Source organism: Calonectris borealis, chromosome 13 (assembly GCF_964195595.1).
Source record: "Calonectris borealis chromosome 13, bCalBor7.hap1.2, whole genome shotgun sequence".
Classification (NCBI taxonomy): Eukaryota; Metazoa; Chordata; class Aves; order Procellariiformes; family Procellariidae; genus Calonectris; species Calonectris borealis.
The window spans coordinates 21,640,521-21,928,878 of record NC_134324.1 but is presented as its reverse complement, the minus strand read 5'-3'; the positions used below and the strand labels follow the sequence as shown (position 1 = coordinate 21,928,878).

The 288,358-nt window shown below is 41.8% G+C and overlaps 4 protein-coding genes and 1 pseudogene across 17 annotated transcripts; 2 read left to right on the top strand and 3 right to left on the bottom strand.

The window, feature by feature from the left end:
• Positions 1-80,534: 80,534 nt before the first annotated feature.
• On the bottom strand, positions 80,535-122,748 carry ABCB7 (ATP binding cassette subfamily B member 7). 5 transcript variants are annotated; one of them, XM_075162478.1, is made up of 16 exons: positions 122,553-122,748; positions 114,933-115,010; positions 113,215-113,301; positions 106,554-106,673; positions 98,540-98,672; positions 97,821-98,089; positions 96,485-96,573; positions 96,314-96,401; positions 95,140-95,314; positions 93,492-93,649; positions 92,784-92,947; positions 92,484-92,613; positions 91,793-91,964; positions 86,134-86,237; positions 84,423-84,530; positions 80,535-81,618 (listed from the first exon to the last, which is right to left on the bottom strand). In XM_075162478.1, exons 1-16 carry the CDS (start codon positions 122,718-122,720, stop codon positions 81,400-81,402), a joined length of 2,262 nt encoding a protein of 753 aa, XP_075018579.1. In that variant the 5' UTR covers positions 122,721-122,748; the 3' UTR covers positions 80,535-81,399. The 5 variants fall into 5 exon arrangements, with proteins under 5 accessions (XP_075018579.1, XP_075018582.1, XP_075018580.1 ...); XM_075162481.1 differs by lacking the exon at positions 122,553-122,748 and adding an exon at positions 118,989-119,007; XM_075162479.1 differs by lacking the exon at positions 106,554-106,673.
• A 3,009-nt stretch (positions 122,749-125,757) lies between these two features.
• On the bottom strand, positions 125,758-131,285 carry LOC142087822 (uracil phosphoribosyltransferase homolog). The gene is made up of 3 exons (XM_075162484.1): positions 130,996-131,285; positions 130,486-130,673; positions 125,758-129,792 (listed from the first exon to the last, which is right to left on the bottom strand). Exons 1-2 carry the CDS (start codon positions 131,268-131,270, stop codon positions 130,625-130,627), a joined length of 324 nt encoding a protein of 107 aa, XP_075018585.1. The 5' UTR covers positions 131,271-131,285; the 3' UTR covers positions 125,758-129,792; positions 130,486-130,624.
• Positions 128,468-129,334, top strand: LOC142087821 (ankyrin repeat and SOCS box protein 12 pseudogene; annotated as a pseudogene).
• Positions 131,286-141,155: 9,870 nt separating the features above from the next.
• Positions 141,156-159,682, top strand: UPRT (uracil phosphoribosyltransferase homolog). Its single transcript, XM_075162476.1, has 7 exons — positions 141,156-141,455; positions 148,066-148,108; positions 154,221-154,290; positions 156,572-156,634; positions 157,385-157,546; positions 158,280-158,378; positions 159,260-159,682. Exons 1-7 carry the CDS (start codon positions 141,172-141,174, stop codon positions 159,364-159,366), a joined length of 828 nt encoding a protein of 275 aa, XP_075018577.1. The 5' UTR covers positions 141,156-141,171; the 3' UTR covers positions 159,367-159,682.
• A 968-nt stretch (positions 159,683-160,650) lies between these two features.
• Positions 160,651-195,727, bottom strand: ZDHHC15 (zDHHC palmitoyltransferase 15). 10 transcript variants are annotated; one of them, XR_012675627.1, is made up of 13 exons: positions 195,567-195,727; positions 191,864-191,890; positions 189,585-189,679; positions 189,046-189,166; positions 181,316-181,385; positions 180,972-181,004; positions 179,757-179,877; positions 178,331-178,463; positions 177,034-177,160; positions 175,480-175,589; positions 169,431-169,513; positions 163,340-168,195; positions 160,651-162,085 (listed from the first exon to the last, which is right to left on the bottom strand). XR_012675627.1 is itself a non-coding variant. In XM_075162470.1 (12 exons), the coding sequence occupies exons 1-11, from the start codon at positions 195,682-195,684 to the stop codon at positions 169,470-169,472; spliced, it is 999 nt and encodes a 332-aa protein (XP_075018571.1). In that variant the 5' UTR covers positions 195,685-195,727; the 3' UTR covers positions 160,651-168,195; positions 169,431-169,469. The 10 variants fall into 10 exon arrangements, 6 of the variants coding, with proteins under 6 accessions (XP_075018571.1, XP_075018576.1, XP_075018570.1 ...); XR_012675628.1 differs by having other exon boundaries at positions 160,651-162,078; positions 167,986-168,195; XR_012675629.1 differs by having other exon boundaries at positions 160,651-168,195; positions 175,475-175,589.
• Positions 195,728-288,358: the final 92,631 nt, after the last annotated feature.

The window sequence follows — 288,358 nt, the reverse complement described above, 5'->3', positions numbered from 1 at the left end:
GATGTCTCATCCTATTTACATAATAAATGACCTAATTTTGTGTTCACTGAGTATTTAATTACAGCCGATTGAATACAAAAATGACTCAAAATACTCTCAGCACTAATAATTAATGTTTTAATTGTGGTTTTTTTGCGGGGTTGGTTTTTTTCCCCACGTGCAACGTTTAAATATTTTGAGCGCACACCCAAAAAAAGAAGAAAAAAATGAAAATACATCGTTCCTTCTGGAGCCAGCTCTGAAGGGACAAGTGCTTGCTCAACATGGTGGCCTCCTCTTTCTCCACAGAAATAGGAATTCTGTATTTCACACTCCCACTACCAGAATTAATAATTCCAGGCCATTTTGTGAACTAGAACCTCTGTCAGTTGTGGAGACCAGTGACGAATGACGTTCCTCAGGGGTCGGTATTGGGACCAGCACTGTTCAACATCTTTGTCGGTGATATGGACAGTGGGATTGAGCACACCCCTCAGCAAGTTTGCCGACGACACCAAGCTGTGTGGTGCAGTCGACACGCTGGAGGGAAGGGATGCCACCCAGAGGGACTAGGGACCTCGACAGGCTTGAGAACCTCATGAAGTTCAACAAGGCCTGCACATGGGTCGGGGCAATCCCAAGCACAAATACAGGCTGGGCAGAGAATGGATTGAGAGCAGCCCTGAGGAGAAGGACTTGGGGATGTTGGTTGATGAGAAGCTCAGCATGAACCAGCAATGTGTGCTTGCAGCCCAGAAGGCCAACCGTATCCTGAACTGCGTCAAAAGAAGTGTGGCCAGCAGGTCAAGGGAGGTGATTCTTCCCCTCTACTCGCCCTCATGAGACCCCACCTGCAGTACTGCGTTCAGCTCTGGGGCCCCCAACATAAGAAGGACATGGACCTGTTGGAGCAGGTCCAGAGGAGGGCCATGAAGATGATCAGAGTGCTGGAGCACCTCTCCTATGAAGACAGGCTGAGAGAGTTGGGGTTGTTCAGCCTGGAGAAGAGAAGGCTCTGGGGAGACCTTCTAGCAGCCTGAAGGGGGCCTACAAGAAAGCTGGCGAGGGACTTTTTACAAGGGCATGTAGTGATAGGACAAAGGGTAATGGCTTTAAACTGAAAGAGATTTAGATTAGATATTAGGAAGAAATTCTTCACTATGAGGGTGGTGAGGCACTGGAACAGGTTGCTCAGAGAAGTTGTGAATGCATGATGGACACATCCCTGGAAGTGTTCAAGGCCAGGTTGGACGGGGCTTTGAGCAACCTGGTCTAGTGGAAGGTGTCCCTGCCCAGGGCAGGAGGGTTGGAACTAGATGATCTTTAAGGTCCCTTCCAAGCCAAACCATTCTATGATTTAGTTCACTCACCCAACTCCATCCCTCCGGGACAGGGCTTGTCAAGCTGTGGAGCATCATCCACTCGCCTCCAGCAGAGCTGAGACACAACTGTGTTGAAAGGAACATCGAGCACAGCTGCTCGACGATTGCTCTCCCAGCACAAGACAAAGTGTCTCTGTGAGTAGCATCAAACTATTCATCAGTATCTGTAAGATACTTAACGGGAACCTCCTTAATAAGTGTGTATTTCCATCCCACGCGGGGCTACATCGCCAAACTGTTCACGGACAATTCAACCCTGAACTTTTCTTACGGCAGAGTGGGAATAGCTTTGTACTATTGTATTTCAGCTAATCAAAAGACTTTGTAAAGGAAAGACCATTTAATCAAGCCAGTTCAAAACGCTTCCAAAACCGGTTTGCATTTCAGAGATAGCGAGAGATATTAAAAAAAAAAAAAAGAATAAAAAATTAGCAAAAGGTCTAATAACCATAGAACTGTTCACATACCTTAAATTGAAAGGGCTTATGTGTTCTTAACATATCAGGAACAAACCCTTCAAGGTATCGCTACCACAGTGCAACAGAGAAGTATCAGTCTTCCTGCAGCATAGCTAACAGAAGTACTCTCCACATTTTCTTCCCTAGGAGTGACTCAGGTAATGACAGCAAGTGGCAAATTAAATCATACCAGTGCTACCTGAAAGCTGCAATCCTTTATAATTAGGGGGTTTTGGTTGGGGGGGGGATGTCATATTTATAAAGAGCTTATCTCAAGGATAAGGGTGATTATTTTCAGTCTTTTTTTTTTTTAACGTCAGCTTTTTTTTTTTAAAAAAAGAACAAATTCTGAAAGGTCTTCTAAGCAGAGGTTTACCATAAATAAAACTAAGCATTAGCCTGTAAAAACACTGTTCCTGCAGAGCCAATGAGTGCTCGAAACATATGCAATGTGTTAATCCCACCCAAAGCTATCCACCTTTTGTTTTCACCTTAAACCAAAGAACTGGAAGAAATTAACTATTATTTCAGGAATTAGTTTTACTAAAATGATAATCTCCTCCTCCCAATTCTTCTGCTGAAAAGATAACTGCACTGTTATATGGACATAAATGAGTAATCAGACACCAAAAAAGCAGAAAGTTGTAGAAAGGTCTTTTAGCTTTTGAGATCAATAAAAATTATTATGCTCAGCATTTCTCTCTCAAGATATTTATACCATGCTCATCACCTTGGTATCCAAGTTCAATACAAGAAAAGCAAAAACTTGTTCACATGCAGCATATTTAATCTTCAAATGCTTGACAAGCATCAGGCAATATTCAGAACTCCCTTGTGACTTCTCTGAAAGAACAACTTAAGCACTTAGGTTAAGAGGCTGTACAGAGCGGGACTTACTGCCTAGAACTGCTTGGGCAGATCTTAGGCATTCGACTCAAAAAACCTGATCCAAGAAGCCCACATGTGTAGTAGCCCCCTAAATCTGCAGGTACCGAGGCTCACGGCCACCTTCCCTGTGCTGCTGAGCCCGAAGCTTCCCTCCACATCTCTCCAACTCTCTCTGTTGCTCACCCCTCTGGAGAAAAAAAAAATCTGTCCCCTCGGTCCCCTCCTGCCTGGGCATGTTCTCCAACTCTGGAAGGTGCTCCAGGCTCAGGCTCACAGTCCCAAGTGGTCAGAGACCAACAGGGTTTCACATTCGGCAGTGTTGGTTTCATGGATTTTTTTTTTTTTTAATTATTGTTATTATTTTTTATTATTTTTAAAGTAATCACCTTGTCCAGTGTTAAACTCCTCTGTGCACTCTGTATTTAACTCAGATTTTGGGGCTCCATTCATGGATCCAAGCACTTAGAAATACGATGCTGCAGCAGCCAAGTCTTTTATTAAATTTAATCCTGAGTGACCTCTGACACCAGAGCCACGGTGACTAATCAAGCAATCATCAGTGAATGTCAGTACAATCATGGGGAAAAAAAGATCGGAAACAATCTCAGGATTTCGGTTTTGTGGAAACCTGGCCCAGTGCGCGTTACCACGCTGATCCCTGGGAGGGATGGCAGAGTGATGACTATGTAATCACCTAGTGCCTTTTGTTCGAATACAGGAAAAACAGTGGTTAGAGAAGACTACCTTAAAGGTAAGGTTGTCATGAACAGAGAGTCCATGTCAGCAAAGACATACAGATCTGCTTCTGCCATCATTTGACGAGGTCTGAGGCAGGTCCCCCTGACCTGGAGGCCTGGGAGACTTCAATGCTTTCTTTCTGATCAACACTGCCTATAAATACCCTTTAACGGATCGTTCTTATTGCTTCTAATTCCTCAGATTAGATTTGGTTTCATTTTTAAATGGAAATTAGATCTTCATCAACCTTGAATGCTCATTCGCCGTCTACCAGTTATACATATTATCTATTCATTCTTGCTGGGCTTTAGCGAGGATTGCTTGAATACCTCTTGGAAATGAACAGCACTTTGTAATTACTAGTCTTGATTAATAAACACAGCCTCAACCAATATCTAATTTGACTTCTAACTATAGAGACCCTAAATAATCTTACATTTTGTAAGAGTCCAGAACATGGGGGGCGGAATCTGGAAGAATTACTCTAAAGACTTGCTTTATTTTTTTATTTACTATCTAGTATAATTCAATTTCTTAATCAGCCATTTTTTGTAAAGGTTTTATTAATTTTAATAGCAAATACACAATGCAACTCCATATATTCATGTGTTTTAGCCGCTAATTAACCTCTGTTGAACACATAACATCTGACTGGAGCTTGAACATAGTTTTTTCTCAATAGAGCAGCTATGAAGCATCCCAGCCTCTTGCATTTACGAGGTCCACAAACATTTCCAGGAAAGGAATACATGCAATATTATCTGAGTCATTATACCCACAAGTTAATCTACAAAGGACGATTCAGAAGAGATTGGTTAATAAGTAAGGAGGAATTTCTAATCTCCAACAGTGTCTTTGCAAGGAAAACAAGGGCTCTCATCACCTCACCGTCACTATCACTGGGCAGTTTTCAAAAGCAAAGTCCTAAGGAAGGTTGCGGTTTTTGACAAATTACCACGGTCAGACAAGCCCGAGGGTCCCTATCATCTGCCAGCACATCTGAAAACACGTTCCTTGGTCTTCCCTAGAAGTGCAGCTCATGGCGGTGATGACCACGAGTCCCGGCTACTGGTGCTGTGCAGGCGCAGAGCAGGGAGGTGATTTCAAACAGCTCACAGTCCAACTTTATATCGCTGCTAAAGAGAGGGGGGAATAGAAACAAGGAGACTACACTGGTCAATATGACAGTCATTTGTCACCAGTTTAACTGTTGTCAGGTTTGGGCATTCCATTTTTTTCGCCTCTTCAGCATGACGGTGAAGGAGATGATTAAGAAAGATACTGCAGTATCTGTGCAGATATGGAGAGAAGTCTCCCCAGGAGAGAAAGCAAGATGCTTATTTGAGTATTTAGGAAAGGAGCAATGGAAGTTGACAGCACAAGCTCAAGGAGGGCTCGTGTTAGAAAGACGACTGGCAAGATGAGAACTGGCCACAGAAGTGGAGGCGAGCGAGTCGTGCCTCGCCTAAGGGAAGAGAGGGGCCAAGATGGTTGTGCTGGATGTTCAGGCGCTGCACCTCACCCAGGCCAAGTAAGGAGTGTTTGTGTTCTCCTGGAGAAGTACACCTGAGGGATCCTGCAGTGTGCCAACGACGGGATCTCAGAGGGGACCGAGCAACCTCTTGGGTTTCTGTAGGCTCCTTTCTGTTCCGCTTTGTTAAGTAAACTAGGATGTATTAGCAGTTGGAAAGAGGGGAAGTGGAGCGGATGGAGGCCAAACCAGGCATCCCCTGATAGGGAGATAAGAGCAGTAAAAGGCTCTGAAAGGTTACTTATGCAGAGCATTGAGGAGGACTCCAACAGGGATTCCATACAAAGCCGATGTATTTGTTTCTGTGAACTCCTACCTCCTAGAAGAAAAGGAGGAATGAGACAGTGGGAGAGGAGGGTGTGGTTACAAAAGAAAGAGCAAAAGGTAAAAAAGAAAAGAATTCCTAGTCCCCTCGAAAGGCATTGTTTAGTTTAACTAATATTTTCTCCTGCTGTACATGTATCTATCTAAATGCCTAAATAATCATTTGCTGAAAAATACGCTGCTATTATTTCTTGAACATTAGATACAATGTAAAATTGGACCCTGAGAGTAATTACGAGGTTCAGGATAATGCTACTATTATTTCTGGTGCTCCGTTTCTGTAAATAGTGTCTAATGCATTTCAGAAGCTCACTATTAATCACAAAAAAATAATGCCTCTCTACCTAATTCATAAACTGTGAATACTAATACTTTCAGACTGGGTTTTGTTTGTTGTTTTTTTTTTTTTTTTTAACGAACTCAAATTTTCCAAAACATCTAGAGGGCTCCTAAGGAACAGCATAAAACAAATACTTTGCATTTTCAAAATTAAAATTCTGGAAGAGGCTCTAAACCTAACACCAAACACTTACGCAACTTGAATTTTAACCATCTTAACATCCTTAATCTTCATCATGTTTAGTACATTACATTTCTTTGACAACTAATCAATCAAAGGCATCATACCTTCTGTAAAGCTGCCAATTTAGTGTCATTTTGCCCTCTCTCAACAATGATTTATTTTCTACAGAAACTTCCTTGTTTATTTTATATAAGTATATTTTTAATTTATAAAAATATAGCAGAACAGATAGGGAAATAAGAAAAGCAAAGCAGCCAACACAATATTGCATTACTCAGGATTGTCAAGAAGAAATCCATGGCTTCCATGAATCGACAGCCTCTAGTCAACAAATCACCGAGGACATCCCAACGACTCAGTGTCCAACAAGGGAAAGCAAAGAAACGGCTCTAAAAGGGCTAAGAAGCTCTGGAAAGAGGCCATCAAAGACCCAACAGCAGTATAAGCTCTTCTGAATGAACAGAGAGGAGCAGTTAACAGTTCTGGCAGAGGAAAAGCAGGAGACAATTTTGAAATACAGTCTGCTAGTTACGCTCAGTGAGGATAGCACTACCCAAAATAAAACCATGGAGTACATAACTATTTGTCCATGACCTGACATAAATGTCATAAAAGATAAAGGAAGAGTGGAAAGAGATCAACATTAAAAACTAACAAAAGCAACAGCATAAAACTACTCAAGGAAATGCCAATTCCAAAATCACAGCAAATCTCCCCCAAACAGGAAAGCAAACATCAAGGGATGCCCACCAAGAGCAGACGTCTCCAGGGGAATTCTGCCTAGCAGAAAGGTAGATCCTTCTGTCAAGTTCTGCTCTTCTCAAAAGCACAGGGGTTTTCAAAACAAGATTGATTTCCTTAATGGGAACAACAGCACAGACTAATTCCATTATTTTCAACGGAGCTGAATTTGAAAGGTCTATTCACGTGTAATGGTACCCTCTGGGGAAAAGGCAGCAAGGAATCAATTTTACAAACCACGGTGATTGAGGCCATTTAAAAAACAACAAAAACAATCAAACCTTTCACAACATCAAAGAACCCTCCTCTAAAGCAACAAGATAGCCACAAGACCAGACCATCCTTGCTGCAGCACATCTGGCACCTCGCTGCCGCATTTCCCACCCCTGTATGCCCACCGATACCCTGGATCGACAGCTCCTGCCTACGAGGTTTTACGTTACTGCTGGAAGCACATTTTTCTCCAGACCACTTCAGGGCAAGGAATGCAGTCCCAGGACCTACTCTGGCTAAGTGGCCTGAGTTAATGGGGCAGGGCCACCATCCCTACAGGGGCCTTGGGAAAGGGCAGGGAGGGGGAGAGGGAAAGGCTGAAATAATGCCTGGAAGCAAGTTATGCCAACACTGACTGGTAGCTGATATAAAGATATATCCAGCCTACAAACCTCCCCCTCAGTGTAAAAGCAAAACCATCCCACACCACAGCAGCATTGCTCTCAACCATCTTTAAGAAGAATCCAAGTATTTCAAATCTGAGATTCTGAATGACTAAGAGAGGAGGGGAGGGCGTAGAGAAGGAAAGCTTCCAGCTGCTCTTAAACTCATTAACAGAAATCTGCACTGAAAGATAATAAAACTCTAAATTCAAACACATGGTAGGGAGGGCATCTAGGCACACAGCAACCTCTCAGCTCTTACAATTTTCTTTTAAAGGCTATTCATAAATTTTACCAAAACTTTCAGGTTACCTTGGCAGTAGCCCCGCCAAGCTGTTAAGCAGTGCTCTCAGATTTGGGTGGGTTACAGAGTGACCTTTTCACACCACATTAGTGGCCATAATTTGCTGAACTAACATTTCCTCCTGCTGCTTTTGAATATATCAAATGACGTTTGAGCTATCGCTCAAGTCTTAAAAGCTTGTAACAATCCACCCTAGAGTCGGCTTCAATTTAGTGTGCTGGCCACAGAAATCCTACAACACCCCATGAGCCTTTGAGATAAAAAGTTCTGCCTAGGTTTTACATTTTACTGCATTAGCACAGAGAAAATAAAATTAAGTGGTCCAAGGTCCTAGTAGGTCCTAAAAGGACCATAGGTACCTCCCATCTCATTTCTAGAAGTTACACCGAATACCTCTTCTTCAGAAATTCTTGTAGCTCTATTTCATCTCTCTATGAGACTTCAGTAAAACAATTATACTCTTACACTGCACGATTTGAGACACCAAACTTTGCTCAAAAGCTATAAAGTACGTACTTTCTCTGCAATAAAACATATCAGAGTCCAGATTTAAATGTTTTCCTCGGTTCCAACCATGTTTCAGGGGTTCTTGCAAACATCACAAAGAAACAGCAATTCCCCCACCCCAAAAGTCAACCCAACAAGACACTGTAGCTGGCAACTGTGCCCTGCCTGCCTCTCCCACATCAGGAAGGTTAGTCAAGCCTAGAAGGAATTGTTATTAGAACTCACTGTGCAAGGATCAGTGAGTAACATCCTAGAGCTGGACATCAATGAGGGGAAGAAGGACAAAGAGAAACTATCAGATACTAATCTTCTAATACAGAACTACACAAATATTTATAAACTCTTACTTACCCCCCACATACAATCTCTATTTTACGTAGCTCAGGAAGCACCTGACAGAAGCAGACTTGTCATCCATTAAAAGGTGTAAGACAACGGCGCTCTGACTTCTGAGGTCCTGGACCACTGCTCTGGCAGGTGACATGTCTCCACAGTTATTCCTCCTTCCTCTTATTCTAATGAATCTTGTTTACTCCGGTCCTGTGCACCTCCAGACAAAAATTGCCCTTCAGCTACTGCACATCTTATTTGTCCTCGCTTCTGCAATAAGCGCTTACATCAATGAGTGTTTAAAACAGTGCAAAATTCAAAAGAAACTCCCCTAGGTGGTCTATGCATACAAATAAGTATATATTTTGCTTTTTTCATAAAAAGACACCCTGCAGGTTTCAAGCTTCTCTCACTGCAAGAGATATGCTCAGGCAACAATGCTGATTTGGTGTAAGCTGATCCGTATCGCTGGATGCTGCCTTTGTTTTTGGCAGTCCCCTTTCAAGGTGACTAAATTAAAGTGAAAGTACAGTTCCAGGCAGCCCAACATGGGGGGCAAGGCTGTTTTGCAAAATCTAAAAGGCTAAATAAGATGAAGCAGACCTTCAAGCTAAAGAATTAGCTTATTAAAAAAAAAAAACATAAACAAAAAACAAACCAAAAAAAACCAACAACAACAACATCCATATTGCTCCGAGAATGTCCCTGGTCATATCGGAACTGGGAAGATTACACCAGCCAGGAGAAACCAACACCAAACCTCCTGAATCAGATTCATTCAAAACACCTCACATTTAATGGTCAAGGGCGTGGGTAGAGTTTAAGAAGCTGCTTCCCAGACTCGGTGACTGTAAGGAAAGCACCTCAGTGAACCTGATTTATGTGAACACAACTGGTTCAGATCATGTCAAGCAATACAACGGGTCAGCCCAAAACACATGGCTTGCCACTGGCCCAGCACTTCCAAAAACAGTATGCACAGCGCATATAAACAAGCAAATGAAAAACATCTCTACATTCGTTTTAAGTGTATGAGCCTGAAATTGCTAAGAAAAAATATTTTCTGTCTCACCTGTGTGTGAAATTGAGATTGCGGCTGTAAGTGCTCCCAACACCATGCGTGCTATGGCACCAATCTACTAATCACTGAAGGATGTTCAACAGTTCTGTTAAAACACAACAGCAAAGAGCAAATTTCCTAATCTAACACGACTCCAAAGATTATGTGATGCATCCTTCCTTTGCAGCAAAACAAGGGCTCGTCAATACGGGGACCTATGTACACCCTAAGCTAAGATTTTAGTAAATTAGCCCACGCCCCGTGTGAACACTGGCGTAATGTGTGGATGCACGCTATTCTAGAGGTGCTAAAGCATATTTTTAGTTTTTTCATGTGGTAAATCACCCCAGATAGAGGCGTTCTTCACATACATCAAGGCTGCCCTTGACACCCTGGCTCACCGCACATGAGCTTTTCAGTTTGTCTAAAAAGCGCATCCTTAAAATGACGTGGCAAGTGAAAGATTTAAGGTAGCCTTGGCAAGTCATGGGCGGATCTTCACACCACTCTAATCCCAGCAGGAGATCTGGAAAGCAAAATCTCCAGGTATGGCATCTCCTCCTCCTGCCAAAACAGACTCCTCGTGTTGGAGATGTCTCAGCAGCTTCTGGCTCAATCCCCTCTTCAGCTCAGCCTTCACACGTGCCAGTTGTCCTCCTCACCTGCAAGATCTCTTCCAGTCTTGAGGAAGCTGGAGAGTAAAACCACATGCATGACCACATCCACAGCCCAGAAGTAGGTAAATCAGGCCATGCCACCAGAACGTTAGTTAGAGAGCTGAGCACCAACAAAGGCAGAGGAGGAACTATCTGGGTCACGGGACGCTAACAAAGCACGGCAAAGCTTCAGAGTCAGCGGCAGGACCACAGGGAGAGGCCCATGGAGGTATGTTGCCTGCTCTGCAACGAGCACGCCTTACAGACTCAAGGCCAGACTGCTGCAAACTAAAATAGCTGCTGCATAAAAGGCACAGCCAGCTCTGCATATTCAAGATCAGAGCAGAGATAAATGATGAGATTCTCTGTGCTACGCACAAAAGCCAAAAATCACCAGTGCATTTACAGTTCAATATTCTCCTAATCCCATCTTTATTTCTAGTGCATAAATAAAGCTCATTACAAATTACTTTCTTCAGAAACCTACCAGCAACCCAAAATAATTCATGAATGTGCTGTTTGCATTTATACATCCTTGACACCCACAGTAAACATCAAAACAAGGAATTCAGTCAGTCACATTGGTTGTAATACATAATTTCTCTTTTCTCTGTGGATTCTGTCACAGCTACACCCAGCAAACTCCTTCAGCAGCATCTTTTATGTTATTAGGTATACGTATATACAGGCACACACGTCCACTTTATGGGGACTCTTCTCAGTCCACCTTGCTTTCCCGCATGAGCAAAGGCATTTTGTGACGACACACATACACATGTATCGAATGATTTATTTGTACCAAAAAAAAAAAAAAATAATAGAGCAAATGTTTTCTTTCTTAGTCTTGACCAACACAAAGCTACCTGCTTTCTTTGTTCCAGTACCGCACGGTGCCTCCTCTCCTCACTCACGGCACACTACACCATTTGCCCACCAGCTGCAGTAAATTGTGCAGCTCTGATGTGCGTGCATGCGCCGGGGATGGCGGCGGAGGTGCTGCTGGTGGAGGAGTCAAACGGCACCGCAGGCTCTCCCACACGGCGAGACCTGGAGCATCTGCCAGCCCAGGCAGGCTGGTACAGGGTGCTACCGTCCCATCCACCGGCTGGGTAACCCCCTCCCTGCACCCAGGGGGCAAAGTTGAGAGAGCAGGACTTGCTTTGCTTTCAGCATTTCCTTCCTTGAGCGCTGAAACTGGATAGAGACTTTAACAAACACATTTAGAGACAGAATTCCCCTTTTTTTAAAATATTATTAGAAGACAACGGGTGCGCACACACCCCCCCAGGAACACATCACCACACAGACCAAGCGCAGAATGAGCGGCACAGCCAGACGTGTGCAGTGGCTGCACACCTTGCACAGAAATACAAACGAAAGGTAGCCAGGTGTCTCTGCTTGGTGCACGGGCCGTTGCGGGGAAGCACGTTAACCAGCCTCGGCGTCTCTACTACCGACTGATGACAACTAGGCATAGCGGATATGTATAAACTCTGAAGCGTTTTTAGTCACAGTACATCTTTAGCACAGAACACAATGCAAGTATTAAGCAGTGAAGCCGTGGCAGGTGACAGCTGATCAGACACGGGAGACGCTGGGGAGGAGGAAAGGATGCGCAGCAGCGCCCGAGAAGCCCCGTGCACCTCCCTCCCCTCGGGGCTGCACCGGAGGAGAGACTGTGGTTGTGTCTAGCCACAGCGGGGCCGACGGGGGACCGCTTCCAGCGCTGCTCCATTTGGCCCCTTCATGAAGATTACCAGCATAAAAGCAAAAAAGACCCACACAGCTCCCAACAGCTCTCATGGGCGCCCAAATATGTAGAAACCAGATCTCCTGCTTTCCCCACATCCAAGAACATCCAAGTTAGCAGCTCTGCAGGATCTGATCCGGCCACCTTAGAGAAAGCAACCATCGCAGCCTGAGCCACACCACAACTCCCTTTCTGACGACTCTGTGTATTGCAAGAATCGGACACAAAGAGGAACTCTTATGACCTGCTCTGCACTGAATTAGACATACACAGTCCTCCTGCACACACATGGTAAAATTAAGCACCATCAATTTCCTTCAGAAGAAAATGTACGTGTCAACCTTACTCCATCAACCAGTAGGACTCTCCTGCTTAGTTCTTGAATGCCGGTTATTATATGCAAAATTCAATGTTTGGACTGCATAGTATGGCAATTTATGAAAAAAAAAGAAAAAAAACAGAGAGAATATTACATTTAACACATTTGGAAATACAATTAATCAAATACAACTTCACAAATAAGCAGTCCCTCTGCCCTCAAAATAAAAAAAGAAAAACTAGAGTGCAAATTTAGGAAACCAAGAATGAAGCTTGGAAATCTGCCACTAATGGAAAAGAACGGATACAGCTTATGAAATAACCCCACCGTTTCTGTGTATAATCATTATTTCCAGTTTGGCCTCCCTAAATTAAATCGGTTTTAATCTTCGCTGCTGAACTGGCACAACGTTAACTTCAGCTTTTTGGTGTCCATTTGTTCTACCACATGACATCACGAGATGCCTGCCAATAACAGAGAGATGCCTAAAAACCTTGAAATTCTTGGCTTTGGGACTCCAGGTTTTCTGAGAACTGTTAATTTACTTTGGCTTAAATCCTAGATTGTGGCTCCGCTTGAGAAAAGTATTTCTCACACAGTAATTAAACTTGTAGTGGACAACACCGAAGCAATAGGATACGAGCTCCAAAAAGAATATGTTGTCTAAGTCACATCTTCCTGAGGTTTCTCTTCTTGCAGCCACGCAAAGAAAGCAGTGAAGGAGCTGTGCACCAGTAGTGCAGTTTAAGTTCTAATTAGACAATTAAGGAAGAAGAAATGTCATTTGTTAGACAAAACTTTATATATTATTCAAAAATCGGAGAAAGCCTAGCTGTCAATTAACAAACAACTTAAACTCAGTCCACGTAAAATTCAGAACAAGCCATTCAACTTTACAGCAGCAGCGAAATTACCTTTCCCAAAGCAACACTTCACGGGGTCTTAGCAGCATCCTTTTGGTGGTGCAAAGCAGGAGACGCCTCACCTCTCCCACCCGCGCGGGGACTCTCCTTCAAAATATGATAAAACTGGAGGACAGCACAAAGACAGTGCCTTGACCTCAGAACCACCGGGGATACAGACCCTTGGCCTGCTCCTTCCCCAGAGCTTAACGGGAATCTGGCAGTTTTTCCCTGCACTGCTCGGGGAGCAGGAGAACAGAAATGGCACAAGACTGCAAGTTCAAATACATTACAAAATAGTCTGCAAAAATAGCTGGGCCTTGTAAGAAATATACTTCTCCATGGAAACCACCAGACGCTCTGAATTCTGGCAGACTAGAGAAAACGGGTTTGTATTATTAAAGGAAATGTCTATGTACTTGGGCTTTTATAATTCTAACCTTCAGAAAGAGAGTAGCAATTGCTGGTCTCCAGAACAGGTCAGCTGAACTCCCGACCTCCTTCCCTCTTCTGCCTCTCCTCATCCAGCGACACCGCGATTCCCAGGGGACAGAAGGATGGGCGGGGGGGTGTACTTTGCAGGTCTCTGCAGTGCTTTTAATTACAGATACAGAATGGAAAGAAGCAAGAAAAAAAAGACACCCTGGGGTTTTAAAACACCTGTCCATACAAATAAGACACCTCCACATATTTAGATGTGGAATGAGGCAAAGCAACGCTCCTGTAATACATTAACGAACATGACGTATATATTTCAACATCTGTGTATTCCAAACCTCTCACACTCGAGCAAGTGCAAGATAAGCCATTACTATTCCCTTCCTCACCCAAAACAGTTTCCACTTTGGATGCCAGGTGGGGAACTATGGATTAATTAACTCCCAACTGGCATTGATGGGATAATTATACTCGCCTGTCTCTGGATTTCACTATTTCCAGCTGAACTGCCACACCAGAAAGCAAATTCTAACCATGAACCTCCACTTCTCCGCTGTATCCCAACAAGGCGCTGACCTCTCACCTGCGGAGGCTGGGATACACAATTCAGAAGAAGTTAATAGAATATTTTTAAAGAAATAAAAGTGCTGCAGCCTCAAAACATGAAAGGGATGGGCTACAAAGGAGCACTCATATAGAGAGCAATTATATTTTTGATATCTAATGGTTCTGCCTCAGGAAGCAAGAGCTGGCTAGCATCAAACTGTATAAAAGAAAGGATTATGGGCTCAGAAAAAAAGAATGCCATTTTGATTTAAAACCCAGCAAAGCATAGTGCAGATTTGTTATTTTAACTCACAGCGCTTAATTCCTGTAACGAGCCAGAATGCCATTAAGGATGAAAAATACACTAAATACTTATGGTACAAGAAATTAAAAGTAACCTCACTTTTTATCAATGGCTGTTCACTGAATAGGCATTCTTTTGCTTTTCAAAACCATCTTATGCTTGCACATACATCTCTGCTACACAAGATTTCAGCAGGAAAAAAAAAAAAACAAAAAAAGTTTAAATTCAGTTCTGAGAACCTGCTACTCCACAGCATTTCCCATTTACGGTAACTCCCAGCCAAAGGAAGTCCTCGTGACTTCCCAACCAGCACCAAAAGCAGCTCTCACCTGCATTTCTGTGATTTCGTACAGTGCCATGTACACTGGTACCACAGGTACCGCAGTCAAGTTTTTAAAATAAATGCTCAGCATTTAATCCCCAGTCCTAGCAATCATCATCATCATCATGGGTGAAATACAGAGCTTGCACAAAAAGAAAAAGATTTAGTTCTTCCTCAATTCAAGAAATTAAAGGATAATCCCCAATTATTCAGAATACTTTTGTAGTCTAGTATCTCAATTTGCCATTTTACTTTTATAGTAGGGTTTTTGGTGGGTTTGTTGTGTTTTGGTTTTTTTTAAGTGACTCGTGTCCAAGACGATTTAGAAATTATGCAAAACTGACTGCTGCTCCCTATTTTAAAGAAGGGGTATGTTCAGCGTGCCTAGTTCAAAAGAAGGCACATGCAATATGATCAACTAAGAATATATAAATACGTTCCTTCTGCGTTAGTCCATTAAAAAGTAAAAAAAAAAAACAAAACAGTTCTAACAAGCAGACGTGGAAGTGGTTTCTACAGCACCTGCACCAACATCACAGCAACACGTGACATCGGTCAAACGGAACACAACAGGCCAAGGCACAACATAGGACTGGAGCACTAAATCTGTGCTAAAATGTGGTGCTTCGGAGAGCAGCGGCACAGGTTGGGTGCAGGTATTTGGGGAACTGTCGCTGCAGAGAGCTCCGGGGGGATGCCTGCCTCGCAGCGGTCCTCCCCAGCACCACCTGCACGGTCCCACCCAGAGCAAGCTTCCTCCTGGGGATGCTCCCGGCCGCAGGAGCCGTGCAAAAGGCTTCTGGAGGCAGCGAGGGACTGCCGGCCGCTGCACCCGGAGAGCGATTCCTTCCAGCTGAGCGCTTCTGCCCGCCCTGAAGGGGCCAAAGCACAGCGCGGGGCATCACCCTGCACCGCGCACAAAGCACCGCCCGCGGTGGAAAAGTGTAAGGAAAAGGGACATCCGCAACTGAAGTCCTACCAAAAAAATTTAAAAAAAAATTTCAGACCCTACATTTGACCCAAATCTCCCTGACAAGTTTTTGTGCTGTCACAATCACACACACCCCCACCCCCCCCCCGCAATGGTCGCATGTGAATGTCCTCCAGGAACAGAAGGAAAAACTTAATTACCCTGGCAGGGCACTGGAAACCCGGCAGTGTGGAGACATTCACCTCCTTAAGAGACTGTAGCAATTAATGGTTACAGTGGTTAAAAATAAAAATCAGAATTATATTTTTTTTAATTGGTGGCTTTTTTTTTTTTAAAATCTAAATGAGTCACTGTCTACACAATTTCCTAAGGCCCCAACCCCTGCTAATATTCCTGAGACGTGAAAGGGGTTTTGATGTTTGAGTGGCTTTATGCTTGTTTAGGTAAGCTCAGTCTAAAGGATAGCACAGCCTTCTTCCCCTGTCCTCGCCTCCCATTCACATAAATCCTTTTTTCTTCTTTTCCAGCTGCAGTTCCTGAGCCACAAGACACAGAGATGTGTGCCCTCCCGCTCAGAGACAAGCCAAAGACTGGCATTTTCAAGCTTTTTAACACAAACAATTCCAACATCAAATCACCAGACTTCAGGTACTCAAGACTTTCTCCAAGACATCTCTTCAACCACCCCACGCAACCGCCAAGCAGCGTGGGGTTTGACTCCCAGAGACGACCACCCCAGCCTGCCTCTTCCCAAGAGCAAAGCCCTGATCAGGTGTACGTTTTGGAGGCTCTATTTAGCATACTTGAAGTCATGCTCGGTCAACAGAGACCTGAGCAGACACGCAAAGCCTGCTAGCAAAGGGTATACTTGTCCTCTACAACAGCAAGGCCATGCAAAGATACTTGCCTTGGGTCCAAGGCTATACAAGGATGGTTGGATAGCCAACTCAGCTTGGCTATCTCCATCCTGGGCTGTACGTAGCCCAGATATAATAAATGGAATTTCTTTGATACGACATGTTCATGAAAACCTAAGCAGAACTGGCGCCCCAGCCACCTCACAGTTGGGGGCTCAATTTAAGCAGTTTTGGTTATTTGAACACTGGCTAGCGGTAAAGCCCAGCAGATCACCCATTCCCCCTCATGTCTGCAGCCCCGGGACCAGGGGAAGGGCATGAGCTGCAAACAAAGCTTCGGGCCAGCAGAGCCCACCATGGCCCCAGGTGGCACCCGCGAGCTTGGCTGTTGTTAGCAGGCCCTTAAACACATGGTTGAAAGTAAGGGGCCCTCTGAGCCTAACAAAATCGATGATCCCTGCCTTGCAGCACACAGGCATGAGGGAGCGTGATAAATCCCAGCTGCCAAAGACTTCACTACTCAACAAGTTGGTGACATTCTCTCGATGCATTATCCAGTTTCTTCACCTAAAGGAGCAAGCTCTACACTGCAAAATTTTGCCCAGCTTTTCAACGCCAGATCAGGAAAAAAACCCAAACCAAACCAAAACACAAAAGCAAAACATTTCTTCCTGTGCAGGACCTCCTGACTTGGCCGTAGCGGTGCAAACAGAAGCGGTACGGCTTGTGGGCTCTCCTCCAGCAGGACCCCCAGCACGAGCTGATGCCCCCGTGGTCAGCACCCACCTGTCCTGTGGCACTGATCCAGCCTGGGACCCCTGCATCACAGAGAGATCTGCAGAGATTGCACAAGGATACTAATTTCTGCTGGTTTATTATAATTGTGTGCATGATAAGCAGAGCTTACTGCACATTATAAAACTAATGCTTTTTCCACTCTATGAAATAATGTTGTGCTAGAGCTGACTTGCAAATAGGGCTAAGATGAAACACAGGAACAGGATTTTTTTTTTTTTGCTCCAACAATAACTCCCAATTGTGTTTGAAGCTTCACATTTTTGTTAGGTAAGCTCTAGAAAAATACACTGTAGGTAAATAAATACACTGGTAATGGTTAACAAGCCACCTTTCGACAAGATTGATAATCCATTTATACAAGTTCCTCTGTGTGTCAAAAAAACCAATCCCATAATGTGCACATGTTATTCTTCAGGAAGAAGAAAGATCACCTCCTGTCGCACCCTATCTATATCCCAACCCACTCCATTCCCCCCAAAACGCCATCTTCATCTGTCCACTCACAGGCTTTCTACAAAAATCTCATCTCCTCCACGCTTAATAAAAGCAGTATAGAAAAACTCATGAAAAAGATTTCTGTGAAAAACTCAGGAATGGTGTCAATGACAGAACCAAAAATGTTCTCGTGAGAGATATAATACAAAACGCTGCTTATTTTCTGTTATGAAATGATAGCTACATTTCCATAGGTGACATCTCTTTCCGACAATCTCTGTGGCCATCACTTTCTCTTTCTTATAAACCCTGCTGAAAACCCAATCTCTGAAACTTCACGTTAAATTATCCAAAGGAATGAAGCAAGGGAACATCAAATCATTATGTTAAAAAAAAATAAAATAAAATTTAACCTATCTGAAAACCAAGAGCCATTCAAATAACTCCACTCCCTTTTCCCTTCTTCTCGCCCTTTCCTTATCCCATGTCTCAGAGCCTGAACCCAGAGCCCGCTGGAGCAGGAACCTGCCCACGGCACGACGACACTGCTGGTCCTGAAGGGCTTCTGGGCACCATCACAGCTCATGCAATGCACCACTGCAGCACCACAGATTTTGATGCATTTGTATATTTTGAGGTTGCAGGCTGCACTGTTTTGACTAATTCAGGCTGGATCGGCAGAACAGAGCGAGCAGCTAAGTAAGATTCGGGTGTTTCAATCTGGCTCCTTTAAGAATGCTCCCCTAAAAAAAAAAAAAAAAACCAAAACCAATAACAAAACAAAAAACCAAACACTGAAACTACTTCCCAAGATTACCTTTTAAGTAAAAATCCTGGGTTTATTTTTCTTGAATCCATTAAAAAAAAAGTATAAGGGTTTTTATGACTCTCTTGATTTTTATAAGACCCCTTTAGAAGGGAAAAAACTACTGGCTATCCAGAAAAATAAAAATTTTATACAAAAAAGAGCTGTCAAAAGCATTGACTAGTTAAAAAAACTTGTTAATTTCTTTAAATCACAGTAAGCTTAGATTTTGGGTCTCTTTGATGTCTTTAAAACAATCAGATAAAGGAGACAAGAAGAAGAAGAAGAAAGAAAATTCACTGGTTTAAATTGATGGAGTATGTTTCTGAACAGCTACGAGTTACTATAAAAACAGTATTTAAAGATGGAATTTGAAGAAAAAGGGCTGACAGACAGCAAGCGTATGACTATCTGTCTGTAGCACACCAGAGCATCACGGGTCAAAACAAAGTAAGATGTTTGCTTCTGACCCATTTGCTTCCAACCTTTCGGAAGGCTGGAAGGGGGAAGATCATTTTGCACCATTTTGTGTGTAAAGGCACCTCCAAATGCTTAATTATAGAAGTTTAATCCTGAGGAAAATACTCAAAGATGCAATTAAGCTTCTGCCTGGTTCCAGCTTGGATTGACAGATCAAAACCAACCCCAGCCAGTGGGAAGAAACTTCACCGCAGTTAACACGGAGTGAAACTCCGGCACAGCAAGCAGCTTCTCCGTTGACTTGTGTTTTACCAACACAAAGTTCAGGTTTTTCTTGTTTGTGTTTCTAAAAGGTCCCAGGAGGGCAGAAGATAACTGAAACACAGCCTACCTTTCCACAAGGCTCTCCCAGGCATTGCACCAGCCAAATTAAGATTTTTAGCATCGGAACACTTCACGCAAATTCACCCCACCTCTTCAAACACCTCTACAGTTTCAAACAGTGAAGAAACACCGGCGAAGTACAAAGACCCACACAAATACGTGTGCTGCAGGCAGGGGGCACCTCTGCCCGCTGGGGTCAGGCCGCCCGTGCTCTGGGATGGCCCCAACCTGGCTCAGCCACGTGGCCTCGGAGCAGAAGCTTGGCCAGGATGAGCTCCATGAAAGCTTGTCCAGGACCCATTGCCCTCCCACAGGAGATGCATTTAAGCTGGGACGACACACGCTCAATGGACTCATCTGCAGACAAACCACCTTTTTGGCTTTTACACCTTAGGAAGCTTTACAACTCATTTAAAGGCAACATCTTGGATTTTTCTATACTGTTTAAAGCTCCATTTTTATAGGCTCACAGCATACAACAGTATCACAGCTCAAAATCTGTTGTGTCACGCATATGAAAGGCTTGTCAGAATAGGTACACCGCGTCAGCACCTGCCCATCCTCACAAAACAAACACCATCCAGTTTGTTTCGTGCTGGGGGGGAAGAGGGGAGACTCTTCAGAAACACATTTCAGTAGTCACCAATATTCGTCATGTGAGGATTTAGCCATAGAGCTGGCAACGCGCCTTTCACTGACCTGTATTTGCAAACTTGTACCGAAAACATTCTTTTTTTTCCTCACTTTAATTTAATTTAATCGAGAAGCAGGTGCCTGCTGCCATCCCGCAGGGCACATTTATATACTCATGCTGACGTTACAGAGGTTCCCTACCATTACTGCTGCACGAGCCAAATCCAGCAGGGCCAGAGCCGGGCAGGGCTTGCCAGCCACGCAAGGGGAGCCATCATCTCGCCCCAGCCTCTGCGGGGGAGCAAAAAATTGGTGCAGCCTTGTGTCCTGCTGAAGGACCCAGAGCTGGGCACTTGGGTGCCAACCCCACCGGAGGGACGGATGGACGGTCGGCCGCCTCCTTGCTCTGGAGGACAGATGGCAGCTCCCAGCGGCAAAGGCTTATCCAGGGTAATTCACGCTGCCACGGCTGCCCGCAGCAGAGCTGCGCTGCAGGGCGGTGGCTGCAGGACGCTGGGGTTTGGTTCAGCTGCAGTAACTGCAGTTTTCTTTACAACCAGTCCCCTTGCAGGAATAATTCAAAGCATTAGCTGATCATACATGATTTGCATATTTGCAATGTACAGAATTAAAACCACAATGGCCAAAATAAAACCTCACTGGGGGTGACACACAATTCTGGAGGACCAGAAACAGAAAGCTGGAGCGGCTCAGTTACCTGGGAGATACACCCCTCTCCAGGCGATACGATCTATTATTTTTCTCAGGCTAATACAATGTCAAATCCCAAAACCAAAGCATGAAGGTTACTCAGTTGAAGGGTCTGCTTCCAGAGATCAAGAGATCTCAGCATCTACTGAACTCGGCATGAGCCATATTCACATGCACAGCTCATTGATAAAAATAATGCCCAGCTCCTCAGCTGGTGCTTTTCATCTGTCGGTCCAGAAGCACGGCAGGACCGGGGAGGATGGCATCATTAGCTCCATTTTACTAACTGCAGAGTTAAGACAGTGAGATAACATGACTTGTCCAAAATTCATCCTTGCAGAGGCAAGGAAAGACAACCCAACAGGCCAGGGCTCTTTTTCACCATTTTATGCTCTGGGCTACACCCCTCGATGCCCAGAACAAGGCACAGTTCACTAAATGGACACACTGCCGGGAGCTCAGACCATTTCATAGCCAATTTTTAATAGATTTAAAACCCTCTGAAGTCAAAGCGAGTACTTCCCTGAAACCACATAACTGCACGTTTTTTTCTTTTTTCTTTTTCTTTTTTAGAAGTATTGAAGTCAAGAATATTCATCATCATTCTGTCCACTCCTTGGGAGGGTGGGTAGGTGTTCAGCGCCAAAGGTATAATCAAGCACTCAGATAGGCTTAGGAGTTTTAAAGCGAGACATCTGTAATAAAAGCAATCACAGTCAACAAACTACTAAGAAGAGCAGTAATGGGATTATCTGTCAACACAAACAAAAGGATAAATACAAGCAAAACCACCAGTCCCTGAAACCTAATTCTCATGTATTTAATCTGAGACTATGGCAGGGAGATTAAAGAACCTCAGGATCAAATAATAAGTTATTGATTGTAAAATTCTTGCTTTAAACACAGTATTTGTTTATGGTTTAAGCTAACCGGCGTAAGAAGTATATGGCAGCAGCTAATTTAACCACAGATGCCAAAGAAACTGCACCATCCCCATCGAGCAGCCGGACACAGGGGTACAAGTCAGGCGCTAGTGCTGAAGCTCCTGTTCACCCTCACCTTCTTCCAGAGGGAAACTTCTCTGCCTTCGCCACATTCAGACAGCAGGGAAAAAACCCAACCCACCTCTAAATCACAATGTAGCTGAAGTCAAACACACAGTTGCATTCAAATCCCCCTTTCATTTTGCCAGCTTTACTTGTGCGAACAAGGCCAAAGCTGAAACACTCTCCTTCGGAGCCTCAGGACCGGGAAGCCAGCACAGCCCTGAAACTGCGATCTGTAACAACCTCCGCTGCATTAGAGGAGCGCTGAGCAAAGAGCGACCGATCCTCGAACCGTCTCTGCCGCCTGACGCTCTCCTGAAGTCTGCATTTTAAAGCACAGCATCACTCGCCTTTGCCTCTTAAAGGTGGTAACCGCTGGACGTGGTGTTTGGCAGAAAAAGCACCCCTCGGCGTTTGCACGTGCTGGCAGGTGAGCCGAGACAGGCACACACACGCATGCACACGCGTGCACATGCATGCACGGGCACCGCCCTCGCAGGCAGCAGTGGAGCGCAGAGAGGGAAGGCAGGCATGTTTTTATTCCTCCCACTCTTTCACAGCAAACCTTGCCAGCTGCCCTTTTGCCTTTCATATGTTCAGCACAGCTGCCAAGGCTCAATCCAGATGAAAGGTTTGAAGCATGACACAGAAGCATCTACCCCGCTTCCCTTTCAATCGCATTACCGGATTCACCTGAGCACACGTAGGAGGGAAGAGAGGGGGGCCGGGAGCGTGAAGAGGCTATGGCAGCTCCCAGTTAATTTGATGGGACCCAACTTCTGACTCAATTAAAACCCAGCATTCGGGGACCGGCAGAGCTATTTTCACCACTGCCGACCCTACCTACCCGGATGACTGATCCCGAGAGCTCGCAGCGCCGTGCTCATTTCTTAGGGCCGGCACCCTCGTATGCTTCGATCAATTAAGAGATCCTCATTTACTTAATGGGATGGGATCAGGCCCTTATTGCACAAAAAGCCTCAGTGATGCCTACAAAACCAGCAGTGCAGCCACTGGGAAGGCTGCCTCGGATAGGGATACCTGCCCGTGCCTCATATAAACAGGAGACTTATTTCCCTACCCTGCTCCGCCCCAGAGTAAGAGACACCCCAACGCTACCTCCCCTTGCCAGGATTTCGGCTCCCCCCCCATCTTTTTAGGAAACTGTTCCCTCTCTTCATTTTACACAAATGCCTGAAGTCCGCTCTAACCTCTCCTTGTGTGACAGACGCAGCTACAAGCTCCCAAAGAAGAGTATATAATAGACGAGAAGGCTCCATATGCATTTTTCATCTTCTTACGCAACCATGCCCCTCCGCACATGACTGAGGAGATTTTCTGCAAACAGTTCAGCTATCCACCTAATGTGTACTTAATGGAAGTGTTTTCAGAAAAACACTACAAGAATTTTCAAATAGAAACAATTAGCATTCACAGTAATTTGCATCTACTTTTCCCCATTTCTAAAGCAGCGTGCTTTGCTTTAACATTAACCCCTGCTTGTTCATCAAAGCCCAGTGCAGGGGAGTTAGCCACACAACTCCCATTAGAGACCACAGGAGCAATTCAATTCAACAGTGAAAAGATTACATGGCGATGCTTGAAACTTGGGGGGGCTACCCTTTGTTTTTAAGTGTCCTGCATGTCAGCAAAATGAGCGGCTGCCATCACGCTGCAGCTATTTTCACCAGCGCTCTTTTATTTCCTAATCCGTTCTCCTATGCATCCACAAACCTCGGCAAGGGACTAGCGATGGGATTTACAAGTGCGGTATTCATCAAATCGCTCCCCCCAACACCTAAGGTGCCCTGAACGCCCAGACCAGAGCAGCCAAGCTCCTCTGGAGGCTGGAAGGAGCCTGGTTCCTGGGGCGGGGAGGAGGATGCAAAGGTTTCATTAGCCTGAAATTTTGATCCAGGCTCATTTGAAAGCCAGCTATCTCATGAACATTTACATCTCGGAAATCATGGTAAATACCTTTATGCTGGGAAGCCTGGGTTTTCCAAAACATGAAACAGCACGTCCTACCTTCGAGATTTTGCAAAATAACAGAACGTTAATATCTCGCTCGCTATGTGGATCGCATCTCTGAAGACACATCGTGTCTTGTACTTGCAAGGTAGTTTGTGGGCCACGCGGGTCGGCCCCTGGGGTAGGCACCATTTCTTATGCCTACATCATGTAGAAGAAGGTGAGCGCATAGGGACGAGAGGAAACACAGAGTTATTCCCGCGAAACAAGACTGTATTTGCAAAGGTGCCCAAGAGAGTTACAGCTCAATCAACACAAGATGAGCACACTCTATGAGGCAAAAAAGGGAGCAGCTTCTTATTAAAACACAGCATCTTTTTTGCTGTCTAGTACAGAGCTCCACAAGATAGGGGGTTTTTTCCCCTCCTTTTCTAAAACCCTGAAGAATTCCATGAAAAAAAAGTCCAAGTTTAAAGACTCCACATCTGACGGCATCTAAGCAGAGACCACTTGTGCAATGCAGTGCTGTCCCCTGTGTACACACACTGCTATTCAGTCTTTAAGAGATCACATACTTCTTTCCCTGCAGGACCCCTGCCTCCTTCAGCTCGCTGGTTTGACGGGAAGCAGCAAGTGATGCAAAACAAACGGGAAAAGTCTTGTCAATCTCTGCCCAATTCGGTACCAAGTTCTGTCGGCAGTGTCGGCAGGGCAGATTTGGATTTATACTCATGTTACTGAAATACCTGAATTTTGTAAACAAGATGGCTGGCATGCAGTGAGTAGACAGAAATAGAAGGAGGATCTGGATCGTTCAGACGATGGTCTGGATTATTCATGATGAGCTCAGTGGCTAGGTATAAACACCTAACCATTTACTGAACGCTACCCAAACAGAAGGACACACATAATCAACAAAATACTAGGTTGTTTAAACCATTACAATACAAACTGTACAACTGAAGGATTTCTGAGAGATTCTCTTTGCAAAACATATTATTTTAATGTAGGTGTTGAAGGGCTTTTTGGATAAGAAGGTTTTTGTTTGTTTTTTAAGGATAAAGAAGTCCAGATAGCATTATATTACTAAATTACTGAGACGTGTCTGGCATCAATAAGATGCATAACAGACTGAAGAACAGAGTTCCCATGTCAACATCTCCTGAACAAGGTAAATGCAACAGGTCTGAGCTAGTGAAAAATGAATTCCAGTGCAAGGGTTGTTGACAGCACACCAAAAGACCCCCCTTGCCTTCTGCTCCCTAAGATCGTTTCAAAGCCTGCAGGCAAGTAGTAACTCCAGCAATCTCAAATGATGCAACTGTGCACAAGGGAAAGCATATATTTTATCATGATCCAAGCAGCTAACCACAGGAACTTAGTAACATATCCATATACGCACTTCTGCTGCAGAGGAGCCCGCAGAGCACGAACACTTCTTACATATTTTGACTTGACTGTTTCCTCCACACAAAAATAAATACAGTTAAAGATAAACCTCAGGAAGAGGTAAAACCAAGTATCACACCTGGGTTTGCAAACACCTTTCTTTGCCTACTGCTTGGTATAAGTCGTATCCTGTAGTTACTACAACACCAGAAAGACGAGGGTGCTAACTATGTTTCTATTTTCCACAGACACAAAGCTCAGAATAAAGATACCCTCTGAAAGTCGTTACCATGCTCTCCTTTTTTTCCTGTGAGCTCAATTAAAGATCTGCTCAACCTGCCTACATACAAAATTCAGTAGCCTGTAGGACTTTGAAATGCGTTACAATCCGGTGTGGAACAGCCACTGGATCGTTAATACTCTACTTCAACGTAAATGTTTAAAAACTATGCAAGAATTGAAAATTAGATCCGCCTCCGCCAGTTTGGTTTGTACACTGTATAAAGTTGCACCTTAAATGCTTCAAACTGCCACCGGCAGCTACATAAGGCGCGGTGCAGTGCCACCTTGCTAACAGCATCGGGGCGGCTGATGCACCAGCAATGAAATAGCAGAAAGCCTTTGCTGAACCCAGAAGACCGCCAGGCCCAGGGCAGGCTCCAGGATGAAATTCAGAGGGGAAGGATTTCTGTAAGAACAGAAGATTATTACTCCCCAAAAAGCTTCCTTTGGAAACTAGCTTCCACTCCTTAAATTCAGCTGCTTATACTTGCTTTTTTCTGCCTGGTGCAATGCTGATGGCACCTCTCACACTAAGAGCTGACACATTCTGAACTGCAGAAAACACAAAGGAAGCAGAGATCTTGTCCATCACCTGGCGAATAACCACAAGTCATCCTGAGCTTGCCTGCTTAGACTCTGGCTCACTGCAGCACGTAAGCAGATGTTTAAAGTGCTTGCTAAATAAATCACAAAATACATACATCCAGAATGATTTTCCTGACTCCAAAGTTTTGGCAACAGGAAGATCCCGTGCAGCTAAAGCACTTCCAAAAACATTTTTCAAATAACAATTTATTCTCATTATATTCCTTTAACTTATGCCTGAATTATTTACCTTTTTTTCGCAGATGAGAAGCTATAAGGAAAGGCTAAGGAATACTTTTCTGGGAACCCAATCACCTGCTGCAAGCTGTTCAGACTGTTCAAGCACCTCCAAAATTCTAAGGGGAGGGGGAGAGAAAAAAAAACAGAAAAAACAGAAAAAAAAAAAAGAAAAAAAAATCTGAACTGGATTAAATTTCTGGAGTTCCTATTACACGTATCTGTGGGAGTGCCTAAAGACCAAACAGTAACAAGACCCCACAGTGCAAAGTTATATGCAGAAGTAGTTTGCAGTCCTTGTCAAAATAGCTTGGAGTCTAAAGAGACATTAGGAGAGAAAAAGGTGTTTAGCAAACCGAAACAGCACCTCCAGTGAGCTGGCCAGAAACGACTGTCTACTCATACGATTCTACTGATGGGCATAGCTGGAAGGCAAAGGATTAGGAAAGAAAAATGAGGTACCAGGCAAAGGAAAAGAAGAAAAGATCTGGAGTGAAGATGAGGAGAAGAGCAAGAGGGATAGCCAGTGATCCCAGCTTCCTCCTCCCCATCACCGCTCCTGGCTGCCCAGAACAAAGCAACACCCACTTTTTGCCTGCGTCCCAGAACACCCCTTTTTTCTCTTCTAAATCTGTGTGGACCATGAATTCCCAAAGCACCCAGAGTGCCCTCGGTATTCACTAATGGTTGAGACGAGGACGCTGTCAGAGCCCGCACGTCCATGGCTCGCGGTCTCCCGTTTGGGAAGCTGTCCGCCCCCGGAGCAACAGTCTTCCACAGATCCGTGGGCTGGATGCTTGTGATGGATTAACTGTGTAAACGATGAATTCAAAACTCATTTCCTTCTTCCTCTCTTTCTACAAGAGGTCTCAGCAAGGTAACTGCAGGCCTAAGAATATTTGGGGTTTATTTGGGACGTCCCTATTTACTTTTGGAGGCGGGGGAGAAGATGGGTTTACCCTCCTACCTCAGCCTTGTTTTTAAGATCTGAACTAGGAGAGACAAGGCAGCTAATATCTGTGCTAATTTCATAAGGACTAATTGGAAGGAAACAACAGTGCATTTTTTAAAGGTCAAAGCCTGTGCAATCATACATTTTGCATGGGTGAAAGTCAATTCTGTGACAGAGTGACAAAAGAGTGACAAGAAGGTAGAACAGTGGTGGTAAAATTTCAGTATCCCAGGTAAAAAGGAAAATTGCTACTCTCTGATTTGCACGTTTTTGGGAAGGTGGTTTCAAAAGCAACTTTTACATTTTCACAGATTAATACCTAATTTTCTTTTTTAATACATTTGTTTAGAAAAATCTCCTGAAAGCATATTCTAGATGTCAAATATTGTATCAGCAATAATGGAAAATAAAGGCTTAGGCAAAAATATATACTGAAAACATCACCTTTTTCGATTGGTTGAAGTCATTTACTCTAGTAACACTGTCATGCTGAGAAAATGATCTTTGTCTATAACCGCTACATAGCTATTAAGCATTTTAGCATCTAAGTATGATATTTTTCTTTTTTAGTGTGTAGCTCTGCTTAGGCAGAAATAAGGCAGAAATCAGCATTTAAGCTTGGATAGGAAGTTCAAAAAACAAACACACAGTCAAAAATGAGACGGTGTTTACACTGCAGAGAGAGAGAATTAATAAAGCATTTAAGTAGAAGCACCAATGGCTGCCCCATTACAAAATCAATGATAATGCCACATCTACGGCATGTACCTTGGGTCACTCACTAAATAAAAGGTGCTACTTAATAAACACGAAACAAGAATTTGCCCCAGCAATCCATACCTGGGGATGCTGATGAAGTAATAGGTATCAAAAGAAGGATTTCTTAATTTGCAAATTGTCCTTACCAAGCAGAACAACTCTCTGCTTTTTTTTTCTTTAAAAAATAATTTTAAAAAACCTTGAAGAATCTGAACAAAAAGAAAGTGGACGCCCACAGCCACGCTCAGCAGCCAGAGCAGGGGAGGGAGAAGGGAAGGGAGGAGGAGCGAGAGAGACATCCTTCCCTTTACTATTCTAAGGTGTAAAGACTTCTCCATCATGACAGATTTTTTTAAGAAGCTATCACACATTCATAACACTAATTGATTTTCATAGAGAAGAGAGCAGATGAGGTCTCTTTGGGAACTGCCTGCTACATTTCTGCTTGAAAGGAGATCACTGCTGGTGTGCCTCAGCTCCTTCATAAAAAATTTAATTAACAATATCTCCAAGAACGAACCCACAGTTAGGTCTCCAGCTATCATGTGACTACCAGCACTCTGATGCACCATGGCAAATTAAACCTAAGCAAACGATACCTGTCGCACGTCAAGGAGCCGGCACGCTATCGTCTGGGCAGATTCTCGGGGAGGAGCAGGGATGTGATGGGAAGCAAGAGAGCACACAAAGGGACCGTGAGATGCCTGCATCCAGCCTGGCAGTGACAACTTGTTTTCCTAGCTGCCACTTTTGACGGCTACACATTTCTATCCGTAATCCGGTGGCGATGCCAGAAAGCAAAATGCTTAACAAACCACAATTCCATCTGATGATCTTCACAAAACTACATTTCAGGAACAGCGGAAACTGTGCTCATTAGCCCTTTGCTCTCGGATACAGAGGGACGACCGTGTAAACGGAGACTCGCGTGTCCCGCGGGAAAGGCGCTGCACCGTCATCCCCAAACGGGGCCAGGAATAGAAAGCCACCATGTGCCGGTCTGGAAGTCCCATCTGGCACAGCAATGGAGGAGAGGAGACAAGACTGGATTTCTCTTCTCTTCATCACCACTGCCACCCTCGCTGCCTTACCCTGTAGGAGCTCTCATCCTTGGAGGATTTGTTCCTTCCACAAACTGAAAGCAGGGGGGGAGAGATCTGAAAATAGCAAGAAGTCCGACGCTATAAACAGATTACCAAAATCACTTCTTGTTTCTGCATATGGACTCCGGGCTAGCACGCAGTGCAAGGAAGCGCACATTTTAAAATTCTCCCAACTGCACAGCAATTAGCGCTGATTTACAAGACGACGGGCAGTGCATACTGCCCATGCTGTATTTTTAGCCCCTGTTTTGTTATCCTTTAAAAACTTTTACCGTTGCAGATGCGATACCAATACGCTTGATTTATTATCTATAATGTCAAAATTGAAAAGGTTAATCACCGTTATTAGTCAGTGAAAACGAGGCAAGATTATCACTTGAATGCCGAAGCTGACACAGGGAGCAGCGTAAGGGAGGAAGGGCAGGCACGCTCGGGCACCGTCGGCATTCGACCTGCCTGAACCTCTGGTCCTCCGGCCGCAGCCGCAGGAAGCTTAGAGAGTGCACAGTGCCTCCACCAAACAAAGATTGTACCAAAAACACAAAACAGGCTTTTAAAAAGTACTACTTCACGCAGCCTCAGAAGTATCAGCAAGGTGCTCTGGAGTTATTTGTTATGGCAATTTTTAGTTATTTAGTTAGCTTTAGTTTCACACCCCCGACAACGTTCAGCTGGCGATGCTGCGCCAAGGGCCACAAACCTGGCAGAGGTGGGTCTGCCAAGGGGAGGGTTTTGGAAGCGGAGTCACACAAGGATGGCGGAGCAGCCGCCCCTGACACAACCTGCCACGCTTGCGTGACCTGGCCACGTCCCGCACGCGCGTCGCCCCGTCCACATCTGCAGGGCTTCCCGTAATTTCAGAGGTTACGCTCTTCAGCCTCGGTACTGAACTGAGCTGTAACAACCGCTTTGATTCATCTCGGAGGGAACTGCGTTTCAGTCTCGGGTAAATTTATCCTTAAGAATGAGCTGCAGACTCCAGCGATGCTAAAGCTCTTTTGAAAGGAAGGCCCGGGGAGGGAAAAGAACGTTACAAATATACCATCTATCTATCTACCTAGCTCGTCTCCATGACAGTGGGCAGCATTCTCTTTTTCTTCAGTAGTTCAAAAAAAACAACCACCAAACCACCACCACTAATGGGATGCAAGAAGAACTATTTTTACATATGTTGCGTTAACATAAACACCATGGCTTTATTCAAAAAGCCCTGTCAAACCAGCAATCTGGAAAAGAAGAGCTCCTGAGCACCCTGCTGCACTACTGCCTGCTCTGCAACCACCAGAAAAGGGGCAAAAATCACCATTGGCAAAGGCCAACACCATCCCGTTTCCAATGAAAAGGACTGGACCTATGCATACCGGCAGTATGTTTAGCTTGATGCACCTGCCACAGGTTTCGATGTGAAAAATCCCACAGGTTCCAGCAGTTCTGGAATATGAAAATATTACCTTGGAATAACAAACAGTAAAACACATTTGCAGAAATAAACAAAACTGAGAAAAGGCGACAAGAAATTATTGAATATTTGAAAATTAGACAGAGATGTTTTTGGCAGGAAGGTCAAAAAATAAAATTAAACCATAGCATTTAATTGCTGTGATAGATGTACCATAAACAAGATACTCACCGACATATGTATTTCCATATGACTACAAACTTGCTTATCCTTGTTTTGGAGGTCCTAACCTGAAACATGGCATCGAAAAACCAAAGCCCTGGATCTACTTCACACTACTTTCCAAAACAAACAAAAGTGTTAATAATACACAGGTTTTAATGCTTATGTAAAAACAAAAATGAGATTATGCCTTGCAGTAGTTGATTACTGATCCCATATGTGTTTGTAGGGTCGGAGACACTTTAAGTGACTTCAAACAAAAAAAAAACCCCCAAGTGTTCATAAACTTGTCTACTGATTATTTTCAAGGTACAGGAACATTTCAAAAAACCTATTTATTGTGCAGATTATATGCCATTTTATGCTCTTAAGAACAGGCGTTAATTTCACCATTTTCACGTAATCAACACTGTCTTGGTGATTTTTTTTTAAAAACAGATTTAAACTTGAAAAGACCTGTATTTACATTAGTCATTAAAATTTGAGTTCTGTGTAACAAGCAACTATTTTTCTGTCTTTTTATTTAAGTATAGCAGTCTAATGGTAAGGAAGACATGCAAATATAACATGAAATATTTATGCTCAGTGCAATATCTCCAAGAATAAAAAAACAGAAATGAAACTTTGTTCTGAAAGGTACAGGGAAGGTAGAGGTGAGCGAGGAAAATACTGCTCAAGATCAGACAGGTAGCACTAGTGATGGGGTAAAAAAAAATCCTCCAATGCATGCAGAAAGGTCAGAGACTGGCCTGCACTTAATTCATCATTCGAGAGGCTCATCATTCAAAATGGGGGCAAAAGCTTAGCAAAGATAAAATAACGTCATTCCCAAAAGGCCACACGACCAATAATCAGAGGTGGTATCACGTATTTTCCCTCTGTCTTGCTCGGGGGGGGCGGGGGGAACCCACAGTAAAAAATCCAAACAAAAAACCCCAACCACACACACAAAACAAAACAGAGAAAAAACCTGCAACATAAAAAACCAACCACAACACCGGGTGGGGGATGAACCATATGTTTTCATGCAATGCTGCGGGATGGAAATTCAGCGATTAAAGAGTTAAGAGACGCTCTAAAAGTATCTCACCCTGATATGCTGAGAATTTGCTGGGATCTCACGGAGAAACGGGTGATTCTTACATACCATATGTTCTGCAAACGCTTGCAACAACACAGAGGGGAGCCGGGGATGGAAATCCACCTTGGCTGCCGAATTTCCCCGCTTTCTCTAAAGCAATGGAGTCCAACGGACAAAACTGGTGTAAATGCAGCAAACCTCACGCCATCGCAGCAGCCTCAGGGTACCTGCCCCAGCTTTACCCGAGCCCCATCAGGAGCGAAGGCGGGGAGGAGAGCTGGGACGGGTGGGGGGACCAAGGGTTCTTCCCCAGGCTTTGCCACCCACCCCACCACCCTGCTGCCAGAGCTGCATCGTCCTCGGTGTCACCTCCCCTGGGCTCGGTTTCTCCATCCCAAGGTGGGGCAGGGCAATAGAGCTGTAAAAACTTTGAGGAAAAACTGGAAACAGGCAGTCACACTTCAGTCCATGTGAAAGATTGCAGCGCTCTCAGAGGACGCAAGACTGGACCTGAAGACACCACTGGAGATGTTTTGTTCTGGTTTGTTCCCCCCTCCCCAACTGGTACCTAGCATGTTGTAACCAACCCCAGATTAGATGCCAATGAAGGCAAGGCATTCGTTGTCAAGGTACATCTAGAAATCTCGATCGTTGCAAACCTCCACTGGCTACAGATATGATGCCTGGCCATCCCTTGGATTTCCTTAATTAGCTGACCCTGGTGAGCATGTAACGCAGGCGTTCCTACAGCACGGAGACGGGACAGAGCTCTCGCCCCACTCTGTGGAACATGACTGTCATAAAGTTACTTATTTTACATCTACAAAGTAAGTTTCTAGGTAAGCAGCAGGCTTAACATTACTTCTTGTCCACCCTATTTTTCTGTAAGGGAAAACTCACTATTGCACTAATTTCACTGTTGCACTAATAAATGCAGACAAAAATATCCTGGAGCAAAAAAAAGAGAACAAAAGCACAAACTAGAATTAGTAAATAACACATCATGGCATCGCAGTGTACATCTAAGCCCTTGTGAAGTTATCTCTTCAAGAGTTTCCACATCAAGAATTCATTATAGATGAAAAACACATAGAGAATATAATAATTTAATTTTATTGTTTATATTGCATGACAGTATCTGGACAAGATTATAAAATAGAAGGCCAATCACCTTTTTAAATCTATTAAAATTTACAGGTCTTAGAAGTTAATTTACATACCTCGTCTGTCCCATTTCCCCCTAAAATTGACAAATAATACTTTTTTCCCCAATATGAAACCTTTGTTCTCTACTGCAGCTATGTGAAAAATCTATACAAAATAGGAAAAACTCTTTAAATGTACTTGTACCGATATCTTCACAAAAACAGCCTGGAAAAATACAAGAACTCTGATGATCTTTTCTCAGTATTGCTTATTTTAAATGCTACTCGCAACACAGGGAGGTAAAAAAGCGTTCTAACAAACAACAAATTTTGAAGGTGATGACATCCCTTTGCAAACAGTAGCTGCTGCCAACAAACTAGCCACACGGTTTTTTCCTTCTCTTTACCATATCTACATTGTTAAGGAATACTCCTTTTCATTAGGGCAAGAACACATGAAATGCGAGGCCACAGGATTGTCACGTGCACAGTAGATAAATGGGGCATTTTTGCTAACCAGAAAGCCGATTCTTTCACTGACCCAAAAACCAACCCCACCATAGCACCCAAATCCAAACCAAAACCAACCGAACAAAACAAACCCCAAATCCTTCTACCAGTTCTCCCCCAACATTGAGAAAGTAATGGGGGGAGAGGAGGGAAGCGGGAAGGAAGACAGGAACATAATAAACTCCAGCTCCAAATTCAACCTCTACCTGTACTTCTCAGCCAGAGTAACTGGATGCCCATGCTGAAATCATTAGCTGAGAATTAATTAACAGCATTTAAAACATTTTTTGATAATTTCAGATACAAAAATTCTGTAATGCATTTCTTGGAGAGGTATACAGGAATATGGAAAATGTGAAAGCAAACATCCACTTGAATGTCAAAATGTTCATTCCAGGGTGCTCAAAGTGCCTTTCATGCTAAATTATCACATACGAATATAGGCAATATGACATTTTTTGAAGTGAAAGAGCGGGGGGGCGGGGGGTAGAAGAGGTCGGTTACTTACAATTGGGCTTTTCTTCCCAAATTTGATGCATTTGATTTTTAGAGTTAACATATCCTCTGAGATGAATCTCTAAAGCTAATGTCTCAATATGCTGCATATTCAGTACAAAATGAATTAAGAGATTACACGTTGAAAGTCATATAAATATCTATAAGGACCGGAAACAATTTTATACTGGGAAAGAAAAAGCTTAAACCTAAAAGAAAATAAAATGTGCCACGGGAATATTGCTGCTGAAGAGTGAACCAATGCCCTACAAGAGCTACTCTAATTTTCGATACCGTGCTCTGCCAGATACCCATCGCAGCCTAAACATCATCATCCCCAGCTGCAAATCAACCTGACAAAAGGCTTCCTTTGAACTATTACCTACAAACTACTCGTGTGTGCTCACACACACGGCAACATAAAGTGCAAAACACGGAAAGTTTGGAAGTTAGAGCATTCCCGAGCAAACCAGCTGGTTTTGGCTAACATTTGGAAAATTGCCCTCGGAGAGGAAGGAGGGCAGCCTGAGAATATCCCCCCCACCCCGAACCGCAGTCCTGAGCGGCTGCAGCATTTCATGGAGACAAAGATAGTGGACGCTAAATGCCAGAACGCAGAACGTAACAGAGAGATAATACATGCACACAGCATGCACTCCACACTCGAACTGTTTATCAGATTGTAACAGCACTGCGGCATCCAGGAGCGTGGATGTGCTGTTTTGTTCACATTTTAATGTGCCATCTTGCAGTAGATGCTTGCACAGCAGAGTAAATACAATCTCTATATATACCCTGCGTGGGCGTCAGAGGTTATTTCTGACTGTCTTCATTACACTTCATTGCCAATTTAAATGTAAAAAAATAAAACCCTCAACAATTCTCAAAGTGATTTCAGTCTGATTTTTATAATTATTTCCAGAACCTTTTCATTATGCAATTTCAAATACTTACTGAAAGCTCTCTCGTACAAAGTTATCCTTGATGCAAGTCAAGCAAACCAGACAAGCTAAACCTTCTCCCTCTTCCTTCTTTATTAATAAACACAGATATGAATAACATTCACAATGTTTAGCCCCGAGAACAGTTTAATAATAATGCTGCATCTTGCTTTATAGGGAGGGAGCGAAAAAAGAAACTCAAAGGCTAATAGGTACAAATATTGTGCTTCAACTGCAATGAATAAATAGTGCTGAACTGTAGAAATGTAACTGATAGAAGCAATCTGAAAGATGTGGATTCTGGTAACCCTCAAGCTAAAGCCGATTAGGTTTTGTTACATAGGTCCTTTGTGTATTTTTGTGCTGCTGTACCAGTTAAATTGACCTCTACAGGCATGTGTGTTGCTTTTATCGTTTAATGGCTTCACATTTTAAACCTAACGTAGGCTAGCAAAAACAAATAAATAAAAAAATTCCCCCTCCAACCTGGCATGTGTTAAACCCACCTGTGAAAAGGGAGATCTCTGCACGTGAATACCATGCACTAAAACCCAGGGAACGCCAAGCAATTAGCACGATGGCAGGAGGACGCACGAGCTGTCAGGCGGGATGCTGGGGCTCAAAAATGGAATTACAGCTATACGTGCCGGGCAGAAATGCCAGGCCGCAGCCAGTTCAGCCGCCCCGCCGAACCGCGCTGGATAAGCCAGGCAAATGCTTTTTGCCTTCCCCACCCTGCAGCGGTCAATGATGTTTCGGAGAGGACACAGAACTTGCAAAACACACCACCACCACCACACAAAGCTCAACACAAGGAAAAATTTTTTCCCAGTGTCTTCCTATTTTGACAATTGCCTGCCTGTAATCAGCTCTACTACAAATAAAAACCAGCAACTATAAATGAGGTCCTTTGTAAATCCAGCCACTTCATTTTGATTCACCCATTCCAGCACAGCGACTGAGCCCAGAGTTGGTCCGTATGTCCTCTCTGCGGCGACAGGGCAACCAGCTGGCACTGGTGGCACAACCAGCACTCTTTTGCTCTGTGTGATGATTTTTAAAAAAAGCAGAGACCTGAGCAGTTTATTTATGACAGGTCTTTTGCATTCGAGGATGTGAAGGAGCCCAACCAGCATGTTCACGCAAAACAAGCCCCCTCGGCTGGAACAGGGTTCGGCTGCCACCAAAGACGGGCTCAAAAAAGGAGGAGAAAGACAGCCGGGAAAACTTGGTTTGAAATTTTCTTATGTTGAAACACCTTTATTTGCCCACTTAGAACAGCCTGACCTTACGGAAACGTCATTGAGTAGCTAAAAGGAAGTTTTAGCCAAGTTCTAAATATGTATATTTTTCTGGAGCTTCGAGGAAGCAGAATCAGTCAATCTGGCTACAGGCCACAAAACATAATTACTTATGTGAAGTATGTTTAAATATGTAACTACAGTTGCTAATAGGAGTGCCCAGCCCCGTAAATACGCAGCGATGCAATGGGCTAGCAGCTCGGGCAAAGGCAAAACACCGGAGACGATTCCCAAAGGAATAACCACCTTTTCAGAAAGCGAATTCAAAAATTAAAAACTAATTAATAGATATACAACACTGAAATGCAGTCGGGCACTGGTAAGGAAGGAGGGCAAAATGGTGCATTTTTAGAACATGTGGCACATCAAAAAAAGATAGTTTGGTTACTGTGAAAAGAAAAGCAGGAGGAATCCATTCATAGAGTAACAGCCCATCTCCTGACTTCAGCGGTCAGTGGAAAACAAACTTCCACTGGAGACGTGAGAAAGCCGCTAGCCGAAACCACCAGAAAGCTTCACAGACATCGCTGAGCAGTAACAAACCTTCAAGATATTAACGTAAAAGAATGGTGTATTAAGCGATGTGGTAAATGCAGTTTGTCATTTAGCACTGTGAATCTATGGATTTTAATGACAGGGTCTCATTAACATTTAACAATCAGTGTACTAGAACATTTCTTGGAAACTGGGGATATTTTCTTGTCTCAGTAGGAATATATAGAACTTTCTTCTTGATTAACAACAGAGTAAAGGAGTTCTGCCCTGAAATCTCAGTCCCTTGGTTTCTCTCTATAGCTGGATGAATATCAACATACCAAACTGCAATCCTGACAAGAAAGCTCTCCAAAATTCAGCTGTTTGTACTAATTATGTATTTAACAATTCTTCCACAAGAATAACATTATAAAGCACCTTACATTTTATTGTTCATTTATACCACACATCTGCTTTAAAAACATCAGCAGCATATCTTGTTCTTAATGACACATTTTGGATGTGACTTTCAAAAGCACTTACAGCAACTTAGGAGCATAAATCCCACTGATACTCAATGGTATTTGTGCCCTTAATGCCTGTAGCCATTACTGAAAATCTCATTCTTTTCCAGAGCTTTGGAGTTATTCCAGAGGTCATACACGTAGAAAGAAATGGCAAGTGTCACAAGGTATTTTATATTTTACAGAAATGCCATGCAGCTTTAGGACAGACATCAAGAATACTGAATACATGTATTTAAAACCGTAATGGGGAGTGTAGGAAGAAGGGAAAAGGCTTGAGTCAAATTTAGCCAGTGAATTTGGGGATAAGGTCAATCCCTCTTGCATCCAAGCCGGCAAAAGTGGGATTCTCACTCTTTTTCATTCCACTAGCTCATGGGGTAAGCTGCAATGTAACTACCCATTTCCGAAAAATACCACCACCAGTGGCACTGACCACTGCATACCAGAAACGTCTTTTCCCACTTTGACAAGAATAATCAAAACTTTAGGCTTTAGTTACAGGCCGTTTGAAATGCATATTTTTTGGCAAGTCCTAATTAGCTTTCATCAAGTAGAGGAAACCCCAGCCTTGATTAACGACCACCTCATTTACTCTGAGACACTCCTGCAATCCTTGGCTCAAGCACTAGCCGAGTTTCCTTGGTGCTTTCCATGGACACGCTGGTGTACGGCAGGTTGGCCACGTCACCTACTCCATCGAGCACAATCGCAGCTGCCAGGAGCCCCCGTGAACATTAGTTGCACTGACCAGTGGAGCTCAGAAGTTGGCATGCAACTGCAGAAAATTTTGAGGAAGTTGCAAGTGTACATGCAATTTTAAACGGACCAGACAAACCAGTTTGCAGTGGCTGTTGTAGCCACCGCTGCTTCAGGTTTTCCCAGATCATGGAAAGTACAAGAAACAAAATCACTTCAACACTAATTCATGGACGAACATCCACCAGGTTCTATTCCAAGGAACAGGTTAATCTCCAAGCAGCTGTATAGGGAACCTGGCTGAATTACATGATTCGCTATGAGCACACGAGCTTTTTTTGCTAAATTAACTAACCTCTGCAGCCTGATTCTCATCATCCTCACTGCCATCCTTGGGAGCTGAGCACCTGCAGCACCTTTACACAACTGGGCCATTAACTTCCTTCTCTCAGTTTTACCTTTTGCGAAAAAAGGATTAAGAGATTTGTTAAAGAACGTCACTAGCACATAACAGGGCCACAGCCATTGCTCTTGCAGAGAAACTGGCTAAAACTGACGGATACCAAGAGCATCTAGCACTTGTACAGAATTACACAGACATCTAATGTTTCTGTGTCAAATTTCTACATATTGCAAAAAGAATTTCTATGAAGCAAAGCATACGGGAGTTTGTTCATAACAGACTTAGAAGTTGTATTGTTATTTTGTCATTAACCGGGAAGTAAGAGTAAACCAGAAACTTTCCAGAGAACACAAAGAAAAACTTATGCTCTAAACATCTGCTTATAAATTGCTTACAATCAAGCTTTTTACAAAGCCTTATCTTTTTATTCCCTCCTCCCCCCTTCCATACCATCACTTTTGGCTTGCTAATTTAATTTCTTGAACATTTGTGCGCACTTACTGGTTTGACTGCGTTATTTGCTGAAACCAACAACAAACTCCGGGTAGCTGTGTAACGGAAGAGCCAGACCGTAATGAATTTTATGGTACGCCAACATTACGGGCTACTATATTCTGTAAAAGGGCATGGCGAGCAGTAAAACAGTCCTGCAAGAGCTGCGTGTGAATGACTTCGCTCTGCTCCTCAGCCCCCGTGGCTGCCAGCGCGTGGTCACTTCCAGCACCTCGCCAGCTCATGCATCCCTGCTCCCTATTACCATCTGCAGTTTGAGACACAGCCTCCGTGCCAGAAATGCAAAGGATACAAGGCAGGGGAAGCCAGGGAGACAAATCAAACAGACAGGCAGTGCCCAAGCTTCCCTGCCAGGACCATTATAGGCCAGCGTGATCATCCAACCCCGAACAGATACCCATGCTCTTCCGGTAATGGGACAAACGTTTGAGCTGGACCTGTGTTTACCAAGCTGCGCAATGAGCCTTTGATAATCACAACCACTAGCTTCGCTTCTCCTTAAAAGCAGCACTGCTGCCTGTGCAGCACCTGACTTGCTAGATGCCTAAACCTATACCGTGATACTCAAGAGACATCAAAGAGCATCCCAGAGTAGAGCTGCATTTCCTAGAGATGGCGGTGTGATGTCCCCTGCATCTCCAGCTCTCCCTTCAGGCACAGCGTATCATTCAAAATTTTTTTGCTGGGCTACCTCTTTGCCCGGGAGGGATGGAAAGAAGAAAGGCATAGCAGTACAGCTGCAGAAGATGAGCGGTTATTCCTCCCGCCCCGGCACAAACACTAGCTGCAACCTCACAGCAGGCCTTCGAGTCCGAGGGCTGCACTCTCACCCAGAAACCCAGCACGTGCTCCCAAACCCCGACCGTCTGGGTCAAACGCATACATCTGGCAAGTGACTTCTAACTCTTGATTAGAATTGCTGATCCGGTATTAAATGAGCTGTGTACAATTTCCATATGCCCTTGATTCCTTCTCTTACAGTCATGTTCCTGGACATACTTCAGATATGTTTTGAGACTCTCGAGAGAATGCACCTGAGTTGTCGAATCAAGACCTTGAATAGACTCGCTGCAAATACACTGTTCAACCCACTTAATCCTTAATTAGGGTTTCATTTTTTAATGTAAGGCTTCAATAATCAGCTCAGTAGAAACTGTAAAAGCAGATGCCAGGCCACCAAGGACTTTTTCCATACGCATCTCCACCGGTGCAGCTACACCATTACCACGCTGCTTTTGCAGTCACATCACCCTACCTACCACTCAGCACGAACGTGGTTGCACCAGTTTGACGGCAGTTATACAAACACAGCCTATTCTTGTGCAATAGATAATAGTGTACCCCTGTAAATAAACTGCGCTATTCACTGAAACCAGAAGGGAGTGGAGGAGGAGCCACCCTTCATCAAAATACTTACCTACCACGAAACTTGGATACCAAGCCAAGTACAGGGAGGGTAACTGACATCTGCTGTGAGCTAGAAAAATAATCACCATGTCTCCTTGATATCTCACGTTGTTACCCTGCAAGTCTGGTATCTTTACGCAGGAGAGACCCAAGAGCAACCTATCTCTTGGAGTACTGTTGGAGATAAGAGGGAATTGCAGAAGGGAACTGGCTCAAGCAGGGCTCTCCCAGCTTTGCAGTCAAACCTACAAATGAGGTCTTTATAGTTTTCCTAATATATACTGTTTACACACACAGTTTCAGAAAACTCACCAGTAAGAGCTCATCTCCACAATTACTAATTGAGGAAGGTGGAAACCAGAGTAAGGATTAGTGAGAGGTTTCATCAGCTTAACCTGTTCAGCCAAAGGTGTCTGCAGTAAGCCATTACACCTTCCATGTGCTGCTGCTGTCCTTTTCTGCCACGGGGAAGAGAGCACTTTGCGTTTTGGCACTTCCAGTTTGTTCTCTGTCTGCACGTGGACAAAACATCCACTTGTGGGAATCAGCAAAGGTTTGAGTTTTAACTCAAAATCTGAGCTTTAAATAGTAATTTTAAAAACTTTCCCACAACATTTTGACTTAGTAAAAGCCAAACATAAAACTTCTTAGACAAGAAACATGTACAACCGCTAGAAACAGCTTAAACAAAAAAAAAAAAGTCATGATTTAGGACTAAATCCTCTAGATCATCTAATTACACTATTTAATACCTTGCATGTGCATTTCCTGCTCTGACGGGAGCCTGCCAGCAGTCCAAAAGCAACTTCAACCAAAGTCGGTCGGTGAATTGCTGACCTCTTCCCATGCGTTCAGTCACCAGCGCGCGCAGCGAGCCTGCCCACGGGGTGTCCTGCCACTGACTGCCCAGCCAAGGAGGCTGGATGATTTCAGTGGAGTTGAACTACGGATTCTGTGAAATAACAAAAGTCATGATAGAAGAGATCTTTTCGAAGAAAGGTTTGAGTGTGCAGTGAAGCTTTCCCTGCCAACTGTTGAAGTCATTCCTGTAAGTGAACACCGTACACAAATCGCATGAATAATGCGTATTGCCAAGGTGCACTCATCCTGGATTTCTGCATTTCTTTTGACACCGTACCTTTCTTTGCATTTATAAAACAGGTTTGAAATTGAAAGAAAATCAAAATATTGCATTACAAAGCACCAACTTTACTAATTTACAATGGACTAACAATGAAGATGGAAACATTGATTTTATTCCTTTCAAATTACAGAGCATAAGCAAGTTCAACTTAATATTAAGCGATGTAATTGGCTTGTCCTCTGCCTGCCTTTTTTCCCCCAGAACTACAAGATGTTCAACCACATACTACATGGAAGCAAGCCATGCAGCTTTAAAAACAATAAAGCCCACTTCCAAACATGCTGTTCTGGTTTCATCACACTTGTACTTCAGCAGCAATCACCTCCTCAACAGCTCCAGACCTGCTGAGACCTTCCATTAAATTCTGTAGAACCAGACTCCTGAAGATGGGCAGATGCTCATGATCACTGTTCCTGAAGCATCTGTCTGAAAGGTGCTGATTTTAATGGTATTATTTACTACTAACAATGCTATAATCCGTAAAAGCATGAGTTTATGGGTTTCTTTTCAGCAGTAATGTTTATCTGACAATAATTTTGTGGACCACAGGTTTACGGAGAAGGGAAACCTAGTCACCAATTTATACTGAACTCCCGTCAAGTGGCAGGCAGTGGTACCGCTGCTGACCCATCCTCACTCCTTCAACTCATCCACTTGAAAATTCAAGTCTCCTCCCCCTCATTTTCCCTCCTGTCGTATTTTATTAATGTTACTTAAACCACAGTCATCTTATATACATTTATCTGAAATCCCTTTCCATTGAGTGTCCATGAAATTGTCTCTATAACCCTATTGTTGTCTTAATTATGACTTGTTTAAACTTACAGCAATTACTCTCAGCCTGTGAAGGAAAATTGGAAAACTTAAACTGAACAATCTCAGTTTCCGTTCAATTCCAATAAGAAGTCTGTTTTCTGTTCTTGCAAACCAGAAACTACTACTCGATAGTCCTGGATACCTAAGGCCACCATGTCCTCTAGGTAAATTAAAAAGTAATTAAATTCAGGGTTTTGAAAGGACAGCAAGAACTGTATAGGAGATTTCGTTAACCTTGAATGAAAATCCTGAATAGGGGTATGGGAAACACATAGAAATAATGAAAGAATAAGAAATCATAAGAAATCATGCACCTAGCAAACTTCAGATAGTTTCTCTTTCCTGCACACATTTCAGCAAAAACAAAGTTACCTTTGTTAAAATGAACCTATTGCATCGCTGTTACACCAGCTGTAGCAGGGCACACAAACACCATGACACCTTGAGCTTTTTCATTCTTCATAACCAAAGCCCTGTCCAAAACCAAGCAACTCGGAAGGAATCTGCACAAACTACCAAAACCAAAATTGTTTTTGTTCCACACAACTTGTCCTGGGCTCAGCAAATAAAAATTTGTACAAAAAATATTTACCAATATAGAAAATATTCTTTTTTTCCCCTAATGAGTATAAATTCAAGATCGCCTGTTAAACAGGATTACCCAAACCAGCCGAATGCTTTCTTTGGACCATGAATAAGACAAAGTCTTGCTCCTGTTGCTTCACCAAAATACATTCAGTTCAGTGCACTAAAGATGATACGAAGGCTACTCTCACAAAATCAAGGCTGATGGACATTTTTGTATTCACTCACAGATTACAGCTGCCTCGCACACTATTGCTTTAGTACCTACTATAATGTGTTTAAATGACACGTAAGTCCACAGGCATCTGGATTCGCTTTTTGATATATTTACTAGCCTGTTGGCAGTTTTGATGCATGCTTTCCAGAGGCATATTTTTAAAAATACAGGAATTACACCTTGTTCCTACTTAAAAGTTTCTAAAATATTTGGCTAGACAGATAGCCAATTCCAGACTTTAAACTGCCTGATAGTCCTTGACAACAGGGTTGCCTTTTATGTGTCATCTTGTAATGCAATAAATTTCGCCTGAAACACCTTCACCTGCGCACCAAGATGTGTATGTTGCGATGCAGAAAATCTGACATGAAAATAAAAAATAAATTTAAAAAAAAGTAAATTTAATAATTAGTTGCTCAGAGAACAACTGTCTTATGACCTGGAAAACACACTTCCTATGAGAGACTCGAGGAGATAATCTTACTTTAGTTTATTGAGAGGTAATTTAAGTGAGGAATAATTATGAAGTACAGCTATACAGGCAGCACGTAGATTTAAGACCAGAGACAAAGGTATGAGAGCTGATAGCCATAGTCCTCCAATCTCAAACTGGAAATGCAGTTAATAAAAAGCTGCAATTTTAACCTGAAGTTAATATTCTACCTTGAACAGCAGCGCAGGAAGTTTTGAAGGTGTAACCTGAGCACCCAATAATCAGAAGACAAACAGAAGAACCTAACATTTCTTGCTAAAAAATGCAACATAGTTTTTAATGCCTGTGTTTCTGCATGCTTGCTTTTTTGAATTCATATGGAGATTTCCTCCTTACAGAAAACTCTCTCTTCTTATTTCAAACTAACATTATTTGCCAACCTTCCTCTTCATTGTTTAGCATCATAATTCCCCCCCTTTCATTTACGTGCTCTCTGCCAACGGTATTCATGAAAATCCCCCGAATTCTTATCCCCCTCCCTCTCCACCCCTCCCCACCCAGACGTTTTTTCTTAACAGATGAACATATGAATCAACCCAATGATTTGGCCACTTCCCATCAGGGAACATCATCAGCATCCAGAATAGCTTTAAGAATACATTTTTAACTCGTGACTACCACTCCGTCGGCAGTGCTTTCCTCGTTCGGTCTCCTCGGCAGATGGACAGGTGCCCACACCTAGGAGCATGATCTGACGTACATAAAGCTGCCAGTACCAATTCTACATACTGTCCGCAGATGCTTCCAGCCTACCAGCACATGCTCTATTCTTGGGAAAGAAAACCAATGTTTTCAATAAAACACAGTCTCTCCTCTGCAGGATACAGCTCTCTGCATATATCTGCTAACAACATCTCAGTATTTCTCCACCCCCTCCCCATGTTTCTCCTTTTTGTCAAGCTCTCTAGCATTTGTTCTGGGATCTAATTAAGGTCCCTTATCACCATGGCAAGAGGGGGGCAAGGTCTAACAAAACAGCATTAATGAACTGATTGTTTTCATTGGGCACATACAGAGTTATAATCCCCAAGACTGGTACATATCTACGCTTGGAAAAAAAAATTAAATCTAAAGAAGTCTGTGTTGTTTACCTTTTTACAAGAGTTTAACTAGAAGCCCATGTAAAACTGGCATAATCCAACAGCACCTTAGAACTTATTTTTAATGGGAGATTTATTCCGATTAGGACAGGCAGCTTCATTTTGTTTTCTCTTCTAGGCATATGCAGAAGCCTTGCACCTACTACCTGACTCTTCTTCAAAGAGATGAGCTTCCCGTAAACTTCATTAGTTAGATGCCATTTTATAGGTAATTCAGAACCTCTTCCCACCTTTCTGGGTTATTAAATCTATTAACATCCCAGGATATTGTTATGTAAGTACTGCTCATCTCCATTATGCAGCAGAATTAGAAGAGTGCTATTAGAACCAAGTTTGCCTTGTTTCATCTTATTCTCTGTGTGAACTCAGATACCAGAAGCAAGATAACCTTCAGGGGATGCAGCTTTGAAGAGAAAGACAAGTAAAGGAGAATGGAAGAAGTCCACGAGGTGAAGGTAACACAGGCATTTTAGGTGAGTGTTGTAAGGGAGAAGGTACGATATTTTCTTGCCCTGCAAGAGTAAATTCTTAACTCCTCCCAATATTTATCTCCTTGCTCTCTCCCTTCATCCTCAATCCAACTTCCAGTCACATCCAAGGATTTCAGTACCACCTACAGTCAACCTAGATCAACACTTGGAAGGATCCCCTCCAAGAAATGTCTAGTTTAAACGCTACAGAAAGTGTTCTTCTTAACTCTACCCCCTCTTGGTTTAGGTTCAACTGGCTCCCCAGATGCTTTTTGAAGAAACTGCTAAAAGAGGTCATTTTTTGACAAGAAATCAGTCCTGGCCAACAGTAATCTGCAGAAAGATCTCTCCATCTTTTACTGGAATAGAAATCTTCAAAAGAATATCATGAACCTTTTAATTAAGCATCATAGCTCCTCTATGTCATATAAAAGGAAAGAAAGTTTTACAGGCCAAACTTTGAAAGGTTGCCTTATTTTTTCAGCACTTAAAGAGTATGCAGCTTGAAACATGCAGGGTCTGTCTCACTCGAGAGAGTCTAACAGTTGGCTGGTCCAAAAGGCTTCAACTGCAGTTGCATTGGAGCTATTCGTCCTTAAAGAACACGCCTGCGGTCACCACCTTGTTTCAGTACTGGAGATAAGGGCAGTATTTCTCTCTCAGGATCTCATCTCACATCTCCAGGTCCATCCCCCTATACTCCTGTTAGCCTGTCTGCTTCTCAGCTTTCTCTAAAGACTCAGCTAACATTGTAAGAGCTGTAAAGAGGTCTAAACACCTTCTTTAAATAGATGCGATGGAGTATCATTGCAAATATGTGTCAATGCATACATGACCCACAGGCATTGCTCAGCCGGGAAAGCAGCAACCATGAAGTTTCATCAGCATAAGGCTTTTTGCCTCCTATTCACATTTTGTGTAATAACATACATACTGAAAATCTGAATCTCAAATACAGGATAAAATATAATGTTTTACAAAATGTATGTATACTGAAAGAGCCTAGGGATACCACACATACGCCACACAAAAAAATGTGAGGAGTAAATTCCAGCAGAAGAGGAAATATTTTTGCTAAAAGAAACAGAAAAGTGTTTTTAAAGCAGTAGTTGTAATAATGATCAGCACTGAGAGACTCCTTCAACACACTTTTCAAACCTTAACTAATTTTCACAACACTCCTGGGAAGCAAACACATCCATATTAATAATCCTATTAAACAAGTGGGGCAAGCAGGACAGAAAAATGATGGCACTGTCGTACGGCCAAGAGAGAAGTCAACATTGGTGCTAGGGCTGGAACTCAGTTTGCTGGCTCATCTGCTCAGACCACTAAGTGATACCTCCTGTGCATTTTAAATTTAAACCTATTTCCCTTGTCAACTGTTCTACTGTCATAACGCATTTTGGAAAATAAAAGCTAATGCTAGAGAGGGAGACAGTAACCTAAGCCCACTGCTTCAGAGCACAGGTTCAGATCCCATCTACTTTTTAAATACGTGCCTGCCCCGCTCAGCCTGCTTGGTCATCTTCCCTTCTAGACAATGAAGTATCTTCCAGTGTAAATGAGTTCTTCTGCTCAGAAGAGCATTAAACAATGCAAATAATGCTCGTCATATGTTGTTTTTTCTCTCATCCTCTCTGCGGGAGGGAAGCATGTGCAACAGTTGTGATGTTTTTAATATATATGTGTTTGCAGTCGCAGTCAGTGTGGCACAACAAGACTGTAACGTATGACTGATAAGAATACAAATACTAGCATATATGTTGCTACATGTTCATGCTAGATGGCAAAGAAACACCCCTCACATCCAAACCAGCATTTGTTTTGCAGCTGTCCTTTGTTTTGATGTTCATGGTCCTACTGTTCTGAGCAAGCACTTGTTCCAGGACACAGTTTCTTCAACAGAGTGGACTAAGACTAGAAAGTTTCGCTGTGCCAAGAAAGCAATGCTGCCAGCTACAGTCTTGATCTTGAAGACTCGTTAGGTCTTTTAGCTATCATATGTACAAGGCACTCACTTCCCTGAAGATAAAGGCATTGAACTCCATTCAAAATTAGGCAAGAGGCTAACAAAAGAAAGAAAAACTTGGCCAGGTTGCAGTGGGCTACAACGCAGCGGGGTGCACCCCATCTTTCTCGCCCCAGTCCTGCCTAAACGCTGAGGACTTCATGACCCAGTGTAGCACACTGCTGTTGGACTGAAACACTCAGATGAGGTCATCGTTCGCCATCATGAGACAGACTCCTAACCCCTCAGCAACAGCAGAAGGCATCTCTCAAATGCGCTGCTACGCTGGAGCTCAGCATCACCGCCTGAACCAGGAGCGCTCCTCAGCTACGGACCAAATGGACCAGAAGGCTGCAGGCCTTCCACCAGAGACTTCACCACAACTGAAACGCTTTCAACGTTTTCCTTACCCCACCATCAAAGCCTATGTGTAACTTGGTTTGGGTTTACATTTTGGAGGCTGACTCTAATAATGTTTCTTGTATGAGTGTGCTCAACCTCATTTTATTTCAGGCACAACTGTAATACAACTACTTCTTATTAAAACACATAATTAGCGGCTAACTTTCCAAAATAAAAACGGCCGTGAAATTCAGAATAAGGCAATTCATCTACAAAACAGTGATTTTTTGGCTCAAGCTCTCCCCGAATGTAAATCCACTTACATTGACAAATGCCACACAATTACAACTCTGGCCTATTGGCTTTATTTAGCCGATATGATTCAAATTCCAGAAGTCCTACGCTTACAGAGACACTCTACTCTGCACATACATTCAGAAAATAAATACAATATATAGATGTAGTAAACAGATTTGTAATGAGTGTCGCTTGTCCCTGTCAACTGTGCTGATGAATAACGCTGTTAAAATGGATCAGATCGCCCACCAACTATGATCACAGTCTTCCCATGTCCAAAAGCCACGTGCTTCTCCAATTAGCTGCTCAAAACTAATTGTCAGATGTAATTTTCAGTCAGCACTTTCTTCTTCCTTCCTCTTCCTTAATATATTCCTTTCGCACGCATTCCCCACAGCACCTGACTTGCTCAGCAATCTTTCCTCCCTTCCTTACACACTCATGCATTGTGTCTTAGACCTAATCTCTCCTTACAGCTTTTGAGCAGAGCTCTTCCAGGCAGCTGACATTTAAATAAGCTCTGTATTGACTTTCCTCCGCTGCACCTCAAGTCCTCCTTGTTTTCCTGATGTTCATATTCCAATCCAGCTTCTGTGCAGCTGCTTCCGAGGGTAACGGAAGCGGAGCTCGACTGATAATCAATAAATACCTTTACCTTGCGATCCCTCAGACGTTAAGCCCAGAAAGAGATTCCCCTCTCTTTGCATGCATATTCACTATTTTGGATAAATGTAAAAAGGCAGAAAAAGGTTTTTCCCAAATCTGCGGCATGTTTCAGACAACACTAAGCCTGCGAACTTTCCTTTAACTCGCATTAAACCGATACAACTTTTAATTAAAAAAGTAATTTTGAAAAATTGCTTGTGCGGTGCATAAGGTGATGTTCAGACAGCATCACTGATCCCTGGAGTTCTGCAGCCTTGAGTTTAATAAACTGAATTTTCAAAAGTAAACACAGCTTGCATCAGCACGAACCTTCTATTTTAGACTAATATTTTCCATCCATTTCTTTTTTAGCCAGAAGAGGAAGTTTTTAGAGCACCACACATTAAACATTGCACGGGTGTCACTGGACACTGGAAAGGGATAATATTTCCAGACCCTGGAGGAGCTTTGTCCACCTGCCAGCCAAGGAAGCCTTGCCTCCGATGGAGTGAGGCAGGCAGGCGAGATGCCCTCTCTCCCACCCAGGAGGGTAACATTGACACCCGGCGCCCACACGGCTGTAAGGACAAAAGGCCCCGAAAGCCCGGCTGCGGGAGCCGAGGCACGACGTCCCAGCCCCTCTGCTTCTTGCTGAAGAAAATGCCAGGCACAAGGACTGCCATAAAATTTACACCTGAGCCTGTGCGCAAGTCTACACTCACACAGCAACTCCCGCATCTACAACTGTAATTTAGGGTTTATTTTGCCTAATTCATTATTTCCTGTAGTAGGTAATCCAGCAGAGGGGAAGGGCAAAGGGGAGAACAAAAGCAAAATAAAAATCAAACCGAAATACTTTGCCTAGGCAGAAACAAGTAAAAAACACTCCCAAGTTTCCTTCTGTTTGTTTTTATAACTGTTCACCTGGTCTTTTTGCAAGTTCTTTTAAAAGAATCATTTGAATTCTCTTTAATCCAAGAGTTCAAAAAGACGCTCAATGACAGTAAGTGTCATTTCCCTCTTTTCCTTCCTCTTTCCCCCTTATCAATTTATCACAAACAATTATCCTATTGCCCTGCACACATGTACAAATGAAGGCTGAGAAGTCAAGATTCTTGAGTTCATTTCACGGCTGCATTTCTAGCAGGTCATTAATTTCTCCATGAGCTGGTTAGCTCCTCTATAAAGCAGGGAGAGGTGGGTTGTGCAGCTTTATCCACTATTTATAAAACAAATACTTCATGAATCAAGGCACCCTGTGCTGATCTGAAACACCAAGCATTCTGTTATTATACATAAATAAATATAAATATAACGTTTACCATTTTCATTTCTACTTATTTGCATTTCTACTATTTCAAAACTTCTAATGTTGTTAGAAATGTCAACAGGAGATGACTTTATGTTTTCATGCCTGTTCCACCAAGAAACACTAGGCCTGCATGTAATTTTTTCCTTCTGCTGAAAGCCAGTGTATTTCTAACTGTATTTCCGCAGTCAAACCTTCCTAAGAAAGCAACTTTAAAGGTTTTTTTTTCAGCTGCAGTAGTATAAACACTTAAACATTCAGTACTACCCATGCTGAGTGATATATTTCATCTTCACGTCCCCTAACTCTAAGCACCATTGCTGATTATCCTGCAAAACTTACCTTTGGACACCTTATTTTATTAAATATACATTCAGATTTGGCCTCAGTTCCACAAAATATTTAAGCATGTGCCCAAACATTAAGCATGCGAGTACTCCACCGAGTTCTGATTTTAGGCTATCTGGTAACATACAACAAACTCCAGAAGATACAAGGCTCATTCTTTATCTGAAGAGCTCCACTGCACAGATCAGCCTTTCAGAGATGTGCTGGCTTTGGCCCTAACAAGCTCTTCACACTTTTTTAAGACTAACAGGCTCCATATATTCATCTCCAAAGACTATAAATTCCCTTCCTCCCTTTCCCTTTTAAATATGTCAGGCAACATTACAAAAAATAACATCTGTGCCACAGTTATGCAACAAGCAGCATGATAGCCATTAAACTGCACTTTATAAAGAGCGGGCTGAATTAAAAAAAAAAAAGAGGCAGGAAAAAAAAGTTCACCTTTAAACCTTGAGATCAGGGAGGTTTTCAGTACTACCTCTCTTCCTTGCTTATTTCTAAACTCCCTGTTCTGCTGCCCCTCTTCATTGATGTTTCACGGTTATTAATGGCAAGTCTGAATATACACGCTATGAACAGCGCAAACGGATTGAATCTGGCTGCAAAGGGCTTAAACATTCAGTAAGAAGATGAAGAATCCCAAAAGTGTTTTTAGTATGTGTATACATTTCATCAGAGTATACAAACAGCACTATATATTTTCTTGCGACAGTTAGCAAGCCTTCTCTTTTCATAAATATAGGTCAACAGAGCTAAACTCTGTGTTTGCCTCAACTCCCACTTTAAATGCATAAAGAATTAGATTTTTAGGGAGCAGAATGAAAGAAATGGTGTGTTTCATGCTATTATATACCCAGCCAAGGATCCCAAAGGGTTTGTTTGGGCTTTAAAAACAAAACAAAAACCCTTGGCATTTGTCAGACTAAAACCATTTTTCTTTGGTCTTTGTACAACCGTCCTTTCCAGATTTGAATAAATAACATCAAACAAATTCTTTTGACTTCCATTACCATGCAATGCACAGAAGCTGTTCAAGGAGAGAGAGCAGTGTGTGAAAGCATTTGATAGCAAAGGACTACGAGAAGCACCCTGCATAACCACCATCAGATCTGGAAACACTCATTCCAACCCCTCCACTACCCTCTTGTTATTTAAGTAGCCTATATTGCCCCAGAAAGAAACGATTCAAACAGCCACAGAGATCAAGGTTAGGAGCTACCACCACAGGGTATTGCTTTACCCATAAACACATGGGGGGGGTACTGAAGGTATTAACAAAATAACAAAAATACTGACGAAAAAGTAAGCTACACATGAAGTTTTCACCTTGACTCTTCATTTACTGACACTTGCAAATTTAGGTGTGATTTAACATGGTCCCTTCAGCAAATGCCCAGGCCTAACCGAATAGCAGAATATAATATTGTATATTCTTAAACCCCCTTTTGTTTCAACATCAGCCCACAGAACACAGGGCGAGAACTCGTAGATTATATTGTCAGCTGCAGATTTTACATATTTTATGTTTATGACAGGTTGTAATGGGGAAAATAACCCCTATGCTTTCATATGAAGTTTAAAGCACCACACAATCATTAAGCATTTCTGATGTTTGGACTCCACAGTGCACAAACTTATTGATCACAATGCAGATGAAGACTTTTCCATACCATGCTGGGCAAAAAGCTTCAAAGCACAATTTAAACAGCATTTTCTTCTTCTCCCCATCATTGATACTGAAATGTCAGAGTTACTGTGTTGCTCCAGCATCACCACTATCCCTTCCTAGGGGCCATCTTCCTCCATTCCTACTCTTGGCTCTTATGTTGGCATTGAGAGGGTTGGGGTTGAACGCCCCAAGGTGATGCCTATACTTGGGTTTTTGCTCACAGTCTCAAGCCGCTCGTGTTGCAGAACTTCCCCTCCAAACCACCAACAGACTACCTGCAGTAGTTGAAAAGTTAATCCAAGATGCTTCTGAATTCATCCTGAGCTAACCTTTAGAAAGTCTTAAACTCGTCCTAGTCTTTGCAGTGAGGGAATCCAGCACACATGCTGGCAGACTGTGCATATAGAGGTAAATGTCGTAAACAAGGGAGGAAAGGAGGATGTAGTTAATAGGAAAAAAAAAACTGAGAGGGAGGCTGGGATACCAGGGTTTGCTTAACACATGATCAGAATCAGTAAATCCATACATCAGTAACCATGTAACAGCCAACGCATCAGTCACAAACTAACTCTACGTTCACCTCTGCATCACAACCAATACCCGTCTTTCCTCCAAAACCAGAAATGCTTCAGAAGGGTAAAATCAGCACTATACCCTGTGATCGTTAAGCACCAAGTCTTAAACAACCCTCTACAGAAGAAGGGAAAACTGTAAGTAGCACGTGGCTTTTGGCTTGACACTGTATATATAGACATAAACTATAACCTGAAGGTAAACCCCGAAACATAACTTTGCATTGCCTAACAGAGCAATGAATTCTGAGATCGAGTGATCAAGCCAATCAAAAAATTCACCCTTTCAAACCAGAGACTTCTTGGAAGCATAGTAGATTGCCTAGCCTTCCCTTCATGTTCAGAAAGGCTGGCATTTGTAACAGCTGAGACGAGGACAGGCTCAGTTCAAATCCAGAAAGAAGCAGGCAAGGAATTAGCACAAATTAAAGAAAGAAACAGGCACAATAAACAAAACCGTTTTTACTGCAGTACGAACTCTCCATCAAATGATAAGCTAACCAGACAAATAAGACAATTAAGTAAGTGAAGGTTACTGGGTTAGGACAAATTATTTTTTCTGCAGGAGGTTTCAGCTGACGGGTTTCTCTGCATTTGCCATGCCTGGCTGGGTTAACACCACGTGGCTCCTCTGCTTCAGCTAAACTGGTAGTCACCGTGGGCTAGTAATGGTCCTAAATTCCAGTATTACACATTAGCCATGCTGCTTGTATCATAATCTGCTGTATTTCTGCACAAGTTGGCAATGTCTGCTCAATGTCCTTCAAATTTAATACATCACACACACAAAGACTCTAAGACAAGCCACTACATGGACAGGTGATTTTGATATAGTGGATTTCCTTAGATACAGACATAAACAAACCATGGGAAATTATTGCGTGTTGCTCCCTACAGAGCCAGCGGTGTCAAGAAGATAGGGGTTTGCTTGTTTGCTTTAATATGAGCTGAAAAATTGTGGTCAGCAGCAGACTTCCCCTCTCATCTTCCCGAAAATTCTACCCATCCTTCCACATTAAAGGCACAGCTATTGATGAAGTAAACCTGTTCGTGTAATATAAGCAAAACATTTTAAAAAAAAGAAAAACACATCACAACTTTTTGTAGCTAAAATAATCACACTCCCCAACAGTTTTCTTCACACAAATGAAAACAGCGGCCACCCTGAAAAAAGGCAATTTTCATTTTTACCCTTGAGGTTCAGAGAGGGCCAAGAGTACTAATTGCTCCATTCCCTGAAGCAATAGGAAATAAAACCAAGCATCCACCTGCATTGCCACCGAAATACCGGCACGAACCTTAAATTCATATTCAGAGTGTTAAAAAATGACCTTGCAGGCTACAGGGGAAAAGTGCTGCTAGCTGGCCAGACAGACACCAGATTCACTTTGTACTTGTTAAACTCCCACCCACAACCCTTGTTTCCATGAAGCAGTTAAGTATTCCTCTGAAGTTACTCAACAACTGTGAAGGTCAAGTATTGTCCTAACTGGCCGGTTGCAAACAAACGCACCTTTCATGTCGGCATGTGCTTCAGCCTGCTACCAGCCACAGAGTAAAACCCTAATCAGAGGAGAAAAATGACAGCAAATTGGTAGCAAAGGGTACACACCTGGTCTATAGAGTACAGTCGATGCTTGCAGAGGATCTAGTTGACCCAGCTAGAGACCTGAAAATTGGGGCCAACGCAATGGATGGGAAAGAACTAGTTTTTTTGATGTATAAACTTATAGTTTCAGCTAAAATACTAAAAATTAAAAAAAGAGCTTCAGTGGCACTTCTGAAGAATAAAAAAAAGGCTTTGGAAGCTTTATATTTGAAGCTTCACAAGCTTCTTATGAAAAATGCAAGCTTTGAAAAACTTCTGAAGATTTAATATTCTTACTTTGGGCTCTTCTACTGCCAACAGACTACAGATGCTGTAACTAATAAAAAATAATTATTGCCAATAAACAGGCCCTTCATAAGACTTCAGCTTCTCTTCTCCATCAAACACTCAAGCCATTCATTGGGACATTGTACAGGAAACAAAATCCATCCACAGAGCCCATCTTTTCTACATTTGGTTCTTCTGCACTACAACTCATAATCGAAAACCTTCCACAAGTGAGGAAAGGAATTTGATTTTTTCTATGTACACAGCTCCAAAGGCAACTCCCAAGCACGGCAGAGACCTTACCCAGAATGGGCCTGAGAAAGAGCTGGGAGTTTGTGTGCTAGCCCTCCAAAGAGCCCAGGTCTCACGCAGCAATGAAATGACCAGGCAGTTTCTCAGGAGTGCTCCACGCGGAGCGGTACCCTATCGTCCACCATGCCACGTCCTGGCACTCCTGACAGTCTAGCCACGTCCTGCAAGATGCAGAAGAGCTGATCTTTCTGATCAAACTTCCAGATGGAGGTTTGAACGCCCCCAAGAATGCAACAGTCGCATAGTATCAGCCACCTTCTCACCAGTTTCAGCACGCCAGGAAAAGCACTGTGACAATGCTTGAGTTTTAGTACATGAGAAGCCCCTTACCCAGGGGGAGAGGGGAAGTAGAAACTGCCTCAACTATTTTGTTTTATTTCAGAAATCCTGACACTCCCCTCTCAAACTGACTCAATGGAGAAGCGTGTAATAGCGTCAGACAATAGCAGTGAACACCACAAAGCAGTAAGGATGACCTTCACAACACGAACCAGCAACCCGTGCATGAGAAGCCATTCTTCGTAACAGAGGCTCTACGTAAGCAAGGTGAGAAAGCTGATAAATTGGCAAAAAACCTAACCAGTGTCTAGGCCAAGCTTACAACCTCCGCCGTTCCTGCCAGTTTCAACGACACGCTGAAGACTGGCATTGCAACGCCATGCAAGGTGACATCTAGAAGTCTGACCTCAAGCTCTCCCGGACTCTTGGGACAGAGACGCTCTTGGTCTCATGCCTAGGGATAACAACAGCTATTTGCAGAGACAATCATCACAGTAATGATAACGACAATTCAGAAAGGCATTAAAACTGGTTTGGTAAATGAATCAACTAGGGTCCAAGCAGAAGCAATGCCAGCCCTTTTGGTCGAGCATACTATGGTCCTACCCTCCCAAGGGGCAACAGCAGTAAATCTAGACAAGAAGATCGATCAGAAACTTCTAGTGACGCATCCACCCATATTCTGAAGATACGGCACAAACAAAACAAAACAAAAAAAGAAATACAGAATCAGTGAAAGGAAACAATTAGCCAACAGAATTTTCTATCATGGGAGGCTATCGAGACAAGAGCTTGGATAAATCAAGCAAATCAGGCATCTTACCACAAAAAGCGTTTCCAGAGCTTTGTTAAAACCAAACAAGACTGCAAATAAGAGCTCACACCGCTGGGCATAAATCACCTTCTGAATACTTCAGGGTCAGAAGAAAACTTTGCCCAGGGACAACACCCTGCATTGCGGCCCGCTCCCAGATCTCCCTGCAGTGTCCTCCGACGCAGCCATCTCGGACCTCTCCTGCGACCGGAGGGCACTGGTTACATCCCTGTGTTATTCGCAGAGCTGACGTAGCAATGCAGACACAGAACCAGCTCATACGTATCACTGTTTGGATTCTGCATAATCACCCGGCTCAGCCCATGCGAAAGCATTATGAGAACACCTTCTGTACACAAGAAATTCTCGAGATTTAAAGTTTTAACACAAGCTAACAAACGCCAGAGATGAAAGAAATCCTGGGATGAAAGATCTCCATGACACCTGCTTTGAATAAAAAGACATTGCTACAAAAATATCAGAGACCTGCTGGTCTAGAGCCTTTGCTACGTGTCATTCCCCAGACATCAATTTGCAATAGAGGCACACAAAAGCAGTATTACACAGATTACATGCTACTCCCCTGAACTGCAGACAAAATCTACCCAGCACTACCACCTCGCCGTCCAAAGCACTCCTGAACTAAAGCCACCTTCTCTTGCTGTTCGTAAGACGACTTTGCTAAGGATAAGGCAGACAGCCGGGTTCAACGCTGATTTGCAGAACTGACAGCTCCTCCCGCAAACTTCGCTCCAGCTCAGCTTCACCAAATACTCCCGATTTTTCCTCATGTCCGCAGGCAGGGAACCGATGATACCAACACTTTGGCACTGACAGCGGGACGGCTCATCCTCAATTCCTGCATCCTTCAGGCAAAACCCACGCCCAATGCCTGGATGCTTAAGCCAGTTAATCATCTCCAGCATTTATAACTTCACCGCTTTCTACACAACAACATAACACATGGTAATTATTTAACGTTTCGTTGTAACGGCACCCAGGAGCCCTAAAATCAAAGGGCTGAGATCCCAACAAGCTTCTCGCACCCCATGCAGGTGTGACCAGGCAGGTGCCTACGCTAGAACAGCCCGGACCCCTGCACAGGTGACACCACGGGTGCATACGACCAATTCGAAGGAAGGAGGAAAGAGCAACGTACCAGCAAAACATGGTTCGCTCGGTTTTATGCCACATGGCTCATTTACTCACTGCTGGCAGCTTCCACAAAATCAGGCTCGTCAAGCACCTGACTGTATACATAGGTAATGATTATAAAGCCAACTCAAGCGGGGCTAAAAGTACACAAAGATCTAGCATAAAAATAAAAAAGTGCAATCCTCTCCCAGGTGAAAATACAGGACTTTGAATGTAACAGGTGGATTATATAAAAATTATTTTGCTCCCAATTCTCAAAATATTTTTTTTTAAATTCCCTCACAGACCAAAAATTATCATTACTGAGAAGCAATAGCAGTTTTACTGTCTTTAACACTCAGGCTACCCACCTCCCTCAGGGCCAAACGCAAACCCAACGACAGCAGCATCTGCACAGCCCCCATGTGAGGACTAGGGCAAGGTCTGGAGTATCCATGGCTCTCCTCCCTGGATTCTGCCCAAGGAGAAGATTATTTCCTAACGTTGCTTTTTGTTTGCGACAGGGCATAAACTTTAAGGGGACAGTTCAGCTGTTGTGCTTGGGGAAATCAGCACGGTTGCTTTGTTATTACTCTGTCTACGATGGAAAAGCCTTATTATCTGAAAAGTGCTGCTGCACCTTGTATCTATGGTTGCGTCCTACACCCGGGATGCCAACCCGAGTCGGACCCCTTTGTTTGGGAATACTTTCTCCCCAAGCCTCACCTGTGTGCTTCTTGGTCTTGCAAGCAGATTTAAGTCTTTCATATGTTTCTTTCCAAAAAGAGGAAAAAGATACACACATAATCAATGACAAAAACATCCATGAGGCACCACCATCTCAAAAAAGGAGGACACCACCAGAGCACTGCCCTACAGAGATGTACTCCCTGTCCCTGCACCAGCTATGGAAATTAAAACCCACTGGCCACAATCTTTTCCTTTTTTTTTATCCGAAAGAGACTCCTCCTGGTTCAGAACTCAACGTTTAAGTGGGCTGCCAGAGCCTCGCCTCCAAAAGGCAACAGCAAACACAAAAAAGGAAAAACAAAACCACAAAAATCCCCCCTCCCCTTCCCTCCAAGCAAAGCGCCGGGTGAGGTGCAGAGAGGGAAAGGGGGACGAGGTGCACGGGGAAGCCGGCCGGTTGCTCCCCTTTTCTGCCTCCCTTTTATTTCTGCTGAGTGTAGTAACACTTGAACTGGCTCTCTTTATTTGCAGCCGGATACGCGCTTACAAAGATACTGTACTACTGTGTAGGCCAAGCAGGGACTCTCTTTCTTCCCTTAGTTAGGGCTTTTGGGAAAATAATTATTCACCAGAACTGCCATCGTGAACAGAGAAAGCTAAATCAATGTAGCTTTGTATGGGCCATTGCCACTGCAAAGCAAATACTCCATCAAGACATGGATCAGTGAGAATTTTATCACTAGGAATCCTTATGCACATCTTTGTGTATTTTTAATATCCATCTTATTGCTTGGCATGCCCCCTCCCTCCCCATGCTCCTGCACCTCACCCTCCCCGCGGATTTGTCTTGTGTCACTGGCAGCTACAGGGCTTGGCCACAAGACTCACATGCTCAGTAGAAAAATCTTAAATACACAGCCAGGTTTATTCCCTTGTAAAAAAAAAATATAATAAAGCATTGGTGCATAGCAGATTTATTCACTGAACAGGTTGATTTATTTAACAGCCTTGACATACATCAAAACCTACTATGGGCTTACATAATTGTTATCCGTTTAGCAGGTCTGGTTCTTTTGTCAAGTATTTGTTTTTAAAAAGTGATTCACTAAAGACTGCTGCCTTATGCACAGTTCACATACCTTAACAAACGTAGTCCTGCATGGGGTATAGCTGAAGCGACTTTAAATTGCATCCTACCTGCTTGAGCACTGCCGTTATTTTTTTAGTTTCTGTATTCTTCCCTTACCTAAACTAAAAAAAAAATAAAACCAACAAGCAGGAGCGTGTGTACAGGCACACACACGATTCACTTTCCAGCAGACTCTTTGCTGTGGGCACAGTGGTTACCGCATTACCACGCTGCTCCAGCAATAACAGCAGGTACCTCCAACACCGAGAACGCACATCTGAATACCAGGATGTTGATGGTTGCACGGAGGTTTTGGGCTGGCGCGGGGCAGAAGGGACGAGCAAACCGCCGAGCGGAAGCGGGGGAAAACCTCAGGGAAGATTTCAGAACCACAGAGACGTTTTGTTTTCACGCAAGAGGCTCATTCAGGCCCTGGCTCGCACAGGCGCACCCGCTCCCCTCCGGCCGCACGCATCCACCCACGACACCCATCCACGAATTCCCCAAATACGCACCCATCCTGCGCTTGTTCCAAGCAGGAGGCGAAACGCCGGATAGCATCACCGAGAGAAAACGCATAACCTTTGCTTTCATCGCTGGTCCCATTACAGCTTGTTTGGGCTAATATATCATAAACCGTATGGCTCGCGAGCAGCACAGTTCATTTCGGAGACGAGGATTTCATTATTATTCCACCCCCCCCCCGTTTCAGCATCATCCACGCACACACACAGGTCACATCTTACACTTAGTAAGCAAAACACATTACCGCTGCCACCGCTGCACAAGCGGTTCAGAAATTAAAGAGACCAGAATAAAAACCGCACGAACCCAATTCTCCACCGCTCGCTAGACAGATGGTTAATTATATTCACAGCCGCATTTTTCGCTGGGATAGAGTTTCAGACAATGAGCCAGTTTTATTTGATTAGCCAGTTTTCCAGTTTAATACGCGGAATGACAGTTACTTCCAGGGTTCGGGCTTTTTTTTTTTTTTTTTTTTTTTGAGAAATCCCATCCCCCCCCCCTCCTTTATTATTTTTTTTTGTTCTGGCCGAGGCTGAAGTAAGTGCAGCCCCCCTCACCCCCCCGGCCGCTGTAAATAAACCCCGCCGGGGCCTGAGGGGAGGCGCAGGGAGCACCGCGCTGCCGGCCGGGGGGAACGCGCTCCCCGCGGGGCCCTGTGGGGCGGCGCCCCCGCCTCAGCGCGGCACCTGCCCGGGGCGGCGGGTGGGGGGGGGTGGGCGGTGAGGCGACAACTTGCCCGGCGCAGGCCGCCCCCCCCTCACACCACACACACAGCGGCCGCCCCGCTCCTTCCGCCAGCACCCCGCAACTTCCCCGCAGGCCTCCGCGCCCCGCACCGCCGCGCAGGCCAGCCTTGCCATCAGCATCCCCCCGCCCCGGCTTCCTCCTCCTCCTCCTCCTCCTCCTCCTCCTCCTCCCCCCCTCCTCCCCCGCTCGCCTCACGCCGCCTTCCCTGCGGCTCCCGCGGTGTGTGTGGAGGCGGAGGGGTGGGGGGGGGTGGAAGCGCCGCCGCGGCGGGACTCACCTCAGCGCCGGGCCCGCGAGGGAGGCGGCCGCGCGGGGCCGGCGGGTCCCCCCGCCCGCCAGGCGGTGTCGGCGGCGGCGGCGGCTGCGGCGCTCAGCGCTGCTCCATGCGCCCGGGGCCCCGGCGCGCGCAGGTGGACGCGCCCGCCCCGCGCGCGCCGGCCCCCGCCCCTCCCCCCGCGCGCCGGCCCCCGCCCCTCCCCCGCCGCCGCCGCCGCCGCCGCAGGGCCCTCGGCGGAGCCAGCGCTCCCGGCCCTCAGCGCCCCGCCGCCCGGCGCCTCACGGCCGGGCCCCCCGCGGCGCGCAGCCAGCCCGCGCCGGCCCCGCGCTCCCCGCTGAGGGAGGGAGGGAGGGGGGGGCGGCTCCCGCCTCGCCCCTCCGCCGCCGCCGCCTCCTCCTCCTCCGCCGCCGCCGCGGCCGCTCCCTCCTCGCCGCCGCCGTCGCCTCCCCCACCCCGGCCGGCTGTGCCCATTCAGGAGGTGCCGGGGAGCGCCGCCGCTGCCATTGTTCCCTCAGCCGCGGGACCGGCGCCCGTTACCCCCCCGGCCCCCCCCCAGCCCCCAACCCCGCCGCTTGGCGGGAGCGCGCGCCGCGCCGCCACCGGGCATAAAGGGCGCGTCGCCGCGGCCCCGCACACGCGGGCCCGGACCCCGGCGGGGCGGAGCGGGGCGGGGCGGCCTCACCTGCCGCCTGGGCCCGGGGCAGGTGCCGCCCCCGGGGTGGTAGCGCGTCCTCCGGCCGGGGGATGCAGGCAGCCCCGGTCGAGGGGTCAGCATCCCCCGGGAGGGGAGACAGCAGCCCCCGGGGACAGCGCACCGGCGGTGCGGTTATCACGGCGGAGGGAAGATGGGCGCCGGGAGGAAGGCAAGGCAAGCGGTGTGCGGTCGGCGCTTCGCCCGCATCCCGCTCGGCTGCCGGGAAGGGAAGGGAAGGCCAGGCCGTGCCGCTGGGATGTCAACACTCCCTCCCTGCCCGCGCCCCAGGGAATCGCTCGTTCGGAGCACAGAAGTGAAACTCGCTCCCGAGTGAAGTCTGTCAATCCGGTTTAATTCGCTAAAGCGCAATAGATGGCAGAAGCGAATAGGGGAAAGGGATGGGAAATCAGGTCAGGGGTTGCAACAGCTCTTCCGATTTATTTTCATTATCACATTATTAATACATAACAGCTTCTAAAACTATGCTTCACCTTCAGATCTTCATTAAAAGGAAGAGGCTGTCTCATCTCAGGATTGCTTAGGACTCGCTGAGATGCCAGGCTCCTGAAGAGGAAGGCAGGGACTCACCAGACTCTGGCTTTTGCGGAACAGGAGGGTGAGAGAAACAGGCAAGGCAGGAATCTACATCTATAAAATATATCCATTCCCGCAGGACCCCCACAATAGCTTTTAGTATTGCAGCCCTATTTCTCCATGACATCTGCAGCGCTGCTAGCCTCGCACGTGCACCATGGCAGAGTTATTGCACTAGGGACTGGAGGAAAGTTTTGTTAGTATATCTTCTGAATCAACAGAACTGTTTAGCAAATAGAAGGCAAACCAGCAAGTATTTTAACTGCAATTGAAGAACAGCAAGATGAGTATTAGTCTTTTGGTTTAATTAAATTCACTGTGATATTTAACAGAGGTTCCTCTTCTTAAGTTACCACTTGAGCTTACATGAAATTCTGCTGCCTTTTCATCCTAGATAACACAGCGCACACAGTCTAAAAAGTTGATTAGGTAATACTGTGACTAAAATTTTAAAATATCGAGCACTTTAGTCCTTGTTCTCACGGCATTGGACAGCCCCATGTGTATATGCAGTAATAAAACAGGAATAGCATATAGCAACATATGTAATGCTCTCTGAATTCGGAACACTTTACGCATCAGCTTTCAGTACTGCAAAATAAGCAACTAATCTCATTTGTTCTTCATTAATAGTGGTAGCCAGGATATGCTATACATCCCACGCAAATTCATTCCCACTGCAGCAGGGCACGTGAAGTGTTACGCCCTGCTGTAGAAACAGAAGCGAGCAGTAAGCGATTTGACTAAGGCCACAGAGCGAGTCATTGGCATAGCGGTAGCACCTCCCAGTCCTATCCTGTTACGGTTTTCCTCTCCAGCATCACCACGTTGCTGCGGAAATCACGCAATTCTGTCCCTATACCTTTGCACATTTGTAATCTCTACCGTAATACTGCATTTAATTTCGTACACCCCCTAATTATTTTCTTGACAGAAAGATTCAGGTAATATGAGTAATTAATCAGGGTCAGGTGAGACAGCAACAGCGCAACGGCAGTGCTCAGTAAAATAAACATACATTCGGATGGCGCTCATTAACTGCTTTCAAAATTTCATGAACTCGGGGGAGGTTTTGCCCTCAGTCACTGCCATCAGCACATGCACATACAGGCTATTGCCTTCAAAAGTGCCGCCAAAGGCACACGAGCAAATCCGGCAGCTCCTCTGCTAAGGCACCTCGCCGCACCCCGCAGCGAGCGGGAAGCGCGTGACTAGAAGCACTGGGACACCAAGTTTGTCAGAACTACCCAACTCCTCCTGATGTCTTTGGAAAGGAGACGGCAGCGGTGTGCAGGGAGGCTGGCAACTACAGCAATCAGCAGAACATAATCACATAGATAAGATTAGATGTAAGTGTGGGGAGAGTGGTGGTGGAGATGAAAAGATACGTTCAATTAAATAGGCATTGCACCTGGATCCAGTTTAGAAGACGACAACCCAAGTATTTATTTAAATGCTGTCTTTTAGAACACAAACATAAAGCTCAAAGATTATCCTTGTAGCTGTGATACAATATAATGCCTTTACTTTCACTTATCCACACGCTACTCATTTAAGGTACTTAAATTACAGAAATACCACAATACTAATCAATCGGCGGCATAAAATTCTGCACGGCGTCTTGGGCAACCTTAAAAATTAACAGTCTGTGCACTGTGATCTTTTTATGTACTGCCACAAACAGCTGTAAAAAGTGGACTGACATGATGGAAGTGCACTACCCACCTTGGCTGGGTATTAACTTTCCAGACTGTCAAATAAAGAGACTCACAGGTGCGAGAACAAGGTGCTAAGAAAACTCCTTTTGGCAGGAAGAGATCAACAAAACCCTGAGCGAGGAGCGATTGTGATGCCAGCCAGCGCCTCGCTCTGCCCTGCCACACACCCCCGCTGCTCTCCTGACCTCCCCAATGCAGCGCAGCTGCAACGTGCATCGTAATCATCCACTACAACCTGTAAGATGGAGCAGATCAGACATTTACATCTGTCCCATCCTCCCAGCTGTCTTCACGCGAAATCCGTGTGCCCAGACACATATACATGCCGGGAGCCTACGCTTGCTTGTTTGTCTAGGAAGCGGGAGTCAGAGCCTGAAATAGCAGAACCTGGATTATGGCAATAGGCCAATGCCACGGTGGTTTCCAGTTCTCCAAGCGCCTATTTCCGGATCATTCCTTCTTTTCCTGATGCCTGCTTCTCCGGGCACATGGGAGCCTCACTAAGGCATACACAATAAGGGTTAAATCCTTCATTTTGCATGGCCTGATTAATTCCTGCCATACGCAGCCCCTCTGCTAAACAGGACCAGAGAGAAGGCAGAGGTTCACAGGAGGATTCTGGTTTGCCTGTGGCACAAGTACGACACGAATGTGTTTTTCAAAGATCTCAAATCCCGCGCTCTTGGATAAGCCTGGAAAACCATGGTTCAAGCAGAAAGCTGCCCAGATGTTATGAAATTTAAAAAAACCAGAGCAAAAGGCAGCAGGATAACAGGAGACATCACCCTCCTATCCCGCCCTACCACAAAGAGCTGGAGAGGATTTCTTCCTCCCACTCCGTCAGACTTTCAGGACCAACTTCTGACCAAGAAGAGTGTGATGTAGACCACTGGCAGAGCAGGAGGCACTCCATGCGGGAGGGGGGCTTTGATTCAGGTGGGTGGGGGACTCACCCTATCTCCTTCCTTCCTTCCGAGGTCCTGATGTGCGATTCAAAACTGACTGTATGCTGTGGGCAATACTGCTGAGCCTGCAAACAGCCGTTCATTCTTACTGAGGCTGAAGCAATTCCTGAAGAAGAAACAAAGCTGGAATCATGAACTGCCACACACTGAATTTCTCCTTTCCTGTCTGTCTCACCTGGCAAGCCTTAGAGCTTTGTCAAAAAAACATCAAAACCCTGCCCGAAGCAGTTGTTCATTATGAACCCCACTGGCTGCAGAAAGACCCCCTCCACACTCCTGTCTTTTTGCATCCCCCTTCCAGCGTGCTGTCTCAGAGGAGCTGGAGAAACAGTGCTGCTATTTAGTCCACATCTCTCTTTGCCCTGACGGGTGATGTTTCAGAAACACTCAGTAGAAACTCAAGGCTGTTGGTGACCTCTCTGGGCGAGACAAATTTCCAATGTGCCTGACAGAGCTGTAGAAGGAAGGAAGGTGAGGAGGGTCCCAGATTAGTTTTCCAGGCATATTTCCTTGATATGCGCCTTGCTCCACCGGTCAACCCCCTCCACCCAAAAAAACCCAACCCTCCCTTGCAACTCCTTCACAAGGCTAAAAACACTCCTTGTTCTAGTCAGAAAGTTCCAGTAGGTTAATAGCTTCTGAGGCTCCCGTGGCCCCAAACATTAAAACTGTGCTGCTAATAGGCTCTGATCCCCCAAATTAGTCCATAGCTATTTCTCCATGTCCCCCCACCTTCCTTCCAACATTTCAACTTCAAATTGTAAACCTTTGTTTAAACTGTGCATTTGTCTTACCAGGTTTCCACGGCCAAGCCACCTCATTATTGGTGGCTTCTGAACAGGGGGAAATAAAAGCTTACATTTGTGCCTTGGCCAAGACGAATGCTCTGCGGACAGAAGGCTCTGTGTTCTCTCATTTCCTTGGCAGGACTAACAACCTTGGCCACTTCAGGGGAGGCTACTGTATTGGGGGGGGGGGGGGGAAGAGAAAAAAAAAGAAAAACAACCAGCAATAACAAAAAAGGCTCAAGAATGGTCTGGTGTATTTGCAGTAAGCCAGAGCACAGGTTAGAAGAGAACCTGGAGAAGGCAAAAGGATCAGGATGTGTCAAAGTAGAAAGCTGAGACGAAGGAAAGAGGGACCGATATGCTGAACGACAGCTTCTGAGACAGCACAACCAGAGCTGCTGAGCCGTTTGGCTCTTGGTAGCCCCCCAGCTGAAACCCCCAATGCCAAACACCGTCAGGGTCCCAGAGCCCCTCCTGCATTCCTACCTCCTTTAGCCCGCGGAGGGGACACGGTCAGAGGGATGAATATGAAATAGAACGGAGAGATGGTGCTGACTCCTGTGGTTGACGGCTCCTGCATTTCTGCACAGAATTTCGGCATGTGTGCAGTGAGCCCCACGCAGCCTGTGCACACCTGATTTGCTGCTCAGGCATTGATCCTTGGTCCAGCACATGCCTGGAAAAAATCAGACCTGCTGTGGATTCATTATGTATTTGATCTACTCACGGGCAGTAAACTTAGTGACTCCGATGAGGTTGGACGCCTCTGCTACGTGCACTAGACTAAAGAACTGCAGAGATGCAGTAGATGTTTCTGGATATCCTGTGGTCCAAAGCTAGTTGCTGCTTTGGCCAAGCTGGCTGGCATCTAAAACTCCTGGATGAAGATGGCAGAGTCAGAGGAGCTGGTGAGGACTCTCTGTTAACAGGTGGAAACCCAAAATTTGTTTAGCGTTGCCATCTTTCATGTCATGCTGTTGTCTCTGTTTGGGGCAGGCTGCACGAAAACAGAAGGAAGTTAAGTCCTGTTTATTGCTGATGGAGTTGTGACCTGTAGTGTTAATTATTTCATTTCTTTAGGAAACATTAAGCTCCTTGTGCCTGGAGGCACCTTACGCTTTACGCTCTGGCTTCAAGTATAGAGGACGCACGGGAGTGAACGGAGGTTACAGAGAGCAGAGACGATGGTTGTTTTTAATGCAGAGGGGCAGCAATGTAACATGGCCGCAGAGGACTTGCCATCCCAATTGCTGCTTGGCCAATCCTCAACAATCAATCCAACCTTAGAGAAATACGTAAAGGTAAATTCATCTTCCCAGCAAAAGCGTTCTCTAAAATGAATGTTTATGAAAATGCTCGCTTCCTTTGAACCTAAACATCCTTGAACTAGTCTCCTGAAGCACTGAAAGCTTGGTAAGTTCTAGGAGTTAGCTTGCAATTCACCTCTGCATCAGCCTACAGAATCACTAAAGTTTAGCTCTTATTTCTTTTAAGCCCCATCTAATTATGCAACTTAACTACAGCGAGAACAACAGTTTTGCTGAATATGCAACAGTCTCGTCATCATATTTTGATGTGGGGAGACAGAAGGAAAAGGCTATTTTGTTTAAAGTTCAAGTATTTCTACGAGGCTTGATGGATGTGGAAAAAACAGAGCCCTCTCCGGTATATCTGAAGTCAAATACCTTTTTCTCATGTGTCGTGGATGTGCCCACATCTACCTGAACAGAAAGGTATAAATCTTGGAGTTTTTCCTGCCCGTTTTTCTTCAGGACTGTAGTTCATTACCTACAAGAAATGCAGTTTCATTAATGTGCATTAACCAAGGACTTTCCTGTTACCACTGCTGTCTCCAGTCAAAGAATCCTTTATGGAAAACAAGGGCAGAGGGAACAACATGCTTTGGCAGCTTTAAGATGATACGCCCAAAGCTTTATACCCTCTGTCTTATATTTTTACGTTAAAGTATCATGAGATATTACCATATTTTTCATTATTATTTGTGGCACTAAATACTGCAGCACACAGTGCCAGATGGCTAATATTCAGAATAAAAATACTGCAAAGGCCAATCTTAGAAAGACTCAATGCAAATGTAACAGCATGTATTCATCCTACTTTCCTAATGCACATAGTTAAAATATTAGCAGACTTAAAATCTGGTTTTCCAATTTAGAAGAATAGCATGTTATAGAATTATATGCATGCATATATACATATATTTAAATATGTATGTATAAAAATTGTAAATTCTTTCCATTTTATTTGCGTGTTTCAAGGGTCTTAACATAATACATGGGCACATCTTCTTTCACTCTTTAGAAGTAAAGAAAACCAAATAGTTTCGAAATGCATTAGGAACATAAGCAAAAAACCTTTTTCCAGAAACTGTTATTGGTACAAAATACTTTTTTTTTTTAAATATATAAACAGCTTGAGTCCTAAACTTAACCAGATGGAAACGTGCCTACAAAGAGTTGGATCTAATTCAGAAGAGACTGACAGCCAACAGATGAGCCAATTTAGACCATCCTATGCCAAAAATGGTCAATCATGTTATCTTATGTGTGACTCTACTCTGGCAGATGCCAACTCTATCTAAACAACTTCAAGCATCTTTTTGGAAGACAGGATTATTTTACACGCATTTTAAAAAAATCATAATAATGCTTGATTTTTCTGGAAACATTCCACTTAGTTTCAGCATTTTCACAAGAGATTTTTATTAACTTATTTTAAGGATCAATCTTTTTTTTATAGCCTCCTAGCAGAATAAATGCTTTCCAATCCAACAAAGATTGATTAAAAAAACACTAAACTGCAGTTCAGTGACAGTCCCCGATTTATTTAAATATTAATAAAAGGAAAGCTTTACACCTGTGCAAACCAATTTAGCTTCTTTCTTAAGGCAAAATGTTTACTTTCAAAACCACAAAGAAACACGACTAAGTACCGATTAAATGTACTTCCTGCACCCCTCATCATCTTCCCCAAAACTAAGACTAAAGTTAAAATTAAAGGACATATTTTTTATGCTGAGTGATTACAACCACGGCTTTTTTAAATTCGTAATTCATAATCTCTCAGTGACTTTCATTTTTTTTTACTTTCCAGAAGACGTGTTGACAGACAGCCTGTTCCTTTGCCTCAGACTGCAACAGGAAAGGCCTCCTCCTCTGTCTCCGCTATAACCTATACGCTCCCCCTCCGGGGAACATAGCGCTGGCAGGCTTACTTTTCTTCCTTCTTGCCCCTAATTCGAATAAGAACAGTCAAAAAGGGGAAAAACACTCGCTCGGTTATTAGTCCACCCTAACAGCGTAGGACCATTCAATTCATTCTCCAATGCATCACATAACCTGTACTTAAGCCCTGTACCTGCTGTCAGCTTGGTCTCTGTTTAAACTCAGCCTGAATTTTAGCTTCACGCTAAAGCCCTAGGAGGTCTCAGGTGATGAGATTTCTCTATCCGTTAGATTGAAAGCTGCAGAAACCAGTGTAAACACTTAGTAGATCATCATCTTTCACAGGACACCTTGAAAGGCCACATTTAAAAAGATTAACGTCTTCAAATCTATTGTTTCCAGAGAGAATAATGCAAGCTTTTCTTCCAAAGAAGAGGGCAGCAGTTCTGCTTAGATAGCCTGTAGTTTGGGTGTCTTCTTGACAATCGCACACGAAGTTGCAATTTCATTTTCCATTTGTATAGTAGGTAATTGCACTGCCTGTGTGAAGTAACCTTACCTCACACGGCATAAAGGAGCCAGGCAATTATCTATAGGACTTACAGCAAGGTCCCAATTTCCAACCTTTTTATAGTGTCTTTTGTGATGACAGTCCCAAGATTTTGACATCCACAGACATTAATCTAGACTGAAGTCTAGACATTTGGAAGGTTTTAGAGATCTTCTTTATAGGACAAATATATAATTTTCAGTTGTGTGATCATTTTCTTACATTGTTGCTGCTTCTCTTGAAAAAGACGGTGTCAAGATGCTATGACCGGAGAGCCTGACTGCAGATGTTGACTCTGCACTTGAGGCAACTCTCACAGAAAGGTTCAGTCACGTTGAAAAGATTCACCTACGCGCTTCCCGGGCATACAACATTCCGTTTTCGGCTGATGAAAACACCAGGGTTTAGGTAACCACACCCTGCTCACATCAAACTTTTCCCTAACTAGTCCTAGCTGGATTATATTTTTCTTGTACCTTGGCAGCACCTTGGGCTCCACTCTAGAACCATTCCAAGATGTTTCAGCTAATCCTTACAGAACCGTGGTATTTTTGACACTTTCAGAAACAGACCACCACATCAAACAGTGCAGTGTGCTGCAGACTGATCCACAAAGATCACGTCCCAGTCTGCACTGGGGAGAAGCTTCAAGTCACTTCAAGGTGACTCACCAGGAGGATCAGAGATGCTCTGTCCCATTCTGACCCAAGGCTGGTGAGAAGGTGCGGAGCCCTTGGAAAGAACCACAAATTGCTGGAGAAGCTCTTGGAAAGAATGGAAAATTAAATTTTATCACCTAGGTGGATTTGGGGTTTTTAAATTATTAGTTCATTTCCGCTGTTTATGGATAGCTAGTCAATGGGTGAAGACACACATTAGTCAGCCACAGCTTTTCTTCAGTTCTAGATAAACATCTGCCTGAATAACAAGAGGCGGCTTAGACAGTGCCAAGGGCTTCCCTTCACGTATTTGTTACCATACTCATAGCTGTTGCCCACCTCCGTTGAATAATCTGTGACTCAAAAACTGTGTTGGCAACAGTTGGGCGGTTCGGCAAGTACATTTTTTTCTATGGCCGTGTTCTTGTTTGCACCTATTTTGAAGAAGAGCACTGGCTGAATTTAGTTGGCTGCATTGCCGCTACCTGGTGAACCGATGTTTTCTTCAGTTTCTGTGCAGCCATTCTAACCGGTCTTAAAGCAGGTGCAGCGACGAGGACTTTAGGACAAGTGTGTATTAAAACAAGTAGATGTTGCCTACAAAATATATCATGGAGGAAACTTTGTTCCACTGCGAGGAACCACATACTTCAGCCACAGGGCATAACAAACTAATCTAGCAAGGAATCTTTTCTTGGAGACAGACACAGCTCTTCTACTTGATTGGTCACACTTACGCATCTTGCACGTTCGAGGCCTTCTACACTTAGATGACATACGTCCACCTGTGAGTTTACATCTCTTCTAACACTGCCCATTTCATTTTAAATTGTCGCGGAGTTGCTTTGAGCCATTAGTCTGTGTTCACTTCCCGTGAGACAGCACTGGTCACGTCAAAGCACTCAACAGCAAGGACTTCATGAGGTTCCTCTCATCTACTCTTCTGTTCCCTGCAAAGTTCATAGGCTAACCATTTTCACTTCATTATCTCCTGCAGTCAGAGAAAAATAATCTGTTGAGTAACTTCTTTTTAATCTGGCTCAGGCGTTAAGAATGTCTCGTTGTCATATATAGAAATCCACCTGAATGACAACATGGGTCCTTGAGGAAGACTTTTGGCTCCCGCTTTGGAACACAACCACTCCATTTCCATGAAATACCACTCGCATCTCACTACAGTCAAACAGGAATAAAAACAAGCGTGTTTAACAGATGTCACAAGCAGTTTCCAGATTGTCACAGCTTTCCAACATTTTCTAGATGATTGTTATTACAAGATTCCTGTAAGCCACCAGCAAGCAATGCAGCCTCTTACTCTGCTCATCACGTTCCGACTGATGACGTGAGCTGTCAGACTGTAAACTCAAAGTTGTCAAATAGCTATAATTTGCAGATTTAGTAAAAGAGCTTAACATTCCTTTGAGCAAAGTACTTAAGAGATGTATTCAGTGGAAATTAAGGTCTGTGAAAGTCTGTACAGTTTTCTGTTAGAACAGGATCTCCATAGGACAGCTCAAATGTCAGTAAAGCAGCTTTGGTCTAAATCAGAGACTGCCATCAGGCATGAGCTTATATTCCCACTGAATGGATTTCCACAGAGACTTTAATATCCGAGTCTAAAAACATAGCCCTTTGTGGGATTTGCTTTTCCAGACGCCTATTAGAATGACTTGGACATTTATTTGTTAGAACTTGACTACCTTCCACTAGACTAAACAACAGCTAGAAAGTTTTGGGCCTTAAAATAAAACAAAACCCACAAAATAATCAATAGAAAACACTTTTTGTGAGCTTCTGGAGTCAATCATATATTGAAAAGTGGTTTTCTGTATTTCCCTTTTGTTTTCACAAGTGTTAGTTGCATTTGACTTGCTGTCAGCTGCTCCTATCCTATTTGTATTAGGAGTGGAGAGTGTTACTTGTGAACTACATAGGCATCTCCTACCAGAAGATATGAAGTGTTTTAAACACGCCACTCCAGTGCGTGTTGAACACGAGGCCACACGTTTACACACGTGTTACACACGTGTTACAGGCTGTGGTGGGGTAAACACTTTCAGATTGTGGCGGAGAGCCGTTACATCGTGGAAGCATCCAGCCAAGTCTGACAATTACGGTGACTAATGTACAAACCCATGACACAAAATGCACAAAGGATGTCTTAGAAACAACTTACAGATACTTTTTGGTACAGAATATTTTGTGACTTGAGACTCTAATACCTGATGGAAATTCCAACCACCAATTTTGCTGGGAGCATAGCTCAGGCAACGGCAACAACCGCTTTTAAAAAAACCCATCCTGACGTTCTGCGCGCTGCTAGCACGTACGGGAAACCTCTCGTTTGGTGACAGCTAAATCTTGCCCACGCTGAGATTCGGGAGGTAAAATTTTAGCCATGCGGTTCTACATTTGGTGAAGGAAGGTTTCCGTGGCCAGCTGGAGATTTCTAACACCAAAAATTCCAGGGGACTGGTAAGAAAGCCTATGGCTAATGGGGACTGAGTTCAATTGCCTCCACGTATTGCAGCGGCACCGCAGCCAAACACACATTTCGACAGACAGGTATGCTCTTTGCAGCAGCACTAAGCAGAAACACAGGGTTCTGCTCAACCCTAATTTTCAGTGGACGTGACATTCAAAAGCATCCTTTCCACACTGCGAGGGTTGTGCGCGTACCCCGCTCTGCAAAGCTGGCTCTGGCCGTTTTGGAAGCGCTGCTACGTAACGTGGTCACACACAGGGATGCTCCTGAACATTAGATGCCTGTACAACCCGAATAACGCATAAGCCACGGTGGACAAAAGACAGCACGGAGGAGGCTGTTGTTACCAGCTTCCTCGTATTTCAGGCTACTTGCCTGCCCGAACTGGAAGAAGCAGATGCTGTGGCAGAGCTCCCCGAGCAGCATTTCATAAAGCAAACCTCTCCCCGCAAGACGGCCGCTAACGAGAGCTCCAAAGGTAGCACAAGGGCCTTCCTCGTGCAGCGTCCCACCCCGAGGTCACCCCACGAGGTCCTCTGAGCGGCAGCACTCCTCCATGGAGCCCAGCCCTGAGACAGAGGCTGCTGCCGTTTCCTCGAGTTTATAGGCAGGAAATATTTTAGGGAGAATTACAGGAGAATTACAGCCCAGATATGGGGAGAGGGGAGGAAGAAGAGGCAACAGAGCCACGTAAGGTAATGTCTAAGGAGAAGGGATGAGCTTGCATGCAAAGCTGCAAGGAAAACTCCTGCAAGCAGCCGCCGTATGCGAGGCCAAGGTCAGCATTCAAAGGCTGCAGTTAAGGGGTTGAATATAGAAAATCTTCCTTTCCCCGCTAACCCCAGTTCACCCCTCTGAATTTCTCTTCCTCTGACATTTATATTTAAATACTGTAAAATGTTGTAAAAAAGAAAAAAGTCACTGCATCGTACAGCTTAAGGTCATGAATTTATTTTTACCCTAGAAACTTAGGAAGCACTGTTTGCTCAGGCAAATGACATTTTCAGTAACATCGGTTATAGTCACTCTATGGTCTACGCACATCGCACACCACGAAACAGTAATTGATTCCCTCCACAGCCTCCAAGATAAACTTCAGGTGTTCCATGATACCATTTTTCAGGTTACCGATCTTTTCAAATTCCTCCCAGTCTCCACTTTAAACAATTCTCAGGTATGTACATGCGCTTTATACATCCACAGAAGTCTGGATTCAACCATAAAAAGTCTAAAGTCTGCCAAAAATCTTCCCCTGGTTAATGCTACGGGTATTTGCGATGGCTACCACGCAGCCTGGGGGAGAGCTGGCCGAATGCACCGGACGTTCATCTCCTCCGCACACCGGCTTCCCCAAGTTAGCGGTAGTGTATCACCACTTAGCATTTTAGTTGTTTTGCTTAACTTGCTAACATTTGATGAGCTGTTCCTTCGAGCTTCCTCCCAGCCGAGACTAAAGGACTGCCGTAAGACTTGACCTGGTGTATTTTGTTGGTCGGGTCTTACGATCCCAGCTCCAAACACGCAAAACCCGTTACCAGCATCATCCTTACGCAGGCTTCGGAAGGAACCAACGTGAAGGTTGCACGAGGCCGAAGTAACAACTCCAGCCTGAAATACTTTTGCCTTGTGCTCTTCCCCCTCCCTTCTACCCGCCAAATATCCCAGATTACCTGAATCACGTAACAAGTAACAGGATCAACAAGCGGCGTCACTCATCACCTTTTACAAATTCTGCAAACGCTGTTCTTCCCAGAAAACAGTCCCTGGTTTTAATTGCAAATAAGCTCAATCTTTTATCTGTGTTCTTCAAAAGCCAGGAAGTTTTTCAAATCACTGAAGAAATAAAGATTTGTACACCCCTCTGCGAAAATACAGGAACGTGTATTTCCATTTTTTAAAAGCTGCACAGCCCATTTCGTAATTCATGCATCAACTGTCCTGAAAATGTTCATTCCAAATTGCAGACAGACCTTCACATGCCATTTTCTCTAACTAGCGTAAAATGGAAACTTTTCATCTTTTCAGCCTCCGCTTTTCTAGATATTTGTTGGTGTACGCGCAAGGCCAGCAAAATCTGCAGACGACGCTTGCAGAGCACTTCACGACACATTCAAAGGACACAGCACGGGCTGATACATCGTGTTTCAGCTTCTTTCTTCCTCTCCAGAACGGAGGGGAAAAACTTGTCTCCTTTTCCCTCTCTCCTTTCCAGGAGAATGTTGATAGCTTTACAAGACACATTTTAAGTTGGTGTGACATAAACGCTTTACTTGACAATTTTATAAAGGGCTACAAAGCATTGGAAACTGGGAATGAAACGTGGGGGAGCCGGGATGTCACGTTAGTCTTTCAACTTCGGGGATGCCATTTTAAATTCTGCCCTAAGACACTAGTAAAAACGCGTTTTTCCTCTTTTTTTTCAAATGAGTAAATCCACTGTGCAACTTGGTACGATTGACACTTCTCATCCGAGAGAGACGCTGCACTGCAACACGAGGGTGACTACGGCCGTCGCGGCTGCAGGGAACTTGCAGAGCCGCTCTGTGAATTCACAGATTTAATTACGCGCACAAACCACGCTCCATCAGCCCGACTTTCACAAGTGCCCAGCGACTCCGAAGAAACTTAATCATGATTTACTCTCACGGGACAGGCCTAGAAGCTTTAGGAAGCTGCCTTTAGCCTCGCACGCAGCTTGCCAGTATAACTGGCAGTACTTCACGGAAAGAGGATCGTAACGGGGCTGGCCACACGCCCCTCTAGACGAGCGCTTTGTGCGGGATGCCCCGCACCGGGTTTTTAGGCTCTCAAGTATCCACGGGACGACACGCAGCAATACTTCCCCTCGTATATATAGCAACGTACAGCAATGCTTCCAGCCGTTCGGCCAGTGCTTCACCCAGGCCGCGGCTGGCGCTGTAGAGAAGGGCGTTTCTTACGTTCGGTGCCACCAGCAGCGTCCCGGTGGGAGACAAGAGGGAGCTGGGGGCTGGAAGACCCTCGGCCTGGAGACCTTCCTCTGCAGGACGATCCCGCAAGGTTCCTGTTGGTTTTCCAGGCTGCATGAAGCTCGTGTCTCTTCCCCGGGTTCAGCCACAACATCTGCAGAAACTCATCAAAAGTCACATAGGAGGAATTTAAATGATATTTGTCAGGGACTAACCGTTTCAGGATTTGCTTTTTGAGAAAAAGATTTAGACACTAAAGCCAAGAAGCAGCTGGATTCCAGAATATCCATTCTACAGGATGCTCAGGTACCTGCAATTTACCTCCCTCACCTTTTCATCAATGACATCACCATTTCATTAGTAAGACAACTATACATCACAGTACTGCCACGTCACTTCACAACACTTTTTTAAAAGGATAATTATTATTTTAGAAAAACGCCCTGCCTCCTTCCAAGAACCCTGAGCAACTCTTCACATGCAGTTAAGAAAGCGTCCAGCGGCATCCAACCTCCCGCCCTGGGCAGGCCGAAAGTGTAAACTTCCAGCAGGCCCAGGACTAAAGGTCGGGAAGGCTGTTCAGATGCTCAACTAACCAAAATAAACTTAATGGGAAATTTTTCACTGGGCAGCAGCAGGTAATCGATAGAATACTAAGTTGTCACTTCTGCAACCGTCGGTTGAGCAAGATGGGATGTTAAATGAGCACGGGAACCTCAAAATAGTTCCCAGTTTGTGTGAAGATTATGAAATGCTGGATTTGTAATTACTGGTTTCCTCGATGCACGCAGATTAGCACTAATAAGTCGCATGTATACATGAAGAAAAAAGCCGTACTCCCATTATAGCTCTTTCCCCTCAAAAACGACTGACTTTTTTGTCAGTAAACATTGACTCCTGCACAGTATCGTTACGCGATTTGAAGATACAGCAAATGAACCTTTAGAAACAACAGCTGGAAGTTCATCCAGTCGTACGTGGAAAAACCCAGCCTGGTCCAGGACCTGACGTTCATCCCTTCCGGACGCGCAGTGCGCTTTGCAGGACCCTGCAGAGCTCCGTGACGATTGCTTCGAGACGGTGACAGCAGGAGCAGTGGCTGTTGCAGCTCAGATCAATGTGGTGCAAGTGCATTAGAAGAACTATCAAAATTATGTGTAAATACAAAAAAACATTTCCTGCTTTCTCATTTGATAATGAGAAACTGGAGTTACAGCTGCACAAAAAAGAAATCCAGTCAGTAATTACACACGACATGTCAAGGACTCGAGCAAATTCTTAAAACAGATCTACTTCTATTGTTCACAAGAGTTTACATTTATAAAAATACAGTATTTTAAAGAAAGTCAAGCTTTCAACAAGAATTTCCATTCTCATCAGCACGATGCATCTAACACGAGTGCTCTTCACGTGTTTTTGCAGCTCCGTACACTGAAAATTAAGGGGATACAAAAGCTGAGTGGGAACAGAATTCAGGCGCACTGCGTGAACTCAGCTTTCTGACGGACCCTCCGGAATTAACCCCATCCCTTGGTATATCTGGAGTTAACCCACCCCCATCACTTGGTATATCTGGAGTTAACCCACCCCCATCACTTGGTATATCTGGAATTAACCCGCACCCCATAACTTGTTGTATCTGGAATTAACCCAACCCACAAAACTTGTTATATCTGGAATTAACCAATTAACCCCCCCCCAAAAAACTTGTTGTATCTGGAATTAACCCACCCCCCAAAACTTGTTGTATCTGGAATTAAGCCACCCCCAAAACTTGTTGTCACCATCACCACCGCGCGCTGCAAACAATTGCTTTCAGGGAAAGGGCCAATTCAGAGCTTCCCAGGCGGAGCGGAAGAGCCGTGCTCCCAGAGCTGTTATTAAAATCGCAGCTGTTCAGATTCCGTCCCAGTGACGGGCTCTTTCCTCTGGAAATTGCTGCAAAGCTGGAAGAGCCATTTTGACAGGACACCCGTTTCTAGCCACAAAGACAAATCCTTTATTTGGTAACAATTATCTATACACAGATGAACAACAGGAGCCAGGGTAGGAAGTCTTCCAGCAGAATATTTACACAATACGATCTTAAACTAGCTTTTTTTGTTCTTCTTGAACATCTACCATCTTACTGCACAATCCAAATTTTACATTTCCATTCCGAAAAGAAACTTGAACATACTTTAAAATCTCAGTGTTAAGAGCTGTAGGTAACCACTAATCCGTGTAACAGAACTGCTGAGAGTAAACTGAGGGATCTTCTCCAAGTGGCGGATTACGAATTTCCATTTGTAAAAAGCAAAACAACCTCCCCACCAACCGCTAATTAAGTTTTCTAACTTGGAGGTTAGAATAGCCAAAATTTTGTGTTGTGTCTTCATATCCTGTGCCTAGTAAGTTTTTACATGGAAATTAAAATTAAATTCTGTAAGTTCACAGTTAATAGATGACGCTGCAAGAAGCAGCCCCTTTGTAACATCCAGTTCTCACAAACACGTTTCCTTTAAAAACAGAGAATGAAAGGGGAAAAAAAATTAAATGGCTTTTTCCACTCTAAAATTGCAGACAAAGATTTTATGATGGTAGAAGATGACTTGAATTTTGAAAAACAACCAGCTAAAAGTCCAGAATATGAAAAGCTGTTGTTTAGAAAAGTGATGTTCCAGATGACAGAAGAGCAGAATTACCAAGATCCACAGAGGCTGTGAAAGAGCTCCAAAATAAACCCGTTTTCTGTAAGAAACTGTAAGGCTTTTTAAAGAGATGCCATACATACTGCCTTAAGAGTCAGCGCACTACAGTGAGAGCCCCTCCAAAGCCATGACTCTCCCATTGAGCGTTTTAAACGTCTGCTTCAAATGGTGACACTTCGGAGTCACAGTATATGAATAAAAATTAAAAATAAAAATAAAATTTAAAAAAACAAACCCAAAAAACAAAAAAGAGAGCCCAAGTTTTACTTTCTAGCAGACAAGACAATCACCAAGTATCGCTACCGCGTCCCTGAGACGCCTGCCCACAAGCAGAACCTGACACTCGGCACTTTGTTCTTGCATCTGTTTGACAGAATTGCGTGAGGCTGCGGCAGCGGAGGATCCTGCTCATGTACAGCTCTTCAGCTACGCAGTGACGTTTCCTGCTTTTATAGGAAGTTTTTCGCATTTAACTTGGGAAAGTAATGGGGGGAGAAAAACCTCTTTGCTCTCGTTAGTACAGATGCCTTTTTTTCTTCTTTTCTCCATTTCTTGTGTGTAGCTGCTAAATTTACAACGGTAAAGTATATTTTTGTAACCCGTGTCTAAGCAGCAGATAGACAAGCACGGGGAGCATTCATTCAAATAAAGCCACAAACAAGTCAGGAATGCTGAGCTGGAAGTTTTCAGCCGTCTCCAGAAACTCACTGCAACTCTTTAAAAGAAGTATCCTGCTGTACAACCGGCCCCTCTTTTTAGGGAATGCCTCTGTTAAGAGTTACCTCCCGTCATTCCGTTTGCTTAAAGTTGGACAAAGCAGCAGCACATTGATGGGCATCACAAATGATGGCAGAGATAGGCAACGGCCTTATAGCTGTATCAAACCCTTCACAGATTTAATCAAGCGGTGCTCGTTTCTGGTAGTTGCCATCGGAAAATGGTCCTCATTCCAAACCTGTGGTGCCCAGGACTCGTAGAGGACCTGCGAAGTCCATCCCCAGGGATGGAAGCTTTGGAGAATCACTAGTTCATCTGGAACTTGCCTTCATAAACGCCACCAAATCTGGCATTAAAATGGCTTTTGGTTTCAGACACTTAAAACAGTGCCAGCTTCTGCCCTCTCTGTAGGCAACTACTGGGATGTCTAAGCCCTGCAATACAGAAAACTGTTCATTGAGGGAAAAACTTTTCCTCCATCTTTCAGCCCAGTGACATTTCTAATATTTGTGCCAAAGGAAAAAAAGCATCTTCAGGATTGAAATATTACTATTTGCAGCTTTTGCACATTATCTGCTGCATGCAACAGTAGACAAATTCTTTAATTCGAAAAACTAGCTCTTGCGGGGTGGGGAGGGATTGGGGAGGGACGACACATTCTTTGTGGGTTTTTTTTTAGCCCCGATACAGGAAAGGGAGATGCCTCATAAAAAGACTTTTTAATAAACCTTTCTAACTGTTTCTGGCAGTTCAGAGATAGCTGCACCTTTATAGTCAACCTTACTGCTGTCAGAAACTAAAAAAGGAGACAACTAGTGAAAATAAAAGGAAGATTGTAAGCTAGAATAATTCTGAACTGCCACTACATTAACAAGGCATTAACAAGGCTTCACTTTGCTTCTGCACTCCAAGGATGAAAAGAAAAGTCCTTGCATTCCATATACTTTTAAAACAATTTTTAACGGGAGATTGATGCCAGGTTGGTTTTTTTCACCCATCATTTTAGCAGAGAGAAAATGAGTGACTAGCAGAAAAGATAGCAAAGGTTTTACTCCCTTTAAGTAAAGGGAGTAATTTATAACTATATTTAGTTTCAGGGGAGAGTATAACACAAAAAAATAAACACTATTTGCAACTAAATTTCCAGAAGCACCAAATTCAGTGCTTCGCTAGTGCCCACACTGAGAAATCTTGCACCTGATTTACAAACGTAATTATATCAGTGTAATTATACTGGTATAATTCCCCAGGAAAAAAAAAAGTTCTTTTTCAACATCCAAGAGAAAGATTTTTATTTTTAAATTCCACACAAAGAATTATACCAGAATAACTCGTGATAAATAGATATGGTAAATCTTCCTGAAGAGATAAGGCCTAAAAATACAGCCCTGTTGTGGTGGGTTGGCCCTGGCTGGACGCCAGGTGCCCACCCAGCCGCTCCATCACTCCCCTCCTCCGCTGGGCAGAGGAGAGAAAACACAACGGAAGGCTCGTGGGTCGAGATAAGGACAGGGAGATCACTCAATTACCGTCACGGGCAAAACAGACTCGACTCGAGGAAGTTAATTTAATTTATTGCCAATTAGAAGCCAGAGTAGGGTAATGAGAAAATAAAACTAAATCTTAAAACACCTTCCCCCCACCCCTCCCTTCTTCCCTGGCTCAACCTTACTCCCGATTTCTCTACCTCCTCCCCCCAAGCGGCGCAGGAGGACGGGGAATGGGGGATGCGGTCAGTTCATCACACGTCTCTGCTGCTCCTTCCTCCTCACACTCTTCCCCTGCTCCAGTGCAGGCTCTCCACGGGGTCTCGGCCTCCCTCAGGCACATCCACTTGCTCCAGCGTGGCGTCCTCCACAGGCTGCAGGTCGATATCTGCTCCACCATGGACCTCCACGGGCTGCAGGTGGATATCTGCTCCACCATGGACCTCCACAGGCTGCAGGTCGATATCTGCTCCACCATGGACCTCCACGGGCTGCAGGTGGATATCTGCTCCACCATGGACCTCCACAGGCTGCAGGTGGATATCTGCTCCACCATGGACCTCCACAGGCTGCAGGTGGATGTCTGCTCCACCATGGACCTCCATGGGCTGCAGGTGGATGTCTGCTCCACCATGGACCTCCACAGGCTGCAGGTGGATATCTGCTCCACCATGGACCTCCATGGCTGCAGGGGGACAGCCTGCCTCACCATGGTCTTCACCACGGGCTGCAGGAGAAGCTCTGCTCCGGCACCTGGAGCACCTCCTCCCCCTCCTTCGCTGCCCTTGGTGTCTGCAGAGATGTTCCTCTCACCCCTCTCTCCCAGTTGCTGTTCCACCACAGTTTTTTCCCCCCTTCTTAAATAGATTATCCCAGAGGCGCTACCACCGTCGCTGATGGGCTCAGCCTTGGCCAGCGGCGAGTCCGTCTTGGAGCCGGCTGGCATTGGCTCTATCGGACCTGGGGGAAGCTTCTGGCACCTTCTCACAGAAGCCACCCGTGTAGCCCCCCGCTACCAAAACCTTGCCATGCAAACCCAATACACCTGTAGTGTCCCGCAAATCGCAAAGACTGAGGTTTCTTGACACTGAAGAAGTTCTGACTATTGAAATGAGGAGATTATTATAGCAACACTTTCAGCGTTATCGAGGTCATTTTCTCATACATTAATGACATAATAGAAATTTATGGAAGTCTTTATTGAATCTTAACTGCTCCCTAAGACCATGATCGAAATAGAAAAAGTGACTGCATTCTGCTTTGACTACTACAGCAGATGTTGAGGATACAGAATCCTGAACTCGGATTTTTTCATTTAAGGGAAACTTACGATTCTTCATATTTACATACAACATTTTGTATGTTTTCTGTAAAGTCACACAATATTTTGCCAATTCCAGAATTTTGCCAGCTCTTAAAAATACTGTTAGTTTTCTTTTAGAATAATACCAACATATTTCCTGATAGCCCAGTATGAAAGGTGTTTTTGAAGGGTGAGATGGATAATTCCAATATTTAATTTGCTACTAGAAGCCTGTAATATTTTGTGGAGGTTTTTCTTATTCTTTACAAGGAAGAACATTTTAAACCAGACACCACTGAAGAATTTAAATTGCATTTTCCTCACTAGCAAGTGAGTTCAAATTAGCCCAATTACAATTAAAACATGACATATTTATCAACCATTAATGATGAGAAATAATGTAAAACAAGGACAAATCTGTTTACAATTTACTAATCCACCTCAAGTTACTACCAGGAGAATTTACCGATGCCTAAAAACTGCCATAAACTACACTCTTAGTTGAGAAGTTTAAAGTTTTTGAAAAAGCTCAGCTCTTGCAGATGCCATTGAATATTAAAGATTTCTAAAGATGTAAAAATAGAATTCCTTTGGTTGAAATTATGTCCCTCTGAGAAACTGTAAACCCCAAAAACTGCAAAAGCCAGGAAGTTTTTGAATGCTGACGTAGAAACAAGAGCTGCACTTCATTGTGATCTTGTGCATTTTTAACCTGCTACAGAAGATTAATCCAGGATCATAATTAGCATGAACAGTTTCCACAGCCTTTCACACTATTGATAATTTCTTCTTCTAGTTTCTTCCTTTCCTCCTCTTTGGACATCTGATTATTCCTCTCTTCCCAGTTTGGATTGTTATGACTATTTAGTACTTTGCTGCTCTGCGTATGCCACATTTCGTAATAGAGATTGTTAGGACTTGCAAGGAGGTCCGCATGTCTACCACGTTCCACAACTTTACCCTGTAAAAGAAGGGGAGTAAGTCAGTAATCAACATTACCAGATCTTTAGGAATATAAACGCTGCCAACATATGGGCCACAGCTTTACAGTATAGATTGCAGCAATTATTCATGAGAAGGAGCTTGGGACAGCAACGAAAGACTGAATATGTGGTGCACTGAATTGTGTGTTACACTGCAAGCTGAAAACAAGGAACTGCGTTCTCAATCTCGCATAAATGGAACGTAGATGCCTTTTGTCCATCTGGACAAAATTTAGAGCCCACCAACATGCAAAGTTTTACCATCTAAACTGGAAGAGCTATTTAAAGTAAATGTCGACCTCTACATGAGGAGCAAGGTGTTAAACTACTACCGCAAAAGTCACATGAATGTACCAAAACAAACATGTATTTGTCTTTGCTTGATAACAAACACACTTGCACTAAGAAGCTAAAGAAAAGAGCATACAGAGAGGGATTTGTACTAGATAGGCAAAACACATTTAAAATCAAATCCTAAAAACAATTAGTGTAAATTGTGCTTTTAGATGGGTGCTCAGTAACTTGTGTCATTGCAATTGCTGTCACGAAAATCGAGTGAGCAGTTCAGTTCATCTGTGCTATTCCCAAGAGCAAAGATGATTTATTGACTATCATTGTGGAAACGGGAAGGAAGAGCTGGAGAGAAGAACTCAAATCCTGCAGACAGTGAAACAACACTACTCTTCAAAAAAACAGACTCATCTTTTCACTTTGAGATACACATTTACATTCACTGACTTCAAATTAAAATAATGTATTCATTCTCCAGCTATTCTTTCTTTTGGGAAAAGACAGCATTATACGGACAACTACATGGATTTTATATTAGTTCTAAATTCTGATCTACAATTAAATCTACCTCCTTGTGACAGCTGCTGATGAACATGCTGTGAAAAAAATTGGGTCTTGTTCACTTCTATTACTAGTCGTGCTGGTGGAATCTGAACAAATACACACTTGACCAACATAACTGCAGAATTTATTTAAAAACTTTAAGTAGTTAATTGTAGTAGAGACTAGGCTTTTGAATTATGGCCTTTTTTTAATAACTCTTGAACAATCATCAAAAAAGTAACTTCTCTATTCAGCTTCATAGCATTAGGATCAATATCATTAACAGAATGTTTGTTTACTCACTCCAGAATTATTCTGAATTTGCCTAGGCAAAGGTGCTGAAATTGTGATGCCGTATTTCCATTGCTAAGCAAAACATCAACTTGTCTGATCATCACAAGATCATCTTGTCTGATCTCTGCTATTGAGCCTTATTTAGCTGGTTGGTAACAGCGCTCATCAATCAAGCTGGGACGACAAGAGGCAACTTTCTGCTGAGCAAACGTCAACGATGCCTCATGAAGCAGTCGGGCACTAAAAGTGATGCACCATGCTGCCTCACTCATTCACAATCTTTATTACACTAACATCATTCATGAAAGTGAGCACCCTAGCTGTTTTACAGTTTTAGGTTGTGCTTTTATTTTTAATTTAACAGTTACACTATAACACAAAACACACTCTTAGTAAGCTGTGAAAACTTGCATTGAAAACAAAAAGTTGCAGATTGCCTTATAACATATTAAAAAACATTTGCAAGATGTTTTAACATGCAGTTACATAAAGGATATACCTTAGGAAATGATTTTTCAGCAAAAGCTGAAAAAACAAGCAGATCAAATCCAAGTAAAAACTCCACAGAGCAGTACGAGTGATTTATTCCACTACTTCATTTTGAGATTCATATGAAGCTAAGATTTGTATAGCAAAGATAGTCATGAATGTCACCATTTCATAAGATTTTCTTCTAACTCCCCATGAAATCATTTAACATACTGTACGAATAATATATTTTCTTTTAGATATGCATATTTTAGTCACTAAATACAGCTATGATCACAAGCACGTAAATAGCTGGTGGAAAAAAATGAATGCAGAGATAAATTTAGTATCTATTATCAGCAGATTAGAGCACTATATTTTCAGCATTATCAGTTAGAAGAGTAACTATGAAGTTATAATAAGGACATTTGTTTATTTTAAATCTAAAACCAGATATGGGTAATAGAGAAGAAAATGGACTTAGGACAGACTGAATATGAGGTAACAGCTGAATAGTGATATTAGTAAATCAAACGTTGAAACTTTTCTTTTTCTTTTTTTTTTTTTTCCTTATAAGAGGAGCTTACAGAAAGGGAATAATCACACTTTTCTACAGGTACAATACAGAATGGTGTTCAGATTTATTACATAATTAGATTGAACAATCCTACAACAGTTTTATCTGCATGGAAACAGAACATGCTGTCCTCTCTCTTTCCATTGAAAGAAAAAAAACCAATGGATGTATGTGAAAAATAGACACTCACTGAGTAATGAGAATGAAGCATAAATTGGGGGAACACATTAGGAAACCTAATCTGACAGAAGCATGTAATAAATTAGATTAAAAACATGCAACATTAAGCCAGTCCCAGAGCATCAAGTAAAATTTGTCATAATCCATATAAAGAACACGTAATTAAATGAACTACGCAAATGAAGTAAAAACACAACATTCTTACAAGAGTGTCACACGTACAAGTTTCTGCAACTGATGAACTGTCAGTTGCAAAGAAGGGAAATATATAAAAAGCAAAGCTTAGACTAGAATTTTCTAACATGGTTCATTTCCAAAGAAAGAACTTTCAGTAGCTTGGTGGGAGTATAGTATTTCAAAACGGACACACAGACCTCTAAAACAAACGCTGACACGTGAAAATTACACGTCACAGAGTGATGACCTCACCTGATCCAGCACAATGATTTCATCTGCATCAACGACTGTTGACAACCTGTGAGCAATGAAAACTGATGTTCGGTGTTTCACCATGTCCCTCATGGCACTGAGAATATTCTGCAAGATTAAAATAGAGACAAACTCTTACACACTCCTAGGTGGTATGAAGAGAAATAAAATGCTGTCTGGAAATATGCAAATTACTGTAAATGAGTTTTGAGAAACATCTCCAGTACTGCTAGAGCTTCACAATAAGAAACAGCTACGAGCACCTACAGAAGAAACAGAAGAATCCCAAGCATGAAATATCTGTGGCTCAAAGTCCTCAAACTGCAAAAAAACCTTTATTCATAGAATAATGCAGATATCCCAAGGGACAAAGGAAGAGAAGTGTTACTTGATTTCAGGAAAAATTTTCCCATGCAGCCATACTACAAAAGCAACATAAACAGCAGTAAAGGCACATGAAAATGATAAATCATAATAATAGTAATACTTTCCAATCAATGAAAGTTAAAGAAAAAAAATCCCTCTCAATATCATGCCAATGTGGAACATAAAGCAATCCTGGGAATTATCTATGTACTGCTTCCACCTTCCCAAACTCCATTCAGATGCAAGCAGCACTACTTGGGAATTTGTGCCCTCACTACAGTAAGTGAAGTGTCCACTTTATTTCCCTGAAAAACGCTTGCCTTTGTCAGAAAACATTTTGATTACCAGACATACTTTTGTGGAAGGGACTCATTTTCATTTGCTGTCTTTAAAGTGCAGTTCTGCTGTGAAACTTTCAGCTTTGCTTATGATTCTTGCCATAAACACAGCAAAACAACAGAGAGAAAGAATCCAAGTAGTGTTCTACAGAATTGCGTGTGTTGTGAACGTTTCTGGCCCAATGAGGAAGCTGTACTATATTTGAATGCTGTACTATATAGATGTACAGTTTGTACTCTGATTTCTTTGTATCTGGAAAATGAAAGTAATTTAGTGATTACAGGTCAATAAATTGGCTCGATGATCTGCATAAGTGAACACAAACATAGCTCTAGCTCTAGTTTTTGATACCATTAGATTGTGAAATTACTGCTGGTGCTGAGAGTTTTGTGTTTAAGCAAAGATGTAGTTATGAAGCCTGATGCAGTTACTGCGGTAGTGTCATGACATCTATGTCACAACGCCCTGATGTTTCACAGCCCCTCCTGTGAAATGAATACAAATTGATACCAGCACTGCAGGTAACGCCTACCTGATTTGCATCTCAGAAAGATGCTGCACAACAAACAAGAGGTTTTCTGTTCTGCATTACATCACAATTATTTATAAGACATTTTTAATGAATGATAAATGCCACCTAAACACCTTTCAAAGTGGATTGGAAAGCTTCACACTTCATCGCCACATGAGGTATCTGCAACAGCTTCAAGAGATGAACGTTTAATGGTGAACGGGACCTCAAGAGTGTAAAACCGAAAATATACCCAGAGACAGAGTTGATACCCTTCACTATGTCTCAAGCTAGACAGAGACTCAGTATCTCTGCTCTGGCCTTTAGGAAAAGGGCTTAGCCATAGGATCTCTTAATAATAATAACAGGAAAACACATGATAGCAATCTGGCAAAAATAACAGAATTCTTTCTGAGAGGAAAAGAACAAGGAAAAAGCATCAAAATCAGACATCATTACACCACTTAGGTTTTATTTTTTTTTATCCCAATTTACCTCTTCTGTAATTGAATCTAAAGATGATGTGGCTTCATCATAGAGAAAAATAGGTGGCTCCTTTAACATTGCTCTAGCAATTGCAACTCTTTGCTTTTCTCCTCCTAAAGTGAGGGGGGAGAGGGGAGAGAGAAAAAAAAGATGAAGTTACAATCATGATATTCTAAATTCAACAGCAGACATGACTGGTTTGGGGGTTGGTTCTTTTTTTTTTTTTAATATACATCATAGTTGCTACTGATAAAGGTCTGTACATGTTACATAAGATATCACACAAGTTCCTGCTCCCTGGTAAATCCAAAGCGATTCAAGATTGCTTATCCTTTTAGAAAAGGACAGAGAACTATTTTGTATATGCTACAAGGCAAGAGCAGGTAACTAACGACAACATACAGTAACCCACTCTATACACCAGGGAGTATGAGCTCATTTACCTGGTCTAAGCTATGCCCCGAACAGTAGCGTCACCTATATACATTCTGTTTTCCCTTGCAAATAAACAATGCTCTGCCCATGCGTGCCGTATTTGATTTCATGCATCTTGCACACACATTTTTTCTTCCAGGTCTCTCCTGGAAATTCATCTAACTTTCCACTCCATAGCGGCTCAGACTTAAAGTGTCCATACCTAATAGCTTTAGCCAGTAAATTTCATTACAGAACACAATTAATATGGTACTGAAAACCACCTTCATTATGCAATCTACTGCCTGTTGGTTTCTGATGTAATCACGTTTCATACTAGTTTCCTTCCTTCACAATTCTTACAGCCAACATCTACCCAAGAATAATTTAGGACAACTTTTACAGAGAGGAAAACAGGTGCATTTGAGAACTTAAAATCTGCTAAACATTTGGTATGCAATGCAAACATTTCACATTTGTGCACTTGTCCTCCTTTGTTTTATTCAAGACTTCAAAACATTCCATTTAATACCATTATATTCTTGTTAATGTTCCATTCCCATCAGGAGAGAACATGCTTTAATAAACCATTTAAAGGCTGATAATAATGCTGCAGTTCAAATTTTAAACTCTTTGGCAGAACTCAGTAGCAATTAGAATTGTACAATTTACTCAGTCTATTTTAATATACTCTCTCTCTCCCTCCTTTAAAGCATGTTCAAAACTCACAGCTTGACAATATCAATGTTTGAAAGACATAGTACAATAACAAAATCCAAGGTTTTTCCTTACATTTGTAACATATAGACTTGTTTCATGTTCTTCCCCATTCATATTCAGGACAGCAGCATGTTAACCATTTCATTTACAAAGCCAGGGGTTTGGGCTGTTATAGTTCTGTCTATTACACATCTATTAGAAAACACTGAAATGGATTCTACTTGGAAAAGCCAAACCAGCTTGGTTTTCATTATTTACTCTTGATGAATCAATCACTGAGACCAGTAAGCACCGCACTAAATACTTACTTCACCATTTAAATTGATAAAGTTCTCATTGCAGTTAAGACTTCCTTATGCCTATTTTCATACCACACAAGCAAGGAAAACCACACTGGGGGAGAGAAACTCAAATACTGAGGCTTGTTATCCACGCTATTGTACTAGCATTAGGGAGTTTTATTTGTATTAAGGTTCTTGCCAATTATAAAAAAAATCCACCAGTTTTAAAGTATCAAGACAGCACTTCTAACATACAGTTTTCCAATGTCAGTCCTCAAAGCAGTAAACTGTTCATTTACTGGAATAATATACCAAATATACCAAATTTTTGCACACAGGGAGAATCCAATTTACTTATTTTCTAAACTAATCGTTTGCTGCACTCAACAGATTTAGCTGTTCACAGAACCAGGGCCCCAAATTAAGTTCACAGCCTTTACTGGCCCCACACGTTACTACCACTGTTCACACATCTGGGACCCACGTTAATTGCCATTGCGCCTTTCACTGAGACACCCACCATGTCAGTGGTCCTGAAAACCTCGGTTTTTACATCATGCATATAAAATGCCTGGATTTCAAAGAGGACCACTTAAATTCACAGAGCTTTCACTCCTCCCATTTCTCCCACAAAATATTAATTTAAAAAGACAAAACCAGTCAGGACTTTGTGTTTTTCTTAGACTAGAAATATAAGAAGCCTCACTTAACTTAAAAAAAAATGAAACAGATTCAGAAATGAATCTAATATATACCTTTTTAACAATTTAGGAAGCCATTCTACTATTCAGAAAACTACAGAGATTCAAAGTAACAGGTGCCATATCTTTACAGAGCTACTGAAGGAACTCAAAGATATGCATTTGACATCTCCAATCCATTAAACAACTAAACCATTTCTGGCCATTACAACTCTCATTATCAATGAAAATATTGATCTAACAAAAGCACATGGGATACAGTGGACACGTTAGCTCCACATTCAAACCTAAAACCACAAACTGGCACCTGCAAGCAAAAGCACACAGAAGCAAATTCCCTGAGAGCTGAGCACACAACTGCATTTAAGATCGATTCAAAGTGCAATTTGAGGAAGCCCAAGATGAGCAGACATTTCTGAGACCATTAGCCTTAGACGCCTGTACCCTGACTGTAAACGTTAGTGAAGTTCGTTGATTACTATTGTTTGCCAATACTCATCGAATTTGTTGAAAATAAGAAACTGAAGCTGCTACTGCAATGGCAGATGTCCACTCTGAGCTCTTTTTCTATCACCTCAGAAATCCAGTGTCTTTCTCCTGAGGAGTATTTTACATACTCTTTTTTCTTTAAATACAAACAAAACAGGAAAAGAACACACTTCCCTTCACTTTCTAAACACCACTTTCGTTAATGCACTGTTGTATGGGTGCTTATGAACATCATAGTGGTAGCATAAAATGAAGGATGGAGTAAAGGCATAACCCGTTTTCAGAAGGGTCAGAAGGAAACTCGAACACACCCGCACACACTTCTCCAGATTTAGAATGGGACATAGAATCATACAATCATAGAATTGTTTAGGTTGGAAAAGACCTTTAAGATCAAGTCCAACTGTAAACCTAACACTGCCAAGCTCACCACTAAACCATGTCCCCGAGTGCCACATCTACACATTTTTTAAATACCTCCAGGGATGGTGACTCAGCCACTTCCCTGGGCAGCCTGTTCCAATGCTCGATAACCCTTTCAGTGAAGAAATTCTTCCTAACATCCAATGTAAACTTCAACATAACGCTAAGGCTTTGAGCAATCTGATCTAGTGAAAGATGCCCCTGCTCACGGCAGGAGGGTTGGTCTAGATGATCTTTAGAAGGTCCCTTCCAACCCAGACCATTCTATGCTTCTATAAACGCCAAGACATTTCAAACCTATTGTTAGTCAAATCCTCTTTTCTAGAAATTACTAGTTTGGGGAGACAGGCAGCACAAGAGAAATCTTTCATCATTATCACAGTTCTCTACAGTTCTGCCAGTGCCTATTTTGTACCTTCTACTCACTCATCCAGATTTGTGCTTCACATATTTTATTTCGCTTCTAACCTTCTCTGTATTCCCCTTTTGCAAATGTGTGTGCTTTCTCCTGCACATACATTCTGGATACAGAATGTAACCTCTGATCCTCTGTTTCAAAGAGACCAGGACTCCTGAATTCAGCAGCTGCATAGCAAGAAATACCGCATATAGCTTGCTGCCTTTGCAAGAGGCAGCACGTCTGCCTGAACATGCTGCATTCCTGCGCTCCTGCCTCTGGACCCGCACCAGCCCCACATCCCCTGAAGATCCATACATCTCAGTACCATTCTCAAGCAACCTCAATACCCTGAAGTTTCCAAACTCACTGAGATAAGCTTCTCTCTCCTGTAGGGCCATACCTCATTCCTAACGGAGTAGAGCAGTCTGCTCTACCGCTCCATCCTACATGCAGATGAAAACAGCTGACCTGTTCTTTGGTCTACCAATAAATGGTGTCGTGTATATGGAGTCAGACTGGAAGAAAATTAAGCTCTGCCACGCATGTTTAGAGTTTGCCAAACAGTAAGGCCTTGTATTCAGGAGAAGTTGTTTAGAAAGACACGTCCTACATGTTACCGCAGTGATACAGACTCTCCTCAGGCAGAGCAGTAGTTAAGTTGTGTACTGCCGTTTCTCCACTACTACTCTCTGCACACAATTCAGCATTATGCTACCTACCTCGTCAAAATCCTTCCAAATATTTTCAATAACCTCACACTTATTGAAACACCTTTAAGACTGTATTAGAAAAAGGTAACAAACCAATATGAAAAACTGTGCCCCACCACTGCTCGTATTGGCTAGCAATTTTAAGCAAAACTATAGTGTGTTTTGCTTTTTCAAAACAAGACACAAGATGTTTTTAATGAACTTTGCAAATGCACCTTCTACTTCTCGTAATATCCACCAAGGACGGGAACCAAACCCATCAGTGAATTAAATGGGGAACCTCATGAAATGAGTATCCCATTTTATCTTGCATCAAGTATCTATTAAAAAACTGTAAGAGCTATAAGAAGATAAAGACCTATTTAAAATATAATAAAATAATCTAATAATAATAATAATATATCCTTCAACCAAAACAGTAATTTCATTTCTGTTTCATTCAATGCACATTGTTACATTTATGTGATGGACATCATTATTATCTTTGTCTCAATGCAACTTCAACCTAAGAGATTTGAGATTGAGAGCATTCCAGTGGAATCTAGCTACTACCTAAAAAGTTATACTTAAACTCCGTATTCTTAAAATCCTGTGTCCCCCCAATAAAAAACAGAAAAAGGATATGGGAAATGATTTAGACATTTCCCCGTTTCCATGTGATCCCTCATCTTATATTATAACTCTGCCACAGGAACAATGTTTGCTTTCAAGCATCATCTTCCCCACGAACAAGTGTATGTAATTTTAATATTACAGACAGCTGTAGAGAAGAAGGAGTAAAGTGAACTTTTTGTAAGAGTGGCCCCGAAAGGCTAGCATGGCTAGCAAAGCCTGGCTAATGCCGTGATATGATCCTTCTAGTTGAGAATAGCTATGCTGTTTTATAGAGTGCATACCCAAATACAGAGGGACTCTGAGAACCCAAACGCATGCTTTTTTTGTTTCACTACACAGACACAATTTTCATGTTGTTTCTTACAGAATTCATGGGTAAGAAACACATAAGACATGAAGGCCCTTTCATTATCAACAGGGTCCAAAATGAGCTCACTGTAAAAACGTATCCCGTTGCCTTACTCACTATCAACAGCAAAAACAAAACTAACCTAACAGCAAAAACCACCTAACTTCCAGCTGTTACAGGTTTACATTTAAGAACTCAAATCTGAAAGGTCTATGCATATATATGCGCCTAGCACATCCTACATGCAAAGCACGCATACATAAAGATCCCAATTCTGTTCACACGCATTCCATTACCCAAATAAATTACGAGAAAGATCATTTTTACCTAGATGCACCTACATGCTTACGTATCAACTCATTTAACGCTATCCCCTGAAAATACATTCCTTTAAATATCTTGTAGACTACAGTTGCCTTAAACTACAGACCTTTGTATTAATATTTAGCCTTACAATTATGTTATAAAGTAAATAAGCTTAAAGCAAGTCTGACTGAGGAATAAACTACGCATTGGACTTTGAGATAGCAAAGGGATACAAAGAACTTGTGCGCTTAAGAACCTACCTGAGAGCTTGAGTCCTCGTTCACCAACCTGAGTGTTGTAACCATTCGGCATTCGAAGAATAGCATCGTGGATTCCTGCCAACTTTGCTACTGCATACACCTCTTCCGGTGTTGCACCAATATTGCCGTAGAGCAGATTGTAATAGATAGTATTATGGAAGAGAACAGCATCCTACATTTATGGAAAGAATATTTTAAACAAGAAACCATGAACAATAGTTTAAAAACCATCCCAAACCCATGAAAAAAAATCAATACAGAATAGCTTATATTTTTCTACAAAGCCTGAAGGTAAAAGTATTTGGGGAAATTTCTTTTCCCAAAAATGGGATTAATACATTTTGTATCCTAAATATATATATATATACGTCATGCATACTTTTACCACTTTGCTAACTCATTATGGGTGCTAATCAACTGTAAAGCTAAATCATTTAAAGCTGGAGGCAGTTTCTCATGAAGAGGCTTAAACACATTTCAGAAATGGCATCTATATGATGATGCATGTAAAAACATAGTATTTCCTGGGGAGAAAAACAAAGAGGGGAAAAAAAAAAAAAGCAGCATGGTGACTTTCAAGGGAACTAGACAATACCACAGCATTAGGATTGGCCTTCACTGAACCACGGTGTCAGAATACTGAGAATTACTATTACGATGGACTATTTGGGGAGAATGAAACATGGTATACCTGAGGTACAACTCCTATTGCCTTTCTCAGACTTTCCAAACTGACATCTTGTATGTTCTGTCCAGCAATATAAATATTTCCTTTCTGAGGTTCATAGAAACGAAATAACAATCTCACAATTGTGCTTTTCCTGAAATTGAAAAGAATTGAAGCTAATGTTACATTCCTGGTTTGCATTTACAATCTCCAAACAGAATTGGTGTCACAAACAAAAATAATAAAAAGCGAAACACAAGAACAAATGCATTTAAGAAACAAAATTCTGCATTGTTGATTGGCATATTTAGTCCATTTACCCACCCTGACCCACTACCTCCTACAATGGCCACTTTCTTTCCTGCAGGGACTTCAAAAGACACTCCAGCAAGGACTTTCTGCCCCTCAAGGTATTCAAAATGCACATTATCAAAGGCAATGGCAGCAGTCTGTGGTGTGATCTGCAGGGGTGGAGCCAGCTCTTTGTCCTATTAAAAGAAGAGCACCACTTTATATGCTACCCAAAAAGTATCTCAAGCAGTTCAACAAGCTGAACAGTCCATTTCCCAGCTCAGAAAAAGGCAAATAGACACTCCAGCTTGGATATGTTGAAAATAATTATAATCCGCCACACAAATGAAATTCGTTTGTTCCTCCTTTTCCCCAAAGAGGTAAGAATTTCTGCTGTAAACACTCTGCTTCACGACTTCTTTTGCAGTAATAAATTCTGCATCATTAATTACAGATAAAAATTCAAGCACGAGGCATGAATACTTAAAATAAAAAAATCTCAATACAAACACAGCTTCCATGAAGCAACTTTCGCTGTCACTAAAAGGTTCTGCAAGAAAAAAGCAGCTGCTATTGCACTAACTGCACTTAAAGAAGAGGCAGAACAGCATCCTTACATAACATCTCTTTTTTGAATAGAAATTAAACCTGGAAGGTAACAAACAGGGTGAAATGATGGCATTGCCAGAAAACAGCCCTATTAAATACCCAGATACTTTAGGAAAATAAGCTACTACTTACTTTAATTTTGGTATCTACACTGAGAAGTGTAAACAAGGTATTCATATCTATAAGTGCTTGTCTTGTCTCTCTGTATACTGTTCCCAGGAAGTTTAGGGGAAGAGAAAGCTGGAACAGCAATCCATTCACCATTACTAGATCTCCAACAGAAAGGCTGCCTTAAGACAAAATGGATGTGAGAGAAGAAGGAGACTTGAAGGGTTGTCTTGTTAGGAAGCACGAAAAGATTTTAAAAAAATAATCAAGTCAATCAAGTCTAGTTTCTTTTATCCCATTTCTAAAACCAGATGTTTAAATAGTAAACAAAACGCATTCCCCGAAGATCGGATTTTATATAGGAAGATGTCTGAAATGAATGGCAATGTTTGTGTGGATTTCACTAAAAAAAAAAAACAAAACCAAAAAAAAGATATAATAGTACCTGGAAAATAAGATAAGCAGCATATCAGGAAATTCATGGAAAACATCAGATTGTAAAGTTGTAAATTCCATAGAGAGAAACATAAAGGGGCCTAAATAAGTTAGAAGGAGAGGAACTAATATAGGAAAGCAAGAATCGGGAAAGACAATCTTAAGTGCAATTACAGACAAATCCAAATGATAGAATTTGTCATGATCAAGAGAGAGGACTTTCATACCATATAAAACAGAGCTGCTAAAACATATAGTGAGAACCTCTGGGCAGCTTAATATCAAATACGCTGAAAACTCAGGATGACACACTAGCTAAAGGTAAGTGCTGGGTCAGTTCAGCTGAAATAGGTCCAGAAAGATGATTTAAAGCCGTATTTCTATCATCTTGCTTAAAGGCTATTCTGAATTTTCTTAAGGTCAGCCATAAACTGCACGTACTGACTTATCCGTTCACAGTGTAACTCTTCCCTGTCCTGGCATGTCTTAAAAAGAGCAAAGCAGACGCAAGAAAGACAACATGATATAAAGGTCTACCCTTCAAACATCTGGATGCTAACAGTGTTTAAAGCATCACTATTTTTACTCTAAAACCACCTTGCTTTAGCTGAGCCTCATCCTGATACTGCGTTCTACTGTATTTGAAGCTTGTACTGTGTCTTCCTAAACAAGCAGGCTTTACTTTATGTAGTAAATTAGACAAATATAGATTAAAAACCCTAACGTATAGAAACAATTCTTTTAATAATGTGCCCTTATTAATCTAAGGAAAGTGAAGGACACTGGTAATAAAACTACTGGAGATAAAGCACACTGGTATATATACATTAAGGAAAAGTTCCGAATCTTGACAACATGGGAAGGAAGAAGGGTAAAAAGAAAGGACCTTTGTACAAGGTCCACAGAAGTATTTGTATTTATAGAAGTGTCTTTCACAATCCTTCAACAGAAACTTGTTGAAGTTACATTTTCTTAGAATCTTTCTCTAACTGCTAAACTTTTAAAATGTTTCTAATAAAATCATACTAGTTACTACTACATATATATATATATAAAAAAAAACAACAAAAAAAAAGAATTAATAATAGTCCAAGAAGCAGAAATACCCAAAACTCTCAAGCAAAAACTCTCAAAATGAACTATCACATCAACCATAAGTTAATTACAATTAACACCTCTATTATGGATGAATTAAGGTAAAGGAAAGTCATTTTTAGCTTACAGACAGATGAGTTACCTGCAACAATGCCCTGGCTAGCAAGCACCATGATGGCCGTTAAGCCAATGCTAAATATAGCACTCTGTCCAAAGTTCAGGAGAGCTAAAGTAGAGGTAGTCTTCAGGGAGGCATTTTCATATGTCTTCAAGAACTGATCATACCGTTGGGCTTCATATTTTTCATTATTGAAATACTATGATATACACAAAAAAAAACCAACGTCACATTCTCAAACATACTAGACTGTATATTTAACTAGTTATAAAGTGCAGTATAAACATACTACATGCACAGATACACACACAACCCCTCTTCACTTCTAACAACTAAAGAGAAAAAAAGATAAAAGATTAGTGTGTGAAGACAAAAACCATGAGCAAACCCCAGCACGTTCTGCACTGGGAAAGGAGACATTATAGAGATCCCTACCATACTCATTCTAGTAACACCGGGTGTCTGTCTTGCAGAACTTCTACTTGATTAATGTCAAAACCAAACACCAGCTGCCACTAGATACTAAAAAGAAGAAAAAGTTACTGTCCTCTATGTACTAGAACATCCTCGTTACTGTGATGATGGCAAATTCTCTAGAACAGTACTTGTAGCACAATGTCTACTTCTGGGTCCTTCTTCACAGCTAACTCCACTGCTTATCTTTCCCGTTCTAGCTCTCCAATTAAAAGAAGTATAAACTAAGCATAAGCCTGGACAATTTCAAAGCTGTCCACGGGATTTTTTTAATAGCAGCAGCAGCAGAACCAATATAGACCTGTTCTTTCACGCAAACATTGCAATGGAGTGCTACAAACTGCAATAGGTAATGAAAACAGTACACAGTGGTCATTTGAGAAGACAGTATGCTGCAGGCTGACATTCAGAAGACAATTTTGCAAACAAGAGAAGAGAAACTTCTTCCAGACTCTAAGTTTACATTTTGCAGAAACTGATGGTCAAGGTGATTCAGACATGAAAGAAACTTCTCACTCTTTATTAGCAAATAGATTTTTTCAAGCCCCACTAACAAATTTCATGCTACTCTGTCAATATCATGTCATACTCTTCAAATGAATAATGTTTTAAAAATATGCTATTACTCCAAATATGTAGCTCTATAAAAGATGAATCTTATGACTCACTTTCCTTAGGCTGACAGAAGTAAGACAAAGAGCCTAGTAGTAAAGATTGGTCTTACCTTCACAGTCTCATAATTTAGTAGCGAGTCAATTGCAGCATTACCTGCATCATTATCGGCTTTGTTCATTTCTATTCGAAACTTAGTCCTGTAAAATGAAGGCTTAATACAGTCAAGAGTTCAGGCTGAGGCAACACTAAGTACCCTGATGAATCTGAGGGCGTGCCTTACCTCCACTGCGTAATTCCTATTGTGAATGCTGCATAGGCTCCTAGCGTCCCCAGGGTTACCAAAGCAAACTCTGCACCACATTTGTAATACTAGAATATTTAAAAGAAAAAAAAAAATTAATAATAATTTTCAAAACTTCACTGTGGTCTCAAAATTATGGTAGCTTAGCTTGAGACAGGAACTCTAAGGTCCCTCCCAACACACTCCCTGCTCTGAACAGCTTAAGACTAAAATACAGGCATAAACTCAAAACAAAGGCAGCAAGGAGAAGGGTAGAGATAAAAAGGTCAGAGAAGATAACCAAGAGCTAGTGTGTAACATAATACTGGAAAGTAATTTTTGCCATTATAAAACATAAATGTTGCTGATGTTCGTGCTGTTACCACAAATAAGTATTTGTTTACAGGCTTTTTGGGTGGATTTTGAAAGAAAGCTGAAGACTGCAGAAGACGACATAAATGGCCTCGCAAAACAATTTATGAAGCGTTTTCTCTACTTCAGGGTACATCAGGAGAGAAAAGCCATAAGAAGAAAAATCAAAGCATCATGGCAGGCTGGCTGACAGCCAGCTTGATTTGCAACTTCCAAAGGTTATAAAATTTAACACAATATCAACAGGGGTTTTAACTCATATTGTTACATTCAAATTTGATTAAGTCCTTTTAAAAAGAAGGGGAATAAACAAAACAAGATTCTTGCTTTTAATTTAGTCTAAGCTATATAATCGAGATTTAGATTTTAGCACAAAAATATACAAAGATCCTGATTTCGAAGACAGTAAGTGTGATTTATAAAAGAAAAGTTTAAAACGGAGCTTGTTAAGCTTAAAATCTGCAGGAATGAGAAGCTTATTTTCCAAAAGACAATTTTCACTTTTAAGTTCTGGATAAGAACAGACCGGTATTCAGAAGAAAGTCAATAATCACTCCCTCCTCTGTCCTCAACGCACTAAGACACAACATTCCTGGACATTTATATTCTGCTTCCTCAGTATTTACCCAGATATATTTGACACTTGTGTGAACAGTTTACTTTTCTGATTTCATTTTTTCAACAATTCTGAAGAAAAACATTAAAAACTATCCACATAAATACCACTGGCTAAAGGTGTTAAATGTGAAAATAATTTCAAATAAGCCAATTTAAAGTAACTAATATTTGAAAATTATGGATTGCTTTCCTTTACAGTAGTTGCTTTCACAACCATCTTGTAAATTCTATTATTATTATTATTATTATTATTATTATTATTAATACTCAGTAGACTTTGGTAAAAGAAAATCAGTGTATTATTCCTAAATGAGACAATTCCAACTCATGAATAAACAACACTTACCAGAATTCCACTAACTAGTGCCACTTCAAACATCGTAGGTCCCAGGTTAAATACTAAAGCGCTAAGAACAAAACTGATGCCTCTTGTTCCTCTGTCGATGGTTTTTGACAGCGCTCCGGTTTGCCTACTTAGATGGAATGCCAAATCCAGGTTATGAAGGTGCAGAAAAACATTCTTCGCTATCCTTCTGATCGAATTTTGAGCTACTTTCCCAAATACTGCATTTCTAGCTTCATTAAATAATGCTGCCCCAGCTCTTGAGATACCATCTAAAAAAAGATGAAGAAGTTTACAAAATAAAAATAATTATATTTCAAATTTCCCTTTGTGCATGAAATTACACTAGACTCATTCTTTATATATTCTCAACATTTTTAGTTCAACATTAATTTATACTTAATTGGTCCAAAACTTTGTGCTATTTTTCATTTATTAACCATTGCGCACACATTTTAAAACAGTTTCTTTTGCAGCTGGTTATAAGAAAGGGTAGGATTTATCATCAAGAATCGCTTCTATAAGCATTATTTCATTTTTTAATTGGAATGCCAGAAGCAAGGTCACAGAACATTGGAAACAGACATCAACACAGAAGGAACTGTGTTGAACCGAAATAACCACCCTAGATGCTCAGCAGTGCAAAGGTCAGAAGCTCTGCTACCCCACTCCCTCACTGAAGAAAGTTAACGCTTGTCAACAGATTTGGGAATACCACTCACAGCCAATGAGAACAGCGGTTGCCACAGTTGCCACTGTATTTGGTGCATCGGTGAGGTTGAGCACGTTTCCAGATACCTGGTTGAGGTTGTCTACTGCATATTTAAACATGAAGGGAACCAATATATTCATGGCCTAAAAGCATAAGAACACCAATTAGTCCATATGCATTAAAACATATATCTATGTAGCGTGACTATTTTTTCTGAAATTGCTCCAGTTATATTTAGTTCTTAACCACTTAATGCGGATGAGATGGCTCTCTTGATTTCAAGCACAATATCCTCCATACTATTAAGTCTTTACTCCTGGAATTGCCAGGTTAGTTTGTCTTTCTCACTGGCTCCTTTTAAATATCAATTTCTATCCTAAACAAATTGTACACTGCCAAGGCACTTAAACTGAGGCTGAGCACTCAGTATAGCAATGGCAAGACTAGGAAATGAATCAAGTAGCAGACACTGCATGACGCATACTCACAATGCTGTTAAATTACGTCCTCATTACAGGTTGTTTGCTCTTTGTAATACTGGCAATATTCAGTATGAAGAACAACTACTACTACAAAAGAAACAACTCACCCACATATTGCTAACACTGGGTCAGTCGAGATGTATTAAACCAAAGCTCTAGTGAAGTCAAAGAAAAGAAGTTAACCTATCCTTTGTCTCTTCTGACTGTTAACACTACCTTAATATTTGAATAATGCTTTCCATTTGCAACATCACTATAAACATTAACTTAATATCTGCATTAACCCTAGCGTTTGGCACAGCAGCACAGAAAACCTTCCGTACAGTCTACAAAATCTACAAATTACTTTAACAATATGAGCTTTCAAAGAAAATACCGAAGTCATATCCACAACCTAACATATAGTATGTCACTAAGTATTTTTGTAAGAGCACCAGAACCCAAATGCATCTCCTCTAACAGTGGCATCTCCTCTACATGCGAAAAGCAAGACAGCTGTATATGTAAATAGACCAACTTTAGGATTTTTTTTACTTGCACAACTGTAGCATGAGAAAATACTGAAAATCTTAAAGAAAATAAAATTCTTAAGTCTTGTTAATGTTCCATTGTTACATCACTCATTCATACTAACAAGAATATAATTAATAAAATTCATTAATTCAAACTACTTCTAACTGTGAAGATTTGAAAATAAGGTATACAAGTTTTTTAGCAGTTGAACAAGTATGTTAAGTCCTACAGTCATGGCAGATGTTAAAATACTTTACAGTGAGCTGACTTTGCTTAAAGTTGGGTTTTTTTTTTTTCAATATTTGGAAAAAAAATTGTGGGTAGATGACAAATTATTTCACATGAGAAGAAACAAAAAATAAAACAGATTGACAAAGTATTTCAGCTCTCTCCACCAAATGTCTTGTATACCCACTTAGATCTCAATTGTATTTAGGGAAGTCTGTCAGAGCTGAAAGCCCAGTGAAAAAAACTGTAAATTAACTGGATAAAACTAGGTTTCAAGAGGAAAGAGTGGTAAAGTCTTTCACAACTTCAGTCCAAATTCAAGCTGGAAGACAGGCTTTGAGTAATTATAACAACTTTCCCAGTATCAAACATTCCCAGTGTTACAAATTACTGTAAGTAGTGGAAGACAGGTACTTCACCAAGAGGGGAAACTGGGGTTTTGAAAATAGTTCTTTTAACTATAGAATTTAAAAAAAAAAATTTTAAGTTAATTTTTTTCATCTGTTCTTTTTTTTTTTTTTTAATATATAATGCTGTTTTAGGCAAAAGTTTTAAATGCAAATGAGGAAGGAATCCATTTTTTCCTCTTCCCTCCTGTGTCTCCCCTATGAAATACACTAAGGAGGGGAAAGGAAAAAAAAAAGAAAAAAAGAGGAAAAAAAAAGACTACCAAATTCTCAATACAGCATAATCTAGACAACTCCTGAGAGGAGACAGATGAGATCTGAGAGCATCTAGGTGAGATTATTACTGGTTAGTTTGTGACTGAAAAAAGAAAACGACTGAAAGATCAGGTCCTACTTCAAATACATTCTTCTGAAATTTATGCAGTGCAAGCCTGAGAGTCCTTCAGCAACAGCTCCCCTTTTAATAGGTCAGAATTGTGAAAAGCTCCATTAAAAAAAAAAGACCCGAGGTTAGCATTATCTGCAGAAAGCCAACAAATACCATCAAAGCAGCAGTATACAATAACGTCTGATAACTTCAGTTATACACAGCAGACGAACAGGTTACTGCCATTACATGCTTAAACCTTAAGCATAAAGCTCCACAAAGAACTGAGGATGCATTAACAGAGATTTTGAATCTTTACAATACTGAAATTCAAATGCCGCTGCCCCCTCCCCCCGTATAATAGAAAAACCCTACTTTCCCTTCAGAGTTACTGAAACTCAATTTTTGGGTGGTATTTTGTTCTTAATAAAGACAAATATACCACCATGTGTGTTACAGTGATGACCAACATGACAAAGCGCGAGTTTTCCTGGAGAGACTACAGAGTAGAAAATAAGAGTAATGTAATGCAGATTGTCTTGATTTGCTGCAGATTCTCACAAATCCCTCTGCACGGATTTTGCTCTTCAGTAGACTATGCTACACTATAGGTAGTTTAGAAATAGAACTACAGATATATTTTAAAGCCTGTTTAAAGAAAAGAGATGTATTCTTTAAACTGCAGTTCTCCACTCGCAATTAATTTAACCGGTAACAGCCTACAATTTTGCAGAAATGTCTTCTTTTACACCAATATAATTCTACCCAATAGAGTTTTAAATGAAATTTAAAGCTTGGTCTCGGGTTATAGTTGTTCTGACTCCTGGAGGGTAGAGCTTGAATAAGAACAAGGCAGCATGGTATTGCATTTCATTAGCAATCAAGACAGTCTGCTTTCCAGTAATTTAAAAGAAAAAAAAGTTAATCTTACAAAATTTATAGCAAGAGAGATGAGAGGCCATTATTAGAAACAGGCCTTTCCTACTCAATTTGTTAAGTCAATGAGATCACGTTCACATTAATGGAAACAAAATTTCAGCCTTCTACATAAACTCACAGCTATCTCTTTAGTAGTCTAGATTTGCTGGCACAGAACAAAAAGCTTTAAGCACACCTAGGTACACTATGAAAAGCTACCATGCAAAACAATTGTCTTACGCGATATATCTATATAGGTTTCCGTCCTCTTCCTAATGCTTGGTAACAATTCCCATTAAAAGACCCTTTTAATATAAATTTGTACATTTTCTATTTATAATTTTTAATTAATAGCTTATCCTTGCCTGAATTTATTGGAAAGCAAATACAGCACCCATGAAGTCATCCCAACTCAATTGCCCACATTTAACAGCACGTTATACTGTAATGCATCATGCTTAAAGGAGTTTAAACATTTTTTTTAAATGACTGCACTGTTTTAAGCTGACAATGCATCATCATCTCTATTCCCTTGTGGGACTACACTACTTTTAAGGCAAACAGTCTTATCTTTCTTTTTGCTCTTCCCGGTATTTCTTGTTTAATAAAGATGATGAATTAGTGACAGGCTGAGCCCCAACAAGATAAAACTGGTCTACAGTGAACTCTTCTTTTGCCAATAACTCAATGAGAAACATTGACATGAAGATGACTGAATTTATCTGTGGACCAATATAAACATACACATCCACCAACTCCATTTGTGGAAATATAAACAGAAAATTCCATCCCTTACAGAGGTAAGACTGCTAAAGAAGCTACAAAATGTGGTCCAAAAGAGGGAAGCAGCATCTGGCTTCATGCCTTCTTCAAATTTAATGATGGCCTGAAACGTACTTTTTCCAGTAAGAGGAAAAAAAAATCAAAAATTTAAAAATACTTTTCACGTGAAACTTCTCAAAAAGCTAACAATTTCTAAGGGTTTATTGTAATTATCTAACTCCATCTGAGCCCACAAAAAGGGCTCCAACACCAAGATCTGAACTGATCTGATAGATATCATTATCTTTGCACGCAGACAAAATTTACCACACACCACTTGTGCCTTGCCTCCCTAGCCAAACAATTTCTTCTCCTGAAACTTACAGAATTAGCAGTCAGTGGAAATGCAGATAGTCTGAAAGATTTCTCTGGCTCATGAATAACGCATGCTTGGTCTGTGACCAAGAAGCCAAAAACCATTACAGGCTGACAGAGGTGACAAGCGATTTTGTCATATTCACGTGTCTAATCCAGCTTCTCAGAAGCCCGAGCACTTTTTGTTCTTGTGCCACAGAAGAAAAAGGGAAGAAACAGAAAAGTAAAGAAGCATTTACTATGCATACTGCAGTAAAGACGACAAAAAATGGGAGAGGGAATGTGGAAAAAGAAAAACCAGATATGTAGAACCTGAGCAGGCTAACCTATGTGTCTGAAAACATAGATAATGCCTTGTGTACTCCTCTCACCTATCTTCCCGTTGCATCTTTCAGATCGCACGCGTCTAGATAGGCTATAAATATTTAAGATAAAAATTTAAAGCGTGTCATAATACAACAAATCTTCCAACGAAAAAAGGACCTTACTAGCCCTAGAGCAGTCTCCATCCTGTCAGCTCCCAGCCATAAAAAGCCATACAAGCAGCTCACTTTGAAGGCTAACAATACTACTAGCGGTTATGTGCAGACAAAAAGGAACCAAAAATCACAATAATTTGTTCAATGACAGGCAACTGGGCCCCACAAACGGAGTCAAGACAGATTGTAACTGCAGGCTCTTCAGTAGCTGCACACAAACTGGCTTTTGTTTTGAAACTGAATTTTACTGAACCGAAGATTTAAAGAGACAAAGTATTTCTCAAGCAGCAGGACAAGGAGGTATGATCTCCAGCTTTTTTGTGTTTTGTGGGTAAGCAAGCCCAATCAAACTGGGTGTGAACTCCTGGTTTTTTTCCTGTGACTGAGGATTTCATAACCTACCTCTCCACTGTCATTTCTCCAGAGTTTTCTTAGAATAAAATTGAAGCCACCCTACAGCCTCTGTCTCAGAGAGTCACCATTTGGATCTTTTCTTCTAACTGGAAACTTAACTTTATAAATATACAGGTATAAAACCTCACCAAATTCTTTTTGTCAAGCTCAGAAGAAATTGGCCAAAAGGCTTATAAAAGTATTTCTTATTGGGGAAGGTGACTAGTAGCAGGCATCATGATCATATAGTTCTCTATGCAAAACCCCTAAGAACAAGCAGCCTTTAAAAAAAATCCATAAGGGTGTAAATCCTTCAGATGCAGACAAGTTCATAGTGAACAAAGAAATCAGGCCAGGACTGCAGTAAGGAGAAAGATATGCTGGCATTCTTGCGCTGACACAACTATATAGCAGAGAAACTTTAACAATCTGCTTGTGTGGTCTATCAAGTACATTGTAATTAACCTCACAAACAATCAGAACAAAGGGCTCCCAAATGGGCTAATGAGGAAACTGCACAGGATTATACATGGTCCAGGCAAGCTACAGGTAAACTGATTTGTATTTAATTTTCTCTAGGACAAAGTGACCTTTAGTTTGCTCTGGAAGAAAAGCAGATGTTCAGGGCTCAAAGATATGACAGACTTACTATAGCTCTGTTACAAACTATTGCATGTCAGTTATGCCACAATAGCTACATGCATACTTAGCACGTGTAAAGTATGAAGCAATTTAAGAAAATTTACCCCACAAAGGAAGAGTGGACATAGCTCAGGTGATGAGGGGGAACTTGTTAAACTGCAGTTATTCGAAAATGTTTGAGTTCTAACACAGCTTTGTTATGACAGAAACAGAACAAAACAAAGAACGTTAGCAAAGGATAGCTAGAAGACATCCGTGAAAATTTTGACCCCAGTCTGTTAGGATATATATTCTGTAGAGACCTTGCTGTGTGTTTTCCCAATAAAATCCTTATTTGCCAAAACAAACATTCTCACAAAACACTTCTGCTTTAACAGCCATCTCCTAAGACCTGGGCAAAGCTCAATGGGTTTTCTGCTCTGCTTCTGGGAATCTGCTCTGGACATCAGGACTACCAGGCTGCCTTGTACAGAATCTGAAGTAGGAAATTTAAGAGAACACTTAGGAGAGATCCAAACATCTAGTTACTTCCCCCAAAGAGCAATTAAGTGTCTGATTTTCTGACAGGGGGAAACATCTCTCTCTCCCAGTAGAAATATAATAGCTCTGTATTATACCAAATACAGAGCTATTTGCAAGAGTCAGGCATCCTGGCCATCAATTTTGTTTTCATTATGCCTCAGAAAGCTGCTTGAAACGTTAATAGATTTCCTAAAAGCAAGGTACAGTGCTGCCACATGCAGGATTAGATTCTGGATTCACATTCTCCATCATATTCATATAACCCTACAAATTAGGAAGTGGGAGGAAGAGCGGAAGAGAAGAAGAAAAAAATACTTCAAACTCCTTTCAAAATTGCCTTCAGATTATTATCCACATTACTAATAAGAGGCTTTAAAAAGAAACTTCAGTTAGAAGAATTTTCATATCCATCTGGTAAATGGGGTATTCTTAAATATACATCCCAAAACATCAATGAACCAAGCATATCATCAGTTAAATATTATTGTGAGGGCAATTGCATATACAAGGCAAAATGCTCCTAGCATTTGCATTTTGAGCAGGTAGTTTCCCAGATAGTTTTTAAGTATTATCGAAGGCATTGCTGTATATTTTGCACAGGCATACAAAAAGGGTGGAAGTTTATTTGTACAGACGTGCCATATTCTACATGTTGTCACCTGCATTATCAGCAACGTCCTGCACAGCAGCACAAACCAAAATATCTACTGTAGACAGTACCAGCTAGCACCTGATAGATTGCTCATGAGAAAGAGCTGTAGACCAAAGGATTGGCCTTTCCTCTTCAGCTCAAATAAATGAGCACATTTCTCTTACAAATACTCTTCTTTTATCACCTACATAGCTGAAATTTGTTTCTTCTCTCTTTTCATAACATGGCAATGTTGCTGAATGCTAATAAGTTGCTAGTGCAACTAGCTTAAGTGCTAAAACTCACTGCTAAGTAGTACCTACTTTAGCTTATCCCAGCAAGATACTAAGATTAGCTTTATATTTGCTAAAAATTGCCATACTTAGAAGCAACCCAGTTGAGCCACATGTCTCAATGAAACTCACAAAATTTACTTCCAATATTTTGCAATCAATTTTTTTTTTCAAAAGCAAAAGATTTTTTGCACAAAGTTAACATTTGCTCTTCTGAACTATTTCTACAAGGTTTGCACAAAATTTGAATTATATCCTCCATTAACTTGCAGAGAGCTTTTGCATGCCTATTTCTTTCTAAGAACAAATAAACACTAATTTTCTTGCAGGTAAGAGTATAAGAGATCCTTTCACACAATGAAGTAAAGGTAAGAGCAACCCTCCATTTCATAATCAAAAGACTACAAGAACAATCATTTGAATGAAAGCATGGTTCAATACAAAAAATAAGTTATACAGTTTCTTTCACATTAGGACACCAGAGGAGTCCCTGAAACAACAGAAATACCACTGTCATCTCACAGAGAAATATCAAGAAAAGACTGGAGCTCAAATCCCCTTTTCCATAGCACAGCAAGAGTTGTGAGTAGATACCACGAGGTTGCTCAAGTTCAGAGTTGAAAATGGGCACAGAGCCTTGAAGAAATCCTGTTTGACAGATGCAGCACCCACGAGGAGAAGATTTGTAAGCAACCTTTAACTCACATTTCCCATAACTTATGATGTAAATGATTAATTGGCAATGGAAAATCCTGGACTAAACTAATGTGAGCAATGGAAATAAAAATTCTGGTCATCACCATCATCTCCGCAACAACACATATGCATATCACATGCATACACACCCCGTTAAAAAAATCCAAGCTATTATTTTAATACTATATGCTCCTCATACAGGAAACAGACATCTTAAGGTTGTAAAAGCCTTTAAATAATAAAAAAGAAAATTATTCCTTGTAGAAACTCCAGATGAATTGTAACTACCACATTACAATGAAGTATCTGTTCTTACCTTTGCACTTGCTAAAAACCCCAGAGATATGGCTACTCTGGCTCGCAGGTCTGGTCTGTCTTTGGGCCACACATAAGACAACATTGCTCTGATAATCTTTTTGGCATCTATCTCTTTCAGCTGTTGGAAAGAACAAACAAAGGCATTGTATTATAAAGAGACTCCGGGAAACAAAGTAACAGTATAAATAAGAATTAATTTTATACATTTGGATCACTTCTGTATTTTATTTGATAGGCAACAGACACTTCACAGTGTTTGAGACTAGGACTGCATATTAAAATTACAAGTTGCAAGTTTTTAGTTTTATATCCATAACACGCTGTTAAAATAGATGAATTGTTCTTATTTCACATGTCCTCAAGAATGCAAGTATAGCCAGTTGTAAATGGAATACAGAAAAAGCCACAATTCACCATAGTTGAAATACTTTGCAGAACAAATAAACTGACCCTTCTTTTTTATCTTCTCAAGATTTCTGTACAAAATGCAAGGGCTTGGTATTTCTTCTTTGGAAGCTGTTTTAACATAGCACAGAAACAACGGGAGGGAAAATGCAAAAAAAAAAAAAAATTTAATGAAGTAACAAGAACTAAGAAGGAAGTCTGAAAGGTCTACAGTAAACATAAGTAGTATGGAGAACATTCAGTGAGTCACAATAGAATACAGTATTTAAAAAAAAATCACTAGCATTATAGCAACTCAAATCTCTGGAACTGAACACTTATGCTGATATATAAATTGAACTGAATATAAATTTCAGCTTAGATGATTTGGTTGCATTACTACAAATTTAAGCATTTCCAACAATCACTTTCACAGTTTTTTGGTCATCTTACAACTTTTGCAGAGAAGTGAGAAATACTCTTACTCTGCCCATGTCTTTTAGGGCGTATTTTCAGGAACCCAAAGGGTAGTCCTTCAATGGGTGCCCAATGAAGTTATGGCAACCAGCAAGAAAACTATTCTAGTGGCCTTAACTCCGCTTCCAATGTCACCACTTCATTTAACAGAATGGCCCCTGAAGTTGGGTAATCAGGCTTCAGGAGGCAGAAGACCTACACGGCCACACATTAGCTTAACTGATTACGTCAATTTTTAATGAACTCTTCAAATAGGTTCTCCTTCTCCAAACCTCAAATTTTGCTCTAAACAAGACCACAATTCAGTTAACAAGTCTATTTGAGAAATACTAGGGATTTGGGGGGTTTTGTTTTGGTTTGGGATTTTTTTGTTTGTTTTGGTTGTTGGTGGTTTTTTTTACAGAAACATAGGTTATTTTACAGATGGACAGATGTCTGTATCACTTACACTTGAGATATATTCCACTAAACTCCCAAGCTAAATATATTATCTGAAGCCTAAACCCTGCTACCCAATGGAGAATAATAGCACATGCAGTAACATACAGCACAAGCATCAACAACTTGTTTTTCTGTGTTGGCTACCCCGAGGTTAACTTGAAAGACATGAAGGTTATCTAAAGCTAAAGGGAGGGCAGCAAGTAGCAGCTAATCTCTCCCTTTCAGGCAATATTTTGTAGTCGGGGGGGGGGGGGGGGGGGGGGGGGGGGGGGAAGGGGCACAAAAAGTTAGTTCGCACCTTTTAAAGACGACTTTTCACTACAGAAGTCAGTAGAAAGGGGGAGTTTTACAATTATTTTAATGTTTCCCTCACTAGACTGTGTACTTTAAATGCTCCCTCCTCGACTTTGAGGATAAAACAAATTAGAATAGAAATTCTCTGTTAAGGTCCAGTGTGAATGAGCAAGAAAGGAGAGTTCTGTTAAAAGGTAAGATGCTGAGGCAACCAGGGAAGCCAATCCTATAAATGTAAGCTTTTAAAAGCACTGGAAAATTCATCTCAGTGTTTCTAGTCATAGCTTCAAAGAAAACCAAAGGGTAAGAGATACTGCATTTTTGTCAACAATTGCAAATGTATTGGAGCATTACACAGTATAAGCACACTTCAAATTACTTTTAAAAAATGGATATATGGAAGATTTGTAAGTGAAGAGAGGATGCAAAACTGCTTCTGTTGTGTCCTACCCATTCAGGAGATGGAGGTACCTGCTGCAGCATATACATGAATCTTTCCATTTGAGCCAAGGATATGCATAAACAGAAGTTCAAACATTTGGAGAATATCTTTGATCACCACTTACAGGTTAAAAGGAAGTTAAAAAAAAAAATTGTATCACACAAAAGATACTAGTGCAACCAGAGCAGTTCTAATTATATGTTGCTATTGGCTAGTCAGACTTTGCACAGAAAAGCTATTAAAAAGAACAAAATACATCGGCTGCAAACAAGGAATCTATTTCTGTTTCTTCATGGCTCTGAACGGTGACAGAAGTCAATCCGTTCAGAAAAAAAGTCAGAAGGCAGCCAGTCATTTGCCAAAGGCCTTGCAAAGGAACAAGAAGAAATATCAAAGGAGAGGCAAAATGCACACGTTATTACATCAAAGTTTACCATGAAATAAATGTTACTGTTGTACAGAAACACGAGTTGAAAATGGTTTAAATATGCAAGTGGCAACATTAAGAACTAAAATGAGCAATCTGTTTAATGGACTCAGGCCCTTTTTTGATTCTCTGTGGTATATAAAAAGGTTAAGAGATGCATTTATTTTACCTCCTTTTAAGTGGCAGTAATGTTTTATATTTTCTTCCAAGGCCTATTTCTACAGAAATGGAAGGAATGGAAGGAAAAGTACTATAAATTTAATATAGCGAAGAAAAGCCTTTTCTTCTTTTTGAAGGCAGCATGTTTTTAAAACACACTACCAAATACTGAAGACTATTTGCAAAGGAATGAGCATTGACCATCTTCCTGTCCCCCCACCCATCCCATCCAGGTTCTGGACCTTTTAAAATACCTAAGGAGGGGAAAAAAGAAAGTCATCTTTCCTCTTCATAATCTCTGAGATTACTGAGTATTGCCGAGCATTCACTGGGTTGACCCTGTAACTTCATGGATAAAGCCTACGCCAGGATGATGAGCTATCAGAAGTATGATGGAAGAAAATGGTAGTTTGACTTGCATTTAAGCTGTCATTGCTGATGAAGAAAAAGAGACCGAGTTCTGGCTCCCTGTGCACTCACTCACAAAGCTGTATCATCCTCTTTATTGTACTAGCACAAGCTGTCTTACATCTGCACACCACTAACAGCTTGCTTCCTCCCCTGCTTTCTCCTCTCTTTGCAGCACTCAACTGTACAGTCCCAGCCCATTTCTCGCACCACCTCTGGAGCTCATGAAACACCTTGACGAACGGATTCAGTTTATGAAACTGGCAGAAGACTCTTCAGTGTTTGTTGCAGGGTTTTGTCTCAGTAAAGAGAGTCAGATATACCTACAAATTCAGTAGCTTGAGAAAAAGCATGGCTGAGAACAGAACTTACTTTTTATTTTATAGCAGGAGGCATTTAGATTGTTTCAGTCCATGAAATGCAGCTTGCTGTAAGCGAAGCAGCAGTAGTTGTTCAGGAAGGGAGGAGGTGTTCCCACCATTTGGACACGTTATTTTTCAGCTAGATCACTTCACACTAGCTCACTATCTGACCATACAGTGACTTAGGCAGCAAAACACCAAGGTGAGGAAGGAGGTAGGATTCTTTTTTCAGTTGCCTTGTCAGCTTGCTTAAATGTCAGACTAGGGCCTGAATTTTCCTTCCAAACTTTGCGAAAAAAGTACTTAGTCTTCTGTCTTCACACATCCCTCCACAGAAGGCAAGCAATGACTAGCAAACTAAATAGCAACTGAGTGAAATGGTGGCAAGGGAAGGCTAATTATTAGGGCTCGATCGTCACTATCAGTCTTTCCATAAGAAAGCAATATATGTCTGCTTAGCAACAAGTCAGGCACCACAGCTTTTATTCCTGTCTGTTCTGTGTACAAAAGACTAACACAAAAAACCCCACAGGTGGTAAAGAACAATACTGTTTTCAGTTTCAGTATTCAGCACATCAGCCACTGCTGCAAGTAAAATTTATTTTGTAAAAAAACAGATGTGTAAGCTTCTCTCCTAGCTACTTGTGAGATGAAGGCAACGGGCCCTTCATACTCTCTGTTTATCCTTAGTATTCAGTTCTGTATCCCCTGAAGCTGCTATACAAGGAGCAGTTTAAAACATCAGTACCAAAGTCAGTTTCCAGAATGAACAGGCTGGTTTGACAAAAAAAATTTGGAAGAGAGAAAGGTGTAATATAGCTGGTATGTATATCACCTGCAGTTTTCCTAAAAGCATAATCCTAGGGGAAAAAAAATTCTCATGTGGAAAATTGGGCCAGTACTTTTACACACTGAATACAAGTGTGCGTACACACAAGTGCAAGAACTGCACTTGTAACATCAGATTTACTTCCATTCATTGCTGCTGAGAACTCTTGGCTTTTGCACCCAATGTTACTCTTTGTTTTTTTTACTCTTCAGGCATTTCACTTCATCTACAGCTAGTTCTTGCTGCTTTCTCCTGGGCAACCTTTAACAGCTAATATTTGTTTAGTTAGACAACAGCCTTAACTGACAATGTCCTATATTAACTACATTATAGCTCCATTTATTGGAATAAAAAAGTCAGGGGATTGGCTTATACAGGAATAGCTGCAAGTAATGGGTGAACGGAGAATGCCGCTGGAATATTTACGCTGCCTAGCAGACTTAAAAAAAATCAGCTGGCATCAAAATTTCTGGCTAACATATGCCTAGTGAGTTTTAACGTTAAGGAACATCCACCATTCCTTAACGTTACTAGTGTTTTGGTAAACAGAACTTTCCATTTCCTTTCTGACCAGAGAAAGCCCTGAAATTTAGATTTCTGAATGATGCCAAACTGTAGACCTTTAAAAGTAGTAACTCCAAAGAAAATACATGATGATTAAACATGTAATACCTATAATGATTAAATAGATTTGTCCTGAAAGTTGTGCATCACATGCGAAGGCGTTCAGTTGAAAAATTTCTGCATTTCAGGAAATAGCTTTTTAAAGAAAGAATAAACAGCCCCTTGTGGTATTTTTGAAGATAGGTCAGTTCTGAAGCTGAGTCTGTGAAATCGATTTGCAACTGAATCATATGAGGGTGAGTTCATTCCATGTATATACCAAAAAATCTTTTCCATAGAGTTGTGAAAAAACGAAGTTTGACAGCAAACAGGAAATATTCAGCTGATCAACATACCCAGGTGAACAGAAATTCTAGTAGGAAAAAACCCCAAGAACAAATAATTAAGCCTAACAGATGCGTGATGACCAAAGTGACAACACAGGAGATAATACCCTCCTCCCATTTACAAGAGAAATACAATCCATAATAATTATATTCCATAACATATATAATTAGGGTAAACACAGAGGATAGTCTGCTAGCTTTAAAGTCTGTTTTGCCTAGGAAATCTTTGAAAGAGCCTATACTTGTTGCAAGGAGGATCTTAAAATTACAGTTGATGTCACCTGCAGAGCCAATACTACTACTGACTGAAGATACCCGATTATTATTTCCCCCCATGCCTTACGCAGAAAAGATCACAGATGTTTGCTAAAACAAGCTGGCTATACTTTAGGTTATGAAATCCCCTCTTACTACCAAAGCATAAATTTTGGTAGCATCTCTCCTGACTTCTGCCTGTAGGACAAACAGGTTTGGATTCAATGAAGGGATAATTCTCCTATCAAAATTTAAGAGGAAATCCTAGGTTTAACTCTTTGGTTTCTTTACAAATGAGGCTGCAGGAAATACATTGTCAGAATAGTTAAGCGTGAGCAAACCAGCCCTGAAAGACCTGGATTCTGCACTGGAATTTCAGTTCATCATCAACATGGTCTTCACTAGTTTTAGAAAGATCCCACCCAAGTTTGAACAAGTTATAATCATCACACAGAATTGTTCTGCAAATACACAAAGCACCAGAAGTAAGTCTGCACAAGAAGTGAGAAAACAGAAGTTACACAAACTCAAGATTTTGCAATTTGCAAATTTTAATCATGCAAAGTTTATATTGTGTTGTTTTAACCAAAAGCTTGCCTTGTTTTCTAACTGTAATCATTTGGTCTAATAAAAGGTACTGCTTCTCCTTACATACCTATCATAATTATTTTAACATGTGCTTCCTGAATATAAATATAGTCAAAATATATCAGATGCATTAACATTAAATCCAAGTAAAAATACATGCAGTTTAATTACCTCTCTCCCCCCCCTGCTTCAAGTGCAATTTTACCAACTGATGCACTAACTTGTATCCACAAGCTGATTTCTTCTATGCTGAATGTCAAGTCACAGGGAAGTATCAAGTCACAAACAAGAATAACAAACCACAATAAATTACAATGGAACGTACTTTCCATGAAAAAAATCTAGCATAAGGCAGGCCAATTTCAAAGGAGCGTGTAACACTGAGACTGTAATTTTAATAAAACAATTGAAGCACTTCAACACAGTTATTACAAACATTTGGTGAATTAAGAGCTAGAAAGCCTACATCGACAATTAAATAGTATCTACTCCACTACAGTATTCACTATCTACCAATACAGTTTTTCACAAATTGTTGCTTGGGGTCTTCAGCCTTTTTTTTTTTTTTTTGGGGGGGGGGGGGGGGGAAGAAGATGATCACATTTTTTATTTAAAAAATAATACTAATTAAGCAATTTTTTACCCCTTCCTTTGGATCTGTGTGAAGCCCTCCACCTGCATGACCATGCCAACACATTCTCTTTTCTATCAGTCGCCACCTCGGGAGGATCTGTATGAAAATGAAAAGTCAATTTGCAAGAACCTCAGGAAACATGCATGTAAAAGCCAACAGAAAAAAGAACTACTGGTCTGTTTTCCCTCTCTCATCCTCCAGCTGTATCAGGTTGCTTTAATAAAAGATACTACCTCTCCCTAAAAACCTTGCCTTGCTTAAGGAAACAATAGTAAGAAAGGGACTATAAATCTAGCAGTATAGTAAAGAGCATGTTCCAAGCAGCCAGGAGCTAAAGATAACAGAGCCTTAAATATTTCAGTTAAAAGGACACCTAAAAACTGAAAAGCGAACTAAACAACATAGAAAAGAAATTAAAGTTTTGGAGGATAACCATACTCAGGCACATTAATAAATGAAGTGGAACACACTTAAGCAATAATACTCTTTCCATGTACGTGAAGAGTAACTTTACTTGGGGCACAATAAATAGATAAATCCGCTTCACACTTCTCTTTCCTATCAGGATGAGAACAGCCTGCTGGCGCCATATGACAAGTACAGGTACAAGTTAACCTGGTCCAGAGCCCTGCTGCAATCCATGTACAGCATGTACAGGCGCAGTCAGGAAAAGAACCTGCTTTTTAAAAACAAACGCTCACTTCTCTTAGCATGTGGCCAAGATTCCCTGCTAAATAAATACAGAGAAATTTTTTGAATTTATTAATGCATGTAGACATACTAAAAAATAACAACTCACTACCACTAGGCATTTCTCCAAGTTCAGTTTCAAAGTGCCTGCCACAAACAATGGATGTGTTAAAGCTTTTCAAAAAGAGTCTGCATTTTGTTTAAAAGACTTGCTAATGTTGACAATTTCCAGGTTCAAGTTATGTAAAAGCTCTTTAGGAATCTCATTTTATGTATATGGCTTGATAGCAGACCGCAGGGTTTCCCAAATCAAAATTTCACTTTTCATATTTTAAAGAAAATTACAAAACCCAATCTAAGTAGATTTCATGCTTTCAAGTCCCAATGACCCTCAAAGATTTTAGCTGCTTAAGTCAATTCTATGAGTGGTTATTTTTTTATAATAAAGAAAACGAAAAACAAGACAAATACATTTCCTAGCTTCATTCAAGCAAAGTTTTTTAGAAATGTGTCATAATTATTCCACGAACGGTAAAAATTGCATCTTCCTTATGCTTACATTAGTGTTAAGGCAAGCAGACCTCATAGGAATAAGGCATCCTGGCACTCAGAACGATGAGAATAAATTTCCATGGTTTCTTGATATTCCACAACTTAAGCAGAATTTTGAAGTAATAAAGCCCTACGTACTCAAGGAAAACTCACAGCTTTCTATGCATTGGTATTTTCTATGCCTGACAACATGAATCTAAGTATCAACACACAAAACCTGCACTTTTAAGAACTCTTCTTTGTAAGTTACCGTATTATCATTAGTTTCTAGAAATTCAAAAAGACTTCTTGAGGAGAGTGCAACAGTCTGAAGCTTCTAAGCAAAGTTATCTCCTTTTCTAGAGGCAGAAACATAACTTGCCATTTAATTTGCTGCACTTCAAAACTGTAAATAGTGAAATTAAAAAAAAAAAACAGCAGACTAAACTCCAAGGGCTTGAGTTTCCTCTGACCTGCAAGTAGGAAGAAAATCAATTTATACCTACCTCTGCAGCCTCTAATAATGGCCTTGAATAATCTCCCCCCAGACTGTGCCATGATCTTTGCTTGCCGATTGGTGGAACCTACAGAATAAAAAGGGGGAAAAAAATGTGAAAATGGAGTCATGCAGAACATGCACTTCACATTCAGACAATATTCACCTAGTTTATGTAAACAAGCATAACATGAAAACAAGGCAGATGGCTTTGTTTTTTAACAACTGACCATAGGAAAAGAAAACTGGTGGGGAGCAGCTGTAAAATAAATTACATTCAACCATTAAAAATGCTAAGTGACAATGAACCTTTCCCTTCCCTGAATCCCCACTCCCATCAGACTTTGTTTCTTTTGTACCATGAAAGCCCAAAGTTTTCCCTTTCCTCTCAATTTAATTTTCTCCCAGGTTGTCTTCTGTCTTCTTTCAAATATTCTTTTGTTCTGTTTTTCATTATGAATTGTTATTCTTATGCTTATAAGTTCTTCCATTTCCAATTCCTCTTAGCTCAGCTCATGCCATGCTTGTCTCATAGACCACAAGGCTAATCAAAGTTACAGCTCTTGACTGGGAAGCACTGGGACAATCAGAAATTAGAGCAAGGCTGACTACAAGTTTAGGTAGGCAGGACGTAAGATACCCAATATTCACATATCCGTCAATGCATCTTTAATAGATATACTGCTAGGCACCAACTGTAGCATGCTTTACATGTTACACTGAAAGCAATTCATTTTCCATGAGAGTTTCAAACGACCATTCATTTTCCTTAGATGGACTAGCTGGCAGTGCTTCCCCAGTGGCAAAACAGGGACCTCTCTTTTGGTTAGCAATGATGGTGCCACATCATCTTTGACACATTCAATATTACATCTTTTACCGCTCTGTTGCAATATTAACCATACACTCACACTATATAAAAATCACTACCACAGAGCAAAACAGTGAAAGAACGGCTCATCAGCCCAAGGCAAAGGACAAATGTCAAAAGGGAAAAGGAACTTGATCATAAAAAAGGGTATTTTTAACCTTGGCAAAAAGCAGCACCGTCATATATTTTATACGTTGCCTTAAACACTCCTTTGCTCTTGTCCTAAGACACATACCAGAAGTTATAATTTAGTCAGTCATTTTTAAGAAAACGAAGATCATTCCCCCACAAGTCACCACATGGGACCTGCTTATTTCAAACATTTCCATTATATGACATTATATACAGAGAAAAAGTAAACATTAGAACTATACATTTTGCACTTAGTAGACCTAACTGAACTGGGTGAACTGCCCTGATGCTTCCAAGACCTGGGTTAAATGAAGGAGCCGCATTTGTAAGGCACTTCATTGTAGATACACTCATAACTTTACAGTTGCATGTCAGCACAGAGGATTCCATCTAAATTAATATGCTCTCCATATGACAGTGACAGTTTCACAAACAGAAAATATAATGGAAAAAGAGAATGACTTAAAGATGCCTCAGCACATCCCAAGTTACTGCCAATTAATGTAATCATTACTAAGGCATGGTTATTTTGGATAAAAGTTCCCACCAACATGCAAGAGGAGGAGTAAGCACTCCTAGCAGTAACCACTGTCGTGACATCTGGGAAGTACCTAGAACCCAACACCAAATTAAGTTGTGCAACCAATACAAAAGGCACCAGTGTTCTCTAATTCAGCAAAGGAAATCACATCAATACAACTCCAGCTGCTTCACCAGTCAGATGCCATTCAGAAGTATGGATTAAACTATGACAATTTAGAATTTATAGCGGAGACATCATCCAGGGTGAGAGGCTTAATACCAACAAGTCCTACATTCACACCAATGAGACTGAGTTCCTGTCTCCTATAGCCTAGAGTGCAGTCAGTATGTTGAAACCCTCAGCATCTTTACACCAGCATTTATACCTCTTTAAGCACACGATGCTGATAAAAGACTGCCAAGACACCATGTCAAAAAGAAGTTTAGGGGCTGATGAACCACTGCTCACAACTATGCTTTGGCTTCTCTTAAGACAACACAGCTGGAACCTCTCCTGAGCAGTACCACTCTCTCCGGCTTGGCCTTGCAAGAAAAAAAATCTTGAGTACTGTAAGAATTGAAATTCAGGTATTCAACTCTGAAGGCATTTTTCTCTTGTTGTTGTATATTTCTAGTACATGGAAGTAGACAACTGATACTCCAACAGCTACTGGAAAGAAGCTAATTACTGTTCTGCTAGAATGTACTCATAGGACATAATAAAAATATTTTACTAATAATTCATATCCTTTGACCCCAAAGTTTGCAAAAAAAAAATTCTCTTCTGACTGACATATGAGGCAGACAACATCACAATAACAACTCCTACTGAAACACCAGCAGATCTGGTCTCAATTACTGCATTAGACACCCTGCTTATTTGACTGAAGCTATAAACTGTCATGGGGTTAACAGATGAATATAGCAAAAAGATGAAAAGATTTGCATAAAGTACACAGGAAAACTTAAGTTCTTATTTTCAGTCTTGAGCCTGGAAGACTGGAGGTTTCAATCCTCTCCCAAGCTCCTGCTGAAAGCCAACCCTCAGCAAAGAAATAAAGAATTAAACAAGGTGAACAATTTACTCCACTGATAAGCCCTCTGGCCATCATAGTATTATTAGCAAAACTGCCCAAATGAGTGGGACTGAAGCTCACCCTGTCACTCTCCACACACGCTGCAGGCAGACTTAGGACTCTACTTTCCCTCACTACAACTCTTTCCCGATAGATTTAAGACTACAAAGGAAAGGCATACTTTAACCTTATTGCAACAGATCAAAGTAGCAGGTTATTGTTTTAAAGAGCAGGAGCAAGTTCTGCTTATTTCTGAATTTAAGAAATTATGCAGGGAACTTTGATTCTGCCATTTCCTAACTTTTGAATGCCTGACTGTGCACCATTATGTTCTTTTAATGTATTTTTGGATATGATTCTATATACGCTAAAGGATGAAACAGATGTCTAGTACTGATTGCACATAGAAGTCATATTGCTGAAGTATCACGACTGTTGGTAGTAGTTTAAATACTATAAATGCAAACAAACAACAGGGATTAAACACATTTGCACAAGGTCAAATCCACACTTACAAGCTTCTCTCTGGAGTATGTTACGTACTGTTCCAGATGTACGTGCTAATCTAATGGGCATGGGTTTTTTTAAACTAACTGTAACAGAAAAGCTGAAAGTAGGATTCAAGTACCACTGCAGTATTCAAGTCCCACTGTTAATTTTGCTGAATTAGCAAACCAAGAAAAGATGAATAGTAAAGAGCAGAGGAAGATGAGAGAAAAAGTGAAAATATTCTGGTATAAATATAGACTAAACTGTCACCAATATGAACAATATAAACTTAACTGGAGTTATGTTTAACAATGGCCAACGTGCAATTGCTCTGTACACATACCCAGAGCAAATGAAACCAAGAAGGCTAACAAAAAGATACCTTAAGGGGTTTCCTCCATAACATCTTACTAATACACCCTCACATTTGGCTTGTTTTGGTAAAACACGTCTCAATGGCAGAACAGAAAACCCACGCAGCATCACAGCAGGCACCCCAACGTACACCACAGCACCCCCTACTACAGGGAGTGTTGCTTACCCTGCCCCCCCCCCATATTCCCCAAATGATTTTCAGATCAAGTTCTCATACTTTCATCTGCTCTATTTCATTATATATCCTTCCTCGCAACAATTTTCAGTATTATTAGATGTCCATTTTTATAGACAGACATACAGGATTCCTGATCCGTTCAGCAGCAATACTTCCTCTATAAAGAGGTTTTGAAAATTCAAGGAATTTCAAATACTCCCATTACAAAGCATATATCTGTCAGTAAAGACTGCTGACTAACGGAGACTGCTGATTAATAGTTCCCATACATCAAGCTGTTCAGCTATACCATCAAAGTCTAGAGAAGAGAATTTAGCAATGCACATGGACATGTGAAATGACGCCTGGACAATAAACATCAGCATAATTTTACAGAACAGACCAGGCTTCAGGTAAAGAAAAAAAAAAAATTAACGAAAATACCTGAAACTTGTCTTACAACCAGTTCCAGAGCAAGGAGTATTATTAAACTATGCAGAAGAACACGCTCTTTATCACACGTCATGTGGCAGCTGGCAGGGCAAGATAATGCAAGGAAAAAAAAAAAGTGTCTTCTATTTTTTACCGTTACACTTACAATAATTTACAAAGCCCTGCTTTCTACAACTGCCAAAATCCTCTCTGAAGGAAACCCCTCCTCAGTGTCTTTCTTGACTTATACAGATTCCTAGTAAAATAATTATCTTTAACTAAAGGCTGTTAGGCATTTTCGGTCAAATGCTATTTTCCTTCCATTTAAGTTTTAGATTGAATAGAATCTGCCATTGCTTTTATTTTGGATGTGGGCAAACTGTTCCACAAAAAACTCCTAAGCTTCCTAGAAAAAAAATACAGTCTTTGTTTGGTTACTTTTCAAAGTTTCCCAAGCAGGCCACATCCAACATGCCCATTCTCTCTATTAGTACTCAGCAGAGATCCTAAATTCGAAACACGAGTTTTGACACGATGAACCCCCTACTCCAACCTCAGGAGTAGGAACTGAAGGAGCTACGTTTACAGAAATCCAAACTGATCTCAATATCAAGAAATGGAGTCTGATCACAGTTCCACAATATTTATGACCCCTGTTTTTCCCCTCCATAAATTTAGCTATTTTCCTCTCCAGGATACAAATGTTACACGTCTTATTACTCAGAAAAGCAAGGCTCTAATCAAAACTACTGAAAAATTTAAGTGTGAGGGAAGACAGACATGGATCTGTAAGGCAACAGCACCCAAACAACTCTACTATATTTGAATCTCATAGTACTAAGTACCATAGAAAATATATGCATTGTATTATAATACAATTAAGCTTACAATTAATTGTAAGCTTAAAAAAAAAGCTTACAACCGACACTAAACAACGAAGATGCAGGGATCAAGTATTGTACGGATGCAAAGTAAAGTAGAAGGATGATGAGCAAGTGTTTGAAATCATCCTTTTCAAAAAGAACGGTTAGTAACTTTGCTTTTACGGTCATATTTCACCAGAGCGTTTTCCTTCCTTTAACCACATTTTTTCTCATGAGTTAAGCTATGGCTATACTGTTCAGCAGTCTGAGCTGTAAAAGGCACAACTCAATTGACACAGCTATGCTGTCACAAACTTCTGCTATTTCTGTAGCTGTATCAATAAAAGCAGAACTGTGGTTGTACAGTTGATTTTAGTCACAAAAGTGATTTTACTAGAACAGCGAGAATAACCGTGTCACATCAGATGTGCCCTCCCAGGAAGGCCCTTACTATTTAGGAACACTTTGGGGAAGACAAGCCATTAAAGCCAACTATCTCGATTTCACAAGTCTCCCATCCCATGTGAGATTAAGAGGCTGGATTATGGGCATTTATTTCACATTTACTGCTCTTGGTTATATTCAATAAGCTAGTGCAAAATCTAACCCATATTTGATACCTAGAATATAGCAATAAAGGTAATATAAGAGCTTTCCCACACACTAAAGTATATATACTAAGATGTGTCACCACACAGTAGCCTGGAGGCTTTCACGAGAACACATGCTATAAAACACTACTTTCATTAAACCTTATTCCCAGATGACTGTGAAGCATGCAGCTTAGGACCACAGCAAACAAGTTTAAGTTGTTTTAAATGCAAAACCAGATGTGTTTCTTCAATTTTTTAATATATAGAAAAGCTTTCAGAATAAGACCATTAAAAATATCTACAGTCCTCATTAGTGTATAAACATAGCAAAATAATTAACTAACTGAAACTAAAATAGGATGCACATACTTGCTCCCAGAAGATTTGTTAAATGCTGAATTACCTGATTTGTAAAAATCAATGGCTAATCACTCTAAAATACAACCTGCTGAAGTGCCTAGCCAACTTTTGACAGGCACAATATTTCTTGAACTAGCTGAAAAATGACAAGAAGAAAAAAAAAAGAAAACTGAAATCGCAGGACAGTGCACTTTCCTCTGTCAGCAAATTTAATTAAATGTTAAAAAAATCACATCAACTAGTCCCAAAATTTTGAAGGACATTATAACCAAAAACTCCAGAACACTAAGTTTGAGCCCCTTGCTAGATAATAATCAAATAAATCTGCATAACACACTTAAATAAAATGTGTTGTCTATTTGTCATAATGTGGCACAAAGTTTTTATTTAACAAAATTTAAGGTCTTGCTCATGCATTTAATGAATTCTAATTTTCATACAAATAGAGCTTGATGCAGAAGTGAAATAAAAATTAATCACCACACCGTAAAAAAAGAAATGCATAATTGACCACTTTCTAACACAGAAATGCCTAAAAACTAAAAGGCCAAAGAGATGAATACATATATATACTACAGACATAGCCTTAGCTTTCTAGTTCAGAAAATCTAGTGCAAATCAACATTTAGCAACATGCGGCAATTAAAAATTATCAGCAAGAATTGGCATTTCTCCTGTGAAAATAAAAACACTCAAAAGAAAAACTGGATTAAAATTAATACTTTTATACATCAACATGATAACATTGTTGGTTTTTTACTAACACCTGAAATGTTTCCAGGAACACTGGACAATCGTAAGTACCCAGATATATTTTAACGTATCCAAATATATTTGGTCTGCGATTTCAACTCTCAACTTCTTGTCCTGCACAAGTTTCAAAATTAAAACCCGCCAAAATTTACTACTTCAGTCCTGCTCATCTTATCTACTAAGTAATATGAACTTGACCGTAGTCCATGACAGAATTCTGCCTGTCGGGGCAACTAATCAAGGCAGGTGACAATGAAAAGCTAGTCATAAACAGGTACTTTGGGGGGGCAAAAAAAGGTTATTATCAAACAAAAATAACAGCTATCTGAGAGTTTATGGGAAGTTCATTCACTCAATCTCTGAGATACACTTCCTCCGCTCACTTTGAAAAATTTCAATATGAATTATTGAAAGCTGGACTCACTCAATTCTTTACTTGTAACAAAAAAAATCATTCACTGGAACATGTTACAGCCTTCCACTGTATTCCAACTTCCTTTCCCTACATAACAGCAACATCAGCTGTCAGCTTATTCTCTCTACATAATGTTTAGTATCCGTTTAATGGCATTGTGTTTTTAATGCTTGTCCACAAAAAGATGATCAAATGCTCGAACGCACTGTAAATAGACACTAAACACGACCGCAACGGAGGGAGAGGTTCAGCCTGAAGTTGTCTGGGCCCACACTTGCCCAAGACTTTATCAGTCACGACCAAAACACTGCCCACGCGGAGCGTGGAGCACCACGCCATGCCCCCCAGCCCCTCTGCAAGGGGCTCCCCCGCCGGGGCTGACCGCAGCGGCGGCTTCCGGCAGCGAGGCGGCGGCACCGACCCCCCGGCCCCCCCGCCGGGCCTCTGCCGGGCGGCGAGCGCTGACAACCGGGCAAGGCAAGGACGAAACAGGCCGTCCTCGCACAGCTCGCGGGGGCAGCACCGCGGGGCCCGGCGCCCTCCCTCAGCCCCTCACCGCCCGCCCCTGGCCGGGGCCGGCGCCCCCACGCACCTGGCCGCTCCCCGGCGCCGCGTGGGCCCGCTGCCGCCCGCTCCCCGCAAGCCAGCCGTGCGCGCAGGCGGCGGCGGCCGCCGGAGGCCGCAGGAGGACGAGGGCGAGCAGCCGCCGCTTGCGGGAGGCGGCTGCCGCCAGGCTCCGCGGAGCCCCCAGCAGCGCCATCTTGCGAGGGCAGGAGAGGAGAGGATTGTGGGACGCCGGCGGACTCGCTGGGAGGAGCGACGGGGCGGAGCCCTGCTCCCGGCCCGGCCGCCCTGAGGAGAAGGCGGGGCACGTCGCCATGGCAGCGCCCCGCTCCGCGCCCCGAGCCCGCCGGGCCCTCGCCCTGCCGCCGCCCGCCGCCCTCTACGGCCGTGGCAACGCGGCTTTCCCGCCCGCCCGCCGGGGCCGTTTGGTCCGGCCGGTGGGCAGCGGCGAGGCGGGAGTGCGCCGATGCTGCCCCCAGCCCTGCCATGGCGCCCGAGGGGGACGGGCGCTTCCCTGCCGAGCTGGGGAGCGGCCAAGCCCTTCCCGAGCTGTCACCTCCTCAAGAGGACTTTTGTTCTGACTGTAGAGATAAAGGCATCCTTTTTGGAGAAACTGGACTGTTGAAATACGGGGCTTGGCTTGAGCTCAAACCACGCAACTGCAAGCATCGCTCATATTGGTCAGCAGCTCCATTAATACGGCGGCACTTTATTATTATTATAAAGTCTCTCGTGTTCAGCAGGGTGCTCCTTCCACTCCGCCGGTGAGCGCTCTCACGCTTTCTCCACACGCAGCCGGACGCCGATGTCGCTGTCAGACGAGAAGAGGGGCCCGAGCCGGCACACATCCCGCTCGGCAGGTTTCGGGGACCCTGCAGAGCAGCTGCCCCGGCGGCTTCCTCGGCTCGGGCGCAGACAGGCCTCGGCCCGCAGAGCCGTGAGGGGAGCGCCGGCCGGAGGGGAAGGTGTCATCTAGACGGCATGTGGCGTGGCACGTCTCCGCACAGACCTAGCTCCACGCCCTTCCCGGGGTTAAGCTGTGAGCTACCTCAGAGAACTGCTTCAGCTAACACCGCCGTGATCACAGCTCAGCCATGGCTTCCTCTGAGACCAGAATAACTCAGCAATAGTATGGTTCCTAATTAAACACCAATTTAGGAAGATAGAAATACGCCGTGGATTACATTCACAATGGCCCGTATACTCTCATCTGATTGGCATGCAGAGCCATGAGGAAGCTGTAACTCTGTGTGGCATTTTTAATCACATAAAGGTTTCTGCAAAGCTACCAGAGCTTGACTACTGATGCTCTTGCCTTGAGGGAGAGTTGTAAGCTCATATGCAGCAGAGAAAGACAGACAGACAGAAAGGATGAGGACAATTGGCTTAAAGCTGATTTTTAATGAGGCAGGCTTTCTCTAGCCTGTGCTTTGATATGCAACTTTGCTTCTGACCAGGATTCACTTTAAATGACAGAGGCGACATTTCTCTCTCACTAATCTAATTCGTCATCATAATTGCATTTGGCAAAGCTTGGTCGGAACAGTGCCACCCAGTGGCATCGTTCAGAAAGATAAACAGAAATTATAGGCTTATGGATTCCATACACCCGCTACCTTCAGTATGCCCTTTTCAACATGGAAGTTTGACCAAACAAAATGTGGTAATTGTGACTCTGTCTGGGATAGCCTGGACAGACAGGGTGACTAAAATTGCAGCATCTTCCAAGTGATTTCAAATATTTCTGCGTTTTGAGTAATTTCAACATTTCCACATGCATTACTGAGATAGCCTTCATACATACAGTGTATGTATGCAGACACGGTGCATCCCGCATCGATCCGACCAGCAGCACAGGCTCTCAGCCGTGTGATGTATCTCCAGTATTTCCACCCTATCAAGCTCTGGACACGCGCTGCACGGAATATCCTGACTGTGGGTAGAAGAACCCTGAATTGTGGTATGGCAGTATTTGACGTAGGTCTAATGCCTCTCTAACGGAGATTTACAGAATCAATCGACAAACACGTATTGTTAACCTCACAATACCATTCGGAGACAACTGTATTATCACAGGCTTGTCTCCTTAAATACGCAGAGAAGAGCCGGTTCCATAAGCCTGTACGCTGCGTCAGTGATAGAACCTGTTACGTACTTCCAGTAAGACCCTAAAATCGAGGATGGAAAACGGGCATTTGACCATTCAGTGCATACTCTCTGTAGTACAGACTAGCGCTAATTTTTTGTCTAATGCAGTTTTAAAGTTCTGAAGCAAGCACCAACGGCATGAGAAATAAATATATTCCTCTCATGAAATACAAAGAGGAATGTTTAGAGTTCTGATGGAATATTGAAAATGACGTTCTGTCATTCATCTAACACTGAAAAAACACAGCAGCAGACTGGTGGAGAGGAGGCGATTAATTTTGAGAAAGGGATTAAAAGTGCTAAATGCTAGCAGCTTAGTTTACAGATAACTAAGGGGTGACTATACCCCATGCTGTAAACATTTAAGAAGGGTGAGAAATTATTAATGATGATAGAAGGAGGGAGTACTGCAAGTAATGGGATCAAATTAAATACAGGAAAGCCAAAGAGAAATATCTGGCAAATAATTGTCATAATGGCAATGTGATAGGATAGCTGGTATCCCCTCATTTAGTGTGTTTAGAATGAAAATGGCTAAGACATGAGAAAATTATCTGCACTAAAAAAATCTGACATTACATATATATGCACATACCTACAATATCAAATGGCTATGTGGTATTTGATCGAAAATTTTATAATTAATAATTTTAATATTCCATTATCATGAACTGAGCAAAAAATCAGCTTTAAAATTTCCATTTTCTGTGCTCATGCATATCATTGTATTTTCTCTACACTGTTAAGCTAATAAGGTACTTAATAGATTTGATACTACTATTTTCCCTGCAAATTTTGCCTTTACCTGCTGTTCCTTCTTTAATAACTCTCCAGTGCTGCTGGGTTTATTTCCTCCCCCCACTATGTCAGTCTTTTTTCCAGTTCCAATCTTCTCTTGCTCCTTTTGATACCAGTTTATTTACGTGACACCAGACTATTGATACCCGCACAAGGCACTGCACAAACCCCAAAAGAGACCCAGAGGGAAAAAGAGGCCATATACCTATAGTGGTCAGAAACGTGACAACCCCTTCTCTCCAAGTGACCTAACAAGGAGAACAAAGCTCATGCTATAGACACGGAAAGCTAACAGAAGAGTTTTATAAACTTACACTGTTTAAAGGAGCTTGCCACAAAAAAAAAAATCTGTTTCTCTGCAGATTTAGCTGTAGAAGCAGAGGATCTCCTTGGAGACAGACAGAAATCAATGCATGCTCCAGAGTTGGCAGTCAGAAAACATGACAGAAGCAGCTCGGTAGAAGAAATAGAAGCTCTGGGAATGGAAATAACTCACCACAGAGGAGATTTGTGAATAGAATTCTAAAAGATATCTAATCTGGACTTTTTCCACACCACCTCCCAAAGCACCATAAAATACTATGCTGCCAATACTAAAATATTAAATGCTAAAATAGTGTGGCAAACTAATTATTGTACTAATGGGAAGGGCGCACTTGGGTAACTCTGGAGTACGGCCACCAGTCCTTCCAAGAGCTGTGTAGACAGCAATCCAGGGCTTGAGAACAAGGTCAGTGTACTGAACGATAGCACGTTATACCCTAGCATGCCGTACAGCTATGTCGGGGATGTCTCAGTATCCCCAACAGCAAAATGAAGATAAAAAACGAAGATACCCCTGACACATGGGGTGTTGGCATGCGAACTAATTTGCTCGTGTTTTTTCAACACTTTGAAAGCATCATCTGGCTAATAAAAGATATTGGAAATGGGTACTTAGATAGTTTTCTCCTGTAAGAACCATACATAAGGGTGCAGTGCAGGAGCACAGAAATTCCAGGGTGGAAGTATTACATACCTCATAAAATCAAGGCATTTCAGAGGCAATAAACTGGAATTAATTTATTCTATTTATTTCAAAATAGATGAATGAGGGAAAATGTAGTCAGAATGGACAAAAAAAAAAGACATTTGCGGATGGATGTGAACTGTGAAATATAGGGCAGAAGGAAAGAATAAACTGTAATAAATCAAGAAGTTTTATAAAAAGCTATACAAATTGGCTCAGATGATTCCCACAGGTATATTAATTCAGGCCTTTTGAAGCATCAGTTTTTATCACAGAATCCTCAAAGCCAAGGTTGATATCGTTCCTTATAAACCCATTCTCATCCTGAGTATGTTTGATTATATTTAATTTAATCCTGATCAAGAAATAGTAACAAGCCACATGCTTATTTATAGTCTGGTAAGAAGTAGAGCAGGCAACTTACATGTTTGTATGAAAACAGCTTCTCTGTGCGAAGAATGTATCCAAGTGGAGGGAGCATTGCTAATAGGTAATAGGTATATCGCTAATAGGTTTGTGAGTGCTTTCTGTTGAAGTACTGGAAGAATTATTATGAAATCCATTTATTGTACGGACAGACGATGGTTCCAACTCACTCCATCCAAGGAAAAAAGCATTTCTAAAGATAGGATTGGGGTATACTAAACCCTTCACAGGGAATGTTAAAATGAGTTATGAATCAAAAGTTATGAATCCCAGCAAATTCTTGGAAGAGAAAGGTCTGAATAAAAAGTTGGGGACAGCTTGGATATGTATGTCCTAATTCAGCATGCCCTTTGACGAAAGCTAAATCCCAGACAAGAGTTTCACTTCTGGACCTCAGCCACAAAACTACTACACCATCTGTCAGCTGCATAGCTGGAGCAAGGGAGAAAAATCTCGGAGCTGACCTAAAGCATAGCTAGATATAAGCATGTCCTTAATATAATGCTTCATGCCTGCCTCTAACTACAGTAACTGTGTTGTTAATATATGGACTTCCATATGTAGTTTCTTCCTTCATTTTTAACCTCTCTATCTTGCAGGAATGGTTTCAAGGTATTTGGTAAAGACTAAGACAATTCCCTGGTATAGGCATGATATGATGGTCCTCAAGACCATCTTATTGCTCTATTTTACAGCGCCTGGTGTGACTTCCAATTTTTACAAGCAGCTAAAAAAAAAACTATGGGCATATCTCCACTAAGCTTCACAAACCAATTTTGGAGCTGGTAATAGGTGTTGATGTGGAAGAGAGGCCTTTCTGTGATTAAATGAGATGGAAGCTCATTAGCATTCAGCAAGGCAGCAGAGATGGTGCCTGCACGCTGAGGGATCACAGCGAGTTTGTAACAATTGAGAACTAGCGAAACTGCAGAGGGTGTAACTATTTACAACTAGACTGTTTTAGTACTTGTATATAAGGAATTATCGCACTAATAATGAGTAGAACTTGTTCTTTCAGACAAAAGATGCACCTTTTATGGTATGCCTAAGTTTTGCAGCCTTAAGCAAACTGACGCATTTTTGCTCTTTGTTCACAGTTTCACCCTGGAGAAACCTCAAGATTTCCAATTACTTCTGACTAGTGGTCATTCTTTAAGCATTCCAGCCCTTCATTAAAAAGGAACCTAAACGACATTGCAGCAGGATAGTAAAGCCCTCTAGCATTATGACTCCGTCACCTGTAGCTCCAGCTGTAACCTCTTCTTTCGGGGTTGCAGATGCATGGACAGCTTCCTTCAGCTCAAGAGGCGACAGCTCTGGTTTTGGCTCTTCGGGTCAAGGAACATCTGTGAGCTCCCCACAGTAGCGCTTACGCCATCAAAGTAATTTTGCTTTGGAAATGCTTATTTGGGTGTTCGGGAAATATTACAGCTGTTTTTTTACTTTTCCAGATTTCCATTGGGAATCTAGCCGGGCCTTCTTTTTGAAACGAATCTGCAATAAACCCCCCACCCCATTAGCCATGTGGGCGGGAGGTTTCCAAAGCTCCAGACCTCGTTACAATGTTCTCCATGCTCCAGCCCAGAGAAGATGAAGAACACAACAGAGAAAGCGAAGAGCTGAACCGAGCGGTATCCGAGGTCGATTACCAAGCCCCAGATAACCTCTTGTCCCAAGACAGGTACAAGAGGTTCATCAACTGCAGGAGCAGCTGGGGCGTACCCAGCACCCCACTGCGCCTGGCCACCACCAAGGGCCACATCAAGAGCGTTAAGGTCCTCTTGGCCCACGGGGCGGAGATGGGCAGCCTGGAACACATGAAGGCTCAAACCCTGCTCTTCGTGGTGGTCAGCAACGGCCACCGGGAATGCGTGAAGGTCCTCCTGGACGCGGGGGCCACTCCCACCAGCAGCATCTACAACTGCTCACCGCTGCTCATTGCCGTGAGGGATGGGGACGTGGACATCCTACCGCAGCTCCTGGACCACGGCGTGGAAACCAACATTCAAGTGGGCTGCCAAGTCGGTGGCTTGTTCCGGCCCCCTCTACATCTGGAGTGCTTTAAGATGCTGTTGCTTTATGGTGCCGACCCCAACTATAACTGCACTGAGGAGAGAGTGATTGCCCAGATCGAGGAGCCCAAGACTCTGCTGGAAACCTGCCTGAGGCACGGCTGCAGGAGCGAGTTCATTGAGCTGCTCATTGACTTTGGAGCCAACGTGTACTTGCCCAACGTCACGGTAGACGAGATGGCATCCCACAGCCAGGGCCTGGAGCTGCTGCTGCAGGCGAGAGGTAATCTGTGTGCGTGGCCCCAGGGCTGGAAACCAGCACTAATTTTGTTCATTTGGGTGCAAGTTGCTTCAGATTCCCCTTTCCTTTACCTCTGCTTCCCAATAGCCTTACCCAGGCTTTCCTACAAGCTTTGACTCGCTTTGCAGCACCACTTGAGTGCATGGGTATCTCTAGTCCTAAACTCTTGAGTATTATCACACACAAAAAAAAAAAAATTCCAACTGACCTGGCTGTATGAATGTCAAGAAGATGGAAATGAATGAATCAGCTTATTGATGCCATAAACCAGTCATTTCATAAATAATACTACGCCTAGTGTACAACCGCTGATATTCCTGTAATATGGATAGAGCTTGTTTCTGGTTTCACTTCTAGACTCATTACGCTGATTCAGTCAGGCTTCCCAATTAAATAATCTCTCATTTCTAGCAACATATGGCCTGATCCTTCACAGTACCTCTAGCACAGTCCCCTCTATCTGAGCAAAGTCACCTGTTTTCCCTCTGACCTTCGTTAGGCAGGGCTGGCACAGCACTGGGATCCTAGAAGACGCTTCCTCAGATGGCTGTGGTAGAGGCACACGCGATCTGGCCTAGAGGAGGCAGCAATGGGATAAACATCAAAAACTCAGCTGAGCGTACTTTCTTGAAAGGAAAAATCTTAAAGGTGAACCCAGTTGTGTATTTCATTCCTTATGCAACTCAACTCAGGTCTTGCAGATACCAGTAACAAACCTCTCACTGAATTCAGTGAAAATGGAATTGGTCTGTAATTAGTACAGGCATTGTAGTTCATTTGCATTCTGGTAGCAACTCAAGGCCCTTACCAGGGATGAAACTTCAAGTGTGCCAGGTGTTATAATAAACTATCTTTAGTCCCGGTCTTAACAAGTTCATACACATTAAGTTAGAGGTAAAACAGGTAGAGTGGAAAGGACAAATGTTCAGGGTGTTAGAAATTTCATTAGCACACACCTGTAGGAAGATTGCCATCCTGCAATGAGGCGGCTCCGGCACAGAGTCACCCTCTGAGCTTCACGGCACTCGGCTGAGATTCGGCACTCTGTGTCCGACCCCGCTGCCGGCATTAGAGACTTTGCAGTTACAACGCCTATGTTCTCAGACTAGAGTCCAGACCTCCCAAGCAGCTCTTGCCCATATCCCTGCTCCACACTTTTGTAGTTCGCAGCTTCCCAACAAAGATAATCTTTACTTAAGTAATAAAGCACAAAATGATCGAAAATAACCCCAAAACATACTGCAGAATGCTTGTCGCTCAGGCTCACCTTTCCTTTGGGGCTCTCTCTGTTTTGTTAAGCTGGGTGTTTCGCTGCTTGAGACTTCATCATCAAGTTCTCTCAGCTTGGATGGCAAATACAGTCAAACCAGAGCACAGGAGAAACTGCCCTTTTTTCGGTGTTGTCTCTAGAACAGTTGCTGTACACAGGTAAATTGTCCCCTCCTCCTTCTTCCTCTGTCAAACAAAATTAAAAATTACACAAATTTCCCAAATACATCTCAAAGAACAAGAGAGGACGAATTGTACCTGAAGCCTGACTTCTGGGAAAACAGAAAAAGAATGATTCACATAAATCTGACAATCGGGCATTTGGATTCAGGAGAAATTCACAATTACATATTCAGACTTCCTCAAACCAACCTCTGCGGCTCCCTGAGGGAAGCGGGGGCCGGCGGGCGGCGATCCCCCCTCAGCCCCCGGCTCCTCCTCAGGCCACGCTTCCCGCCGCCGGCGCCGCGCGGCCTCCCCGCCGCTGCCCGCCCCGCCGCCCGCTCACTTGTCCCTGATGATCGTCTGGAGCTCCCGGAGCTGGTCGTTCATGGGCAGCAGCTTCAGCTGCGGCCCGATCGGCGGCGCGCCGCCCTCCCCCGCGGCGATCGGCGGTGCCGCCGCCGCCACCGCCCCGTTACTGCTGCTGTCCGGGCTGGGGCAGCCGCTGCTCTCCTCGCCGGGCTCCGCGAAGCGGATCAGCCGGGAGCCGCCGCCCGCGGTGGCCGCCGCCGGCTGCTCGTCCTGCGGCCGCGGGCCGAGCCGCTGGTTCTGGCAGGGCATGGCCTCCGTGCGCCGGGGCGCGCCCGCGCCCCCCCGCGCCGGCCCTTGCCGCCATGTTGCGAAGAACATGACGGCCGCAAAGAGAAGGAAAAGGACATGAAATTTGGAACGTCCATTAGTCAGTTCACCCTGGAAAGAAAAGCAACACAGAACAAGTGATAGGAACAAATAAAAGCGGGAAATTCTTTGTTCCTAGGGAGAAGAACGAACTCCCATTTGGAGTTCTCAAACTTGTATACACAAAAGTCACACCTTACTATAAAAAGCAAGAAGAGACAAAGAAATGATCTGCTTCATTTCCCCTCCTGTAACCAAAGCACAAAGAGTGGGGTTTGCTACTAACTTTCTGTGTGTAACAGAGCCAGCACAATCGCAGGGTCCCAGCTGGGCACAAGAAACCCTGCGCCCGCAGGGAAATAAGCAGGCGCAAGCCCTTGAAGCCCTGTTCACGTTCTGCTGAGTCTCCTGTCCAGGTATTAAAATTCTGCACCTCCGCAATACCAGGCGTGCCAAGGAAACCTGGCCCCCATGGCTATAGCAATCAGGCAGCGTCAGAACTGAGCATAGATGGTTTGTTTGGAAGTTTAAAAGCCAAGAGGGATCCTCCAAGCGGAAGAAACACGTATTTCCTTCTACAGTAGAAGAGTCAAGTGCCAGAGATCCTCATGAGCAGACATCTACAGACAGGCTGTGGGGACCTCCAAGTACAAAAATTACTTCTCGGCCTTTGCACATCCCGTATATGCAGCCACAGAGCTCAAGTCTCTGTGCCGTTCTCAGCATAAGAAACAATTCCTGCTAGCGTCCCATGAGCATCTCGGGAGGCATTTTATGTAAGTGATTAGCCATTAATAAATTAATGCACAGCAAAATGAAGCTACTTCAACACAGTCATACAGAGTTAGCAGCACAGGGGACATAAAAAAACTGGAGACAAAAGACCAGTCTCTTACTGGAACTGTCAGTTGGCATTGCTTGCATGCGAATGATAATCGGTAACTGAATAAGAAGCATATTTTATTTCAGTCAACTTCTAAATTGAGAATGGAGTCATGTGGGGATTAGAAAATAAACAAGGTTTTTTGATATTGTTCATTAAATATGTACAGATCAATGCCAGGATGTTATACTTTGATACCAGAGGAGAGAAAGGAGCAGATACTCTTCAAGAAATTAAGATTTTGGAAACCATCAGTTACAGTAAACAGTAGGGTAGCAATGAAAGGATCTGTGCTCTATGCCTTCCCTTATTTGCTCTCTCTTTAAGTGCAAGGGACCTAATCCTTAATACACTAATACAGAGAAAGTTGAAAAAAAAAATGCCCAGGCAGTTCAGGAAGCAACATAAAAGAAAACCACCCACCCACAATTAATGGTTTCCTGTAATATGACTGAACTACGTAGGAGGTATTCTTGCAACCACTTTAAAAACTTCAAATGTTGACAGCTAAGAATTTCTACTTAGAAGACAATTATTTCCATAATCAGTAAAAGTTTGGGGTTTTTTTAAAGTATGGAGATATGGCCAGACAACAACAGCTGTATTTGGAGTTGGGAAGATTAACCACATTTAAGTCCAAGAGCCTAATCTAACTCAAGTGGTGTTTATCCCTGTGTAACACCTCTAATTTCCGTGGTATGAGTCATGATATACCCTAATGTGGATGGAAAAGGCACCAGAACATTTTTGGAAAGAGCAATCCTAGGCTTTCTTTCAGTGAAGTGTGTCTTCTTTTGAACGACATTTGAGTTTTCCAAACTAAAGAAACGTGTGGTAAGTTTCCAACAATTCTGAGATACATACATGCAAACACAAGAACAGGAAAAGGATAGAACTTCTTTGCCAGAAGCTAACTCTACAATTTGAAATTCCTGAAGTCTACTTGCTTCTCGCTTTGTCCGTTTCAGACATATAATGGGAGTTATACTCAGAAAAGGGCACAGGAAAATACCTTACGAAGAAATGCAGACCCTCCATTGACTGAAAGCAGAAAAGGAACAAGAGTGACTAAACCCCACCAAACTCATAGGATATGAAAAAGCAACCAGATTTCACAACTTACTGTCCAATACTTAATGAAATACTTGAAGACTGTTGCAGCAATATACAAGCAATACAACAAAGAATAGGCTAAGAACAGTAGAAAGAATTTGTAGTTAGAAAATCCAATGCAGTTATTCACCCTAGAGAACAAAAGCAAAGTTGAAATCAGGATATGTACAGCACACGGTTGTAACACAATGAATACTACAGATTTTTTTGGTTTTATTAAGCCTCTTGATTATACAACACAATTTCGTCAATAAATAGCTCCCCTCAGTGGTCAAAATGAAATACAACTGAAGTCTCTTTGCTTTTCACTTGGAGACTTCTTACTATGCCAAGTAGAAGGACAGTTCATATTTGTGCAAGCTGTTTTAAAGTCGGTACCACTGGTAAATTTTTAGTCACAGAGGCAGCCTCTGATTACTCAATGTCTGTTTCTGGCCTGCAAAGGTCATCAGAGCTGGGATTTCTGTGTTTCTTTATTCATTTGCAAAACTCAGGAGCCAGATTCACCGCTGCTTCTTTGTTTACATACAAAACAAATAAACCCAAATTTGATTATAATTCTCCATGCACAGGACAACTCTAAAAAGGAACAAAGGAATCCAGAAAAACTAGTAGGTGTTTGTCTCAAAACGCAGGTTTGAAAAATCCTCTACAATTTAGGATTACCAGGGAGGTTTCGGGGGGGGAAATGTTTGTGTTGCCTCTGTTTTTTGAAATCTTCCTTTTTAAAAAAAAGAAGGAGTTTAAGAAATTTAGTGGCAGCAATCCTCAAAAAGTATAAAGCTTAATTCATCCATGCACCATTCTACACAAACTGTCTCTGACCATGCACAGGTGGCAGGCATCATTTCAGAAACAATCTGCATGCGAATATTATTATTGAAAGCAACCATCAACTGCATGCCGAAACGATTATATACCCAAAATTAAAGGCTAAGTTGAAGTCCCTTTAAAATTTGAATAATCGTCGAGGACTGAATTAGCAGTTGGGTTTTAAATTGTATCAGTATAACAGCTTTTTCACACACAGTTTAGGGAACAAACATGAACGATCCGTCTTTCAAAATATCAAATATTTCAGGCAATTCCAAAGTGTAATTATTTTATGAATTTCCCAACATAAAGAGATGCATGGTCTAAAATGAGAGAGGCATGCAGACAGTATTCTGCGGAAGAAATGTATTTGAACAGCCTCTCTTTTCAGAAAACTAGAAACCAGTATCTAGGACATACCACGGACAGTGATGATCCATTTTTAGCACGCATCTGCAAAAGGACAAAAAAGAAAAAGGGAAGATCAGTTCATGGTTAATCAGTTCATTTTCACTAGATGGCATGCTTTCTAGCAACTTCACGCTGATACACTTGTCGGTGTGGAACTGCAAACACTTCAGGGCCACTACCAGCAGAAATGCAAATGCTAACGCTGTCACGCACGAACATGCACTGTTGACTGCAGCTGGAACAGAGGTACTTGGGTACCTTCGGGCGTAAAAAGACACCTGAAGGACCAGCCCCTTCACAGAACTTCGTGGTGACTATATTCACGTCAGTGAAAAACAATCCAGTAACTTACATAGCACAAACGGAACAATGGTGACAACGATCAGGTTTTATTAGCTGGCATCTATCACAGAATCGAACACCTGAAATTAAAGACACATTAATACCAAGTAATAGGGAAGTGGTTTTTTTCATGTGTTAGTTAATAGTCTGCTCATTTCTTAGCGATTCCTATTCTTTCCTCTATCACGTCAAAAGATGAGTGCATTTGAAGCCGATTTTTACTGCCAGGTCCTAATCAGATAAGCAATGCTCGTCATTCTTCTGGAGACTTGCAGATGCGGGGAACAATCCTCACTGCAAAGCAAACAACCAGCTCGAAAGCGATAAAACAGAATTATACACTGCCCTCTGGCTTCCACATTTACTCAGCCTTTACATACGTTCCATTTTGGTATTTGCCTATATAGCAGTTCTTTACGTCAGAATTCTTTGGCTTGTCTGACAGAAATGAACAGGTCAGAGCCTCCAATATGAACACGGATTTTTTTAAGCTTTGAAAGGAGTGCAGGATGCATTTAATCACAGAACAAGGTCCACAAATCTGTTCACAGAATTATGTCCTGCATGTCTAAGCTAGGCTCCATTTTAAGGAAAAATGACTACAGATTTTGTCATTCTATTACTAAAAGCAGACAACTGGAAATACAAAGGCTAACACACTGCTTCTCAAAGGCAGCACCTGGTAATCCACTGAAGATGAACCCAAGGGTTGGAGGCTTTTTTGTTTTCCCAAACATAAAACCTGGCACAAAAGCATGAGAATGATTCGCACAAGAGCTACCCAGTGCCTGCAGTGGCATTAGGAACGCCCTGTTGGTTGCCAGGATCATCTGGATCGCCAGCACGTGCTACTTCAGCGTGCTTGATCAGATTGAGAGAAACACAGCTCTGCTTAGCTGACCTCCATTCCCCGTTCTTGTGTACACCGGCAACTTCCTTGCAATTTCGGCGAGAATTTGCCTCTGCACCTCCGGCCTTTCTTCATTTTCATAGCGTTCTTTGTCAGCATAGGACATATGGTACTAGAAGCAGAAGTTGTGAGAGGAGCAGTTACCCATGGGTACCAGAGATAATATTTCAAAAACAGGCAAGTTTGGAAATGTTTTTACCTCCCGCTCCTTCTAATGAGATTAATCTAATGTGAAAATGTGTTTGTTAAGACAACAGAGATAGTAAGTGCTGCACAGCCAGAATACTATGCGATATCTCAATAAGAAACACAAAAGTGAAATTAAGGATCACAAAACAACATACTAGAATTGCTACTACTGCTTCCTTAGATTACTATTTTTCATGAATAATGTTACAAACCATGATAAGGACACTTTAAGCACTTCCCTTGTGAGCAAGAACCTTTCCCCAGCCACAGTTTTATATTTCTAAAACTGGAATTAGTTGTTATTTATAAGTTTACATTCTTGTAATTAGGATCCAATTATGGTCATGTATATTTGGAGTGCCACACAAACATCGTCCTCATCCTACTGCTCCAAACATCGTGTTTCATTAGTATTTCATACAGAGGTAACATAAAATGCAAAAAAACTCCACCAATCTGAGCAACATGAAAAAGTAAATATTAGGTAGAAAAAGAATTGAAACAAATGTCTGCCTCTGACTGTGCTGTGCTCAAACCACTAAATCATACTCTTGTCCTAAAATAAGCCACCTACGTTAAAAAATTTATTTTTGTCACAGTGAACCCCAGCTTCTCTTTACCACAGTATATTGTTACATTTATCTTTCATGATGCTGCTGACCAGGGAAGTACAAGGACTGGAGCTACACCTGTACCTAGCACCAAATTCAAAGCCATATGTTATGCACACACCCACAGTCCTCACTGCCACAGACATGCCACATCAGAATCTCAGCATGTTTAAAAGGAAAATGTTCTTCTATCCTCAATTATCACAAGAAAGAATCCAGCCAGCAAAGGGCTGCCAGCAGAGCAGGCAGTGCTGGACTTTGGAGGGACACTGAATGTTCACATACACACCCCCACAATCTGGCTCGAGAGGTCAAGAAACTCCACTACCATTACAAATGCACCCGTTTCCACCTGCACTGTAACATCTTCCATGAAGAGTGAAAACCAAAACTGAAGGTCCTTACTCAGGAGACTCCAGTAAGGCTAAGTTAAGGAAGGTCCTCAGGATTTGGCTTGCAACTTGTTAAGTGCTTAGAGATCCAAAGCTTTATACCCTCTGTCTTATATTTTTAAGTTAAAGAGATATTACCATATTTTTCATTATTATTTGTGGCACTAAATACTGCAGCACACAGTGCCAGATGGCCAATACTCAGAATGAAAATACTGCAAGGCCAATCTTGGAAAGACTCAATGCGAGTGTAACAGCATGTATTTTACAACCAATACAACACTGGGCAAAAATGCAAAGCGCCAGAACAGACCGAGATGAAATAACCAAAATACATGACAGATCATTTAAGAAAAAAGAACAGAAAAAACCCACAAAAAAAAAAAAAAGAAAAACTGCTGAACCTGAAGTAGAGCTTCCGTGACAGGCGGTGGGCGCGGCGGAGCAGCCTTCAGCCCCTCGCCAAGTGGGCCCTGCAGCTGACAGGGGGCTGGGGGGTCTCCACGGAAAACACTGCGAATGCTGTCTGCATGACAAGGCTACTCTCAGCTGAGTTTTTGATGGCGTGTGCCTCCCCCATGGCCACCTGAGTAAGCATCTTCCAGGATCCCAGTGCTGTGCCAGCCTAACGAAGGTCAGAGGGAAAAGAGGTGACTTTGCTCGGATACAGGGGACTTTGTCCGTGGTGGTTTTGAGACTGTGTAACAGGCATAATTTTTCAAAAGATGTATGCTTAGCATAGTCTTAAAATCCAACTTTTTAAAAGTGTTTGAAGCAATAAAAATGGAAACACTCCAACACATTAGTCACTGGTAATTAGGGTGGCTTGTGGCTATAATGTGAGAGGTTAAACAGCCTTTTTCAGTGGCTGGCATTCTGGTTAGGATTTTAGAGGCATTCCAGTTAGGATTTTAGATAGTTTTGTAGCTCTGTGTTATCTGCAGTAGAACTAACTGACATGATAAATTTTAAATAATTTGTGAAACAGCTAACAGTATGTTCATACACCATGTCACCTGTTTGCCATAACAAAATACAGGGCAAGTCTCGCTTAGCGTTAAGGTGGACAAGAACATGTTTTTGTAAAAAGAAAATCAAAACGCCAGTTTTGTAATGTAATCAAACATTTTAAAATACAGCTCATTTATGCTATTTATTTAATTGACTACAAAATATAATTCACACTGCACTTCAAATGTATGTGTAGCTGCTCTGTTCTTAAATGTAAGGTCTGAGGATTAATAGTTCGTATTTTTCTAGAAATAAGTGCAATAGTCCCTATCTCCCAATCAGTACTGTGGCTTTCGGCACATATTCTACTGGTCAAAACTAATTTTGTATCTCTGAGTGAGGGGTTCTATGCCCCCCCAACCTTGTCCTGTTTTTCTATTTTTAATTTCTTTGCATTCATTTCTTCCCATTAATTTTTCGTCTGTCTTCATATACTTTGGTCAAGCATTCCCCTCCTTGTGTTCATAACCCTTCCAATACTGTTAATTCTAAATTCAGGTTGAGTTTTACCACTTTTCTTTATCCTCTAGCCTGATTCCTGAATTAATTTTGATTTCCACAGCTCTGGGGGCACTTTCATTTAGCCTGATGCCTGCCATAACTGGAATTGTCAACGTTACCATACGAAATACAGGTTTCGGTCTCCCCTTGGCATACTGATTATCTGGCATTCAGTGTTGATTCTTTCCATTTTAAAGGAATGTTTAATAATTAAAAATCTTAGTTCTGTAAATAGTCTTTATGAAATTGTACTCTGCTTTTTTACAGCTGGAAGAAGTAAGTACTTACTGCTGTAAGTGAAGTTGACTACAATGTTATAACCATAGTGAACACCTTTAGTGAGAAAGAACTTAAAAACTTTAATAAACTCTAAATAAGGTGTTATTTCGCCTCTATGCGCCATGGCTTATATTTCCTTTGCTAAGCTGCTTCTGTAAACTTTTCTGACTGCCAAGTCTGGAGCATGGATTGATTTCTGTCTCCAAGGAGATCCTCTGCTTCTACAGCTAAATCTGCAGAGAAACAGATTTTTTTTTTTTTGTGGCAAGCTCCTTTAAACAGTGTAAGTTTATAAAACTCTTCTGTTAGCTTTCCGTGTCTATAGCATGAGCTTTGTTCTCCTGGTTAGGTCACTTGGAGAGAAGGGGTTGTCACGTTTCTGACCACTATAGGTATATGGCCTCTTTTTCCCTCTGGGTCTCTTTTGGGGTTTGTGCAGTGCCTTGTGCGGGTATCAATAGTCTGGTGTCACGTAAATAAACTGGTATCAAAAGGAGCAAGAGAAGATAGGAACTGGAAAAAAGACTGACATAGTGGGGGGAGGAAATAAACCCAGCAGCACTGGAGAGTTATTAAAGAAGGAACAGCAGGTAAAGGCAAAATTTGCAGGGAAAATACTAGTATCAAATCTATTAAGTACCTTATTAGCTTAACAGTGTAGAGAAAATACAATGATATGCATGAGCACAGAAAATGGAAATTCTAAAGCTGATTTTTTGCTCAGTTCATGATAATGGAATATTAAAATTATTAATTATAAAATTTTCGATCAAATACCACATAGCCATTTGATATTGTAGGTATGTGCATATATATGTAATGTCAGATTTTTTTAGTGCAGATAATTTTCTCATGTCTTAGCCATTTTCATTCTAAACACACTAAATGAGGGGATACCAGCTATCCTATCACATTGCCATTATGACAGTTATTTGCCAGATATTTCTTTTTGGCTTTCCTGTATTTAATTTGATCCCATTACTTGCAGTACTCCCTCCTTCTATCATCATTAATAATTTCTCACCCTTCTTAAGTGTTTACAGCATGGGGTATAGTCACCCCTTAGTTATCTGTAAACTAAGCTGCTAGCATTTAGCACTTTTAATCCCTTTCTCAAAATTAATCGCCTCCTCTCCACCAGTCTGCTGCTGTGTTTTTTCAGTGTTAGATGAATGACAGAACGTCATTTTCAATATTCCATCAGAACTCTAAACATTCCTCTTTGTATTTCATGAGAGGAATATATTTATTTCTCATGCCGTTGGTGCTTGCTTCAGAACTTTAAAACTGCATTAGACAAAAAATTAGTGCTAGTCTGTACTACAGAGAGTATGCACTGAATGGTCAAATGCCCGTTTTCCATCCTCGATTTTAGGGTCTTACTGGAAGTACGTAACAGGTTCTATCACTGACGCAGCGTACAGGCTTATGGAACCGGCTCTTCTCTGCGTATTTAAGGAGACAAGCCTGTGATAATACAGTTGTCTCCGAATGGTGTTGTGAGGTTAACAATACGTGTTTGTCGATTGATTCTGTAAATCTCCGTTAGAGAGGCATTAGACCTACGTCAAATACTGCCATACCACAATTCAGGGTTCTTCTACCCACAGTCAGGATATTCCGTGTAGCGCGTGTCCAAAGAGCTTGATAGGGTGGAAATACTGGAGATACATCACACGGCTGAGAGCCCGTGCTGCTGGTCGGATCGATGCGGGATGTCTCTGCACACACAGATAAACCTGACAGTTGGGCGTTTGTATTCAGGAGAAATTCACAATTACACATTCGGACTGCCTTCAGTCCTGCCTCCTCTTCTCCTCTGACCCTGCACGGATCTTATGTCTATTACAGTTTCCAGCATCCCGAGAGATCCCCAAAAAAACACCAAAACCCAACCAAATACAGAGAAAAACCCCGCAGCACAGCTTTTCTGCCATGCGGCGGACGCCGAGAGGCGGCACTCAGCCCCTCGCCGAGCGGGCCCTGCAGCTGACAGGGGTCTCCGGGCAAAACCTGCCGGGAAGGCGGAGGCGGCGGGCGCAGGACGAGGAGCCTGACAGGCCGGCGGAGCCTGACAGGCCGTTGGCGCCCACCGCCCCGAGGCGCCCGCACAGCCCGCCGCGCGAGCGGCTCGAGAGAGGCGCGGGACAGCGGCGGGGACGAGACGTCACCGCGCCGGGCGGTGCCGACAGCAACACCCCGCCCCTCCCCGCCCGCCTCCCGTGCCTGCGCTCCCGCCGCGGCCTTGAGTGGCGGCGCCGGCAGCCAATAGAGCGAGGGCGGGCCGGCGCGATCCCCCCTGCCCCCCTCCCCGGCGGCGGCGCAAGCGGGGCCGGCGCGGCGCGTGGCGGCAAGGGCCGGCGCGGGGGGGCGGGGCCCGCCCCGGCGCATGGAGGCGATGCCCTGCCAGAACCAGCGGCTCGGCCCGCGGCCGCAGGACGAGCAGCCGGCGGCGGCCGCCGCGGGCGGCGGCTCCCGGCTGATCCGCTTCGCGGAGCCCGGCGAGGAGAGCAGCGGCTGCCCCAGCCCGGACAGCAGCAGTAACGGGGCGGTGGCGGCGGTGGCACCGCCGATCGCCGCGGGGGAGGGCGGCGCGCCGCCGATCGGGCCGCAGCTGAAGCTGCTGCCCATGAACGACCAGCTCCGGGAGCTCCAGACGATCATCAGGGACAAGTGAGCGGGCGGCGGGGCGGGCAGCGGCCGGGGAGGCCGCGCGGCGCCGGCGGCGGGAAGCGTGGCCTGAGGAGGAGCCGGGGGCTGAGGGGGGATCGCCGCCCGCCGGCCCCCGCTTCCCTCAGGGAGCCGCAGTCCCGCCGAGCCCGCTCTCGGCCGGCCTCCAGCGCCGGCTTCCATGCTCGGCGCAGCCTCCCGAGGGATGCGGCGGCGGACGCTGCCCGCGGGCTCCCGGCGCCGCTGCCTGTCAGCCAGGTGGCACCCGCCGAGGCCGGGGGCGGCGGGCGGGCCTCTGGCGGGGCGTGCTCCCGTGCCGGGCTTAACGCCCGCGCTTCTGGGCGCTGCGCCAGCGCCGCGGCCGTGCAGCCATTGCTGGTGACGTGTGGCCGGAGGGGACGGGAAGGGAGGGGAGGGGAAGGTGTGCGCCGCCGCCCGCCCGCCCTTCGCCTCTCCCGCCCCTCGCCTCGGCTCGGCGGCAGGCAGCGCTCCCGGGGGCTGCGATAGCCGGCTCCGCCTCGGGGCCGTCGGTGACAAAGGCATTGATGCGGCGGCTTTTAAAAGCTCTTACAGATCTTTGCGCTGATGTGAGGTTCTTGCGTACCTCCGCAGCGTGGACGGCTCAGGGCTTGCTTGCCACATCATCATCACCGTAGAACGGAGCATAAAACCCTTGAGGAAGGAAGCTGTAGCTTATTGCCGCCCCGGCAGGAGCTGGGCCTCGTTGCCACTGTCCTGGATATCGTACACTGTACGCAGGATGGGGTGGATTAAGGCAACGCGGGTATGGGAGCACAGACTGGATTTAAAGGTTGGCAAAGGACAGGTGCTAGGTTTGGGAATCAATGGCAGGGAAATCACACGAGTTCGCTGAAGATTGGGACTACCCTGTTAAGGAAAACATAAGGGCCAAGTCTTTGTATTAATGGGGGGGTGTGTTAAGGATTTTGGGACAAGGATAGCCATAAGAAAACAGATCACAAGGGCAGCCTGAGAGAGCTAGAAATGAGAAAAAGATTGGAGAAAAGTGGTACTAGCTGAAATGAAAGTGATCTGGAATCAGATGTTTGAGGAGCAGGGACTGTAACAAATTAGGCAAAAAGAATAGTTTTGGAATAAAAGGTTGGGGATAGCATAGAGACTGTGGTGGGGACCATGGTGGGCTGGGAGGAGTGGGAGAGAGACAGTATTGAGGGAGGCAGACAAGGAGAGAACAGTTTGTTTACTTAAGGCACATACATAACCTGAAAGGAGACTGCCTTTTTTGAAGACAATCATTTTCCATTGTTGTCACTTTGTGTCACCAAGAGTCCTTGCTGCTACCATACCTTGTGAGACACAAAGGTGTTATTCCAGTTTTAGAAATTTTAAGCTGCAGAAATTCATGCAAAATTGTGCCTCACTGCTGAACATCCAATATGAGATACTTAATGTTTTATTATGCCTTACATAGCATCCCACTGACCACATTTGTAGCTTTGATTGTTCACCACTTGGAAGGTGATATCATACACTATTAAATTTAGCTTGCAACATATGACAAACATAAGTAGCGGCCATCTATTAAAAGCACAATTTGCCTACTGTGATGCAAGAACCACCAGCAGACACAGAGGGGTGAAATCAAGTTCATTGATAGAGTGATCAGGTTCTGAATAAAACGTTCTCTTCCTGCAATGCATGGGCTTTCTAACATCTGCAATAACTAACACATAGCACAGACGCAGTTCTTCACCTTGTTTCATATCTGTCCATCTGCGTTTAGTCTACATTTTCCTATTTCCTGGTTCTTGAGTACTTTGTAGCCACTAACACTAATACATTTTTATGCAAAACTAATCATCATCTCTCAAAGACAATACCTACATTAATTTTATTAGCTTACGTGAACCTTGTTACCTTAAACTAGTTGTTTTTTTTTTTAATCTTCAAAGCATTCTGGAAAAACATAATCTCATTGCAGGCAGGAGCACACAGAGGTAGTGCAGTCTCGATGTAAGGAGGGCAATTGTGGCAAGACCACACAAAAGATCTGTGCAGGCGAGAATGTCTGCCTGGCTGCTTCCCTGCAGCACAGAAACGGAAGTTTTAAGTGGGTTAAGCAGAGAGAGAGAGAGAGGAAATCCAAACTAGGCTTGGTGATGGCCTATAGAAGGTTTTGAGGTTAATGAAAAAGAAATAGCATATAGTTTTGACATCTAGGCGAATACTAGCAGTGTGGTTACTGTACCCAGCTAGGGTTTTTTTATTATTATTTTGTTGTAAGTAGGTTTTGAATGCTGGCAAATACGTTTACTAAGTTTCTGGTTATAGTGAGCTTATCCAGAAACCAGCAGCTGATATTTTAATTTTGAAGAGATTTTTTTTTAGAGTTGCATCAGCTTCATTACATGAGACTTTGGTAAGGGAAAGTGTAGAATAAGACTTGTAAATAATGAATTACTCATAACAGCTGCAGTAATAGCAAACTGTGCTTTATTCTGAGCGTGACACTGCCCTGGCAGTGGAGATGTAACTGTCACTTCCAAGCTCCCTTCCCGACCAGTAAGGAAAACTGGACAACAGCCTGCTCAGAAAGGCAGGTGTAGGCTTTGTATGTAAGGACAGTAGGGAAACACCATTTTTGCATTCTGTCCCAGAAAATCAGCTGCATCAAATAAGAGATCTGGGACTGGCCTGTCATTCAGAAAGATGCTAAAACGTGCTCAGCTGCAAGGGTGGGAGGATTTCTTACGCACTGGTTAGAAACCGTTGCAGTAGCCTTTCCCTGGGCAGGTGTAATCTGCCTTAAGACGACTATATGACCACTGTAGCATTCAAACCAAGTGCTAAAAGAAGCTCTTCAGAAGAAGTATCATATTTGTGAATAAGGAGCTATACGGCTAAGAGGAGCTACTAGTCAAAAAATCCGATTTAAACTGACAAAAGGGTATGTTCACATACGCTGCTTGGGGAAGAGGGAAAAGCTGTGTCATCTAAAGGGCAATTAGATACCTATCACTTAATCTTTCTTTCCGGATTAAAAAAAGAACAGGTAACAGGATAGCTGCCTTAACTCAAGGAAGATATTTGGATTACTTAATGCTGCAGAAGATGGATGTTCCAGGTACAGCAGACACCTGAAAAGGTCATGAAAAGGACAGAAAATAAAAGGCAAGCTACTGGGGAGAGAGAAACAGAACAAAACTAGGGAAAAAACCCAGTCAAATAGGACTGTTACTGTGAAGTAAGGAAGGGATAGATACTCCAAGTGCAATGCAAGTTAGAATCAGGCATGCTTACACGGAGCTAAGGATGGTCAGGCCAGATGCAGAAGACCTCAGGGTCTCTATTTTGTCCATAGCGTGAGCTGCTCAGAAAAGTGGAAAGCTCTTTCCTTGTTCCTGAGAGGATTCAGAGGAAGAAATCACGGCCTTTCAATTGGAATAACTGTCCAGTTTAAAAGAAAAACCCACCTTCGTGTGGCTGGTCATCTTGTCCTGTGGAGGGTTCAGCGACAGCTGGCTGAATCAGTAATGGCCGTCTGATAGACTAAAATGACCATGTATTTCTTTTGCTACATTAAAGTTAACAAGAACTAAGTCTGTGTGCCAGAGTTGGGGAGATGGATAGATCACCTCAACTTGAGTGTGCGTGGGTTTGCTTGTTTGTCCTCAGGCTTGTTCGCTTTTCCATATAGCGAATGCCTAACCGGTGGGCAGATGCCTTTTACACTGTGTGTTGGATATGAATTTTGAGTCCTCTAATGGGATGTGAACTGATGTGTTTAAGTATTGAATGTTTGGGAACAAACAGTTATAGCCTCTTTCTAAGGAAGGTATGATCTCAAAGTCATTTCTGGTCTGCACAGATTAGAACCAGGGATCTGGAAGCTGAAATGAGTAGTGCAGCAATTTCTGATGTAGAGTCTGGTTTCTATAGAAGCAAATTCATTAGCTCAGATTGGTAGTGTCATTTTAACTCCTGATTTAACAATAGACATGATTTAAATGTAGGTGTTTAAAGGTTATTGTGTCTGTTATGTGAGATCGTTCTGTTGTGTTCTGCTAAGGCTTCTTATTCCCTAGGGAACTGAACAATATAGAAATGAAGACAGTACAGGGGTAGGACACGCAGTCCTGACTGCTATACAGAGTAGGATGATTGAGGCGTGTGTAACTCACCTGCGATGAGTAAAGATGACTACTGCAGGCGGGAAGGGTGGGATCCCTTTCACATACCACCCCCCCAGCCCAGGCACTGGGAAAAATTAAGTACTGAAGTGCTGTTTCCCAGCTACATCATCTCCCCTTAATGGCAACAGTTCATCCAGTGCCTTAAGTTTTTTTATAAAGGCCTTTTACAAATTCTGTTTAGGGAAGTGGCTTTTTTTTCAGTCTTTCCTTCACAGGACTCTGGATGTCTCTCAAGAAGTTCTTCTGTAAGGGAACTAGAGAAACGGGGATTACTAAAGCGCATCAGACCGCGACCTGCATAGCCTACAGCCGTATCAGTGGTTCTAACTAGTACTGAGCGCTAAAGCAGCAAGAAACCCTGCAGTTAGTTTGTATTATGGTATATTCGCAAAAACCGTTTCTTCTCACCTTTTAAGACACGCATGTGACACTGTGTCTTGAGTGATGCCATGCTTCCATACCTTCAGAAACAAAATGAAACTAATTTATATTGTTTAACACAATGTTCGTGTTGTTAGCCATATGCTACAACAGTCGGGTTTTAACACCTCACTTTTCTAGATGTTGTCTTGTTACTTTATCGAGAAGCTGAAAAAGTTTCCAGTCTGCCATTGATCGTTACTTTCTGTACTTCTATCTGGTATTTAAGGTGAACAGTTGTAGTGTTTTCACATAAGCCTTTTTTTCTGGCCCCTAGCAATTCTCATATGATGTGGGGCTTGAAATCTGGTCACAGCTTTCCAGCTGCCGGTGCGCAAGAGGTCTGTCATTTTCAGTATTGCTATTATTTGTCTCTCGTTTTTATGCACCATTGTTTTCTGTTGTACTCCCCTCAAGAAACAGGCATAACTGGGTAAGGGTGTTCAGTGAACTGTGCATAAAAACATCTGTGTCTCTCTGCAAGGACAGAGTAGTTAATTTAAAACCTAGTAATCTGTGTTAATAGCTCATAGTATTCACTCTAAACATGTATCACTTTGCAGTCAAAACTGTGGTCTTGACATTGTTGGGTTTGTCTTACCACCCATTCATGAAATACAGCTAAATTTTCTGAAACACCATAGTCTAGTCTGGAAAGACCTAGATGTGCCACCTACACACTTTGCTGCATCCCTTTTTTTTAAATACTTATACATGCCACAGATGGAAATATGAATCCCTTAAAAAATCTTAAGAAAATCAGTTTGTATGATTGTAGGGTTTTTGAGGTGGCTTTTTGCTGTTTGGGATAGGTGATTTTTTTTTTTTTTTTGAGCATTGCCTTTCTGGTTACTGTCAAAGTAGCAGAAAGATGTGAATATCCTGTTATTACCAGAAAGAAGGAAAAAACAAAAACGAACAGCGTTTTTAATAATGTCTTATTAGCCCAAGGAAAGAAATTAGATTAGGCTGACACCCTTTTTAAAACGCCTTTTTTAGTGTGGCTAAGTCACCAGTTGCTTAGGAAATAAGCAGACAAACCTCTTGACTTTCACTCATCTCAACGTAAGACGTTGCAGAATCTTGGGGATTAAATACAAAACTCTCTTTATGGTATTTAAGGAGACATCCAGAGTATCATGGTTTGAAAATGCCTGCTGTGATTAATAGAAAATTTCACTAAAAAGTACCCGCTTATGATGTTGATGCTTTGTCTGAGTGTTTTTAAGGCTAGCATACTCTAAGTGTTGGCTCCTTAATTGGAAATTTGTCCTACTCTTGTGTAGTGAGAGTTGGTCTTGACATGGGAAGCAAGGTGTTAAAATCTGCTGTTAAAATTCAGGCTTTTAACGAGGCATACTCGCACAGTATGTAGCGGGAGGAAGTGAGCTTATTCTGTCTTCTGAAGGGGCCAAAAGCCGTGCAGTCATGTGAGCAAAAAGTTGCATCCAAGCTAATAAGACTCATTAATCCCTGCTCATTTTAGTCTCAGGTTCACTAGTCTAGTCACACTATGAATGAATTCCAGACGAGATATATCCTGCTTATCAGGTGTGTTAACTCGGTCTCAGGGCTAGGGATCTGTGTTACTGTCCCGTGGTTTCTGATTGACTTAAGAACAGGCGGAGCAAAGCTCTCTGGCTCAGGGCTGTAGGGAATGTACCAGGCTGGTGCTCATCCGAGCTCGTGAGGTGTTTCCGGACTGAGCTGGAACGGTAGTACAGAGGAAAACCTACAGAACATCATTCTTATGTTTTCATGCTTTAATTGCTACTGGTACAGTGCAGCAGCGTTGCCAGTAGTAAGAGGGAACCCCTGCGTTAGCTCACTGCATCTCAGTCTTCGCCACCATGCAGGAAACCCATGGAGCAGAATCTCTGTGGGATAAATTTTGTATATGGTAGGAGACTTTTCTCTGAACTGCCTTTAGAATATATTGTCCTTGAATTGATATTCTATTTAAGCAATGTTCTTAAAATTATTCCCCAATTTAAAATGGAAATTATTACCTTTTTCAGGAAATCCAGTAGAGGAGACTTCGTATTTTCTGCTGATCGTCTGGTAGGTGAAGAATTTCTTCTTCTTGGTATTGTACTTTGTAACTCTTCCATCAAATGGGTCTTTCAGGCTAGAATAATGGTGGTGTGAGAGCAACTTTTCTACACAAAGGAAATTGCTGATTGACAGCGACTTTCTGTATAGGGACTTCTGTTCTCTGTTACGGACTGCTTTCATCTTAAAGGGTTCCAGAAACCATGTTATTATCAAACACAGCTACTTCAGGATAGAGAGCAGTAGTAATAAGAGAATACTGTTTAAAAACAGATGCACAGAGGCTAGAGATAATTCAGTTTTACTTTGAAACAGTACTTTTGATCTTGTGAACAGAGCTGTACAATTTCTTACAGTCTAGATGTTAACAATTGCTTGCATGCAGAAGTGCCTCCTGGCACTTGTGTATTAGATTAGATTAATAGCTCTGGGTGCACCCACACTGGGAATTTGTTTTTAGCCATATGGTAGTTACTATCAGGGACAAAGCAATTTGAAGTTTTCACACATTTTAGTAAGTCAGAACAAAGGCTGTTGGGAATGCAACATTTATCTCATTTAAATTACATGCTTAAAGAAAACCACAACACTCACGCCCACACATACACTTCCTATTCATGAGGGTGTTTGCTGTTCGCAAATCCACGTTCATTAACAAGGAAAGTCTTTCTTTCCCCCTCTAGCAAAGAGGAGTCCGGAGACCATTCGATTACTAGCACCGTTTGCCACAGCAGGCAGGTTTCCTGTGATGAGCCCAGTCTTAATCCATGCCTGATCCAGGCTTGCTCAGGGCTTAGATATGACCACAACCTAAGATTGTGACTGCAGTGCTTTTTACCTTTGCAGCTTTTCCACTTTCTCCCCTGCTTTTCCCTTGTTGAGGATGTTTCTTGCATTCCCATTCACCAAGAACAGTAAAGGCCCAAGCCAACAAATCCCATCACTCATCACTCGTGGATCAAGTGACTGACTGGGGTGCCTTCTTTGCCAACAGTACTTCATATTGGACAGGCGGAAAGTCGCAGTCCCAACTTTGTTCCGTGCCAGCAGTTCTCAGCAGATGCCATTTAAACAGGCACATGTCCTTTACAGTTCGTTGGACGAGTAGGAACAGCCCAGGAAACATCCACCACCTGTGAAAGACTAGCTCAGCTATGTGTCGTTCTTCCTGGGTTTTGTGGTTTCGGGTTCTTCACGTGCTTAAATGTGCAAATAGGATTCAGGAAGCCAACAAAGGTCAACACCAGCAATCCCACACATTTTCAGGGTATGGGTCTCCAGGGCAGGGGTCGGGTCCCTTCCCCACCAGTACTCCCTTCACAGGAGGGGTTTCTGGTTAACATTCTCATTTTACCTTGTATTAGGTTCCCATCGTGCTGCACCCTTTAAGGAGCATTCATTCCTACCAACTTCTTTGAATTAAAGAGAAGCACTATATTCCTAATCTTATAAAAAAGAGATACTTTAAAATTTTAAAAAAGAGATAATCTAACAGTGGCTATTCTAATACTGACAGGAAAACCCTTAACAGTCTTGACTGTACCTTATTGTCGTTCATTAGTGCGAAGGACCACTCCCACATACCTTTTCACTTTACTTGGAGGTCTTGCGCCATTTTGAGGGAAGCACTGATTTTTTCCCCCTCATTGCTAGAAACTGCAGCTTCCAGGCAGGGAGTTGAGGTCAGGCTACGGGCTGGCCAGCGCTTGCACAGATGGGGAGCTGCTCTTCACAGAAGCGCCTCTGCTGGTCATGCAGATGTCTGCTACAGAACCCGCTAGTCTGTTTTTCATTTTGTGGGAGGAATTTTATGCAAAACAGTATGTAGGACTATCTCATTTTCGGTATGTTATTCCTAGGTGTGGCGAAGAACAGTTGCAATTTCATGTGGGACGTGGTCTCCACTAAGCTTGGTGGGGTGCAAACATAGTTAAGACTCACTATGTTTTCCACCCAGTTAGCAAACAGAACTTAATGGCAAGATGCAATACATGAAGAGAAGAAACATATGCGTGGGATTGATGGGTAACAAAGTACATCTCGTTGCAGAGAGAAAACGAAAATGAAGTTAAGCTTGCTGCTAGCTTGGCAGTTGTTAGTGGCAGCATCTCATAAGGTCACCATAGGAAGAGGTCTTAAGGAAGGATTCTAAAGCTGATGGATTTCTGGTGGTACAGTTTTTTCTTCTGGCAGTTTGTTTCACATGTGAGGGGATGACACCAAAGAAACGTTCAAAGATACTTGTGAGAGAAAGGAGTTAACAGGCGGTAAAGGTTAGCAGGGAGTTTCTGAAAGCCACTGCCAGTGCTGTGATCCTGAAGCGGAAAGATGTGGGGTTAAAGTCATGAGGATGAAGACAACCCATCTTGTGTTTGTGTAGGAGGAGAGGCAGCTGTGGGAAGTAAGCCTCTGACACAGGAGACGATCAATCGTTATGACTTGCGGTAGTAGATACCTGGACAGGTAGACCTCAAAGCGGTCGTGAGACCAATTTGAGAAACACCGGCAGACAATTCCTCTCAGTGCAAGAGGCTCACACCGAACCCTTGTATGTGTGCTGCCCAGCACCCACGCACTGTGGAAGCATTTAATCGACGTCACCTTGCAGGACTGCTGTAGAACTGGTGAGACGCTCACAAAGCCCGCAGCATTTTTACTGAGACCACCTGAGAACTTTTTCCCAAGGCCTGCGCAGTAGGAGGTACACAATAAGCTAGGTCCAGCCCCGTGAAGTTAAGCTGCTGCTGCCCACCAGCTGAGCGGTGTGTTGTTGTGGGCTAAGAGACCAGGCGAGTAAGAGGAAGAGGAGCCATCTCCCAGAGGCACAGAGGACATTGCGTGTCTAGAGTCTTGGCCAGGACCAAGCAAAGTTGACTTGCTGCCTGGATTCAGGCAGGCGTTTGTCATTTGCACAGCACTGACCTACAGCCTCAGTTCACACCGTGGTGCTTTTCAGCAGAAGGTGAATTTTGTGGTTTGACTGGAGGTCTGAGGTTGAGGAATTAATTAGTTTCTCAGCCCTACCAGCGACTCCCTGCGTAACACTGAACGAGTCACTTCACCTTTCCGCCCACCTGCCTCTCTTTCAGCGGGGTGATAGTGCATACTTCAAAGGTGGTTTGAAATCCTGAGGTGCAGAGAGCTGTGTAGATATGAAGTACGGCTGACAGCCCCACTGCTCTGCCTTCCCTTCAGCTTCCAAGAAAAGTTACAACATAATGGGTTAGAGGAACCCCCTAGGAATTACTGTGATCTTGGAAATTAGGGGATGCGTGGCTATCACACAAAATACAGTTAGACTGCTGTCTTCCCACAAATAGGGGAAGATAATAATGGTCAGTCCAGAATTTGTTTAAATTCTGCTTTCTTGGCATTTAAATGCTTCACCTTTTTCCAAATTGCAGGCAGGCGGAAGAGTTGTAACATGCAACTGCTGAGGAACACAGATACCTTTTGGGGTGGCTCTAAAAGGGCTCCCATTTTTCCAGTTTTGTCTGGTCAGAGCAGCACCACCTCTGACTGCACCCTGGCTGGTTTTGTCATTTAGTGACCACATCTCTTCTAAATGAGAGTACTGTCAGCCTGCTTTCTGTAGTTGCCTATACCCAAATTGCTGTGTTCACGGACTCTGAGGAACTGGTCAAACCTGATTTCTTCAGTGGTATTTCAGTGTGGCAAGGAGACTTCATTCATGTGCTTAATGGGCTGAGAAAAGGTAGATTCCACTAACATTTTCATATCCTTGAAATGTTTATGTGGTAGTTAGCTAAAACTCCTTGGACCTCTATTAACTTGTTTTTGCTAACAGTTCTAACAGATGTTGGACTAATGAAGGTTCGAAGCAAACAGTATTTCCCTTTGTTTACTGCAAAGGCTCAGGGGTAAATCTTAAACGTAGAACTGTAATAAGTGAGCACATTGACATATAATTTTGTATATCAGCATTAAATGCTTAATCTAAAACTCCAGCATAACTCTGTAAGCCTTGACAGTTTAACTAGGCCTGCTAGAATTTAACATCTTTTAGCTTTTTTTTTTTTTCCCAATTACAAATAGACTTTATTTTTGTTATTGATAACTTTAATTCATGGTTTTAATTTCCAGTCAAACTCTTCTACCTTAGGACCAAAGCTTGGCTTCCCTGCTTCATGGGGAGCCATAATGATACCTGATTTAGCTTCCAAGCAATGGCAGCCACCTCTCTGGGGGAGGAGCAGGGCTGCTGGTTCTCAGGGCCAGAGAGAAAAGAGGGGGAAATTATAATCCCTGAGCATGGGGGCAGAAAGCACAGTGCAAAAAATAAATGTTTTGTCAACACTGACAAGTTTACAGAAGAATCTTCCCAGCCTCTGTATAAAACATTGATACGTGTAGTAATACCAAGGAGATTATTTAACTATAGACTTTCACTGGTTTACTCTAAACTTTTGGCAGATAATGTGGAGCGATGTTAACATGATAGCAGTATGAAAAAAAGTGTTTCTTCCAAACCTGGCTCACAGGTTGGCTTTTTTTGGTGAAATAGCTTTAAAAAAATAAAATAAAATTGTGTACAGATGTGCCAGAAACCTAAAATTAAATCAAGGATTTCTTGGCTTATGTGAGACGATGTGTGTTTCAGTAGAAGAACACTGGTGCCTTCAGTCTCAGGATTAAAGTGACTGAGTCAAAAGACTGAGTCAAAAACCCTACTTGCAGAGAGACAGGAGGAAGAAGAGGAGGAGGAGGAAGGCAGTAGAGCTGGCTTCTCTACGTATGCTTCCTGGAGCCACCAGACATGCAGTGGCAAGCACAAAGGGGACTGACAATTCAGAAGGACCCGTTTCCCATACGCAGTTTTGCTACAGAAATATTACCTGGTGAATTGCTTTTTCAGTCTTCTGCTCCTGTTACATGTCCATTGCACCCTTTGAGCCCTGCACTGGCTTAGTCTGACCACCACCTCTGAACATGGCTGCCGCAAACCCAACTCTAGGAAAAAATCATTGCTCTAAAATGACTGAAAAGATCTTCAAAGAGGGATTGTAAATTTAAGGGACCGTTTCTAATTCCTAACAGAGGCTGCCTGTATGCTAGGAACTAGGGCAGAACGGAAGAACAGAAAAAAGTCTTCCAGTCTGCTCTGCCTTGTTTCTGGAATAAGAAATGTCTGAAGCGAGCAGGATACAGTCCCAGGAGCAATCAGCTCATTTCTGCCATCATACGGTGACTTTTGCTTGACAGGTTTCATCTTCGGCTTGGCAGTAGCTTTCCTTGAGCAGTTCTGGCCTGCGAATCTTTGGCTCACTAGCAGAAAGAATTTTTACATCTTTAATACCCAGAGCATCTTTCCCGGGCAATCATTCCGAGTTCAGATGAATACGTTTCGGTAACTTTGCCTGGGGTACAGCTGCAGGGCCAGCACCAGGGGAGAGCTGGAGGTTTGCTGGCCACTCGAGGCTGGAGGGGTGTGTGGCTTACCAGCACCTCCAGTAGAGATGTCCCTGCTGAACTGGGCCATCTCTGCCGTGTGAAAGCGCAGGTGCTTGGCAGAGCGTCCCACAGTAACCACAGCTGGCCGGTGCCAGAAGAAGGTGATAAAGAGATTTCTAGATCTACTGACTTGTCTTTGCACTCGGTGGAGCATTTACATCGCTGCAGCTTCTGTGGCTGTTCTGGCAGCCCCACTGCAGTTCAGTTATAGAAATACAGATGTGAAAATAGACCTCAGAGCCTAGCTGATGTGGAACTGAGAGAAGGTGAATTTTCCCTTTTTCTCAGTAGTATTTTCTGTCAGCAAAATGAAGTTGCATTGGTGCTTCACTCATTTGTTGAGAAAAATTTGTCTGTGATGCCTATGCCTGCCAGATAGAAATAAAGTCAGTTTTATGATTGCCGATGCACCCCCTCCTTCTTTCAATTCTGTTTTGTAATGCTGCCTTCATTTGATTTGTGGACAAAACGTAGGCATCACCCCCAAAAGGTCTCTACATTCAGTCCCTAACTACTATTAAAGAGACCCTTTTAGACCCTTCAGGCTGTTAGGTCTTCACCTGGTACTTGTGAAAACTACTAACATTTAGCATCTTGCCTCCATAGATAACAAATCCCTTCAGGCTGACTCATGTCTTTGGTTCTACAGATCAGACTTGTGGTTGAAGAGGGACTGAATCAACTGCCATACACAGAATGTACCGTGACCACTCCAACAGGTATGTGAGAAATGACTCCTCCCCTAGGTAGAACTGGAAGTGGAAGCTTAACTAATATAAAAATATATGGAACTGTTAAAAGAATTGTAGAATCATAGAATATCTCGAGCTGGAAGGGACCCGTAAAGGATCATTGAGTCCAACCCCCTGCTCCTCGCAGGACTACCTAAAACCAAACCATATCACTAAGAGCGTCATCCAGACGCTCCTTGAACTCACGGCTTGGTGCCGTGACCACTCCCTGGGGAGCCTGAAACAGTTTTAACATTGAGGGTAGAGTACAGAGTTAAGGTCCCTTCCAGTATTTAAAAAGCTAGAAGGTGAGTAACAACAGAATTGAGCAAAACATACAGTCATATAGTTGTCATTTTACAAAGGTTTTAAATTGGTCTTGCAAAACCATGATGAAAATTTACCAGTGTACGTGCAAGATCAGTTTACTTGCCCATACTGCAATGCTGAATTAAAACTGATGACATTTTGCATGCCCATTAAGAAAAAGTACTTGGCACAAGCAGTTTTGCCATGCCAGCCTAAATCTGTCTCTGTTTGCAACTGTGGGCCAGCTGGGAGTGATGATAAGCAGGAAATAAAAAGTGGCTGTGTTGACACTAGAGGAAACCCATTGCAGTGATTTTGGTTTGCTCCTGTTAACTGTAAGGGTACGTAAGGTTGCACGCGTTACTCAGAGGTAGCTGCTTAGTGCATCAGCAGCTTCTTGGGAACAGCTCAGGTACGCGCTGTGAGCCCACAGCACACCTGTAAGACGCCAGGCGAGCCCTCTTCCCCCGAGAAAGTCATCTGCATTTCTGCAGGGTGAGAGCAGCTCTGTACATCGACACCCTCTTCCCCTCTGCCCTTCCCAGTAAATCATTCGTATGTCTTTACTTTTAGTTAGAGAAAAGATGGACTGAGAACACTCAATTCTGAAACCAGACAGAGTTTAGGAAGGCACTCAGGAGGCACAATCACTTACCTGTGCTCCTTTTTAAATAAAACGGCAGCTACTTTACTTCTTGAGCGTTGGCATCACATCTGGTCAGTTGGTGACGGATAGATTGATGACCATCTTCTCTCTGCGTTACACAATTTGACTGGCAGGTCCCCTGCAAGTAACATCACTCGGAAGCTCTACAGTTCTGTTTGAGCGGGCCACTCACCTGGCCGTGGGCACAGGGACTCGCGGACCTTGCCCTCTGAGCACACGTCGCCGTGGTGAGAAGACGCAGTTCCCTGCCCTTACTCCTAGCCACGCTGTAGATGGGCTCCTGCTGTCTGAGCTCTGCAGTCGGTGTGTTTGCCCTCTCGCTCCACAGCTGTGCCCAGGGAGGGGGCCAAAATGGCTTCAGCTGAGCTCTTCCAGTAGGAGCTCTTCCCTTGAGAACTCAGACGCTTCTGCATGAATTCCTGCTTATCTACACTGAGCTCTTTCTCTTCAAGTAAGATGTCGTAACAAAAAAACCCACAAAACCAGGTGATTTCTGCTCTTCCGGGCTCAGAAGCAGAACACCCCTCACGGACATCAGTGGAACAGCCTATTCTTTCTCCTTTAAGGGAGCTTTTGGACTTTTGAGTCCGGCAGGGGAATATGCAACGCCTGTAAGAAACATCAGCGCATGTTCTTCCCAGCAGTGGTGCTGGGCAAGCTTGTTACCAGCTTCTGGGGTTAGATCTGAAGGACTATGACTGGGACAATCTTGCTTTGCTGTCTTTATCTCTGCATTAGCGAGAGACTTGAGCTCACAGTACTGATGAGCTGTGTCTCTCATATGCATACCATTGCCCACTTCTTTCTTTCAGTGACCAAGAACACAACAGTAGCATTGCAGCATCATATTTCAGTTCTAACTCTTCCACCTGCAGCACTGGACTGCATTTACCTGGCTTCCTAGGGCACATACCGTTTACCTTTATTTTGCGTAGCTCCTTCATTTAAAATAATCACAGAATACCCGAGATACAAAACACATACTTGGAAAGGATCACTTCAGTGCCACTTTTCTGACATGACTTCTAAAGGTAAAAAAAGCTCAAGTTCTTTACCAGTTATGGTTTTGGCCCTGTTCCCATTGCTTGTTTGAGGGCTGCAGGATGTGGTGTGCAGGTTGGTTCATGCCACCCGTTGAGAGACGTGGAGCTCGCTGTTGTCCCCTGGGTACTCGGGGGATCTTGGTTCCATTCACACCAAGGTCACTTAAAACGGCGTCCCCCAAAGGGGCATTAAGGTGGGGCGGAAGGCAGCAATCACTGCCACTGACGTCTGGTTTCTTTCCTCTCACAGGACACAAGTACGAAGGAGTCAGATTTGAGAAGGGGAACTGCGGAGTCAGCATAATGAGAAGCGGTAGGCAGTTTCTGGTTGTTGAATGAGCACGAATTAAACGTTTTGGAAACCTGTAAGCAACTTCCTTTCCACAGCACTGCTCTACAGCAAAGTTTTACCCAAACCTGACAGTTGTTGTTCTTTCCTAGGTATCCTAGATCACAGAATGCCCAGTAATACGTTTCGTTAGCTTTTTAGGAGACAAAGAGCTGCCACAGGTTTCACCCGGCCTCTTCTCCAGCAACTGTTGGCTGGGAGAGGCCGGGCCAAGAGTCCGTCCTCGTTTGCCGCCGCCGGCTTCTGCTGGGAGAGCGGCCCCAGACAGACCCTGCTCCGCGGGGGCGGGTGGCGGCCGTTTCGCCCAAGGCTGCGGAAACCTTTGTCTCTGCGACGTAAAGCCCAGGGGCTGCGCAGCCGCCCGCGCTCCTTCTGCACCGAGGTGTCTCTGGCAGAGCCCGGGGACGCTCTCCAGACCCCACGCGCTGTTTTGACGTTTCCAGCTCTCGCCTTCGAGGGCTTAGCGCTGGTGCGTGGGAACGCTGATACCCAGCAGCTAAGTAACACCAGGCAGACTCCTTTTTCTGTCTAAACACTGAAAAAAGGAAAACAGCTTCCAGTGATTTTCACACTTAGAACCGAGAAAAAAAATCTCCTCTTTAGAACTCTTCAGTACAGCAGTGGGACTGTCTGTTTAATTGTAGCATCTTGCAATTGTGCCGTTTCTCAGCGTGTAACGATTTGTCGCTGGTTTTTTCCGCTGCTGACTTTGAGGAGAGGCAATGGAACAAGGTTTACGAGACTGCTGTCGATCCATCCGCATAGGAAAAATCCTGATACAGAGCGACGAGGAGACTCGGAGAGCGAAAGTGTACTATGCCAAGTTCCCACCAGACATTTACAGGAGAAAAGTTCTTCTTATGTACCCGATACTAAGTAAGTGTCTTTCATCATTATGTGCAGCTAGACTCATCTGAACAGTGAGTGCGCCGCCTTTAAAGGAAAATTTCCAGATTTCGGGGGCTTTGACTAGGTTTTTGCTTGGCTTAGGTGACATAGTAGGGAATTTATCAGCCGGCACCAGTATGAATGCAGGGCAAATCATTTGGGCTTGCCTGCATTCATGAGAAAGGGTGAAGCATTAAGACTTGACATAAATTTAATTTTTTAAATTTTGCCATGAGAAAAGGCTCAAATAGTATTTTTCTCATGCTATTAAAAGACATTATTGGATTAATATTATAATCCTAGAAGTAAACTACTTTAAAATTAAATACAGTTAATACTACAAAAAAAAAAAAGCCGGTAAGCGTGGTAAGGAGTTTGTCAGGATGAAGTAACTTTTCCAGTCTAAGATTTAGTTCTGGTTCTACACATGGAGCTCTTAATTGCCATTTTACTATTTCGGATGAGCATTCCTGCCTCAGGGCTTTAATAAAATCCACCGACTTCAGTGCTTCAAACCTGGCAGCGTTGGCTGTTTCAGAGTAGAGAGGAAGTTCCTTCATCAGGAGACCAAAGTTTCTACCATTAATACATGCAGAGGTGGGAAAGGAGAGGATCACCATTCAGTCACACACCAGTGTTAACACGGATATTCTCGGATGGCCTAGGACAACTTCTTCAACGGGGAGGAAAAAAATAAACCCCTCACTTTTTCCCCTTTTAGGTACTGGTAATACCGTCATAGAGGCTGTCAAAGTTCTCGTAGAACACGGCGTACAACCAAGTGTCATTATCCTGCTAAGCCTCTTCTCCACACCTCACGGTAAGTTGAGGGGGTGCGAGGGGGACAGGAGAGTGAGCGCAGGTACGTTTAATGGGGAAGAGTGACGTTAGCCACGCGCTTCAGACAGCGGTGCGGGGCTGTTCCTTTGCAAATAACGCCAGCAGCACCGCTTTGCTCAGGAGAGAGGGGCTTTTTTTTGGCTGAATTGTAAAACTGAGAGTGAACAGCGACGCGTTTGGTGTAGGCAGTGGAATGGGCTAGGAGAAGGGAAAAGGCCTGTTACACCTAATGGCAAAACTGCAAATGGTAAAGGATTCCTAAAAGCAGGAATTTGCAGCGCTGCCAGGTGCACAAAATGCTTCAGTGGCTCACAAAGCAATGCCAATCCTGCTGTTGCTCTGGACTGCAGCAGCCCACGGATGGTGGAGTCGGTCCGCCACCAAGAGAGTACCCGTTCTGTAAGGAGCGTGAGGTAAATGAAGCTACAGAACGGTCCTGTCCGCACGTTAAAGATCCTGACTTGTGAAAGGGGATCCAAAAGGAACAGCTGTTTCTGTGAAGCAGGAAAGTGGATCTTGTGCGTTGTTTTAAAAATTGGCCATGGCAGAAATCACTATCAAAAAGGTCAGCTGAAGTGCAGAGAGTAATCCTGGCAGTCTGTAACCACTTTGGTGATTATACTGGGAGTATATGTGTATGGTAAAGAAAAGAAAAATCCCAATAAGAAAACCCAAAAAAGCAATCCACTAAATTCAGGAAGTTTCTCCTCCTAGACAGTCAGCTAAGGCAGAAACATGAAGCAGAGATGGAAGAACAGGGCCTGACTTACCTATGGAATTCTGCTAATCATGATTTAACATGTGGCACTGAAACACAGCTGCAGCGCTGTAGTCATTATTGCCTTTGCCCTCTCTCAAAAGGTGCCAAATCCATTATCCAGGAATTCCCCGAGATCACAATTTTAACCACAGAAGTTCATCCTGTTGCACCAACACACTTTGGACAGAAGTATTTTGGAACAGACTGACACTCTCGGAACAAACGGATATGACTGTATGATGTTACAAGAGGTTTTTTCCTACGTTTTATGATTGTTGAGTTGGTTGAGGGCATGTTTAAAAACCTTTTTGGCCAAAGGGGGAAATACTTGACCCAGGTTAGTTCTGGTCAGCTCCTGCCTGAAGGCTGCGTCAGGTGCAGTCACAAAGCACTCTGTCGGTATGAAGTCAAGCATCTCGGTGTGGGGTTGTGTAAATTGGTACTCTCTGCTTTAACTTATTTATTCTTCTGTAGCCTGTCTTGTGGCTGCTTGCAAGAGCAAAATAAAACAACTGAATCACAAAGGTGTGTACTTCATTCCTAGTGGTAATGTTTACGTCACTCCAGGTCAGCTGGTACGGCCACTCCTAACGCTTCCAAAACGATGGGTGCACTTGGAACTCGATGCAATTCTTAGCAGCCACACTGAATTTTTGGCAGAATTTTCAGTCTTTGCATGGTGGCCACGAACTAAAGATGCAACTCTTTGCAATTTGCTCTGTGTAGATTATTTTCAAACAGTAAAGCATCCGCAGCTGTCTTGCTCAATGGTTCTGAGTAAAGCAGCTTCCTATTGCAGTGCACGTGCCCTGGCAAACCGGGCGGGAATCGAGGGTGGGAGCAGCACTGTCCGCAGAAATTCTGCACGTAGAGTACTTGAGTTTTGTCTCTTAAACCTTTTGTGGTTGAGCCAGCATCGCTAACCCCTTTAAAAAAAGGAAAGTTGTGGCAAAAAGTTGAACTCGGTTTCTAGCTCTGTTCACAGAGCAGCAGGGCTTAAAGTCAAAAGACAAATACGGCCCTCGTGGCTTAGCACCCTTTCCAAATACTCAATGCACTAATTGTATCGATCAGATTAAACATTAATCTGCAGCCAAACACTTTCCTTGGCTTTAAATCCCTGGCACCAAGTACACAACACCCAACACTTGAACTAGCTAGTATCTTACCCTACTGTAACTTTGGGAAAATTTATATACAAAGACAACATGGTCCATCATTATTTTTTAACTATTCCCATATTCTGAAAAGTGCAGGGTTACAGAACGACATCACAAGTCGAGTGCTTCATACCTCTCGTCAGAGGAGCGGAAGGCCAAGGCCTGGGCTGCCCCAACCAACACCTCGTGAGTCAAGCGGCAGCGTTCAGTGAACCCTTTTTTTGACACAGATGGAGAACCTTCCCCACTCCAAGCAGTAATTCCAATTAATTAAAGTTGTGTAAGGCTTCCAGAGAGAGAATGTCATAAGAAATAACCATTCACAAGTGTAATAAATTAGCCAAAAACGGTTTTAATGCAGTCCTTGCCTGCAGTACAGTATAAACCGTGCAGGCTTTCTAGTATAAACCGTAATAGAAAATGACAAAAGCAGAACGTACAGGATGTTCAGCTGTAGAAGCCATACAAACACTTGGAAAATGCTAGTGAAACACAGACAAAGCATTCATAATAAAGTCAGAATGTTTGTCGGACAGTAAAAACGAGTATCCAAAGCTTTTGTAAAAACCCATTTGATATCAAAAGTCTCGATGCCGGCAGCAGCATTGAACTGAACCCGACTAAACATCCCAAATGTTGTCAGCAGACTGTGACATTCACTGGAAAACATTCACTTCCTATTAAATTAAGAATGAAAACATTCACTTCCTATTAAATTAAGGGTTTAATCAGTATTAAACAACATAGCTCTGCGTGGCACGTCCTTACCTGAACAGAACAGCGTTGATTGTACGCCAGGTACCTACAAATACCAACACCAGGCCGTAGTGGTCACCTAAAAAGCAGCTGAATGTAGTAACGGAACAATACGACGACATTTCTGCTACTTCTCCCCGTGATTCAGCAGGTCCTGGCACAGCCCGCCAAGCCAGCCTGCCTTCATGTGAACATGTGTGGCCCTGGGGTGGTTTACAGTGGAGGGGGTCTGACCCAGTCGGAGAGGTAGTGTCTGGGCTCCGAAGGGAGCCTTCTGACCCGAAGAGCTCCTGCAGTTAGTGTTCTACTCCGCCCGAGCTTTCCTGCCTAGTCAGAGCACCGGTGAGTCAAACCTTCGCTTTGTGTTGAAGCAAGGTAAAAAACTTCTAATGCTGAATCCTAAGATGCAGATAGGTCTGCGGTTATCTGATCCTGAGATTTAAGCAAGTTTTATCTTTGCGGGACCCATTTTCACAACAAATGAGTCACTTTCAGATGAAAAACAGCTGGACAGATAGAATAATTTATAAAATAAGATGACCTTTTCTATTTTATATGTTCCTAGCAGAAGGGAAGCTGTTAGACGTTCCCTGCTGCAACAGTGCAGTTGGGAATGGCTCTGGAATAGCTCCTGCTTGGACTGCGGGTGAGCACAGCAGGAAGCTGCACGTTAATGCAGTTACTGCAGAGGAAGAGCAGGAAGCTGCACGTTAATGCAGTTACTGCAGAGGAAGAGCAGGAAGCTGCACGTTAATGCAGTTACTGCAGAGGAAGAGCAGGAAGCTGCACGTTAATGCAGTTACTGCAGAGGAAGAATGCCCGCAGGCGGAGTCAATGCAGAGCAGCACAGCGGGTTCCACCTACCTCCTCACAAGCTCTTGTCTGAGCGTAGCAGCTCCTCCTCCGGGGAGGCCACCTCTGCGCCAGCCCAGGCGGTTCATTACATCACCAGGACACCAGATGCTGATGGAGGAATTTCTCTCTCCTACACATCCTGGAGGCTCCTGGATCCTCCAGAAAAAGGCAGGAAAAAAAAAAATATACACCAACCCTTTCTAGAATCCACTGGATTTTCATTTCTCTTACAACGGAAGTGCTGATCTGAGAAGGTGCAGCACACGCCTTCCCCAATTCAGAGAGGAGATGGGGAGGACAATTTTGTTTGTTTGTTTCCAGGCTTCCCGTGGGATTTAGCCCAAGGTTTAGGTCCAGAAAAGTTAAGTTTAGTAAGTACTGGAACAGCAGGAATGCCTTCAGGTAAAACACCCGCATGCTACATGAGCTGTCGGTACTAGCATTTAATGTGCCCAGGCATTTCTTTTCAAGCACAATTGGAATAAGAAGCAAAGATGATCCCTTTGTCATTTTTGTTGGGTTTTTTTGGGTTGGTGTTTTTTTTTTCCTCCTTAACATAACTCTTCTACTTTTTTTTTTTAAACAGTGGCTGTTATCCACTAAAGTTTTACAAATGCTGCTGTAAATCTTAGAACCTCAAACAGAAAAAAAAATATTTTAAGCAGCATGAAAGCATAACCAACTCACAGGCTCATATTTGAAATGTAAACTTACATTTTATTTCACAAGGTTTACATTCCAAACTGAAGCTAGAAAATGAAAAAATAAGATTTTTAGGAAAGGGAGAAAATTGGATCCAACTGCTCTGAGCAAAGCAAGCTGAGCCTGCATGATGAGAATCACAAACCAATACCTGACAAACATTAAGATTAGTTACAAATAAAATACGTGGCACAACTGCTGACACCTACTCACCTTCACAGTATCCAAAAAAAGGGCACAAACAGGTGAAAGCTGCTAATATTTTAACTATGTATTCAGGAGGAAGAGGAAAGACTCTCTCTCAAAGGGAGACGGAAAAAGGACAAGAAGAATAAAACTGTGTAATAGTGAGAATGATCGCAATGTTCATGACCAGAAAAGGAAATAAAGCATTAAGCAGGAAGAGTATGTGGTAATGGCGCGACCTTGCCATGCCTGCCGCTGCCACGCTGTCTGACAGACCTCTACTTTCAATGAAAAAAGCCACTCTACCATGCAAATGCTTTAACTGATTTCAGAAAGAGTTTATTTTCGCACGTGTTCTGTAACAAAACAGAAGCTGATAGAATTGGAAAAATATCAATAAAATAAAGGTATTTTCAAGTACTATGGATCAATTTCAAAAATTTGTACCACAGGAGTCACTGAAATGAAAATGTGACCCTTTGAGTTAATTAAGTCTGGCTTAATAAACAAGGTCAACAGTACCTCCTCAGCCTGCTAATTCAACGCTTTCGAGGATGAGCCAGCTGTGCAAACCGTGACTCTGTTCTGCTGGCGTAAGGACTACGCGGGAGGCAGCGGGTCCCTGAATACATCTTTGCACATCATTCTTTGTATCTAACTTCGGGGAAGAAAAGGTAAATGCTTTTTTTTTTCCCCCTGACACTTTACATTCATATTATGTTACAGACTTTATGCATCAGGTTAGGTAACTAATATAAGTTGTGCTTTCAGTCCACACCAGCATACAGAACTAAAAACCTACAGCTAGTATAGATCTTGCTGAATCACATTTCTGGTTTGATCCAGGAAGTAACATTCACTGCTGTAGCGCTATTGGGAGGCTTCCCGGCTCCTACCAATGGCCGTACACCACATGCACTAGGTACAGCCTACTAAAAACATACAGTACTGCTTCCTGTTCAAAGGAATACAATCTTATTCTACTACAAAAACATACTGTACCAATTCAGCAAGAGACAACACGAAATTGCAGTGCAGTGAGGCTTACAGAAGTCCTAATTCCTTGGACAGGACTCACTGGCCAAGGAGAGGACTTGCCACAATACTATCCATAGAAACATCAATATGATGTTTTCTCGTTTTTTTTTTTTTAAAGAGTACAGTGTACCTGAATGTAAACGGGAGAGAAGGGGGAGAGGTGAGGAGGCGGTTGGTAGTGGTCAGTTATTTTGGGGCATTAATCTAGGAGTACAGGGATGAGACAGAGTGGCAGGTATCACAAATCCAGCAAGAGCGTTCTTTCTTTCGCATAATGACATCCACTTGGAAAAGCTGCTTATAGCAGAGAAAGCCCTCACTCGCACGAAGGAGTAATGCGTTTGCAAAATGCTGAGATACAAACAACGAACGGGCCAAAGGCAAGGTAGAACACGCTGTGCCCGGGTTGAACTCTCACACTTCTCTGCCCTGATTGAAGCTAACAAAACCACGGTTGTGTTCAACACTCTCAGAGACACCCCCGGGGAGTCTCTGACACCTGCCACGCTGGTTGTCACTCAAGCCATATATGTTACTACCTGATGACTGTTGATAGAATTACAGACGGCATCTCGGGGTCCTACTCCAGCTTCCACGGTCTCATCGAAGTAACCACGGCTGCAGTCGGAGGCCTGGTCTGCACGACGGAGCAGCCTCGCGGCCGTGTGACAAGCGCGCTCCCGCCGGCAGTCAGATCCACCTCCCTTGGCTACATTAAGCTAAGCCAACAAAATCGTTCTCTAAATACACGTGTTTCTACATCTCAAGCTCTACCGGCAGTATGAGATCCGCTAAGGACAACAGCCGTTTCTGACCCTGAGCTGAAAACCACTTCTTTTCTGCTTTATACTGTAGCATAGATCTGATCTAAGCCGGAGGAAACAGTCCCTGGATGGGGTCGAGACAGTTGCCTTGCTGCTTCCACCCTGCACCAGGCTGCAGTTCAACAGCTTAATGGGCACCAGTCACACAACTGAAATCAGCATCAGAACTGAGATTCAAACCTTGGGAGTTCACTGAATTTTTTGGGTGCAACTGGATTTACAGCACCCACTAGGTAGAGACTGACCGTACGCATCAGGAGGTGGCAATCCTAGTGGGAACATTTACACTGGCCCTGGGCGCACGGAGGGCTCAGGAGCGTATCCGAAAGGCTTGTACACCAACGCAGGCAGTAAGAACCAAACCAAAGCCTTGGTCAGCTCCCAGAGCTGCGGTATCATTGGTATTAACGAGACTCGGCGGAACGAGTCCCACGACGAGTGCTGGGACGGCGGGTACAGGCAGCTCGGGAGGGGTGGGCAGGGCAGGGCAGGTGGAGGTGTCGCGCTGTACGTAAGGGGGAGGTTTGACTGCACAGCCAGTACAGTTAGTGGTGAGGTGGTGGAGAGCCACTGGGGGAGGATTAGGGGGATGAAAATAAAGGAGATGTTGTAGTGGGTGTACCCCTTAAAGAGCTATTTTCATGTTAAAAAAACTACGTACTCGGCTGAATACTTTCATCTCTTTTGTTACCTGCAGCAGTGACTACAGACAGCCTGAGGAATTTCTATTTTCCAGTGCATTTACCTAGCATATTCGACAGAACTTCGCGCATCCTCCATTTATCATATTCTTTGTATGCAACTTTCTTTCCGAAGCTACGGAAAAAAAAAGTCAATTTAAAAGGTAAATAGCAGCCCAGCTTTAAAAGCACAGGTAGCAGGGGGTGCAGGCAAAGCTACTGCTTTTACGCTGCCCAGATCTCTAGTCAGCAGTCTTTTTAAAGGCCAAAAATACTAATTGGAAAAACCGTATTCTCCTTAGTGGGCCACCTGCAATTCTGTCTGCGGCAGCAGCAGACAGCAAAAAGATCTCAGCATCAGTATCTTGAGAAACACCAAGTTTCCCCACAGGGATCCCACTGTTCATTTACATGCTGCCTTGAAGAACGCAGACACGCAATGTCTTCAGCAAACGCCACGCTGACGCTGTACTCCTGGACACCCACCTTCCACGGCAGCTGCCGGCGCTCAGCTTTAATCATGGGATGCAGAGGAACCTGCCCGACTGTTCTGCGGCACTGGAATGCAGCATAAACCGTACAAATGCCAGGCGTAGCGCAAGGATTTCTCCTTTAAGTAAGCAGAAGAGAACAAATGGAGCTTGTTCAGTCACTCAGGCAAGTGAGAACTTGCGACAAAACGACACCGGCAGAACGACATGGCTGTAAACAGAACCAAATCCACAAGAACCTGCTCAAAAAACTCCTGTAAATCCACACGGCTTCAGACACAGCTCTGACGCTCCTATCGTAAAATACACTTCAGTTGACAGAATGAAACAGAAAGTCACCAAATCATCTTCCTGTTTTATATACAAGGAATTTGGAGTTTTAAAAGGCACAAATAGCATCCCTGTTGGTGCTAAATTCCTATACATTTCCTGTTGTGTTTAGCTGCCATCTTCCTCTCAAGATCTCCCTGCAGAATACATTTTGCCAGAAATGAGGTGATTAATTCTACTGCCATCTTTCATCACACACAGCTTAAGGTCCACCACGAGATTTACGTTAGAAATGCAGGTTTAGATTGATAGGAAAAACAGTTTCAGCACTCAACAGCCACTTGATGACAGAACCACCCAACACACGTGGTCAAAGCGGTTGAAGCAGGAACATTCAGCGTGTTCAGTACCGCTCTGAGAACCTACACCAAGCCTGGGAGAGCCCACCTGACTCCTAACAACTAAACGTCAGCAGTACGACATTGTCTACAGAGGTCGCTGCCGGCGCTACACCGAACTACAGAGGCTGATGTGTAAAACATCCGTCCGCAGGGCACAGTTTGTACCAGGCGGTTAAGCATCTATTCTTACGGACAGAAAATCTCTGCAAGACTCTCTTCTGTCTCACAAACACATTTCCACTGGTAGCAGCGGTAGAGTAAACAGAGGAAAAAAAGGATTTAGTATGTAAGCAAGGCCTTTGTCACCAAACAGATACTTATCAGGTAATTTTTCATGACATGCACAACTGCTTCTGTAGTCACTGTCAACACAAACGGGCTGATAAACAAACACAAAAACGGGATAGAAAATGGTAGCAAATGATCTTAAAGGCAGTATACTAATACTTTAAGCATGCACCTAATTCAAACATGAGTGATGGAGTTGCCAGGTCTGAATCATGCAGATAAAAAAAGACTCAGGTCTAGAAAAATGCATATAATCCTGCCAGCAAATTCTCAGTTCCATTCCACAGAATAAAAACAGTGATACATTCCTCTGACTGCAAATGGAGCAAAATGAAGAAAAAAACTGATCACCTCTTAGTGCTGAAAAACCTTTAAACCACCAGTCTATACATTTACTTCGGAAGAAGTCAGAAAAAATTCAATACATTGTCTCTTCAGCATTATGGGACTAAAACCACCTTTGTGGAGCGTAAACTCCAAACACTACTGTTGGAGCTAAACTTTCAGTGCACATTTCCAACTCATGTGTTTCGAATTTACATCTTCCTTTCTGACTCCGTAAACACACAAATTTCCATCAAACACTGATCCAGGAATGAGTTGATATTTTAGCCCTAGGAATTAATGCAAACTGTACTGTCTAAAGTTCCCTTTTGCATTTTAGGTGCCTGCAAGTAGGATTGGGCTTAAAGGGCACTATAACTCAAACTCTGAGACAATTACACCCTCCTAAAAAAAACTTAAAAAAATCTACGGCCACAATATTCTTGAATCTCGATACTGGCAACGTGAATACTTTATGTTCATACTCAGCTGCACATGTATATATGCATGTTCAGCACTTTTTCTTTCAACACACTTACATCCAACTATCAATTTAGTGCCAAATTTAAGTGGGTCTGTCTCTCATTGAGTTGAACTGACTCAGATAGAACTTTAAACACGTTAGAAAATTCTACTTGTCAGAGAAGGTTGGAAAATCAATCTCAAAACAAATACCATCCCCAAGAATATTATGGCTTGGAAGAATTTCAAGAACTCGAGTCCCTGATGTTTGCAAAATGAAAAGGCCTTTGGAAATGCCCTCACATCAATACTTTTTACCTATTTTGAATAAAAAATATATATTATTTATAAAATAAAGAGAGCAGGCCAAAGAAGATTGGCCAGAATCACCCTATAAAACTGTTCCGTTCACTCCGTAACTTAAACTTATAGAGCCTTGAAACGTCTGGATAGCAGGATTTCTGGAGAAGCTCTCTAGAATGCAGATTCCAATCAGACGATACTTCATGATGTTTTCTCATCTTGAAGATCCGCTTGTTTTCTGCCCCTCAAAACTGAAGTCCATGCCAAGAGAAGGGATGTTGACTCCTGAGAGGGAAGCTGAAATGTAAATAAAGAAAAATGTGCACTATAAGCACTGATCTGATGGGCAATAAATGGCTATCTAACCTTGACTTTGAGCATTGTTTTAAAGCCATGTAGAACAACAGGGAAAATGCTGTTTTTCCACTCCCTCAGTAGAATGGCAGTATGCAGTCCTCACTGACTTATCGACAGAAAAAATACTTTGGGGTTTTTCTTCTCAGTGGAAGAAAACGGAATCGCATCTACACTATGCAAGAAGCCCTTTTATAAAAATCTCGAGTTGCCCTATGCGTGTGCAGAACTAGGCAGTGGATTACAGTGCTTTGCCATACAATACAGTTATTCAACACCCACAGAAAACAGAGGGGCAAATTCTATCTCTTCCACCTCCTGCAAGTGGGACAGCGGAGGATACTCCTTGAATCTTGGTCAACTACACTCCACTGTGAAAAAGTGTCATGGAGACTGAAGAGGACACAGCCTGCAGCTTACTGCAACAGTACGTGTGCGGGGTATCTCCCCACTGTTACGGAAGTCAGAACAGATTATTGACCAGGGAACATTCTGGTAGCAGCATCTTCCCCAAACCGTATCATCTGTTGTTGTACCCAAGTTTCTCCAGGGTGAAAAAAAAATAGATAAGAGAGTAGCAGCTGCTGTGGGCATTACAAGTTACTCCCATTTATTCCTAACTGCAACTTGGCTGTTCTCAACTTCACTTTCTTTTAAGACTGCATCTGCACCTTCCCACACCTTTCATGAATCACTGAACAGACTTCCAATCTTGTAATTGTACATGTTAGTGGCAAGAGTCGTTCCTGCCGCTTTGACCAGAGGAGCTGCAGGGTTTGTACCCTCCCCTACAAACAGTGCTTTCGGCTCTCGTGTTAACTGTGTCAACAACCATCCCAGGGCTACTGGATAGCCACTGTTTTCTTTTAGGTTCTCTTAGACATTATTTCTGGACAAGATGGAGAAATATTGGTGAAATGCTACCATGCATAGATGCATCAACACAATACTGTGGTGAGAGGGTCTCAGCCCTTCAGTGGGCTCAGAGGCCTCGGTGCCACCATCACAGCTGCACCGCTCCAAAGCCCGCGTGAAGGTCTGCGCTCCACAGCACGTGAGATGACTCTGCCCGAGCGCTGTGGGCTATGCCACTGCCAAAGTCAAAACCTGTCCCACATTACCTACCAACTTCCCTGCAGAGCAGCCGTTTTGAAGGTAATGAAAAAAGAAATACTGACCTTTCTGAACAAGCTTTATAGTGCTGCATTTGCAAACTGCTATGTCTCCCTTTCTATGGCAAGGGATGAAGCTTCACCAGAATCTATAGAACAAAAAACAAAGTAGTTAGAGGTAAGTAAATCCGTTTTTCTCACTGAGAATATATTTTTCACTAAGTATGGCAGTGTGTTTTCAAGAATCATTCCACATGAAAATAGACAACACTTGTCAGAGCTAACTGAACAGCAGTTTTTAAACTGAGATTCCTCTATTATTGGCTTTATCTATTTTATAACTGTGTCACAAGCTTTAAAGCCAGAAAGACAAATAAAAAACTTTCAGTTTTAATGGAACATTTCAGGCCTTTCTGGTTAGAAAATTATACTGGTTTACTTCTGTTGTGTGAGATGGAATCTGAAAACTCTAAGCTTAGAGCACTTCATTTGCTGATGCCTTACAAAAAAGAAAAGCAGTGGTGAGAAAGCAAGGAAGAGTAAAACATCATTTGTGCCTGTAACGCAATCTCCTAAAACCCTTCTGTCAGATGGGAGTGAGGGTACCAAAGCTTAATGAACCAGGAAATCATGTTCTCTGAATAGCGTTGGGTTAACACAGCCGTGGTAGAAACACACGGTAACACATTTCATGCGCTCATGGCAAGTTTATTCCTAAACATTTTCACTTGCAAAATAAAAAAGTCATTTTTCTATGAAGAGACACAGTTTCAGCCCTAATCTTGGAAAACTGAAAGCTGTGGAGGTCAGACTTAAGCCATATATAAGCAGCACAGAAATTTCTACTTTAAACCTATGTAGAGAGGTTGAGGCAGTTGGGCTTGTTCCATCTGATGAAGAGGAAGTCAACCCAACAGCAGTCTACAACTACGCGGAGACTGTTTAAAATGACAACCGGCCTGAAGGCAGCTCATACCTCATATTCAATGGAAACAGCATCCTGCTGATCGTAGGCAACAACATTTTGCTGTACTGTAGAACTGTATTATTACAGTAACTAATACCCAAGAAACTCAAAGCAATTTATATGCATAAATCTATCTTCATAGCCTGCCTCAGAGGTAGGAAGGTTATCATGCTGTATTTCTCCCCACCTGCAAAACGTTAAGTGAAGCACACTGTCCTATAAAAAAAATAAAAGATCTGTGGGAGCTATAGGAATAAGATCGAATTCCCAAATTCATACTTTTAGAGTTGTTCCCATGCCTGCCAAAAACAGGATTTCAAAACTGTACTGTTCTGTAGACATCTTATACTGATCTCACACTGTTCAGTTTTAAAATCCAGAGCTCGTTGTAAGACATGATGGTCAAAATGCAAGAATGGCATCAAGCAGTGTCAAAAATTAATTTGCCACAGAACCTTCTTTAATTTTCTCCAAATGAATTTTCCCTGTGAAGGTAAAGAAAAACAAAAAGCAAACACTTCCCCCTCACCACTCAATGATACATACACAATAAATAAATTTCCCTAGGCCTCGTGTTTCCTTACTATGTATAAAAAGAATCAGTGCTATTTCCATTATCAGGTTATTTTCATATTCATTAGCATAGACATCTATTTTACCATGCAAAACCTAATCCATTTATTCAGATGGGAAGTTCCAGAGAACAGCCCTTTATTCTGCATACCTTTAGGAAAGCATACGATCTGAATGTCAAAGGGAACTGATAAAAGGGTATGTCCTGCTGGCTCTGGGACATTAGTCTCACTGAAATTTCACTACCAACTTTTCGTGGAGTATCTTTTTTCATTTAATTGATTTAGCAGCTGCAGGTCTGATCCACGTACAAAACCATACTGGTTTTACTAAATATATTTACCAATTAATTTAGTCGAACCGACACGGATTCCTACACAGGTATCCCTCCATCGTTTCAAAACTGATTATAAGGTAGTCATTGATGCAGGGTTTAGCACTGCTTTAACTTAATCTTTTTCTGTCAGACACAATTTAACCATTTATATCATGCCTAAAATCCAGAGATGCAAACCTAGTCTTTTGTCTCAGTTTACTGAATTGGCCAATCCACCACTGTACTGTCTGAGCAACCTCTGCTCTCTTCCAACATCTAAGTAGCTTTTTAAAATTCTCGATGGATAGAAATTCAATCCCTAGAGTCACAACAGATGACTTCTCTACTCGAAGGACTGCTATGCCAAATTAGCTGGTATCTCAGGACATGAAGCTCCTTTAATTAGACTCCTACCGATTTGAATTTAAATTCAAATCACATGCCTTCAGACACCTGAAGCTTCATCACACCAACAGAGATCTCAACTTCCACCTATCACTCAGGATACGCTGGTTTCTGCTGAAAAGATGTTACTTAGTACAGATGACAAATTTTTGAAGATGAGAACAATTTGGGCAAGATTTGATTCACACTGAAGCCTTTTGTACAAGCTTAAATGAAACACATGATTAAATTAATAAACCAATCTAAGAGATGAGATGTTGCTATAAATGTAAAGAAATGGCTGTCCTGCCCGAGGCTCCACAAGAGAAAGAGTGCAAGCACCCACAGTACTGACACACCCACGACCAACATGTCAAATACATTCTAGATGAGTTCTTTGAAAAAACTGGTAACTTATAAGCTGCCAGCATGTGATTTGGGGTAGCTCTCTGGCTAGACAGCTTAAACAGATGCCTATGAATAAGGGATGAGCATTAATAAATCTGAAAAAAATTCAAATTACCATGAATTTGGAAGCAAGTGTTTTCAGTCTCTGGCTAAGAAATAAAACAAAAGGTTCCCCACAATATTCTTCTCCCTACATGAAACAATAAAAGCCTTAGCAAGGCCAGGATTAAGAAAAAAAAAAATCCAACCAGGAAGGACACATTTAAACATCCGTATCACAGAAAAAAGGACAACCCTGTGGATAAGACGATTGGGAATATGGCCTGTACACTCCTGGGACCTAAATGATGCTACCTCATCTCCTTGCTTTCAGTTGGGCTTGTCCTCTCCTCATGAATCTCCCAGTCTCCTTAATGCTCACCTCCCCCGTGTGAGCTGATTTTGCAATTCTGGGGGCTTAAAAATGCCCTGCTTTATGCAGACACAGTATAATCAGGGTGGAAGCAAAACATGCAATAATGCAGTTAGGCACAATAACAAAGAAACATTTCATCAAGCTCCTCCTTTTTTCATTATTTCTGTGGTGCTTCTCCCTCTCTTCTGCAGGAGCCTGGAGTGAGGGACTCAACTGACGAGGAGACCCCTCATTCCTCCTGCCACACAACACAAGTGCACGGGCAGTTACAGGTGAAACTCCAGGAGGTGAGAGACCCCACTTAAATACAAGTTCTGATCTTGGTGCAGCTGGCACTGCCACCTCCTAAGACTGCAAGATTGAAAAATCTGAACCTTCCTGTTTCCTCAACTCCTGCTTTGCCTAATGTTCACATAATAGGAAAAAGAACAAACGTGGTACCTTTTCTTATACAGCTCCCTCTCCCCCAACATCTTTTATATTAATCAAAATGATACACAGACATCTGTCATCGGTGCTAGCAGAATGGAACAGTCAAGAGCTTAGAGAAAAATGCTCCACGAGATAGATTTATGCTGTATCACAAAACTACTTACTCAAAAATATTTTACATGTATAATATGGTTGGACTTGATGATCTTAAAGGTCTTTTCCAAACTAAATGATTCTATGATTACTGAATCAATCATGACCCTACCATGGAGAGCCACAGAACTTGTAGAGTGCAAGATTCAGGCAACCCCGCCTGTCGTGGAGCTTTTTGATGAAAGCTCTGTGCATCACGCTGCTGACGGAACCGGCTCGGCGGCAGGGCCGAAGGCTGCGTTACAAGTGTCAGCTACTCTCAGTCCTGCAGCAGCGGCCACAGAAGCATCCGGGGAAGGGTGTCAGCCTCCTCCCCTCCCAACCACACGGACTGCCCCCAGCCTCCCTGTGGGATTTCATCTTGCGCAATTCAGATGTTCAGACTGAGAGCTGAGAGGAGGATTTGCCCGTTTGTAAGAAGAATAAGGGGAAGTGGATTTCCCCCAACGATTGCTCTAGCAGCTGAATTCCAGTTCCACATCATGACTTGTAGACATAAAAAGGACACAAACTCCTTATCTAGGGCATTCTTTTGTTTGTAGTTCCCACCTTTACCTCACAGCTACTGCAAAAAAATTAAAACTTCTCCAATCATGGGCCAAGATCCACATGCTAACAGCTAGCCATCTACTCATAGCGTGTGTTCAGCCTTTTTCACTTTTGTCTATAACTTTGTATAGGCTCAGTTTGGCTTTTACGTTACAGTAAGAGGTTCTAATTTTACCAATAATACAGTTCTACAGCTTCTTAGAATAAGATTGCAAACTACTTTTTCATTAAAAAAGACTAGTAGAACAGAATAGAAGGTTCAGTTGGAAGGGACTTACAATGATCATCTAGTTCAACTGCCTGTAAATGTCATTTATTCTGTAAGTACTATAAATTGTGGGACTTCATATAAGCTCCAGATTCAGATTCTGGGGTCTGATCTGGCCAAAAATCATCTCTGTCAAATGTTTTCATACTTAAGAATTAATTTTTTTATTCAGAGAATTTATTCAGAGAATTTATACTTTGTAAAAGTTGAAAGAAGTTCTGGCTCATTCCTAACGAAGTTATTTTAAGCATCATAAACAATACACGGAGATGCCCTATTTTGTTATTTTTAAAGCCAATTTGTGTTACCTTATAACTGCCAAAATGTATAGAACAAAACAGGAAGAACAGGTAGTTTTCTAACACATAAAAACGAACTAATTAAAGCAGTTAATCTGAAGAAAAGCTGAAATGAGCCTCTTCAGTCCTACTGACAAAATCCTGGAGAGTGTATTTTCCCAGCAGTGTGTGAAGTGTGCCTTGGAAAAAACACAGACTTTATTTTGCAGTGGAATAACTTGAAAGGGAACATTATCAGCATTATCAGCAAAGTTTCTGAAAACTATTCTGAGGCAATAAAGAGCGCAACTATGGAAATCACGTCTCTGAACAGTAAGGCAGTGATATTTGGTTCTCCAAGTATACTTGCTTGATCTGCTAATTTTAGTAACCTGAGAATTAATTAAAACTTTCACCATTCCTTAAACGGAAAAGAAGAGTGAGATTATCATATTTCTTTTAAAGGGAACCTGTGGATGGAATCCTTGCTTCACAGGAAAAAATATGTGCCCACGCTTAACTTATTGACAGAATTTCTGAACCCTCAAACATAGTAACTGGGGTCTCCGACACGAACCCTGATATTCTGATACATACTGTATTCTCCAAAGACCAAAGCTTGGCGGTAAATATGCAAGGAAAAAAAAATCAAGTTCAAACAGAGAAATGTAACAGTAAAAAATCATTAAACAAATTTTGGATCCATCTAACAAAAATCATCAAAGAATGGATACACATATAAAGTCTTTTGTCTAACAGGACATCCACCGCATAAAAGGTAAGTTTACATTTCAGAAACCGATCAAATCTATTGTACACCAGTTCACCTACAATTGCTCTTAGCACATATATTTCTTCTATGGCGCTTGGCGCATAGCTAGGCAAGCATCAAAACCAAATGAACTTCTTTACTCTTGTAATAAAGCTGAACTAACAAAGCCTGAAGTAGCTTCCTAAATGTATCACTGCATTCAGGCGATTGCATGCATGTTTTCCACAAACTCTCAGAGGATAAATGCTCTTTAAAAAAAAATCTTAGTCTTTTCATTTTTACAGGCACAGCTTTACGTCTCCAGTAACTGTGCTGCATGCAGCAACATTTTCATATAACTACACTCAGTTTGTGGAAATTTCAATTTCTCTCTGCAACTTGTAACAACCTCTCAGTTCATTTACTTGCAAGTTGAAAGCTACAAAAAAAAAAAAAAAAGAGTTGACTCCAAAGTAGGGCTTATTTTCGGTCTGTGTTTATTAGTCAAGTCAGAGCTGCCCAGTGACTTAGCCAATGCAATTTTTTTATTTGATTAGCTCTTATAAGTCATCCATTAGTCACTGTAGGTCAAGACACTACTAGTTTTCTCAATTACCTTACCATGAGGCTCTTCATCTATTCCATCATCTTCCCACTGCTCTTCATTTGCTAGGAGAGGATTCTGAGCTTCACACAAAGCTCTCATTGGGAAAAAATGTCCATCGCCCTGGCTGCATGGAAAAAGGCAGAGAAAGACACTGTAAAAAGCAGCAAGTGACTCTGAAGGACAATTTCTACATGTTTTACCTGCAAACAAAGTTCTCTGTTGCCTGTATTTCATAATTACAAATTATTTTTAAGTTTTGAAAAATACTGCGAGTAGTTTTGGTTCTCAGTTCCTTCAAGCTCTCTGGAGAATAAAAGTTCAAACCTATAGCCTGGAATTAAGTAATTTTTAGCAGAACTTAAATGTGCCTAACTTGATCAAGTCATTTGGATACAGAAAAAAAACGGAAAAAAATTAACTTAAGGACAGAGGACAGCTAGAAGTGAGGGGGGAACTAAGGCAAACATTTATGTAGAAGGAGCAATTTATACCAGAGGTATGAATTTTATCAATTTATACCATAGATTCTCCAGAGCAGAAATGACACTTCTGTGTTTGAATGACACCCAACAGAAAATGGCCCCAATCTTAGTTAGGTGTTACTGAAAGACAAATAGGGTCACTTTCCTGTGACCTAGACCTGTACACAAAACAGGGGGGAAAAAAAAAAAACCCCACTCTGCAAAGATCTAAAGCTTTTTTTGCTTTACTACTGCCCAAATAGAAATGCGTATCTGGGTATCAAACAAGAGTTTGGGACTACGTTCAAATTCATGTAATGTAAACTAACAAAGTTAAAAACTAGATGTTCTAGCTTGGTCTCCACCATACTGTATTCCCTAACATCCAGCAGCATAGACAGAGGAACTGTAAACTAGCTGAAGTGCCTTTTTCCTCTGATGATTTATCTTTATGCAAGGAAAATAACCTGAGTGTTCTCCCTGCGATGACTATACACACTGGTAAGGCGCCTCTGACTAGCACTTCAGTGCTGCCTTTCATTGACAGAAAGGCTTTCTGTGCTCATCTTTTCCCTTTAACTATACTTAAGAGTGGAAAACAGCAGTGGGGATGCAACTGGGCCTTAGACGTATACACTGCTACGTGAAAAAGTTGTGAACTGCTGTGCCAGGAAGTTATTTTAAATTGTGCCCAATTACTAAAGGAATTGAATTTCAGTGTACTGTACTACTGGTTTACTAAGTACCAAAGCAACATTTTCCCCTTCATTAAGAAACATAAACTCTGTTTCAGGCAGAGCAGTCTGATAGATGAAGAAAACAGCACCTTTGAAGTGAACGCCCATCCACACATGTGCCACAGGAGTCCAGGAAGAGTTCAAACACCCCGTGCAGCGCATTTAGCCCTCAAAAACCTTTCCCTTCCAGACTTCTGGTGAACAGGATTAACACAGATGATGTTTGCTGGCGCGTTTACAGTGATGCACAACAGTGGTCAGCCAAGCCACACAATAATAGGCGTAACACATGAGGCTATAGCAGACATTTAGAAGTCAGTCCCTTCAGTTAATTGTATCAGCTTTTAGCACTGACTTGATTATTACTTACCTAGAGGCAATAGGTAGTAACCAGAGCTTTTTTTCTTCTCCAAACACTTGCTGAAGATTCTTTACAAAGCCAAGATTGAATCCATTTTTATCTGGGCCATTCTGAAACACTGGAGCTGAGAAAGCCTCTACACACAGATGCAATTTCAGTGAAAAAAAGGAAAATCAATGCCAAATACTCTGAAACAGGATTGTGCATGTTGTAGCCATCTAAAGACCACATGATTTAACAGGTTATGAACTAGCATTACGAAGATACAAAGTTTGAAAATAATATTTTTTTCATTTTGCAAGCCTTTACAGATTTTCAAACTGAAGGTAGGAATTTCGTCTTGCAACTGAACCATATGGAACAGCCAAACTGAACTACAAACGGTTTGTTTAATCTAGAAAATAGAGTTAAAAGATCTTTGCGTGAGACTTGTTGAAATGCAGTGGGTAGAAATTTCCAAGTAAAAAATCTGCAGAATTAAATAGGTTGGTCTCCAATGCATATTTCAGAAGTAGCACTGGAGATTTAAACTGCCTCATTCATTAACGATACAATGAACAAGCATTAGGAACAAACACATGCAAATAGACCCTCTGTTATGGTAAGACATAAAATTAAGAAAAGAGAGGGGAGAAGAACCTAGAGTGCACTAGAAACTATTTTATCTGCCTTCTAAGCTGCTGCAGGGATCTGATGTTTTGGGATAGATGAGCTTCAGCGTCTCATGAAATGAGTTTTAAAGTTACTAACTATACAAAATCTGAATGTTTGCTCAAGCACAAACAAGTGTGTGTTTTGTTATAAAACTTTATCCAAAAAGCTTTAAAAATTGAACAACATTTATCTGAGGAAAGACAAAGAAATCACTCGACAACATCATACTGTTTCAGATTTTCATTTCATTGGTTTTACAGTCATAACTTCTTTGCCTCTGTCAATGAAGATGGACACTGTTTCTCCCAACCTAAACTAAGCTGTTTTAGGATGCGCTCCAGCATATGAGCATAAAGAACCATTATTCCCGAAAAGCTGCACTCATTTCAAAGCAAATGTAGTTATACATATGCATAACATTTTCATAATTGGACTTTTACACTTTAAGGCTCTTGTTTCCCTAACAAAGCTTTTGTCAAACCACCTAATAAATGCAGCTCATTTGAAGTGACAAATTTCTGCAGCATTGTGCCAAGATCTTAAATCTTCCTCCACTCATAAGCCAGCGGTAATGTATAGGAGTAGAAGTAGTTTCCTTCTTACAGCACTTTTAGTGTGTCTTACTTAAAGAAGTAAGACACAAGAGCCTTACCTAAAGTAGATCTGTTCCTACTAACGAGCCAACAATGGTAGCCAAATAGAAACATAAGGCTTACGAAGAACATGACGGCCACAAAGAGAAGGAAAAGGACATGAAATTTGGAACGTCCATTAGTCAGTTCACCCTGGAAAGAAAAGCAACACAGAACAAGTGATAGGAACAAATAAAAGCGGGAAATTCTTTGTTCCTAGGGAGAAGAACGAACTCCCATTTGGAGTTCTCAAACTTGTATACACAAAAGTCACACCTTACTATAAAAAGCAAGAAGAGACAAAGAAATGATCTGCTTCATTTCCCCTCCTGTAACCAAAGCACAAAGAGTGGGGTTTGCTAATAACTTTCTGTGTGTAACAGAGCCAGCACAATCGCAGCGTCCCAGCTGGGCACAAGAAACATACTCTGCGCCCGCAGGGAAATAAGCAGGCGCAAGCCCTTGAAGCCCTGTTCACGTTCTGCTGAGTCTCCTGTCCAGGTATTAAAATTCTGCACCTCCGCAATACCAGGCATGCCAAGGAAACCTGGCCCCCATGGCTATAGCAATCAGGCAGCGTCAGAACTGAGCATAGATGGTTTGTTTGGAAGTTTAAAAGCCAAGAGGGATCCTCCAAGCGGAAGAAACACGTATTTCCTTCTACAGTAGAACAGTCAAGTGCCAGAGATCCTCATGAGCATACATCTACAGACAGGCTGTGGGGACCTCCAAGTACAAAAATTACTTCTCGGCCTTTGCACATCCCGTATATGCAGCCACAGAGCTCAAGTCTCTGTGCCGTTCTTAGCATAAGAAACAATTCCTGCTAGCGTCCCATGAGCATCTCGGGAGGCATTTTATGTAAGTGATTAGCCATTAATAAATTAATGCACAGCAAAATGAAGTTACTTCAACACAGTCATACAGAGTTAGCAGCAGAGGGGACATAAAAAAACTGGAGACAAAAGACCAGTCTCTTACTGGAACTGTCAGTTGGCATCGCTTGCATGTGAATGATAATCGGTAACTGAATAAGAAGCATATTTTATTTCAGTCAACTTCTAAATTGAGAATGGAGTCATGTGGGGATTAGAAAATGAACAAGGTTTTTTGATATTGTTCATTAAATATGTACAGATCAATGCCAGGATGTTATACTTTGATACCAAAGATTCTGAGATACATACATGCAAACACAAGAACAGGAAAAGGATAGAACTTCTTTGCCAGAAGCTAACTCTACAATTTGAAATTCCTGAAGTCTACTTGCTTCTCGCTTTGTCTGTTTCAGACATATAATGGGAGTTATACTCAGAAAAGGGCACAGGAAAATACCTTACGAAGAAATGCAGACCCTCCATTGACTGAAAGCAGAAAAGGAACAAGAGTGACTAAACCCCACCAAACTCATAGGATATGAAAAAGCAACCAGATTTCACAACTTACTGTCCAATACTTAATGAAATACTTGAAGACTGTTGCAGCAATATACAAGCAATACAACAAAGAATAGGCTAAGAACAGTAGAAAGAATTTGTAGTTAGAAAATCCAATGCAGTTATTCACCCTAGAGAACAAAAGCAAAGTTGAAATCAGGATATGTACAGCACACGGTTGTAACACAATGAATACTACAGATTTTTTTGGTTTTATTAAGCCTCTTGATTATACAACACAATTTCGTCAATAAATAGCTCCCCTCAGTGGTCAAAATGAAATACAACTGAAGTCTCTTTGCTTTTCACTTGGAGACTTCTTACTATGCCAAGTAGAAGGACAGTTCATATTTGTGCAAGCTGTTTTAAAGTCGGTACCACTGGTAAATTTTTAGTCACAGAGGCAGCCTCTGATTACTCAATGTCTGTTTCTGGCCTGCAAAGGTCATCAGAGCTGGGATTTCTGTGTTTCTTTATTCATTTGCAAAACTCAGGAGCCAGATTCACCGCTGCTTCTTTGTTTACATACAAAACAAATAAACCCAAATTTGATTATAATTCTCCATGCACAGGACAACTCTAAAAAGGAAGAAAGGAATCCAGAAAAACTAGTAGGTGTTTGTCTCAAAACACAGGTTTGAAAAATCCTCTACAATTTAGGATTACCAGGGAGGTTTCGGGGGGGAAATGTTTGTGTTCCTCTGTTTTTTGAAATCTTCCTTTTTAAAAAAAAGAAGGAGTTTAAGAAATTTAGTGGCAGCAATCCTCAAAAAGTATAAAGCTTAATTCATCCATGCACCATTCTACACAAACTGTCTCTGACCATGCACAGGTGGCAGGCATCATTTCAGAAACAATCTGCATGCAAATATTATTATTGAAAGCCACCATCCACTGCATGCCGAACCGATTATGTACCCAAAATTAAAGGCTAAGTTGAAGTCCCTTTAAAATTTGAATAATCGTCGAGGACTGAATTAGCAGTTGGGTTTTAAATTGTATAACAGCTTTTTCACACACAGTTTAGGGAACAAACACGAACGATCCGTCTTTCAAAATATCAAATATTTCAGGCAATTCCAAAGTGTAATTATTTTATGAATTTCCCAACATAAAGAGATGCATGGTCTAAAATGAGAGAGGCATGCAGGCAGTATTCTGTGGAAGAAATGTATTTGAACAGCCTCTCTTTTCAGAAAACTACAAACCAGTATCTAGGACATACCACGGACAGTGATGATCCATTTTTAGCACGCATCTGCAAAAGGACAAAAAAGAAAAAGGGAAGATCAGTTCATGGTTAATCAGTTCATTTTCACTAGATGGCATGCTTTCTAGCAACTTCACGCTGATACACTTGTCGGTGTGGGAACTGCAAAAACTTCAGGGCCACTACCAGCAGAAATGCAAATGCTAACGCTGTCACGCACGAACATGCACTGTTGACTGCAGCTGGAACAGAGGTACTTGGGTACCTTCGGGCGTAAAAAGACACCTGAAGGACCAGCCCCTTCACAGAACTTCATGGTGACTATATTCACGTCAGTGAAAAACAATCCAGTAACTTACATAGCACAAACGGAACAATGGTGACAACGATCAGGTTTTATTAGCTGGCATCTATCACAGAATCGAACACCTGAAATTAAAGACACATTAATACCAAGTAATAGGGAAGTGGTTTTTTTTCATGTGTTAGTTAATAGTCCGTTCGTTTCTTAGCGATTCCTATTCTTTCCTCTATCACGTCAAAAGATGAGCGCATTTGAAGCCGATTTTTACTGCCAGGTCATAATCAGATAAGCAATGCTCGTCATTCTTCTGGAGACTTGCAGATGCGGGGAACAATCCTCACTGCAAAGCAAACAACCAGCTCGAAAGCGATAAAACAGAATTATACACTGCCCTCTGGCTTCCACATTTACTCAGCCTTTACATACGTTCCATTTCGGTATTTGCCTATATAGCAGTTCTTTACGTCAGAATTCTTTGGCTTGTCTGACAGAAATGAACAGGTCAGAGCCTCCAATATGAACACGGATTTCTTTTAAGCTTTGAAAGGAGTGCAGGATGCATTTAATCACAGAACAAGGTCCACAAATCTGTTCACAGAATTATGTCCTGCATGTCTAAGCTAGGCTCCATTTGTCCTGGTTTCGGCTGGGATAGGGTTAAATTTCTTCCTAGTGCTGTGTTTTGGATTTAGTATGAGGAGAATGTTGATAACACACTGATGTTTTCAGTTGTTGCTAAGTGCCCTCCTAGTCCAAGGACAGCTCCCGTGCCTACTGACTGAGCTAGGTACACGAGATGGGAGGGAACATAATCAGGACAGCCAGCCCAGCTGGCCAATGCGGTATTCCATACCATGTGACGTCATGCTCAGTATATGAAGGGTAGGCGTGATCCAGGAAGTACCGATTGCTACTTGGTTATCGGTCAGCGCGGGTGGTGAGCAATTGCATTGTGTATCACTCATTTTGTATATTTTATCATTATCATTATTATTTTCCCTTTTTTTCTTCCCTGTTCTATTAAACTGTCTTTATCTCAACCCACGAGTTTTTCTCACTCTTACCCTTCCGATTCTCTCCCCGTCCCGCTGGGGGTGGGGGGAGTGAGTGAGCGGCTGCGTGGTATTTGGCTGCCTGCCAGGTTAAACCGCGACAGTCCTTTTTGGCGCCCAACGTGGGGCACGAAGGGTTGAGATAACGACACATCTGACCCGAACGGGTTAAAACAAATTTGTTATAAGCATTCATTATATCAGTTTAGTACTCGATGTTCACAATGTTGATTTATTTGCTCTCAGAGTTTTTGGATCTGTTCTTGCAGTTTTGGTATGTAGCACCTTACTGGCTGTCTATACTGCTGATTATCAGTTTGTATGTGGGGTTGGTCATCTCTGGGAAATGGATTAAGGTCATTGCTCTGCTATACTGTGTGACCTGGCTTTATGTTATGATAAAATTATTGGTCACGAGCCTGTACTCAGCACTGCCATCATTCCTGTTCTGTGGGAGCTATCTTTTGGAAACTATTAATAATTACACTTCTTACGTCTTCACCTCAGAGGATGAATTTAGTGGGGAGACAGGATGGGACACTTTCTCCCACTTGTTCACCTTCCCCTCCATATCTTCAGAAACTCCTTTTTCTTCTATCCTCTTCATGAAGACGTCCACAATATTCCCTGAGAATTTTGAATATCCTTGGGATGCTCAAACAAGCACGATCATATTGCTATGTCTCCTGAATGTGGTTCAGGCCTTGTTTAGAGTTAAACAACTATTCAGGAATACTGTCCAGAGATCAACCCCAGCAACAGACACGGTGACTACTCAAACCCCCACGACAGGCACTGTAGCTACTTCAACCCGCACGACAACCACCGTGGCTACTTCAACCCCCACAACAAACACTATGGCTACTCAGACCCCGGCAACAGTCACTACCGTTACTCCAACCCCCGCAACAGGCACTGCAGCTACTCAAACTCCGCCAACAGTCACTGCAGTTACTCCAACCAGTGCGACAAGCACTGCAGCCACTCAAACCCCGGCAACAGCCACTACAAGTACTCCAACCCCCGCGACAGGCACTGCAGCTACCCAAACCCTCGCGACGGGTACTACAGCTGAACCAGAAGACCAACCGTCGCTGGTATCCGTCGCCCCTGTACAGAAGAAGAAATCTTTGAAGCGGAAGTCAGGTCGTGTAGAAAAGGATGATGGAAAAGCAGGGCCATCACGAGGAGGGGAGGAGGAAGAGGAAGAACTCATAAATGAGACGGAAACCACCCGATCCTTATCCCTGAATGAGTTGCGAGATATGCGGAAAGATTTCGGCCGTCGTCCAGGCGAGCATATTGTTACCTGGCTGCTCCGATGCTGGGATAATGGGGCCAGTAGCCTGGAATTAGAGGGGAAGGAGGCCAAACAGCTGGGATCCCTTGCTAGGGAAGCGGGTATTGACAAAGCAATCGGAAAAGGGACACAGGTCCTCAGCCTCTGGAGGCGACTGCTGTCAGGCGTAAAGGAAAGGTATCCCTTCAAGGAAGATGTTATATATCGCCTAGGCAAATGGACCACTATGGAGAGAGGTATCCAGTACCTGAGAGAACTAGGCGTGCTGGAGGTGGTTTATAGTGACCTGGATGACCCCCGAACACCCAAAGATCCAGATGACGTCCAGTGCACCCGACCCATGTGGCGGAAGTTGGTACGGAGCGCACCAGCATCGTATGCCAGTTCGTTGGCAGTACTGTGCTGGAAAGAGGAAGAAGCACCAACGGTGGATGAGGTGGTTAGCAGACTTCGGGATTTCGAAGAAACTATCTCCTCCTCCCTTGTCTCGGCTGTGGAGAAACTGTCCCGGGAGGTCCAGCAACTCAAAGAGGATATGTCCTATTCTCCACCTGTACGGACCAGTATCTCAGCCATTAGGAGTCAGCGTTTTTCTCCTCAAGAGAGAGGATATCGAAAGTACACACCACGGGGCACCCTGTGGTTTTACCTGCGTGACCACGGAGAGGACATGAGGCAGTGGGATGGAAAACCTACCTTCATCCTAGAGGCACGTGTACGTGAGTTGCAAGGAAAAACAATCACACAAGGGGGTTCTCCCAGGAAAAATGCTGCTCCAGTTGTCAGGAAAAACCTGTCTCATGACGGTCCAGTTTCCAGTGAACAGTTCCCCAGACAGAGTAGAAGGGCTGATCTTACTTTGGATTGTAATTGCAATGAAGAAATTCTTGACTCACGTTTGCAAGAAGTGAGAGATGGATACTATGACCAGAACTAGAGGGGCCCTGCCTCCAGCCAGGTGGAGGAAAGGGACAACCGGGTTTACTGGACTGTGTGGATTCGATGGCCTGGCACATCAGACCCACAGGAGTATAAGGCTCTAGTAGACACCGGTGCACAGTGCACCCTGATGCCATCAAGCTATAAAGGGGCAGAACCCATTTGTATTTCTGGAGTGACAGGGGGATCCCAAGAGTTAACTGTATTGGAGGCCGAAGTGAGCCTGACCGGGAATGAGTGGCAGAAGCACCCCATTGTGACTGGCCCAGAGGCTCCGTGCATCCTTGGCATAGACTACCTCAGGAGAGGGTATTTCAAGGACCCAAAAGGGTACCGGTGGGCTTTTGGTATAGCTGCCCTGGAGACGGAGGAAATTAAACAGCTGTCCACCTTGCCTGGTCTCTCGGAGGACCCTTCTGTTGTGGGGTTGCTGAGGGTTGAAGAACAACAGGTACCAATCGCTACCACAACAGTGCACCGGCGGCAATACCGCACCAACCGAGACTCTCTGATCCCCATCCATGAGCTGATTCGTCGACTGGAGAGCCAAGGAGTGATCAGCAAGACTCGCTCACCCTTTAACAGTCCCATATGGCCAGTGCGAAAGTCTAATGGAGAGTGGAGACTAACAGTAGACTACCGTGGCCTGAACGAAGTCACGCCACCACTGAGTGCTGCCGTGCCGGACATGCTAGAACTTCAATACGAACTGGAGTCGAAGGCAGCCAAGTGGTACGCCACAATTGACATTGCTAATGCGTTCTTCTCCATCCCTTTGGCGGCAGAGTGCAGGCCACAGTTTGCTTTCACTTGGAGGGGCGTCCAGTACACCTGGAACCGACTGCCCCAGGGGTGGAAACACAGCCCTACCATTTGCCATGGACTGATCCACACTGCACTGGAACAGGGTGAGGCTCCAGAACACCTGCAATACATTGACGACATCATTGTGTGGGGCAACACAGCAGAAGAAGTTTTTGAGAAAGGGAAGAAAATAATTCAAATCCTTCTGAAATCTGGTTTTGCCATAAAACAAAGTAAGGTCAAGGGACCTGCACAGGAGATCCAGTTTTTAGGAATAAAATGGCAAGATGGACGTCGTCAGATCCCAACAGATGTGATCAACAAAATAACAGCCATGTCCCCACCAACTAGCAAAAAGGAAACACAAGCTTTCTTAGGCGTTGTGGGTTTTTGGAGAATGCATATTCCGAATTACAGTCAGATCGTAAGCCCTCTCTATCACGTGACCAGGAAGAAGAACGACTTCAAATGGGGCCCTGAGCAACGACAAGCCTTTGAACAAATTAAACAGGAGATAGTTCAGGCAGTAGCCCTTGGGCCAGTCCGGGCAGGACAAGATGTGAAGAATGTGCTCTACACCGCAGCCGGGGAGAATGGCCCTACCTGGAGCCTCTGGCAGAAAGCACCAGGGGAGACTCGAGGTCGACCCTTAGGGTTCTGAGTCGGGGATACAGAGGATCCGAGGCTCGCTACACTCCAACTGAGAAGGAGATATTGGCAGCATATGAAGGGATTCGAGCTGCTTCGGAAGTGGTTGGTACTGAAGCACAGCTCCTCCTGGCACCCCGACTGCCGGTGCTGGGCTGGATGTTCAAAGGGAGCGTCCCCTCTACACATCATGCAACTGATGCTACGTGGAGTAAGTGGGTCGCGCTGATCACACAACGGGCCCGAATAGGAAACCCCAGTCGCCCAGGAATCTTGGAGGTGATCACGAACTGGCCAGAAGGCAAAGATTTTGGCATATCCACAGAGGAGGAGGTGACACGTGCTGAAGAGGCCCCACTGTATAATAAACTACCAGAAAACGAGAAGCAATATGCCCTGTTCACTGATGGGTCCTGTCGCCTTGTGGGAAAGCATCGGAGGTGGAAAGCTGCTGTATGGAGTCCTATACGCCAAGTTGCAGAAACTGCTGAAGGAGAAGGTGAATCGAGCCAGTTTGCAGAGGTGAAAGCCATCCAGCTGGCCTTGGACATTGCTGAACGAGAAAAATGGCCAGTACTTTATCTCTATACTGACTCATGGATGGTGGCAAATGCCCTGTGGGGGTGGCTGCAGCAGTGGAAGCAGAACAACTGGCAGCGCAGAGGTAAACCCATCTGGGCTGCCGCATTGTGGCAAGATATTGCTGCCCGGGTAGAGAACCTGGCTGTAAAAGTACGTCACGTAGATGCTCACGTGCCCAAGAGTCGGGCCACTGAGGAACATCAAAATAACCAGCAGGTGGACCAGGCTGCTAAGATTGAAGTGGCCCAGGTGGATTTGGACTGGCAACATAAGGGTGAATTATTTATAGCTCGGTGGGCCCATGACGCGTCAGGCCATCAAGGAAGAGATGCAACATATAGATGGGCTCGTGATCGAGGGGTGGACTTAACCATGGACACTATTGCACAGGTTATCCACGAATGTGAAACGTGCGCTGCAATCAAACAAGCCAAGCGAGTAAAGCCTCTTTGGTATGGAGGACGATGGTTGAAGTATAAATATGGGGAGGCCTGGCAGATTGATTATATCACGCTCCCACAAACCCGGCACGGCAAACGCTATGTGCTCACCATGGTGGAAGCAACCACCGGATGGCTGGAAACACACCCTGTGCCCCATGCCACTGCCCGGAACACCATCCTGGGCCTAGAAAAGCAAGTCCTATGGCGACATGGCACCCCAGAAAGAATTGAGTCAGACAACGGGACTCACTTCCGAAACACTCTCATAGACACCTGGGCCAAAGAGCACGGCATTGAGTGGGTCTATCACATCCCCTACCATGCACCAGCCTCCGGGAAAATCGAACGATACAATGGACTGCTCAAGACTACGCTGAGAGCAATGGGTGGTGGGACATTCAAACATTGGGACACACATTTAGCAAAGGCCACCTGGTTAGTCAATACCAGGGGATCTGCCAATCGAGCTGGCCCTGCCCAATCAAGACTCTTACGTACTGTAGATGGAGATAAAGTCCCTGTCGTGCACATAAGAAATATGCTGGGGAAGACAGTCTGGGTTACTCCTGCCTCTGGCAAGGGAAAACCCATCCGTGGGATTGCTTTTGCTCAAGGACCTGGGTACACTTGGTGGGTGATGCGAAAGGATGGGGAGGTCCGGTGTGTACCTCAAGGTGATTTGATTTTGGGTGAAAATAGCCAATGAACTGAATTTTGATGTCAACTATTACATGATATTGTATATCATTATTTCTATGATATAGCAGTGGTATAGCAGTGAAAATCACCCAAATTGGTGAAGAATGAACTAACTCCGATGAAACCGAGCGAAGTGCAACGATGACAGAATTGGACGAGCGCAGCAGTACCGAAATGAGAACTGGCTTCAGGATGCAATGGCCCAACACCGCACACCATCTCTTCGGCCCTGAAAGACTGTTATAACAGATGGAGCCCAAAGTCATGGACTAAATGAACTCAGTGGACATTTTAGAGGGATAGTCCATAGACCGAGGGAATGATATCTGTGCGTGCATATATATATGTGTGTGTATATATAAAGAAAGATAGTGGTGGTTAATTGAAATGTATTAAAAAAAAAAGAGATGTGAGACCTAAGCACGACGTAAATGGTATGGAATAAGGGGTGGATACTGTCCTGGTTTCGGCTGGGATAGGGTTAAATTTCTTCCTAGTGCTGTGTTTTGGATTTAGTATGAGGAGAATGTTGATAACACACTGATGTTTTCAGTTGTTGCTAAGTGCCCTCCTAGTCCAAGGACAGCTCCCGCGCCTACTGACTGAGCTAGGTACACGAGATGGGAGGGAACATAATCAGGACAGCCAGCCCAGCTGGCCAATGCGGTATTCCATACCATGTGACGTCATGCTCAGTATATGAAGGGTAGGCGTGATCCAGGAAGTACCGATTGCTACTTGGTTATCGGTCAGCGCGGGTGGTGAGCAATTGCATTGTGTATCACTCATTTTGTATATTTTATCATTATCATTATTATTTTCCCTTTTTTTCTTCCCTGTTCTATTAAACTGTCTTTATCTCAACCCACGAGTTTTTCTCACTCTTACCCTTCCGATTCTCTCCCCGTCCCGCTGGGGGTGGGGGGAGTGAGTGAGCGGCTGCGTGGTATTTGGCTGCCTGCCAGGTTAAACCGCGACACCATTTTACGGAAAAATGACTACAGATTTTGTCATTCTATTACTAAACGCAGACAACCTAAGTAGGCTTTTGAACTGGAAATACAAAGGCTAACACACTGCTTCTCAAAGGCAGCACCTGGTAATCCACTGAAGATGAACCCAAGGGTTGGAGGCTTTTTTGTTTTCCCAAACATAAAACCTGGCACAAAAGCATGAAAATGATTCGCACAAGAGCTACCCAGTGCCTGCAGTGGCATTAGGAACGCCCTGTTGGTCGCCAGGATCATCTGGATCGCCAGCACGTGCTACTTCAGCGTGCTTGATCAGATTGAGAGAAACACAGCTCTGCTTAGCTGACCTCCATTCCCCGTTCTTGTGTACACCGGCAACTTCCTTGCAATTTCGGCGAGAATTTGCCTCTGCACCTCCGGCCTTTCTTCATTTTCATAGCGTTCTTTGTCAGCATAGGACATATGGTACTAGAAGCAGAAGTTGTGAGAAGAGCAGTTACCCATGGGTACCAGAGATAATATTTCAAAAACAGGCAAGTTTGGAAATGTTTTTACCTCCCACTTCTTCTAATGAGATTAATCTAATGTGAAAATGTGTTTGTTAAGACAACAAAGAGAGATAGTAAAAATCCTATCGGCTCCTGGAACACCTGAAAAGGCAGCTTTAAAAGTTAACACCATTTCTGACTTAAATCATGCTCTTTGGGCAGTTAAAGGATTCTCAGAACGGTAAATTACTCCGTTTTTATGGACAACTCTAGATCACTTTTCATCTCTCTAGGAAATCCAATCAGTTGTCCAGACCAACTAGATTGAAGGACTTCTGAGTTCTCTTTAGCATCCTTGCTTTCATTCTGCAATGAATGAAAAGTGCTTGGACTCTTACCTTTTTGCCTGGCTGCACCGGGAGAGTAAAAATAGACTTCCAGTATGTCCACACAAAGAGCACAAAGAGAATATGGAATATTATAAGATAGGCCACTACAAAAAAAAAAACAAAACAAAAAACAGAAGCAGAACAATGACTTCATAAGCAAAAGTTTCATTCATGATGGGCATAATTCCAATCTTTCACAACAATGACAAAAAAAAAAAGGAAAAAAGAAAGATTTACAGTACCAACCAGTATTACAATACAGCTAAACCTTACGATCAAAGGGTCAGTAGAATTTCAGAGACCTGTGGCTGCAGTTAGGCGTTACCTATCTGACAAGCCTCTCCTTCTCCACCCGATTCGATTCCGTGGGTGAAGAAGAACACAGCTGTAAAAGAGTTCACCCACAGGGCAGGTGACAACCCCGTATCACTGGGAATGACAGGATTCTCTTCCCCATATCGTAGGCACAGGCAAAGCAGAACTGGCTGCTGCTGAGCAGCAGCATAAAAGTTAATACTGCAATACTCCAGCATCTCCAAATTTTGGGTTCAGTTGCTACTAAATGCACTTAGAATCACAGTACCATATTATCAGTGTACTGTGCACTCCTGCAATGCATCCTTCACCACTTGCGAGAGTTGAGAGAAATAACATGCTCTAGCACAGCTTTACATCACCAGAAAAAATCAAATCTCTTATTAAACTTCTTTTAGATTTGCCACAGTTGACACAATAAAATAAATCAGGAAAATATTGAGCAAATTGAGCAAAACAGGTCTTGTGGTTACTGAGAAAGAATTGTAATCCACAGACACAACATTATCACATGAAATCCAGCATGCGTCTGAGTAATCTTATTTTAATATGCAAACTTTATTTCAAAGCCTTTGGGCATAAACAGGCATACTGTGGTTCAGAAAGCCAAAGGACAGCTATCCTTCAGCTACACAAACTATTTGATTGTTATTTCTTTAATACTTGGCTCACTAAGATATTATCAAACAGTTACAAGACAGTTTTATTTAAACACACCATTTAATCATAATAATAACCTCATTTTCCCTGTTTCATTTAAGCTTCAAATTCTCAAAACTAAGATTAAAGTAACTACTACTAGTGGAAAGAGAAGTCTAAAATCCAAACACTTCCTAACTTCTCAGGCAAGACTGACTGTGTGAAAACGTAATTGGTAGAAAGGCCAAACACAGCTTTAGGACTTCTTAATGAGATGGCAAATGATCTGATACGCCCCACAAGAATGTGATGGATTGTGTGAATGATCTGTGAATCAATGATAATTCTTTATTATGCTCATAAGTTTGAGATGTTATCCTCACACTACATGCAGGTGGAGCTCAGTCATTTTTCAATTACTATGTAAGGAGATAAATCTTGCAACAGGTTTAATTTTGTTGATAAAGCAATACGGCAGCATGTTAGAGGAAGCTGACCTGGAGATGCACTACTAGATTAGGCGACTAATAACTTTCTTCTGCTGAATAATCATTAATATCATGCTTTCTATAGTTTCTCTGTAACAGTTTCAAATATTAGGACAGCTCTATAGCGGAAAGAGAATTTACTTGATGCAGCAATCTGGAGGATCTTTAAAGTATCAGCGTTGTTCTTCATGGAACAAATTGCCAGCTGAAAACCGCTACACCTACTTCTATCCTTCATAACCCTGTCAGGCTCTACTACCAAATGAATCTGAGGAGTGTTCAAGCCAAATCCAGACAGAAACCTTTGCTCTAACTCATCTGTGGTAGTAATTGAAAGTTCCTGTGTTACCACTCAATATATGGTTAGTGGTCAACAGAACCAAGCAAAAAATCTTTTGCAAAAGCCTCCCTACAAAAAACATTAAAAATAGCATTCAGTGAAAGATCAGATAAAACAGTGGAAAAAAAAAAGGCGGGCCACAGAACAGAACTAGTCTTTTCTGTTTAGCTTGTAAAATCAGCTCTGAAAACGTAAAACAGAAAGGGAGAAAAGGTGCGTGGGTGTATACAGGTAGACATACATAGTTTTTTCTGAAAGAGTACAAGGGATCAAAGCCTTTTCATGTTCTTCTGCTTATACTGCGACTAAGCAGGGGCATTTCCCAATACATCCAAAAGTTATAGCATGTCTAACAATGCATCCTGTATACTTCATGAACGTGTAATTACAGGAAGGAAACTCTGAAAGAGTGAGTTTAAAAAAATTGACGGAATATTTTAACTAGAACATTTGTGAATCTTTTTACACAATGACTGAACGTCAAAGAGTAAATTGAATGCACATACCTTTTTCCACAGGGTTGCTCAGAGTCACTGAAAAAGAAAAAACATATGTCTACAGAACAAATAGGATTCCCAGAAAAGTTTGTGACAAATAACGTTTCTATTTGAAATACAGCCATTTTAGGAAAAAAGTTCAAATTCAACAGACAAAACCAGAGCCCACAGTTTAGCATCAAATCAAAAGCATCCATAACAATTCCTTGTTTACTCACACAAATGACACCCACAACAAGATGTTCAATAACTGTTAACTTATGCTGTATTTTCCCTTGTTATAAAATATATTTTGAATATTTGTACATTAGAAATATGGCAAAAATAATCCACCTGTGACAGTGATGTGACAAGATTACCAGGGCTTCTCCAGCAACTGTCCAAGCAGCATCTCTATGCATGTACTTATAAGCATGCACCTGTAGCATGCATGCTTTGTGCTAGTCTCTAGGTGGTCTCGATCCTCCACAGTAAGCCATGCCCCAACACATTTCTGCATCAGCATAAATAAAATATTACAAATTGTCTCGGCTTTGGCCTACTCAGCAACAAAGGATACACTGTAATGACTCAATTATTTTTACACTTCCTACTAGCAGAGTTTTACAACCCCTCCTCACTTTACCGTTATCATAGGAACAGTCCCTACTAACAACCACTCAGAGCAATCAGCAAAGGGTACATTGCTCAATGTCTACTTCTACTGATTATTTTAAAATCCATCCATTATTTTAAAAGCCATCATCCAAGTTTAACAGAAAAGATAAAGACATCTTTCTTTAACTGAAAATGGACCAGTTCTGTGGTATCTTGACAGAATACTGCTTGGAAGACAACAATCGTCCATGGGATTGGAGCCCTTTAGTCCATAGCCTTGAATCCAACGGTGGCAACTGAAATGTGTTGCTCCTTGGAGGAACAGAGGAATGAAAGGAAACTAGTGGCCACAGATCATCTCCCAGCGGCACAGTAATCTTACAAAAGTAAGATCAAACTGTTGAAAGATCAAAGATTTGAGAGACTCCACATACCAGCAGTGACCCCTTTAGTAACTCTGTTAGACTGTACAGAAAAAGAAGTGATTGAGGAATTGGAGCCTTTTACTTCTGGCCTACAGCCAGCACCTGGAAAGAGACTCTACTCTTCCAGACTCACTCTCTATCATCTTACTTGAATAACAAACTTGGAAAATGTAAATCATAGTAGGAACCAAGAGGTCCTGCTTTTACCGATGAAAGTAGCTTTTCTTAAAACCATGCTAACAAACAATTTTGATCTATGATACACAACGAGATGAAAAAAGGGACCAAATATTTGCTGTGTCTCTGTGCATGCAATTTCAGATGAACAAGACTGTCAGGAAACCTTTAGTTTTTCCTTTGGTTTGCTGCAAATCAAACTATGAAGAGTACATCAGCTTTTCACAAATATTGCTTGGTTCCCTCCTGAAGTACACGTCACACTTGCAGCATGGCCCTTCCAAGTATTTTACTTGAGAAAAGAGCAAACGCCTAAATAAAGGTTACATAAAAGGTTTTACCGCAGGACACTGGGTCGTTGTTCTCACTGTGGCAGCAACCACCAACCAGACATGAAATCAAGGCCTCCTCTGGAGTATGACTTGTGGCCATACCAGTCACTGAAAGTTTAAAACCCAGTATCATGAGATACCCCTAGGACATCACCGCCACACTACTTTCAATCCTCAGCAGTCTGCACAACTAAAGATGAAAATCAAGAATCCAAACAGAGCATCTACTATTTACATGCTTGCAACAGCTGAAATGGCAATACACAATGGAAACCTGAAAAAAAAAGAAGCCAACACACAAAGCCTTGCTATGTTAGAAATCTGGAAGAAAGATAATGTCCTGCAAGCCGGTTTTCAAGTAACGGCATACGCCAACAGTTAATGTTCAAATCCTAAAATAATTAATTTAGTCATTTCAACTTCTGTATAGATAACCTCCTCCACACACAAATAAAATGCATGAGAAAGAAAGATGGGGCAAAAAAATAGATGGGTGTGGGCAAAGGAATGATTTTAAGCTGTGATTCTAGGCAGTGAGATGAGCTCCTGCCAGCTTAACCAGCGTTTGCAGAATAACACAGGCCCAATCCAAACCCCACTTAAATCAGCAGTCTTTTCTAATAGCTGCACTGAGACTTGGAATTAACCAGTGTTAAATATTACTGAATTTGCACAGCACTGCAAACAAAGCATATTTCAAAAGACTGACAGCATTTCAGGAAAATACTCTACATTTTTTGTCACATGGTCTAATCGACAGTTACATGCACCTTGGAGATATCATTTCATGCAAATTCTTGAAAGAAACAGCCCACAGTCTCAGGGATGAAATAAAATGTCATTAAGTATTTGGGGGTTTTGCCTAGCTGCCAATTGAAACAGATCAAAGCTGCTGCATTTCATTTCAGTCCCCATCGAGAAAAAACAATAGGTTTTACTGCACTGGCAACCCTAAGAAAAATCTGATTTGAATTTGCTGTGCACTACCAGAAGGCAGCTCTTTTCACAAAAACGTCTCAAACTACCCTCCTGAGAACTTTGGCTTCATCTGCCTTGTCCTGTTCTGAAGAGAAAGAGCCACGCGCTCCTCCTCACAATTTCAGAAGTCCAAGCTACCAGCTTTTCTCTCCACCTCCGGCAGACCTAGCAATCTTTTTTTCTAATAACGGGTTTTTGTGCACACACTAAACCAGAACATAATAAACGCAAGGAAGTTTGCAACTTACTGTATAGTTAAATTGCTACATTAAACTACACAATTACTAGCCAGTACCAAAAATTTTCTTTCTAAAATTTAGTGTTTTCCATGCTACTGTAACAAGTTATTTGACTCATGAGTGTCCTTTAATGTAACCTATTTTTTCCCTTTTCAGAATATAAAAAAATGACTCCAACGCAGGGCATATACTGATTTTTGTTACTGCTTAAACCAGAAATCACATCTGAACATTCTCATATGGCAACAATATGGACTTTCACTGTGGCTATAAATCTCCCCGTCTTCACAAACGTCACTTCCCCCAGCTGACACGAGGACATACAATACACGGACTCATGACCAAGTAAAAGAGCCCGCAACACCTAGCCAGCCCAGCTAGGATACAAATCTTATGGAAAAACAGGACAGCACACCATGAAAATCCCACTAATTAACCCCGCCATGGACTTGACTAGTAATAAAGTGTTTCTTCATATCCACCTGGTCGCTTTTGGGTGTGCCTACTGCAGTTACAGGTGTGATCAGAGCATGTGGAAAACAGCTGAAAACTCTTGCTCGGGTTGCAGCCTCGACAGGTTCAGAGATCAGCAGCACCCGAGCAAGCCCGCCCAGCGCCAGCTGGGTGCGACTGCAAGAGCCGGCAGCGGCACCTCTTCCTCTGGCGCACGCAGAGAAAAAGGAGAAGATAAAAGGAGAACAAAAAGGAGAAGGGCTCCTCCGCCCCCGCAGATGTGCACCATGTCCCGCGGGCACGGTGCCCGCACGGGCCCGCCTCAGTCGCCCGGCCGGACGTGACTCCCGCCTTCGGTTCCCCTACAGACCGACACCGGGAGGGCAGCGCTGCCCCCAGGAAAGGCGGGCTCCTGCGGGGAGCCCCGGCCCGCAGAGCCCGGGGCCGTGCCGCCGCTGAGGCAGGACAGGGCCCCGCTCCCCCCCGCCCCCAGCCCGGCCGGGGCGCTCACCCAGGCACAGCTCGCAGACGTAGGCGTAGTAGGACCAGAGGACGACGAGGGCGATGATGAGGACGGGCAGCCAGGCGAACGCCCGCTGGCAGCACCGCAGCCCCCGCGACAGAGCCATCTTTCACCTCAGCCCGGCCGCATCGGGCATCGGCTGCGCGGGGCTGAGCGACGGAGGGAGGGGCGCGGCGGCTGCTCGGAGCTCGGCTGAGCGGCCTGGCGGAGAGCGGCGGGGCTGGGCGCGGCACTGCGGCGCCCCCTGGCGGGGCGGGCGCGGGGAGCGCGGGCGCGGCCGCGGCCGCGGGGTCCCCGGCGGGAGGCCGCGGGGCCCCGGCCGCACCACCGCGGCCACCTGCCCTTCCGCAAGCTCGCCAGGCTCCGGCCTAACCCACGGCAGGCCGCCGGCCATGGAAAGCCGCTGCGGAGCCTGGGTTTCCGGGGGTGGGTAGGCGCTTCCAAAGCCGTGTACGACCCAGGTGCAGGCGCGCGGTGCGGCGCTGCCGTGGTGCCACCAAAACCGCTCCCAGGAGCCGGTCACAAAGTCACCTTGTCCCCTCTCCGCCGCCGTTTGATTAAGCGGAACAAGCTGCTTTTCTGAGACAGATCTGTTTACGCGAAATAGATTGAAGATGCTCCTAGAATTCCCAGTTACGTAGGCACAGGCCACGATACCTCGTTACTTGCCCTAATTAAAGTTCCTCTGCGGTGTTCAGCCGTCCCTGGCACACCGGTACTCGGCTGTCCTTGTCTCTGCTAGAAACACTCCACGGAGAGCCCACATTAGCCTTTTCTTCTGCGGTAGCGTCCCTGTGGCAGTTCACGTGTCTGATGTACTCGGATGTCTTTCCTCTACGTTCTCTCTGACTGATGAATCTTTACACGAAAAGCTCTTTTTATCGGTAATCATACAATTTTGTACTTTGTTCTATTAAGCTTACCTTGTTCTTCTCATAGGACGATCCTGTCCTCCGCACTGACAACACCAGCTTTGTCTTGCTCTCGAATTTCCTGAGCGCAAACCTAGGTTACTAGTGAGTACACATGGGAAGATCAGATTCAAGACAACCGGTGGAACAAAACGAGCATCCCCTCCAACAACCTGATAACATGGCATTTAATGTAAAAAAAGAAAAAAAAAAAAGACTACCCCACTCCCCCAGCCTGCTCCATAACCCCCTTTGAATTCCTGTAGGAATCCCCCTCATTTCCACATTCAGTAATGTGTTTTGAGTTAAGGCTTCAGTTAATTAAATCCACTATATTGCTTCTGTTAAGGAAATTAGTTTTCTCATCAAGAGAACGCTTTATCTAGCAGAATGTATTTCTGATAAAACCCTGGTGTAATTCACCACGCTTTCCAGTCACCTCTTTGTTCATCAGTTTTTTTCCCTCGGAATTTGTTCTAAAACTTTCCTTGTTGTTGGTATCAAACTTGCAGGCTGTACTGCCTCTAGCAACTTTTCTCTCTTTTTGAATATAGGTACCACATTTGCCACTCCCCTGCCCAAACCCCTGAATTTACACATCACCTACAAATCCTTACACTACGCTTGTAATTCCGTATTTAGTTCTTTCTGTATTTTAAGATGGAGATGATCTACAACCTCTGATTTTCTCAAAAAATTTGTTCAGTAATGAGATGACAGCTGTCTTAATCTCTTCTCTACCCTGCTCACAGTCTATATGGTCACTATTCTCCTCCTCTTCAGGCTACTAAACTCTTTCTTTAATACAAAACCTGAACTTTTTGGCACTTGTTTTAATTTTCTGTGTGTGGTCCAGCTTAACCAAGCTTTTGGATAGTCCCTGCTGTAGCAAAAGTGCTTTGCAGATACCATAACATATGTTGGCCTGAGCTGCATGTAGCCCTAAACACGAAATCTGAGACATCTGACTTAGATTGTGAAAAAAAAAAAAAAAAAAAATATAGTCAAGAGAAAGAGAAATGCCCCCTTATGGGGCATTCAGGGAGGGGATTCAGAACACGTACACTCGATGTTTTGAGGATTTGGAAGAGGAAGAGGCCGGCTTGCTTTGTCCTCCTTCCCCACACTCATAGAGCTGAAAAGCCAACATTTTTGCCAGCAATACGTATGACAAACAGCAAGATGTAAAAATCATTCTTGTGAGCTAAATCACTACCTGAAGCAACCCACAGAATCTCCTCTCTTAAAATCTCAAAACTGCTAATCATATAGATGGGAGGTACAGCACATCCATGATGTTTTTCCTGCGTATGTATATAAAGCAGGAAGGCAACCTCTCCGACAGACAGCAATGGAACACCATAAAAGTGAGCAGACGTTTTCAGATAATGCCTCTGTAAATTAAGACTTTTTTTTTGTTCAACAGCCAGTTTTTCTATGTGTTCTAAGATCCACATGGATTATCTTCAGAATTCTTTTGTTTCATGGGCTTCCAGGGGAGACTTAGTCATCTAAACATGAGCTCATCTGAGGTAAGAGATTCCCAAATACAGCTCTTTAAACCAAAACTAATCATGCGACCTTGAAATTTTGTGATTCTTACGACGTATTCTTTGCGCTTGTGGTTCAAATGGTAGCTCCCCATTTGAAATTGCCAGCTGGAGTTATCTTAAGTAATATCTATACCTTTAAGTTTCATTCTGACCGTGAGCAGTTTCCGGCTAATACACATCACACACACCTCTCTAAACAAAGCAGCAAACTTCTGCAGAGTTCAGAAAGCTGTGATTTCATCCACGTGGGTCACGAGACTCTTTAAAACTGCTGTCAAAGACTGCAGCACTAAGGAAGGCAGGTAAGAAAATCAAGTACTAGCAGCTTTAGGGTAATTTAAATAACGCTCATCATCATCGGCTTTTTCTTGAAAAACGTAACTTTTTGGGTGCTCAAAGAAAGGAAGGTGGTGACTCACCAGTGCCATAGAGACTCTGGGCGTCAGGAAACACACCATTACAAAGAGCTGTAATCCGAAGACTGGAGTAAGACTGACACCAGCTCAGATGGCACTGGCTTTGTCATTGGTCCACAAAATAGCTAAAATACATCAGGAAACAATATAAACTCAGGAAACAAATTTACCTATTGCAGAAAACCCCAAAGGACCACGTGTACCAATTTCACCGAAATGCTGTCTTTCCCATGAGAAGAAGCTCTAAAAAGATTACACATGGTGGGAAATGCTTAATTGTATTGTCCTGTAAAAAAACCACAACTGGAAAATGCAGTTTATATTTCCAGTGTTGAACGTGAAACTGTGCACAGACTGCAGTATGCATTTCAAAATTATATTCTAATCCAGAAAATCAAAGTTGCACAAGTTACTTCCCCCACTGTTCATTTCAAAATCTTGCTTAAGCTTGTAATATATGCAAGGCCTGAAGGTATGTGGAAAGAGAACTACAAAGCAGTCGTAAACAGCAATGAGCCAAACCTTGTCAAGATCTAACTTTTCAAACTACTTTTAACCTAGTGTGTGTAAAATCAAGGTGTAACTTTTTTTTTTTTATTGTTGGACATATTTAGATCTGGGTAGGTTACACATGGTTTTGCTTATCAGTGACAGAGAGATCCAAGAAGATGTGATAATCCATGACCTAAAAAGGGAACCAAAACCAACCCCGGCTGGCAGCTGAGAGCCCCGGCTTCTGCCCTCCCTGCTGATCTGACCTTCCTGCTCACCTGAAAAAGGCTTGTGGGCCTAAAGGCTGGCCCGTTTTGTCGTTTATTGTAGGAAAACACAGCAACCTTCCCTACCTTGATCGTATCTTGGACCATCACATACCGTACTTGTAGGTAAGTAGATAAATCTTACAACACATGCTAAATCTAATCATATCAGATTTGGGCTTTCTATCAAAAATGCTGCACCCCAGCTCATGCAGAGGAGTTAGACCAAGCTTTTTCAGAAAAATGGAGATTAAACAGCTGATTGCAGAGGGAAAAAAAAAGAGAGCCGGTCCAGAGATTGGCCATGCAGAGCTCCGTAACTGCTGATTAATATCTTGGCTGTCATCCAGATCGCTGTGTGCGGTTACTGCAGCGTGAACCGCAGCTTACACAGTTTTCAACGGCAGCGGCAGTTTTTGCTGGAGCTGGAGTTTTTCGGTAGCCTTCACGGCTAGTTTCAAACAGGCCAGAATTCAGCAATTTTGTTTGATTGCTGTCGTATCAGAAAATTCAAAGGACTAATGGGCCAAAGAATCAGGATTAGGGAATACTTTTAAAAGGAAAAAGTAGATGCAACTGATCATCTTCAGACTTCACAAGAGATCCTATTATTTTTACTGGTGATCTCTCAGAGAGAGTCATATTTTATAAAAGCTTTCCCTTCTCTTCCCCATTCTTCCAGCTGAGTACTGGGAGATGGTGAAAGTGTAATGAGGATTGACTGGTACTAACCTATGAGCAAGCTGTTTTTCTGTTATATTCAGTAAGAACTCTCTACTACATGTCATAAGCTGCCACATTTACACATTAACGCCTTCCCAGAAACCCCAGGAAAACCTTTTTTTTGTTACTTTCGGCAGGACTTTGCAGCTCTGTACTGGGACTCCTGCATTTTACATGAGTTTGTGCACACATACAATGGTCCTGTCACACATTTATCCACATAATCTGCATACAACATCGTGATACTGTCTTGCAGGAGATAAAGTAAATTAAGGAAACCGCGCTAGAACATCCTCACTTGATGTAAATCAGCAAAGCTCTAACGAAGTGAGTAGAGCTGTGTTTGTACATACCAGTTTTAAGATCTCTCTCTACAGCTCTGGGACAAAAGTTAGATTTAGACAATTATCCTACCACTAACATTGAAACCACAGTGGATTGACTTTTCCCCCCATAGATTTCCCAGCTTTCTTGTCCTATACGATAGAACCTGCCTTGCCTTTGACTGCAAGCTGCACGCATGGTCTCGTTGCTCTTAGTCATCACCTGCATCCTGCTCTCTCAGATTTCTCAGTCATCCCATCCCCCACTTGAAAAATTTATCATAAGTTAATGTGGAAATATGGGCAGGGTATATGCAGTATGTAGCAAGGTCTGTCAGCACAGATTGCAAGTAAAGCTGTTTAAAATATTACAAAACTTTTAATTGCCACCAAGTGAAAAAGTGGCCATTTGCAGCAAAATTTGTCTCGTTCTTACAAATGCAGTCATTTGTTTGTAAGTATATAGGAACATATGGTGAGCAAGTGCTTGCACCATTAGAGGGTGCTGGAGTCCACACAATAGTAACCTGCATGCAGTCCGGCCAGTCCAGGGCTGATCCTTCTCCGTAGGCACAGGAGTCTCAGTGCTGGTAACTACACAAAGATAAATCACTGGGGATGAAAAATCATGATCTTCTTTTGTCACATTTATAGCCTTGCCCAAATATTGTTCGAAATCTTTCCCCACAACTATTGTCTTCATCATATACCCCAGAGAGATTGGAAATCTGATCAAATGCACTTACAGTACAGATTTAGCTAAAGTCACATGAAATACCATAAATGTGACATTTTCTATTTTCTGAGTTCTTCATTTTGCACTCTAAATAACATCCTTTTAATTAGACAGTTGTTTTATATCTTTCCATATCTTTTAAAGGCAAAACATTAAAACAAATTTAATTCTATATACCTACAGCAAACCTGTCTTCCCCATCCCTCTTCCTCTCCTGCAATTATGAAGTAAATCCTGAACTTTTGTCACAGACGTTTGCTATTTGACACATTACTTGGCAGTAACTAAGTGTACCAACCTAACGGATGGGCTTTTTTCTCTTGCCTCTGCAAAGCAGAGGGGGGGCTTCCTCGTATGGCGCCCTTAGAGAAGAAGAGATAGGGAGACAAACATGCTACATCCAGGGAGACGCTTCTGTGATGCCTTAAATCTCTGCATCTTTTCAGCAAATGGAGTCCTTCTCCCATGCGGCACCCTCAAAAGAGGGGATGGGATGCTGGGGACAAACCCTGGGTAAGACCCTGTTGCTACAGTGGTTAAAGCAATCCCACGTGCAGCGTGTGCTGCTGCTTCTTTGGTGCTACACAAACCTCTGTCTTCGAAATGTGCATGCACATAATAGTTGCAGCACAGAAGATTTCATGAGGGGAATACAAATAAGAGAAAATGCTGCTTTTCCGTGGTTTAAATCAGCTAAGTTCAGTGCAGTTCTCTAAAACAAAACAGAAGCATTTCCCAAGCCAAAAGGCTTCACCAGCCCAGAGCCCTGCTGCAAACCGTGCCCACGCTAGAAGGTTTCAAAGGAGCATCCCATGGCCTCTGCTAATGGCTTGGCCCACGTGGTCCTGGCCGGCAGCCCTGCGCATCCAGTTCTGTCCTCTGCCATGCAGACAGAAGTCGGAACAATGTCTGATAGAACAGACCTCTGATAGAAGTATGGTGGGTTTGATCCCTGGTTCCTATGTGGATCCAGTTCTTACGCTTAGGTGAGTACTGTAGCAGGATACACCGTTTCTGGTTTCTAAACCAGCTGTATTCTGGCATTACTTTTTTTAAAAATCTATGTCTTTTTCAATCACTCTCCAGTATCTTTTTTCCCCTCACACTACTGAACTTTGAAACCAGATAAACACACTTCTAGCCAATTCATTATTTCCTTATCTTTTAAAACAACATATTGTGGAGCTTTGAGTCCTCTGACCACGGTGAAGCTTTAGCAAAACTCAGTTTTTTAAATTGAAGTCTATACCATCTTTCAGGAATGAGATGTACACAATTACGTGCTTCTTTAGAGTTTTGTTTTAAACCATAAACATAAGCATGTAGTCTCAGAGATGCACAGAAGAGAATGGCATTTTTGTAATCTCACCAGATTTTGCAAATTGATTTTTTGCAAATCAATTTACTTGATTTTCTTTGTACCTGGTGGACATGATTTCAGAGCTGAACAGCAATGCTGAGTATAGGCAGGCAGCATATGCCATGTGTAATTTTTTAATTTCCTGGTAGCAGCAATTCTTACAGGCACAATAGCAGGTTTGTTTATTTTTTGTTCTTCATCAGACCTTTTATTAACATTCTGTTAGATCTCTTGACTGCACCTGGATTGTTACTGACTGAGTATAATGGCATCTTTGCCCTGGGCTCTTGGAGACGGTGCATATGGACGGGGAAGGCAACAGATAATATGGATGCAAATTTCAAATTACTGGTTTCATCCCTGAGGCACTTAAAGAGGACAAATCTTAAGGAAATAGGGAGAACAGCATGACTGTGCTTTTAGTTCCTACTGAAGGTATAGACTTGAAAACACTATTCATGGTCCTTGCAGTATTTTCCTTTGCAGAATAACGGAATATAAATTTATTTCAGTCAGGAGTACTCTCTTAATGAAAGCTCAGTCCAGTGACAGATCATCAAGAGCACTGTATTTACCAGCCAATGCTTGAAGAAGAGCCTGCCACCTGCACAGGATCAAGATACCAGAAATCCATCAACATGATGGGCTTTCTGATGAGCACCCATTAACGATCACCGGCACAGAATATACACCCATTTGGACAAATCACTGCAAAGAGCGGTCTTTAATGAACAGAGAGGGAGGCATTTTCAACATTCAAGTCAATGTTCTCTTGCCTACAGAACCACTCATATGGAAAAAGCAACTGTCTTTTTCTATTTATGTAATTTTGTCTATCTTACTGGAGTTTTTTTTCTTTTTTTTCTTTTAAATGGTTTCATACTGATAAAACCCCTACATATCCCAGAGAACAGATCTGGTGTGACCCCAGCAGCGCAATGGTATTCAACCTCTGAAAGTAAAACACAAACTGAACCTTCTGAGCTGGAAAGATTTATCAGGTTTTGCACTTCCTAAGACAGAGAGTCCTCTTGAGCAGTAGCGTACACACTTCTTTAGCTAACCGCCTCACATCTTCCACTGCATTCAAATGCATGATAAATACCAGTGCTGTAGAAGTCTCTCAAACATACTGCTACCTCCTCCACAAACTGCCAAGAGAGGCTTTGTAAGAAAAATGAACTTCATTTTTAGGTATTTTTTTAAATCAGTGCCATAATTACTGACTTGATTTATTTTCTTACTCTTTTCTCCACTGCTGCATACCCATCTCCTGGAGGATGCTCCAGTCTCATTTACATCTGATGTTTCTTCCAAACTTCAGAACCTGTGTCAGTCTGGTAATTAGTTTGAAGACAGAATTAATTAAATGGGATCGCTAGAATGAATTCCATAATACCCTGGGAAGGCTGATATTTGTAATCAGCTATGTAACTGTTGCTAGGATACTGGAATTGTTTATTTTTTGGAAAAAAGATCTATTAAAATATTTGCCTTTCTAAAGCTACAAATCCAAGATATACAAAAGTTTAGTTGGTCCTTTTTTTAGTTGGTCCTATATATGCTTTCATATATAAGTAATATATTAAGTCTTGACTCAGAAAATGTATGGAAAACTCCACAAGAATCTACTAATACATCCATCAGATATATTCCTAAAAAGAAGCATGTTATAGCTGATGAATGTTTACTTCCGTGATCTTTTTCCTCTGTTAGCCTGTCTGAGCTGCATATACACAGAAAACATTGCACATACAGAAGACAATAAACATCTGTTAAGTATCTTAGATTTAGTTTGCACGTCTGACAGTAACAGATCATCCTCCACGGCATAAAAAATATGTAACGTTGAAATATAAAGGACTCAGTGATGAAGCTTGTACCACCTTAACTAGAATGACTGGACCAAATTTCAGTTTTACCCTCAGGTTCTTTTTCCCAGTTTCCTACCTGTGGCCCCATAGGAAATACTGAATAGTTCTACTCCCTCTCCAGAGCTCAACTTCAATTACTTTTAGAAGGTTTTCTCATCCTTAGTTGTCGTTTATCCAAGTTATAATTATTTAATCCTTTAATCTCTTTTCAAAAGTCAATCATGAGCTCTTCCCTACTGTTTTTCTTCTCACAATGTTCAACCACCTCAGCAGTGACAGACAGACTCCAGCATAATTGTGATACGTGCAGGGAATCATTTTCTAGTGGCAATCATCGAGAGATGTGTCTTCTCAACTGTCCTTACCAGACTCCTTCAGTTCACTGCATTGCTCTCTACATAGTATTCTAATGGATAATATTGTTAATTCTACTATGTTTTAAAGATAATGTCCATTTTCTTCATTATTATTTTGCCTTCAGTTCCAGTGTACCTTTCCTTCGCTTTCATTATCTGATAGAGACTTTGGCGTAGAGAAGCTGGGGGTATAGAGAAGTCTATAACTGACGAGATGTAATTAAAGCAATCAGAAGAAAAGACCATATTACCCACATGGCTTTATTCCTAAACTTACTTTCAACTGCCAAAATCTTGGTGAATGTCTGGTTGCACTGAAATTGGTTTCCAAAATCATGACTTAATTCTTCACCTCTGTTTCTCCATCAATTTTTTTTCCTGTTGATATTCCATTAACTAGGTAGTAAAGAAGATTTGGTGGTATTGTGTAATTCAAATTGTCCTCTATTCCTAGCAGAGACTATTTCTCTCTTCTAATCTGGCATATAATCTATTTTAGCTTCAGCCCTCAGTGACAGCAAATTCTATTCACTGGGATACAACTGAGTCCGTCAGTGATGAATGTTCTGTTCACCTTGTTACAAATCTCCAATAAATCCACTTCATGTAAAACTAGGACACTTTAAAATACCCGCAATTGTCGCTTTTAGTCTTCAACGTACAAATAAAAAAAAAAAGTTTAGTGGCTGCTGCTGCTCAAACCCGCCTTTGACAGTCCACGTCCGTTTTCTCTTGCCTTATACAAGCTTCAGCTAGTCTAGATTCTGACTGCTAAGGATGTAATGGGTGTTGTGAATTATAGCTGATGACCCTGAGAAAAATGCAATTTATTGTCAATTGTCCATTATAATCTGTGGGAAAAACAAAATACTTTTCTTGAAATGCTGTGTGAAAAACAAGTTTTGGCCCAAAATTTTCGGAACATAATATAACCACTAGATTCACTCTTCTCTTGTAATGCCGATGAGCCCCAAGAGTACTCATAAATATTGGCAGGCTGAAGTAGGCAGTATTTTGCCAGTTTTTTTCCTGCTAAACTGTAGTTAGTGTTTTTAACCTAGTGATACATAACAACGCCCTTAATGCTATTCCTTGGAACTTCGTCCTGAAATTCTGTTTCAACTCGCTTAGGTCCTAGGACATGTAGATCAGCTAGCGATATTGCTGCCAAAAAATAGTTAATGAATTTGCTGATAGACCCCAAGAAAGGGGGTGGTCTGCATTTCAAACAGCTGCATTTCAACTGTAGCAGGAGGAAGAAAACTAATTTTTGTACTTCCAAGTTTTATTCATTTTGTTCCATGTATATCAGTGAGACTTTCATTTAAATGTAGCGTTCAAGGTATCCTATTTCCAAAATTCTTATAAAACCAGTTTTTGTGTCTGTATCAAGCTCTATTCATACTGAGAGGTATGTGGAAGAAGGCAGCTGAAACACACTGTAAACATATCCTCCTAAGCCTTCACGTGAGGCTAGGAGCCTGTTGCTTTTCTTTCAATAATTAGTTCATAGCCAGTTCGTTATTATGTTGACACCTAAAATGTCATTTCAACTCAATTGGTATTTGCCTCTTTATCTGGACGCTCTCTAGATTAACACTGTCACATTATTCAACAGAAGTCTTGTGAACGAAGAAATGAAACAAAAGTGGGGATATAGAACTCATTTATCACCATGGCTATGTTACTTACAACTTCTGGTCTGCTGTTTGCCCAGTAATGCAGTTTTATTTGTCAAGTCTGTTGCCGATGTTTGTATCAGTGGACAGTTTGCTTCTTTACAGTTTCTGCTAGGATATCAACATATTTCGGAATACTCGTAGAGAACCGTATACAGAGTCAGTGGCTGCATTGCGTCAGGGGTGATGGATACATTATTAGCGCATTGAGCGTAATGAAGTTTGTGAGATATCAGCTGCTCTGGAAATGGCACAATATCACAGCTGAGACTGGGACCAAACACAGACCTGCCTGGATCCTTAGCACGTTGAATCACAAGTTGTATGTTTAAAGTATTGGACTTCTCACGGTTGCTGTTTTGTTCAGGACAACAGCCCACACATGGAATATTATCCTGTTTTTCAACCTTCTAGTTTCGTTGAAGTTCTTTCTCCTAACAAAACCTTTTCATCCCAAATTGAAACCATGGCTAGCGCAGCCTTCTGAACCACTAATGAGATGTGGCTGTGGGAATCCTCAAGACCAGTAAGTTTGAATCTTAAAAGATATTTGTGTTTATGTAGTGGAAATATGAGAAAGCATATTTTGACTAATGGTATCACCCTAGAGAGAAACATACTTGTTATAAATATGTTCCATTGCAATTGCTGGAAATCTAACAAAATTGCCATAAACAGGACTTACATCAATGTTTCTGCTTGACCTTTCTGGGAGAATAAAAGTACCTTCTGGGAATGCAAAACAAACGAATTTTTTGGAAACAAAATGAGTAACACAGCCCTTCCTCTTTATAAAATGGAGCCCCGATATAGCTGCTGCTGCTTAGTAACAGTTCCTCAAAACGATTCATAAAAGCACCAGATGTAAAGGTGCGCACGTGTGTTTCTTAACTCCAGGCTCTGATGCAAAACTCAGAAACACTCATGCTGTGGGTATAAGAATTTGAGATTTTAGATGAATAGCATGTTCAAAATGAAAACCATATCCTTCTAGACATGGATAAGCTATGCAATCAGCTCCCCTGACGTTCTTGTTTCTGCAGTTGATGTGTTGTTGGAACTGCGATAGCTGTTGCATACCATTTCCTGGTGCTTCCCTACAACCGCTAGCTCTCTTCTACATTTTCCCCTTAGGAGAATGATATCCTGTCTAGCGCAGAAAACCTGCTAGAAACAGCGTGATAAAACCCACAATTTTTGAGAACTTGGTTAACCTACAGAAATACTATCAGCACCACTAAAGTTGAGTATATTTAATAGGACCAGAAGATCAAGACACTTAATGCAAATAATAGTTAGTGTTTCTGCCCATAATTAAATATTATAGATAAATGTAAATGCAGAACGGAACTAGCACTATGAAAATTGCATTTTTTCCCTTCAGACATTATTCCAAATGACCGTTAGTTTGGATTAATTATCACAATCCAAATTACAGTATTTTGTAATATCTTATACAAATAGCCAAAAAGACTATTTAGCACTGCTACTAAACCCCATTTTTTATACATTCCTAGTAGCAGATGCAGTATGTTCAGATAAGGAATATTATTGGCCTAAAAGCAACGTGTAACAAAGCTCCTAGAAACATCCTCATCTCTTGCAGCCAGTGACTGCTGAAGCAGTTTGATCCCTTACCCAGCTCCTCAAGTCGGTGAAGTAAGAAACATGAATCCCTCATTGCAACATACAGTTCCCTCATACAGTTTCTTTTAAAGAGAGGAAATAATTTAAAGCCAGTTAGAATTTCTGATGCATTTATTACTCAACAATCAAAAAAAAAAAAACAACCCACCACGTTTGTCTTGCAGAGCCTGATAAAGCAGAGTGAGCAACTCCCCACCCCACTCCCAAACCCTCCGGAGCAGAACTCTGCTTTAGCGAGGCAGGTTTAAAACCAGCCAGGAGCCTTGCCAGCAAAAGTACAGAACCAGTGCATTTCTAGATTGGCTCTTCTTCTCTGGCCTCTGCCAACTGGCTCCCATCACCGCGGCAGAGCAGAGACTGAGCTCCTTTGCTTAACCCTCTGCTTCAACCAGGCAGAGTCGAAAGGCTGACTCTCACCATCTTGATAGGAAAATCTCATCTTTCATAAAAAGTCATGGAGTGGAGAGTGTGGGTTGCACAGCAGCATTCATGCAATCGTTAGCAAATGCACGCTGTTCAGCTTTTCGAAAGACATGAGTAGATAGAGTTATTCCTGCTCACCCCATCCTACAACTCTCCTCTCCTTCCTCTCTCTCCACACATCCACATGTTAAAATTAAGTGGGTCTTAGCAGATCCATAAGTGGGATATACCCAAGTGTTTCCAATTTACCCTCAGTGAACTTGAATGAAAAACATTTGAAAATGAAATTCTGGGTGAAATCTTACAGCATTGCTACAGCATATGGAGCTGATTTCAAATAGCACTTTGATAATGTCATGATCTGTTAGAAAGTGTTCACCTTATACCGATGATATTATAAACTCAGTTGCCTCACTCAGTGTATGTTCATCTTACGATCCATAAGAAAGCTATTTAGTGGATTGTGAAATACAAACTTTGGCCAGAGCTAATTTAGAAAGATCGTTATACTATGGATGGTGCAGCTTGTTTCTTCTATGAGTTTCATATTATTCAACTGTTCACAGCTAGTAAATTCACGTCTAATAAGCTGCAAAAGTTATCAGATGAAACACAGCCCATTGTAATCCCCACATGAAGTAAATAACTGATGAAAAATTAGTTCCAGCATGTGTAACAAATATTTTTGCAAACAGCATCTGATAAAGGAATTGGCTTTATTAACAACTAACTTATTCACACAATGAAGAAAATGCAAAAATCTGGTCTATCTCTACAGACCACAGCATTTCTCAAATGCTTACCAGGAAAGAAAAAGACTTAACTGGAAACAAAAGCACATATAGACCACATCTCCTGGCAGGCACGTAACTTGGCACCGGGAATGCGGTGGTAGAAATACGTTGAAGTAGAAGGGATTTGCAGGATGTGAAACACAGGCGAAAAGGCACTTGTGCTAATGAAAGCCTTGTTGTAGGGCTGCTGTAAGATGCACTGACAACACCGAGGAGGCCATACGCATAAGTTCAGCCAAACTATTCATTGCTCTGCATTTAAGGTCGAAGAAAGTAGTAAATTTACACCCCACTTCTTGAGACAAAACAAGGGCCAGCGACTCCTACCCTGAGTCCAACTAACTTCTGGTTCTTCTAAGCCCCAACAGGCAGTGGTGTCACCCAAAGGGCTGATCCAGCAACCAGGGCAAATGTGAATGCAAGCACGAATTTGTGCTCGTGTTGGGCCTTCCCCTCTGCTACAGGCAGGTGGTGTGAAGCTGGCTATGGCAGATTCGTCCTCCTCAGAAGACCCCCAATTTGTAGGCAGTTCTTAAGAGCCTCTTGACCCCATATGCAATACAAGGTGAGAGTCTAAAAATCCTCGCATTCTCCCTAGAACAGTCAGTTTTCAGGCACTATGAATTGTGTTTTTGGAAGCACTGCTTCAAATCTGGAGCACTCTCAGAAATCTACTTTGCAATGCACCAAAATGAAGTCCGTTGCTGAATGTGTTTTAGAAGTCTCTTGCTGTGTAATACTTGAGACGTCACCCGAGGTCCCCAATGGAACAGCAAGCCTACTGTGGTTTCCCTTCAGCAAGTTTCCAATAAACAATACGTGAGCAAACAGTAACAACCAGAGGCTTACACAACGGTTCTGGTATGATGCACCAGAAAGGATGCTCAAGAGTAGATTTGATAAAAATCAAAGAAACTATTCAGAAGAGCAGGAAGCTGAAGGGGTTGTTTGGGGCTAAGGGTGTTAGAGAAACGTCCACCGTATGTCGTGATCGCTCCAAGCACTGAGGAGTCCACTGAGTGGTTTAAGTGAAAGGCAACAGGTACGTGTAGAACCAGGTAAATGTGCTGACATGAAAATGAGCACTAAACTAAGCAGAGATCTCATTTCACTAAGTGCTGAGTCCTGGGAACTTCACTCCGTTTTTCTCTTGCTCTTACAAACTTCCACTATTGTTAGAGACAGCTGGAATAAGAATTAAGAAAGGTCTTTCAATATTTAACCCTCAGAAAATAGGTGTTAAGCCTTGTGCTAGGGACAACCTCATACACCAGAGATGGTAGAAATTTTGTTCAGTTGTGACAGATTTTCTTCTCTCCCCTTCTTTAAGTCAGTCCCTTAGCCTGCAGCAGTGCTTCTCCCTCGCAGGCCAGAGGTCTCTCAGGTACTAGCAGGAACAGCCCCTTTCCTCTGCCTCATTTCTCCTTTATTCCAGCAGCAATTCCTCTGCCTCTGAAGTCTCTCAGCTTTTCTTGCCAAAGAGAAAGGAATGAAAAAAGCATTCAAAGAAAAAGAAAAACAGAGAAATCCCAAGCCTCATGTGTGACATAAAGAAAACAATTCACATGATCTTTATTTTTGTAACCCTCGTCCTCCTCTCACCCCCATGCCTGTTGTTATCACTCAGCATGTTATTGTTATTACTTGAAATTTGTTTTTAAAAGTGCCTATCCAGCACTGGAGGTGCTTGAATACACACTGAAAATATACAAAACATATGTCTAACTTAGACCCTATGTTCCCCGAGGAAGGGCTGGTATCCTCTGTAGTGCACTCAGCACACTTATGGCATGAACAAATTATAAACAATAATAATAAAGAATAACTTGTGCCTATTTATCTGTTTGGTCTATGAAACTGATCTGTCAATGACCCTGAAAACTCTCGGTGACACACACTGCGGTTGAGTTAAAACCAAGCTGCTCTTTCCATTATTTTTTTTCCGAATAGCTCGAGTCAAAATCCCAGGGTAGGTGACACAGAGCGACCCTCCTGCTTTTGATGTGAATGGGAAAGGATTTGTCTTTTTATATCAAAGCTAGCTGGGAAGAGGAGGTGGGTGGCCATGAAAGGGAAAAGCCATGAAATTATCTCCATTGGTTTATAAGAAACAGCCATTCGATGGGATTTTGGGAGGGGGAAACCTTCTGAAAAATGTGCTCGTGTGATTCCTCTAGAGGCCAGCACATCTGAGCCAAGCGCTCATATCAAGCGAGGGGGGCAGGAGAAGTTCTTCGCTTAATTGAGAACACACTTGTTTGCAGAGTTCAATGTCGGGAACTCCAACATTGTTTTTAGAAGACAGAGTATTGTGTAGGTGTCGGAATTCAGAAGAGGCAAAACAAAAACGGATGGAAAAAGGCAGCTGCGATGATTTAACTCTCCGAACACCTTTAGCCGTTTCCCTTCCCGTGCCCCACCAACTGGATCTCGCTCTTCTCTCTTGGCTGCTGCTAAGAGAAGCAAGCCTGTCTCCCTGCTCGCCTCTCCAGCACGTCCTTCCTCCAGCAGCCTCCTCCTGCCTACACCCAGTTTACGGCATCGAGCCCTTCTTCCCTACTGCCTGCCGCAGCGGCTCCTCTGGCTGCGGCGGCCAAGCCGAAGCAAAGCTGCCTGCATGAGATTCCCGAACCTCCTTCTGCCGGTCCTGGCTGGAGAGAGGAGGCAGGGATCGGCGGCACCGAAAGGGCTCGTGCAGTACTGACAGTCAGAAAAGGAGACAAGTTTCTGGCGGGTGACGTTCCGGTCAACAGCGGCAGGCTACCTTAGCAGGCAGGAGCCAGCCTTCCCCAGACAGCAATCTTTGGCACCACAAGATAATTCAAATTTATAGAGTTCTCATGACTTAACTTAGGAATTAGATACGCTTCACACAGTCGAACCCAAATGGTATCTTCGTGCTGCACAGAGCCTATAGCCTACGTCTCTGATGTTCTACCTTGGGGGTCTTCCGAACGCAGAAGTAGAAGGGCACACTTCTGTTGACTATCTCATCTGCCAGTTCTAATAGAATACAAACCCAAAAGATACGTCACTAAAACCCAAAAAATCCATTACAAATCCTGATCATTTTTCATTACTAGGACAAAGTTTCTGTATTTGGGGGAGTCCTGTCAAAATACAGACAATCTGTGGAAAAAGGCTGACGATAATTAGCATCCTCACATGCTTCAGAATTTGATTGCTGCTGGTCTGATGCAATGACAGTTTTGTATTCCTGCTTTTGAGATTGACAAATGAAGACAAGGTAGTTCTGCATAACTCAAATCAGGTTAAATTTACTTAAATATCACTCCTATCTGCTAGATGATGCCTTGGTCCTTTTAAATGCATTGCAAAACTGGAACAGAGGAAAAACATTGTAAGGTATAGGTCTTTTTCTCAAAGGTTATAATATTCCTAGTCCTAATCAATAAACTAATTGACCTATGTTAAGGTGATGAACTAGGATTCATTTTCGTTAGAAATAACTAATCGTTATTGAAAGCCACTTATAATGTCTAGGTATGGCCGCTATAATGCCTAGGTATGGCCAGTTATAATGACTAGGTACGGTTGAAGCAACTGAACTGGTGTAGCAACCATCATATAATTCTGATCAAAATATTCTATATAATATTTATTTTTCTAAAACATGTAATTTTGCCTGTAAAAGAGTAACTTTCCCTTTACACAAAGCAAGTTCTCTTTCGTCACAGCTGGCCTGGCAGCAGAACAATGATACAGTCCTCCTGACTGCAAAAAGAGGAGAGACAAGCAGGTACCAATGTGGTAAAGGAGTGAGAATAAAAGACACAAGGCAGAAAGCCAGATTCAGGTTGACATAATGTATTCTTCTGTGTGAGTCTTTTTATCTCACCCTTTATATCTTGGCTGTCTTTACAGAAACAAATGTAGCTCCTCCTTCCCATCATCATATAGTTTAAACTGTACCACTTCTATTTTATCAGAGGAATTTTGCCAGGAGAGAGAAAACAGGAAGGAGAACATTTTGAATTTGAGGATAATTAGCAGTTTTACATAATAAATTAAATTACTAAAGTTTTTGAAGTTATAAGGCGACCCAGCAGAATACCAAGTGCTCAGCGGCAGACAATTTTGCTTACAATACTACCGAAGGACAAGAATGTGTAAATCTCTCTGTGTTTTAATCACACTACTTAAATCCAACAGGTAACTGGAGTTGTATCATGAACGAATACGTCTGGCATAAATGCTTTTTCTTATATAGTGCATATACTTCTTGCCAACTCAAGACAGCCAGGATATATTGCCACCGAAAACCGCTTTCATTTAATTATTAGAACAATACTAATATGGATCTTAAAATTCATGGGAAGAATTTTTTTGTTTTATCTTAAATGTTGATACGCAGGAAGGGGAAAGACGGTGGTACCCAAAAGAGATATGTTACAACTTGCTCTCACCCAATGTTATCGTGATATTTAGAAATAAAAAGCAGTATCACAAGTTTCTGACATAAATACTAATTGTTATGGAAATCCAAATAGTGGGGTTAAAGGGTTGGATTAGTTAAATGCAGCTTCTGGTATTATCTTGTGGTTGGCTTGGTTTGGAATCAAACTAGTTTTTCATACTAAAAACCTTCTAAGTTTCAGTCCAAAAGTTGACATGTTTGCCCATCTCTTGCAACCAGCAATTTATTTCTTTATCAGCTCAAGGACCAGAGTGGAAGCAAGTTCTATGATTTTCTTAGATTTCGTTTAAAAGCAGGAATCTTCTCACAATGTTTTTGTAGGCAGCTCAGTAATGTTTAGGAGAACTGCCAGTTTCAAACAATGCATTAAAATAATGGAAAAAAAAAAAGGAAGAAATTGTATTTATGTGTAGTCTGATTGCAAATGCTATCGTTATGCTCAGGTATAACAATCAGATATAGGTATTGCTCATATTAGCACTTATTAAGAGATTATCAGTATAACCAGACTACGGAGAGATGGGTTGGAATAAAAAACTCAATCCAAACTTGTGGTATTTCAGTTCTGAATTCTTCATCCCCTTAGGGGTGAGGCTGAAGGATATGGAATCTGGATCTAGTTCTTAATTTTGTGGCTTGGTCTCTTTTCCAGTTCCCGCAGAAACATGTTCATCAAGATCTCCTGACATTTCTCTGCATTTTTTTATTTCTTTCAATGATAATTTGAAGCAAGCCCTGCCCTTTTCCCCATAACATTATGCTTTTTACATGACTGCAGCATGTAAACACTAAAAAATGCAAGCATAGCAACTCTGTGAAATACATAGAAACAAATGTTAACAGAACAGCCTTTTCCACATTTTTATAGGAGTTCCACAGACCTGGGATCACACATGCAACCCAAAGCAGAGTTACATATAAACCAGAGCGTTCCTGTGCTGGGTGAACAAACAGCCTGTGACTCTATGGACCGAGCTTAAGGAATATGAGATTTCAGCCCTGGCCTGCCAATGAATCATTTTGCAAGAGTGGGTCTGTGTAATACTAAGTGTTATGATTATAGAAGCCAATGCATGGGGAACGTAGGGAAAAGCTTCATAGAAATGGGTAGTTTGACTCTCTTAAAAGATTACCAGCGCTTTAAAAATTGTTCCAATAAATGGAAAATATGGACAAAAAAATAGGCTCACTTCCAAAAGATGAAATCAAAGCCCTGATACTTTTTATCATTGTTTCATCAGAGCTAATAAAATTTCCGTAATTATCTGAGGACACTGAAACCTTTTATCTGTGATGAGTGACACAGCATTGTGTGTCTTGAGTTAGTAAGGTAAATACAATACACGCCTGTGACAGCATCTCAGGAAACAAAAATAAACAGAGATCCAGTTACAGATGAATACTAGCATAATCCTGAAATTGTTATTTCCCCTTCCATGCCGTGCACCTTCCCAACCTCCAAAATGCCTATTGACCTGCTTGCTTTTTCGTGTGCTTTAATAGCTGTCTACTTTAGCCCAAGCTTCTGCAGAAAGTGGCCCCCAACATATCTTTTTTTGTTTAATCACTGAAAGTAGCCTCATTTAATCAAAAGCCTTTGCTTTAATCAGTGATCTCCTTCCACTCCAGGCTTACAAGGAACAGAGAGCATTCTTCTGTAACAAGCCTCTGCTCCTGAAAAATGAGGGATTGTGTAGACATTGAAGGCTGAAACTCTCCCAATTTGCCCCGAGGGATGCCAAGTGTAGCTCGGAGAAGTACAAAGGGAACCTGTTCTTGCTGCTTTTCAACTGTGGCCCTACTGAAATTGCCACGGGGGTTTCACGTTTCATTCTCCTAAGGTTACTGTCTCAGGCTTTTCTGTGGAACACATTAAGGACGTAGGCCTTGCTTTAAACCGACTTCCCTGGGAATAAGATTGGGCTCATAATCTTACAGTAATTAACGACTCAGATGTTTGGTATTGTCTGTTTTTCATGCGTGAATCAAGCAGCCAGATATTTGGAAAGAGCTCCTAATTTAATCTGTTCATATGTATACACACATAAACACACATGTACACGTACACATGGTAAGAAGGTAAAATCAAACAAAACCAGCGCTTTTTACTTCACAAAGGCTTATCATCTGAAATGTCACATTCTTTTTAGACATTCAATTAAATTCTCACTACAATCTTAGAAGGCACAAGCCAGTAATAGATATTATGCAGGAGGATCACTTGATCTACCGTTGAAATGCTGCCACTTCAGAGTGGAACGGAGCGTCTGGTTTACACATTATAATAGTTTGGGACATGAAATGAAGGTTCTTATAACCACCTGAAGCTGTAAAGGAAAATGTAGGTAAAAGGAATTTTAATTAGCTGAATCACTACAGCAAGAGCCCTGGGAATGCCGATGAATAAAGCAGGTAAGATTCTATCGCTAACGTTTTGACTCTTCTGACAAGCCCCAAAATCATTTCATATTGCCTCTAAAAGATGTTCTCACTTACCTCAGCTTAAATTAAGACCAAGCCTACTAAAGTTGTAGAATCATGCCAGATTTAGACAGGGGCAAATGACAGCAGTACTGTACCGGCAGCTGCGGCGTTTGCTGTAGCTATCCGCTGCGTCCCCGGTGCGGCTGAGGGACGCCATGGCCGCACCGCACTCTCTGGTGGCCGGTACAGCGTCAAAACAGAAAGCCGATTCCTGCCGAGGGGAGCAGCGGTAATTTTAGAGTACGTCTACGCAGACAGGGGCAGACAGACGAGAGCTCCGCTCTCCGCTCTCCGGGCTGGCTGTAGGCAAGCCCGCTTCGGCCTCAAAAGCCGAGTAGCCGCGCTGGCGCGTTGCCGGGCCTGAGGCGGGCTCGCGTCTCGCCAGGTCAAAGCCTGGGGAGAAGAGCTCGTGTCTGCACCTAGGACACAGACCTGTCTTCAGCGCCGGTGCCCTGGTCGTTGGCAGCGGTCAGGAACTGAAAAGGAAGGGTACTATTTACTGAATTACAGCCATCTACATTAATTGTGGCGCTGAAGGAAGAGTGGCTGCATGAAGTAGGAGGCCTCTTCTATCCTGTCTCTTTTTAAAAAAAACTTAAGCGTTTGTGAGAGAGAAAAAAAAGAGGAAACTGATTTTCAAGGGTAGGTAAAGTGCAGATACTCTTGTCTTCCCTTTCCTCCCTCCTCCGCTTTTGACAGACCTAATCTTTCTCCCCCTGAACATAATGATCCCATAACGGATCCATAACTCCAATTGGAAAAGGCTGTTGTTTCCAGCATGTGAGAAGATGAAGAAAAAATTACACCACAGCCTGCTCTGTCACAGCGCAAAGACAATAAATCGTGGATGGGGTGATCTGAGACATTTAATATGGTTTCCAACAAATTCAACTAGATCCCTGGGTTCTCATTGGCACTAGCAACGTGCAATAGCCAAATAAACAGAATATTGCCAACACGTCCTCTCACCCAACAGATGTGCGGTTCTTGTTCTTATTGCTAGCGAAGATACAATATAATACATGTGCAGAAGATGACTACAATTTAATTTACACCAGTTGTAGTATAGAAATATAAGCCACCACACAGAGCTGAAATCATGGGGATGGTGCCATCTGTATGTAATTGTTAGGGTTACGTTTTCCATTACGTTTTCTTCTGGAGGAAGGGGAGGATATACAACTGGGTAGCAATCATAACAATCAGGCCTTACAAAATATCAGTCAGAAATCACACTTTCATTTGCTAAAGAGGTGATTTGCATTTCATTCTGACACATAAGAATGGTCTATTTCTAAACAATGTCACAGAAAATTATATGAAATTAAATTTTTATTCCAAATATTGTAAAGCAATAGGCCAAACAGATGGACAGGTATGGCATTACTTCATCTGTGGCATGCTAAGCTTGGCTAAGGGCCTATGGAGTACAAATGTTTCAGCAGTCCTTAGGGGTTAACAGGCATTACATTCAGCGAGGCCCAGAAATTAAAAGATCTGGCAATTGTTGCTTTTTGTTTTAACCCTGGAAGAGGCTGCTAGACTGGGAAAATAGCTAGCTAGACTAATCAGCTTGTCATTTTTACAGGAAAACTTAAGAAAATTTAATTGCAACAACTGAAAAACAACCCAAAATACATTACGCTTGAATTTATTTGTTCTGTGGCATATATTTTCTTGGAAAGCGAATACTTAAAAAGCCCCTGAATACTCCTTATAGATCTATCAATATCATATAAAGACCCTCCCAAGTCTTTAATCTGTTTGCATCTTCCTAAAGAATTCACTAGTAGCTTACAACTAGAAACTGAGGGTGCAGTGCCATGAATATTTTCTGCAGCAGCAAAGCCCCTTGAAGAAGCTCCTGATGCCCTCCACACCATCCTCCCCTTTACACGCTGCGCGTGCCCTTGTTCTGCAGTTCACCTCCGTCTCAGCAGCGCTGACATAACTGTCTGCAGGACTGATCCGTACTCAAGCAGTGATCTGAGGGGGTGGAGAAGCCTGGCACTAAATAGGCTGTTTGAGTGGAGATTAGGTTTGCGGAATGATACTCCGAAGCACCAAGTTCCCCGCGTCTCCGCTAAAGACTAACCTGGAACAGAGTTATTTTCCTTCCAGAATCCCTGATGGCATCAGCTGCTGCAAGGCAGTCCTACACAGGGCTCTGTAGCAGGAGAGAGAAATAATTTTTATTTTAAATATACTTTTGCTGTGTATATTTATCTAACAGTTCTGAGTTATGCCAATGGAGCCAATAATTTTCCAGTCCCCTCTAAAGTTTGCCCAGGTTTTGTGAGGACAATTTTTTTTCTGTGAGCGCTTTTCTGTAAAACCTCAGATTTGCATATGCTATTTGCATTCCTAGCCAGAAAAGGGGAAAAAGGGATAACTACCCAACTGCACCAACTGTGCGCTACGAAATGTCTATGCCATTTCACATAAAGACTCTTGGATAGGCCAAAACAGGGATTAATTTCTTTGAAACTCTGACCCCTGGCAATCCCCTATGGGTCTGCAAATACAAACGCTCTAGGAGAGAAAAGTTTTGCAAAGCATTCACGCCTCCAAAACGACAATATACCTGTCGGCGTATGGCCATTCTCCGACATCTTTCAAGATGCGCATTGCAGCCAACATGCTCTTTTACCAAGAAATAGTTAGAAAAATCTACATTAAACAATTTTACCGACGTTTGCCCATCCATCATTCTTCGGAACAAAATCTCTGGCAAAACTGCTGCAGGCCAAGACTTTGATGGATAGGGACTGGATGCCCTTCCAGTGAAATCCAAGAACTTCAGCGTAATTGTTTTAACTGTTAAAAGTGGCTTTTTTAGCAAGCAATGCTTGTGAGATAGTAAATAGATACAGTAAAATAATTTTTGTTTTGTTTAGATTAAAAATTTCTTAAAACCCCTTCTAGATCTGTATGTACATGTTAAAAAAATTCCGCCCTGTAGAATGTAGAATGTAAGGGTTAAGCTTCTGTCCCATGTTAAAGTGTTAAATGTTTCCAGAGAGCCTGGAACTACAACTGGGCAGTGCACACTTTAAGCTAACTGGCAAAGAAGTGTTGCTTTAGGCTTAGAAACAGTCTTTTCACTTCTGGGGCCTGGGTTTATTCCAGCTTAATCCAACTACAAATTGTTGTCTTGAAAAGCCTGCAGCTTCTTTTAAATGCTTCCCCCCTCCTTGTAGCGTATAATTACTCAGCAATTAACATTCTTGTTTACCAGTGGTGATTTCTGAGTTGTGTCAGTACGTGTGTGTTTATGTAAGCGATGGAGCCTTTATGAAAAGCTACATGAACTGACCCAATGCTCTTGGGAAGGATAAGACAAATTGGTGTGGAAAACTGAAAGATCTTAATGATCCAAAAGGGAGTTGAGTATTAAGACAAAGCACAAAAGTAAAATATCTAATTTGGTTTTGCTTCATTTCTTTGAAAGACCTACCACAGAGTTGTTTCCCCTACCTGATGTAAATAATTGCTTCTGCAACGTTCGGTCATTCAGAGGCTGTTGTGTTAGAATAGTTGCAGGATGATAAAGTGCTTTGGAGATAAGTTTACATAAAGAGAAATTAGACCTATCCTGCCAGAAGAGTGACTCAGCCTAATGTGCTAGTTTATAGGCTGCCCTGGTCTTGAAAACCATGGTTCAAGTCTTGGCAACGAGGACCAGGTGAACATTGTGTTCTTCACATGGAGCATCAAGTGTCTGGGGCTTTGGCTGTCCGGCACGTGTGCTCGGAGAGAGGTGCTACTGCACAGTCGATTAAACGGTCTCGCTGCCTTAGGCAGCAAAACCCATCTGCTGACTTTCTGTGCAATTAGGTGCATTCAGCAGCAGCAAAGATTCTTCAGAAATAACCACAGACTTTAACGAGATGCAGTGTTTCCTAGGAGTATTATGGTCTAGTCTGGAAGACGACCCGAGAGCATATAGGCCTGTTGCTGGGTGGGATGCGGTATAGGATGAGGCCGTCTCTAACACATACCAAGCAAGACTAGAAGAAACGGGCCGGCTGCATGAGTCACAGCTCCAGAGAGCGCGAAGGAGAACGTGATGAGGGTGCTGGTGTGAACCCGAGAGGAACTGACTGGCAGCTGATTCACATCACGAGCACGCTGGGGAAGCCTGGTCATAACCTCTTGCTGAGAAGCAGTGAAACGTTAGCACAGGACGGCGCAAGACCAGATGCTGCAGTGCGCAAAGCAGTTTTGTTGATGCTTGTGAGACACTCACAGAAAACCTGTTTTCTTAGTGTGAGTGCTGGTTCATAGATTTTCTGTTGTCTAAGATATTAAAATGTGCCCTCTGCTCATACCTCAGCATCTACTGCACGCCGATACGGCGACTTTCCTGTCAAGAAGGAAAACAGGCAGTGACAGAAGGAAATTCTCAAATGAATGAGTAGAAGGTGGTGAAGAAGGAACATACATTCTTTCCTGCTTTGTGACTTTATACCTGCCACATATTTAAACTCCTGATAATACACTGTATGTCTTTCAAATAACAAACCAGAGGCTGATCAAACCATTTTAGGAGTGTGAGAATAAATTGCTTTCTATAACAGTTTCTATGTTAAGCATTTTCCTTTCTGTAGAATCTCAACACCTGAGACCCCAGAACGCTGTGGTGACTGAGAAAAGAGGGAATAAATCCAGTAACATGTAACTGAAGACAGTACACATAGTACATGAAGTTAGTGCCCAAACAGCTCCCCACTGCCCACTAATGGTCCAGGTACCTGGGAAAGCATTCCGCAGCTCTCCCATGAAGTGGTATCACCCTTGCTGCATTTTCAATACGTAGCGTAACGGTAAGCGTGTGTGGCAGTCTAAAAGAAATGTTGAGATTTGACAACAGCTCACTTTTGCAAGAAGAAGATATCCCTGGTAAGAGTAAAGTAGAAAGAGCGATGATGGAAGAACTATTGCAGCTTGTTAGCCAATTCAAAGGATTTGTTTAACTCTGATGACTGCTAGCTGGCTTCAGCCAAATAAAAGCAACCCGGTATCAACCTGCGTTCTTCCCACTCACAGTTCCTCCCTTTGTGCAGTTGACTTCACAAGTGTTGTTGCAAATGAAATGTATGAGAGTGTTTATCAGAATAATATTTTCTTTGCTTAACTCCTGCTAGATGCATGGGCCCACTGACATTCACTTCTCTCTTCCTATGCCTGGCATCTAGCCGCTGTTCTGACTCTTGCTTCTAAAAACATAGGCAGGGGGCCTGTAAAGCGCAGTCACTGTCATCTCACTCGTGTGTCACAACCAGCCACCGACAACTGCAGAATACCACAATTACGTTGCAATGCCAGAAGGACGTGAAAGTTATTTTAGCTGTTTTATTTAAAAATAAATACAGGTGGCAAACTATGGGAAGCCACGTTTAACAACTGTCTGTTCCCGCGGGTGTTTGGAGACTGCCCCAGACAGAGGTAAGGTGAGAACTTTGTTTCGTCCCTCTGTCCCTCCTCCCCCAGCCACTGGCTCCCTGCCCTGCTTTGTGCCCCCAGCTGCGTTCCCACCCACCTGCCGAATCGCTGGTGGCAGCACCGTGATGCTCAGGCCCATCTGCAGCCATTGGCACCTCTCTGGCTTCAATCTAGTCTTTTTTTTTTAAATTTAATTCCTTTCTTCCTAAAGGCCTAGGAACCGCTCTCCAATGCTGCTCTGCCCCTACTTCTCCTGGAAAAGAAAATAATAAATTGGACTTTAGTGAATTGAAGAAATACTTTCCTTAGAAACTCAATGAGAAACTTGTAATTTCTCTAACATATTCATTCATGCTGGTTTTCCTATTTTCCTTCCCTTTCTCCTCGCCTATCAGCTACGCATAGGCCTGCCAGTACCGGTTATTTAAACTCTGAGCAAACTTCCATAGCTGTGGAAAGGCAGCAGCAGCACAGTGGCTGCTCCAACGAGTCTCCTTCAGCTGGAAGATCACAAGTCAAATCAGCAGGTGCTAACCCTCCACTCTGATGATGATTAATGCCCACACTGAGAACCAGTGAGCTCTAATCTTAGAGCATATTATCAATAACAACATTTATTTTAAATTTACAGTATTCCAGAAAAAAACAAACCCTCACATCACTTTAATGTGCGTGACAAAATAAAAATGCACAAAATGAGAGAGAGAGAAGTAATGTTTTAGAGCCTGCTTCAACACCCTTTGCTCACATTAGATAAGGCTCAGTTAACAAGAACAGTTTACATGTTTAAGCAGTCAGGTTGTAAAGCTTTTTAAAAAGTTTGAATCTTTGCACAAGTTTTCTTGGGTTTGCTACAAATTTTGAATTAAACTGTGCATTATGCCCATGCCAAAGACTTACCATGGATTTACAAGTCCATGAGAATTCCTTTGTCCCTTATTATTTCTACTTAAAGTAGAAAGCACTATCAAAGCTGAGTTCTAGATGATGATGAAATGTTTATCTAAAGCTTGCTTTGGGATTTGAGCCATAAGAGTATTTGTTTTCAGGCATGGAGGTATAAAGAAGGCTCTGAAGAAAATACTCGCTCAAGTCATAAGCTGAGATAATGGGCTTACAAATTTTGTGCTGCAATTTAAAGCTTAGAAGAATTTAGCTGCGAGGCATTCACTGAAATAATAACAACAATAACAATAATAAATAATAATAATAACAGCAACGACAAAGACCTGCATTTCTACAAATTTGAATGCAAGTTTGCATGTAGGAAAACATTACCAAGCCAGGGAGTAGCAAAGAAAAAATTTGAAACAGAAGAAGAAAAAAGCTCTAGATCTGTAGCAATATTTGGCAAGTAGAATTTGGCACTTTGGAATCAACATGCTTTTCTAGTTAAGAGTGCAAGCTATACTATTTGTACCAGAGAAGGTTGAATCTTCTGGATGCAGCTGGAGGGCGTAAGAATCTCTTGAACACCCATATGGGTTTTCAAGTCTGCCTTGAAAAAAACTTTTTCCTGTAGCTTAAATCATCTCATCTCCCCTCTCTCCAGCCGCTGCCCCTAGTTAATGAATCTTCCCTACGCTTGTTTTTCTCTTGACTAAAGGAAAAACGTTGGTGTGCATTAGAGATAATGGCTTATCCCAGTTGTCACTAAGGACACTTGGCCATTCATAGGGTGGCAGCGCCTTTCGGACACTCCTGTTCCAAAAGCACAGGCTGCTATTACCTCAGCTGATGGAGAAACGTTACTGGTAGCATAGCACCTCTCCCCCCAGATTTCATCAGCTCCTGTCCATCTTTCAGAGGGCAGTATCAGATACATCCTTGAAAACATCCCACGTTCCAATTCTTACGGTCCCCAGAACTGTGTTTTTGTTTTTTGAGCTTAAGTACGTTAAAGGTTACAAGAAGCTTTTTCAGCTGTGGGTGGAAGATGCAATAGAAGGTGAAATTATTATATTTTTCAAGTGTGGGGTGCAGGTGAAGCCAATTACAAAGCAGAAAATTCAGCTGTGATTTAGTCATTATGAAACTCTATTGCAATGCCGATGAGGGTACTCATCAGCGTTGTAGTGAAAGCATGAAACACCCCAAGAAACAACCCGGGGAACCGCTCCAACCATACAAAGGAAAAACCTAACAAGAATTTAATAAAATAACATCATCTCAGCAGCAAAATGATTGAGGTGTTTCATAGGTGAATGTAATGCTAAAACCACCCTTCCACAGCCTCAAGAAAAACCGTGCACTACAGCAATGATGAGAACTTGATGCAGTGTATTTTCCAAAGCGCAAAGAGCCAAGAACAATATAACATCACCAAGCAGACTTCAAAGCCCAGTTCCTCCACTCACTCTTTGCTCCTGTGCATCCCTCCGATGCCAAAGCACACACGGATCGGAGGGCTCTGCTCAGCAGCTGCTCAGGATGTTTGACAGATTTCCCAAACTCTTACAGCACTTGTAAAAGAAGTTTCCAATAGAGGCAGCGCTTTGACTGTAGCATTTACAAGAACCAAAGATAAAAACAAAAAAGAGGTTTGTTTATTGATTGACAGAATTTACACTTATTTCCTGGAAAAATGCATCACTGTAATTGTGCAGAATATTTTCCTGTGGGATGTTCACAGAAGTACATGGAAAGACTTGGTGCCCTAGAAGGGAGTAAAGTCATTTTGGGGACCATCTACAGATAATGACAACAAAGACTTGTTGATTCAGTGCATTAATTACCTTACTCTATGAACTATCAACTGAAAGCATCCAATTTTAAGAGCTACTGTATTTTCGATGCCAATAAATTCCCACTCCATCTACAAAGGCTTTTTAAGAAGAGAGAACACTTGATATCAGAGTGTATAAGAAGCATATTGGCAGAATAAAGATTTACAAACAAAACTGAAAAACAAAACATTCCGGAGTGTTAGCTGAAATCCTCACAAGTCCTGTGCTAGTCACATAAGTAACACATTTTCCTGAGGTTTAATGGTGGGCTTCTGCTCTTGCACAGTGTGGGATACGGAGGGCTGGAGAAAGGGTGGAAGTGACCCTGCAGAAGACGCTGCAGAGCTCCAGGCTGCTGCCCCGTGGCGGCGGCCAGGATTTCGGAGTGAGATCACCAGTGGGAGCTCGGCAGACACGCAAGTACAGAGGTTTTAATTTACAGATTTTTAACGAAGCCTGAAACCTAAAGCAGATATGAGTCAAGATCATAAATTTCCATCTGGGTTGTTATTATGATTATTTATAATTTATTGAGTTTTAGAAGTGTGTCTGAAACTGTACGGAAAAGAAAAGTGGTGGGACCCCTGACCTAAAAAAATACTGTGAGCACTGCTAGAGCCAACTGGTGGTTTTGCTAGCTCCTGCGGCTGCCTAGTGAATTAGGGCTGAATTCACAATTGGTAGCAAATCTCAAAACCAAGTGACTGCCATATAGTTTGGATGAACAAAACATTCACCCTCATCATCCCCAACACCCACCCCAAATATCCCATTTCTCTGCCCACTCAGATAATTAGATGGGAAGTGGTTTCCATTAGTCTCAAGCTAATTTTTTTTCCAGTTTAATAAAAGGTAGCATCAAAAACTTGTTCTCACCCACAAATGCCACACATAGCCAGCAGCATGATCTGGCAAGGGTACTGGAGATTAGTTGTGCTCCCTACAAGGCAGCATTTCCAAGTATTCCATTAAGGCCATTAGGGTCAGATCAGTCCCTATGTTCCCTGACAACAAAACTGGGGCAAGGAGGACTGTACTTGGCTACCGGTTTGCTTGTTTGTTGGTTGTGTTGCCCATTTTCATAGGAGTTTATAACTTGGCCATAATCTTGTGAGCTCTGGGTTGCATGCAAAAAATTGAAGGCAGAAAGCACATTTGCTAAACAGAAGTTCACAAAAAAAACCCCAATTCTTTTATTATTAAAGCTACTGATAAAAAAGTGAAATGCTAGAAATAATAGAAGCCATATGAGCTGAGGGAAAGAACAGGGTACTTGAAGGTACCCTGATGTTCTCTACACTCCAGAGTTTTCCTATCAGCTCTGCCACTGGCGTACTTTATTCATCAGCTTCCCTCAGCTGTAAAATAGAGAAAGTGGTACTCATGCTATGAAACTGTTCTGTATTTAGGTTACTGCTTTTAAAATGCTTTAAACATGTAAGCCACATACATACACCACTGAGGCGGTTTCAGTTTTAAATAGACAATAAGTGACATTAGTTTAATGTGTGACAATTTATTTTGGCATTTTAGAAAAACCAAACCACTGAAGGCATCAAGCCTTGGAAAATAACTAAAAGCTTATAGCATGAACCAGTGTTATTAGGAATAAGCATCTGGCCTCTGCTACGTTGGTAAAATACTACTTTTTTTTTTTGAGAACAAATAGTTTTATCAAGCACAAGACAACGTAGTTGTGTGGCTAAAATGCAAATGATCCTTCAGCTTGCTCGCACAAATGACCGTCCATGTCCCGTTTGCAGCTACTGCTTCTGAAAGACCTTTGAAGGACCCGCTCAAGTGCTAAAATATTTTCCATTCACACCAAGAGGGCAACAGAAGAGGATCAGGTCCAGACAAGATGCTTTTGAACTTCAGAAAAACACTGTAGCTATGATCATCCTTTCCTACAACCGGGACCACAAGACTGCAAGACTAGGATGTCCTCGCACAGTGACCCTGTTCTTTCCATGCTATCTGTAATCTCCTCCTCTTAACCTTCAAAACTCAGAATGGCCATAACCTTGCTCTCGGTCTAACAAATAGCTCCAAGTGATCCCAGGACTCTTCTGACACTTGTCCTTTATGACCTTTCATTTTCTTTAGGCACTATGGAGTTGATAACTTGTAGCTTTCTGTTACTTAAACACCCCACAGGTGTTCAGCTTCTCTGTTTCTTAAAACTAACCTCTCCTGCAGTGTGTTTTTGATCAGGTTCCTTCAACAACTACACATTAGTGCTTTGTGTTTAGATAAATAATGATCTTACTTCAAACAGAAAATTCAATCAGATTCAAACCCTGGTATACTTGAGATACAACTTGCCCTAAAATTAATTATCTACACATGTCCAGCTGGAATTTTACTCTTTTCACACAGTATGTTTAAGCATAATAGACACTATAACAATTATTTATACCACAGACTGGAATGGCTTGGGTAGAACAATGAGAATCTTTTAAAAACATGTTTTTAAAGATAAAGCCAACTAGCTTTTCGGCTTGAAATTTAGGTATTGCAATAAAAGACATTCTACAAAACATTATGCCATTGGAAATACTTTAAAGAAATAAATTGAATTTAGAAAGTTCATAGTTATTTTTGTGAAGGGAAATGTGGTGGGGAGTTTGGATTCGAGATCGCACGACATCATAAGTCTTGGAATACTTGGAATTCTTGAAAGACAGTGGACTAAAAGAAAGCTGATGGCGTGCCAGTTTTCTAAACTGGCTAAGTTGGACAAGCCTGGTCAGCCTCACTTCCTAGACAAGGAAGTATAGTGATAATAGCAAGCACAGCCATTCAACCCATGCAACTCAATTAAAGAGCATTTATACTTAATCCAAATCAATACAGGTTTACAGAAAACTATTCTGGCTCAACTTTAGCAAGAGCTGTTCATTGAGAAGCCAGAAAGACAAAAAATCAACATGGTAGATATTAAGAGGATTTAAAATTAACTCAATGACAGTTCTCTGCATTTAAATGGGGAGTCAAAAATATACTTGCCTACTGATAATCACAAAGTGATTTTGAGACTACATTAAAATATTTCATTGGTGACTGGGAAGAAACATAAAATCAATACTGACCAAGGGCAATTGTAAGAAACATTGTGCGAGCAGAAAGTAGAAAGAGCTGGGTCACTGATAAAGAGCAATCTGCTGGCCAACAATATCAGCTTGAGTACAGCCAAATATAATGTCATATGATTAGCCTACAGCCTTATGCAGGGGCTTCCATCTGCTCAACAGCGACTCCAAATCCTTTTCAGGGATCACAGTGGATAAGCAGTTAAACAAGAACTCCCAAATGCAACAGCACAACCGAATGCAGAATATCCAACATGGGAAGTGTGGTTAGATCATCTCTAATGGGTGATGGTACCGGTGCAGCTACTATCCCAACACTGTTACAGATTTGGTATCGACAAATTCTGACTTGACCTTACTCAGTTTGGTTCAGGATTAATAACTAGATATGTTCTGGGTAAAGGTGTCTAGGAGCTACATTGGTTTAACTTATTAAGCAGAGGATTCCGCGCTAACTTTGTAAATACCTAAAAGAAGAAGAGAAATCTGAGAAGAGAAACATTTCAGGCTAGAGACAAGAATGCTTTCAAGTCTAGTGGGTAAAAGGTACACAAATACAGACTAGGAGTTAAGGAGCAAATTTAAACACTGGTTACCAACTGTTGGAATAAGTGAAGACAGACTGTGATGAATCAGTGGGAATTGTAAGATCAGGATTCCTCTAGTTCAATCCCTGTGATCCATAACTGTTCTACATGACCACAGGAGCCTGCTTTTGACTATAATCTTTATGATCTATAACTCACCAGAACATATCACCTTCCCAAAACTAACAAATGAGAGAAACGCACAATCTAGCCACATCAGAGAAGCAGGATAAACAGAGCATAGGCATCAAGGTCGGCATGGTTATGTTGTATTTATTAATATGTAGTCTGGCTCGTGCCTCACTGTACCTACACGGCACTGTTCTGTGCCATTCAGGCATCTAGTGGAGGATCAAAGCGAACCCAGTCAGAGCAGTTGTTGTTGTTAACATTTGAGCAAAATATAATTCGGTATTACCTTCAAGAGAAAATAACATGACATGAGTTAAATATTCAGATTTGAATAATACAGAATGTTTTTATTACTAACACATGCAAAGAAAATATTGCAATGTGAAGTTTATGCGAATATCACATGCTTTTATAAACAGTTATAGAAGTTCATATTTGTATTCATTCTTGTATGTAGAACAAATCTTCTATGACCTTTCTGCGATGCAGACTATTTTAGATTAATTTTTTAAAAGTTCATAGTTACCTAACAGCTTTGAGCTGGTATGAAGGCACATGATGCAGAACATGGACTTTATAAATTTTTATGAAAGATCAAAAGAAAAGAGAAAAGCAGCCAGCATCAAACAGGCACACACATAATAACAAATAACAGGGATAAAACTTTTGTAACCAATACTAACCCAAGGGCTTGGATGTTGGACTCTTAGTCTGAGTGCCCAGAAAGGATGGAGCGAGGACCCTAACTTGGAATTTCCTGGCTGTCGTCAATTCTGTCACAACCGTAACGTGTTTCAACATGTTTTCAGCTTTTAAATTTTTTCCCTCCTCTTTAATATAGTCTAAACTAGACATAAAATGGAAAAAATGTACTATTTCCACTGAGCACTGATGCCTTTGACATCTGCTTCCAAGTGTTATTCATCACCAGGCAGTGTAACAATCTGAGAGCAAGTACAATGTACCTTTTGGAAAAAGTGAGTCTCTGTGAGTGCTTCTCATAACAAAGCCTGCCCTTTCCTCTAGTAATTAAAGCTCTACGTACGTTCATAAAAGAAAAGTACAACAGCCCACCTACGTGTCCTAGCAAGCAGCAGCATTTGCATTGTTTCTTTTTAGGGTCAAACACCCCACCTCGCAGATGGCAAAAGGGATGTCCCATACTCCCGTTTTTCATGCATAGTTTCCAATACTTTTTTTTTTTTTAAAAATCCACTCCCATCCCACAGTGGCATAATTTTATACTCACAACAAATTTTAAGTACGTAGCAAGGAAAGCATCAAACAGAATTTCTGAAAGGACAAAGGTCCTGATGAGCTTCTGTGTCATGGAGTGGGCTAAGCCGGATGGCCTTGGGAAACCCTCTTGGTGTTTCTGCAGCAGGCACACCAAGGTTGCAAGTACTATACAAGACAGAATGCAAACTCAACATCAACATCTTGGGAAGATGATCCAAGATCAATGCGTGGGATTCAACAAAGGTAAGTTCACAGTGATGCTGGTAGGAGGGAATAAATTCATGTGTATACCTGCAGACTGTGCTGGGCTGCTAGCGATCATAAAATCATCACGATTCAAAGGCGTGATTGCAAACAATGCACCCTAGCGTGGGATTGGCTTTGGCAGTGTCCTGTCTATGACGTGGAAGGCCATTTTTCTGCTCTATTTCGCACTGGTGAATCTTCAGCTGGGAGACAGAGTCCAGTTTTAGCCACTGTACTCAAAGATAGATAAATCTCAAAGAGAAGAGAACTCAGAGGACAGTCAAAAGATGATCCGAGAAAAAAACAAACAAGGTGGATCTCTTTAGAAAAAAAGGAGAGAGGGCACGGGTGCAAATAGTTTTGTAGTATACAAAAGACTGTCCGCTATCTGTACAATAAGAGACTACCAGTTTAACTTGCACTGAAAACAGTTTAGATTGGGTGTTAGAACATTCATTCTGTGATACGGATAGTGAAACACTGAAACCAAATACCAAGCAAATAACCTAAAATTTCCTTTACTAGAGGTTTTTATGATGTGGTTAGATGAGCCTGTCAGGTTTCAGAAATCTCCCTTTTCATTCTAGACTTCTATGGTTATGAGTTTGGTTTCCGTATCTGTGGAACAAGGTTACCCATGCATCCTTCTTTACTTAAGAAGCATAAAGTCTTTACTTGGAAAGTACTGATGAAAATGAAAAAAGAAAAAATTTCTGGGCCAAATCTCACCAGCAAGTTCCCATCCAAATCGATGGCCTGAGTTACAAAGATTTCAGAAAACTGCCATGCTATTGCTGTTACGATACACAAAATGTAAAGGCAGAAGAGAATACCAGTTTCAATGAGAACAGGTGAACAATGATTGAGCAAAATCAGAATTACAATGAAATTATTTTTATATATGCAGGGTATAATAAGAAAGGTATTAATGGGTCCCTTTTCGGGTCTATTTTTTAACGTGGTACTCGTGGTACATGTCAAAGCTGGCTGGTGTTAGGGATGATTGACAGGATTCCTGCAAATATTACTGAATTCAGATTAAGGGGAGTAGCTGACTACAACAGGATTTCAGTGTCTATTCATTGTGGCTGAATGAAGTCCCTTCTCTCAGTTTTCTTATCTGTAAAACATAGCTAACAGTAGATAACGTCCTTTTAGGACTTTTGGGCAATACACATCCTATACAAATTTTAAAGAATATTCACCAAATCACATAACCATGCACGTCTTCTTAACAGTCCTATTGGTACTACTGGTTACCAGCACTGATCAAGACACTTGGTAATGATGTTTATAATCTTTGTGGAAACAGCTCGACTGCAAAATGCTATGGCAATCAAAGGATTTCTTTTACAAGTTTGCTGTTAATGTATCTGAAGAAATGAAAGAACATGTTTGCTGCAGTTTCATTTGCTATTGTCTTGTGATATCTTCTCATGGGTAAAAAAAAAACACTCAACATAAGACCCCCAAAACCAACCAACCAACCAAAAAAAAAACCCAACACACAAAAAAATTGGGCACAATGAAACTGATCTAAAATGCTAGAAAAGTTTAAAGTTTTTTGACTAATTGCTAACATTTTTAGTTGGGCAATGTTCAGCTGTGCCTTTCCTATGCAGCCTGTATGCGAGTGATGACAGTACTGACTGCAGTAACTGATTCTCCACCTTATTTTCATATATCACAAACATCATTTTGTGATATATGAAATAAACATAACAGATAAGACAGTATCATTCCTCATTCTAAAGACAGAATTATGCATAACACTCTCTGAAGTGTGCTCTGTTCACATAAATAAGCATTGCCTGTCAAGTCTAATCACTTAATTATAATTTGAAGTCTATTTAACTTAACAATGGGACATTGTTCCACACAGTGACATCTGGGTTCAGCTCTTTTCAGGGTATCACTCAGTTCCAAGCTTCAGTCTAGTCTAATTGTCCTTCCATCATTTCATACATTAAAATTTAAAATGACTGTGTCCCCTACATATTAGGAAATTTTCTTGACAGGTTAATGTTAAAATGATTTTAAATTTCTCTTCTCCATATGTTTGCTAAACATGTGGCTGGAAACCAAACCTTCATCACAAGTCCATCTTCAGCACTAAGAGTTCTGAAGTCACATACTGGCTGCAAACAAGTAAAGAACAAACACCAAGTGCCTGCCTTGGACCTCTGATACTTAACCCTATCTTTTTACCAGGTTACACTTGGTCACAAATGAAGTAAGTTGGTGAATGGAAGCCAGTTTCAGAATCTGAAACGTGAACAAATGAAAGGAATATTGAGAAGGCCACTAATGCACCTGCCTTATACAATGCAATTAAGCAGAACAGAAACTTATCCAAAACCATGCTATAAATCTAGTAGATAATACCCTTTTTTCCCCAACTATTTTTACTTATAAGCATCTTTTATCCTGAACATAGACTTGAAAAAAAAGCACTTGATTTGACTTTTTTCTCCATCTGTTCAGTTTTAGATAAGCTCACATTAGATATATGAGTGGATCTGTTCTTAGCAACTCAGGCTTCTGTCTGTGGTGAGTAATAGTAATAATTCAGAGGTTTTATGTTTTGCCTAGATAAATTTGAAATAATCTGCAGCTGGAACTGGCTACTGCAGATGTTGGTCCATCATGGCTTCATCAAGAAGTGCTTCAGCAAGAAGGAGGTGTGTATAGCTAACACTATTCTCCCTTTGAAATCTCCTCAGTGTTTCCATACAAACTGAATTGTCCTTTGTTAAATGCAGGCAATTAAGGATGATTCATATAAAGAAGCAAGATTTGACTCTGCAAATTATCTTCTCCCTTCAAGATAATGCTCGCATCTTAGGTCTAAGCATCATTCTAAAGAGGTAAATGACAGGGAAGTTAAACAAAGGTTACAGCAATGATGTTTGTCATTGATTTTTACTCTCTGCAGAGAATTGTCATTTAATTCATTACATGAAGTCTCTGGCTTCATGCGTTTGACAGCAAAAACAGAGAAGTGTGAGAATAAATGTGGATCTCCTTTGTAGCACACTGAAAAGAATGAAGTTCCAGGTAAGGATTTTTTTTTTTTAAATACAAAGTATCAGGAACAAGTGCTGGCAATTACCACTGGTAATTTAGTAAATCTTAACTTGCTGATGCGTACAGCAGTAAGATGAATTTGGACAATTTCTGTGACTACTCATAAGCCAAAAAACAAAGTCTGTGAACAGCTAGCTGCTATGATTTCTCACTGGTCTTGTATAGGACACTCACATGCATTGTGCTGCCAAAATCTTAATATAGAACTTAGCCAAGGCCTACAGAAATCCAAAAAGTTATGCTCAATGTCACTCTTTTGAAAGAATCTGGGCTCTGACCTGGGGTGCAAATTAACTTCAGCATACTCTTTTACAAAGTGTTGACATGGAGACATTACTTAATTCTTGTACGGCAAGGGTGACTTGTATGGATCATTTAGGACTGTCAAAACAGACTGCTCTGTGACTAAGGACTTGCTCCATGTGAGCTCTGTTTGCAGTATCAAATTATTGGGGAAGAAACCACGAGCCTATTGCTCATATGTTTGGGGAGCAGGTCATTTTAAAATCCTCTAACACAAAAATAATGTTCTTTTCAAGAAGAAAATATTTCATTGAAATATTACAAAAAAAAAAAAAAAAAGAAAAGAAAAGGGAGGGTGTTGTAACAAAATCATTTTAGTTGCAGTCTGTAGTAAACAGACTGGTCAACAAAAGAACAACAACTAGCTATGCCAGTCTCATTTCAGGGATTCATTTTCCTTTGCATTAATTTTGAAAGTAAGCAGGTCGTTTATCCATATTTGGTCTCCACCCAGGAATAACGACCCCCTATGCTGGTAAATCCAAGTATATTCCATTAGTTCTGATGCTATTGTAAAAGCTACTGACAAACAGTGATTAAATTCAGAACAAGATGTAGGGAATGGACAGGTACCTAAGAGCAAATATTAGAGCCAACACTGAAAACTTTTACACTTGTTAAAGGGCAGAAAAAGGATAATTTAATTGTTTGCAGTTTGTCTATGAGAGGAAAATAGCTGTAGAGAAATGGCTTAACATATACGAATGTGTCTTACAAAAGACGAGGCAGTGCCGTCACTGTTCCCTGTAGCTGGTCAGCGCTCAGTGACAGAAGCTGCAAAGCACGGGGCGAAGCTGTTCTCCCCTCCCGGGGCGAACGCACGACTTCCCTGCGAACAGTTTCCAGGCAAACGCATATGAGCAAAGGCTCATTTTGAAGTATAGATACAATATTTTTGCTTGAAGAGCTTACTAGATTTTAACATAAGAAAGAAGGTGCTTGGCAAAGCGCACAGAACAGACTGGGAATTGGCATGTTTTCTTTATTGAATATCAGCAAAAATTTTGGATCTAAAAACTCCTCCTTTCCGCTAAACCCAAATAACTAACTTTGGCCCCGGGCACGTTTCAGGGAGTAGGGACAAAATTAAAATCAATCAATAAAAAATCTCACCTTTCAGGTGAAAAGGAGAAAAGCTGCAGTCTCTCATACACTGTGGTGGATGTAGCAAACCCTATTTGCTTTCTCTCACCTCCTCTGCGGGACCCAGCAATAACGATATCATGAACAAACCCATCAGCCCCATTATAACCTCCCTTAAGCTGGTCCCCATCATGCCAGAACCTTATACTTTTTTAAAGCAACATCACAAAGCTGGAGTCTGGTACAAAATGAACTTCTGGAATGAAACACAAATGACATGGCATAAAACATACAAAAGAGATGTTTTTCTCCTGAAGACTAAAGTTCTAAGAAAAGTCGTATCTGGCTCTTTGCTGGATCTCATGATCTTAAGGACCTCAAATCACTCGTGAGAGAAGGTCACTGTTCCTGTTGGAGTAACTTGTCTCCCAGACCAATGACAAAGTTGGGAACAGGACTAAAACTTCCTGACTCTCAATCGAGCAGTCTAACATACAGACAGTCTGCCTTGGATATCGTCTATGCTGTCACGGACAGAGGGGAACAGCGATTATCAAATGCCACAAAGCAAAATAAAGATAGAGATTAGGGAAGAGGAGTCAGGGCATAACGAAGCAGCAGTGGTTTGGTCCTTCTTCTGAACAGAAGGTAAAGAGTCAAAAGCTTCCTTCTAGGAAGATAAGCAAAAAAAAAGGCTACATACTTCAGCCCAGATGTTATGGTGCAGGTTGGGAGAGACAGGAACTGGGCATCATTCTTTGGAAGAAATATCAAATCACTGTCGCCGCTCCCTGATGAAAAAGTAGTTGCACTAATGTTTACACTGGCATTTTTAATTCTAGCACAGTTATTCTTCAAGAAAAATTCCTTTATTTCAAAGTTTATAACTCAGCTGTAAACATAAACTACAAATGTAACTACAAAATGAAGAATCGCATGCTATTTTATATAATAAAGTTAGTTTAATTTATTTTTAGTATGAGAAAAATACTTATTTTTCCAATTTTTCCATGTGGCTTTTTTTTCTTTGGTGCTTTTTTCCTCCCCACCTTTTCTTTTGGACTATTTTTGTTTCGTAAAAAAAAATTACTAAAGCCTTTGTCATCCACTTTTACCTCCATAAACTTGACTGAGAACCACATCAAACCCAACCATGTTTTCCTTCAGAAAAGAACAGCAACCTACTTAAGCTGCACATTCTACTTGCTACTGAAAATATTCTATGCGTTATAGAAAAAAGGCAAATTATGAAAACATTCATTCCAATTTCCATATATTCATAGCAAACTCTCCTCCTGTGACAGAGGTACATGGCGAAAAGAAGAGAAAAAGGCATTTTCAGTCCTGGTTCAAGTAACTACCTCACTTTAGATATAGCTTATAAACCAGATCGTAACGTTAGCCAGCCCCATTGTCTTTGTGGTGTTAACAGCAGCTATGATCATGAATACTTTTTTTCCATCAAATGCAAGATAACAGAGCTCAATGATAAGTCAGGATTTTAACAAAAAAAAGGGGGGGGGGAGGATATAAATTTAGATTAACACTGAATGCCAGCATGTAAATAATTTTCAGAAGAGCTCGGGTCCAAAAAGCAGTGGCAAAGGACATGAACACAGCAGACAGATATAGTAAGGCTACCAATAAAACATAGTAAAAGTGACATAAGGAAGATGTTTGCTTTAACAGAGGAATCTTTCTTTCAAGGAAATACTGCTGGAGTAATATCTTTTAAAATGCTCTACTGTTAAACCATATATCAAATACTGCCCGTGATCCCAAACCAACAGCATATTTTGTCAACTCAGTCAACAGCCTTTGGGATGTGTAATATTTGAACACAGTTTTCTCACAGAGGTTCCCTACCTAAAGAAGAGAGTAATTCTGGGAGAAAACAGCCTGCTAAGACATATGAAGGAGTAGTTATGCTAGTGAGTACTACATTCAGAGCACCATATGAAATTGGTTTAGTCATCTTGATAGCTTCTGCCCTTCATAGCCATGATGTCTATGAAAAGGAAAAACAGCAGGAAAAGTTCTTGACTGAAAGAAGAAAAAGCCATAGAAACACGAGGCTTTGGTAATTTTGCTGACTGATAGGAGGGAGCCTGTTACACCTGCACAAATGTGAGGGAGGAGAGGTCAATGACTGAAGCATTTCTGCTGGATTTATTGACTTTGGAGAGAACAATCTGCCAGACTAGCTGGTTGATGTGATGTTTTGGTTTTCCTCCCAGAAGATCCAGGCTGTTGATGATGCTTTGACAGTGGAGTTAACTGAACTCAAACACAGCTCCGCATTAAGTCCTCCAAACAAGAAATTTCACTGGCTTGAAATGCCACTTGGCACACATGTATTCATCGTACCCTCTGCAAGTCTGCAAAGGTCAAAATTCCCCTCTAGCTATAGGCAAAGACATTTGCTAGAACCAATTTTATTTTGCTTACTAATTCAGATGTTTTGTTGTTTTTGTTAACCTTAAGATATCCACTCCTATTGCATAGTGTAAATTACATAGATTAGTGACATGGGCCAGTACTTCCTCATGGATACAGCACAGATCTAATCATAGTCTTTGTTTCCTGTCCTAAGACAAAGTGAACATCATTTTTCTCTTGCGGGAACCTGTGTTCTGGACTATTAAGTTGCCTATAAAGCACAGCTGGATGAAAATGAAAACTTTCTTCATGTTGCCTTTTAATGGAAATTCGACATTTCATTTCTGCACAGACTTAGTACATGGTCTACGTAAAATGGAGCTAACACCCAGATGTGAAGCTCAAACAACTCTATCTACACAAGTTTTGATAGGTGTTTATCTCAACTGTATTTTGCAATCTACGATAGAGATTCTCCTTAAGTAATCTATTCCAGTGAAAAACTATTTTAGAAAGTCTTAAAAATTTCTAAATCTGGAACTCTCTTACCTGTTGTTTCTCGTTCTGTTTGTTTGCTTAGAGCAGCACATTCACTGCCTTCCTCTTATAAACACTTATGCCGGTATTGTCTCCCCTCAGTCATCACTTCTCTAGACTAGACATCCCACAGTACTTCAGTAGTTCCCCATAGGTCACTGACTTCCAGATTTCTAATCTGTATTCTTCTCAGGACTCTAGTTGGTCCCTATTTTTCGTGATAGCTCTCTCTCAAATTTGGAGACAATACTCTGTCAAAGACCAACGTCAAATACAGCAGTAAAATAGCTTGTGTGTGTACTAGATGACTCTCCTGTTGATAAATCCCCAGTTTAACATGCTCCTTTCTTGCAACAGGATCATTTGATTTGCACAAATCACTGTCTTTGCACAAATCTGCCATCCTTTCTGTCTTTGCTTCTTGGTTTGTTAGGGAACTGCAAGTTCTCCATCGGTCACTGTCTTCCTTAAATTTGTTGCTCATGGAAGCTTAGCTATTCAAATAGATTTCATAAAATTCTGAGTTTTTGAGCTCTACTCTCTTAAGGTTTACTTTCTTATTCTCCTATCTATCATAAAATCCCTTCATAATAACCCTTTTCTTCTCTCCATCTTCAAATGCTCTGTCAGTTCTTCCTAACACGTCACAGTCAAATCAAGAACTGCAAATCAACTTCTACGATTCAAGTCCACACAAGTACTAAACATTTTGCTTGTTGCTCATAAACAGCCATATTCATCTAGTCCCTGTTTTAGTGGTTAACGCCTCAATGGGCGGCATCCCTGCTGTCCCCCTTCCTCCCCTTTTATCATCATTGGTCAAGAAGGCCAATGGCATCCTGGCCTGTATCAGAAATGGTGTGGCCAGCAGGAGCAGAGAGGTGATCGTGCCCTGTACTCGGCACTGGTGAGGCCGCACCTCGAATACTGGGTTTAGTTTTGGGCCCTTCACAAGAAGGACATGGAGGTGCTGGAGCGTGTCCAGAGAAGGGCAACGAAGCTGGTGAAGGGCCTGGAGCACAAGTCTGATGGGGAGCGGCTGAGGGAACTGGGGTTGTTTAGCCTGGAGAAGAGGAGGCTGAGGGGAGATCTCATCGCGCTCTACAACTACCTGAAAGGAGGTTGTAGCGAGGTGGGGGTTGGTCTCTTCTGCCAAGTAGAGATAGGACGAGAGGAAATGGCCTCAAGTTGCGCCAAGGGAGGTTTAGATTGGACATCAGGAGAAATTTCTTTACTGAAAGAGTGGTCAGGCCTTGGAACAGGCTGCCCAGGGAAGTGGTGGAGTCACCATCCCTGGAAGTATTTAAAAGACGTGTAGATGAGGCGCTTAAGGACATGGTGTAGTGGGCATGGGGGTGTTGGGTTGACGGTTGGACTCGATGATCTTAGAGGTCTTTTCCAACCTTAATGATTCTATGATTCTATCTTCAGTTAACGTACCTGCCTCTGATCTAGACCTCAGCTCACCCACGATACACCAACATTGACTTCAACACCTGCCAGATTCAGAAGTAGCATTAAGGCAGGCAGCTGCCTGGAAGTCATTCTCTACCTCCAGCAGTCCAGAGGAGCTGCCCAGCTAGTCACCCGTTCTCCAAACTGCATCTTCTTTTCACTCTTGAATATGGTATCAAAAAGAGCACTAGGACCAAGACTGACCATTACACCTCATCCCCACAGTCCCAATCGCACGTAGCAGGTCTCCAGAGACCAAAACCAAACCAGGTGTCTATTTTTCATGCAGCTGATGGTAATTCTGCTAGTCTCTTATTTGTGGCTCCAACATAGTGCTCCATAAACCACAAATGCATCAAAAAAGACTTTAGCATGTTTGTGAACTATGGCGCCAAGGACTGAGCTGCTTTGCTTTTGAAAAGACCTGCGAAATTACGAACAGAACTACTGTCTAGTTTAGCCATCAAAACCATCTCCAAAGTTTTCTGAACATCGTTGTTCTATCTTTAAATGGGGGGGGGGGAAAGAAAAAAGAAAAAAGAAAAAGAAAGAATTTCACTGTTCCTTTGCCTAGCTACATAGCGTAAGCGTTGCTGTATTTCTGTCCCCTTCCCCTGGAGTGGACACAGCAACATCCTGACATGCAAAAAGGGAAACCCAAGCATGTCATTTCAGCTGTACCTATCCTCTGCTGCTAGATACCAAAAAATCCTCTGTTGAGAGAGAGAAGAGAAGGAGAGATTCTGCTTGGCATGGCATTAGAGGGATAGACAAAAGGCAAAACATCCCAAAGTGCAGCTGAACAGCTCTTTTAAACTCATGGTGTAGCCATTTAATCAGAAAACAGCTGGGATGGAAAATCTGATATTTCTTGGCAGTCTGTGTAACATTTTCTTCTCACTGGTGAAAAGTATGATCCCAAGGGTTTATAATTAGGCAATAATTAATCAGGCATAGAAGCACCTCAGCAAATGACACAAAGCTTCAACGTCTCTGAACATTCCTTCACTTCTTTCTGCTTTATCCAAAATACACTGTGAAAATCAAACTCCAAAGTTAAAGACTGAGAGGCTGCCAGGTGGGCTGAGAAAGTTCATAGCACCAGTCAACAAGAACAGTGAAACATGTGAGCATTTCTGCTCTACAGCTAATCCAGAAGGAAAGATCCACGCACATACTATGGCTTAGTAGGATTTTGCAGTTTGAAGGATATGACAAGGACACATACAAAGAGAGGCACTCCAGTGACTAAGTTTGAGACCAGATTCAAATGGGACATCTTACTTCAAGCTTCAATTTAGTCTATGATGAAGGGAGAGCGACCTGCACAGTCTGGACCCGAACCTTTCTGGACATCAGAAGGGCCCAGAAGTCGATTTTTAGTTATAGCTCTTGGAATGAGCTACGTACATTGCATTGTGCTTGTGTCAAGAGATAAAGTTCAAAAGCTAAATGGCAGCATTTGTTTTTCTGCAGTTGTCTGTTCCATCCCATTTTCAGTACTTTCTCAGCACTCAGAAGAGCATCACAAATTACAAAGGTAATTGTCGACACTGCCCACACCCCATCAGCCTGCATAAAAGGAATATTTTCTTTTAAGATTGCACCAGTAAAAAATATGCCTGTCAAATCAGCTCCAAAGTACAAAAGAGGATAAAGGGATAGACCGCAACTGTCATTGAAGATAATGACAAAAGATCAAAAAATGAAACTTCACCTTTTGACTTAAAGGATAACCATTGCCTGGGATGACAAAATATTCAGAAACTCTTCTCTCTTTGCTGGCATACTATCTCCATTCCACTTAGAGCTGTAGCAGATGGAACTTTTTTGTAACATTGTCTTTCCTACCATTTTAATAACATTTTCATGTTGCCTTTTACAAGAGAGAGACCCACAGACAGAGAAGGAGGGTGCAGGTGGGATTAAAACCTCCATGGCTGTGTTGTACTGGTAATTTCCATTACCTCTAATTTCCATTGATCTGCAGTAAAAATGACCAGGCACGATGGGAATGGGCAGGCTGACAGCCAGCGGTGGCCTAGGGTGAGGCTGCTTTCAAGTACAAAGTCAAGAAGGAGGCTTTGAAGATCTTTTTCAGCAATTGCTGTTTCTAACCATTAAATGGCTTTTGCCACCTCTCAGAAGTTTTGGTGATCTCTTCTGATGACAGGCAGGTGCCCTTTGATTTGCTTATAATTTTCGTGCTTTCTTTTCGGGGGTGAGGACACGTAGCTGAAATAAACAAATTTCATTCTTGAGCCCTTAGGAGATTTGAAATCACAGAAAGACGGATAGTGATTTGGATTTCAGCCTTTGCAAGGAAATTCTGTATTGCCATTTGCATCCCAAGAGAAGCAGCTGGGAAACAGAAGTGACAGAGATTGTGCTTGCTCTGGTAACTATGTTTTCTGGTTACAACACAGCCTGAAAGCAGGCTCTTAAATTAGTTGGCATCCAGTGAAAATGGTTGAAGATTTCTCTGCCTTGCTGGCGTCTATCAGTGAAATGTTGACGATTACAGACCTTAATCTACAAGCTTTATGTCTGTAACTACTCATTCTCAACAATCAACTCTAATGCTGGTGTGCTCTCACCCCTCCGTTCACCGTGATAAGAAAAGAGAACACGGTCAGCACTGCTGTCCCCATTACACGCTAGATGCCAGTGCCAAGGGGGTAGGAGAGACATCCCAGTGAAAGCTGTGCCTACAAAAAACATTTAATGAAAAATCTTTTGGCTCATGTTCATGTGGTAAATACCATCCAGCAAAGTGCACTGGAAAGTGCAGAAATACCTACTGTAAAATACTGTACCTATAGAACAGGTAGAGCATAGGGCACTGAGAAGCAGCTTCCCTTTTTGGCCTCTTGGACTATCATGTTTCAAACCAGAAAAGAATTATCAGCTGTTGGGTTTGTCAGCTAAAACTAAGAAGTTTGAAAATGAAACTCTTCCTTCATCTACAGGTGTCACAGAGCAATTCAGCCAAAACAAAGGAGATTAAGCAAGATTTCTTGTAATGCCTTGATAACCCCCCGCCCGACTCAAATAAACACTTAAACCACACTATTTCCTCACTAGTACTGCCTTTAGCAAGAAAACGTGTGAGGTACAAAGCTTTCTACAGACTGCATTAGAAACAATTGCTGTAGAATATTTAAAGAAAAGGCCTTCATCTTTATCTAAGTCTGGTGGCATAAGAATAGCTTTGCTAAAACTCAGATTGTCTTTGTCAAAACAGATACAAAAATTCTAGTTCCATGCAGTCAGAACCCAGCACGCTAGTTGCTTCATGTTGCTGAAACGTTACAAATTACAGAGGCATATAAAATGCCTTTGCATTTACCATGAGTGAGCGTGAACTGGCAATAACCATACTCCCAAACAAGTAGATGACTAATTTGACTGGTGTCAAAATCTTGTTTTTATACCAAGCACTTCATTCCAACACTCACAAATGACTATGGTGCCACTGAAACAGAACCACTTCTGTGGCAGACAGTGGCAACTAAAAACACATCATACAACGTTTGAGGGAAATAAAATGTTGGCAAAGATAACGTTGTCAAAACTCCACTTCTGTGAAAATCGCTCTGGGAACTTTCAAGTGCATTTCAAGTACATGCAAGTATTTTCAATTTATGTAGTTTCAACTACATAAAGCAGAGACAAGACCTCAAGATTATATTTCAAATTTTCTTCTTCACTCTTCATCCTAACAAACCACTCTTTCCTTAGAATAAACTGAATAATACCCAATTTGTACTTCGTCTTCTCCAATTCACTGTTAAGACCAGCTGCTATACATAAAGTTCAGGAGGAACTAAAAGTATTTTCTAAACATTTGCTTAAGTGCAGGCAGGATTTGATGCAGAGAGAGGTGGAAATAACCAAGTTGTTCCTCATTCACTGACGTGAATATACATGGCAGGAGTGCTGAAAAGTTGTGCGCAATCACCGTTTTGGACCAAGCTCTGACATAAGTCAATAGAAATTGCACACTCAAGTGCATACATAAATGGAAATATACCTCGCCATTTGAAAATTAATCAACATGTATAGTTATTCTATAACCTGAGTCTGGAAAGAAATTTAGAAGCTAATAGTAAATTGGCTGAAAGATGCATCTTCAAAGGAAAGGAGGAAGGAGTGTCAGGATAACAAAATAGAGTATTTTGACTTTTTATTGTCAAACATACTTTTGCTTTGCGCTTGACATAAAAAGGATTAGGTCACTTAAGAATATAGCAAAATTTATTGCAAGTTGGGCAAGAGATGCCCAAGAATTCTTCAATTCTTCTGTTAGATCATTCCACCCACTGCACTCAGTGGAATCAAATCCAGTTATCAGGGAGTACATCTGTGGCTAATACTTAGTGAATAGTTCTCTTTTTAGACAAAAACCTGCCGACAAAGCCTTTTGGAGAATATGGAAAAGAGGAATGAATACTCACCAAGTAAAAAAAAAAATCTTAAGATCTTTCTAATGCACATTCTGTTGGAACGAGTAATGTTGAATAATTACCTCTACTTGGTCACAAAAAAGCATAAACAAAAACCAAACAGATTCCAGGAAACAAGATCACTAGTTTTCCACATGCTATATGTGTTGGTATTGTACTTGGGCTGCTGCTTCTCACAGCTGCTAACACTGTGCCGAAGGGCTGCGACTTCTCACTCTGAGCTGCTGTCTTCCTGCTCTGAACACGCGGGCTCTACGAGGCCCGAACAGGACAGCAGGCTATGTTCAAAAATGTTTCTTCAGGGAAGCTGGTAGCTGCTGAAGATATCAAATATAAACAACATTTAAAGCCATTACAATGTCCCTTTTGGAACGTCAGTGTTATCCGGTTTCACCAAGTTGCCAAGAAATGCTATTAAAATTTGGCAGAAGCAGTGAAGCAGCACTATAGTGCCATGTCTTGTGTTCATGACAGTTTGAGAGTGCAAAGGGCCTCCTTCTGATCTTGCTTATGATGACAGAAATCCACTAACATCAGTGGAATTCCTCCTGGTTTGCACCCACCTAAACAGATCAAAACAGGCTTAACTTTACACCAAAAGATACGCTTAAAGCTATTTTGCCACTTTGTAGGGTAGGATCACCCCTTCTGAAGTTTTGTTGACAACCTTGAAGAACTGTTAGAACTGGAAAACTCAAGTCCCCTAATGCAAATGGGGTGCTACCAGCAGTCTTGTATCTTTTTTTTTTTTTTTCCATAAAATCAAATATGTTTAAAAATTTTGAATGGCACATGTGCAGGTTACAGCAGACACTCAGAGACCTGACAATCACAAGCAGCATATTCCCACACCCATTTGCAGACTTTCTAATGACCAAGCTGTGGTCAAGGATTTTGACAAGACCCCACATGTAAGCTAACAGCAACAATGAAGGTGACAGTTACGGAGTAAACAGAAATTTGTGTCTAAAAACCCAAAAAAGAAAATTCTATCTAAATAAATTTTCTAATCTGTTCAAGACTTAACTACAGATACACTAGACAAACACTGCTGGCCAGAAGGTGTGTTTTCTATAGCTAAAATCAAGAAGTTTTCAATATAAACCAAGGTATAGCTACTTATTTACAAGAAGTAACTCCTACAAAGCAAGACATAAGAATTACAATGTAGCAAGTTGACACAATAAAACCACAAAACGACAGGAACGCAGATGATAGCAGAAGATACACACATTCAGCTCAAAATAGTGAAAAAGTAACCATAACACACCCAGAATGTAATAAGAGATGCAATCAGAAATGGGTAAAAAAAAAAAAAAGAACGAGATGATGAAATTGTAAGAGTTTAAAATCTTGGTATTAGAAGTAAAAGAACTGGAAAAACACACTTGAAAGTTGGTAATTTGGAAGGGAAAACATATTCCTCATGATGTAATATCTACCTGATGGTTTGCTTGTATGATGGCAGCTTAGTTAAAAGATAACTAAATTCATGGCGACAATACATATGCCTTTTACTGGATTTATATAATGTTATTATTAAACTCGATAGACTTCATTAAAAATGTAAAATTTAAAATTCTACAAGTAGTAGAATCTATTTCTAGATTCCCTGCTGTCCCTCCCGGGAGTTAATTGTATCTTGTGACTAGTCAAACAGGAAGTAACGTGTGCTACAAATAGATATATTTACATGTAAATGTTAGCCAATTGCTGAGTCTTATATAAATGAACTTACGGTATCTTGAAAATGGTTTTACTCCTTAATAAGGAATAAGTTGATATAAGAACAGATCCAGAGAAAATGCTCAGAAAAGGTGAAACAGCTGTTTTAAAGGTTGTGACAGTATGACCTCAGAAACACATCTATGATACACGCATCAGAAATTTCTCTAGAAATAATGACTTAAAACTTGGTAAACAAAACACTAGACTACGTCCTTTCTCACCACTTTTGCTGGTGGGATTATCAGTCCTGTAATACCATCCGCCACCAGTTTCCTTCTTTATGCTTCTATTTACTTCAGTAACTTAAGCAGAGAAACACTGAGGATTCCTGTACTTTTTTATGAGCCAGTTGGGCACATGATCATATGCATCAGCAGGATTAACAGCAACATCTCCATCGGACAGAATAATTTGTAAAAGGTGTGTGAAGACTATGGTGCTCACGCTTACACCTGTGTACGTTCTTAACCAGAAAACAGGGATCTACAACAAAAAAATATGAAGCTCACTGTAATTCTAAACTTTGTCTAAGTTGGTCATACCTGTGAGAGATCTACAACAAAAACTGAGAAGCAGTATAACCCATGAGCTGAAACATCAGTTCCAAGGTCTTCTGGTAAGCATGTTTTTCTGGAATATCCCCTTAGAAATGTTTTCCTTAAGTTTGTTAAAACAAGTGAGGCCTGCCCACCCTCTTATGTCTTGTTTGATTGGTTTCTTTCCAAGTATGACATGATCCCAGTCCATATGGTTTATATTAGGGTGAGGCGCTTTGCAATGCTGTGACAAAAAAGAGTAAGTCATAACAAAGCCAACCAACTGCATTAACATGTTTAGCAAGACCACAGTTACGATTGCTTAATTCTACAGACCGGAGCCATGTGAAACACAGCCACGGATCAGATGCAGCAATGGCTAATGCAAGTTTTTCCTCCCCCATCTCAGCACCATCCAGGATATTCCTTTGCGGCTGATGATGGTATCATTTGGCTCCCCAGTCATTTAAATGCCAATTTACGCTCAGATACGGTAAACATCTTTGATGCTGCCTCTTAGTCAATGAAACACCAAATGGTCTGGCAAGACCCAAAGATGTTTAGGCACTTCTGTACTGTAATTGCCCTCCACACTAACTCAGCTTTCATGTCTCAAGGTCTGAAATCATTAAGTAAGTTACTGACACCTTTTACAGATTACTCCAAATTCACATAAACTGAAATTAAGAAGTGTTACAACTTTTGCAGCCAGGCCCCGTAGAGCAGCACAGAAATTAGTACGTCCAATGAATTGAATATTGTCTCAAGACATTAGTGATAGTAATTGCAGAATAGTTTGAAAACATGGTTATCACAGAATAAAAGAAACGTTCCACCCTCTCAAGTATCCAAAGACCCCAGCTCCCCAAACATGGGCTGCATTCTCATGTAAGCCTATGACCAACTTGAATTGTGAGGGAACAAAAGCATATCTTCTCCGAGCATGGCTTCACAGAAAGGCAGAAATTTCTCAGCAATATCTACACTGTCATCATATAAATAAGTATCTGAGATGGATAGTAAATGGTCCTCAGACTGATTTGGGAGTCTTTATCATAACTGAACCAGGCTACCAGCATTTGTGCTGTGAGGGAGCTCTCGGGAAGGTAGCTGGTGTCGGGTTCTGCCTGCGTACCGTCTGCCAACTACCAACCTCCCAGGCAGGTAGCTAATAAAGGTACCTAATAAAATGAGGCCAGACTAAACAGGAGCTATAGGCTGATCAGTGGACTTGACTTCTTGTTTACTCCATTATAATACAAACCTAGCAGTTGTTATTTACTATTCAGCCTACCACGTTAAGGTAGCTCGTTCTGTGTTGGCTATTCTTCCAAACCTGGCTCCTGCCTGCTTGCTTTCTGCTCTAAGTGCCGGATCAAACTTGTACCAGTTTCTCTCCGTGCATCGTTCTGTCTGCTGTACGGATGTCCTGGTTTCCTAATCTCTGGGCAACCACTCACAATGCTCCTGGGAAATCGCAGTTTGGTGCAAACATCAATATCTTTGGTTCCCAGTGGTTGCTCTCCTTTGTCAGGGTATGTGCCCCCCAGTCTTTCACCAGATGTCCTGTCTTTCATTGTTTGCCTTTACAGAATATCACCAAGCATTTCCATGAAACTGTACTGCAACAGCAATGACATTTATAGTGGTTTGAGTGAGCACAACAGAGTAACTGAAAACACCATCACTAGACAGCTCAGCAACTTGTCAATAGGTTTAACCACATCACAGACCCAGAGTCTGTTTTTACACTGCCAGCAAAACTACGTGTGACTTTTCTGAGAGGCCAGATACAAGCACTGGAATGGATCTTTACAGCTTGGCATTGCTGCTGCCCTCTGAGGAAGAACAGTATGATGAGGTGGGAGAACAGCACCACAGCCTCTTTTGGTCTAATGGATAAAAAATGTAGGCAAACTATTTTAAGATGAAAGCATGAAAGCATTCTGCTTGAATTAAACTCAGAACCAACTTGAAAAAGCAAGAAGAGACGCAAAAATACTTTAGTAGAAAAATATGTTTAAAATTCTCTAAAAAGTTTGGAAGATGTACTTCCTTGCAGACTTACACAAAGTTTAAAAATGAACCGACAATCACCACTCTCTAACCTTCAAACGCTCTTCGAGGCTGTCTGCGCTCCCACAGGAGTTTTGAGAATGCTTTGAATGAGCACAGTGATGGCATGAAGCACCATCCATGTAAATGAAGATAGCAACCACGCGTTGGCAAACTGGAGTAAATCAGTGCAAAGAAGGGATAGTCACAGCAAGAGGCTTTTCAAGAATGGTCATTTTAAAAAGCTCATCCTCCTTTTACATCCTTTTAATTATCCTTTGTCAGCTACAATCCTTTCTTTCTCTACATATTCCTAGGCTTTACTCAGGATAAAGGTCTTAAAACCCGAAGCCGGGCAGCAGAGCAGAGAGGGGAGGCTGAAAGGAAGCCAGCCCGTGATTTCTCCCAAAGGTTCCAGTCCAAACCAATTGGTTGTGCCAGCGATCACCCCTCCTGCCACGTTACCCCTGTTCTGATGCCTCAAACTGAGTTTCAGATTGACATAACTTAGAGATAAAACTTTTATTTAAAGAAAAAAAAAACACATACATTACGCTCTGCAGAGACAAAGGCTGATAAACTGCACAATGTGAGTTCAAAGTACTTAATAATCGCTAGGGCTATATTACTTATCCACAGATACTTTATTTAAATAATGCTATTTTTTTAGCTCAGAAAATGTAACAGTGCTACTATTTCATCCTATGCAAGATTCTTCTCATGAAAAATATGCTTGCAGATGTGTTTTCAGGAGAAAAAACAGTAGCAGTCTAAATACCGAGTTCATCTCCAGGTTATTCAAAGTTACACTTACACGAGTACTAACACCAGGTCATGCACTACCAGATCACCCAGTTTGATCTGGATCAGGTGTGGGCACGTGATCCCATTTTTCTAAAATTAGCCAGAACCCCCAAAGTGGAGTTTATGCCAGCTGTACATGGCTTCCTGCCAGCAGCAGGGCAGCAGACAATATTGGACCCAGCATAAAAGCATACCAGTACCATAGAGAAAACCTGAACCAGAACAAAGTCAATCAGTACGAATTTAACCTAGTTTAGATATTCTGCACACACCTCAGTGAATTTATACTAGGAGAATACTTTCTTCTTATCAGGTACTAGGAATCTTAAAAACAGACTTACTGTATTTTTAAACTATGGCGCAAGTGCAAAGTGGAAGGGCCAAACCGATAAACATCTATTTTGGTGTTTGGCACTAGCTGGAAACAAAATATGCAGCAGGAATGGAAATGCAGCTTAGCAGAGAAAGCAATTAACAGAAAGCTATAATAAAGCAGAGCTTCCCATCACAAAGCACTGCTCCTCATATCCACATGATTCCTGGAAAGAGGACAACCTACTAAGCCAGAGGGAATTACGCTCTATATAATGAGGCCAGTTATGCTTATTTTACACACTACCGAGTGTGTAAAATTTAGTCTGAGTTAAGAAGTGTTAGCAGCAACATAGGCTGTCTGATCAAATAAAGCTGATAAAACTCCCACTTAGGATGGGCTGCTGCAGTTGAGTCTGGGTCCGTTTTCCTTCCCTCCCCTGGACCTTTCACTCACAACCTCGTTTGCAATGGAACAGGAGCTTCTTACACTGAGGCAACGAACATTCATTGGGAAAGTGAGAAAAATTATCCTTATTTTTGCAGCAAAAGGAATTTTTTTGACAGCTGTAATTTAATCACGAAAGTACTGGGAGAGTATAATAAGAAGCACCGTTTTGTTGTTATGTTCTTCCCTAGGCACTGCCTTTTGGCCCCTGGACATAGTGTCTGACATACTGAGGTCACTCTTGCGTTCTAATGAAATATATATATACTACGTATACAGCCCCAGGACAAAAGTGACAGCATCTCTACAGGCAGGAATCTGGTTCATCTGTCACGCAGAAAGGAAAACCTTTCAATTGCTTTAGTGTCACTTAGCCACGTTTTGGAGTGCTGGCTTCTTACACGCTGGTGCTTTCCTTTAAATGCATGGCTGTGTGTCACGATCAGGAGTTAAGTTTACAGAAAGCAGCCTCACGCAGCGAGATGGACAGAAGTAGGTTATAGGCAGGAATAACATAAAGCTCTCAACTCTGGCTGGAGAGCTCATGAAAATAGCCTGCATTTTCTTCTAGTGAGTTTTGAATTAAAGTTTTGCTTTCTTTTTTCTTTCCTTAAATCTGTTTTCAATAACTATGGAGCTAAAAAATATGAAGATAATTATAGCTGTCTGTGCAAAACAGAAATGTCAGACCTCACATTTCCCAACTGACCTTTCATCAGATGAAAATTCCCACAGCAGCCTTCTCCAATCACAGAGTTGGGAATTATGAAAATTTGCAAAACAGCATTCTGTCCAATAACCTTGTTCACATTGCAGATGCACAGGTGGGTGTTAGTATGATTTACATAGGCGGAATAGCATTAAGGTAGTAAAAAAGCAATCAACCTTTAAAAGCTGTTCTATAAGAGAGCCTACTCTGAACAATCAGAGAATAGCCTTGCTGAGATACTGGTTGTGAAATCTGGTATGAGGGTCTTCTGGCTGCGGGAAAATGAATGACAGAAGCTGCCGAGAAAGTCTCAAATAACAGTGAAAATGGTATATTTTTACAACATGGCTCCTTCCATTCATTCTGAAGCGCTGCACTGAAAGTCACCTGCAAGGAGAACACCCCCAAGAAGGAACAAGGGAAAAGGTTGTCGGGGTTCTCATTGTGATAGGAGAGTTGGCCTGGGTCAATAAAAAAATGAGGCAAAGCCACACAAAATCTCTCTAGCTGGAAGCAGCCTAGCACTGGATATCATAAAAAGAATTTTTATTTTTTCCCCAAAGTACTCCATTGGCTAGATGTGCAGATATCACATAGTTCATGAGCAGAGGGAACAGAGCACAGAGGAATGTACGTATATATTTTCAGTTGGCTTGGGAAGAGACTTGGTCACTCCCAAGTTCTTACTTCATACCTGACTACAACTCATACTGCAGCCACAGGTCTATCACCCCATTTAGTTTTCCCAGGTGTATACAGGTTTCTCCCCACAAACCGCTCCAGGCAGGAATCGGTCACAGCCACCGTCCCTTCTCCCTCGAGCACATTCAACCACCCAAAACAGCGTAGATAACTGTCAAGTGTGTCGAGCTGTCCTTCAGCGCTCCCGTGCTCACTCACGCGTCGGGCAGCAGACCGAACCGGCCGGCTGCAGAGCTGACCGCTCACGACAGTGTCCGCAAGGCTGCTGCGGGTCCCTGATCGTCGCTCCCATGGGCATGCCCCGAGGAAGCCGAGCACCCTGCACTGTCCTCAGTTTCCATGTTGCCCGTGTCACTGTACAGCCTGACCAGAAGACTGGGGAGCCGTTTTTAGGAAACTCAGAACTAGTTTCAGTCCTGTAGTCATTACAATATCTGTTATTCATTGATTCTTTACGAGAGGGCTGTGGCAATTACTAAGTCTTTTTCTTGTTGTAACAGATTCTCAGCTGTTATGAATTGACATAACTTCACTGATTTAAAGGCAGCTATAATGATTTACAGCTGAGCATTGGGCCACTTTATAAGGACAATGCTTCCTGACTTCCCCTAAGAATCAGTCTTCAGATACAAAATTCTTTCTCCTATTTACTGTATAAGAAATGAAGATCCGTTAGGTACCGTGTAACTACAGCAGTTCGGTCTGAGGACTACAGACTTCCCCCCCACATCCCACTTCATACCGAAACCTGACTTGTCCCACAGTCACCAGTCAGCTGTAATACAGCCAGGCACTCACAGGCTCTACCACAGCCAGATCTCCTCAAAATTCCAGTAACAAATGGAGGGGGGGTTGACCTTTTCACACATGGTTGCATGTTTTAGATGCTCTTAAATTTTTAATTAAAAATAGTATATGTAAACTGGATGTGTATTGTCCTGCCTGTAAAATGCAGATGCTGCTCTCAAGGGAATTACCATCTCTTATGGAAGTGTTTGGCTTTCATTTCATCGTTGGTTATGACAGAAAAGTTGTTAATGAATCTGCCTGAAGTAGTTAAAAGACAAGATTTATTCCAACAAAATAAGTCAGATCTAAAGAGAAGTGGATCAGATTAGATAAAGTAAGAATAAATAAAATAAGAAAGTTAATTCCTCTCTCTAAAGGCAAGAATACGGTTGAAGACAAGTGCTTTTTTTCTTCATTTTAGATTTTGCACAAGCCTATCTAGTCATTATGTTTCTAAGGGTAGCAAATCACATTTTAATTATTTCTTACTCTTTATTTGTATTTTCATAGTGTCTAAAAAGTATTTTCATACAACAGAGCAGGAAGATAAAGTAAGTGCGTATTGGGTTTGAAAGAAGAAATATTATAATATTAATTCACCACTATCAGTTTTGCCCGCCACACTCACAAACATCCCAACAACACTTTGTAACGCTTCCCAGCCCCTTTTCAGGTAAATCACAACCAGAATGTAAAATCCAGACTTCAAGTGAAAGAACTACAGCTGCCCATGGCTGCACTTTATATCCATGTCTTTCTAACTGATTTTGATTAATTGCGTTCCTAAAGGTAATCCACTGAAATCAGATGGAGCATTTGCCCAGATCTGTTGCCTGAAAATAACAAAACCAAAATGGAGCATTTACTTCTTCACTTAGTAATCAAACTTTCCCCTCACAATTTCTTACAGAGCAATGTAATTGCCAATGAAAAAATAAGTCATTTTTCAAACATGGCTTTCAACAAAGTGTTGAGTTCTGGAAAGATTTTGCTGTTAAAGAAAAAGTCCTGCCAAAATGTTTTGGCTGACAGCTGAGGTTAAGGAAAAATGGGCTGGTTAATTTTTTGCAAGACTCTGACAAAATTTTTAAATTCCTACCATTTTCTGACAATTGTGGTGAAAACTTTTACCATGTTTCAGCAAATATATTTTGATAAAAGTGTCACATAGCTCATATGAGTATCCCTTGGGGAAGGTAACCAGTGCGGGAGTCAGCCGATGCCCTCCTTGACGTTTAGTATTACCCATCTTCATGTGTATGAATGTGTGATGGCTGCTTCTAAACCTAGAACACCACTTTTTCCTGTGTTACATTTTTATCCAGGAGCCTCAAAACATTTATAAACTGTCTCTCCCACACGATTCTTCTCCTTCGTCACTGGAATGCCGAGCATGACCGGAGTTTGATTTACTCTTACAAACCCTGGATAGCAGCATACCAGTGCAAAGGAAACCAGTTCTTCTGAGGTCCTCCATCACAGGTCTTTCAGCATAAAATGGATAAAACAGACCACCAGGCCTTTGACTCATTCTCTTTGGTACAGGAAACCTGTAAATTCTATCTGCTGCTAGGTAAAATATCGTGATAGGTGTCATTCCAGTAGGTTTTCTTAAGTCCATAAACCAGTTATGTAACACTAAACATGGGCTACATTAGAAACAATCATGGCAGCAGAATAATAATTTAAAAAAATAACGCACTTGCCCACTTGTATTCTGCTGTTTACATTAGACAAGGTACAAATCTGCTTGGAAGTATCCAAAACAAAAGGTGATAGGGGATGGAGATAAAAACAAATGAGGGCCCTAACCTCTGAATGGGGTTCCTAATGCTCTGTCATCCTTGCCAAAAGTACGAGTCTTAATAATCACATGGCTGTGATTTATTATCAGTGTATGGCCACATTCTGAAAAAAATCCCAGGGGGTCTGTAAATTGCAGATGTAACCGCAGATCAATGCACCTAATCCCTGGTAAAAACTCTGCAATAACACTTCTGTAGCCTACAGAAATTCTCCCACTAATATTCCTAATCCTTTCCTATTGGACTTTATGATACTTCTGTGATTTTCAGGCAGTCCAGCAGTGACTAAATAATATTTATGATTTAACTCTGCTGGTTTTCATTTCCAGACTAGAGGGTTTTTTAATTTTATTTTAAGTTACACCCACACACATAAATACTACCTCCTATATATCCAGGAAATGACAAAAAAAAAAAGATAAGAAAAAAGAAGATGCCTGTGTGTCCTTTATTGCCTCTCCTACCACTGCATACCCATTTGGAAACTTGCATTTCTTGTCAGACACTTGAAAACAGACCTGGGAGCGTTAGTGACCTCCCGCTGCCACTACTCTAGCATCACACCTTCGACTCCGTACTCGCAAAGAGCGTACGGGGGGCAGGACAAATGGAAGGAAGGGCCTTCTATTTTTTTCCCTTTTCATTACATCATCCTTAGTCTTATTCTTTCTTCTAAGACTGAAAAGCTGCCAGTTTTCAAGTGTCCCTCATTAACTTTTAAAACCTAAGCTCTGCTAAAGAGGAGTTATTAGTTTTTTCCTGGCACTGCCTGAAATTGCAATACCCATATAAGAGCACTAAATCCTAATGGCTACTCAAGGCAAACCAGGAAACACTGCTCAAGGTGAGACGTGAGATTGAGTATTTGTACACAACAGGTTCTAAAGTGCAGGAATTTTAGCTGTAGGTGATTATGTATGCTTTTGCAAAGACAAATGACCAAGCCACCTTTTAAAAGTCAAAGCATTGGAAAAAATATAGTAAATAAATAACATTTCTGTACTGCTTAAGGGAGAGGATTTGCTTATACAGACATGCAGAGGTGAACTTCTGGTTGTCCTTAGTCAGCTGAACCATGATAGCCCCATGTCCAGTCCACACCGTACATTGCAATCTGCACCAAAATCATTCAAATCACGCTTTATACTCTGGGGAACGGCTCTAAAACTTACGTCAGAGAACTGCGTGTCTTTCCTTCTGGCCCTATCTCTATGTGCTTTAAAAACGGGAAGAAGTAGAAAAGGTTCAGAATTCAGAAGCTGCCTCGTAGGATTGTTGTAGGGAGACTCCCTGTACTCAAGAGCTTTACGACTGGATAAAGCCCCAACATCCTGCAGAAAAACATTGGCTGCAAGGCAAACAGGGGAGGAATAAGTTTCATACTAGAGACAGGCTGAAGCGGTTTACCGTATCGATGGTTGGCAAACACAGGGTTGAAAATATCTGTACGGTGAACCCTAAATAGCAGTATAAACATAAACAGAATGTCCCAGCTAGAATCTGTTCCTCCACAAATCACTCAAGTGCTCTGCACTTCATCAGTTTGACATCTGTACTCTCATACTCTATCAGGATTCTGGGATTTAATTAATAATTGTTTGGGGGATCAAAGTGAAAGATGCCAAGTCAAATATATTTAAATCTCATTTTGACATAATGTAAGACCAAAAGATTCTAAAAATTTCCACCAGAAAAAACTACTTATTTGCTCTTCCTTTCTGAGTGGAGTTACAGCCACTTAAACTCAGACTTTTTGACATATACATGTTTGTAGTTTCAGTGACAAGAACATAAAATCCCAATATGAATCTTTGTAACCAGTTTGTTTTGCCCAAGTGCAATAATGTATTTAAAGTTTCCAGGAATCATGTGGATTTCAGAATTTTCACTTCAATTTACTGTTTTCTCACAGTTCTGCTGAACTACAGAACAGATAAAAACAAATTTCTATTGTACAGATATTCCATCAGTAGCACAATAATGCTTTTCCTATATTCGGGAAAAAAAAACCCAAACAAAAAAACCTGCCTTCAGGGAAACTGCAACTACAGTCTGCGCTTGGTCACATCACGGTAACTCAGCTGATTTAAAGGGGATTATTCAGGATTTACACCATCGTAATGGAGCAGGGTATTAAAATTTGAATTTCCACTTTAGTCTCGATGAAACAGGATGGAGGGGAGAGCTAGAGCTAGGGTGGGGTGTTAGTTCAGTGTAATGAAACTTTCACTGGGGCTCTGTACCACATACTTAGCATACTGTTCATTTCTTGAATTTAAAAGATCTCACCACCATTAGCAGACCAGGAACATTATTTTCAGTTGATGGAGGTAGGGTCTTCAAGCAAAGAGAAGGTGACCTTGCTCTGACTCACCAGCATGATATATACTAACTTAGTGAAGAACCCTGATTTCATAATAAAACTATATGTTTAAAGGAGAACCTGTCAGATTGGTTAGATTCTGTGAATGTAGTTTTTTGTTTTAGAAGTTGAAAAATAAACAGGATGTGTTGTTTATTTTTATTAAATTTCATGTTATGATAAGTATTCCTTAGTACTATTTATGGGACAAACAGTAACAATAACATAGCCAAATAACATTTGCATAGATTTATCTTTAGTCAGCTGAACTCAGCTGTTGTACAAAGCACTGCGGATCAGTGTCCAAGCCTCAGATTTTATTTTGTCCTAGACCTGTCCGGACAGCAGATGAAAGTGAAGGTTTACAAATGCACTTCCTTTACTCTTCTGTCTCTGCACTAAATTGATTGGTTTATAAAGCAGAGAAAGAAAATATTAGGTAACATATACAAACTGTTTTGAAATTGAGAAAAAAAAAAAATTTTTTTTTTGCAGAGGCATGGATTCAACAGATCTGAAAGTTATTTGTGAGCTAAGCTTCAGATGGATGCGTTTACCTCTTTCTTACACTCAAGCTGTTTAACTGGCACTTTGTGAGAAATAGAATGCCAGTATTTATTTACTGGACTGATTTTCACGTGACCAAAGCACGATGAGGAGACACACCACCGCTCCTCACCCGCTATGTTCAGAGCTTGAGTTATACCTAAATTTTGTAACTAGAATGTAACTGAGTACAAAGATGGTGGTCTTGAGCACCAGCCAAACATTCCTGAACTCAAGTTCTGCGATTTGGCCCATCTGAACTCGTTTCGTGAAGACTAAAGATCTCTCTAGGTCATCAGCTTATACAGGCTGGTATAAGGTATTTATAAGATATTAGGCTAGTCTCACTTTCCTACCTAATGGAACACAGAAAGCAAGCAGCATAAACATGAGCAGAAATAGTAATGTTTTCAAATTGAAGGTCTGGCCATCAGCTTTTTAAGAAACCGTACCTCATTAGAGTCAACAATCTCTACTCCTTGTGCTTGTAAATGTCAGCACGTGTACATGCATCTCTTGAATAACTACTGTGCTGGTGATGAAAATAACTTCTGCGGCTACCGTGCTTTTCTTCAGTTAGAAGGCGGCTGTTAAAATGCACAGCCGAAGAATGATCATGCTGAAAGGTAGTTGCCCACCTTCCACCCAAGTCATGTGGAATAACATCAACACAGATTTGCAAAGGATCTATTGAAAAACAAACTATTAGAAGTCCAACATCTAAAAAATCCAGAAATTCATGATGCTGTTGAATGAAGCCACAGAACTAATTCAGTATTAATAGGACTTCAAACCTTCCCAGATGTACTGCACCTGATAGAAAATGAACTCTAGCACCCGATTTTTACTTTCAAAAAAGTAATGTATATTTTTCCTTCCTTTCCTCCTTAAATTGATTCTCTTCCTTTCCTCTTACTGAAGTGGTGCACTGCCAAAATTCCTGGAGTGAAGGCCTAGATCAATATTCTACAGCCAGTTCCCCGGGAGTGATGTCCTTCAGCAGGAGAAGGAAGGATATCTTCTAGATGCTCACAGCCGCTTTCACAGTGCTTTCATTCCAAAGATAAGCTCCCGAAGCCTGTGGCACAGCAGCCTTCTGACTAAATTAGATCCAAACACACCTGAGCACCTGCTGATATGAAGATGTGTACTTAAGTTCAGGAGAACACTGGGGATATTTAAGAAAATAAGAGGTAAGCTGAATGTCTCAAAATACCTCCTACAACACTTACATTTCACACTTCTCCCTGTGATGCCTGCTATATAGGGGAGGTAGGAAGATTCATGAGCACACAGACAGAAACTTGGAATTGCAAGAAAATACAAACGTTCTTGGAGCATTACCTTGGTTTCAGTTCTGTGGCACAGTCAGTAGCAGCACAGATGAAAGAGCAGAGCTCTGCACAAGGCGGCCAGGGAGCTGCCCTTTCAGACGCTGTTTGCAATGTACAGATAGATCCCAAGCGGTTGCGTAACCTGCCACCCTGTGCCTCGAGTTGCACACATACCTGCGCGTACACACACGCTTTATATTAATAGATCTGATTTCTGGAAAGTTGCTTGAGAAGCTGAGTGCCTAACTGGGTGTGCTGGCAGACCGCGAACCACAGGGTCGTTGGGCTTGGAAGGAACGTCAGCCAGGTCAACCCAATCCCTCATTCTGCTTCGTAGCAGAAGTGATCTCACGATCCCTAAACTATCCCCAAAAGATGGGTGTCAAGCTTAGCTTTGAATATCTCAGCTGATGGGACTGGTCACCTCCCTTGGAACCTTACTGCATTGACTAACTCTTCTTAGACAGTTTTTCCTAAGTCTTCTCCGTTCTGGCCTTATTGCCTAATCAAAATAATTGGTCCCTGTCCTCTTCATAACAGTACTTAAATATGTTTGCAGACGCTTACGTTTCCCAACAGTTTTCTTTTGGTCTAGACTGAACGTGACCTTTGAATTTTCCACAGAGGTCTGAATGGTTGATGCTCTCCCTGGGGCTGAGACTGGGGCCCGGCCATGGCAGGTAACCCAGCTGTTAGGAGGACTCTACCATGCGTTCGAATAAGCTATCAACATAATTCTGTCACTCACAGAAACAGGTTCAAACATTCCTCTCTCTCACCACATTATGGTGAAATTTCAGTTTATCCAGACCCACAATCATAGCTTATTTATTGCTGCTTTGCCTTGTGAAGCAGTCTGCTCTTAAAGAAAAGTAAATTTGGTTCTGCTCTAATATGTGGCCTAGAATGCTGTCTACTGCTGCTAAGTGCAAGAAGCTGGTCCAGCATTAATGTTTAAAAAGGAGTTTTAACAATTAAAGAGAAAAACCTCAGGGAAATGTACCTAATAAAAGAGCTGAAAGAACCCGATCTATTCAGTTTATCACAGAAAAAAATTAAGAAACAATTTGAACACAGTCTTTCAGAATTATTTCTATAAGGAAAAGATAAGATGTCTTGAACTTAGAAAAGGTGTAACAAGATCAAACACTGGAAGTCAGTATGTTCAAACTAGAAACAAGATGGAAATTTTTAACAGTGAAAACAGGTTACCAAGGAATGTGTCAAAGTCTCCATCACACAGGGTTCTTCAGTCGAGACCAAGGTCTTTCTAAAAGAGGCCAGTTCAACCACATGTGGAATTCTAAGGACTGTATTATGCACAAGAGATCATAATATTCGTTTCTGGGACTCAAGTTCCTTTTATACAATTTGCAGGTTTCCTTATGGGAAATCAGCTACAGAATATTTGAAGAAAGACTAGACTGCTGAGCTGTGAATTAGCTTAGAACGAAACAGCAAACAGCAATTCCATGAAGTTTTATGAAAGGTACCGCAATCTTTTCTTCTCTTGTTGGTAACTGAGCATACTGCAGTTCTGGTAGGCAGACAGAAAAGGGAGGAGATGAAAAGGAGGCGGCTCGTCTAAGTAAAACTTAGCCTGAAAGGAAAAAAGCCCATGGCATATTTAGAAACTTTCCCCAAATATTTTTGTTTCCTTTTTCTCCCCTAGGTTTGCTTTACTCCTTGAGGAGGGTCTGCTGGAACCTCTCCTATTCCCATTTCCCTATCAGCACAGAAATTATGCACTAATTATAACTCTCATCTGATTAAGCACAAGAGCTCCCACTTCCCTTCTGTTTTATTTCGTCTCTTCTCTCTCCCCAGTGTTTCAGATCTGCTCTTCTATCCCATTCAGCCTGCTCTTTTCCCCTCTACATGTCTACCCTTTGCTTTTATGGGCTGCTGGTCGGCAATCACACGTTTCTGTTATTAGAAAGGTTTTCCCAGTTCTTGAATGAACACTTCAGGCAATGGAATTCCTTCCTTAACCTTATTAATGTCAAGTACTACAGTTGCTGTGGCGACTATAAGGAAAATTAAATCAGGGTTTTTTTGGATCTAAAATTGGATTACAGACTAAGTATCTGTTAGCGATGGGAATAATAAATAAATAAATAAATAAATAAGGCCCCATGGCTGTAGTAATTTACAAAACATAACAGGGAAAAATTGGCCTTTGCTGTTTGAAATCAAAGTATTAAAAGGGTGTCACACTGCAAAAGGTTAAGACCTATTAAAACATTATAATTTTGCAGCCTTTAATGTTATTAGTATTTTCCACTTGACGCTGCCAGATAATAACTAACAGCGGACAGCAAACACCCTGCCTTTACTGTCACAGGATGTGTAGAAAGCACCCTTCAGCTTTAAGAAAAGAATTTCCCTCCGTCTAAGGCTGGCTCCCTGAGTGGCGAAGCTGCCATTTTCTAGCTGCAGTAAAACGCGAGGGTCGCCACGCTCAGGCAGGCGCTGTCGGAAGCGCTCGTCCCCCTGGACAGCCAGACAGGCGGGCAGACACTGTGAACTACGCCTCATTTTGTCTTGTCGAGCCTAATTCTGGTGGCGTTGTCAGTCAAAGGACAGCGGGAAGGATTTCAAAGTTAAACAATAATCAACAGTGTGACGTCTGGCAGTTGGGATTATTTTTTTTCCTTGAAAAGATCTCACATTTACCCTTGCCTTTAATTGAAAGCTGGCTTCAGGCTCCCGTTTAGCTCACACACCGCTCCTTTGGTTAGGAAATGATTTTGATGAATGTTCTTCCGAAAGTTCAACCAGAGAGCAGAGGCATGACAGATATCCCACCAGCCAGGATATCTGAGCAACATACACTGCAGTAGTCCTCTGACGAGCTTGCTAACCAGAAAAACGGACCGCTTCACATTTTAAGAGGTTATTCCTAGTGCTGTGGAAAGTAACTTCATCAGCCCTTGTGCTCAGAGCTCTAGGACAGGCAAGGCACAACGTACGGAGTCATCGTCATGGCAAAGGTCTTGATAGAGTCAACACTCAACACCATCTAAGGAGGACCCACCCAGTGTGCCCACGCTGCCTCCAACCACGCTTGCTGTGACCGGTATTTGGCTTTATTCAAAAGAGCCCTGGTCTTGAGGTTCCGCTGTACCTGTGACCTGCAGGCATTAGGTGAAGCTCCTGTAGGAGCTAAGCATTTTATACTCCATCAAAGCACCCTTCTGCTGGCTCGCAGGACTACGTTGCAGTGTAGGTAAAGAATCAGTGAAGCTATTCACGTTGCTGACATCTAGTAAATGAGAATAGAGCAGCAGATCCCAAAGAAAGTGGGATATGTAAAGAAACCTATGAAAAATCTTTCTAAATTTACTAAGATTTTGCATTTATCTTCTTTCTTCACAGTTTTGTGAATCCCTTCACAGATACTTAAACTCCACAACATCCCCAGAACATTGTCATGAGAAAACTGAGATAGTTGTTTAAACAATATAAAGGACTAGCAAGGAAAAAAAAAAATTGATGAGCCTGCGCTGTGCTCTAACCACTAGGCAATGCCGCATCTGTATTAGATGGATCAAGCTGCTGCAGCACTTGATAGGGAGGGGCTGTTCCTTGGCAGAAAGAGGCAGCAGAGGGTGTAATGCTCAGGAACTCCACTATCCCTTGCCCAGCACAACACTATAGTTGAGAGGAAAAAAAAAAAAAAGGATGGAAAAACAAGGCAAGAAAAGATGATCTTGGCTGAGCACATAATGGGTATCTTGAATAACTGATATTTAAGTCATGTTCTTGTTTATTCTTTTAAACATATTTGTGGTGAGCAATCATTCACCTGCTATAAATTACAAGCAACTGATAAGTCTCCATTTATGAGTCTCCAGTCAATAGCACTTGTACCAAAACAAAGTGCAAAAGAAGAGCCATCCATGACCAACAGCATTTTTCCAGAGCTGGACCACATAGAAAAGTTTCCAAAGCAGATATGTAGCAGATTTCTTGAAAATTTAGCCCATCAAGAAAGAGTTCCAACGGGTTAGGCAGTTCAAGATAATGAATTTCACTCTCCATCCATTAGGTTGTAGTTCTTTGCTAGATGTAACTTTAATATTAAAAAAAGATTAATATCTGTATGCTTGAAGACTGTTCTTTTTAATCTTAATGAGTTTTGATTTTGCACAGTGTAGAACCTTATCCAGAATAGCTTTAAAAATTGAAAGGAATAAGATCAGAGAGCTGAGAATATGAAGTGGGGTTTTATCCAACGTATGACTAGATGTTTCCAACTAGTATACCGTGTTAAGGAGAGGAAAACGAGCCATTAAAAAGGAGTATTTTTATAGGAGATCTTCACAAACATGTTACCTCTGCTGACCTTTAGATAAAGGTAAAAAGGTTAATGCAATAATTTGGAAATTATTAGCCTGAAAAAGGACCAATGACCTGCTCAGGGTTGTTCCCAGATTTCTCCAGCATAGCTTGTAATTCCTGGGAGATCATTTGAGCTGTGCAGAGACCTTACTTAGTCAGAGTCAAAATATTTTTCTGCCTTTGTAGTGGCTCTCTGAATATATATAAAATGTGGAGTTTCCTTTTGTTCCACCTCCACCCCTAGCTGGGGAGGGTGCCAGAGTAGGCTTTCATTCATGGGATTACAGATTTTCCGACCATATACTGTACCGGAAAGAATAATTGGGATTGACTTCTCTCTAACATATCCTCTCCAATTTTGAGGGTTTGAACATTGAACCATCACTTCCCTCAGTGCATCAAACTATGCAAATTCATTTTACCCATTTACATCATAGCTCAATTTGGCCGACAGCTTCCTCTCCCCTGTTTTAAATCATGACAGTATTGATAATGCAGACCTAAACGAAAAGTGCAGAAGAAATCCAGAGTTCTTAGTTCTTTCCCAGCTCCTTCATTAACCTGCAATCCAGCTTGGGCAAACAATCGGATTTCTTTATGCCATGATTTACTTTTAAGTTGCTGCCAAGCAGTAAAATATCTCTAGGATAGATGCAAGTCTCAGACACATTTACAAAAAACACCTTAGAAGTTGGAATAGGTAGTGTAACTGTAAAGAAACATGGAATGACACCCGAATGAGGGAAATTTCAAAGCAGGACCTTCAGTAAGGGCCAGAATACTAATTTTAATCAGAAATTCCTCACATTTTCAGCCCCTTTGTTTTTCAGATGTAGATTCTCCTAAATCCAATTTCTGTCAATTTGTCTTTCTGCAAAAGACACAGATGTGAACTCCAAGAGAGAAGACCAAGAAAAATTTGCTGTACTACAGACAGCCTACTCATGACTTAGCAGGAGTTCTGTTGCTGAGGATCAAGCTATTTTGTACTCCCCTCTGAAATATATGCCACATTTAATTCAAGGTTACATACTCTGGAGACAGGAAATTAAAAGAATTAAAATGAAAAGTTTACGTGATAGAAAAAAATGCAAATTTGTAGCAGTTAACACACCCATAAGAAGTCTAGGTTAAGAACACATTACTAATAATACTTTCACAGATAGTTCGTGATCAATATATCTTAGATTTTTAGATATCTTAGATCTTAGATCAAGATATCTTTAGATTTTTATCAGGGATACCTTAAGAAATGTATGCAGACCATTTCCAGTTTCCTGATGTCACTTTGCTCACTATTTCCTGTTTCTGAGATAAAACTACTTTCTGAGAATTGTACTAACTTTTTAATGCTATACCATTATTAAGCTTTTCTTTCCATGAACAAATAGGGTAGCCGTAAGAAGTCTAAGTTTGATTTGTATTTCTACAGTAAAACGCAATGGAATAATTTCTGACCAGGTTTGTAACTCATTAAAATGAGTAATGCTTCTCTTGCTGATGATCTTTCCCCTCATTAAAGAGAGGCACTTATTTATAAAGTTTTGAAAGAAGATAAAAGTAGTTGGATGAGAAAGCAAGCGAGAGAGACTGTGCAAGCATGATCGATTGATTGATTTTATTCACTGATTAACCTCCCTCCTAGGTAAGGGCTACAACTGCAGGAGCGAGAAGTCATGCACTCTTACTCTTTCGGACTCAACGAATCTTGAATTCTCCATGACCCATTGGCTCATGGTCTGCCCTCCCCATATCCAAGGGAGAAAGTGAACTTCCCAGGCAGCTCACTTCAAATCCCCACTCACAGCTGCTCTGTTTTCGGGCGGTGTGGCTGCTTAACGCACACTCCACTTTCTTCTTCTCCTGCCTCCCCAGTTTCTGGAAAGAAACTGGACTTCAGCTCTCAATCCATGACTTCATGCAACCTGTTTCTATGACAGAGCCTGTAAATACTCGTGAGGTAATTGCTAGGAAGGGACAGGCAGAGTGCACCAGCAGAGAGGGAAGCAGGGCAGGACAGTCACCCATTCAAAACAGCAGCCTCTTGACAGACTTTCACGTCATCTTTGGAAAAAATGCCAGAATTAGACTTCTGACTGACACGAACCAGGCATTGCACGCACCAGCCAGCTATCACTCTAGGCTCCTTGAGGGCTCGGTCAGCACTTGCATTCGCTCATATTTAGTCCATGTGTCCAGCCCTAGAAACTTAAATTTCCTTTAAAATAAAAACTAATGTATAGCAGTATAGCTACAGGTATCGTACAGAGTATATATGCAGTATGCGTTTTACAGAAAGAAAAACTGACAGAATCTGGATATAGCACAATCTACTTCTGCAAGAATCGGGGGCTGCCGACGATTGATTTATCACACAGTCTTGTTACAGCAGGAGAACTGTTTCTTGGTTTCTAACTTGCAATAGCGACTTCTAACTTGCCAGTAACCCAGCAAAGTCACAGGCTCCTGTCAGCCTTTTAAAAAGCCTTCCTGCCGATACCGTTCTTTTCACCAGTAGCTAGATGAAAGCCGAGACCGGGACCCAAACCCAGTACTCTGCCGGCCATACTAAGTGAAAGCCCAGGAGTCCTGACTAAAGAAGCAAGCAGTACTGTCTAGAAGTTAGACACACTAATAAGACTACATGTTGACATACACACCAGACTATTTCTTTGCTCTCCCCCTCCCCTATACATATATAACTACCAGTATTAACCACAGTTCACTAGACTACATGTTTCATGTAATAGTGCAAACTATTTTCAATCTGAGCTTAGTTAAAAAGGCAAATGGTATCTCAAGGAGCAAGCTGACCCCATTATCAGACCCTTAGGGAATTAAGACAGCAGCCAGCAGCGGAGCCAGCCAAAATGCCTGAGCTGAGGCCAGCTAAGAAGCCAGCCAGGCAAATCCAAAGCTGCTGGAAAAATACATTCTGGAGCATGGTGTCTGGGACCCCGAGCTACTATGCACACCCTGCTTTAGTGGATATGGGTGTTGCCTTGAATGCAGTAGCACAGAAGAGGTGAACAGGGAAAGCAAGTTAGACTGGAGTTACATAAGAGGCCTATTGACTTTTTAATGACTTTGTTATTTGGAAGTAGCAGGTATGTTTACCAGAACATAATCTCCTATTTTACAGTAAAAGTTTTTTACAAGGAAAAGATATGTAAAAAGGGATCTTACAATATACCCTTACAGAAGTATAGAGGGCTAGAATAGGCAGTACAAGAAAAGTGTGATGTACCTGTCTACTTAAAGTCTTTATAACTTTGGAAAGTGTATTTTTCAGTCACTGTTGAGCATAATTGCTCTTTAAAGCCAACAGACAGAAGGACTTACGAAAAACATGGCCTTCACCACCAAAAGCAGTAGAAAGCAAGAAGATTTAATAGGATCACTGTTATTCAGTCACCTCCAGATCTTTATTGTAATAATAAAGCAGGTTATTTATGAATTTCAAAACACAGTGCAGGTGACAGGACACAAGATAATCCAGAGACACGGGGTCTGTTCTCCCTGATTATGGGACTGAACTGTATTTTGAGTGACTCTGTTGGTGGGATTGCTGCTTTAGGCTTAGCCAAATAACAGGACGGCATCATGCCACATTTCCACATCTGTGACGAATGTGGAAGAACATGTCATCAGAAAGATCACAAATCGTCATCTAAACACACTCAGTATCAGTGGATTAATCACTTAGGTCGTTATACTGAAGGGCTGACGTGTTCTCAAGAAGATAAGACTACCTAATGCATAAAGCCTGGCAATGCCTAAGCAATTACTGATGGAATTAAAAAGTCACAATCCTAGATCACAGTAAAGCTATTTATAAAAGTTCCGTTCTGTTTTTCCCTCTTCCATCAGGCCTCATCATGGGAAAGCAGAATTTCCATGGGATGCTGAAGGTCTTGAAAAATCTTTGTTCCAAAGATCTCTGCTCCCTTTGCTGGGGAAGCATTTTACTGGAACACTAAGTAAGAGAAAAAAACCCCATGCCCACAAGAGCTACAAAATGAGAATGTGTCATGGTTTAACCCCAGCTGGCAACTAAGCCCCACGTAGCCGCTTGCTGACTCCCTCTCTGGGATGGGGGAGAGAATCGGAAAGGTAAAACTCGTGGGTTGAGGTAAAGACAGTTTAACAGGTAAAGCAAAAGCTGTGCCTGCAAGCAAAGCAAAACGAGGAATTCATTCACTGCTTCCCACCAGCAGGCAGGTGTTCAGCCATCCCCAGGAAAGCAGGGCTCTGTCACGTCTTACGGTGACTTGGGAAGACAAACGCCATCACCCCGAACGTACCCCCTTCCTCCTTCTTCCCCCAGCTTTATATGCTGAGCATGACGTCATATGGTATAGAATATCCCATTGGCCAGTTTGGGTCAGCTGTCCTGGCTCTGCTCCCTCCCAGCTTCTTGTGCCCCTGGCAGAGCGTGGGAAGCTGAAAAGTCCTTGACTAGTGTAAACACTACTTAGCAACAACTAAAACATGAGTGTGTTATCAACATTATTCTCATACTAAATCCAAAACATAGCACTATACCAACTACTAGGAAGAAAGTTAACTCCATCCCAGCTGAAACCAGGACAGAATGCAATAAGAATCTTGGGAAACTGAAAAGCGGATGGAAATATCTGATACAGCTTGGGATCAAAACATGGTGTTAAGTCCATGGCCACTTTTAAAGGTATATAGTTTTTCACTCTTGTGCCATCTGAAGCTCCAGGCATAACGCCTGTCCAAGAATTCAGACTGCGTTTTGGACCCAGCTCCCCTTCTAAGGGAACAGAAGACCATTAAAAAACAAGAGAGCGGGCCTGCAAGCAGAAAGAAAATAGACTGAGTTAGAAGCCTACAGCAGAAGAGAAGAAATGGCACTTAGAAATTTTTTCAAAGGATTGCCAGCACTTGCAGTGCTTCAGGTCGGAGTGAAGTAGACTGTCACACCCTTGTAGAAGTTTGCCAAAACCATCGCAGACTTATGTAAGATTATTAATATCTTCATTACAAATGAACATTAACAGTAATTAATGTAATAGCAGCACGGAGAGCAATCTGGTGTTGCTAAGACTAAGAAGGGTGATAAACAGCCATGACCCTATCAAAAATGGGAATTGGGGCTCAGGGAATATTAGAGATTTCAGTCTCCCTTGAGAACATAGGCAAAAAAATTTTACTCAGTTACATAGGTATAACGTGTTTGTCCTGAGATGGCCATCACTCCCGTTTGCTATCCAGTGATAAAAGACCCACAATTTTCAGCCCTTATGGCATTTTATTCTCCTTAGTAGAAGTCAGGAAATCTCACTGAGCCAGGCTCTCCTAGTGCTTCTCTGTACAAATAGAATTACGTTTTTAAGAATCTTGTCACCAAAGTTTGTTCTATTAGGAGTCCCAGGTAACTGTAAATAAAATACGTAAGATACAGTATGTATTTGTGTAAAGGGAGAAATGGAACAGAAAACTTTCCTGCTGTCAGAAACGCTCTTTTTAATCATTAGTACTTTGGCAAGAAAACATATGTGCACATACACACAAGTTTAACGTTCCTCTGGAAGTCTGATCTCTTGTACTTCAGACCAAATGAAAAACAAAGAGCAGGCCAAATTCTGACGAGAATCTGCAGCAAAATTAAGTTGATCTGTAGTGTTGAAAGACCATAGCTGTTTAAAACAACTAATTTACAAGGCAGTGAAAGAAACTTTGGGTAAACATAGGCAACTGTTGCTTTGGCATAGAAGAGACTAACATGGTCTAGAAACATTACTGCTGTTTTCTGCTCACAAGACCAAGGAGAGAACACCACCATCCAGAAGACGCAAGACTTCTGACAGGAGAATGATAGATCTGTCAGAACAGAGTAACAGCAGCCTTAAATGAGCAGGAAGATAAAAGGCAACTGGAGAGATGGTCTTCTGTTAGCAAAAGTCATCGAGACCCTCTATCATTGGAGACTGAATATTGCTGCTTTACCTGGGGGATAAAGCATTTAAAACAGAAAGGAAACATGGGGATGTTTCATCTGGCACCTGGTGAAGAACCACAGAGGGTTGGAAGCCTTACAGTCCTGGAAGAGTATCTGGGAATGGAGCAGTCCCAGCAGGGAGTACATCACTGATTTATGCACATTTATGTTATTTAGCACATAGAATGCACTAGCATTCTTTGCAGATTTTTACTACTAAAAAGGCAGGGTATCAGACCTGTCTCCAATTCTGAAGTTCCTCATTTATGGTAACACTCAAAAGTGGAAAAATCTCCATACAGATACAGAGTGAACTGGAGCAATGGAGGTGTAATCACAAATTTCCTTCTGCTGAAGTGATAAACTCTGGCCAAAAAACAGCACAGAGACCCAGGTGCAATGACTTCTAATCCTTTGCCGAAAGATTTCCCATTATTTCATTCGCTAAAGCCTTGAAAGTGACTTTGCAATGGCCCTCCAGGCATATACGGGAGGTTTCAGTGTTCAAGAGCACCCACTTTTAGCTGAGAACTTCCAGTAAGAGAACACATTCGTTTGGCATTGAACAGGTATGCTTCCCATAGCATCTGCACTACGCTGTCCATTTCAGCGTATTTACGAAGCAAGGCAGAGTGCTGTTTTTTCACTTAAACATTAATCATGATGAAAAATCAAAACAAAAAATGGTTCAAAATATAGGGCACATTCCTTCATCTTGAAGATGTGGTTAATCTTTGCAATAGTTACTTTGATAAAATTATACATTTAAACTAAGAAGACAGCAAAGAAGAAAGTAAAGCCATTTTTTAAAGTTTAAATCTTCCTCATGGAATGCCAGAAATCAGAGATGATTACCACTTGCCTCTTATCTTTTTTTATTTGGAGGTTAGTATTAACAACAGACAGTTAAATCAAGACCTGGATAAGTGTTTTTCTAACTTTAAAAACAAACAAAAATACACTCAAACAAATGTAGTTCACCTATGCTTTACTGCAAGGAGTAAAACACAAGTGGTTTCCAAGTGGCATGCTGAGTCAATCAGACGTCAAAAAGGCATTTATCAGCATAACTTTACAGGCTGATAACAACTTCAGAGCCACTGTGTAACAAATTTTAGGTCCAAGATAATCAGCTTGTGTTTGTTGATACTATTTGCAATGGAGAATAAACATAAGATATTTACTTTTATGAAAGCATAATCCATGTACTTAACCATAAATTGACCCTTTTACTTGTTTCATTTTTTCTCACTGTGGCTGACAAAAAATTTAACAGCAACATTATCATACATCAATATCTTCCATTTCGGCCAAAGGAAATGGACACATTTCTGCCTTCCACGTAAATTTTCAATTACATAGACAGGTCTGGAACAAACATGGAAGAGCTAAGTAATGCATTGTCTAATCAACTGTATATTTTAAAGTTGGGACTCCAACACTAGAACTAGAATGGGCAGACACAGATCTTTTCAAAAGGACTATAGCAGACACATGAAGTTACGCTACACACACTTAAGTAAAAAGGGATCAGTTACTGAATCAGGGCCACAGAAAAGTGACCATAAACTTCTTAGGTAATCACATTCTAAAAAGAACGCCAAAGCCTCTCTGGATACACTGGATTTTATTATCAAATCATTTACAGTTGTGCAAGACATGAATCAATATGAAAACACTGGTCTAAAAGCTGATAAAAGGAGCTATTTATTACAGATTATAGTGTTTCAGCTTGCTTTTCATTGATCCTAGCAATCGCTAAGTTTGTCAGAAAAGGAAACAGATTCTCTTATATTTTTCCCAGATAATCAAATGCTACCTGTAAGTAGTCGTATGAGCAGCAGCAGAATATCACCAGTTCTACCTTCCTTTAAAGCGTTTTTTGCACATTTCCATGTACACCTAATTACCCTGCTTCAACAACAACAACAACAAAAATATTGGAAGACTCCACTCTCTTGCAAGGAAGTTGCAATTGTACGTTGAACCATCAGGATAGCTTTGGATGTTCATCTGGCTCAACTGCACGTAGACTGCACATCCGTCCAGCTGTACAAAGCAGTCATGGAAAACTAAAGATACGCCCGAACACGTACACTAGCAATGAATGGGTCCTGAAGGATTTGATGAATGAAAAATACTCAGTATTGTGAACTTATGTTTGATTTCCACTGTTTAGGGAATAAGGCTGACCTTTCAGTTACCATGCAACCTAGGAAAACGGGAACTGAGAAAGTGTGTGTCATCCTAACTAAGGGCTTGAGTCAGCTATTGCTCAGCATCTTATGGACCGTCTGCTGTCTGGATACATGTCCTGATTTAAAACTGGTCCCCTGCCAAGGAAATAAAATGAAGTCTGAACTATTTCTTCCTGAAAATAGGATTAAGGAACTTTAAAAGAAAGGAAACATTGTATCATCTTGATACACTTCTACAAAAATCAGCTAAAACCCAGGAAATAATACTTAGACTAATGGAGACAAATGAACTGTACACAGGGCCTACAGAGAATCAGATTCTCCCATCAGTTTCTCCAAGGGATAAATTCCCATTAAAATTCAAGAATCAGAGCCTGATATAAAATGAGAAATGTTGACTGAGCTTTATAAACCTACCAAGGTGAAAAACTGAGGCATTTCATCATTCACAAAAGCTAGTTATTTTATACGCAGCAAAACAATCTAGGCAGAAAATGCACGTTCCAAAATTCTGCAAACTACTACATGTTGTGCTGTCTCTCTTTTTCCTTATGAAGGCAAAAAGACAACTGAACCTATTTCATGGCTGCAATAAGAACTTCCAAGTAAATAATCAATCCATGCAGAGAACTAGTATGGGAGGAAATTATATAAGATGGATGCAAATCTGCATTTCCAACTAACCTCTATTCTGTTCACTAAGGATATGAGTAAATCAGTAAGATTCTTTGCATGTGCATTTTCACAAAGGTGGCTTTATCAAGCTTCACTCATTTTTTCTATCTGTGCATACAGACTGCACTTGCAAATGGAACCGCTAGGAGCAGTACTAGATGCCACTCCGTGCTACACACTCAGCCCAGAAAGGTGGTAATAAAGTTCTCCCTTTAGCCGAGGGGTCTGTTGCCAAGACTTCATTTTTTAAAAGTGACTGACCACCTGTGGGAGCTCCCGTTACCTGCAAAGACATGGAAGTTCTGGAGAGGCCACAGAGCAATCGGCAATGTTGAAGAGGCACAGAGGACACAGAGTGATTAGTGCTGAAGGAATTAACTGTCCTCTTTATAACCGAAGGAAACCCTGTTAAGTGTAATTTAGGCAGAACCTAGAATTCGTATCAACATTTACCATGAAATTTCATGCTCAGGGTAAACACTGTGTTCCTCCCAACAAGAGGGGATTACCCGTCTTGGGCTTTGATATCAAGACAGCGGTCACTTTCCTTACATATTACTTCAGGCTTTGCAACTCATTTGCACTGCCTTAAGGCCACTTCTGCTAAATATATCTTTCTCCTTTTGCAGGCCTCTGAGACTTTATCACAAAATAGGGGGTTTGCTGAAACTAGACGGCAAATTTATAAGGTTGAACTTCTACAACTCTTAAAAATACCTGCAAAGTTAAGTTCAAACATTGATCTCTAATAAATTGATAGTTAAAAGGGGTGAAACACCACAGTTCAGTTCAGCAAGGATACATTGGCCTAATTTTAATTTGATGAAACAGTTTTCTGTCCTTCAAAACTAAATAACATGAATTACATTGATATGAGACATGTGATAACTCTACAGTGCTGAGAGAAGCTGTAAAGCCTACCAGGGATGACAGCTGTTGTGCTGTACCTAACTCCCAAAGTTAAGAGAGATGTCACAAAAATGGCAAAAATTGGGGAATTGCTCAGAAAGTGAGCTTTAGTACCAAAAGAAAGATGTTCAGGTTTTTTCTTCTTTAATGAGCAAACTAAATTTAAACTTTTGGCTGCGAAGGCTCTTACAACTTTTTCCTGAACCAGTTTCTACAGCCCCAGTGTCAGGTTTATATGTATAAAGGTAAAATGTAAAGGTAAATAGGCTGAAATAAAGGCATCTATGGGGAAGGGAGAGAAGAGGAGAAAAAGGAAGTTCTGTTGAAACAAATACTTAAGCAGAACAGAAAGTAATCACTGTCAAGTGATGTATAATGCAAGCTTCACCTACAGAGCTATACACGCCATGTGTATCACAGAAAACCTGAACTCTCTTTGAGGCTGCAGTCTGAAGTCAGTGCTGCACTTACACAAAGAAACCAATAGAACAATTCTTTTTGTTATCTATCCTCGCAGACATGAGCTTATTGATGTCCTGTATGACTCAATTGTTATTTCTCTAACACTCAGTGTGACAGACATCCCAGAACAAAGTAAGAAAGAATAAAGAGTTTCCAGTAGACCTCTAATATGAAGCGTGATTTGTCAGAATCATAAAAGGATTGTTGCCTTCCAGTCTAATTTCTTTCAAATAATCCATGAAAGATCTGAGAAGGGATATTGTGCCAAAAGATAAATCTCACAGGTGTTTTTCTTCCCCCAACACATACTATTAGCCCTGCTTCCCTCCCTCTCATTTCCCTGAAGAAATTCCCATGCTTTTGTTCCTTCCTCCTGGAAGAAGATAAGGCATTTTTTCCCTGTTAAAAATCTGTAAAGGAAAAAAGAAAGGGTGAGGAAGGAAGGGAAACCTGAATGCTGTGTAATTAAAAATACTCATTCTGCTGTTCTCAAAGCCAGAAGTTGGCTTGACAGATGAATTAGATTGCTGTTCAAGCACCATAATAAAGATGGGACCACCTAGTTTTGTTCTCAGTTGTACCTTCGTTTTCCCCTTCGGTCTGACTAAGTATTCCTGTCTTGTTGCTACCTTGGGTTATTACTTTAGTATCAAAACACCTCAAAAACATTAATGAATTCATCTTCCTTGTAGCTGATGGACAACAAAGACACAGAGCATTAGAACCCTTACCCGAAACAGTGTGGGAATGCTAGGCACAAAGGACTCAATCCTCTGATCCACAGTGAAATGACTATCAAATATATTTCTCTGTCTCGTGCCCATGTTTTCACCTTCACGCTTTCATCCACACCGTCCCTGCACTTCTTTCTGTCCCGTAAACACCACCCATTCTCCTCCTGTAACTATCTTAACTGGCACTTCTATTATAATCCACTGAAATGTTACACTCCACGAACAGAAGCATTGCTAACCAGTTGCGCTGTTTACTCTGCACCATCCAGGCTGTTGAGAAAGAAGAGACCGTGTCATCTTCCATCCTCACAGAGGAGTGTGCTGACAGCGCATAAAGAAATAGCACCATAACTTCCAGCCAGCCAGCTTCACAGCTGGCACTATCCCATACAAAATGGACCCAGAAAATTGTGTGGCAGTGACCAGGAAATAATTTGTATGCTCCTGCTCAAAACTGCCTAGCTCCACAGCCTTCAGATAAAATATAATCCCTGGCAGCACTTTATGGCTTGGGCTATGCAGCACGGCAACCCTGTTCCTTCAGAAAGAGGCAGCAGCAAATATAACTCATAAGGGGATAGGCCTATGGCTTTGTTTTTCTGTTAACATCGCAGTTTTGCACAGATATATTCATGAAAGTAATTTACCCATATTTCTTTTCCCTTTGCTTTGAGCTGTACAAACTTTTAGCAAAATACCATTACTGTATGCCTGAATGGCATTTCTTATGCTGAATGTATGCTTTATACTTTGACAGGTCACACAGTTACTTTTAATGTATAATTTTTATTTTTTATTATACACGTTTTTGGTGATGTATAAATTCATATTCAATATTACTTTTTTTCATTTCTACCTAAAGGTTTCCTTTGGGAAGCAGAGTTTTCAGTAGCCTGTATCTTTTCATAATCATGTCCGTTAGATTATCAGCCAGTTTAAAGGAAAATTGTCTTTAATCAGAAATGATTCAGTTATATCACTTCATTTTTCCAACTGTTCCATCCACAATTCAGTTGTATTACATAGATCTGTAACGTTATGGTCAAGTGGTCCCAATCTAGCACTTGCCTCCATAAAAGAACCACCTTCTCAGGTGGAATTCTTTCTGAATGATGTAGAAATAAATGATAGTATGGCAACAGTATTTACATTGATACATAATTATACAGCCATGCAATACAATGCAACTTATATATATGTGTATATGCTACACATCATTGACAATAACATTGCTGTATTGCCTTTTCAAAGACAATTCTGATTAATAGCTTACATTTTACAGTTTCTTTTCAAACAATGGGTATATTTAAGAATTATTTGTGCACTAGCATATATATTATATGGGAAATAATTAGATTTAGATTAATGGCTAGTGGTTATAAGTTAATGAAAAATGGATTTTAAGGTGTTTTCAACGTATTGCAACTCCGCTGGAATTCTCTCCCCCATTTTTTGTGTAGCGAAAACAATCGGTGCCATAAAGTAATGCAATACAAAAAATCGGATGCAATTCCAAGGTAGCCAATATCCTCAGCTAGGAAAACATCACTCACGGTATTAAAATGCAATTTTTAATAAAATAGCTTTCCTTTTTAGTTGCTACTTCACTTCAAAAGCAATTTGACTTGCAAATGGATGCGTAAAAGAGTGAAAGACTTCAGGAGAATCTCCAGTACTAATTGTCAACTTTTCGGCAATTCAGCTGAATTTCAGCGTTTGAGCATTTGATATTCTCAAACAGGAGAACAGGATCTTAGCCAGAAGCCTCTAAATAGTACAAACATTTGTGCACTTTTACAAGGCAGGTAAAGACCTAAATTATGTTGCTAATTAATTTTATATTTCCTTTGGCTACCCAAAGAAACCTAGAGTTGTTCAGCATTCATTGAATGATGGGGTTTTGCCAAGTATTCAGGTATGCTATTAACAGAACAAGCCAAGAGAACTGAGATCATGCTTTCTATAATATCTACAGGGAAAAAAGTAAAATTCAAAGCAAGTATATGCAAAGCAAATACATACGTACATGAGGCAGAAAGGGAGAAAGGAGTACCAAAGCACCTGAGACATTTAAAAACATGTAAAAAACTTAAAACTAACATTAGTCCAGAACTAAGACCACAAAAATAAGACTATAGTTCAATGACAGCAAGTACCAACCTACTCCAAAGAAAAATATTTAAAAGAAATTGAGGACAAGATGCTAACCTGATCAACTTACAAAAGATATAAGATGTGGTTTGTGCTACGCACACACTGTCCAAATAGGTTACATAAGACTTAATTGATTTTTGTAATTGAGCATGGCACAATAAGCCAAACTTTCCTACATACCTGCACTGTGTAGGTGTGATGCCCTGGAGAGAAACAGACAGATGTAGTGAGTACAGGCAGGACATTAAATAGAATATTTTTATCTTCAAAGCTGCTTCCCCATCTCCTTTTAACCTGCACAGTCTTTTTTGATTTTCTTAAAAAGATCTTGTAATTTAACTGAAGAACATCTGTGTTCATATAAACTTTAAAGATACTTAAACCCTGATTACCACACACAAGTATTCACTTCCCCCTTCACCCATCAGTATAAAGCAACAGCATCTCTTACGTGATTCTCAGGACACAAATGAAAGCCAGCACTGTTCTCTTCTTAGCCAGTAACAAGTTAATCCGTTCAGTTGACATTAAACAGGTATCATTTATTAACCACAATATGAGTTATCAAATATCAAACTAGTTTTTTTCCCCCACAAAGACTTAAGTCACCAGTCCTCTCATTTGTTTATGCAGCTTTTTTCATCACAAGACGATACTACAAAACTATACAGCTAACCCGTGCATTTCAGTGCACAGTTGTTTGTGTAAAGAGATTACCGAAACTTAGGTAAGTGCACTGACACCTGTGAGGGTTTTTTTCCTACGTATTTTGTTTCAGGCTTCGGAACTGGAAATTTCCTATTCTGAATAGTATCAGAAGGCTTCAATTACACTTTAAAAAAAACTAAAACAAAAACCCAACACATTTTTATGCTGTTTCTTTTAGTTTGACTATAACAGGTTCCTGTTCATGTTACTTCATTTTAATCTATACTTTCCACCCAAACTGAATATAAACTTATAGAATGTCATTCAAGTTTGTCATCAGGATGGCCCAAATCTATTTGCCTCTCACTAAAGAATGTTTATGACATGAATACATCACAGATGCACAGCCAACTGTAAAGTTTTATCTGTTAACTTCTGATGACACACCTGCTGGAGTAAGGATTTGCTGGGCTGCTCTTTTTAAGGTTACTTAAATGAAGCAAACACTGCTTAGAATAAGTGGTATCAGATGTTGTTATTTAGCCAAGGACCATTATGTTTCAAAATAACAGATCTTTATTTACAGCTTCAGCTTTCCTGTCAGAAATCTGATCAAGAATCGCAGTCAAGTTTTCCTCTAGTCACAGGAGACGTATTCATTCTTTTCACCTGTTCCATATGATCCCATGTTAAGTAAAAGGGCCATGCCTTGACCATATTGGAGACATACAGCTATTTAAGAATCTACTATGTGAATCTATTGCTTAGAAAGGCATATCCTTACTAAACAGATTTCCAATTTTTCCATCCTAAATCACTCCCAAAATGATTCTCAGAGTCAATGCTCTCATCTCATCATTGATCATGACAAGTTTGACACCAGCTCATTACCACACTATAGAGAACATCCCTATCAGGACTGCAGCAGGACTACCACCGGGATCTGCGCAGGTCGGGGATCTGCACAGAAAAGTCCTAAAATGGAGCTTTTGCTTTGTTCAGCAACCAAGGAAATCCTTACAGATGCAGATGTACAGGTAGCAATTTTGTTCATAGTTCAGCAACCAGTTCTCCTTACTGTGTTGGGAAGTAGATTGAGATATAGCAAATCCACCTCACCACTTAATTCTTTTTAAAAAGGGTCAAAGTTTTAAGTTGTATTCTTTAAGGCAAAATTCAACAATTTATCCCAATCATTGTTGCAGTGTATTTTCATAAATACCTCTGCTATTTCCTTCAAAGGAAAAGGAAAAAAAGACCCCAAACACCTTGCTCCAACGTACTCTTCAATATTTGAATTTCAAAGGTTTTGGCCTCTTTAATGTAAGCAATTAAAGAATGAGCATCTTATCCAGCCAAACATTTTGAGTCACCATTTTAAAATTGGATTGATCATATATTGTTGAAATTGTCTTTAACTGGTATAATTCCATTCAGCTGGAAGAACTTAATTCCTGTTGAGATAACATGCAGGTTCAACTATCTTCGTCTCCAAGTTTTATGAACTAGAAAAATCTCTCTTAATTGCTAAGAAACTGGATGCAGGAATAAGGTTCCATATGTCTCTCTTATATCCTGCATACCCTGCCTCTGTTCAAGCCTTACGTGTAGCAGTTCCAGACTTTAAATGAGAGGGCCAATGTTAACAAGATGCAATCCAACTACACATGTTCGGAGACATGAATAACCATCTGAGACAAATGGCCTTGAAATTACATGCTTACGGGAAAAAGTTAAGTTGTATATTAAAACATACAAAATCCTGCTTTATGGTCCCTGAAGAAATGGATATAAATGTGCAAGTGCACAGAACATTTGCATCGTTCTCCTGCTCATGATCTGTTACACTGCAACACAAGTCTGGGCTTGAGGCAACTGTGTTCCCATGCCAAAATTGTATGGAATGCACAAAAAGGTCAAGGCTAGGAATTTATGTGTTTCGCAGTTATTTAGAAATTACGGGAAAGAGAACTTGGCTACTCCTGGCATTGCACAGGTGTAGTTAACTGAGAGCGTTCTGTGAGTCAGACTTTTTCAATCAAAATTCCACTTTATCAGAAGCAATGGCCCTGTGCATGTGCTGATTAGAACTGAAAAGACAGCTCAATCTGGGGAGAGAAACTAAGGGATCACCTTCAAAATTCTTTCTTTGCACCATCTTTCCATCAGTAAAGTCTAGGCTTTATGTTAGAGGACCATTATCTGAAAGAAAGATAATTAATGATAAAATATTTAGTCTATGTATGTGGAAAACCCCTAAGAATATTACTTGAAGTTTTCATTTAGTTATGCTCTTCAGTGGAGCAAAACCACTCAAAAATCATCACAGGAAGTGTCATTTGAACTCTTAACTGTATAATGAGTAAAATGTTTCAGAAGCTAAATGGAAGAGCTCACTGGTCATTCTATCCATAAGCAAACCTGAACTCCCAAACTTTTGAAGTGTATGTTGTTATTATTATTATTGTAAATGGATAGTATGCTCTAACGGTAGCAGTGTATCTGGAAACAATTAAACAATTAAAATAGCTGTGTGTCTGAATAAAAATTCATAGATATAATGGTGTAGGAATTAACATCAAGTGAATGCTGAGACTGGACTAAGTGTAAGAGAAGTAGGCTCAGCACAGCTGCATAAATTTGTTTAAACTAACAGATGAGACGTAGCAGCAGTTTTAAAATGCTGAGGCTGCCAGACCAATAGAAGTCAGTTAAAAACAGAGTTGTTCTAGAGAAGGGGGCTTCATCTTACCTGAGATTTAAATGAACATGAAGAACTACGGCCTCTACTACTAATTAGACGTTATGAGTAGAAGACAACGTAACTCCTGGCCGAAGCATGTTAGCACAAACGGGTATGCTAATGTACCACATAGGGACTACATAGCAAAGATTCATGCATCATAACAGAAGCTATCCTATAAATAGAAGATTTGTCAAAAAAGGGACAGGAAGACAAGAATGGGAGATGGCACAACAGGAAGTGAAAGGGATGGTAGATGGAATGAAGGAAATGTGAGACGCAGTAGGAAAAAGAAAAGGAATAACGAGAAGAAACAATCTAGTCAACTCTCAAAGATAAGCATTAGGCTGACTCTGAACAGCTGTCAACTACATGGGACTGTCAATTTTTTGTGCTCTCAATATTGTATCTATGAAAAACACTACTCCACATTCTTCCTGTTTCTTGGGAATTAAACACAGTAAGAAATGCTATAGCATTCAAATTAAGGAATGAATTGAACAAAATAAATTAACTAAGAAATCCTTCAGGATTAGTGGCAGCTCATGAAAAGAGGGTCCAGCAATGGTTTTCCAAAGCAACACATTCAGCCTTGTTTGTGGGCAAAGATGCAGTCTTTCCACAACACAGAGCGTGCTACCCAAGTAGTAATCTGTCAATGCATGGAAAGTTAAGAGTGTCTGGACAGCACAGTGGTGGGTAATGCAATACAGATGATTTCACCTTTAGGTCTCCAGTTCAAAAAAATTCAGCCCAAAAAGTGTCATCACCTGATAGTTTTTACTACTTCTATTTACAGTACAAAATTTCCCACAGGGCCAAACTGAGATCAAGAGTTTCTCTCTACTCCCTCCCTCCTTGTGCTAGGCATTGTGTCTATACTAAGGAACAGACCTTCTCTACAGATCCCATATTGTAAACAGATATGAAGGAAAAAAGCACAGGAGACTGAAATGCATTGTGGAAATTCAGCAAGTCAGACACAAAGTGATTCCAACTCCCAAGCTGATGACATTCTTTCTTGTGCTTTTTGTGTTAGGATAGCTTCTCCCCCCTGCCCCCCGAAGGCAAAATGCACACATGTGCAGCAAGATCCGAGCTCCAGGATGTATCAACCTTACTAGACAAGGGCATATTTTTCTTTTAGCCCATGTGGAATAGGGCTGATACCTCCCAGGAGTGCTGGGCTCAGAGTACACAGGCTGCAGAGATGATCTGTGAGCACAGGGAGCACATCCAGGATTCCCAGACATCCAGCAACCTGGACTGAGCTACCAGTCTGAGTGTCTGGGAATCCTAGGCAAAGGTTTAAAAAAAACCTCAAAGCTCATTTTTACCTAGACAAAGCATCCCTATCCAAGATATAACAATCTCAGAAAGGAGCGTTTCTTAATGATTTGATTAAAAGGAGCAGGAATCCATGCTCCCACTCTGTTCTCCTAATAACAGAACCACCTATGATTATAACTACGTATAACATCTGTAAAGAAGCCTTTGCATGAATTCTCTTCTAACTCTAAAGACAGCCTTTCCAGGTCAAGCTGGCAGGGTGGGCAGGAATCCTGCCGAAGCTTAGCTCATAGTATCCACCAAGCACTTCTCATGGACGCCAAATTCATTTGTTCTAGACAATTACATCCTTTTCTCAGTAAAATAATAATTTTTAAAGTCTTAGAAAAACCGAAAGCCTCAAAAATGAGGGAGTCCATCCAGAATAAAAGCATCAACAGCATCAAAGAGCTCTGGGTTATCTCTCCATATATATATCTCTCGCCATATTATATCTCCATACAATCAACAGCCTCATCTCACCATTCTGCAATAACAAGCAGTAATTCTCTCACAACAATTCTATTTCCACTGTAAATCATTTCAATTCTGACATCTTCACTGGGGACTAAATAACATGTGACCTTACCTAACTTAAATGTGGTATTAATTTTAACAAGAAAAAAAGTGGTTTATGAAATTCAGGAGCTTAGGGTAACTGGGGGGGATATAGGTCTGCCTCAGGGAGTAGCATATGGAATTAATTTTCCCTACATTTTTCACCAAATTCTAAGAACTACAGTAATGTTTTGATGTAGGGTGGCACAAAATCATAACTCCGAATCTTGCCTAGAAGAATCAGAGGTCTGAATGCTGCACTGGCAAGAGAAATTCAGAACAGTTGAACAACAATTGCAAAACCTTACATAGACTTGATTTCTTTCATGTAACTTGCAGAACTTTAAAAAAAAAATTGCCTTCTTGTTTGAAAAATAAGAATATGCTCCGATTATGAAATATAGATAAAGTCCAATTCTGCTTCCAGTTACACTGTTGAAGAGTGGAATGAAGTTCAAGAAGTTAGGCTGCTATGACCATAAGCCTAAAAATTGATCCTTCACGAGACCTTTGAGCTAATTTGTCAAAAAACTTTCTGATTCTTCAACAGGAACTTTCTGAACTTCAACAGGAAGGAAACCCTCATTCTAAAGATCTTCCTGTCTTTCTATACATACAGTTTTCTCTCTTATATTGTTTGTTTTCTCCTAAACATTTTCATGCCACCTAGCAGAGACTGTTGCATACCCATACCTTCAAAAAAAAGGGGAAACTTGACATGAATTAGCACTAACACATATGGTAAGGACAACCTGGGGACACACAGACACACGCTGCTAGATATTTTATAGGTACATTGATCAGAAACACCTCATTTATTCCATTGCTCTTACTTGTACTATTGAAAAAAACCATCTTCATTGTCTCATTTTAGGAAGTTTTCAAATGAGTTGTCTAAACAGCACTTATTTTTGTTTGTCTTAACACCTTATCTAAGAATTTTATTGCATGTCTCTTAACTCTTGTTTTGTGAAAAAAAAAAACCAGGGAATAATCATTTCCTGCTTGCCTGTCACACGTTCCTCCCTGCACTCCCTGCAACCATCGTTCCCAGTCTGGACAGTCTGAGGCTACTCCAGCTCTCCTCCATTCTGCACCTCTCATTATCCTTGGCCTTTTTAAAGATTGTCTAGTTCTGTTACATCCCAAGTCAGAGGAAACTAAAATCTGGTAGAGATACGAGTGTACCTGTGATTTACATAATAGGCTGTGTTGCTTTCATGCTTTGTTCTGATCCCTTTCACCACAATTCCTAACATGTCAGTTGTGGTTTTGATGACTGTACTGCTAAGCACTAAACCAATATTTTCATAGACTTTACCAAATCATGTCTATTCGGTACTAAGGAATTAAGAATACATCCCTCTGTATATACATACTGGCATTTTTTTTCATTTGCATCAAATTTATCAACACTGATGAAAACAAAAGGCAACTTTCACTTAGCGAGCACTACAAGTTAAAAGTGACTATTTCTGCTGTTTGACTGAAGTGCGTTATGATATGCATCACGCTGGGATTTAATAGAACGACCCTAACTTGTATCCTTAGTGGAACATTCACAAAAAGCTTGTATCAAAGTCAGTCTACCTGCAGTGGGCAGGATACAGCCAAAGACCCCAAATTCACACGACTGTTACTTCACTGATGGCAATGAGGTTTGTCACAGACAGATTTGGCTTAGAATGTCATCAAGCAAGACAGTAAATTCCAGAGGAAGTTCTTGTGCCAGGTATACAAACCAGAAGTAGGTTCTCCCTTTGTACTTATAACATAAGACACAAAATAACACATAGATATAAGACAGAAGCAAATTGACCGAGACCATCTGATTAGCATGACAGGTGATCATTTAAACTGCTGTCAAATTTGTGGGAATGACAGAAAGAACTTTAAAATAACAAGGTTTGGTTTGCAGGTCTTTTCATATACTTCCTTCTGTACATCAGGTGCAACACCTAAGAAAGCCCAACTATAGGACTTCAAAAGTGTAGTGAGTGTGTGCAAAATAAGAAAGAAAAAGAAACCACAAAACCCTAGACAAATTCATCAACAACTGTAAGATGAGATCTCTCAGTAAAAAGGTGTTTTAAAAATAAGTGGTTATTACCGTATTTACTAAATCTGGGTAGAAATGAGGTAGAGCGTTTGCATTCTTCCTTCCTGCTAAGAAGGTTGTATGACATTTTGCAGCCAGTTCCATCAGCTGCCATAGAAGCAGCTGTGACCACTTCCATCGGGGAGCTGAACTATCTCCAACACCATGGTTTTCTATTGGTAGAAAAAATGATGAGACCTGGAGCACCTCACCTCCCACAAAAAAATCCTGCCCCGTGTCAAAGCCAAGACAAGCACTTTTTCCTACTGAAAGCAGACACATCTCTCCTTCAATTCATGATATATCAAAAACTCAGCTCAAAACAATACCAAACATAGTAATACAAAGACTTATAGAAGGTAGGACTCCTTACACATCATCTCTCCCCTGTGCCCACCAAAAAAAACCCAAACAAGTGCAGGAAAGGCATCCTGCTGGACTATTAAAGAGCCCGGAGCCAACAGTCAACACATTAGGTAACCTCATTATCCAGTGCCTAGTGCCAAAGGCAAAACAGGTGCGAGGATACCAAAGCAAGAGGAAAGCGCAGCCTGTTAATAGAAATCTGCAATTTTAAGGGCATTGAAATATTTCCAAATGTTCAGAGAAAAGCCTCACAGTGGAGCAGACGTTTATTAATGGAAAAGTAGAAGAAAAATGTGAATTGCTGGAAAGATGCATCATCCTTAAGACACAGCTTGGTTTTCCCCTTTGGGTTCAGACGATTAAGACTTAAGGGCTTGAGTTTCATTTTGTTGCCCAGAGTGAGGAACAGGAAAGAACAGTTGCTATCTTTTTTGTGTCATATTACTAAGTTTATCATTTCAGAGGAATGGAACACTATTGCCTTTTTCAGACTCAATAAATAAGATTGTTCAACAGGAGAGGTCATATCTCAATCGCCACCTTGCCCCTTCAACTTCCACTAGTCCACCATTTCCAGTTCAGATCTGGAAATAACTGCTGTCAGAAATAACTACTAACCAGTAGCAAATTTTGGTGAAGTTAGTGAAATTACACAGCTGCAGAGTCAAAGTGAGAATCAAACCTTTTTCTTGAGCAACCACTACAATCACATCCTGGAATCGGTATCTGGTGTATTGAAATTATCTGGGCAAGAAAATAAAGACTAGTAGAGTTCCAAAAGTCATGGTTTTACAGCATCACTTTGATTCTCTGACGCATTTTCTCAGACATTTAATTTCAGAATTTAGCTGAATTTAGTTTTGTGCATTCCCTCAGTCTCCACTCTCAAGTAACATAATGCCTTCCATTTCCTACAAGGTACATAAACACCTTAACATTGCTCTTAATGAGAAACGTTCTTATGAGACTGAAAGCCTCAGATTTTTATTGTTATTAATAACCACTTTCAAGAAAGAGACATCAAGTTCCAGAACTGCCATGTAAAAATAGTCATCTGTTTCAGTTTTGTATTCAAAATACAACCTATTTTCAATGAAATTTACTTCCACAGGCCACCTGCAGATGCTGCAGGACACACTGATGGAATTTCAATTTCAAAGGATACCTGATATTCAGAGCTTGTAGTATGAAGACCAAATACGTTACTTATTTATAAATTTTATTTATTTATTTATTTCAGTGAAGCCATAGGATTTGTAGACTGGACTTCTACTGGAGGGAATGCATGTATGTGAGGGGAACATTGTACCACCTGAGAGACAAAATCTTATAAGAATTATTTACTAGCACTTTAGATACTTTTTCACATTCAAAACACAATAATGCTGTCTAATTAATCTTTAGCAGCCATGATAAATTGTTTGGCAAGTGTATACATACAGAAAGTGAAGGACAAAAGGAAAAAAAAAGTTCAGACCAAAACCCTATCTACCCCAGCATCCAGTCTGTACTGACTGATGGGCAAGGGAAAAAGAAACAGGAATGGGGCAGGAGAGCAAGTGTGTGAATGATTAACAGTGAACCGCAGAAGTTCTCAGTGTAACAGCTGATATTTATACCCAGGACTCTCAGTCTTTCCAGTGCTCGCTTTCCAATAGATCACAAGCTCCTGAATCATTTCATGAGCACACCGTGGGTTGTGCAGTCCGTGTCATCTCTGTGCTCTGAGCAACCACCTCACCCTCAGCGAGCACAAAGCAGGATGGACATTTCAATATCCCCCTCGCTTAAAATAATGTGAAAGATGTCTAATCATGCAGACTCCCAGATTAAATCGGGAAGCTCCAAGGCAGGAAGCTATTAACCACGCACTTGCTCTCTTACATGTGCACATATGTCCCTTTTGAATACGGCCAGAGCTCTCCAAAAATTCACAGAAAATTGTTTCCCTCTTTTGGCAAAATTCCAGGTAATTTAATTTCCTTGGCTCATCTGTTGCTTTTTCCTATATCATAAATGGACACGCACTGTGCTTCCTATAAATGCAGAATACAGAAGTCTAACATATTACTTGTTAGTTTTCTTCAGGAGTATGGTTTAGTGGTTTAAATGGAAAACTCAGAACAATGAAGCCTGGTTCCTGACCTCAGCCATGTCACTGTTCTCCATGGTTAGGCTTCTTGGGATTGTTTGCGAAATAATTTAGAAACACATTTTGCACATTCTTTCCCTGCCTGTGAAAAATGTGAAAAAAATTTTGGAAGTTTCATTACCTACTTATAAATACTTAAATTCACTGGGGGAAAAGGCTGTGCTAGCACAAAGTGAGTACCTCTGGGTTACATACTATTCAGCTGTGCTGGGGGTTCTTACACAACCATTTGTGAAAAACTTTTACCTTGGAAGGAAATACTCTTAGAGCTTCTGATTCCTGATTGCGGATCTCCTCATGGAACTATTTCCAGCAGGTACGTCTGCTATTTAACAGGCAAGCAATACAATTTAATTTACTATTTAACAAGAACAAAGTTTCCTACACTTTTTCCACCCTTCCAGTATCAATCTGCTCCGGCACAAACCTATGTGTCATTATTTCCATGGAGTCATGTACAGTGTTTTATTGAAAAAAATCTTTCCAGAAGTTTTTGTTGAAACATCGCTTTGAAGACTGTCTATGTACAACTCAGAAGCACCACATTTGCTTTTTTCAGCTGTCACTGTATTTCCCCCAGCCTTTAAGAGTTACCACCTACCACTCATGAACATTTTTCCAATTAAAACTCTTTGCATCCAACCTAGTTAAGCCAGCAAAGTGCCAACTATAGATTCTCAAGAAGCATCTCAAGCAAATTCTGTGTTTCCAATGATGTTAACCTTTATTTCAGTGTGTTCCAGAACGGCTCCTTCAGAAGCTGTAAAATCACGAAATAAAAAACGAGATAAAAAAACAGCAGTGCTTTTGACTGAGGGAAGAAGAATAATCTCTGTGTATCAAGCTTTCTCACATGGTTTTAGTGTAATAAATAAACAACTCTCATTATCCCTCATGCGCAAAGGGTGGAGAGATTGCAATGGATTAAATGAGAACTTTGAACGGGACCATTAAAAGACACTACAGGCAGCAATGTCGTAACAGCACGACAATACTCATGGCTCTTGACATCCTGTCAACCTACATGCTAAATAATGCTAGCTAAACCCAAACTGGAACTAAGAGTCGTTTACGAGGAAATTCTATCAAAACAGAAAGTGCAATGGAAATCACAGATGAACAAAATCACTGTAAGTAAGTCCTGGCAGTGAGTGTCCCCTTCACACACACACTTCTGTAATGTTTCCCTTGACTGACTGCTGTACTGAATAAGTTCATACAACAAGTCTGATTTTTTCCTCTACAGATCACCATACTTTTCCAGCACAAAAACCCCCAAGTATAAATCATATACTTGATGGAATGCTTAGATTGGCATGTTATCTCATGTAAGAGCAAGGTACCAAGATATCAGTTGTAGAGACGTGGTATTTTTTTGTTAGGGAAATTGCACTGATTTTTTCTTTATATAATGCTTCTGTAGGATATTCAACATTTTTCCCTCCTCTGATAAAAGATATAGACTGATAACTCAGTATGTATATAGTGTTATTCACTCATGTATTTCAAAATACAGATAATTATCACCAATTTAATAATGAAAATCCTGACACAAAGATCTCTTTCTTCTCATTCCAGCAGTAAAACATGGAAAAAACTTGTAAGTCTGAATGCTCAGTTCAATATGTTCTCCAAATAATTTACATCCCATTATAAAATAATTAGACTGGCTCAGACTACAAAATGATCTTAAGGAAAGTTCAGGAATTTTGGGTCCTAGGATGTGTACCAGACTCCCACGCCTGCTCAAAACAAGTCTTAACATCAACAATTCAGTGAACATTGAAACAAAAAAATTCTGTTCTCCTTTAGTCCTATTCCCTCCACCACAATAATCTCAGCATTTATTTTCTCTAAGATAGTCCTTGTTTCAGCATCCCCTTTCCTTCCTTCCCCCACTCATGTCTCCCAACCTCTCCAGATCCCACCCACGCTGCTTTCCTATCTGTCTGGATAAAGGCAGCATGTGCAACATTTATACTGGCTGACCAGCGAGTAATTGTGAGCAGGTCATTGGCAAGATGATGCCTCAGAATGGGTAACATTTGAATCTTGCATATATGTCTTTTTGTAAGAGCACCAATTCACACATCTTTCCCTTATTTAACTCCTCTTTTCCACAAAACTTACAGAAACTTAATTCCCTTGAGATATCAAGCTGAAAAAGAATATATGATACCATACTGTCTAGAGACAGGGATGGAGGTAGGTAGGATAACTGTCTTCAGATACATCACTGGACTGCTGCAAAAAGGATGAGTATTCGACGAGTAGGATGGGAAGAAAGAGAACTAAATCAGATTAGACATGTAAGAAATGATCCATCAGTTCTAGCTTAATTAACTAAATTGCTGATAGAAGGTTGGAATGGCATCACTGGGGCTTTCAAGAACAGGTGAGTTGAAAGTGCTGGAAGGAAACCAGGTGTAGTTTGGTTCTACTTACTTGGTGGGCAAAATGCCTTAAGAACCCATCCATCCTTATTTGCTGAGATTCAGTTCACATTAAGAGAACAGGATACACAGAAAGGCAGGGTATAAACCCACCATCAGGCATAGCATGAATTTACTTGTAACAATCTTTAGTGAACCAAACAAAATGAACTGGGCCCTGTCATTAACTCATAATCCACCAGAGATGAAGCATAAAGAAACAAACAGTTGTAAGAACACAGAGGTCACCACAGTGATTCTCTGGGAGTTCAACATCTTTAGCACTGACCCAAATTAAAAGGTTAAAAACCCAAATCTGTAGGGAAGAAAACAATCAATTATAAATAGGTTCTGAAAATCAGCTCAGTTCATGTCTTGTCTTCTTTATTCAGAACTGTCCACCTTATTTCTCATTGTCCTATCTTACCCCAAGTCATTAAATATTCAGGCAGGGTTTTCTTTTGTTACTTTACTAGTACTATGTTTTTTCTACCCTCTTGGTAAAATTATTAAATGAATCAGTTTCCCTTTAAAAGCTGGATGGCCCTGCCAGCTTAGCCAACATGAAGCGTTTCCAAAGAGATTTCTTGCTCATCACAGTAAGAAATGAAATATTTTAAAACCCCAAACTTCAAAATCCCAGACGGTCTTGAAGTCCTTTTTAAATAAACTGCGTGAGTTTACAGTCAAATCTGCCCAAGAAAACCTTCTAATGGAGACTGAAAACTATAAATGTTCTCAGTTTATTAAAAAATGATTTGACACCAACACATACTATTTCAATTTTTTTTTCCTCACGCTGCAGTGCTAGACACTCTTCTCAAAATATTTGCTTTCAATAAAGTGACAGCAGTCCCTCAAGAAGTGCTATGTAAGAGCCAGCATTTGATTTTTTTTTTGTTATATTTCATATTATATTGTCTGTTGAATAAAATGCTTTAAAAACATTAATGTAATATAGAATTTCAGACTCTTAATCATTTTGACAGGTTTTCTGAAACTCTTCAGAGCAACATTTGAGTAAAACCCCCACGCAATACACAGCACTGAAATAGGTGCAGAACCGGGGGGAAGGGGAGAGAAGGGCTAGAAAGGTCTCTGCTCTAAAACACATGCATTCATTAGAAGAGAAAAATGCCTGGAAATTTGGCACAAAGACGAGTGTTTAAATGAAGTCTGCCTGAGGGGATAGCCCTGACTTGCACTCTTACCAACTGGATGGATATCATGTGACCGTTAACAAGTATTACGTACCAGGTAAAAAATCTCTCCGTGAGAAACCACAACACCAGGCAACGCTACGTACAACTTCAGAGACAATGCTTTCTAAAGGGGAAATGTTTCTACATTGATGCACAGTCTGTACACAAACACATCCAGACAAAAACGACAATAAGCCGAAACCAAAATGCACTATATGCTGTGCTTTTAGGATGTTCATTAAAGGTGAATTTGGATCCAAACTTAATCAACAAGTAGTCAGGGTTTCAGGTCAGCTTATTTTGAATGCTGATTATTTTACACCTTAACTCCAGTTTTTCAGTGCGTGTCTTCATCCTAATGTATACTTCAACTTTTAGACCTTCGTTCAAGTTGTCTTCATCTTGCATCCTAGCTCTCTGAAAGGA

What these genes read in the sequence shown, in the direction of transcription:
- ABCB7 (XM_075162478.1), bottom strand. Translation starts at nt 122,720, where the DNA reads ATGGCGCTGCTGGGGGCTCCGCGGAGCCTGGCGGCAGCCGCCTCCCGC. An exon ending in AACCGCTGTTCTCATTGGCT is followed by an intron (nt 98,090 to 98,539) that starts GTGAGTGGTATT and finishes ATCTTTTTTTAG; the next exon opens with ATGGTATCTCAAGAGCTGGG. An exon ending in TAAATTATGAGACTGTGAAG is followed by an intron (nt 95,315 to 96,313) that starts GTAAGACCAATC and finishes TGTATATCATAG; the next exon opens with TATTTCAATAATGAAAAATA.
- LOC142087822 (XM_075162484.1), bottom strand. Translation starts at nt 131,270, where the DNA reads ATGCCCTGCCAGAACCAGCGGCTCGGCCCGCGGCCGCAGGACGAGCAG. An exon ending in CAGACGATCATCAGGGACAA is followed by an intron (nt 130,674 to 130,995) that starts GTGAGCGGGCGG and finishes TTTGTTTGACAG; the next exon opens with AGGAAGAAGGAGGAGGGGAC.
- UPRT (XM_075162476.1), top strand. Translation starts at nt 141,172, where the DNA reads ATGGAGGCGATGCCCTGCCAGAACCAGCGGCTCGGCCCGCGGCCGCAG. An exon ending in TATTTTCTGCTGATCGTCTG is followed by an intron (nt 148,109 to 154,220) that starts GTAGGTGAAGAA and finishes TTGGTTCTACAG; the next exon opens with ATCAGACTTGTGGTTGAAGA. An exon ending in TACCGTGACCACTCCAACAG is followed by an intron (nt 154,291 to 156,571) that starts GTATGTGAGAAA and finishes TTCCTCTCACAG; the next exon opens with GACACAAGTACGAAGGAGTC.
- ZDHHC15 (XM_075162469.1), bottom strand. Translation starts at nt 195,684, where the DNA reads ATGGCTCTGTCGCGGGGGCTGCGGTGCTGCCAGCGGGCGTTCGCCTGG. An exon ending in CACAAGAACGGGGAATGGAG is followed by an intron (nt 181,386 to 189,045) that starts GTCAGCTAAGCA and finishes CTTTAATTTCAG; the next exon opens with GTGTTCGATTCTGTGATAGA. An exon ending in CATTGTTCCGTTTGTGCTAT is followed by an intron (nt 181,005 to 181,315) that starts GTAAGTTACTGG and finishes GTCCTTTTGCAG; the next exon opens with ATGCGTGCTAAAAATGGATC.